At 43.5% G+C, this 254,668-nt stretch overlaps 2 protein-coding genes, 1 long non-coding RNA gene, 1 other non-coding gene and 2 pseudogenes across 8 annotated transcripts in view; 4 read left to right on the top strand and 2 right to left on the bottom strand.

Moving 5' to 3' along the window:
* The first annotated feature begins 23,272 nt into the window (after positions 1–23,272).
* Positions 23,273–99,644, top strand: SLC5A11 (solute carrier family 5 member 11). The gene is made up of 17 exons (XM_053557464.1): positions 23,273–23,406; positions 23,524–23,718; positions 33,756–33,914; positions 37,826–37,897; positions 51,117–51,221; positions 53,501–53,560; positions 62,747–62,851; positions 63,975–64,080; positions 68,376–68,456; positions 75,705–75,910; positions 80,434–80,569; positions 89,390–89,497; positions 89,804–89,954; positions 94,461–94,629; positions 96,909–97,124; positions 97,766–97,934; positions 99,353–99,644. Exons 3-17 carry the CDS (start codon positions 33,780–33,782, stop codon positions 99,556–99,558), a joined length of 2,025 nt encoding a protein of 674 aa, XP_053413439.1. The 5' UTR covers positions 23,273–23,406; positions 23,524–23,718; positions 33,756–33,779; the 3' UTR covers positions 99,559–99,644.
* Positions 77,304–77,895, bottom strand: LOC128562480 (ubiquitin-40S ribosomal protein S27a-like; annotated as a pseudogene).
* Positions 99,645–105,008: 5,364 nt separating the features above from the next.
* On the bottom strand, positions 105,009–204,035 carry ARHGAP17 (Rho GTPase activating protein 17). Of its 5 annotated transcripts, XR_008373238.1 has the most exons (22): positions 203,878–204,035; positions 171,275–171,314; positions 169,594–169,698; positions 149,847–149,920; positions 148,073–148,184; positions 147,744–147,820; positions 144,173–144,284; positions 140,871–140,939; positions 140,629–140,710; positions 135,495–135,622; positions 133,588–133,699; positions 132,569–132,650; positions 129,371–129,451; positions 126,668–126,781; positions 123,258–123,349; positions 121,378–121,534; positions 119,199–119,432; positions 116,679–116,854; positions 112,461–113,081; positions 110,937–110,984; positions 109,194–109,242; positions 105,754–105,851 (listed from the first exon to the last, which is right to left on the bottom strand). XR_008373238.1 is itself a non-coding variant. In XM_053555413.1 (21 exons), exons 1-20 carry the CDS (start codon positions 203,928–203,930, stop codon positions 110,938–110,940), a joined length of 2,568 nt encoding a protein of 855 aa, XP_053411388.1. In that variant the 5' UTR covers positions 203,931–204,035; the 3' UTR covers positions 105,715–105,851; position 110,937. The 5 variants fall into 5 exon arrangements, 4 of the variants coding, with proteins under 4 accessions (XP_053411387.1, XP_053411390.1, XP_053411388.1 ...); XM_053555413.1 differs by lacking the exon at positions 109,194–109,242 and having other exon boundaries at positions 105,715–105,851; XM_053555414.1 differs by lacking the exon at positions 110,937–110,984.
* Positions 204,036–220,567: 16,532 nt separating this feature from the next.
* LOC128562882 (U6 spliceosomal RNA) lies at positions 220,568–220,672 on the top strand. Its single transcript, XR_008373581.1, has one exon. It is a non-coding gene; the product is annotated as a U6 spliceosomal RNA (small nuclear RNA).
* A 9,331-nt stretch (positions 220,673–230,003) lies between these two features.
* On the top strand, positions 230,004–232,041 carry LOC128562019 (U4/U6 small nuclear ribonucleoprotein Prp3-like; annotated as a pseudogene).
* Positions 232,042–233,851: 1,810 nt separating this feature from the next.
* LOC128561868 (uncharacterized) overlaps positions 233,852–254,668 on the top strand; it is a 23,160-nt gene continuing 2,343 nt past the window's right edge. Inside the window, exons 1-2 of the long non-coding RNA XR_008373355.1 lie at positions 233,852–234,406; positions 254,537–254,656. This is a non-coding gene — a long non-coding RNA (uncharacterized LOC128561868). The remainder of the gene's footprint in view (positions 234,407–254,536; positions 254,657–254,668) is intronic.

Raw genomic sequence — 254,668 nt, 5'->3', positions numbered from 1 at the left:
TTGCTTGCTACAGAATGGGATCCCATTTCAAAGTCTGGACCACTGTACTAGGAAGCACATGCCAAATAAGCTTCCAGTCATCATCGTGATCTACCTTGTCACCCAAAGTAGTTGCAGAATAAGTACTGGAAGGAATAATAGTTGTTACCTGCTGGTATTTGAGGACAAAACACTAGGTCGTACAGGTGTCTGAACCAGTGATACGTGAAGGTTGACAAGGTCAAAATTTAGGTTAGATAGGGATTGAGGAAGGGGGAATATTTGCCTCAAGACTGATAGGTGACCAGTGGAGGCTGCACTGAGGAATAGTAGAACATTTGGCAAAGGCATCATGTCTGTGCATTGGGGCTTCGCTGGCTTTCCCTGTTCTCCAGAGTTTCTTTGATTTCAGACTGAGAAGTGGGCTCTCTGAGCAAAACCCAGAATTGGAGCCCAATTGAATCTTGAGAGCCCCTGACAGAAACCAGCAGCCTTTGGTCCTGGTGGGACTTTGCCCGGTAGGCATTTGTGAGGTCCAGGGTAGGGAGAATAATAGGAGTTGTGTGTTCAGGGTTCTTGCTTTGTACGCACGGCAGCTTGGCCCTGGAAACGTAAAACCGTAGTGCATTTTGAACGGCTAGACAGTTTCTTAAATTATAGTGCCAAAATTAGTGGAGGATGGAGGTCTCCTTTGGATTAAAGGGCAGAATTTTAAGCTTGAATTTTAAGTTAAAACTGCATCCAAATGTTGCGTTCTGCTCTGCAATAGCTTTTATCTGAAAATATTGTTTTAAAGAGCCAGTTTAATTCCTTTCCTTCAAAAAGTTTCTAATGCTGGCTCGGGGCCTGTGGCTCAAGCAGCTAAGACGCCAGCCACATACACCTGAGGTGGCAGGTTCGAATCCAGCCCGGGCCATCAAACAACAACGACGGCTGCAACCAAAAAATAGCCAGGTGTTGTGGTGGACGCCTGTAGTCCCAGCTACTTGGGAAGCGGAGGCAGGAGAATCGCTTGAGCCCAGGAGCTGGAGGTTGCTGTGAGCTTTGATGCCATGGCACTCTACCCAGGGCGACAGCTTGAGGCTTCTGTCTCCAAAACAAAAGTTTCTCATGCCCCAGAAAGATAAGCCACCCCACGGCAAGGTGTAGTCAAGATCCATGAACCCCCTTTAAGAAGCAGAGCTGAAGACCTTCATCCAAACAAATGGTGAGTAGCAGGAAGTCACCAACTGAGCTCTGGAAAAGAGGCCAGAGCATCATGGCCCCAGGGATACCCAGATACTCCTGTCCTGTCTGTTTTGATATTTCCGTATCTCTAAACCACCTGAGTTGTACTCTCAATTTCATAATTTGTTGAAGTCAACTTTTTAATTTTTTTTAGATAGAGTCTCTGTTGTGCTAGGCTAGAATGCCATGGTGTTAGCCTGTTCACAGCAACTTCCAATGCCTGGGTTCAAGCAATCCTCCTGCCACAGCCTCCTGAGTAGCTGGGACCTACAGGCACTACAGTACAGGCACCTGCCACAATGGCTGGCTAGTTTTTCTTTCTTTTTTTTTTTTTGAGACAGAGTCTCACTTTGTAACCCTTGGTAGAGTGCCATGGAGTCTCATAGTGACCTTAAACTCTTGGACCTCCCCAGTGCTAGGATTACAGATGTGAGCCACTGCACCCAGTTTGTTTTTGTTTTTTGGAGACAAGAGTCTCACTCATACCCCTGGGATTGAGTGCTATGTCATCATAGCTCACAGTAACCTTAAACTTTTGGGCTCAAGCGATTCTTTTGCCTCGGCCTCCAAGAGCTGGGACTACAGGCGTCCACCACAACACTGGCTATTTTTAGAGACGGGGTCTCACTCTCGCTCAGGCTGGTCTCAAACTCCTGAGCTCATGCAATCCACCTGCCTCAGCCGCCCAGAGTGCTAGGATTACAGGTGTAAGACAATTAAGTTTTCTTAATGTTTTACTTTCCAAGTGAGCCAAATCTAAAGAAAGTCTTAGGTAAACAACAACTGGGGCAACATGCAGCAGAAACAACAGAAGTTGTGAGTGAGGTCAGGGAGCACAGCACAGGACAAGTCCTTTCCACTTGTCCATCTTAGCCCTTGGGAGTCACTACTGGTTATTGATTAATGTGGTCTTTGGACTGTCGCCATGAACTGCCAAGCTGTAGGAGGCCAGGTAGCTCCTTCTGTCCTTGCAGTATTGTCTTCATGTGCATGGGCCAAGGATATCTCACTCCCACAGTGACATCCCCACCAGGGGGATGGGAGACGGTGGAGTGGGGAGTCCATCTCCTTTTCCTTTAAGGGTAGATCTCACTGGGCAGAATATCACACAAGTAGGGAGGCTGCAACAGGCAGTCTTCACTCTGAACGTTATTTGGTCAACTAAGACGTGAGGGTTCATCTATTAGAGAAGCAGGAGATACTGGATACTGGGGAACAACTAGCAATACTGGTTATTGCTCATAGTAAGACCAGTTAAAGTTGCTGGGCGCAGAGGCTCACACCTGTAATCTCAGCACTCGGGGAGGCTGAGGTGGGTGGACTGCTTGAGCTCCCCGGTTCGAGACCAGCCTGAGCAAAAAGTGAGACCCCCATCGCTACTAAAAATAGAAAAACTGAGGCAAGAGGATCGCTTGAGCCCAAGAGTTTGAGGTGGCTGTGAACTATGATGCCATGGCACTCTACGCAGGGTGACACCTTGAGACTCTGTTCCAAAAAAGAAAAAAGACGAGTTAAAGAAGGGACCAGTTACATAAATTACAGTTCATTTGAGATAATGAGATAGATTTATATAAATTGCTATGGAAAGTTGTCTCTGACACAACTAAGTAAGAAAAATAAAGTCGCAGGAGGCCTTAGTAGTATAATTAATTTTTTGTAGGAGGTGGGAATAAAATCAATGAGCCCCACATGCGTCCTATGTCTACCTTGCTAAAATTTGGAGTCTGGGAGGATCCCAGTTGGAGTATGCTTGGGAGGTGGGGTGGGGCAGGAGCATGGGACCTGCAACCCCAGGCATCTGATGCCATCTGATTTCAGGGAGTGGAAGAATGAGGTCACATATTAAGGGAAAGCCCATCGGACTCCATTCCCCCCAGCTAAGCACTTCTCATTCCAGCCTCATAACTAACCAGAGAGGAAAGACAGTGGGCATCTGTTGGCAGTTTGTCCAGCACATCCTCCCCCTTCTTCTAGAAACCTCAACCTGACTTTCTTTGGGAAACAGCCCAATAATGTAGAGACAAAAGACATTCTGCCATATTTGTGGAGGGATCTCTGTTTTCTACTGGACTTGAGTCTGAGTGGACACTGGCCTAAAGTGGCTCAAGACCATGATGAAGAAAAGGCTGTCTGAGAGCCAAGATGAGGCAAGAAAGCATAGCCAGAGGAACCAGGTACCGATTGACAGTATCAGAGCCACTGGATCTTGTAGGAGGGGAAGCTTTCCAATTGTGTGAGCCGGTGTTTTTGATTAACTTAGTTTGAATTGGGTTTCTGTAGCTTGCATCAAAAGATTGTTAACTATTCTTAGGTAGTAATACAACTCCCCATTGCCTGTCAGGAAAAAAAAGTTAAGCTTTTTTCTTTCTTTTTCTTTTTTTGAGACAGAGTCTCACTATGTCGCCCTCGGTAGAGTGCCGTAGCGTCACAGCTCACAACAACCTCAAACTCTTGAGCTTAAGCTATTCTTTTGCCTCAGCCTCCCAAGTAGCTGGGACTACAGGCGCCCGCCACAACACCTGGCTATTTTCTTTTTGTTGCAGTTGTCATTGTTGTTTAGCTGTCCCAGACCAGGTTCGAACCTGCCAGCCTCAATGCATGTGGCCGGCGCCGTAACTACTGTGCTACAGGCGCCAAGTCAATTTTAAGCTATTTTTTGAATGAACAGTGAAGCCTTTCTCCTGGAAAATCTATTAAACTTATGTCCCACAAAAGTAGGACTGCACACCCAAAGTCCTAGTAATAAGACAGGGGAAGTAAACATGTGCAGTAATCCCAAAACAGCAGGTAGTATGGAACTTACCCTACAGACAGTAGGAAGCTGGTGGGTCAAGGTTCCAGCAAGATGTCACAAGAAAAAGAATTTAGAGATAATTTCATTAAGGGGCGATTTGCTGAGATTTTGTCAGGACTGGTGAAGCTCCCCTGGCCTAGCAATTACGGGAAGCAGTTAGTTCTAGGCTGCAATTGGCAACAGGAGGGAGGAAAGTTTTGGAGCCCTGTAGAGCTGAGACCAAGGAAGGATACAGCCACTGCCAGATTCATGGGCAGCAGGGTTGGCTGGGGGGAGGGGAAGGACAAACATCATCCACTCTCCTTCCACCCTCCCATCTCCTGTGGGGCCCTCCCATTGCCAAACCTAAGAGGGTGCTTGAAAGCAAGGGAGGCCAAGGGACACCACCTGAGTCTCCTATAACCAGCCTTGGGGGCACAGGGCACAACCAGGAAAGGAAGAAAAGGGATCTAGGGAGGGCGATGTGGATGAGGAGTGGACCTTAACCATTTCTGCCTGGGAGAGTGACAAAGAGGAGCACAGCCCCCACATTTCTGACTTGGCAGACTTAGCGGACTGCTACTAGCCTTGGGAGGGGATCCCAGAGGGAGCCTGGGGGTCAAGGTGGAGGCAGCCACAGGGAGTTTTTTGTTTTTTTGTTTTGTTTTGTTTTTAGACAGAGTCTCACTATGTTGCTCTGGGTAGAGTGCCGTGGCATCACGGCTCACAGCAACCTCAAACTCTTGGGCTTAAGTGATTCTCTTGTCTCAGCCTCCTGAGAAGCTGAGACTACAGGCACCTGCCACAATGCCTGGCTATTTTTTGGTTGTAGTTGTCATTATTGTTTGGCAGGCCCAGGCTGGATTTGAACCTGCCAGCTCCAGTGTATATGGCTGGTGCCCTATTGCTGAGCTACAGGAGCCCAGCCAAAAAAGACTTTTTAGAAACACACTCACAACATCTGAAAAATACCAGAAAGAGCCAGTACAAATTTAACTAAATATATGAAACGATCCTTTACCAATATTCAAACAAAGCGCACAAACTACAAGGAGAGAGAGAGAAAGCATCAGCGGGGGCGGCGCCTGTAGCTCAAAGGGGTAGGGCGCCGGCCCCATATGCCGAAGGTGGCAGGTTCAAACCCAGCCCTGACCCAAAAAAAAAAAAAAAGTCACTACCACTGATCACCTCCCAGAAAGCGTCAGGGGTCTGCAGAGATTAGTAGATGTTTGAGCCAAGGAAGACATGAGCAGATAGTAAGAGCTGGGAGAGCACGTTTTTCAGAAGTCCCTTCAGCGCAGTGGGGTCAGAACTATTGCCGGGGATCCCAGGACCTCTGGGTGCTACAGAATGGGTTCAGAAGCCTTCCCTTCAACTCCTTTCTTTTGCAGTCAAGGGGTATTAAAAGTTTGTTCCCCAACAGCCTCTTGCTGGTTGGCAAGAGGAGGTTGGCACCTGCACTACGTGGTTTTAGGGGCTGACGGGCATCCATTATTATGATTATGAAACAAGATAGAGTTATGTGGTGCCATTGCTTACCACAGTTGGTGTTTTGTTTGCTTGTTTGTTTTGAGACAGAGTCTCACTCTGTCCCCTGGGTAGAGTGCTGTGGCGTCACAGCTCACAGCAACCTCAAACTCTTGGGCTTAAGCGATTCTCTTGCCTCAGCCTCCCACGTCACTGGGACTACAGGTGCCTGCCACAACAGCCGGCTATTTTTTTGGTTGTAGTTGGCGCAGGCTGTATTCAAACCTGCCGGCTCCGGGGTATGTGGCTGGCGCCCTTGACGCTGAGCCAGGGAGTTTGCTTTTTGACATGTTTGGTTAGGGAGCCTGGGGAACAGCCCAGCATTGGGTGTTCGTTGGGTATACCTGGTATGGCCTCTGAATTTGTTCACCACTCTCTCCTTAGTACCTAGTCCAGGGTACAGAGTAGGTACTCTGAAAATATTTGTTGGCTGGACAGAAGGATGGGTGAGAGATGTGTACCTCTATAGGTTTAAGAAAGAAGCCAATAGTAGAGATATCACTTTGCAGTTTCTAAGTCAGAAATGATGGCTGATGCCGCAGGAAGGGATGTGCACCTAGAGGGAGGGCTCAGGAAACGCCACCCCTGGAGAAGCAGAAAGGACCCCAGATGCCTGAGAAGGAAGCATCTAAGAGTCAAGGAGGCAGGGCCAGGGTTGGGGGTGGAGGGTGGCAGGAGAAAGTGGTGTCCTGCAGAGAGGGGACATTTCGGGGAAAGAGAAAGCCCCATTCTCAAAGGCCGCCTGTCAAGAGGTAAAGTGGGGTAGGGGTGGGGGTGTGGGGGACCCCGTGCGTGGATCTCTGACACAGGAGACTATTACCAGGGTTGAGGCAGAAGCCAGATCCCAGCCGGGCGAGGAGCGAATGGACACCAGAAGCGGAGGTGGCACTGTGGGTTGGAGTCCCCAAAGGTCACCTTCAGACGGTGACCTGAGTGGAGGTGGCTTATGGGAAGGCTCTCTGAGCACACTGGGGAGGGAAGGGGGACCGTGCTGAGGGAGGAGTGGGGCAGAGCGACTGGGATGACCCTGGGCGGCGCCCTGGGACGGAGGAAGGGACGTGACCTCCTCCGACCCATCACTGGGGTCAGGCTACCCCGTCCTCTGGCGGGGACAATCCCTGGGGAGCCCTCGGCCACACTTGCCCTGTAGGGAAGGAATGGGCGGATTCTGCTCCCTGGGAATGAGCTGCGCAGGGGCGGGGTCGCCGCTAGAGGGAGCCAAAGGGTCGGAAGCGCTTCAATGTGTTGGCTGGGGCGTTAGAGACGATCCTTGGGGAAAGGCTTGAGCAGGACCTTGGGTGGGAGGAGCAGCTCCTGCAGATGGTGAGAAGGAAGATCACGGGTGAGGTAGCCCTGCCAAGTTTTCTGTTCAATCCCCAGAGCTTAGAACACTGCACGGCTCATATTTGCACTTCATAAATATCTGTTGAATGAATAATTCTAGACACTGTAACGTGAATAGAAGAAAGAGAACACTGATATTTACCTCTACCAAGAAAACGTGTTCGTTTAAATGCAGTAGTGTACTTACAACAGATACTTTGCATACTGCCACACCTTCATAAAAACCTACAGAACTGTGTTTTTCAACCTTTTTTATCTCACGGCACACTGAACCTATAGTTAAACTTCTGCGGCTCCCTTAAATTATGTTAAATGCTCACTAAAATTATGACTAAAAAAAGAATATACTTATCCTGCTTTGAACTTTTTTTGAAAATAATTTAATGAATGGTCTTTAATTTTTTTTTATGGGACACCTAAGACCCTCTCATGGCCCAACAGTGTGTCATGGCACACCCATTGAAAAATCAGTGCTGGCTGGGCTCGGTGTCTCACACCCGTAATCCCAGCACTCTGGGAGGCCAAGGCGGGTGGATTGCTTGAGATCACAAGTTCGAGACCAGCCTGAGCAAAAGCGAGACTCAGTTAAGCAAGACTCCGTCTCTACTAAAACTAGAAAAACTGAGGCAAGAGAACTGCTTTGAGCCCAAGTTGGAGGTTGCTGTGAGCTGTGATGCCACGGTACTCTACCCAGGGTGACAGCCCAAGACTCTGGAAAAAAAAAAAAAGAAAGAGAAAAGGAAGGAGGGAGGGGAGGAAGGGAAGGAAGGGAGGGAAGGGAAGGAAAGAAGAAAAGAAAAAGAAAAGATCAGAGCTATAGACCCGCAGTAGTCGCAGTTCCCGGACCCCGCCCTAACCCCCACCTCCTCCTCCTCCTCTTTCCTCTTAATGTCTGTCCATATCTCTCTATAAGAACCCACATGCAAAGACTCTTGTGCTTCTTTAGGATTTCACTGCAGCATAAGTGACACATAATAAACTGCACATACTTACATGGTCAATTTGAAGAGTTTTTTGTTTTTGAAACAGGGTCTCACTCTGTCACCCAGGATAGAGTGCCGTGGCATCATAGTGTGAGGCATCACTGCTCACAATAACCTCAAACTCCTGGGCTCAAGCGATCTTCTTGCCTCAGCCTCCCAAATAGCTGGGACTACAGGCACTTGCTACAAAGTCTGGCTAATTTTTTTTTTTCTATTTTTAGTAGAGATGAGGGTCTCACCTTTGCTCAGGCTGATCTCAAACTTGTGAGCTCAAACCCACCTGGGCCTCCTGGAGGGCAATCGTGAGCCACCTTGCGCAGCCAGTTTGAAGGGTTTTTGACATGGGGGTAATTGATATAACCACTGTCACAGTCAGGAAGATAAACGTTCCCATCGGCCCAGAAGATTCCTTCTTCTCCTGTGTGAGTCCTCCATCCTGCCATCCCCATACGCAAGCAAACAATGATCTGTCAGGAGAGATTCATTCACATTTTCTAGAATTTTTCACAAACAGAATCATAGAGGATGTACTCTTTATTTTTGTCTGGCTTCTTCCCTTGGCAACATTACTTTGAGATGTTTTAAGTTTGAAAGCGCATAACACAGAGAAAAGCCTTTAGAGCAGCAGTTCTCAACCTGTGGGTCGCGACCCACAGGAACTGTATTAAAGGGCGGTGGCATTAGGAAGGTTGAGAGCCACTGCTCTGAAGAGTGCTGTGCTCGTGATTCTACCCTGTTTTTGCTTTTCTCAGTAACTTAGACGCACAGCTAAAAAGAACATGTGTATTTTTTTTTTTTTGAGACAGAGTCTCAAGCTGTCACCCTTGGTAGAGTTCCGTGGTGTCAAAGCTCACAGCAACCTCAAACTCTGGACTTAAGCGATTGTCTTGCCTCAGCCTCCCAAGTAGCTGGGATTATAGGTGCCACCACAATGCCTGGCTATTTTTTGGTTGCAGTTGTTTAGCAGGCCTGGGCTAGACTCAAACCCGCCAGCCTCAGTGCATGTTGCCAGTGCCCTAACCACTGAGCTATAGGCACCGAGCCTAGAAAGATCATGTTTAAATGAAATATTCTCAAAATAACCATGTTGATGGTAAATAACCTGTTAGTCAAACTAGACGGCTTCAGAGAATGGCTCACCTTTGTTACCAGACAGTTGCTTTGGGCTATAGTCCCTTTGGGAAACTCATGTTTCTCACCCAGAGAGTTTTACTGTCCTCTGAGAAAAGGTGGGAATGAAAGCTTTTCCTGCCAGTTGCCTGGACTGTGGAAACAGCAACTCGATGATGCTGCAAGTCAGGAGGCAGAGAATATTTTCTGAAAAGGACCAGTTAATATGATAAATATTTTAAACTTTGCAGGTCATGTGCTCTCTGTCACAAGGACTCAAACTTACCATTGTGGCATAAAAAGCAGCCAACAGCAATAGGTAAATAAGTGAGCATGGCTGTGTTCCAATAAAACTTTATTTATAAAAACAAACAGTGGGCCAGATTTGGCCTTGGAGGGTAGGGGAATATAGTTGACCCCCTTTTGTTATAGGCAATGGAATGTCATGGAAAGCCTCCCTTCTGCAGCTCATCATGGGATGTGGGTTACTATGACGACAGGATTGAGGAATTTAGAAGATGTTAGAGACAATGATATAACATGTAACCTACGAAACATTTGGATCATAATCATAAGCAAAGTATCTCTGAAGGAAAACAAACACCACATGGACTCTCTAATAATTGGGAGCTAAACAATTGATACACACGGGCACAAAGAAATGTAAAGGACATTGGAACCAATAAGGGAAGAAGGGATGGTGCCCATAGCTCAGTGGGTAGGGCGCCGGCCACATACACCGAGGCTGGCGGGTTCAAACCCAGCCTAGCCTGTGAATTACTCTAAGTTGTCTACTATTTACCAGGAGGAAAATAAAAGTTCCTCAGACTTTCTTGAGCATCTTAGGGAGGCGATGAGAAAACACACTCAGCTGACACCTGACTTCTTAGAGGGTCAAATTATTTTAAAAGATAAATTTATCATTCAAAGTATCCATAACCTGCAGAATCTTCATAAAACAGCCACAGCGGTCTTTTATAATTGAAATCGGGAGGAAGAGGAGAAAAAAGAAAGCCAGCTCTAGTAATGGCACTCCGAGAAATGGGCACCATTGAGGGGCAGAAAGAAGCCAGAGGCACTAAGAACAAGTGTTCCCAGTGTGGCCAGACGGGCCACTTTCAGAGAGATTGCCCCAGACAGCACCACCTGCTGGGCAAGCCACCAGGCCCCTGTCCAGAACGCAAGGTGACCATTGGAGGGCAACCTGTCCCCAGAGGCTAAGGCCTCCTGGAACAGTGACCCCATCAGCCCCCACATTGCACTGAGGGTGCCTGAGGCAGTTTCTCATGGCTCCAACTTGTGTCATCACCCCTCAAGAGCCCTGGGTCTGCCTCATAGTGGGAGGCCAGGGGACAGAATTTCTTCTGGACACTGGAGCAACCTTTTCTATACTCCTCTCTAATCCAGGCCTTCTATCCCCCAAATCTGTATAGAGGGGGTGTCTGGAAAGCCAGTTTCCAAATTCTTCTCTCAACTTCAATTTAAGCTGCAATTCTGGCAACTGAGTGTTCTCTCATACTTTCTTTTTTTTTTTTTTTGTAGAGACAGAGTCTCACTGTACCGCCCTCGGGTAGAGTGCCATGACGTCACACGGCTCACAGCAACCTCCAACTCCTGGGCTTAAGCGATTCTCTTGCCTCAGCCTCCCGAGCAGCTGGGACTACAGGCGCCCGCCACAACGCCCGGCTATTTTTGTTGTTGTTGTTGCAGTTTGGCCGGGGCTGGGTTTGAACCCGCCACCCTCGGCATATGGGGCCGGCGCCCTACTCACTGAGCCACAGGCGTTGCCCCATACTTTCTTTTTGTTTGTTTGTTTTTGTTTTTGGCCTGGGCTAGGTTTGAATCCGCCACCTCCAGCATATGGGACCGGCGCCCTACTCCTTGAGCCACAGGCGCCGCCCCTCTCATACTTTCTTAATCATGCCTGAAAGTCCTGTTCCCCCTTTGGGAAGGGACATACTAACTAAAGTGGGAACGACCATTTATATGACTATAAGACAACAACCTATACTATGCCTTCCCTTGTTAGAGACAGAAATTAACCCAGAAGTATGGGCTATCGAGGGACAGGTGGGAAGAGCAAAATATGCTTAATCGGTTTAGATTACCTCAGGGATTTAGGTACAGCCCTCATTCGTTTGGACAAGACTTAGCCCAAGACTTAAGTCATTTCTCATGTCCCACAGTGACTCTTACTCAGTACGTAGATGACATTCTTTTGGGAGCCCCAGATGCAGACGAATGCCACAAAGCTACCCAAGTTCTATTAAACTTTCTAGCTAATTGTGGGTACAAAGTTTCTGAAGCTAAAGCCCAATTATGTGTGCCTAACGTGCACTATTTGGGTCTCCAACTTTCACAGGGGAAGAGAGCCTTGGGCAAAGAAAGAATAGAACCAATATTGGCTCATCCTAAACCTCCAACTCTCAGACAGCTTCAAGGCTTCTTAAGAATTATGGGCTTGGTCCTTTTTCCGCCATTTTTCCCTGCCGCCTGATGAATAAATGTCCTGGCTGGTGCTCGTAAGAGCATCCACAATGCTGAAAAGAGAGGCAAATGCCAGGTTCTTAGGAAGGCCGTGCTCCAAAGTCATTGTCGGGTTTCTAACTGTGAGGATGAAGCATGGTTACATTGGCGAATTTGACATCATCAATGATCACAGAGCCGTGAAAACTGTTGTGAAACTCACAGGCAGGTTAAACAAGCGTGGGATGATCAATCCCAGGTTTGATGTGCAACTCAAAGCTCTAGAAAAATGACAAAATAATCTGCTCCCATCCTGTAAGTTTGGTTTCATTGTGCTGACAACTTCAGCTGGCAACATGGACCAGGAAGAAGCAAGAAAACACACAGGAGGGAAAATCCTGAGATTCTTTTTCCAGGGATGCAGTACATACGGAAAAATAAAATGCCTCAATGAACAAAAAAAAAGATTACAGCCTTTCAGACCGGGCGAGATGGCTCGTACCCGTAATCCTAGCACTTGGGAGGCAGAGGCAGGTGGATCGCCTGAGCTCATGGGTTTGAGACCAGCCAGAGCCAGAGCCAGACCTTATCTCTAAAAACAGCTGGGCATTGTGGCAGACACCTGTAGTTCCAGCTACTCGGGAGGCTGAGGCAAGAGAATTGCTTGAGCCCAAGAGTTTAAGGTTGCTGTGAGCTACGATGGCACTCTATCGAGGGCAACAAAGTGAGATTCTGTCTCAAAAAAAAAAAAAAAATTATAGGCTTTTACATACTCTGGATTCCTGTATATAGTGAAATAGATAGACCACGCTATTCTTTAATTAAAAATGCTCAAAAAGAGTGCCTGGTTACTCTAGAATGGGAACTGGTGGCAGATAAGGCATTCTAACAGCTGGAAAGTGCTCTTTTACAGGCTCCTGTTTCAAGTCTTCCTATCGGACAACAATGTAATCTGTATGTTACAGAGCAGACTGGAATTGCCCTAAGAGTTTTGACCTAAGGATTCAGTTTTACAACCTGTAGCTTATCGTAGCAAAGTAATTGACAGCACGGCCAAGGGATGGCCACCCTGTCTGCAGGTTGTAGAAGCTGTAGCCCTCTTAACTCTGGAGGCAACTAAGCCAACCAATTATTTCTATTTCTAAGACCTAATTATTTATATTTCTTACAACCTTACTGGACTTTTAAATTCAAAAAACAATCTTTGGCTGTCAGATGATGTGTTAATCAGATTGATGTCTTCCAGAGATGCTCTCATCAGGCCACAAGTAGTAAAAAGTGTCCCAGCCCAAGCCCTGATTCTGTTGCAGATCACCCTCCCACCAGAAAAACCCTAATGACCCCTTTCTATTGATCTAGGATTATCCCATTCAAGGCTGGATAAAAACCCCCAGTTTCCTAGGCCTGGGCAATTTCATGAATAGTATGTCCTGACATTTTGCCCCAAGCTAGAAAGGTCAGCCCAGATTTCCATTTACCATGAATCCTGGATCGCCCTCCTCTAAGGAACCTCCCACCCCCCTTATCACCACCCATCTTCAGCAGGAAGCACTTTGGAGCAGTCAGCACCCCTTTCCTTAATGGCAATTAGAGCTTCTATTCGTAGAGGGAGAATTGATACAGCGTTTCCCCACTGAGGGCTGGACAGGGACCCCCATTCCCTAGCCCAGGTGAGCTCAGAAACCAGACCCCCTTCTCTAGGCACAGACAGGCTGCCCTTTCCAGGCCACACCCTCTGGACTCTAGCCAGGTCAGGAACAAAGCAGCCTGAAAGGTTTTGGGTGGCTCCACCTTGATTAGAGAGTACACACCTTAATTCCTTCCCTGAAACAAAAACTGCAATACTATATATAACCTAGATGAAGGACCCGTGTGGGAGACTTCTGTCTTGGGCCTTTGCCTTTGCCAGAAGCTCCGGTACTTTTTACTCCTTCTGTATTACTTTCTGTCTAATAAAATCCTGTCTCACCACTGATCTGTGGTCAGTGGGTTCATCCTTCAAATCCCCAAGACCAAGGACCTACTGAACAAAGAAATTCCAGTAACAAGGTTAGTCCCAGGAAAGGAGTTTTTAAGCTGTTGGAAGGCTGTGTTGTACGTGTTTTCTGATTTCAGCTCTGGTTTCAATTAACAGGGGCAGATAATTTCCTAACAGGCTGGGATCAGCGGGAATGGGCACCAGTATAAAGGATCTGCTGTACGTTATTCGGAATAGGCTGTAAAAGGTGGGGGCCCTAGGGGTACCCCTATCCTCATGAGTGAAGTGGGTAATGGGGGGTCCAGTGTTGTCTGATGTCTTGGCTTAGTTTAGTCAGAGGAGTTTTTATAATAGAGTTTATTTTCTACTTTTCCTGATGGAGGCTGGTATGGAGTATGCAAATACCAGGGAATACCCAGGGCCTGTACAACCTGTTGGGTGATCTTAATTGTCAGTGAAGGGCCATTATCTGACTGGATGGAGACAGGCAGGCCGAAATGGGGAATGATGTGATCTAGTAAGATTTGGGTGACTTCTGATACCTTTTCAGAAGTGGTTGGGAAAGAAAGCTTCGATCCATCCTGCAAAGGAGTCTACTAACACTAATAAGTATTTGTGCCGTTTATGTGTGGGCAGATGAGTGACATCAGTCTGCCAGTCTTGGCCGGGGATGTAACCTTTGGCCTGCTGCATAGGAAGGGAGAGGGATGGTGGCCTGGGAGAGAGAACACCTGCAGATGTTGCAGTTTCCAGTTATGGCAGAGGGAAGACGGGAAAGATTTTTACAAGTGACCATGGATTTTAGGAATCGATGGAGAGAGAGGGTGGTGGCTGATGTGACATGAATTGTGTGTTGGAGGATTTGGGGGGTTCGTTTCTCAGGTAAGCTAGAACAGCCATCTTTAAGATACCAGGGTCCCTGTTTTGTTAGGTTTTGGTGTTGGGAAGTCTGGATCTCTGATGTGGAGTATGTGGGGGAGAGATTGGTTAGGGTTAGATATAGGACTGATATTTTTTCAAGAGCCACTTTTCAGTCAGAGACAATAAAGGTCAGCTTTGTTGTTTCAATTGTGAGTGGGGTCATCAGAACTTTGATGGCCTGTACAATGGATAAAGGCAGCAGCTTTTGGTTTCTTTGAGGCTTGTAAAAGCTGATAAAAAGTTGTGCATGATTATGGGTGAACTCTTGCTTGTGAGAAAACCTTGTTCAGCCCAGATGGTAGCAGGTGAGTGGACGGTATCAAAGGCATATTTCGAGTCTATATATGTTGACGGACAGTCCTTCAGCTAGATTGAAAGCTCTGGTTAAGGCTGTGAGTCTTTCCTTTTGGGATGTGGTGCCTGTGGGTAGTGGTTGAGTCTCACTCATGAGTGGATGGGTCTCACTCATCCCAGAAGTAAGACTCTATGGGGTGGTGGGACCTAATGGTTCAGAGAGATTTCCTCGGCTAGCCTGGGAAACAGGTATAGCTAAGCTTTCAAAGTTTGGGCTCCAAATGTAGTAGTATCCTGCCCATCCAAGAAGAGTGGGGTGTTTTTTTGGTGTCTGGCATAGGAAGGGAAGATAGAAGAGAGACTTTAGAAAATTCCTTCTGTGTTGGGGTTAAAGTGAGACCTGAACAGGTTACTGAGGTAGACAAAAGCTGAGATGTTTTTGGAGACATTCTGTTAAAAAGTTAAGAAGCCTGGCTCGGCGCCTGTAGCTCAAGCGGCTAAGGCGCCAGCCACATACACCAGAGCTGGCGGGTTCAAATCCAGCCTGGGCCTGCCAAACAACAATGACAACTGCAACCAAAAAATAGCCAGGTGTTGTGACCGGTGCCTTTAGTCCCAGCTACTTGGGAGGCTGAGGCAAGAGAATCGCTTAAGCCCAGGAGTTCGAGGTGCTGTGACACCTACGTAGGGTGACAGCTTGAGGCTCTGACTCAAAAAAAAAAAAAAGCTAAGAAGCCGAGGGAACTTGGGAGCTGTCTAGTGAGGGAACAGAGAAGCAGGCCATCTTCACACTGGAGATGGGTAGATGGCTTCACGACTAGGACCTGTAGGTCAGAAGTGGGGGCTATCACTCTCCCCTGGGGTAGGACAGTCCACGTTAACTGACGGGAAAGGTGGGTGTCAGGGTTAGTCTAAGTAAAGGCAAATTGATCTTGTGAATCAGAGTGTAAGGGAATAGTAAGTGAGGCATCTTTAAGATCTAAAACTGTAAAATAGGTTGTTGGTGATGGGATTAAAGAGAGTCAGATACAGGGATTAGGGACTACGGGATGTATGGGCTGGACAGCTTGGTTAATAAGGCGAAGGTCTTGCATGAGTCTGTACAGTCCATCTGATCAATCCATCGGGTTTATTGACAGGAGGGATAGAGATACTGTCAGGCCTTTAGATAATAGAGTAATAACAGGCTTTAACCCTTGTTGGTCAGCAGGGGAGGAAGGTGTTGTCTTTGAGAGGGGAAATGGGTTGGTTCTTTTAGTCTGATTGATATCAGCGTATGGTGATTCACAATACAAGGGATTTCTGTGTTCCATATTATGGGATTGACTTAGTCAGCAGGTAGAGGAGGGATAGAGGGTGAGGGCAATTTTAAGAGGAGAAGGAGAGGGTGGCGCCTGTGGCTCAGTGAGCAGGGTGCCAGCCCCATATACCGAGGGTGGCAGGTTCAAACCAGGCCCTGGCCAAACTGCAGCAACAACAATAACAAAAAAAATAGCGGGGCGTTGTGGCGGGCGCCTGTAGTCCCAGCTACTCGGGAGGTTGAGGCAGGAGAATCACCTAAGCCCAGGAGTTGGAGGTTGCTGTGAGCTGTGTGACGCTACAGCACTCTACCGAGGGCGATAAAGTAAAACTCTGTCTCTACAAAAAAAAAAAAAAAAGAAAGAAAGAAAAAAAGAGGAGAAGAAGAGAGGATGTTCCTGAAAGACCAAGCTGATGGCAGCATGGAATTTGGCTAAGATATCTCTCCCTAGTAAGGGAGTTGGGCAGCGGAAATAATAAGGAAGGGATATCAGAAGGTTATGTGGTCTGAAGATCAATCTAGCCAGGCGCGGTCACTCACTCCTGTAATCCTAGTGCTCTGGGAGGCCGAGGCTGGTGGATTTTTTGAGCTCATGAGTTCAAGACCAGCCTGAGCCAGAGCAAGACCCCGTCTCTTAAAATAGCCGGGTGTAGTGGCAGGCTCCTACAGTCCCAGATGCTTGGGAGGCTGAGGCAAGAGGATCATTTGAGCCCAAGAGTTTGAGGTTGCTGTGAGCTATGATGGCACTCTACCAAAAATAAATAAATAAACAAATATAAAGCAATCTAAAGGTGGCGTGCTTATAGGCTGAGATATTATTAGGCTATCAGCCCCCACAATAGAGACTTCTGAGAGTGGTGTCAGACCTTTGTATGCTGGAAGGTTGCCCTTGTACCAACTAGGGAAGATATCGGGCTATCTGCCACAAGTAAGTTTATCCGAAGTTCCAATGGAGGCATTCAGCCTCAAGCACCATCAATCTTCGGAGACCAGGCCAAGCAGTTCTGCACAGTTCTTCATCCCTTCTGTGGGCCAGCCAGCCTGGGAAGGGATGAAGTCTCATCAGATTGATTGTCTATTTTATATTTGGGTCAAATGTTATTATAGTAATAAAGTGTTCATAGCAGAGGGCTTGAGTGAGCCCAAGAACCTGTACATTTTGGAGGAGACACCCTAAAGGGGTCAATTGGGAAGATTTGATGAGGAATTTCCCATTGAGAGGATGTGTGAGTCACCTGGAGGGCTCCCAGCAGTTAGGGGAAAGGGAGCAGAGCGGGAAGAAGGCAAGCGTCCTCACCTTTCCCTTCCGCTACTGATGGCAGCGGGTAGCTGCCAGTCAGGCGTCTCTGAGATGGCTTGCTACCCAAATGTCGCACCTTGGAGGATCTCTTGACTGAGCCCAGATCTTTAGACCATCCTGGATGGTGGAAAAATTGGACAAGAGAACCTTGGACTGGGAAAAGAGAGAAGCCCAGAAAGAAGATGCACCTGCAATTAAATGCGTGCTGATGTGGATGGAGAGAAGCCATAGAGAAAAGCGGTAGCCGGTCCCAGCATCCGGTCTTGTGTATGTGTCCTCAGGCAGGAGGGGCCTCCAGGAGTCTCTGGGCACAAAGAGGGGAAGGTAGTGGCAGACAGGCTCCAAGGAGAAAAGGAGGAGGAAGGAAAGGAAAGCCGTGGTGTCACCTACCAAACGGGGAGAGGTCCTTCCAGACACGTGGGGAGTGCCCTGGCAATGGCCATCAGTTGAACACTCTGCTCATTCGAGGGGACAGATACCAAGGTGGGAAAAGAGAAGAAAGGAGGCAGGGGAGAGGAATGGGAGACTCCGAGACTTACCCAGTGGGGTTACTGTGGCCAACCCAACAGCCTCTACTCCAGATAATTATACTGGTTAATCCTTATAAAACCCCCAATTATGTGACAAACAGGGAGACTGGGGCCCAGAGAGGTGAATGGGGAGACTTGCTATAAGTCACAACATTAGAAGAGGCAGGATTTAATTAAACACTGAAGACAGAGCTTAGGCTCCTGTATCTGTGCCATAAAACTGCCTCCACACTGGAATCTGCCACCAATAACAATGACATTGAGTTGTTAGGAACCCAGATTTATGCTGGGGGAAGTTTTGGTCAACTGGCTTCCACAGGATCCTGTTCCACTCTAATAATATCCAAGTGTCTTAAACTCACACTACAAGTTTCGACCTCTGTGCCATAGTTGATCTGTTGTTAAAGTATTTAGTGGTTAATTTTAAAAGACCTTGTTGATTCATTAACTGACAAGGTTTATTGAGATAGTAACATCTTTCTTAGGCTGATCCTATTGCCAGTAATGGGCTTGTCAGTGAGAATATACTTGCATCAGAAGATATTTTTTTTTATTATTTTTTAAATTTTATTTATTTATTTATTTTTGAGACAGAGTTTCACTTTGTGACCCTCGGTAGAGTGCCATGGCCTCATAGCTCATAGCAACCTCAAATTCTTGGGCTGAAGCGTTCCTCTTGCCTCAGTTTTTCTTTTCTTTCTTTCTTTCTTTTTTTTTTTTTTTAGGACAGAGTCTCATTTTATCGCCCTCAATAGAGTGCAGTGGCTCACAGCTCACAACAACCTCAAACTCCTGGGCTCAAGCAATTCTCTTGCCTCAGCTTCCCAAGTAGTTGGGACCAAAGGCACCCGCCCCAATACCAGGATAGTAAATAACATTTTTATAAAAAGCAACTATATTTTCCCAAAAGATATAGTGAAAAGAGTGGCAATTTTTTTTCTTTTCTTTTCTTTTTTTTTTTTTGTAGAGACAGAGTTTTACTTTATCGCCCAAGGTAGAGTGCCATGGCGTCACACAGCTCACAGCAACCTCCAACTCCTGGGCTTAGGTGATTCTCTTTCCTCAGCCTCCCAAGTAGCTGGGCCTACAGGCGCCCGCCACAATGCCCGGCTATTTTTTGGTTGCAGTTTGGCCGGGGCTGGGTTTGAACCCTCCACCCTCGGTATATGAGGCCGGTGTCTTGCCCACTGAGCCACAGGCACCGCCCCAAAGTGGCAATTTTTGACATTTTTTCAAATATCTTTAATGCCTGGTTTAAGTGAAGATAGCTGGATTTTTATTTTCTGAGACAGTGTCTCACTCTGCTGTCCAGACTAGAGTGCCTGTTACCAGCCTAGCTCACAGCAAACTCAAAGTCCTGGGCTCAAGTGATCCTCTCTCAGCCTCCCAAGTAGCTGGGACTATAGGCACATACCACAATGCCCAGCTTATTTTTCTATTTTTAGTAGAGAGGGGTAGTCTCACTCTTGCTCAGGCTGATCTCAAACTACTGAGCTCAAGCAATACTCCTGCCTCAGCTTCCCAGACTGCTGGAATTGCAGGCGTGAACCACCACACTGGATCTTCACGGAATAATGAGAGCAAAACGGAAAGCAACATCTTAAGAAGAATGTTGTCTGTATTACCTCATTGAATCTTCCTGATAAAATAGCTAGATATTATTATTATGACATCTTCTTTTTTTCAGGTGAGAAAACCAAGGCTCAGAGCACTTGCTTTAGTTACATAAGAATACACAGTTAGGAACAGAGAAGTGAGGACTTGGGTCTAACTGACTCTCATCTCTGGGGTCTTAGAACTGGGACTCTGGGGAGATGGGAACACACCAAAAAAAAAAAGAGGAGAACAAATGCTTGGAAGCCACCATAAAGAGAATGAATAGGTATAATCCCAGCACTCCGGGAGGCCAAGGCAGGTGGATAGCCTGAGCTCCCTTTCTTTTTTTTTTTTTTTTTTGTAGAGACAGAGTCTCACTTTATGGCCCTCGGTAGGGTGCTATGGCGTCACAGCTCACAGCAACCTCCAACTCCTGGGCTTAAGTGATTCTCTTGCCTCAGCCTCCCGAGTAGCTGGGACTACAGGCGCCCACCACAATGCCCAGCTATTTTTTGGTTGCAGTTCAGCTGGGGCCGGGTCTGAACCCGCCACCCTCGGTATATGGGGCCGGTGCCCTACTCACTGAGCCATAGGCGCCGCCCCCTGAGCTCTTTCTAAAACAGCTGGGCATTGTGGCGGATGCCTGTAGTCCCAGCTACTTGGGAGGCTAAGAGAAGAGAATCACTTGAGTCCGAGAGTTTGCTCTAACGCTACAGGCACTCTACCTAGGGCGAAAAGTGAGACTCTATCTCAAAAAAAAAAAAAAAGAAAGAAAAGGAAAAGAATGAGTAGGCCTTGAAATTTTCAGTGTGGACTACATGGAAGGCAGGCAGCTGGTGTCACCTGGAGCGGGGAGGTTGCATCATTTCCGGCGTCCGTTTCCAGTAAAACAGATGTTTACCAAGCATTTACCACAGGCCAGTAGCTTCACCTGTAGCATCTCATTTAATCCTTGTTTAATCCCCTGCGACATGAGCTTTAGGAACAGTTTGCAAAGGGGCCCTTGTGAGCGTCTGGAATGCTCAGAGTCGTGGAGTGACTGGCTGAAGGTCTCACAGTAACTGAGTCAAAAAATGTATCTTGGCTTACTCCAAAGCTGAGACTCCCCAACACCTGCCTTTTGGCTGGGCAAGTTTATCTATTTCAGTGTTGAGGTTTTTCCCTTCTCAGTTGTTATAACAAATGGCAACATTAGGGTGAAGGTGTGTTTTTCAAAGGTTAGGACATTCTGGAAGGAATCCCATCTTCACCCAGACTAGGAAAATCAAGAGCCAGGCGCATCTCTTGACACACATAGGACCTGAACTACTTTTTTGTTAATTTTGAATTCCTTGCCGTACCATATAAATCGGCAGAGTCCCTACCAACACCTAGACTTTGGGATTTCTCTTAAATACTCAGGCAATTTGGCAACATGAGATCTGCATTCTTACGTGTAGTTAGAGCTAAACCCTGGCAGGCAGAGGAACAGTAGCTGCACTCGCTGAACAATTGCTCCCATTTTTAAAGTATAACTTACCTACAACAAAACACAGAAATTCTACTTATCAGTTCAGTGAGTTTTAACAATTGCATACACCCATATAATTGCCACACAAACCAGGATAAACAGAAATTCCCAACACCTGAGCAAGGGCACTCAGGCCCCCTTCCAGTCAATTCCCCTCACCACTGATTCTTCTTTAACGTTCTTGAACTTCATTTCAGTCACATACATGAAATACAGTGTGTCCTCTTTTAGAATCGGCCTTATTTTGCTCACATGCTGTTTCTTAGATGCATCCATGCTGTTGGCTGTGTCACTAGTTTTGCTCCTTTCCCTGAGTAGTTTTCCACGGTGTCTGAACACGTTGCCACTTGTTTATCCATTCACCTGTCGCTGGGTGCTCGAGTTGTTTCTGCCTTAGGCTTGTTATGAATAAGTCCACAATGACTGCGCACTACTCTTTTCGGGAATGTATGTTTTCATTTCTCTTGACAAGTACGTAAAAGTAGAATTTCTGGGTCATAGAAGAGGTATATATTAACTTCTTTGTTTTTTGTTTTTTTTTGAGACAGAGTCTCACTCTATTGCCCTGGGTAGAGGGCTGTGGCATCATAGTTCACAGCAACTTCAGACTCTTGGGCTCAAGGGATCCTTTCTGCCTCAGCCTCCCAAGTAGCTGGGACTACAGGTCCACCACAATGCCTGGCTAGTTTTTCTGATTTTAGTAGAGACAGAGTCTCACTCTTACTCAGGCTGCTCACAAACTCCTGCGCTCAAGCAATCCATTCATCTTGGCTTCCCACAGTGCTAGGATTACAGGAGTGAGATGCTGTGCCCAGCTGGAATATGTTAACTTCATAAGAAGTATCCAAGGCTGCGTGCAATGGCTTGTGCCTGTAATCCCAGCACTCCAGGAGGCCAAAGCGGGTAGATTGCCTGAGCTCACAGGTTTGAGACCAGCTTGAACAAGAGCACGATTCCCATCTCTAAAAATAGCATGGTGTTGTGGTGGGCGCCTGTAGCCCAGCTACTCGGGAAGCTGAGGCAAGAGATTCACTAGAGCCCAAGAGTTTGAGGTTGCTGTGAACTATGACACTATAGCACTCTACCGAGGGCAACACGGTAAGACTCTGCCTCAAACACCCCCTCCCCCCAAAATCCAAGTAGTTCTCCAAAAGTGTTATAACATCGTTCTCTCCTATTCTTTGTAGCACCAAGTATTAAAACTGAAAAGTTTTAGAGAAATTAAGACAGGCCAGTTGCCTAGTGCATCACATATGGCCAGTACAGATTAATAATTACAAGAGTTTACAGAACTTTTCTAGAACACTCAGAAGTTCTGACCTGCTTGGGCCTGTCTTCTCACAGCTGGAGTAGTGGGGCTATTCCCCTCTGCTGGAACGTGTGCTCTGTGGTCGGTCACAGTCCCACCTGCTGGGCTCTGCTCACTGACTCGCCTCCTCTCATAGGCACCTGGAACATGCCCAAGTCCCGCAGACATGTCTCAAGAAACCAGTCCTGGACCCCAAGCTGGTGAAGCTATGCACCTTCCACAGCATTTCCGATGTTGTGGCCTCTGGCTGTAGATCACAGATCCCTGGCCTGGCTGTTCCCCTGCTCCAATCCCAGATGCTCCTTTTGTAAATCTGTCCCCCAGGACAGGTCCCTACCCCACAGGCCCCATTCATGGTGGAGTCATTCCAATCACGAGGTCACCCTCCGTCCAGCCGGACATGTCTCTAAGCCACCCCTGCTGCCACTGCTGCACTCTGGAACCAAATGGCTGTGTCAAATCCTGGCTCTGCCACTTACTTGGGATTCCCTTTCTCCACCTCTGTTTCCACATCAGTAGGATGGAGATAAGGTTGGCACTAGTATTAGAGAGTTATTGGAAAGACCACGTAAGTAAAGATGCATAGAACAGAGCTAGGTGTGTATTATCACCACTGTCACTTCCGAGGGGCTTGGTGCCAGCGTGGGGGCTGCCACTGAGGACTCTCAAGGACAGGCAGGCAAACTGAGGCAGTGAGGGCGGAGGCCTGACTCTGCTCCAGCCAGAGGCTGTCCTGTGGTGAGGGAGGGTCTGGTGTGGCCAAGTCTTCAGATTGTTCTAGAAAGGTAGGCAATCTGGAATTATATTTTGAGCCCATTCATTTGCAAATACTGGTAATTACTTAAAAATGTTTTTGGATGCTCTGTGCATCTAGTGAAAGCCTTCGTATTGCTTCACCAGCCTGGGGTCCTGGTGTGGCTTTCCTGGTGCCCTGGGCCCATGTCCTGGCCATGGGTTGGCCATTCCTGAGGGTTTTTCAGGGCTCCAGATAACTCAGCAGAATGTGTAGAGCAGGGGTCACCCAAGCAGTGGTTACTGTCACTGCCACCACCGCTGCCGCAGCCAGGGCTGTGCTGAAAGTCCCTCCTGGCACATTGCCTTTATCCCCACATCCCTAGCCAACATCTCTCCGCCCCCTGCCTCCAGCTTGTCCCAAGCCCGCCTGTCCCCAGTGTGGAGGCAGGACAGTGAAGAGTGCGAGAGTGAAGCCCTGGGCTCCAGCATCTGCCCCTCCCCTGCCCACCATGGGGCGCGGCCAGGTGAGGTCAGAGCGAGGGCTTGCCACCTTCCCCTCCGGGGCCTGGGCTGGGCCCCAGCCTCGAGCCTCTCCTCTGCCCTGGGGAGATCATTCATGCTTCTTTCACTCCCTGCTGCAGCCGAGGCTGGAGTTTGGAGTTTGACCTGCTCGGAGGCCCTCTCAGCGTGGGCATATAGAACGGAGAGTCACCACTGTCCTCTGAAGCTCTGGGCTACAAGAAGAGAGGGAGACCCCAGGCTCACAGCCATTTCTGCCTCCTTCTGCCTCAGAAGCCACCAGCAGCCCCAGAGCCGGTGAGCCCTGTGTCTACAAGGTAAGACACTCCCTCTGCTCCCCGCAGTTACTCCCTTCTCTAAACTGGGAAGCCATGTGTGGACAGGGAGACAGGGCTGGCAGAAAGACTTCAGCTGGGGACATGAGCCCAGCAAGGGGCTCTCAGCCCCTCTCCACAGGGAAGGCTTGCCATGCCCAGGCAGATGGAGTATGTTTTGGGGGGAGGGGCCGGCAGCGGGCAGCACTGGGCATGGGTCCAGCTCTTCCACTTAACCAAGTTCAAGGGCATTGAGCCAATTGTTTCATCTCACGAAACCTCAGGTTCCTTATCTGTCAAATGGGAAGGCAAACCTCACCCTGGCCGAGCCCACAGGTGTGTATAGGGACCCAAAGAGATAAAGAAGGTAAATATATCCCAGTAAGTGACAGAAAGCTTCAGGGTTGTATCACTACAACTACACCTGCTGGTAACTACAAAGCAAGTTCTTGCTGGTACTTGTTGGACACGTGCAGAAAGCTTTCCACCCCAAGTCTCATGTCACTGACACAGTGACCCTGTAAGGTAAGTGCAGCCACCTCTAATTCATAGCCCGAGAGCCTGAGGGCCAGTGGGCAACTTGCCCAGGCAACATAGACTTGCCATGTGAGTGGCAAAGCCGAGACTCAGCCTCTGTGGCTGTGAGCTTATGTACAACATCAGTGGCTTTCAAATGGTGTCTGCAGCATCGTTCTAGGGAATGGTTGGTAATGGGGTTTCCCCAAAAGGGCAGCCTGTGGACATGGCTTTGAAAAATGCTGCCCCCTTTTCAGGAGGTCGCACTGTTCAAGGGTCTGTAGCAAAGGCTTTGACAATATCACAATACCACAATGCGATTGAGTGCCCACCTGGGGGACACAGCGTGATTGAGACAGACAGGGTCCCTGCCTTTGTGGGTCTGACAGTGCAGGGGAGACATGTGGCGAGGACAGAACCACCCACATCTAATGTTATGCTTAATTCAACTGGGATGACAAGTCATATTTGCTAGAAAAGCAAATAACTTGGGGACTCAATGTTTTAAAAAGTACCATGGGTACATAACTATTCTGTATCTTTATAATGTACATGCAATGTTTTGACACAGATGTACAATGTGAGTTAATCAAATCAGGGTAATTTGGGTATCCATCACCTTAGGCATTTATCATTTCTTTGTGTTAGGAACATTCCAATTCCACACTTTTAGTTATTTTATAGTAAACCCTAACTTATTATTGATTATAATCATTTCGTTGTGCTATCAAATACCATTTATTCTATACGACTATCTAACTATATTTTTGCACCCATTAACCATCATCACTTTATCCCCCTCCCCGCCCCCTACTCCCCTTTCCAGCCTTTGGTAACTGTTATTTTACACCGTCTTCATGAAATCAATTATTCGTAATATTTAGTTTTTTGGGATCTGATTTAGATTGAGGCCAAGAGAGGGCTGCTGGGGGTATATGCAATGGGCTGCCATCCAAAGGATGATTAGGAGTTTGTTAAGCCAAGAGCACAGGGAAGAGCACCCCAGGCAGAGGGAACCGAATGGCAGAGATGCTGAGGCCAGAAATAGTGTTCAAGGAATAAAAAGAAGCCAGTGTGCCATGAGCAAACAGAGCAGGCACTTAGGTGTCCTGAGCAGGACGGTGACCTGATCTGTTCATGCTCCAAGGCGGATTAGAAGGAAGCAACCATGGCCTTGGAACAGCAGCACCAGAGTACTTGCTCTAACCCAACCAACAGTGACGGAGGCTCAGATGAGGGCTTAGAAGTAAAGGTGAGAGAAATTGAGGAGATTCAAGTTGCTGTGGAAGTAGAAGAGAACAGAATGTGGGGTGAATAGATTTGGAGAGTGGAGGAAGAGATGCGATAAATTCTTTGCTGGTATGTGTGTGCACCCGGTATCCTTGGTGCTTAACCACAGGGCCTGGCACGTGCAGGTGCTCACAGACTACTTGCTGAATGAACAAGTGAATGAATGACTCGGAGAGAGAGTTGCCATTGAGTGAGATGCAAGAGACTGGGATGAGCACATGCTTGGTCTCTAACTTGCAGTATTAACTCCGAGGTGTCCATTAGGCATCCATGAGGGATGCTACCTTGGCATTTGGGTGGACAAGTCTGGACTCAGGTGTTCTTGTGACTTCTGTTCTAAGAATCAAGAGATAAGGTCTCTCTCTCTGAAGGAGCAAGGAGGGCGGAGGGGAATGCTCACCCGAGTCCCCTGCACTCACTGGGTGTATCTGTTCCCCTGCTGTGGACCATCCCGGGAGACATGCCCTGCCCCATCATGTCTAGAATTTCTTTCCATGTTGCCAGAGCTGTGGCTCTTCCTAATGGGCAAGGGTGATCCTGGCCTCTGGTTCAGCGCAAACTCCTGCAATCTGTCGTCTTGTTTTTTCTAGAGACCTCATGCTAATGAACCTCACGGCATGAGCTGGTCAAGGGGGACAGGTGGCTCTTTAGCTCCTTCCCTCTTCAGTTCCAGGCAGAAGTTCCAGCTTGTTTGTGGCAGTGAGGTGGGCAGTCTCCTTCACTGCAGATGGCCCCAGACAAGTGGAAACAAAGGTTGTTGGTGGCTGCCAGCCTGGGAGGTGCAGCCCATGCCGGTCTTACGTTATCACGTCTGGAATTTTCCCCACGTGTCTCTGAGTAAGGAGCTTGAGAATTAAACCTGAGTTGGAGCCCTGGTTCAGTCATTTACCAGAGGTATGGCCTTGGGCCTGGCCTCAGCTCTGTTATTCCTCACCTTTTCAATGGGGTCAATCAGAGACCTGACCTCTTAGGTGTGCTGTGTGCTCAGAATGTGATTCATGCACGTGGGTGGCCAAGGTCTGCCTGACCACAAAGTTCATGCTCTTTTTTGGAAGAAAAAAAAAAAAAAGGTTTTATAAGAAGGATGGGACAGACCAAGCATTCTGCACATAATCACGTTATGTTGTGAATGAACTTGCTTATGCTGTTAACAAACCTGTGATTATCATGCCCATTTTACAGATGGGACACTGAGCCTCAGGGGAGTCTGGTGCTCATAACTGATATTTGTAATTAGATGATCATTGTCATCTTTGGTCAGTGCAGAGAACTGCCCTTGTTTTTCTGGCTCCCTCTCCCTTCCTCTCTCTCTGGCATTCTGCCCTCCTCCCATTCCTGCCACCCCCTCTAACTTGTCTGATATTTGTTGGTGACTATGCCTTCATCCTGGCAAAATACTTAGTGCTATTTTGTGTCTTTGAGTGTTTCTAATATACAGAGATGGCTTTATGCTGTAAATCATGTTCTGTTTATTTCTTTCCTTCTTCTCTCATTGTAAAATGTTTTAGATGCACAAAAGTTATAAAGAATAATGTGGCTCTAATGGGAACACACCCAGGAGCCAGCTGAAGACTGAAATGCAGCAAATACAATCAGACCCCCCCCCCACTTCCTTCAGCCTGTGTCCTGGGAACCTGTTTGTGGATCTTTTCTTTGCACTGGAGTGTGGAAAATTTTCACATCTGCTGAGGCGTGGAAAATTTTCACATCTACCATAGCAAATTATGTCAGCATCCAAAAGGAAGGCATGAGAGAAGTGCCTGCATAACTGAGCTTCCTTTTGTGCCTTGGTCAATGGGCAACCTCAAGGGTAGCTTTGTTATACCACAGGCTGCTGCAAACCCTCCCTTTGCACACAGGGAGGGTCTTTCACAAGAGGTGAAGCAGGAGCCCACCCCCAGCTGGGCCCTCCTTTGACAAGCTGGGAACAAACATTCACGATGCAAGGGGTGACAAAGGGTGCTCGGGCCCTTTCCCTGAGTGGTCCTGGGCATGCACCGTGCTGCGATGGGCTGGGGAGCAAACCTGTGAGGACGGTCTGGGGCTGCCTGACTCATCGAGTTATTCTTTGTGCCGATCACAGAACTTAGTACACAGGTGGTGCCTAGTAAATGTTTGTTCCACTGAGGCCTAGCATAGAGTCTGGTGCACAGTTCGTATCTAAAACGCTTGGTCTGCTGAGTCCCCAGGGCTTAGCATGGTTCACAGTCGATGCCTAATAAATGTTTATGGAAAAGACAGAGGGAAGGAAGGAGAGAAGGGAGAAGGTCAGGAGGAAAGGAGGTCAGACCAGCCAGGATTGGATAACAGCAGGAGCTTCAGCGGGTGGGTTTGGGCCCCACCTCTAGCCCTGACCGGGGCCCAGACGTGAGCGGCACAGCGAGGGCCCGAGTCCGGTTCGGCGGCCTCTGACCGCTACCTGCACAATGGAGTGTAACTGTGATTACTGCACAGGACCGAGCAGGACGGGGTAAGGGGACGCTCGTTAAGTAAGTTGGATGCCTGGCGCTTAAAAACCGAGCTCCCCCACGCGTTAACGATTGCTGTTACACCCGACGCCCACTAGTCGCGGGACTGGCCTGGACTGTGGCTCAGGCAGCGGCACTCGGGGTCCGGAGGGCCCCACCTCCCTGAGGCTCAGGAAGAGCTTAGAATCGGTGCCAGTCTCCCGGCGGGCCCACAGCGGTGATGAATAACTTGTTTATGTGTGCTTGCTGCTCCCACCGCTCGCCGTGCCTGGCAGGCAGCGGGCTGCAAGGGCGGGCTGGGGCGGGGAGGGCTCCCCGGCGGCCGCCGCCCCTCCTCCCTCCGCCCCCGCCCGGCCCCCAGTGGCTTGTCAGTCTGCACCTTCACCTGCCTCCCGGGGACCTGGTCCTCGCCTTCCCCAGTCTCCTGTTCCGGAAGCAAAAGGTTGAACTGTTTGCAGACGCAGGATCTGAAACAAGACGAGCTGCTTGCCTGTCCGGCTTTGCCGTTCGTCAGCTGTGTGACTTTGGACGTGACGCCGAGCCTCTCTTAGACACGGCTTTCTCACCTGTGACGTGCAGTGCAGGCATCACCGGCCTAATGGGGGTTCACCCTTGAGCCTGCCCCTCAGGGCCCCAGGTCCCTCTTCCCCAAGCCTCCGGAATCTGCCCTTCCTGGTTGGAACCCCAGGGCCTCCCCTGCAGGGCTCCCTCCCACCATCACGCACAAGGACGGCAGGTGTCTGATCCAACCTAGCTTAACCAGGTCAGGGTTAACCAAGACCTGACTGAGGTTCAGAGAGGGAAGAGGTGATCTGGGTTGGAATTTTGGCTTCCCCTGTTTACTCCTACTTTAGAGTAGGTGAAAGGCCACGGAACTTGGGGCTGCCCAGGACTAGAGGCTGTCTGTCATCCTTTCTTCCGTCTTCTCTTTCTTCCATTTTTTCTTCCATTGCCTGTCCGGCTTTGGACAGGATCCATAGTTACTTGAGTCTTCTCTTCCTTGGAGAGGGTGGCCCTGTCCCAGGTCTGAGAAGCTGTGAACATCCTCTCAAATAAACATAAGAGCAAGGCCCAGCCCTAGGGAGAGATGTTCAAAGCTACAACTTGGGCGGTGCCGGTAGCTCAGTGGGTAGGACACAGGCCACATACACGGAAGCTGGCAGGTTTGAAACTGGCCCAGGCCAGCTAAAACAATGGCAACGACAACAACAAAAAATAGCCAGCCGTTGTGGTGGGCACCTGTAGTCCCAGCTACTAGGGAGGCTGAGGCAAGAGAATCGCTTAAGCCCACGAGTTGGAGGTTGCTGTGAGCTGTGACACCATGGCACTCTACCCAGGGCAACAGCTTGAGACTCTGTCTCAAAAAAAGAAAAGAAAAGAAAAGAAAAGAAAAAAACCTACAACTTGGCATGAGAAGGGAACTTAGAGATCACTGAGGGCCCCTGAGACATTGTGAGTGAACATCCAGTATCTTCTTTTATGCCTCTAAGGCAGTGGTTCTTCAGGGACTAGTTTTGGCTTCATTAACTAGAGGAGGGTATGGTAACCAGGCGCTTAGTGGGTAGCCACCAGCGTTGCTGCTCGACACCCTACAATGCACAGGATGGCCCCCACATCACAGAGTTATCCATCCACAATGTTGATAGCATTGGTGTTGAGAAACCCAGCTCTAAGGACAGGGAACATCCTGCTTGGGCAACAAGGCCATTCTGTCTTTGGGCAGCTCTGATTAGAAGCAGGAAATTGTTCCCCAATTGTGCTCCCCTTAACTGGCCAATTAATCATCAAGTCTTATTAATTCTAATTCCAGATTATTTCCCATGTCTACTCTCTCTGATGTGGTCTGAATCACAAATTATTATGCTGAAACCTAAAGTCCCTGTGCAATAGTATTCAGAAGTGGGGCCTTTGGAAGGTGATTAGGTCATGAGGGTTCTGCCCCCATACATGGAATTAGTGCCCTTATGAAAAAGTCCTGAAGGTGTCTGCTTCTTCCTTCTACTATCTCAGGACACAGCAAGAAGATGTCATCTATGAGGAAGGGACCCTCAGCACTCACCAAATCTGCTAACACCTTGATCTTGGACTTCACAAGCCCCAGATCTGTGGATAGTAAATTTATGTTGTTTACAAATTACTCAGCCTGAGTTGTTTTGTTTCAGCAGAAGGAATGGACTAATATCCTCTTAACTTTCCTTATATACCATCTCAACACTAAGTTGTTACCTCCAGAATAATATTCCTGCCCATCTTCTTGCTTCTAGTCAAGCTTCTCCCCATCCAATCATCTTTCTTTCTTTTTTTTTTTTTTTGAGACAGAGTCTCACTGTGTTGTCCTCGGTAGAGTGCCCTGGTGTCACAGCTCACAGCAACCTCAAATTCTTGGGCTTAAGTGATTCTCTTGTCTCAGCTTCCCAAGTAGCTGGGACTATAGGTGCCCGCCACAATGCCCGGCTATTTTTTGTTGCAGTTGTCATTGTTGTTTAGCAGGCCTGGGCCGGGTTCGAACCTGCCAGCCCTGGTGTATGTGGCTGGCGTCCACTGAGCTACAGGGACCAAGCCAATACCACTTCCTTATTAAAAATTCTCCAATGGTATCCTTTAACCTAGAGCAAAGGTATGTGATGGAAGTGTTGCTGCATTTCAAGAGATGTTTCAAAATTTATGAGAGTGTTTTGGGTTTTCCCAAGAATCGAGGAGTGATACTGGCATGAACGAGACCAGAGATACTAGACATTCTGAAATGCGACTACAGAAAGACTATATTGCACAACAAAGACTTTCAGATGTCCCAATAGACATTCAGGTGGGCACAAAACACATTCATCGCTGTCCAAATCGAGAACCTACCTCCAGTTTACATAAAACCCAGAGTGTTAGGGTATTTTTACTTTTAAAATGTCCCTGCTTTTTTTTTTTTTTTTTTGTAGAGACAGAGTGTCACTGTACCGCCCTCGGGTAGAGTGCCGTGGCGTCACACGGCTCACAGCAACCTCTAACTCTTGGGCTTACGCGATTCTCCTGCCTCAGCCTCCCGAGCAGCTGGGACTACAGGCGCCCGCCACAACACCCGGCTATTTTTTTGTTGCAGTTTGGCCGGGGCTGGGTTTGAACCCGCCACCCTCGGCATATGGGGCCGGCGCCCTACTCACTGAGCCACAGGCGCCGCCCAAAATGTCCCTGCTTTTTATGCACACAGCATTGTCTCACATATTTTTCAGTAGACTTGCTCTTAAACTAAAAACATGGTAAACCATGGCACTTATTTGGGTTGCTTCAGATTTTTTAAAATCACAAAGAATTTTTGCAAATTTAAACATTTGGTGTATATACTAGTTCCTATTCTGTTGTTCCCCTGTAGTTTCCCTCTTTAATTATGCTTTAACTTTATGTGTTTTCAGAATGGAATGAGTTCTGATTTTCTTGTTCTACTTAAATGGAAAACTTATTCTGTATAATAGGTGAAAGCATCACACACCTCTTACATGTTGGAGCATTTTCTTTTGTTTATTTGTTTGTTTGTTTTTGACACAGAGTCTCACTATGTCACCCTTGGTAGAGTGCTGTGGCGTCACAGCTTGCAGTAACCTCCAACTCTTGGACTTAAGCGATTCTCTTGCCTCAGCCTCCCAAGTAGCTGGGACTACAGGCGCCCGCCACAACGCCCGGCTAGCATTCATTGTTTTATCACGAGTTGATTTCCTTTTATTTCACTTTTCTACTACAGTTGAACACTATATATATATTTATTTTAAGGTGTATGTATGGGTAGATAATGTTAACTATAAATGCCACTTCAGCAAAAGGGGTGTTACAAAATATGTGTTATAAAAACAGGGGATGATATCTGACAGGTTGAGACTACTGACCTTCTAAAATTCTTTGAATGACATCAAGGACTGGTAGAATCCGTCTCCTTCCTACCTGACGAGCCTCACCTCCTATCCCCTCCCTCCATCCTGACTTACTGCTCAGGTAGGAGTCTGGTGTCCCTTAGTCATGATATGTTCACTCATACCTCGGTGTCGGCATTTACCTGACATGCTCCCCAACCCTCTGTTTATCCACATAGGATCTGTACTCATTCTTCAAAACCTTCTACTACTGCCTACTACCCCATTGTAGTCAATAGTGGCGACAAGGTACTGGGCACAGTCTCTGTGCAGGGCGCCATGCTCAGTCCATGCTCACAGCCATCTATGAAGCCTGAGCTCTCATTGTCCCACTTTGCAGAGATGAAGGAACTTGTCCACGTCCTCTGGATTGGTAAATGGCAGGTTCCGCTCTGTCGCTCAGGAGCTGGAATTCCTAACCGAGCTGTCTCTTGTGCACCTGTACTCCATGAAACATGGCATGTGGGATTATTGTCCCTGGACTGTGTTTCAACAGAGGGCAGAGAGTAAATATTTTTCATTCCCGAGCCCCTAGATGCTGACACAGAGTGGAATTGCATCTTACCACCAGAATAAGTTAAAGCTCTAACCACTTATAGTCAAAATCACCCATGGGAATTTCACTGGTTTCTGACTGCTACTGTCATAAGTGACCATAACTTAGTGGCTAAGACAATACACATTTATTATCTTATAGTTATAGGAGTCGTAGTTGACTTATAGGAGTCAAAATTTCTAAATGAGTCTTATTGGGCTAAAATCAATGTGTCAGCAGGGCTAAATTCCCTCAAGATGCTCTAGGGGAGAATCTGTTAGTTTGCCTTTTCCAGTTTCTCAAAGCTGCCTACATTCCTGGGCTTATGGCCCCATTGCCTCATCCTCAAAGCCAGAAATAATTGAGCCAAATCCTTCTCAGGCTCAGGTCCCTTCTTTTTATCTCTTCTGATTCTGTCTTTCCCTGTGATAACATAAGGCCTGCCCAGTTAACCCAGGCATTTCCCTATTTTAAGGTCAGCTGACTGGCAACCTTAATTCTGTCTGCAAACTTAATTGTCCTTTGCCATGTAACAGCATATTTGTAAGTTCTAGGGATGAGATACAACCTCTTTGGAGGGTCATTACTCTGCCTACCATAGAATCCCTTAAATTGCCCAGGGACATGCAGGATACCAGTCCCTTAAATTGCTTAGGCTAATGATTTGAAGAGTGGATTCTTGAGCAAGATTATTAAGGTTCAAATCCCAGCTTTACCACTTGAGCTGTATTACCTTGGGTAAGTCACTTAACTGCTCTGAGCCTCAATGTCACCATCTATAAAGTGGTGATGATAACAACAGTATCCACGTTGCAGGTTTATAAACCCATAGAGTGATACCTGGAATACAGTAAATGCTATATGGCTATTTATAAAATAGATACAATTTGACAGGTATATCCAGCATTGGAGCAAGATTGTAGTGCCTGGACGAGCCTCACACAAAATTGTTGCTTGACTCCTCACTCAGCGTGAGGACCTGACTCAGGTGTTCTCACTTTTCTCTCGCTCCAGGACAAGTGCTACCCAAGTGGAAGAGGATGCTGCAACTATCTTTCCTGTTTAAATTATTTATTATTCTTTATATTTTTCCAAATTAATGGTTGAGTTGGTAAAAATTGACCGTGTGTTTGATGTGACTTCACTGTAACTGTTTCTTGAATGAGTGAGTGGAAGGATAGATCTGTCATCCCTGAAGATCTATCTATCTATCTATCCTCCACCATCTATCTCTCCATGTGGGTCCGCTTTCTCAGATGTCCCCGGGAGACAGCTACAGAAAAAGAGAGAGGAGTGACGCTGGGATCTGGCATCTGACATGCATTTGCCTTTCCCCAGGAGCCAGAGGGTTCGTTCAGGACCATGGAGAGCAGCCCCAGCAGCCCTCAGCCTCCACAGTCAGATCCCCAGGAGGCATTTCCCGGGAAGAGCCTGGAGCCAGGGGACATCGCTGTGCTGGTTCTGTACTTCCTCTTCGTCCTTGCTGTTGGACTATGGGTAAGCCAGGCTGGTGTGGGGTGGGGGCTGGGTGTGTGTGTGTGTCAGGGGATGGGCAGAGAAGGACACGTCTGGCCAGAAACCCAGAGAGATAAGATACTGACAGAGAGGAAGAAACGGGCTCAAGGTCATAGACTAATTAGCACTTTACAATTTAAGAGGTGGGTGGATCGCCTGAGCTCAGGAGTTTGAGACCAGCCTGAGCAAGAGTGAGACCCCCTTCTCTAAAAATAGAGAGCCAGGCATTTTGGCAGGCACCTGTAGTCCCAGCTAGTTGGGAGGCTAAGACAAGAGAATCACTTGAGCCCAAGAGTTTGAGGTTGCATTGCTGTGAGCTATGACACCACAGCACTCTACCCAGGATGACTGATTGAGACTCTGTCTCAAAAAAAAAAAAAAATGCATTGGGTGTTGACAAAGTGTCAGACGCTGTGTTAAGCATTTTCACTTCTGTTATATCATGTAATTTGCTCAGGTTTCTAGAGGAAGACACTATTACTATATTCATTTTACAGTTAAGGAAACAGGCTCAAAGAATTTAAGATCCTTACTCTGCTAGTAAGTTGGAGAGCTGGGGTTAGAGCCCCTATCTCCCTTACTTTAGTGCCTATGCTCTTTTTTAAAAAAATTTATTTAGGCTCGGCTCCTGTGCCTCAAGCAGCTAAGGCGCCAGCCACATACACCTGAGCTGGCAGATTCGAATCCAGCCTGGGCCTGCCAAACAACAATGACAGCTGCAACCAAAAAATAGCCACGCATTGTGGTGGGTGCCTGTAGTCCCAGCTACTTGGGAGGCTGAGGCAAGAGAATCGCTTGAGCCCAGGAGTTGGAGGTTGCTGTGAGCTGTGATGCCACAGCACTCTACCGAGGGTGAAAGTTTAAGGCTCTGTCTCAAAAAAAAAAAATTTATTTAGAGGGCTCAGCACCCATACCTCAGTGGTTAGGGCGCCAGCCACATGCACTGGGGCTGGTGGGTTTAAACCCAGCCAGGGCCTGCTAAACAACAATGACACCGACAACAACAAAATCAACAACAAATAGCCATGTGTTGTGGTGGGCGCGTGTAGTCTCAGCTACTTGGGAGGCTGAGGCAAGAGAATCGCTTGAGCTCAAGAGTTGGAGGTTACTGTGAGCTGTGACACCACAGCACTCTACCCAGGGTGATAGCTTGAGGCTCTGTCTCAAAAAAAAAGAATTATTTAGAGAAAAAAATTTAAAGTCAATATAGTTACATGGGTCAAAAATAAAAATAAGTTATGACATATAATGAAATGTCTATTACTCTTACCTTCACAGGTAACCATTATCATTAGCTGGTTAGTACAGTAGTGTATTCTCCCAGTTTCCTTGTGTGAATCTAAGGAAAAATTAATGTGTCTATTTTTCTCTTTCTTAAACAGAAGGTGGTTTATTACAATACTGTTTTTTTAACTTGCTTTTTTTTTTCACAGTATCTTGCGGATATATTTATTTATCAGTACAAAGAATATTCCTTATCTTCTTCAAAGTTTCACAGTACCCCCTTAAATGATTGTACTGTAATTTATTTAGCCAAAATCCTACTCAGAGTCATTTGTATAATTTCCCATTTCTTACTGTAAGAAATTATGCTGTCATAAACAAACCCTGTACACTCATTATTTTGGAATGTAGCTATGCCATAGAATAAATTTCCTGTAATAAAATTGTCAGGTTAAAGTACACTTGCCCTTGTAATACAGTAGTTTCTGTCAAATTTCCCTCCTACAGTGCACATGTCAGTAAGGTGTGAGAAAATCTGCTTTATCACACTCCTACCAAACTCGTTGCCAAACTTTTACATTGTTGTCAAACTGAAAGGCAAAAATAATAACTTAATGTATTTTTTTTTTTTTTTTGTAGAGACAGAGTCTCACTTCATGGCCCTCGGTAGAGTGCCGTGGCCTCACACAGCTCACAGCAACCTCCAACTCCTGGGCTTAAGCGATTCTCTTGCCTCAGCCTCCTGAGTAGCTGGGACCTCAGGCGCCTGCCACAACGCCCGGCTATTTTTTGGTTGCAGTATCAGCCGGGGCTGGGTTTGAACCCGCCACCCTCGGTATATGGGGCCGGCGCCTTACGACTGAGCCACAGGCGCCGCCCAACTTAATGTATTGTTAATGCACATTTATCTTGTCATGGATGAGGCTGGGAATCGTTACATATGTTTAGAGACCACTTAGATTTCCTTTGGGTGAAGAGTCTCACTTGGTAGAGTGCTATGGCATCATAGCTCACAGCAACCTCAAACTCTTGGGTTCAAGCGATTCTCTTGCCTCAGCCTCCTGAGTAGCTGGGACTACAGGCACCTGCCATAATGCCCGGCTATTTTTAGAGATGAACTCCTGAGATCAAGGCTCAACTCAACCCGCCTCGGCTTCCCAGAGTGCTGGGATTACAGGTGTGAGCCATAGCACCCACTGGATCTGACCTTTCTCTGTTTCCCTTACCTTTATAGGATAGACAGAGATGGATGAGATGTTGTAATGAATAAGGGCTTTTGAGTCAGATAGGATCAGAGTTCAGAGTAGAGTTCAAGTTAGGATAAGGGTTAGAGGTCCTGGGATCTGCGTTTTCACAAGAGAACCAGGAAACTCTAATGTATCTCTGGTTGGAAAGCTTTGGATTTAGATGATACTTTTCATATTCCTTTCAGCACAAGGTATACTTTATTCTTAGAAAATAGTCCTAGGTCAGTGTTTAGCAGGTAGGAGCCCTAGAGGCTGTCTTCTTCTTCTTCTTTTTTTTTTTTTTTTTTTTTGTGGTTTTTGGCCGGGGCTGGGTTTGAACCCGCCACCTCCGGCATATGGGACCGGCGCCCTACTCCTGGAGCCACAGGCACCGCCCTAGAGGCTGTCTTCTATAATAAGATCATTTGCAGATCTGAAAAGGTGCCATTTTGTGCCATCTTCCATTCAGAGTAAAAATTCCCTCAACAAAGAGAAGGTAACAACTTGTCCAAGATCACACAAGCTACTTAGTGGTGAAAATGTCTCTATTAGAACACTTTCCATAATAAGAGGCTCACTCCTGAAGATGGTTTTATAGACCTGCTAAGAACCTGGGCTCCAAAATCAAGTGGTCCTGGGTTTGAATTCCTAGCCCTCCCATTGTTCAGGAATGTGGCACTAGGCAAGTGGCTTTACTGCTGAGCTTCTATGGTCTGAATGTGTCTCCCAAAATTCGTATGTTGAAACTTAATCACCAATGTGATGGTATTAACAGGTGGGGCCTTAGGAGGTGATTGTGTTAGGAGGCCAGAGCCCTGATGAATGGTATTAGGAGAAGTCTTTGTAACAGAAGCATGAGGGAACTAGGCAACCCCTTTTTGCCATTTCATTGCTCCACTGTGGGAGGAGTAGAGGAGGTACTCTTTGTGAGGACCAGTTCCTCACCAGACACCAAACTTGCTGGCTGATCAGGTCCAACCTGATCTTGGACTTCTCAGCCTCCAGAACAGTGAGAAATAAATTTCTCTTGTTTATAAATCACCCAGTCTCTGTTCTTCTGCTGTAGCAGCACCAACAGACTAAGACATCAGCCTAATCTATCAGATTGGCTTAATAACATCAACCTCATAAGGGCTGGCAAGAATTAAAAATGAGATGATGCTTCTAAAATGCTTGGCAAGTGTCTGGCATAAAGCTGACATCATAGACAAGCCATGGGTCTAAAACTCAAATGTCTAGGGGGAGCAGATAGGTTATCATGGATATAGTAGGGGCTGTATTGAGAGTTTATGTTTCCTTTAAAGACATTCAAATTCAAGTTTTCTTAAAAAGCATGGGTCAAACAAACTATTTGATATCTGAATCTAATCCCTGGCCTAAGCCATTCTGTGGCGCCTCTAATTGCTAACATTTCCCCTCACACAACCCTCTTCTTTGTTTCAGTCCACAGTGAAGACCAAAAGAAACACCATAAAAGGCTATTTCCTGGCTGGAGGGGACATGTCCTGGTGGCCAGTAAGTGGTCTTTGTTTCAGTTAAAGTCACTTCTTAAAGAATCTTCAAATGCTGATATGCTGTCCAGCCTTTGTTTTCTCAGGATCTTTGGTTCCATGTTATTTGGAACTAGAGAAGACTTAGGTCCAACTCAAATTTGTTTTCAAAAAGAGAGGGAATTCATCAGCTCACCTAAGGAAAACATCTATCTGGGGTTGGGCTGGTTTCAGGTGTGCTGAATGTAGAGGCTCAAGCGATATCACCAGGACCCGATTTCTCTATTTATTCTTTGTCTTCTCATCTGTTTACCACCTACCTCTATCACCATCAGCTTCTCTTCTTCTGAATGGGCTGTATTCACAAACAGACTCAACTTCATGGCCACTAGATGGCAGACACTGCTTTTATCCTCTCGGGGTCCATGGAGAGAGCATCTGCTTCCATGGCACTATTCCTGGAAAACTTTTCATCTCTGATTACATTTCATGCCTATCCTGTGCCAATCACTGGGGTCAGGATAATTTGATAGGCCGATCGGCTCAAGTCTGGATCATAATCTCAACATCTGAGCAGGAGAGGTTCCCGAGCATGGAGCCTCCCCTGAGGCATCTGTGATAAGAGATGTGAGGGGACAGGGTCTGAAGGAAGATTGCGGGGCATTAGCTGGGATAGGGGAGGAATATACACACATGCCTCTACTTCACAGGTCCAGGGATAATTAATTTTACTTATTAGCTCCTTCAATAAGTGTTAATTTTTTTTTTTTTTTTTTGAGACAGAGTCTCACTCTGTTGCTCAGGCTAGAATGCAGTAGAGTCATCATGGCTCACAGCAACCTCAAACTCCTGGGTTCAAGTCGTCCTCCTGCCCCAGCCTCCTGAATAGCTGGGGCTAAAGGCTGCACAACCACACCTAGCTAACTTTTCTATTTGTAGTAGAGATGGGGTCTCGCTCTTGCTCTGGCTGGTCTCTTGAGCTCAAGCAATCCACTTGCTTCAGCCTCCAGAGTGTTAGGATCCTCCGCCCCCAGCCACAGTTAAACCTTTGAACCAGCAAGAGGGAGGATAGCTCCCATTTGCAACAAGTCCAAAAGATGCAGAGTTTAAAATGCAGAGAAATAATAAGTACCTAAAGCTCTGGTCAGTGAAATGTTTGAAGCCAATGACCTCGCTATTCTCAAAAGGTATCAATAGTATGCTTTGGGCTCTATGTTCAGCTAACTCATTAAAAAGCTTTTCCCTGAAGAAAATGTCTGACACTGTGCCAAGTAGGGGATGCATCAGAGAGCTCTTCTGGAGCCAGAAGGAGCTTAGAGTCTAGTGCAGAGTCTCCCAAAGTGTAAGTAACAGAGCTCCAAGGATTTTTCCATTGTATATTCACAGACATGGCATTAGATTACATCAACTTGCAATAGTATTCCCTTTCCTATTCTCTCACTCTTCCTGAACAAATTAAAAAAGTCTCAATTTGCTACTATTTAAAAATAGACCTTTATCAATCTTCCAGTGTTGGCTAATCTCTGTGCTTAACAGAGAATACAAGTCTCTAACTAGTAACTTAAGTTAGTCCAGAGAACCTTACTAAAATATGATAACTTTAAAATTTTTTCATTTTGTTTTTATACTTCCTTATTCTTCTTTTTTTTTTTTTTATTTTTTTTTGTAGAGACAGAGTCTCACTGTACCACCCTCGGGTAGAGTGCCGTGGCGTTACACAGCTCACAGCAACCTCTAACTCTTGGGCTTACGCAATTCTCTTGCCTCAGCCTCCCGAGTAGCTGGGACTACAGGCGCCCGCCACAACACCCGGCTATTTTTTTGTTGCAGTTTGGCCGGGGCTGGGTCCGAACCCGCCACCCTCAGCATATGGGGCCGGCGCCCTACTCACTGAGCCACAGGCGCCGCCCTCCTTATTCTTCTATGGAGAGCAAGTGATACTGATTTTTCATTTAAGGATGTGTTTATATATATATATATCCCCCCAAATATTAAATAAATGTATAAAATCACAATTAAAAATGGAAACATATAATGTATATGGGTGTATATTTAACATACATATTTAAAAAGAAGCTAATTAGTCCATTTAAGGCAGTGGGTCTCAACCTGTCACGACCCATAGGAACTGTATTAAAGGGTTGTGGCATTAGGAAGGTTGAGAACCACTGATTTAAGGTAAAATATTAAGTAAATAGCATCCTGGTACATGGATGTACAGAAGGCCTCAGAAGTAGTCCATGATTGAGTTTTAAGAATAATGGTCTAGTGGCTCACACCTGTAATCCTAGCACTCTGGGAGGCTGAGTCCAGTGGATTGCCTGAGCTCACAGGTTCGAGACCAGCTTGAGTCAAAGTGAGACTGTGTCTCTAAAAAATAGCTGGGTGATGTGGTGGGCACCTATAGTCCCAGCTGTTTGTGAAGCTGAGTCAAGAGGATCACTTCACCCAAGAGTTTGACGTTGCTGTGAACTAAGACCCCACAGCACTCTACCAAGTGTGACCAAGTGAGACTCTGTCTCAAAAAAAAAAAAATCAACAAAATTGACCAACTTCCAACTAGACTGACTAAGAAGAAAGGAGAAAAGATGAAAATTATTAATTAATATCAGGAATTAAAAGGGTGACATTACAACTGATCATTTCAGAAATTAAAAGCAATTGTAAGGAAATATTCTGAACAATCATATGCTGTAAAATACATAACCTAGATGAAATGACCCGAAGGACTAACACTAACTCACCGTAGAAATAGAACACCTGAATTATACCTTTAAAAGTGAAGACATTGAATTAATCATCACAAAACTTCCCAAAAGAAAAGCCAAAGACCAGATGACTTCATTGATGAATTTTTCCAAAGGTTTATAGAAAAATTAACACCAATTTTTACAAAATTTTCCTCCCCACAAATAAGAGAACATGCCCAAACTCATTCAACAAATATTACCCTGATACTGTTGACAGAATTTCTTTCTGCAGTCGTAGGTCCTTGGTCTTAGAGATTCAAAGAATGAACCCATGGACCACAGAGATCAGATAAGATAAGATTTATTAGATAGCAAGGAATAGAAGGAATGAAAGACTCCAGAGCCTCTGGCAGAGCTGGGGGAGACCCAAGTGGGAAGACTCCCATGGGTCTTTTTGTCTATGGGTTATACTGTCTTATAAATTGGGAGATTTTGAGAAGTACATTTCGTTAGGACTTGGCCAACTTCTTTTTTTTTTTTTAATTTTATTTTTTTTATTGTCAAATCATAGCTGTGTACATTAGTGCAATTAAGGGGTACAATGTGCTGGTTTCATATACAATCCGAAATATTCTCATCAAACTGTTCAACGTAGCCTTCGTGGCATTTTCTTAGTCATTGTGTGTAGACATTTGTATTCTGCCTTTAGTAAGTTTCACCTGTACCCATTCTAAGATGCCCCATAGGTGTGGCCACACTATTACCCTCCCTCCACCCTAACCTCCCCCCTCCCTTCCCCTTCCTTGGCCCTTTCCTCATAGTCTTGTGCTATAGTTGGGTTATAGCCTTCATGTGAAAGCTATAATTTAGTTTCATAGTAGGGCTGAGTACATTGGATACTTTTTCTTCCATTCCTGAGATACTTTGCTAAAAAGAATATGTTCCAGCTCCATCCATGTAAACATGAAAGAGGTAAAGTCTCCTTCTTTCTTTAAGGCTGCATATTCCGTGGTATACATGTACCACAATTTGCTAGTCCATTCATGGGTCGATGGGCACTTGGGCTTTGTACATGACTTAGCAATTATGAATTGGGCTGCAATAAACATTCTGGTACAGATGTCTTTGTTATATTGTGATTTTTGGTCTTCTGGGTATAAACCTAGTAAAGGAATTATAGGATCGAATGGCAAATCTATTTTTAGGTCTCTAAGTATTCTCCAAACATCCTTCCAGAAGGAATGTATTAGTGTGCATTCCCACCAGCAGTGTAGAAGTGTGCCCTTTTCTCCACATCCACGCCAACATCTCTGGTTTTGGATTTTGTTATGTGGGCTACTCTTACTGGGGTTAGGTGATATCTCAAAGTAGTTTTGATTTGCATTTCTCTTATGATTAAGAATGATGAGCTTTTTTTCATGTGTTTGTAGATCATGTGTCTGTCTTCTTGTTTGTTTGGGTTTTTTTTGTAGAGAAAGAGTCTCACTTTACTGCCCTCGGTAGAGTGCCGTGGCGTCACACGGCTCACAGCAACCTCCAGCTCTTGGGCTTATGTGGTTCTCTTGCCTCAGCCTCCCGAGCAGCTGGGACTACAGGTGCCTGCCACAACGCCCAGCTATTTTTTTGTTGTTGCAGTTTGGTCGGGGCTGGGTTTGAACCCACCACCCTCGGCATATGGGGCCGACGCCCTACTCACTGAGCCACAGGCACCGCCCTGTCTGTCTTCTTTAGAGAAGTTTTTCTTCAAGTCCCTTGACCACCCTGAGATGGGATCACGTGTTCTTTTCTTGCTAATATATTTGAGTTCTCTGTGGATTCTGGTTATTAGACCTTTATTGGAGGTATAACCTACAAACATTTTCTCCCATTCTGAGGGCTGTCTGCTTGCTTTACTTATTATCTTCTTGGCTGTGCAGAAGCTTTTTAGTTTGATCAGGTCCCAGTAGTGTATTTTGGATACTGCTTCAATTGCCTGGGGAGTCCTCCTCATAAATATTCACCCAGGCCGATTCCTTCAAGAGTTTTCCCTGCACTTTTCAAGTATTTTTATAGTTTTATGTCTTAACTTTAAATCTTTTATCCAGTGCGAGTCTATCTTAGTTAATGGTGAAAGGTGTGGGTCCAGTTTCAATCTTCTACAGGTTGCCAGCCTGTTCACCCAGCACCATTTGTTAAATAGGGAATCTTTTCCCCACTGAATGTTTTTAATTGGCTTGTCAAAGATCAAATCATGGTAAGTAGCTGGATTCATCTCTTGGTTCTCTATTCTGTTCCAGACATCTACTTCTCTGTTTTTGTGCCAGTACCATGCTGTTTTGATCACTATCGATTTATAGTATAGTCTGAGATCTGGTAGCGTGATTTCATCTGCTGTGTTTTTATTGCTGAGTAATGTTTTGGCTATTTGAGTTTTTTTCTGATTCCATATAAAATGAAGTATTATTTTTTCAAGATCTTTAAAATATGACAATGGAGCTTTAATAGGAATTGCATTAAAATTATATATTGCTTTGGGGAGTATAGACATTTTAACAATGTTGATGCTTCCCAGCCATGAGCATGGTATGTTTTTCCATTTGTTAACATCTTCAGCTATTTCTTTTCTTAAAGTTTCATAGTTCTCTTTGTAGAGATCTTTCATGTCCTTTGTTAGGTATACTCCCAAATATTTCATCTTCTTTGGCACTACTGTGAAAGGAATAGAGTTCTTGACTGTTTTTTCGGCTTGGTTATTGTTGGTATATATAAAGGCTATAGACTTATGGGTGTTGATTTTGTAGCCTGAGACATTGCTGTATTCCTTGATCACTTCTAAAAGTTTTGTAGTAGAATTCCTAGTGTTTTCCAGATATATGATCATATCATCTGCAAAGAGTGAAAGTTTGATGTCTTCTGACCCTATGTGGATACCCTTGATCGCCTTTTCTTCCCTAATTGCAATGGCTAAAACTTCCATGACAATGTTAAAGAGCAATGGAGACAATGGGCAACCTTGCCTGGTTCCTGATCTAAGTGGAAATGATTTCAATTTAACTCCATTCAATACGATATTGGCTGTGGGTTTGCTGTAGATGGCCTCTATTAGTTTAAGAAATGTCCCTTCTTTACCAATTTGCTTACGTGTTCTGATAACGAAGGGATGCTGGATATTATCAAAAGCTTTTTCTGCATCAATTGAAAGAATCATATGGTCCTTATTTTTTAGTTTGTTTATGTGCTGATAACATTTATAGATTTACGTATATTGAACCAGCCTTGAGACCCTGGGATAAATCCCACTTGGTCGTGGTGTATAATTTTTTTGATGTGTTGTTGGATTCTGTTTGTTAGGATCTTATTGAGTATTTTAGCATCAATATTCATTAATGATATTGGTCTATAATTTTCTTTTCTTGTTGGGTCTTTCCCTGGTTTGGGGATCAAGGTGATGTTTGCTTCATAGAATGTATTGGGTAATATTCCTTCTTTTCCTATTTTTTGGAAGAGGTTTAGTAATATAGGCACTAGTTCTTCTTTAAAGGTTTGGTAGAATTCTGACGTAAAGCCATCTGGTCCTGGGCTTTTCTTTTTAGGGAGATTTTGTATAGTTGATGCTATTTCAGAACTTCATATAGGCCTGTTCAACATTTCCACTTCATTCTGGCTAAGTCTTGGTAGGTGGCATACTCCTAGGTATTGGTCGATTTCTTTCAAATTTTCATATTTCTGAGAGTAGAGTTTCTTGTAGTATTCATTAAGGAGTTTTTGAATTTCTGAGGGGTCTGTTGTTATTTCATCATTACCATTTCTGATTGATGAAATTAGAGATTTTACTCTTTTTTTCCTGGTTAGGTTGGCCAAAGGTTTATGTATTTTATTGATCTTTTCAAAAAACCAACTTTTGGATTTATTGATCTATTGTATAATTCTTTTGTTTTCAATTTCATTTAGTTCTGCTCTGATTTTGGCTATTTCTTTTCTTCTGCTGGGTTTGGGGTTGGAGTGTTTTTCCTTCTCCATTTGCTTGCGATGTCCCATTAAGTTATTAACTTCCTCTCTTTCCGTTTTCTTGAGGAAGGCTATTAGTGCTATAAATTTCCCTCTTAGGACTGCCTTTGCATTATCCCAGAGGTTATGGTAATTCATGTTTTGATTGTTGTTCTGTTCCAAAAATTTGGTGATTTCCTTCTTAATCTTGTCTATAACCCATCTATCCTTCAGCATAAGGTTGTTTAGCTTCCATGTTTTTGTATGGGTATGCAGGTTCTTCCTGTTATTGAGTTCAACTTTTATTCCATGATGGTCTGAGAAGATGCAAGGAATAATTTCTATTTTTTTAAATTTGCTGAGGTAGATTTGTGGCCTAGGATGTGGTCGATTTTGGAGTATGTTCTGTGGGCTGATGAGAAGAATGTGTATTCAGTTTTGTTGGGATGAAATGTTTTGTAGATGTCTGTTAAGTCCAGATGTTGAATGGTTAAGTTTAAATCTAAAATTTCTTTGCTTAGCTTCTTTTTGGAGGATCTATCCAGCACTGCTAAAGTGGTGTTAAAATCTCCAACTACTATGGAACTGGAGGAAATCAAGTTGCTCATGTCTGTTGGAGTTTCTCTTATAAATTGAGGTGCATTCTAGTTGGGTGCATAAATATTAATAAGTGAAATCTCATCATTTTGAGTATTACCTTTAACAAATATGAAGTGTCCATCCTTATCCTTCCTTATTTCAGTTGGTTTAAAGCCTATTGCGTCTGCGAATAGGATAGCAATGCCTGCTTTTTTTCTGCTTTCCATTTGCCTAGAGTATAGATGACCATCCCTTCACCTTAAGTCTATATTTGTCTTTTAATGTAAGATGCTATTCTTGTATGCAGCAGATATCTGGCTTGAGTTTTTGTATCCAGTCAGCCAACCTATGCCTCTTTAGAGGACAATTTAAACCATTCACATTAGGGCGGCGCCTGTGGCTCAAGGAGTAGGGCGCTGGTCCCATATGCCGGAGGTGGCAGGTTCAAACCCAGCCCCGGCCAAAAAAAAAAAAAAAAGAAAAGCTCTTGGTCCCTGAGTGGTTCACGAGCTTTGAGTTTAAACCATTCACATTAATTGAGAATATTCATAAGCCTTTTGAGAGTCCAGTGGACATTTTTAATCCTTTTGCGACTGTGGAAGTTGGAATTTGATCAAAATTTTCTGGGTGGGTTTAATTTTGTGGTGAAAGATTATGCTGGTCTTTATGGAGGATAGGTCTGAGAATATCCTGGAGAGCTGGTTTAGTTATGGCAAATTTTTTCAACATGTGAATGTCATTGATGTATTTAATTTCTCCGTCATAAATGAAACTCAGTTTAGCTGGGTACAGGATACTGGGTTGAAAATTATTTTGTTTTAGGAGATTAAAAGTCAATGACCATCCTCTTCTAGCTTGAAAGGTTTCAGCAGAGAGATCTGCAGTTATTCTAATATTCTTGCTTTTGGGGATGATGGTTTTCTTTTGTCTGGCTGCTTTCAGCATTTTCTCCTTTGTTAACTTTACTGAAATTGATTATGATGTGTCTGGGGGATATCTTACTTGGGTTGATTCGTGCTGGAGTTCTGAAACTATCTGCTATCTGAATTTCGGAATCTCTTGCCATGTCTGGAAAGTTCTCCTTCATTATCTTATGGAGAAAAGACTCTGTGCCTTGTGAAGCCACTTCATCACTTTCGAGGATCCCTATAAGATGAATATTAGTTTTCTTCAAATTATCCCAGAGCTCTCTGAGAGAGTGATCTGTTTTTGCCCTCCATTTCTCTTCCTCTTTGAGAGTTTGGGAGTGTTCAAAAGCTTTGTCTTCAATGTCAGAAATCCTTTCTTCTGCTTGCTCCTCAGAGTCTTACTGAGGGATTCTACTGTGTTTCTCAGATATTTGAGGGCTGCAACTTCTTGTCTCAATGCGTCAAAATCTTTGGTCATTTGGTCTTTGAATTCATTGAATTCTTGAGATATCTTTTGGGTTACTGCTTGGAATTCTAATTCAATCTTATTTGCTATCCAGATTCTGAATTTGATTTCTGACATCTCAGCTATTTGTTTGTGCATGGGATCTTGTGCTGTGTCTTCCCCATTGATCCTTGGGGGAGTTGATCTACTCTGATTATTCATATTGCCAGAGTTTTTCTGTTGATTTCACCTCATGATTGTTTTTCACCATTGCCTCTGGCTGTCCTCAGATTTGGGGAGGTATCTCTTCAAGATTAGACCCCAGTGGGATCACTCTATTGTTGCTGGATTTTTGTAGGGAGTGACCCTATGTTATTCCTCTGGGGATACCCCAGCCAGGGAGTTCTGGTTGTGGAAGCAGCTCCAGAGTGTGACACAACTGGATCCAGCAACAGGGCGGGAGGTGGTGCACATGGTTCTGGGAGTGCCTGGCGCCCAGTGAGTTTGGCACAGAGAGCCCAAGGCTCCAGCAGTCTCTGGCCAGGAGAAGGGCTCTGTGCAGAGGCAGGGAGGGCTCCAGAGGCACGCGGCTACCAGAGTCCCTGGCCAGACCAGTGGGCCAGTGTGGAGGCAGGGAGTGTACAGGAGGGAGGACGCAGGGTTGCGTGGCTCCCTCAGTTCCTGGTCAGGGCCTGCAGAAGCCCGGTGGGTGTGGGTCAGGGGTTGAGGGTCACGATGCAGCTCTTATGGAAGTCTGGGCAGTGCCAAGTCCAGGAGTTTGAGGTTGCTATTAGCTGTGATGCCATGGCACTCTACCCAGGGCAATGGCCTGAGGCTCCAGTGTGCCAAAACCAGTCTCACTCTGCCCCTGAGGGATAAGGCTATAAGGTAGCTCAGTCCCCACCTTTAGGCTGCTCAGTTACTAGGTTACTAGGTCCCACCCAATCCTTGCTCTGTGACCCTGAGGGCAGAGGTTGCCAGGGCAGTTCTCTCACAATGGCTCCCCGCGGCCCACAGCTGAACACTATTAGCTCCGTCTGGCTCAGGAACTCAGTCTGTGGCCCTAGACAATGCCCAAAGTTCTCCACACTCCTGCCCAAGCTTTCCCAAGACAGTTCAACTGAGTGCCAAGTCCAAAAACACCAAAACAGTTCACAGTTAAGGCCTTTCCCGTTTGCAGTCTCGCTGCTGCTTGTACTTACGGCTGCCGGTGGGATTAGGTTTACTGAACGCACGCAACCACTTGCCAGTTTTCCACTGTTTTTGTCCTCCTCTTGAGGTCCAGAAGTCCCTTGCTGACTCCCTGTATTCTCAAAGGGATGCTTATAGGCAGATCCCACCAGCCAGAGATGCCTTATCTCCCCAGACTCACTGTGCCCAGTTGCAGGGAAGCTGTTACTGGCCACCATCTTGCTCCACCTCCCAGGACTTGGCCGACTTCAATGTTGATTAGTGAATGAATGAACGTATTAAGAAATGAATGTAGTCATTCCAGTTCTAGGCAAAAGTGGCAGAAGTCCACTCCTGAAGAGGCCCAGATTACATGAAATGACAGAAAAACTGCTTTTCTCCTGTCTAGCTTATATTAAGGGAGTGCAGTTTGGATAGAAAAAGTCTGTTTGCTTAGGGCTGGAAAATGGGGGCCCTTGTCCAGCCCTGAATATGGGAACTCTGTATCAAGACTGAAACCAAAGAGATATCACAAGAAAAAAAAAAAAAACCTTACAGATAAATATCTCATGAGCTCTCAACAAATCAAACTTAACAACACGTGGAAATGAATTTACACTGTGACCAAATGAGATTTATTGTAGGAGTGAAAGTTTGGTTTAATGCACAAAGCAATTTTGCTATAGAATAAAGGATAAAAAACATCTCAATGGACACAGAAAAAGCATTTGACAAGATCTGAAACCCTGTCATGGTAAAACAGTTAACAAACTAGGAATTGAAGAAAATTTCTTTAATTTGATACAGAGCATTTACAAAAACATCATGGCTAACATATTTGGTGGTGAAAGACTGAAAGCTTCCCCCTTAAGATCAGGAATGAGACAAGGATAGTCTTTTCCACCACTTGTATTCAACATTTTGCCTGAGATTCTAAACTAGCCAGAGAAATTAATATGAAAAAGAAGTGAGGCCGGGCATGGTGGCACTCTGGGAGGCTGAGGCATATGGATTGCTCTGAGCTCAAGGGTTCGAGACCAACCTGAGTCAGAGTGAGACCCCTGTCTCTACCAAAAAAAGCTGGGCATTATGGAGGGCGCCTATAGTCCCTGCTACTTGGGAGGCTGAGACAAGAGAATCACTTTGCCCAAGAGTTGGAAGTTGCTGTGAGCTACGATGCCACAACACTCTACTGAGGGCCACAAAGTAAGACCCTGTCTCAATAAAAATAAACAAATAAATAAATAAATAAATAATAAAGAAAAAGAAGTGAAATGTATCCAGAATGAAAAGGAGGAAGCAAACTATCTCAATTTATCTATGACATGATCTTATTCTGGTGCCTAAAAACTTCTTTTTTTTTTTTTTTTGTAGAGACAGAGTTTCACTTTGTTGCCCTCGGTAGAGTGCTGTGGCGTCACACGGCTCACAGCAACCTCCAACTCCTGGGCTTAAGTGATTCTCCTGCCTCAGCCTCCCGAGGAGCCTAAAAACTTCTAGATAACCCACAAACTACTACTAGAAGTTATAAATGAGTTTAGTGAGCTTTCAGAATATTAAATCAATATTAAAAATAATTGTCTTCTTTAAAATAATAATATTATATTTTTATATATTAGAAATGAACAATCTGAAAATGAAATTAAGAGAATCATTCCACTCACAATAACAACAAAAAAATAAAGTACCTAGGAATAAATTTGACAAGAAAAGTACAACATTTACACACTGGAAAACATCATTGAAAAAACTTGAAGAACTAACTAAAAAGACATCTTGGGCCAGGCGCCATGGCTCACACTTGTAATCCTAGCACTCTGGGAGGCCAAGGTGGGTGGATTGTTCTAAGCTCGTAGGTTCCAGAGCAACCTGAGCAAGAACGAGACCCTATCTTGAAAAAAATAGCTGGGCATTGTGGTGGGAGCTGTAGTCCCAGCTATTTGGGATGCTGAAACAAGACAATCGCTTAAGCCCAGGAGTTGGAGGTTGCTGTGAGCTATGACGCCACAGCACTCTACCGAGGGTGACAAAGAGAGACTCTGTCTCAAAAATAAAATACAATAAAAAGACATCCTGAATTCTTGGATGCAAAGAATGACAATACTTCCCAGCTCAACCTACAGATTCAATGCAATCTCCATCAAAATCTCAGCTCTCGGGGCGGTACCTGTAGTTCAGTGAGTAGGGCGCCGGCCCCATATACCAAGGCTGGCACGTTCACACCCAGCCCTGTCCAAAATGCAAAAAAAAAAAATAAATAACCGGGCATTGTGGTGGGCACCTGTAGTCCAAGCTACTCGGGAGGCTGAGGCAAGAGAATCGCCTAAACCCAAGAGCTGGAGGTTGTTGTGAGCTGTGACACCACAGCACTCTATCGAGGGCAACAAGGTGAGACTCTGTCTCTAAAAAAAAAAAAAAAAAAAAAACTCAGCCCTCTTTCTCTCTCTCTCTCTCTCTTTTTTTTTTTTGGCAGAAATTGACAGGCTAATCCTAAAATTCATATGGAAATGTAAGGGACCCAAAATAGCCAAGATGATCTTTGAAAAAGAAGTATAAAGTTGGAGGACTCAACACTTCCCAATTTCAAAGCTTACTATAATACAAAGCAACAATAATCAAAAGAATGTGAGGAATGGCAGAAGGATAGAGGTACAGATCAACAGGATAGAATTGGATAGGTAGACCCAGAGACTGGAGAGTGGATAGGAGGCACAACAGCTCTCTACCACTTCTCTCCTCTTCCTCCTCCCCTACCACCTGCTTCCCTTCTCCTCCTCCTCCTCTTTTTCTTCTCTCTCCCTTCCTCTCCCCTCTCTCCTCACTTTCTCTGCTGCTTTCTGTCTGTCTCCATTCTCCTCTCTCTCAGCAGACTGGCAGTGATGAGCTCATGGCCAAACACACCTCCACACCACTCCCCCCTCTTCCCTCCCACTCTGCACACACCCTGGCATACACATCCCTGCCCAAGGACCAGCAGAGACTATATCCCACATCCAAATTCCCAGCTTGGGTCCAATCCAATCAACTGAGACCCAGAGATTGGCGTCCTTGACCACAGTCTTGGCCACTTAGTATTCCACCAGGAGGAAAACTGTCTACTTTGCTAAGTTAGAAGCAGATCGGGGCAGTAACAGGCTTCCTGATTCTCATCACGAATCACTTTCTGCAATACCTGTCTACCCCCACCCCACCCCACCCGCCCAGGAATGCTGGATATAGTTGTTTAAACTGTGCATTGCATAGCCCTAGGGGTCTAACCCACATTTTAGGCACTGTAGATAGGAATATATAACTTCTGGCAGGCAGACTCTGACCCAGTAAGTGTCTTTTCTGATTTAAACCAAACCACCAGATGGACTAGGGATGGCCCTGGCTTCCCGCTTCTCCTTCTCTCTTGGTCCCTTTGGAGCATGGAAGAAATTAGAGGGTTGGGAGCAGTTACTCCAGACTTCGACCTCAAATTCTGACCTGTCCATCTCCCCACAGGTGGGTGCATCCTTGTTTGCCAGCAATGTTGGAAGTGGGCACTTCATTGGCCTGGCAGGGTCGGGTGCCGCCACGGGCATTTCTGTAACTGCCTATGAGCTGAATGTAAGTATTTTACTCAGGACATGGGCATCTCACCTCTACCAAATAGGTAGATCTTGGGGGGAAGTTGTGTGAATGCCCTGCACGTTAATAATATAATGGTATATTGGAAAAAAACAAATAAGAGGCTTCAAGGGTGCCTCTGGTCAGCAAAAATCAGTTTAGTCTGTAAGTCTCAAACTTACCCTGTGTTTTTCTCATGGGGACCCATAAGGCTACATAAGTCCCAACAAGTAGGGGTGAGGACAAGAGGGCTTTTACCTCCCTTGTCAGTGCAGAAGAAGGAAGGTGCCATGGAACTGGAGGGTATTTCTGTGTATTTTAAGTATCAATAAGCTGTCACAAAAATTATATGGCTCAGTGGTTTTTGATATTTTTGCTGCCCTGAGATATTGAAGAGATAATGTTAGTGGCCATTGAGTGGAGGAGGTTTCTCCAGATTGTTGGTGATCAGTGGACAAAAAGAATTTCAGGACATAACACATAAGTCAAGCAAGAATATATATTTTTCCTTTTTTGAGACAGAGTCTTACTTTGTCACCTACGGTAGAGTGCTGTGACATTGCAGCTCACGACAACCTCAAACTTTGGGCTTAAGCGATTCTCTTGCCTCAGCCTCCCAAGTAGCTGGGACTACAGGTGCCCGCCACAACATCCGGCTATTTTTTGGTTGTAGTTGTCATTGTTTTTTGGCAGGCCTGGGCTGAGTTCAAACCTGCCAGCTCTGGTGTTTGTGGCTGACGCCTTAGCCACTGAGCTACAGGCGCCAAGCCAAGCAAGAAGATTTTTATTGAAGGATTAAAAGCAAAGTCACAGCTCATCTCAACCTCAAACTCTTGGGCTTAAGTGATTCTCTTGCCTCAGCCTCCCAAGGAGCTGGGACTACAGGTGCCCACCACAACACCTGGCTGTTTTTTGGTTACATTGTTGCAATTATTGTCCATTGTTGTTTATCAGGCCTGGGCCGGGCTTGAACCTGCCAGCCTTGGTGTATGTGGCCTGCGCCCTACTCACTGAGCTATGGCAACAAGCCCCAGCGCAGGGGAATTTTAAAACCACAATGTAACTGATATTATAATTGGCCAAAGTTCAGGCCAATTATAACAGCTGAGGAGTCAGTGGAAGCTGGTTCTTTCCTGGAGTTATCACCCCCTCTAGTCAGTTTCTGCTTGAAGGTTGTTTAATACCTGCACCCAATCTGGAGCAGTCTCAGACCTGTCTCCTAGTCTCCTGCTCTGATAGCAGGGCTATGAATGATGAGGATATGATTTTATTGGGGCTGCAATTATTAAATAACAGCATCTTCATGATAACTAACTTTTTTTAGGTGCTTACTCTATGCCAAGAATAGACTTAAGTATGTTATATACACTATCATATTACAGGCTTCAATTATAGAGTAGAAGCAGACTGCCTGGGTTCATGACCTAGCTTTAACATTTACAAGCTGTGGGACTTTGGGCAAGTTACTTGACCTCTCTGAGCCTCATGTTTAGAATAGGTATATTAAAGGCATTTCCATATAGAGTCATTGTGAGGATAAAGTAAATTAATGCTTGTAAACGATGCAGAGGAATGTCTGGCATATATTAAATCTTTAGGAAGTATATCACAAATTTCCTTGACTTAACACAGGAAAGCATTGGTATGCCCATTTAACAGGTGATAAAAATGAGTCTCAGAGACCTGTGTTGTGTTAATTCTCTCAGCATCACCAGGTATTCATGGGTGTGGTCAGGTCTGCCAGCCCAGGCCTGCCCAATCTCACAGCCTTGACTTAACACCACTTCCAAAGAGGGGGAAGCACAATTAGATGAAGGGATGGCGTGAAGTTTAGGGGACACACAACAAAGAGGTGTCCATCCTTCTCTTCCCTGCCTAATTCCTTTCTTCCCATTTTATTTATTTATTTATTTATTTTTTTTTTGCAGTTTTTGGCAAGGGGTGGGCTTGAACCCGCCACCTCTCGCATATGAGACTGGTGCCTACTCCTTTGAGCTACAGGCATCACCAATTTTATTTTTTTTTTTAAGTGAATTTATTTCAGGTTAATGTGAGGGTACAAACAACCAGGTCAAAATATTTGATTTTGCTAGGTAGAGTCCCTGCTTTCTTCCCATTTTAAACATGGAAGTATGAATGCCAGGGACGGTGAGCCATTCAGTAAGTAGAATAAAGAAGAGGTGGAGTTCAGGCCAGGTTTCCTCAGGGTGCAGAGAGAAATCCAAAGCAGCACCTTGACAGAGCCAGGAGCCGCGTCTTGACCGTGTTTTCCTGGGCAGGGCTTGTTCTCCGTGCTGATGTTGTCCTGGATCTTCCTGCCTATCTACATCGCTGGTCGGGTGAGTCTGGGTGGGTGTCAGGGGCTGTGGAATGGGGAGGGCTTTGGGGAAGGTCAGCCTTATATTCCCACCACCACCACTGTCCGCGCCCCTCTGCAGGAGGGGGATGGTGCCTGGATGAGACAATCCCTAGCATTTCCCGCTTGGTGACCATTGAGCTCAAAACATGAGCTCAAAAAAATTTTTTTAATATCACCACAATGCAAATGTAAAACACAATCTCTTTTAAATGTTAGTGCCATGACATATTTCTGCTTTTAACTAAAAGAAAAAATTCTAGCCACTTATCTAGGCTGGGCACAACGGCTCACACCTATAATCCTAGCACTCTGGGAGTTCCAGACAGGAACATCACTTGGGTTCAGAAGTTTGAGATTCCGTCTCTACTAAAAATAGAAAATTAGCTGGGCATTGTGGCAGGTGCCTGTAGTCCCAGCGAGGATCACTTGAACCCAGGAGTCTGAGGTTGCTATGAGCTAGGGTGATGCCACGGCACTCTAGCCTGGGGCGATAGAGTGAGAGTGTCTCAAAAGAAAAAAGCATATATATGTGTGTTTGTGTGTGTGTGTATACATATACATATATATACAGAGAGAGAGAGAGAGAGAGAACCAGGTTTGGGTTCAGTGATTTGTTTTCTTCCTTTGTGCAGAAAACTGTAAAAATTGAGCTATTTCTGACTGGTGTGAAATGTCAACATTTTTGTTGCTAAAGAATGCTGCTGTAGACTCTTTGAGAAACAGTTTTAAAAAACATTTATAAACTCATCAATGTCACAATCATTGGACTTAATTCCATTTTAGTTATTCTACATGGTAAGATCATGCAATATCACAGAGCTGTTCATCGATAAATAACCAATTTTTTGTCCTGGTGCCCGTAGCACAGTGGTTATGGCATCAGCCACATACACTGAGGCTGGCGGATTTGAACCCAGCCCCGGTCAGCTAACCAACAATGACAACTGCAACAAAAAATATCCGGGCATTGTGGCAGGTGCTTGTAGTCCCAGCTACCTGGGAGGCTGAGGCAAGAGAATCTCTTAAGCCCTAGAGTTGGAGGTTGCTGTGAGCTGTCACACCACAGCACTCTACCAAGGATGACATAGTGAAACTCTGTCTCAAAAAAAGAAGGAAAAAGAAATAACCAATTTTGGCCAGGCGAGGTGGTTCATTTCTGTAATCCTAGCACTCTGGGAGGCCAAGGTGGGTGGATTGCCTGAGCTTACAGGTTAGAGACTAGCCTGAACCAGAGCGAGACCCCACCTCTAAAAATAGCTGGGTGTTCTGGAGGGCACCTGTAGTCACAGCTACTTGGGAGTCTGAGGCAAGAGAATCGCTTAAGCCCAAGAATTTGAGATTGCTGATAATGCCACGGCACTCTACCAAGGGGAACAAAGTAAGACTGTCTCAAAAAAAGTAAAAAAAAAAAAATTAACTTTTTATTATGGAAATTAAAAAAATACACAAACTGGAAAGAAATTAAGAATGAGAAATCATGTTAAAAAATCACTTCATACCCATATGCTGGCCTATGAAGAGGGCAGTGATGTAGGAATAAATAATTCCCTTTGGAGATAAAATCAGAAAATTAATTATTAGTTAATTTATTTATTTTTGAGACAGAGCCTCAAGCTATTGCCCTGGGTAGAGTGCTGTGGCATCACAGCTCACAGCAACCTCCAATTCCTGAGCTTAAGCGATTCTCTTGCCTCAGCCTCCCAAGTAGCTGGGACTACAGGCACCCGCCACACTGCCTGGCTATTTTTTGGTTGTAATTGTCATTGTTATTTGGCAGGCACTGGCTTGATTCAAACCCGCCAGCTCTGGTGTATGTGGCTGGCGCCTTAGCAGCTTGATCTACAGGCGCTGAGCATACTTATTTATTTTTATTTATTTATTTTTTTGAGACAGAGTCTCACTTTGTCACCCACAGTAGAGTGCCTTGGAGTCATAGCTCACAGTAACCTCAAACTCTTGGGCTCAGGTGATCCTCTTGCCTGAGTCTTCTGAGTAGCTGGGATTATAGGTGCCCACCACAATACCCAACTATTTTTTTAGAGAGGAGGTCTTGCTTTGGCTCAGTCTGATCTCAAACCCGTGAGCTCAGGCAATCCACCCACCTCGGCCTCCCAAAGTGCTGGGATTATGGGTGTGAGCCACCGGCTAAAACAGAGAATTTAAAAGTGAGGCCTTTCATGCTAGAGGTGGTGGGTTCAAACCCAGCCCTGGTTAAAAACTGCAAAAAAGAAAAAGTGAGGCCTTTGGTAAGCAGGAGGCCCAGGTCTGCTCATACCCTCCTGTGACTAGCTCTGGCGTAGACAAAATATCTAGGGTATAACAACACTGGCTTGGGAGGGAAGACCTCTGGGCCAAAGCGTCAATCAACATTTCCTGGGAAGAGTACAGGATGGTGGATGTGGGTCAGCTCTTAGGTAGGGGTGCCAGGCGTTCTCAGCTGATGGCTTCCATCTTCTCTGGCAAGTAGAAGATAGTGCTGAGGACACGGAAGGAACTGGTGGGGCTAAAGGTTGAGAAGAGACACAAAGATTTGCCGTGGCTGCTGTGGTTGTTTGCAATTACCACCATGTCCCTCAGCAGGGGATGGGGCAGCCACACTGTGGAACATATGCCATGAAAAGGAATGATGCCAATGAAAGCGTGCTGGTCTCCAGCCTATGTTATTAAATTAAAAAAGAAATTAAAATTCTCTGGATCTAGACATCTTTTGAGTAATACGTTGCAGGTATTCAAAGGTCAGATTAAGCCTATACTAGCTAAGAAATGCCAGAGTGTTGAGAGAAGTTGAAAAGCTACCCAGTTCATTTTGGGGGGGAAATAAAACAAGCACACAGGTAAAAGTGATAAAACACAAAAGTGCTGCTTAACAAACTGGTAAAATGAACACCCACAGTAAGACATAAGGGTAATTCATGCCCTGCAAGCCTTCACAAGAACACGGTGGTTCCCTATCTCCTTGACTTTCACTGTGAGTGCTCACTCCTTGCTTTTCTCTGTAGATTTAATTGTGCGTAACTGAACACAATAGTTGAATTTGACTTTATCTGGGGAGGGGTGGTTGTATACGAGCAGAATCTGGGGTAACATTCTTTTGTTGCACGTAGCTGGTGTGTTAATAGTCACTGCTGCGTGGTATTCTGTAGTTAGACTGCACTCCCATGTATTTATCCTTTCTGAGCTCCCAGTGCCCAGCTATGGTAGACAGTGTCACTATGAACATTTTTATACATACGTCCCGATGCATATAAACAAGGACATTGATGGAGAGACTCTTCCTAGGTGTGGAATTGCCAGGTCATTTGATACATTTATTTTTTAGCTTTACAAAATACTGGCAAATTTGCCCCTAGAGTGCTTCTATCAATTTATATTCCCACCAGCAGTGTATGAAAATTCCTTTTGTTGGCTCAGCAACTATAGCTCAAGCAGCTAAGGCACTAGCCACATACCAGAGCTGGCAGGTTCAAATCCAGCCTGGGCCTGCCAAACAACAATGACAACTACAACCAAAAAAGAAAAAAGAAAAAAAAATAGCCAGGAGTTGTGGTGGGCACCTGTAGTCCCAGCTACTCGGGAGGCTGAGGCAAGAGAATCACTTAAGCCCAGGAGTTGGAGGTTGCTATGAGCTGTGATGCCACAGCACTCTACCCAGGGCGACAGTTTGAGGCTTGGTCTCAAAAAAAAAAAAAAGAAAATTCCCTTTGTTGTAATGTTTCATGTCCTTAAAAACATTTACTATTCTCCACTCTTAAAATTCTTGCCTGTTTGGCGCATGTGTAGTGATAACTCACCTTGCTTTTTTTTTTGGTAAGAGACAGTTCTTGCTCTGCGTTCCAGGCTACGGTACTGGAGTAAAGTGACATGATCATAGCTCACTATAGCCTTGAACTCCTGCCCTCAAGCAATTCTTCTCTTGCTTTAGCCTCCCAAGTAGCTGAGAAGACAGCCTTGTGCTGCTACACCCAGTTAGTTTTTATTTTTATTTATTTTTAGTTTTAGTTTTTATTTATTTATTTTTTGAGATCAAGTCTCACTTTGTCACCTTCAGTAGAGTGCTATAGCATCACAGCTCACAGCAACCTCAAACTCTTTGGCTCAAGTGATTCTCTTGCCTCAGCTTCCCTAGTAGCTAGGACTACAGGCGCCTGCCACAACACCCTGCTATTTTTAGAGACAAGGTCTTGCTCTGGCTCTGGCTGGTCTCCAACCTGTGAGCTTAGGCAATCCACCCACCTCGGCCTCCCAGAGTGTAAGGATTACAGGTGTGAGCCACCGCACCCGCCCTTCACTGTGCTTTTATTTATTTATTTATTCATTTTTTGCCAGCTCAGACCTCCAGTCACTGTGCTTTTAATCAGTAATTCTGTTTTCCAGCTATTTGGATTTCCTCTCTGAGGAAGCAACTTGACTAGGACTTATGCTCATTTTTCTGTCGGGTGATATGTCTTGTTCTTACTGGTTTGTAGAAGTTTTTCAGATGTTTTAGAAACAACCCCTTACTGGGCTTATGTGCGTTGCACATGTTCTCTCTTTTCCTGCTCTGTGGCATGCCTTTTTTCTCTCTTAATGGTGTTTTTTGATAAATGTATCTCAGGTTTAAAGTAACCACATTTACCACCTTTTCCTTAATAGCTACTGCCTTTTATGTCTTTAAAAAAATTTTTTTTTATTATTTCAAGGTCATAAAGATATTCTTCAATATATTATCTGCTTGAACTTTTTGCATTTTTATTTTTTTAGAGATAGGGATCTTGCTCTTGCTTAGGCTGGTCTTGAACTCCTGAGCTTAAGCAATCCACCCACCTTGGCCTCTCAGAGTTCTAGGATTACAGGTGTGAGCCACCTCACCCAGCCCTAGAACTCTTCACATTTAAATCTTTTATCCACCTAGAACTTATTTTTTTCCTACCAGGTTTTGAAGAGAGGATCATGTGAACACTACCCACCAAGGCAATGAAAAGAGTAGTCTTATTTATGAACATAAAAATAAGCTATACTTGTCAGGGCCCCACCCTACCTTCCATCCACCATGTTTTTACTTAAGTTCACTCATTTATTCTCTCACTGAAGGATCATTTACTGAGTTGTTTGCCCACTGCCCACCAGGCTCTATTCCTTGTTATTTTTATTTTTTTGAGACAGAGTCTCACTATGTCACCTTTGGTAGACTACTGTGGCCTCACAGCTCACAGCAACCTCAAACTCTTGGGTTTAAGCGATTCTCTTGCCTTAGTCTCCCAAGTAGCTGGGACTACAGGTACCCACCACAATGCCCAGCTATTTTTTGTTGTTGTTGTTGCAGTTATCATTGTTTAGCTGGCCTGGGCTGGGTTCGAACCCACCAGCCTCAGTGTATGTGACTGTTGCTGTAACCACTGTGCTACAGGCACCGAGCCCACACCAAGCTCTACACTAACAAAAAATTCCTCATGTTCAGGGGCTCTCTCCTTCCCTGGCCCAGTACAATGCTCTCTCCTCTTGCTGGAAAGTTTCCTTTTTCCTTGCTTTGGTTAACTCCTATTCATTCTTCAGATTTTAGTTCAAGCAACAATTCCTCCCTGAAGACCTCTGTGGCCTCTCTGATGAAGCCAAAGCTCCTCGTTTATTGTATTTGCCACAATATTTGCCATTTTGCATTTGCTTGTGTGATCATCTCTTTAATATCTCCCATTAGACCATGTCCTTCCAGGCCAGGGTTTCTCAGCCTCGGCATTAGCAACATTAGGGGGTAGATAATTCATGTGTGTGTGTTGGGGTGGGGGTGGTGTTCTGTGCATTGTGGGGTGTTTAGCAGCGTCTCTGGGTTCTTCTACCCACCATTTGCCAGTAGCACCCTTCAAATTGTGACAGTCAAAATGTCTCCAGGCATTGCCAGATGTTCCCTGGGGTTTGCAAAATCTTCCCTGATTGAGAACCATTGCACTAGACTCTTTTAAGACCAAGATTTCCAGGAGGGCCGTGACCATCTCTATTTTCTCCAGTAAATATTAGTTAGAATGAATCACTATCAGGGTCTTGCCTGAACTTGGAAGGATGTGAAATGAGGAATGAGCCAAGGTCCAAAGAAGAATGACACTAATTAGGGATTAGAAGTCTTGATGAAGTTCCAAAGCAGGGCCATCAGAGTTAGCGAGTAGGAGAGCCGAAGTGATAGAAACTTTGGGGTGTTGGAGATGTCAGGATTCATTCAGGCTTTGGTCGGAGAAATGGGTTGCTGGAGTGGATATGTCAGACTGATGTTGGAGCTCAGCAAACTAAGATGCTTATGTGGTGTCTGTGTGTGGGTTCTCCACGCTGTTGTTGAAGCTGCTTCCAGATTAGGGGAAAAGTCTAGAGAGACAGGAAGACACCAAAGGAGGAGGGATCCCCATGAACACTGGGGGGGGCATTGAGGAGGGGTGGAAGTTGACATAGCCAGATGGCAGGGGGTGCAGAGGAAGAGGAAGGGGTTTTCTGTGAGCGTGGATGGGTGATCTGGATATGACTCAGGGGTGAGCACGGCTGCTTCCTTCACCAGGATAAGGAGCGTGTGGGAAGTCGGAGCTGCCATCAGTACAGGCCTAGGAGCGAGGGCAGTCTCTCTAAGGGCAGCTGTCATTGCTGCATTTATATTTGCCCAGATCCAGCCAGGAACCCAGATCCAGGGTTCCTATAGCCCTTCCTCACCAAGGCAGGGGAAGCCAGAATGGTTAGGCGCGTAGCATGGGGAATGTGGTGGGCTTTCTTTTATCATCATCATGGATCTGAGTAATTTCTTGAATTGCCTGGACTTCAGGAGAATCCGGGACGTATTTGGGACAGGAAGGCCTTTTGTGTAGTCTGCTAGGAAGACTCTCTCTCTTCCTTGTTGGCAAATAGCCTTTTTAGCTACTTTACAACCCACGGGCTCTGCTTCCCATCTGTCAGCTAGCTTCACATTGCTCCCCAGAGTCTGGTTTCCAGATACCACTGCTGCCTGCTTTCTGGCGACTTCCACCCCTCCTTCCTTTCTTAACTCCTTAGAAACTTCCTGCACATGAAAGCCTGCAGGGGCCTTCTCCCTAGATTGAAACGAAGGTCAATTGGTAATAAAGACTGTCTGTAGCGATAGGAATCTAACTCCTAAACAAAGGCCAATGGCAGTTGTCACAGATTAGATAGTGAATCCACCCCAGGACTGTTTTCTGGGTACATTTATCTGAATGGGCTGCAGCCCTCAGTCCTCTCTCTAAATAGCCTGGCATCACTCAGGGTAGTACATCCCATGTTTAATAAGTTTTGATGGAATTTCTCCTTGTATTACACCCTGATCAAGTGTCATAGTTCAGTACAATGCATTTCTGGAAACTTCCCACTGTCTTTGCCTTGCAGCAAATCAGAAGGTTGAGGCAAGACATTCAAGTTGTCCTTTTGAGGGGAGGAAGAGGAGAGACAAGCTTTTTTTTTTTTTTTTTTTGTAGAGACAGAGTCTCACTTTACTGCCCTCCGTAGAGTGCCATGGCATCACACCGCTCACAGCAACCTCCAGCTCTTGGGCTTACGTGATTCTCTTGCCTCAGCCTCCTGAGCAGCTGGGACTACAGTCGCCCACCACAACGCCCGGCTATTTTTTTGTTGCAGTTTGGCCGGGGCCGGGTTTGAACCCACCACCCTCGGTATATGGGGCCGGAGCCCTACTCACTGAGCCACAGGTGCCGCCCGAGACAAGCTTTTTTATCTTTTATTTTTTGGAGACAGAGTCTCATGCTATATTGCCTGGGCTAGAGTGCTAAGACCTCAGCCTAGCTCACAGCAACCCCAAACTCCTCAGCTCAACCAATCTTCCTGTCTCAGCCTCCTGAGTAGCTGGGACTACAGATGCCTACCACAATGCCTGGCTATTTACTGTGTGTTTGGAACTCTTTTTTTCACAAGATATTGGGGGGAAAATGAACTCCAGGAATAAATGGACATTTTAAAGACGCTCTTAATTTTTTTGTATTTAAAAATGTCCGTTTATTCCTGGAGTTTTTTTTTTTTTTTTGTAGAGACAGAGTCTCACTTTATGGCCCTCGGTAGAGTGCCGTGGCCTCACACAGCTCACAGCAACCTCCAACTCCTGGGCTTAAGCGATTCTCTTGCCTCAGCCTCCCGAGTAGCTGGGACTACAGGCGCCCGCCACAACGCCCGGCTATTTTTTGGTTTGCAGTTTGGCCGGGGCTGGGTTTGAACCCGCCACCCTTGGTATATGGGGCCGGCGCCTTACCGACTGAGCCACAGGCGCCGCCCTATTCCTGGAGTTTTTTTTTTCCCCAAAAATCTTATTATAAAAAAAATTTCATGCCAGGTTTGTGGCTAACACCCGTAATCCTAGCCCTCTGGGAGGCCGAGCCATGTGTATTGCTTGGGCTCAGGAGTTCAAGACCAGCCTGAGCAAGAGTGAAACCCCCATCTCCACTAAAAATAGAAAAATTAGGCAGGTGTTGTGGTGGGTGCCTATAGTCTCAGTTACTTAGGAGGCTGAGGCAAGGAGATCTCTTGAGCCCAAGAGTTTGAGGTTGCTGTGAGCTGTGACATCATGGCACTCTACCAGGTGAAAGAGTGAGACTCTGTCTCAAACAAAACAAAACAAAACCCCACCTCTCTCCAACAATGCTCTCTTTCCTTCTCCCTCTCTGGCTGTCTCTCTCCAGAAGGAGTAAGTCCGATCTGGGTCCAGAGTCTTTGGTGTGCAACAGCAAGTTGCAAGAAGAGAACAGGAAGCAAATGAATTGTCTTATTATCCCTATATTTATTTTTGCTGGTACCCCTAAATTTAGAGCTGATTTTCCATTTGAAGTGGTGATTTAAACTTCCCTTTTTAGATAAGTTACTTTTAAATAAAAAGGTTGGTTTAAAGAAAAACATTGAGTAAATAGCAATGAAGGATATGGCAACTTTGGAATGGGGGTGTGCAGATGCCTCCAATCTGGAAATATGATTGTGGGCTACACCACTCTGCCAACTGGGAACCCCAACCCCAGTTCCTCTATGCCACACCCTTTTGTCCCCATTTTCTTCTCCTTTCTTAAGTCTCCCCGTGGGAGTCCCAAGCCTAAGGACTGTTTGTGCTTCTGAATTTTGGGGGAGAAGGGGGCCAGAAGGGCTGGTGCCAGGAGGCCAAATGCCTGCAGCCTGCCCATGGTGACTGCTCAGCTCTGACACCTAGGTCACCACGATGCCAGAATACCTACGGAGGCGCTTCGGCGGCAGCAGGATCCCCATCACCCTGGCTGTTCTCTACCTGTTCATCTACATCTTCACCAAGATCTCGGTAAGGTGGGGACACAGCCCAGCCTCACCCCGTGGCACAGGGACAAGATAAGTCACAGTCCTTTGCTGGGGGTGTTATCTCCCCATCCCCTTTCTCTCCTCTTGGGCAGGTTTCTGGGAGGTCAGGGGGAGATGGGAGGGGTGGAGGGAGAGGGTGAGGGTGGGCAGAGGGAAGGACTCCTATCCCCTGCTCCACCAAAGCCTCTTTGCCACATCTCAGGATGGCGGGGGTCACTGAGTGGGACTCCAAGAATCTGCCGGCCCTTAGGTGGGGCTATTCTCCTCCCCTTTGATCAGGCAGTTGTCAGCTGTCAATGAAATGTGCTGATGGGGCCTGCCCCACCCTGACTTTGGATGGGCAGATCTAGATAGTGGCACAGAGCAAGTGCATTGCAACCCCCTGGGGTCCTGCTGCTTGGCTGGCCCGACTCATGTTGAAGCTCAGGGGTGGGGAAGGGGCAAAGGGGAAGGCAGAAAGAATTTTATTCCAATCCCCACGATAACTCTTTCTGCACCAGCTCCTGCTGAAAGACACGTGGATGGGCTCCCTTCTGGAATATTCACTGGCAGCCTGGTGGTTAGCAGATGTGGGGAAGCTGTCCCTGGGAAGCACCATCTTAGGAGGAGTTTACCTGTTAGAGGGGGGCTGGCCCTCCAGACACCCGACAGCAAAAGCTGGGAGCATGGGGCAGGGTGTGTGTCGGAGAAACAGGGAGTGAGGAAGGGAGCACGGGAGATGAGGCCCTGGCACGCAGCTCTAGCGCATTGATCCAGCCTTTAACTTCCAGCAGTGGGGAGCCCCTCAGGAGTTGGGGTGTAGAAGGATGATGAGATCATGACGGTAGTTTAATGAAGGTTGTAGCGTGGAGGACGGACAAGAGCAGAAGCTGGACGACCATTGAGGAGGTTCCTTCATTAACCCAGAACAGGGGTCTCCCAGGACTCCAGTGTAAGATCTGTGACCTGGACGAGATGGTTGAAGAAGGGACCATGCACGACTCTTCTGTGTATGTCAGAATCTAGGCAAGGGACTGATGGTCGGCCAACCTGGGCTGCAAATATCCATTCCTTCCTTCCTCCCTCTGTTCATTCACTCATTCATCATCGACTTCCTGTCTCTGCAGGTGGACATGTATGCAGGCGCCATCTTTATTCAGCAGTCTTTCAACCTGGATCTGTACCTGGCCATAGTTGGGCTGTTGGCCATCACAGCTCTGTACACAATAGCAGGTATGACAGAACAAGGGATAACTCTGGGAAAGGGGTGGGCAGGGACTGTGGCCACCTCATCTTTTCCTGACCCATCTTCTTTTTTTTTTTTTCGGTTTTATTTTATTTTGGCTTTTTTATTTTATTTCGTTGCTTATTTTTTATTTCTTTACTTTTTTTTTGTTGAGACAGGGTCCCACCCTATGCCCCTGAGCAGAGTGCAATGGGCATGGTAACTCACCACAACCTCAGACTCGGGCTGCGGGCACCCCGCTGCCTCAGCCTCCGGAAGCTGCTGGGATTGCAGTCGCCCGCTGCAGCACCCGGCTGGGTTTTTCCATTTTTTTCATGAGTCGGGGTCTCACTGTCGCTCGGGTGAGTCTCGAACTCCTGAACTCAAGCGATTCTCCCTCCTCAGCCTCCCAGTACTGGGATTACAGGCGTGAGCCACCGCGCCCGGCCTGACCCATCTTCTGATGTTCCAGTGTGTTAAAACCATTTATCTATCAAACCTCACTCCATTACCCTACCTAGTAAGATTTCTCATGGCCATTATTCAAAGGAAGAGGGTTGCCTGATAAGAAAAAGGATTTTATTTTATTTCATTTTTTGAGACAGAGTTTCACTTTGTCGCCCTCAGGAGAGTGCTATGGAGTCACAGCTTACAGCAACCTCGAACTCTTGGGCTCAAGGGATTCTCTTGCCTCAGCCTTCCAAGTAGCTGGGACGACAGGCGCCCACCACAACGCCCAGCTATTTTTTAGAGACAGGGTCTCGCTCTTGCTCAGGTTGGTCTCGAACCTGTGAGCTCAGGCAATCCACCGGTCTCAGCCTCCCAAGTGCTGGAATTACAGGCTTGAGCCCTGGTGACAGGTTTTGAGAAAAAGAATTTTAAGAATGCACCACAACTGCACAACATTTTTTCCCTAATCCATGCATTCCAGAGCTATTTGTTGAGAACCTGCTGAGTGCTGCTGCGTGTGAGCATTCAGATGCAAAATACAAAGCTGGATAATGAACAACTAATTCCAGAAGGTGAGGCCAGGCAGCATCATCTTCCTGCCTCAGACTTGTTTCCTAGAAGACTGCCTGGCACTTAATGGGGCCTTGACAATTGTCTGTTTTAATATTCACCCTTTCAGCCTGTAGCACAGTGGTTACGGCACCAGCCACATACACCAACGCTGGCAGGTTTGAACCCAGCCCGGGCCTGCTGGACAACAATGACAACTGCAACAAAAAATAGACAGATGTTGTGGTCAGTGCCTATAGTCCCAGCTACTTGGGAGGCTGAGGCAAGAGAATCACTTAAGCCCAAGAGTTGGAGGTTGCTGTGAGCTGTGACGCCATAGTACTCTACCGAGGGTGATATAGTGAGACTCTGTCTCAAAAAAAAAAAAAAAAAAAAAAAAAATTCACTGTTTCATTTTCTGTTCCATTTTCACCCTTCTCTGCCTCCTCTTGGTATAATTCCATCCACATGTAAGTGTGTGTGTGTGTGTAGATTTTTCTTACCTACTATGTGCCAGTTGTCATACTAGGAAATGGGGTACAGATGTAAGCAAGTCAGATAAAAATCTCTACTCCAGAGGGACTTACATTCTAGTAGAGATGGGGAGTCTGGAGATGTTATTCTAACAATACAACGTAACTGGCTGGGTGCCCATAGCTCAGTGGGTAGGGTGCCAACCACATATACCAGGGATGGTGGGTTCAAACCCAGCCCAGGCCTGCTAAACAACAACAACAAAAATAGCCAGGTGTTGTGGCGGGCACCTGTAGTCTCAGCTACTTGGGAGGCTGAAGCAAGAGAATAGCTGGAGTACAAGAATTTGAGGTTGCTGTGAGCTCCGACACCACAGCACTCTACCAAGGGTGACAAATTGAGACTTGTCTCAATAAAAAAAAAAAAAAAAAGACCCCAATATCATATAACCATAGCATTAATAAGTGCTATGAAGAAAAAGTAAGTGGGCTATGGAGATGGGGAATAATGGAGGAAGGCTTTTTGTTTTTTAAACATAGAATGTTCAGGTAAGGCCTCCCTGAGGTGATAGTTCAACCACATTTAGGTGATACCCGTGAGAAGTGCAGGGGACAGCTGTACAGACTCTGCTCAGAGAATGTGCTTTGCTTAAGGCGTAGCAATGGGGTGGACGTGGCTGAAGCTGAGTGAACAAGTGACGTGGGCTGTGTCCTACTCACAAAGAATTCTCCCTACCCCCAAGCATTCTGCTCTGCCCTGTGGTAAGAGAAGGATTGGCAAAGAGGGCAGGGAGCAGAGCTTTGGAGGCAGCAAGATGAGCCTGGAGTTTGTTCTAAGTGCCATGGGACACCACTGGTTGCTCTAAACAGGAAAGTGGCAAAATTTAACATGTACAAGGGCCCCCGATACAGAAAGACGCTGGCTGAGTCCTCAGAAGCCCAGTGTGTCTGGGGCCTGGGGAGGGAAGGGCTGGCCACAGTAAGTAGCCAGTTCATCTTTGCATTCCTTGTTTGGAGGGGTCTGCCTCCTCCGTTACATTGTAGCTCTATGAGGGCAGGGAATGTGCCATTTTTTGCCTCTGTATTTCTTCCATGTGGAATTTAGCAGGGTGCTCACCAGATTATTTGGTGAATGATTGAATAAAAGGCTCCCGCAGTGCCTGACATATAATAGATACTCAATAAATATTAGTGTGGACAGGAAAATGGAATTAAGGGGTGCAAAATGTCAGGATCTCACGATATTAGGCTGACTCATTGCATGAGCACACAGCAGAGAATGAAGGCCAGAATCCAAACCAGGTCTCCTCCCATTTATCAGAGGGCCCCATGCCTGCTGGCAAGGAAGAGGGAATCAAGAACACCACACCCACGAGCATAGCGTTTTTCTTACAATTGCATGGTGACTGAGCCCTTGAGTAAACGTATTTGTATCAGCTAAGTGTCCTTTCTCCTTAGAGAAGGAGGAAGGAGGGAGATACAGGGAAGAGACTGGAAAGATTGCTCTGTCCCTATGCTGCTGCGTTTGCTACCAGTATTGTCATTCCAAAGGTTTTTCTAGGTGGCAAACTCAACAAGAATCCTCTGAGGCAGACCACCATACCCCTGTTCAGGAAGTCTAAGGGTCTCTGAATAACTAGTCCTCTTTCTTTTTTTTTTTTTTTGTAGAGACAGAGTCTCACTGTACCGCCCTCGGGTAGAGTGCCGTGGCGTCACACGGCTCACAGCAACCTCTTAACCCTTGGGCTTACGCGATTCTCTTGCCTCAGCCTCCGGAGCAGCTGGGACTACAGGCGCCCGCCACAACGCCCGGCTATTTTTTGGTTGCAGTTTGGCCGGGGCTGGGTTTGAACCCGCCACCCTTGGCATATGGGGCCGGCGCCCTACTCACTGAGCCACAGGCGCCGCCCACTAGTCCTCTTTCTAATGTTAAAAATATACATGTTTGCGCTAGACCTGGTGGCATACCTGTAGTCCCAGCCACTCCAGTGGCTGAGGCAGAAGGATCACTGGAGCCCAGGAATTGGAGGCTGCAGTGAGCTGTGATGACACCATTGCCCTCATGCCCAGGCAACAGAGTGAGACCTTGTCTAAATAAATAAATTAATAAATATTCAGAGGTTAGAGACTATGGCCCAAGCATTCTTTCTGTATCAGTTAGAAATTGCCGTGTAACAAGCCACCGACAAATTTTTTTTTTTTGGCCAGGGCTGGGTTTGAACCCGCAACCTCCGGCATATGGGGCTGGCGCCCTACCCTTTGAGCCACAGGCACCAACCCGGCCACCGACAAATTTAAGGGCTTGAAACAATGGTCTATTATTCCCCGTAATTCTATGGGTTTCTGGTCTCATCTGGCTCCACTGAACTGAAGTTAGCACTAGAGCAGCTGACTGGGACAAGGTGGCTTCCCCCATGCAGCTGGCAGTTAGCTTGGCTGTTGGCTGGGCTTCTCCTCCATGTGGGGCATCATCCTCCAGTAGGATAGACTGGGCTTCCAAGGCATGGTGGTCTCAGGTTAACATAAGGGTAAGGGCAGAAGTGGCAGGCCCCCTGAGGCCTAGGCTTGCAATATCACTTCCACCAAAGCAAGACATATGGCCAAGGCCATATTTGGGAGGTAGAGAAGCCAACTTCATCTCAACATGAAAGGAGCGGTGAAGTCATGTTGCAACATGGGCATGCACACAGGCAGCAGAGATCGCCACCATCTTTGCAATCAGGGCTGAGAAATCTCCTGTCAGGTCTTCACCTTCCAGGTTCCCTTTGTGACTCAGAGTAACTCCTCTTCCTCAGACGACCTGGCTCTTATCTCAGTGCCTGTCTCCCCAGGTGGCCTGGCTGCTGTGATCTACACGGATGCTCTGCAGACTCTGATCATGCTGATAGGAGCACTCATCTTGATGGGCTACAGTAAGTGGGGTCCCAGGGCCACTTGGGTGGATGACAGCACCTCTCTCAAATGGGGACATTTGCTCTCATCACTGTGATCAGTAAACCCAGCTATCAAAAAGCATACTCCTTCGAAATTCTTGTCACAGGTGCTTTATTTGAGGCATGGTTATTTTAGTTAGAAGAGAACTGGGCTCATCGTGGAAACTAATGATTTTTAAAAGTTAAAATTGGTCCCTTCCTTTACTGATATGGAAAAATGATTGAAAAAGTAAATAAAAGAGGGTGAAGGGATAGCTCTTCCTTACAGAAGATTCCAATTAATCAATGAAGGTGGAGAGAGGAAATAGAAGAGTCCTATCAAAATGCTATAGTAGTAATTGTCACAGCAAGATCCCGTGATCGGTGCTCAAGTTAGTGGGTGAAAGTTTATGAAGAAACAGGATATTTACACCATCTCAAAGCATCACGCCCAAATATTTATTAATTGCAAAGGAAAAAAATAATCACTTTGCAAGTGGAGAAACCTGCCATACACTCCTATAACTAAGTGATCGAGGTTAATATCATCAGGAATAAGACGTATCAATGCCACGTGTCTCCTGGTAGGGTGCGCTGAGGACACACAATTTCTGTGTCATTCTTTTTTTTTTTTGTATTAAGTGACTTTATTAATTTGAACTTACACTAATATAATTTGATAGTACCAAATTACTCAAAACATTTACACTTCTCCATCTACCTTTTAAGTTTTAAAAGTATGATAAATTAAAAAAAAAGAAAATATGATAAATGAAAATAATTTTGTTTTTGTTTGTTTGTTTAAGACTTTTTTTTTTTTGAGACAGATTCTCACTCAGTCACTCTGGCCTCACAGCTCACAGCATCCTCAAACTCTTGGGCTCAAGTGATTCTCTTGCCTCAGCCTCCCAAGTAGCTGGGATTACAGGTGCCCGCCACAATGCCCAGCTATGTTTTGGTTGCAGTTGTCGTTGTTTAGCAGTCCTGGGCTGGGCTCGAACCCACCACCTTCGGTGTATGTAGCCGGCGCCCCACTCATTGAGCTACAGGCACCGAGCCAGTCTCTCTCTTTTTTAAATGAGAAAACTAAGGCACTAACTGTTAAACAATATGCCTTCAATCACTTAGTTAATAAAGCTGGATTCAAAGCCAGGATCCAAAGTCAGGCAGACTGATTTCAGATCTCATGCCATTAAAACCAACATACTACTGGCTTGGAGCCTGTGCTCAGTGGTTAGAGCCCTGGCCACATACATCGGGGCTGGCGGGTTTGAACCCGGGCTGGGCCTGCTAAACAACAATGACAACAACAACAACAAAATAGCCGGGTGTTGTGGTGGGTGCCTGTAGTCCCAGCTACTTGGGAGGCTGAGGCAAGAGAATCGCTTAAACCCAAGAGTTGGAGGTTGCTGTGAGCTGTGACGCCGATACTCTAATGAGGGCAACATAAGGAGACTTTGTCTCAAAAAAAAAAAAGTACTACCTAATAATAACATTTTTTCTTTCTTGAGTGTGTCATTTTTTTTCTTTGAATGTTGGACATAATATATAGGACAGTAGAGACTGAGGTAAGTTGTATTTCTGTTTGGAAATGGGCACGCCTCAGCTAATGAGGGCGTCACTGCAGGCAGAGTTGAGCTGGGTTCAGGTGGCTGGTGGTAGCTCTGGCTGCCCTCAGAGCACTGTGAGCTTCAGCTTCTTCCAGCATCACCTTTGCACAGTTTGGGGTCCGGTTGGCCCCATGGCTCATGCTTCCAGCCTCAGGCACAGGAGGGGAGCTTTGCTCTCCTTGTCCTGCCTCGTCTTAGGCAGGCACCTTGTCCTTGGGTCTCAAGAGTGAGGCTTTGCCAGAGGTCCTTTCTTTCCTCCAGTAGTGGGAGATTCATGATTTGGGCTCCGGAAAACTTCCTGTGTTTTCCCTATGTCTAAGAATTTGTTTTTTCCTTTCCTTAGTCATGAAGGGTCTTCACCTGTTCCTTGGTACAAAACAGTTTGCTGTCCTTCCTCCAAGATCTTAAGTCTTCAGTTCTGTCAGGGGGAAAGGGCCCAATTGGTGCTTCGTGCTTTTCCATGTGACAGCCACACCCTCCTCCTGTCTGTCCCCAGTCTTTCTCCTGAGCACCCACTGCTGATCTCTGTAGCAGAGCCTGCAGGGAGGTGGGTGTGATCTTCCCATCTGTCTGCAAACTGACAGGGGTTTTGTACTCCAGTTCTAGCCCACTCTTAGTCTTTAGCAATTTGTTTCAAAACACTAGCTAAGGCTCAGCACCTGTGGCTCAAGCAGCTAAGGCACCAGCCGCATACAACTGAGCTGGTGAGTTCAAATCCAGCCCGGGCCCCCCAAACAACAATGATGGCTGCAACCAAAAAATAGCCAGGTGTTGTGGCGGGCGCCTCTAGTCCCAGCTACTTAGGCGGTGTAGGCAGGAGAATCACTTGAGCCTAGGAGTTGGAGGTTTCTGTGAACTGTGATGCCATGGCACTCTATCCAGGGAGACAGCTTAAGGCTCTGTCTCAAAAAAAAAAAAAAAACCAAAAAACCTTCAAAACACTAGCTAAATTCTTCCTGCCAGCTTGGATGATGACTCTTCCTCATACTTTGCTGTCAGTGAGCCAACACATGTCTGGTCTTTCCTTGGAAGATCCTATCTTTTCTGAGACCTGAAGCCAATTGGTTGCTCTAAGGTCTTTAGCTCTATAGCTTCAAGAATAGTTATGATTTTTGTAGATTAACCAACTTCTTAATGGTCATGCTACTTTTTATAGGTTCCTATCTTTTAGAGAAAAGTCATTCCTTAAGACTTAATATGCTATTAAGGAAACATAGAACATAGGAAAGAGAAAGGGAGCGTGGTCCTGAAGACTCTAGAATACACAGCTGAAAATTATATATTTTGGGACTCAGAAGTAAATGCTAAGAGAGGGCCATGCTCAGAGTCTTGAACTCTATGAAACACATATGAAAGACAGAAGAAAAGGGCAGAGCAGCGCCTCTGGCTTAAGGAGTAGGGTGCTGGCTCCATATACCTGAGGTGGTGGGTTCAAGCCCAACCCCAGCCAAAAACTGCAAAAAAAAAAAAAAAAAAGAAGGAAAGGGCAAATAGAGCCGAAGGGCGAATAAGAGAGGATAAAAAAGGGGAACGATCAGAGAAGATTATAATAAATTTCCTAAATAAATTACCAGAATTAAACTCCGTATTGGAGGATATAAAGAGCAGACCAAATGCTAAAGAAAATAAAATCAGGGGGCGGCGCCTGTGGCTCAGTCAGTAAGGCCCGGCCCCATATACCGAGGGTGGCGGGTTCAAACCCGGCCCCGGTTGAATTGCAAACCAAAAAATAGCTGGGCGTTGTGGCGGGCGCCTGTAGTCCCAGCTACTCGGGAGGCTGAGGCAAGAGAATCGCTTCAGCCCAGGAGTCGGAGGTTGCTGTGAGCTGTGTGAGGCCACGGCACTCTACCAAGGGCGATAAAGTGAGACTCTGTCTCTAAAAAAAAAAAAAAAAGAAAAGAAAATCAGGGATGAAAATCAATGGAAGTTCTAATAAAATGCAGAGAAAGGGGCAAATACAATTATAAAAGAAAAGATGATAAATATTGAGCGCTGAGTAGAGATACAACATTTGAGAAATTTTTATTCTTAAAGAAGAGAGCAGAACAAACGGAACAGAAGAAATAAAGTCACAAAAGAAAACTTTTCTTTTTTTTGAGGCAGAGTCTCAAGCTGTTGTCTAGGGTAGAGTACTGTGGTATCACAGCAACTTCTGACTCCTGGGCCCAAGCCATTCTCCTGCCTCAGCCTCCCAAGTAGCTCGGACTACAGGCGCCTGCCACACAATGACAACTGCAACCAAAACAAACAAACAGAAAACCAGTTGGGCGTTGGTGGTGGACACCTGTAATCCCAGCTGCTCAGGAGGCTGAGGCAAGAGAATTGCTTAAGCCCCAGAGTTGGAAGTTGCTGTGAGCTGTGACACTATGGCACTCTACCCAGGGCGACATACTGAGACTCTGTCTCAAAAAAAAAGAAAAGAAAAAAGCTTTCCAGAATATAATCCACCAGAGAGAAGCCTTGAATCCTTTCAGTTAATGCAAAGAAGCAGACCATCTGCAAACTCCAGTATATTTTTTAGAATCACTCACTTTTGTGCCAGATGCTGTGCTAAATATCTCATTTGCTCCTTGCCCCAGACCTATGAGGCTTACATTATCCCCACGTGCGGACAAGGAAACAGAATCTCAGGGGAAGTGACTTCTATCTAAAGGCCACTAATTACTGGGGCCGCTGCTGTGATACCAGGAGTGGAGAACACCTGAGAAGTACAGGGTTTCTTAACTGGGGGTCCGTGGACAAAAGTCAGGATATCTGTAAACGTGCATCAGAAAAATTAAGTCTCTATGTTCATAAATGTATAATTGAGAGTTAGCATTTTTTAATTATAAATGTAGGCACAGGTAATATTAGCGGTACTGTGATGCCAAAAGATATCCCAAATGTGCTTATATTGCATTACAGTTGTTGATAGAAAACTGTTCTCATAGCTACTTTTAGATCATTATCAGACCTACTGCTGATCTTGCTTTTTTTTTTTTTTTTTTTTGTAGAGACAGAGTCTCACTTTATGGCCCTCGGTAGAGTGCCGTGGCCTCACACAGCTCACAGCAACCTCCAACTCCTGGGCTTAAGCAGTTCTCTTGCCTCAGCCTCCCGAGTAGCTGGGACTACAGGCGCCCGCCACAACGCCCGGCTATTTTTTGGTTGCAGTTTGGCCAGGGCCGGGTTTGAACCTGCCACCCTCGGTATATGGGGCCGGCGCCTTACTGACTGAGCCACAGGCGCCGCCCCGCTGATCTTGCTTTTTAATGGAGCAAAGAAATAAATTATTATGTCACAGTTTTAATATTTTTTATTATTTTTATTTATTTATTTGTTCTGAGATAGAGTCTTATTATGTTGCCCTTGGTAGAGTGCTATGCCGTCACAGCTCGCAGCAACCTTCAACTCTTGGGCTTAAGCAATTCTCTTGCCTCAGCCTCCCAATTAGCTGGGACTACAGGTGCCTGCCACAATGCCCAACTGTTTTTGTTTTTGTTTTTGTTTTTTTTGGTTGCAGTTGTCATTGTTGTTTAGCTGGCCTGGGCCAGGTTCAAACCCACCAGCCTTGGTGTATGTGGCCGGCGCCATAACCACTGTGCTACAGGTGCCACATTTTAAATATTTTGATGATTGCCTCCAGTATATTTGATTTCTTCTTTTTTTTTCCAGTTCTTTTTTTTTTTTTTTTTGTAGAGACAGAGTCTCACTTTATGGCCCTAGGGTAGAGTGCCATGGCATCACACAGCTCACAGCAACCTCCAACTCCTGGGCTTAAGCGATTCTCTTGCCTCAGCCTCCTGAGTAGCTGGAACTACAGGCACCCGCCACAACGCCCGGCTATTTTTGGTTGCAATTTGGTCAGGGCCCGGTTTGAACCCGCCACCCTCGGTATATGGGGCCGGCGCCTTACCAACTGAGCCACAGGCGCCGCCCCTTTTTTTTTTTTGTAGAGACAGAGTCTCACTTTATGGCCCTCCGTAGAGTCCCGTGGCATCACACAGCTCACAGCAACCTCCAACTCCTGGGCTTAAGCGATTCTCCTGCCTCAGCCTCCCGAGTAGCTGGGACTACAGGCGCCCGCCACAACACCCAGCTATTTTTTGATTGCAGTTCAGCCAGGGTCCGGTTTGAACCCGCCACCCTCGGTATATGGGGCCGGCGCCTTACCGACTGAGCCACAGGCGCCGCCCCTTTTTTTTTTTTTTTATTGTTGGCGATTCATTGAGGATACAATAAGCCAGGTTATCAGCCTATGTATCTTGTATTATTTAGAAGTATTCTGAAGGCCAGGCACTGTGGCTAATGCCAGTAATCCTAGCACTCTTAGAGCCTGAGGTGGGGGGATTGTTTGAGGTCAAGAGTCAAGACTCCGTCTCCTAAAAAGCAAAAACAAAATGAAACAGAAAAATAAGCTGGTTATGGTGGTGTGCACCTGTAGTCCCAGCTACTCAGGAGGCTGAAGCAGGAGGATCGCTTGAGCCCGGGAGTTGGAGGTTACAGTGAGCTACTGAACTCTAGGCAGGGCGAGAGAGCAAGGAGAAGGAAGGGAGAGAGGGAAGGAAGAATGCAGGGAGGAAGGGGGAACAGCAAGTCAGAGAGGCACCATCTGGGTCCAGGGGCGATGCAGGCTACATCAGAGACACCGGGCACAGACACCCGACCTGGGAGCCCCACCTGGCCTGGGGCTGCCTGTGGGGAGCATCTCTTGAGAGAGGGGAGAAGGGAGGGAGGAAAAGTGAGCAAAGAAAGAAGGATATTCTGAGAAGCAATTATAGGGCAAGAGGTAATTTCCCCTTTACTCTTCAAGGAAGGTTCACTGAAAAATCAACTGACAAAATGCAGATTGAGAAAAGGCATACAGGGTGGTGTCTGTGGCTCAGAGGAGTAGGGCACCGGCCCCAAACACTGGAGGTGGCGGGTTCAAACCCGGCCCTGGCCAAAAACTGAAAAAAAGAAGAAGAAGAAGAGAAAAGGCATACAAATGTATAAGCACCGACAGGGAGAATCCCAGAGTGATTGCCCAATATCCTAATCCCATTAGGATATTATATGCTAATATAATACCTGATACTACTGATGCTTATATGCTTTCCCTTCGTAGAAGGAAGGAAGATCAGGGAGTACGGATGATTTTAGGAGGGTAGTAAATGACTTTGGGGGAAATTCAATGGACTTGAAGAACGTAACAGTGGCCTGGGACACAAGCTGTTAGGCTCGCAGAGCAGACAACGGTTTGTGATAAATGTCTGCCCAGGAGAGTTAGAGACTTCAGTCTGTCTTCCTGCAATATGAGTCCAGCTAATGAAGTCACGGAAGGGAACAGGGGAACTGCTCTCTTCTTTGGCAGGTCCAGACTTTAAGAAGATGAGGGGAACTTCTGAAAACATCTGAGGATTAAGAGGCAGGAGGCAAGGTCAGAGACCTTGAGGCTGCTTCAGCTCAGCATGTCAAAGTGCCATATTTTGAGGTATCAGTTTCTGAGCCCCGGCATAATCTACAGTCACTACCAAAAGCATTTTAAAAACAGGGGTTGGGGACCAACAGGTTTTGGTGGCTGTGCTCCTCCGAGGACCTTACTGATCTCCGACCATCCCCTCATCACTTGCTATGGATTTACCAAGTTCCTGGCAAACAGGCTTCCTCTAAATTCCAGGTTTTGCTGCGGTTGGCGGGATGGAAGGCCTGAAGGAGAAGTACTTCTTGGCCCTGGCTAGCAACCGGAGTGAGAACAGCAGCTGCGGGCTGCCCCGAGAAGACGCTTTTCATATTTTCCGAGATCCACTGACGTCTGATCTTCCGTGGCCAGGAGTCCTGTTTGGAATGTCCATCCCGTCCCTCTGGTACTGGTGCACGGATCAGGTACAGGACAGCAGGTGGCAGTGCCTTTCTCTCTCTGCCTGCTCTCGCCTTTCTGTTTTCCCTGTGTCTTTCACTGCTCTTTCCTTTCCACTGCTCTGGGTGCTATATGACTTCTTGCTTTTACAGAAGTTTATGGCAAATCCAAAGCTGCTGGCATTTGTAGAGGGGAAGACCCAATACATCCTTCTTAGTGTCTGGGAAGATGCAGTAAGCAAAGGAGAGCAAACATTTTAAGTAGAGGCTGAAGCTTCAACATTTGTTCAATAAATACCCGATGTCCTCTGTGTACCAGGCACTCCTCGGGGCACACAGAAATCAGGAGCCTCACAGGTCTGACAAAGCAGTCTGTCCTTGTGGAACTGACCACCATCCAGTGGGGTGTAATTAGAAATGATCGATAAGTAAATTATGTGAGGCTGGGTGCAGTGACTCATGCCTATAATCCTAGCACTCTGGGAGGCTGAGGCGGGTGGATTCCCTTTGCTCAGGTGTTCGAGACCAGCCTGAGCAAAAGTGAGACCCTGTCTCTGCTAAAAATAGAAAATCTGAGGCAAGAGGATCACTTGAGTCCAAGAGTTGGAGGTTGTTGTGAGCTATGACGCCACCGCACTCTACCCATGCGACAGTTTGAGACTCTGTCTCAAAAAAAAACAAAAGTAAATCATGTGAGATATTAAAAGATGATAAAAGTCATGAATAAAAACTAGAGTGAAGTAAAGAGAATGTGAGAGTGCAATTTTAAATAGGATGGTGGCCAGGTGCAATGGCTCACACCTGTAATCCTAGCACTTTGGAGACCAAGGCAAGAGGATAACTTGAGCTGAGGACTTCAAGACCAGCCTGAGCAAGAGCAAGACTCCATCTCTAAATGTAGAAAAACTAGCTGGATGTGGTGGCAGGTGCCTGTAGTCCCAGCTACTCAGGAGGCTGAGGCAAGGGGGTCGCTTGAGCCCAAGAGCCTGAGGTTGCTGTGAGATATGATGCACAATTATCACGCCCATTTTACAGATGAGAGAACTGAGGCCTGGGAAGATTTAGGAACCTGTTCAAGCTCAGGAAGAGCTGGTAGAGTTGGGGATTCACCCCCAAAGTCCATCTGCACTTTTAACTGTTCCATTCACTGCGACTCACTGTCTGGATGGTCTGTTGGTTCTGAGCACCCACCTCCACTGCATTTCTGTGCAGAAGCCCACTGACTGGTCACCATGCCCCACCCCCAGCATGGCTCTTCCCTCTTCTTTCCTATCCCAGTGAAGGGAAAACTTGTACATGATTATTGTGCAAAGAGTAAATGAAAAAATAAGGTGGATCGATGACAGACGACTATATAGCCCATTGATGACTCCTTCCCACACACTCAGATTACATTTCTTTTTTTCTTTCTTTCTTTTTAATTCATGTCTCTTATTAACTCATATATAATTACTTGCCTTCTGGTTTGTTGAAGCAGTAAGTAAGACCACATTTGCCACAATAATGTCTATCAAAGTGGCTGGCCATAAAAACTCCAGCACCACACTCATCTGAAGGACACTCTTGATGAAGGGAACTAATTTTGCCATTCTCATCCACTTTATAGTATTTCAGGACAGCCAGCTTAGCCTTCTTTCTCTTATGCTTATTCCTCTTGGGAGTGATATAAGACTTCTTCTTCCTGGGCGGCGCCTGTGGCTCAAGGAGTAGGGCGCCGGTCCCATATGCTGGAGGTGGTGGGTTCAAACCCAGCCCCGGCCAAAAAAAAAAAAAAAAAGACTTCTTCTTCCTTTTCTTAGCACCACCACGAAGTCTTAACACAAGATGAAGAGTGGACTCCTTTCGAATGTTGTAGTCAGACAAAGTACGTCCATCTGCAAAGAATGAGTCTTTGCTGATGGAGGAATTCCTTCCTCATCCTGGGTCTTGGCCTTCACATTTTCTCTCATATCCGAGGGTTCAGCCTCGAGAATGATGGCCTTCCCCGTAAGGGTTTTTACAAAAATCTGCATCTTGGTGGCGGTCCCACCGCGATGGCGGATCGGAAAGCTACATTTCTTATTTATTTGTTTATTTATTTATTTATTTGAGACAGAGTCTTACTTTGTTGCCCTTGGCAGAGTGCTGTGGTATCACAGCTCACAGCAACCTCAAACTCTTGGCCTCAAGCAATTCTGTTGTCTCAGCCTCCCAAGTAGCTGGGACTACAGGCACCAGCACCACAACACCCAGCTATTTTTTAGAGACAAGGTCTTGCTCTGGCTCAGGCTGGTCTTGAACCTGTGAGCTCAGGTGATCCACCCACCTTAGCCTCCCATAGTGTTGGGATTACATGCGTGAGCCACCACACCCAGCCCATATTATATTTCCATTCCTCTTTTCATCACTTTTCTTTTTTCAACTGTTACTTGTTTAGAAGGACTCAACTACTACCCTGACCATAATAGATAACAGACCTCTCAGATGGGTGGCCAGCTTGTGATCAGAGCATTTTTTTTTTTTTTTTTTGGTTTTTGGCCGGGGCTGGGTTTGAACCCGCCACCTCCGGCATATGGAACTGGCGCCCTACTCCTTGAGCCACAGGCGCCACCCATTAAACATACTACACAGTTTTTTTTTTTTTGTGATTTTTGGCCAGGGCTGGGTTTGAACCTGCCACCTCCGGCATATGGGACCGGTGCCCTACTCCTTGAGCCACAGGCGCCGCCCGTGATCAGAGCATTTTTAGAGTCCTGGTTGGCTGAATGGATTATGTCTAGTGGCCAAAGTACCTGTCCTTAAAACTTGTCCACTGGGCTCAGTTGGTGTCATTGTTGTTTCAGTTAGGCTGTTAGCAAAAAATTGCATATTTTACATCGTCCTTGATTATCTTGATGATTGTCTGACAAGGTTCAGTCCTGTGGATTCTGCTAATGAAATGCCCCCAAAGTGATATTTCCCCTAATATGCATATATTTGTACTGTAGTATTTAAAAAATTATTAGGAGGCTGGGCACAGTGGCTCATTTCTATAATCCCAGCACTTTGGGGGTGGGGTGGGGCAAGGAGGGAGGCTCACTTGGAGCCAAGAGTTTTGAGACCAGCTTGGACAATATAGTGAGACTCCCACTTCTATTTTAAAAATAGAAAAATCAGCTGGGCATGGTGGTGAATGCCTATAGTTCCAGCCACTCTGTGGGCTGAGGCAGGAGGGTCGCTTGAGCCCAGGAGTTCAAAGCTGCGGGGAGATAGGATTAAATAGCAAGATTCTAGCTTTAAAAAAAATTATTAAGAAACATGGTATGTGGTTTGCTACAAATCCCACCTCTTTTTTTTTTTTAAGAGAAAGGTTTATTTCCAAATACCATGTGCATGGGGGAACCAGAAGAATGGCTTCCCCAAATCCTACCTCTTGATACGCTTCCTACTAAGGGTTCTTTGCTGATTTAGTAAGAACTCTTTCTTTTTTTCCTTTTTTTTTTTTGTACAGACAGAGTCTCACTGTACCGCCCTCGGGTAGAGTGCTGTGGCGTCACACGGCTCACAGCAACCTCCAGCTCTTGGGCTTAAGCGATTCTCTTGCCTCAGCCTCCCAAGCAGCTGGGACTACAGGCGCCCGCCACAATGCCCGGCTATTTTTTTGTTGTTGCAGTTTGGCCGGGGCTGGGTTTGAACCCACCACCCTCGGCATGTGGGGCCAGCGCCCTACTCACTGAGCCACAGGCACCACCCTAGTAAGAACTCTTTCAATTGTTTTAGGAAAAAAATAGTTGAAGCAGAAAAAGGCATTTGATAGCAATGCTAAAACTAATATCGATGGAGCAGTTACTATGTGTTAGATAGTATTCTAAAGGTCTTCACCTTGTTTAATTGTCAAAATTACTCTGGTATTATACCCATTTCATAGGTAAGGAAATTGAGGCAAAGAGAGGTAAAGTTGCTTATCCAAGGTCACAAGGCCAGGAGGTGGGCAGGTAGGATTTGAATCCAGACTCTCTACCTCCGTTTCCAGAGTTGGCTGAGCTAGATGCAAGGGCTCATACTATGTCATCAGAAATTATTTCTCTCTCTCTCTCCATCTCCTGGTTTTCTTTCCTCTGAGATGAGAGAAGCTCAAGGCTGCTCTCATAGAGGCTTTTCCTAGTATGATATGATGCAGGCTGCAGCTGGATGCTACCTTCACAGTTAGCAATTCCAGTGCAGGCTGTGGAGAGTAGGGTGTCTCTTTTCTTTGCCCTTTTAAGGAAGAAATCCCATGGAGAGTGGTAATTGGATTGCCTGTGTGTGCTTCTCCGTGGCTAATCATGGTAGCCAGAGAGGTAGAATAATTCTGTGCAGCAGTCTAATTGGCCGGTCTAACCCCTGGATAAAGAAGTAGAGAGGAACCAGGATGAAGGTCATAGCTACCCCAGTTGGCCCACAGGAACTAAGAACAGGAGAGAGATGCTCCTTCAAAGAGATACAGGCAGACCAAGATCCCAAGTCTGCTACATCTACCAAGAAGCTGTGCTCACCTCGTTTGCCTTAGCAGAAAGCCATCTCAGCTTCCAACCACCCTCGCTGTTTTCCAGGTGATTGTTCAGCGGACTCTGGCTGCCAAGAACCTGTCCCATGCCAAAGGAGGCTCTCTGCTGGCTGCATACCTGAAGGTGTTGCCCCTTTTCATAATGGTGTTCCCTGGTATGATCAGCCGTGTCCTATACCCAGGTGAGAAGACAGAGGGGAGAAGGGGGTCATCTGCCCGTGAGCACCAGAGCCTGTGAAACACTCTAAACACACAGCAGGCTGCCCCCGGAGACCGTAACTGGAGTCCTCTCCTAGTGATTAGGCAGCTCCATCTGGCATCTCCTGACTCTGTGCTGTTCATTGGGCAACGCTGGCTCGATGGGCAGGTCCTACTGGTGTCCCAGCCAAATGGAGAGCAGACTCAACTGGGACCTGGCCTCACCTGTATTCTTTTGAAACCACCAATTGGGCTAAAATCTTGTGGCTTCAGATGTTAGCTCCCTGAAGTCTCATGTGAAAGAGAGTTCCTCTCATGCTTCAACATTTGAGCTCAGTGGTTGAGTATCTTTGGTCCAATGGAATCCTTTCTAGGAAATGTTTCTTTTTTTTTTTTTTTTTTGTAGAGATAGAGTCGCACTTTATGGCCCTCAGTAGAGTGCCATGGCCTCACACAGCTCACAGCAACCTCCAACTCCTGGGCTTAAGCGATTCTCTTGCCTCAGCCTCCCGAGTAGCTGGGACTACAGGCGCCCACCACAACGCCCAGCTATTTTTTGGTTGCAGTTCGGCCGGGGCCGGGTTTGAACCCACCACCCTCCGTACATGGGGCCGGCGCCTTACCGACTGAGCCACAGGCGCCGCCCTAGGAAATGTTTCTTAACAAATATCAGGGGTTATCAAGGCCTCTCGAGCAGTAGTCCCTAGCCTTTTTGGTACCAAGGACCGGTTTCATGGAGGACAGTTTTCTACAGATGTGGGTGGGGGAAAATGGTTTTGATTCAAATCTGTGAGGAATTGAATTATTATGGTCTCTGTGCAGTCAAACCTCTCTGCTGATGATAGTCTGTGCTGCCCAGCCCCAGCATCACCGCCTCGCTCAGCCCCACCTCAGATCATCAAGCATTAGATTTTCATAAGGGGCATGCAACCTAGATTCCTCACATGCACAGTTTACAACGGAGTCTGTGCTCTTATGAGAATCTAATGCCACCTCTGATCTGCCAGGAGGCAGAGCTCCGGCATGATGTGAGTGATGGGGAGCAGTGGTAAGTACAGGTGAAGCTTTGCTCTCCCGCCACTCACCTCCTGCTGTGCAGACTGGTTCTTCATAGGCCATGGACTGGATGGAACTGGTCCGTGGGCTGGGGGTTGGGAACCACAGCTCTAGCATATTTGACTTGTTTTTTTTTTATTTGTTTATTTGTTAGAGTTTTTTAATTTTTTTTTTTTTTTTGTATGTGGTAAAGGATGGACTTGTTCCACGGGGATAAACAATACTGAGGAAGGGGGCGATACTATTTGGAATCACTGCAGTGTCAGCAACTGGTGGTCTGTACAGAAGCCAGCTCCCTTCTCTTCTCGAACAGCAAGCTTTCCTCCATATCCAGCAAGGCTGTTATTAACCAAAGGGGAGTGAAAATCCCCTATGTCTTCTCCTACACAATGTTACGGCAGAAGTAAAAAAAGGATAGGATGAAAATGGCCTATAGGCTTGGTGCCCGTAACACAGTGGTTATGGCACCAGCCACATACACTGAGGCTGGCCAGTTCAAACAAGGGTGGGGCCAACTAAACAACAATTACAACTGCCACAAAAAATAGCCGGGTGTTGTGGAGGGTGCCTATAGTCCCAGCTACTTGGGAAGCTGAGGCAAGAGGATCACTTAAGCCCAAGAGTTTGAGGTTGCTGTGAGCTGTGACGCCACAGCACTCTACTGAGGACGACATAGTGAGACTCTGTCTCAAAAAAATAAAAGAAAAGAAAGAAAAAGAAAAGAGAATAGTCTATAGCTGGCCCAGGAGATTTGTCAAAATAATTTAGGACCCTTAAGAATTAGGAGTAAAGAGATGGCGAAGAGAAATAGAGGATGTGGTCCCGGGTGTGAGATTCGGGGATTGTGTTCCTCCAGCCCAGGTGGGATGAAGAACCCAAATAGTCCAGGGAAGGGTCAAAAGGCTCAGCAAAGTCCAGACGGGATAAAAACTGGGATTTGCGTTTTGTGGTGACTTGGAAGAGATACAGCTACCGAGCAAGGCCTGGCCCATGAACAAAGAACGTGGCTTCAAACCTTCATGGTGTGCTTGCTAAGGGCCAGCCCCCAGAAAAGAGTTTTATGGTAGAGTGTGGTGGTCACAAATACAGTCTGTGACTTGAACTGCCCAGACCTGCGTCTTTTTCTGCCACTTACAGGCTACGTGACCTCATGTAAATCATTTAGTCTCTCTTTGCCTACATTTCCTCGCTTGTAAAGTGGAAATAATATTTTCTAACACTGGCTGTGCCTGCAGCTCAGTGGGTAGGGCACCGGCCACCTATACTGAGTCAGCTAAACAGCAATGACAACAACAAAATAGCCGGGCATTGTGGCAGGCACCTGTAGTCCCAGCTACTTGGGAGGCTGAGGCAAGAGAATCGCTTAAGCCACGAAGTTTGAGGTTGCTGTGAGCTGTGATGCTACAGCACTCTATGGAAGGTGACATAGTGAGACTTTGTCTCAAAAAAAAAAATTTCCTAACACAAGCACTGTAGTGTTCACTATTATTTGTTTTATACATACATCGTCTCCTTTCATCCTCAAAATAACCTTATGAGGTTGGTATGATTACTGTTATTTTCATCTTACAGAGGAGGAAACTGGAATTAGAAGTCAATTAATTCATTCATTTTTTTTATCCGCATATTCAACACATATTTTGAAAGCCAGTTATCTCCCAGGCTGTATTCTAAAAGACCTTGGCGCTCCATAATTGGACACAGAGTGTCCGTGCTGTAGTGCAGTGGTTCTCAACCTTCCCAGTGCTGCGATGTATTTTCATTGTTACAAAGGGGTTGCGATCCACAGACTGAGAACCACTGCAGTGGGACTTACATTGCAGTGGTGGAGGGAACACGACAGAGATAGGTAAATACATTAATGAGATTATTGGGCTGCGCCCATAGCTCAGTGGGTAGGGCTCTGGCCACATACACTGAGGCTGGTGGGTTCAAACCTGGCCCAGGCCTGCTAAACAACAATGACAACTGCAACCAAAAAATAGCCGGGTGTTGTGACAGGCGCCTGTAGTCTCAGCTACATAGGAGGCTGAGGCAAGAGAATCGCTTAAGCCCAAGAGTTGGAGGTTGCTGTGAGCTGTAACGCTATGGCACTCTACCCAGGGCAATAGCTTGAGACTCTGTCTCAAAAAACAAAAACAAAAAAAGAGAGAGAGAGAGATTATTACTGATTGTGCTAAGTGCTGTGAGGAAGATAAACTGAAAGACATCAAGGGGACGCTGGACAGAGACTACTTTTGACAAGGTTTCCAGGGAAGTCCTCTCTGAAGAGATAATGGTTGATCAGTGTGGATGGCTGAAAGCATATTTTAGGGTGGGATCAACCAGGTTAATGGGGCGGCACCTGTGGCTCAAAGGGGTAGGGCAATGGCCCCATATGCTGGAGGTGGAGGGTTCAAACCCAGCCCCGGCCAAAAACTACGGAAAAAAACAAAACAAAAAACAGGTTAATGATGGATTGGATGTGGGAGGTGAAGAAAAAAAGAGAAATCTATCATGCCTGTAATCCTAGCACTCTGGGAGGATGAAGCAGGTGGATTGCTTGAACTCAGGAGCACGAGACCAGCCTGAGCAAACGTGAGACCTGGTCTTTACTTAAAATAGAAAATGTTCCAGCTACTTGAAAGGCTGAGGCAAGATCTCTTGAGCCCAAGAGTTTGAGCTATGACACCACAGCACTCTACTGACAGTGACAGAGTGAGACTCTGTCTCAAAAAAAAAAAAGAAGAAAGAGGAATCTAGAGTCACTCCTATGTTAAGTGACTTGCCAGGTGTCACTGGGCTAGTGTCTGGTAAGCCAGGATTTGGACCCAGACTACCTGATTCCAACCCTTGACCCTGAGTTATGTAAATCACTTCTGCACACTTGGATGGACTTCTAGGGCATCAATAACATGACCCTGACCATCTCCCTGAACAGTCACCCAGCCAATGAACAATAATCAAACAAGATATAAAAACTACATTTCTTGAACCTAAGGACTTTGTAATGCAGCTGATGAGTCTGGAACTCATGAAAAAATAAGATAAACTATCTATTAAAACAGTCTATCATACAGTACAAGCCGTAATTCCGGAGGAGTTTTAGAGAGTGAGGAAGGGCAGAGAGGGTAAGGTGAGCACTGTGTATTTGAAGCTTCTCTCTCACCACTGCAGGCCTAGACCAGTGTTTCTTTTTTTTTTTTTTTTTTGTAGAGACGGAGTCTCACTTTATGGCCCTCGGTAGAGTGCCGTGGCCTCACACAGCTCACAGCAACTTCCAACTCCTGGGCTTAAGCGATTCTCTTGCCTCAGCCTCCCGAGTAGCTGGGACTACAGGCGCCCGCCACAACGCCCGGCTATTTTTTGGTTGCAGTTTGGCCGGGGCCGGGTTTGAACCTGCCACCCTCGGTATATGGGGCCGGCGCCTTACGGACTGAGCCACAGGCGCCGCCCTAGACCAGTGTTTCTAAAGTGTGTTCCCCACCTAGCAGCATCTTCTTGGAACTTGCCATAAATGCAAACTTTTAGGCCTTGTCTAAGACCACCTACATCAAAACCCCAGAGGATGGGCCCCAGCCATCTCTTTTGTTTTTCTTTTAATGCTTTTATTACTACTTTTAATTTTGTTTTCCTGGTGGCTGAGGGTCCTGTGCTTTTATTATTATTTCTAACCGTAAATATTTACAGGGCACCGTGTGACATTTTGACACAAGCATACAATGCAAAATGATCAAATCAGGGCAACTAGCTTACCTATCACTTCAAACATTTATCATTTCTTTGCATGGGAACAATCAAAATCTGCTCCCCTAGCTATTAGAAAATATACAATCGACTGTTGTTAATTATAATCACTCTTCAGTGCTGTAGAATACTACAACTTATTCTTCCCTTCTAGCTGTACTTTCATATCCATTAACCAACCTTTGGCGACCTACCTCCCCTGTAGCCTTCCCAGACTCAAGTAACTCCTATTCTACTGTCCACTTCTGTGAGATTAGCTTTTTTTTTTTTTTGTAGAGACAGAGTCTCACTTTATGGCCCTCGGTAGAGTGCCATGGCATCATACAGCTCACAGCAACCTCCAACTCCTGGGCTTCAGTGATTCTCTTGCCTCAGCCTCCCGAGTAGCTGGGACTACAGGCACCCGCCACAATGCCCGGCTATTTTTTGGTTGCAGTTCAGCCGGGGCCAGGTTTGAACCTGTCGCCCTCGGTATATGGGGCCGGCGCCCTACCAACTGAACCACAGGCGCCGCCCAGATTGCTATGTTTAGATTACAGAGGCATCCTTTATTTCAAGCGTCAGATGGTCTGAAGCTCTCTGATAAGAGAACCCTTTCCATATAGGAAATAGTTGATTGAAGCTTTCTGGGAAGAGAACCCTTTTCTTAGAGGAAATGGTTGACTGACCCAAGACAAGTGAGCAGATGTTATTGAATGGTGGGTTAATGATCACAAAGCTATCTATTTCATTTGTAACTTGGTTCAAGCACAGAATTTCTCCATGATGAGCATATGTTTTTAATTTAATTTAATTATTTTTGAGGCAACTCAAATTCTTGGGCTCAGGAGAACTTGTGTCTCAGTCTTCCAAGTAGCTGGGACTATGGGCACTGGCCACCACACCTGGCAAGCTTTTCTATTTTTAGTAGAAATGGGGTCTCACTCTTGCTCAGGCTGGTGTCAAACTCCTAAGCTCAAGCAATCCACCGGCTTTGGCCTCCCGAGTGCTAGGATTATAGGCATGAGCCGCCATGTGCGGCCAACATATATATTTTTTTTTGATTGAATAAATAAACACAATTTTCTGCAACAAACATGCTTTATAAACTTTGTGTCTTATGGTTGAAGGTTGCATTCCTAGAAGGTAAAACAAAAACGTTGTGGTTAACAATTAAATATCTCAGGAAGATTCTTGCTCCTTCTTGGTATGACTTGAAAATACGAGTTTTTAGACGAGAGGCAAAACCTTTATAGAGTTGAATAAACCTAAACGGGACCTTTAGCCTACCTTGCAGTGTTCTGGCAACGGGAATGTAAATATTTTCTAATCGTCTCCTAAGTGCCCTCAGAAGAGTAATAAAAAGCCAAGAACTTTGACCTCATATGCATTTTTCTCGGTAAGATTGTTTCTTCTCAATACTGTTCAGCAAATATCATTTTGATGTGCCACCTTAATGTTGTCTAAACTAGAGCTTGGGGGGCATCTACTTTTATTTCATAGCAGTCACTGTTGTTATTATTAATGATAGTCACAGCACCTATTTTCTCCACTGCTGGTGGATGTTAGTGGAGGGACGGATCCCAACAGGAGAAGACATGTGGTTGGAGTTTTATAAAAACCAGTTAGCCCTCGGGCCTCCCAGTGGATAAAAGGCCCTGGGGCCATTTCTGTTTCTTAGATCTTTTACTATACTAAAAGAAAAAATAAGGATATAGCAATACTATCTTTCAAAATTGTGGTGTACTTTACATGTTTATGTTTAAATAACAGAAATAAAAATATAGGAACCGAATACATTCCCTCATTTGGAGAACTGTCAAATGTCTGCATTGGAGGCCATTGTAAATTTGTGGCCCTGACACTGATGTTGCATTGGAAGGAGGACGGGAACTGGCATGAGCCAGGAAGGGCTCCAAGCCCACTCCCAAACTGAGCTCCAGGGCAGGGCCCACTCACCCAGGAAGATGGGCTGAAAGGCCCTGTCACCTACAAATGAAAAGGAAGGACTGTAATCCCTGTGGATTCAGTAGAGGGAGGGTCCGGGAATCATTTACGGGAGTCCCACCTGGAACAACTTGTCAAAAGAGACTTGAGAAGTTACATGGGACCCACTGGACTACGCAGGGTGAGTGGTGCTGGATGGACACGGGGACGGTGTGAGGAACACTGATTAGCTCAGACGTGGGATGCTGGGGGAGATGAAAGGTGATGAGAAAGGTGTCACTCGGACACATGTGCCAAACCACAGAGATGACAAGGTCCCAGTGGGTAGGATGAGGCTCTGGATTGAGTCACTGCCAGACTCACTAAAGATGGGGAACATACATGCTCTTGACCTTCCTTCTCTGAACAACCAGATTGGGAGTGCAGTGACCTGGGTTTAAATTTGCCTCCAACATGATCTTGTGGGGTGATATCATCAGGTCCCTTCCCTGCTCCAAGACCTTCTTTTCATGTGTGAAATGTAACCTCTGCCTTCCCCATAGAGTATGAAGAAGATAATAATGGGATAGCTAACCTCTCTCCACAGAAATTCATTGGCCACCTGCTCTGTGCCACACACTAAAATAGTTTTTTATTTGCTCTTCTGTCTTTGAAGCAGGAGGCCTGTGCTTGTGTGCTCAGAGTGTATTCATCATAACAGAAGTAGAACGAGGCCAGGCGCGGTGGCTCACGCCTGCAATCCTAGCACTCTGGGAGGCTGAGGTGGGTGGATTGCCCTGACCTCAGACCAACCTGAGCCTGAGTGAGACCCCCATCTCTACAAAAAAAAAAAAAAAAGCTGGGCGTTGTGGTGGGCACCTGTAGTCCCATCTACTTGGGAGGCTAAGGCAAGAGAATTGCTTAAGCCCAAGAGTTTGAGGTTGCTGTGAGCTATGATGCCACAGTACTCTACGGAGGCCACAAAGTGAGACTCTGTCTCAATAACAATAAAAAAAAAAAAAAAGGGCGGCGCCTGTGGCTCAAGGAGTAGGGCGCCGGTCCCATATGCCAGAGGTGGTGGGTTCAAACCCAGCCCCAGCCAAAAACCACAAAAAAAAAAAAAAAAGAAGAAGAAGAAGAAGTCGAACTAGACATGCCTGGAAGGATGGATAGGTTTACCGGAGGAAATGAGAACTGCTCCAAAGAGCGTAGAAACAGTACATTGATGCAGAAGAAGAGAGAAATTCAGAGCAATAATGTAGAGTCTTTGCATCTAGAATGAAGAACAGTTATTTGAAAGGTGTAAGCACTGGAGCCCAGAGATGAGACCGAGTGAAGATGTTCAGGCAAGGTTTATTGAAAGGGGATGGTGACCTGCCAGGGCAGTACAAAGGTGGGGTCTGCACCCAGGTGTAGTTAGAGACCTCTTTCATAGGGGGCTGGAAGGGGTGGGCAAATTCCACAGCTTGCTCAGAGGGCTTTGGTGAGTTAGGGTCCTTTGGTGGGCACTTTAGGGCTGGAGCTAACTAGATCCTTTGGCTACTTTGTCTTGGATATGGGCTCTTTTGTCTTGGAGGTGTGTGTGTGTGTATTGGGTTGCGTTAGGCACCCCCAACACTACTGAACCATATGAGTCAGGGAAAGAGGGATTTAAAAAATGTTTGCCATGTGTTAAGCGATGAGGAACTTCAGTAAAGGTTCGAGTTGCTTTTGTCCCTTTTTTTGGCAGTAGGGGGCTGGAGCCCTATTAGGACATCACTGTGAGATGGGCCACCAGGGTCTTAGTCTCCTGGGTTGCAGGAACAGAAGCTGAAGTGTTTGCTGGGCTTCCTGCATATCAGACTCCGTTAAGTGTGTTACCTTAGTCGATTCTTACCATAAGCTTCCGAAGTAGAGTTATGTTATTATCTGGATTTTATGGATATGGTCACTAAAGTTCAGAAAGTCTACGTAACAGGTCACAGCTGATAAAGCCCAGGCTCTTTCTGATTTCATAAAGCTATAAACTTATATAAAATCCTGCCTTATATATACATCTATCTTGTGGTGCTGGCCTGTGTCCACCCATGTTTTGGCTGAGCCTGGGGCTCCACTCTGGGCCTCTATTTCTTCCGTAGATCAAGTGGCTTGTGCAGATCCGGAAATCTGCAAGAAGATCTGCAGCAACCCCTCTGGCTGTTCGGACATCGCGTATCCCAAACTTGTGCTGGAACTCCTGCCCACAGGTAATGTCCTCTCACCCCGAGTTGGGTCCCCTAGGGCACCCAGCAGGGAGAACATCAGCGGGGCTCTGGGCTGAGATGGGGCTAAGATGGGAGGACTGAGAGCAGGCTCCAGGCCTGAGCCCACAGCCAGGGGCCCCAAATAAAGCCCAGGTCCTGGCTCTGCAGGGGGCACTGCCCAGCCATCCCCTCTGAGGTGCTGCCTCCTCAGAGTGGAGCCCTTTGGGCCTGGGGTGTCAGAGTCAGGAGAGAAGGCAGCAGCTGCTGACAGGAAAAGACCAAGGTCCCTGACCTCCCTTCTGCCCCCAGGGCTCCGTGGGCTCATGATGGCTGTGATGGTGGCGGCTCTCATGTCCTCCCTCACCTCCATCTTTAACAGTGCCAGCACCATCTTCACCATGGACATCTGGAATCATCTCCGGCCTCGGGCATCTGAGAAGGAGCTCATGATTGTGGGCAGGTAAGGCTTCCCTGGGAGAGACTGTGGGGGGCAAGCGAAAAGTCTAGATCACTTTGGAAGAGATAGCTGAGCCTACCCAGAGGCAAAAAGTCCAACCAGCAGCTTACTGGGGCTGCTCAGCCTCCCTTGATAGCAGACAGGAGGAGCATCAGGACTCCATGGATAAAACATTCTTTCTTCAAGAACTGTTTGATGAGCACTTACTATGTACCAGATATAAGGGCATGTAGCCACGAAATGAAAAGACTCAGTTTGCCTTCTAAAGGAGGAGAAGGAAGATAAGGAAACAGATGATTATAACCCAAGCGAGTGTTCTGATGGGGAAGTTGGGAGATCTGGAGATTCAGAAAAGGGGCACCAACCTGGATTGAGACCTGAGGGATGAGCAGGAGTGTGCCAGGAAAAAGGAGGATTGTGTTCTTGGGACTGGAGGAAAGGTTTCCATACGAGGCCTTCTGCAGAGTTCTGAAGCCTAGTGGGAGAAACTGAAATAAGTGATACGTAAATTTTATGTAAATTACACGCAAATAACCACCTTGGGGCTCTGTCAGTCAAGATGATGCACCCCTAGGACTGTCTCCTTTTGGGTTAGGAAAAGAGTTCTTAGATGTCCTGCCATAAGCACAACCCATAAAAGAAAAAAAATGATACAATGGACTTCATGAAAATTTAAAACATTTCCACTTCAAAAGGCACTATTAAGAAAATGAAAAGATGGGCAGCACCTGTGGCTCAGTGGTAGGGCGCCGGCCCCATATACTGAGGGTGGCGGGTTCAAACCCGGCCCCAGCCGAACTGCAAGAACAACAACAAAAAAAATAGCCGGGCGTTGTGGCAGGCGCCTGTAGTCCCAGCTACTCGGGAGGCTGAGGCAAGAGAATCGCCTAAGCCCAGGAATTGGAGGTTGCTGTGAGCTGTGTGAGGCCACGGCACTCTACCGAGGGCCATAAAGTGAGACTCTGTCTCTACAAAAAAAAAGAAAATGAAAAGAGGCTCAGTGCCTGTAGCTCAAGCAGCTAAGGCGCCAGCCACATACACCAGAGCTGGCAGGTTCGAATCCAGCCTGGGCCTGCCAAACAACAATGACAACTACAACCAAAAAATAGCCGGGCATTATGGCGGGCACCTGTAGTCCCAGCTACTTGGGAGGCTGAGGCAAGAGAATCGCTGAAGCCCAAGAGTTTGAGGTTGCTGTGAGTTGTGATGCCATGGCACTCTACCAAGGGCAACATAATGAGACTCTGTGTCAAAAAAAAAAAGAAAGAAAGAAAGAAAGGGCGGCGCCTGTGGCTCAAGGAGTAGGGTGCCGGTCCCATATGCCGGAGGTGGTGGGTTCAAACCTAGCCCCGGCCAAAATAAAAAAAAAAAAAGAAAGAAAGAAAATGAAAAGATAGTGGGAGAAAAAAAAATTTTTTTTTGAGACAGAGCCTCAAGCTGTTGCCCTGGATAGAGTGTCATGGCATCACCACTCACAGCAACCTCCAACTTCTGGGCTCAAGCTAGTCTCCTGCCTCCGCCTCCCAAGTAGCTGGGACTACAGGCGCCCGCCATAATGCCCGGCTATTTTTTGGTTGCAGCAGTCATTGTTGTTTGGTGGGCCTGGGTTGGATTCGAACCCACCAGCTCAGGAGTATGTGGCTGAAGCCTTAGCTGCTTGAGCCACAGGCGCCAAGCCTGAGAGAAGATATTTGCAAGCCCTATATCTGACAAAGAACTTGTAATCTCCAGGATGTCCCAATGCTTACCCATAAAGTCACCATACCTAGGGAAAATGGGAAATCATAGCTAAATACACCTTTACTTACAAAATATCCATTACACAATTTTACAAAATACTTGCAAAATATTCTCTACATGTTGGCCATCCCTTTGCAAAATTTTGTAATGAATATATATATTTTTTATTTTAGGCTACTATCATGGTACATATGATTTGCTTGTGTAAGGTTAAAGTCCCAGTTGTAGTTGTATACAGAATGACTATTTTGTAAATAAAGGCATATTTAGCTACAATTTCCCATATTCCTTATGAATGGTGACTTTAGGGGCAAGTTTTGGGACACCCTGTAGAAGATGTAAAGAATTCTTGTAACATAATAGGACCAACAATCAAAAGATTGGAATAGACATGTCACCAAGGAAGATAAATAAATGAGTAGGAAGTGCGTGAAAAGAAGCTCAACATCATTAGTCTTTGGGGAAATGCAAATTCAAACCACAATGAGATACCCCTACACACCCACTAGCATGCTATAATCAAAGAGACAGACCAGGAGGCAGAGCGCTGGAACTCTCGAACCTTGCAGGTAGGGATATAAAACCGTCCAACCATTCAAAAGCAGTTTGACAGGATCTTAAAATGTTAAACATATAATAAATTTATCATGCAACCTAGCAATTGCATTGCTACAAATGAAAACATAATGGACACATAAAGACTTGTAGACAAATGTTCATAGAAGCACTATTCATAAGAACCAGAAGGTAGAAACAAATCCAAATGTCCACCAACCTGGCAAAGCATAAACAATGGCATGTAATGGAATATCCATGACAATGGAATACTTTTTTTTTGGAGACAGAATCTCACTATGTCACCCTCAGTAGAGTGCTGTAGCATCACAGCTCACAGCAACCTCAAACTCTTGGGCTTAAGCGACCCTCCTGTCTCAGCCTCCCAAGTAGCTGGGACTACAGGTGTCTGCCCCAATGCCCGGCTATTTTTTGTTGCAGTTGTCATTGTTGTTTAGCTGGCCCAGTCCAGGTTTGAACTTGCCAGTCTTGGTTTGTGTGTGGCTGGCACCATAACCACTGTGCTATGGGTGCCAAGCCTGTCATTGTTGTTTAGTAGACCCTGGCCAGGTTCGGTCCACAAGCTCCAGTGTATGGGGCCAGAGTGCTAACCATTGAGTGACAGGCACTGAGCCTAGTATTTCATTTTTCTTTTTTTTTTTTTTATTGTTGGGGATTCATTGAGGGTACAATAAGCCAGGTTACACTGATTGCATTTGTTAGGTAAAGTCCCTCTTGCAATCATGTCTTGCCCCCAGAAGGTGTGGCACACACCAAGGCCCCACACCCCTCCCTCCGTCCCTCTTTCTGCTTCCCCCCCATAACCTTAATTGTCATTAATTGTCCTCATATCAAAATTGAGTACATAGGATTCATGCTTCTCCATTCTTGTGATGCTTTACTAAGAATAATGTCTTCCACTTCCATCCAGGTTAATACGAAGGATGTAAAGTCTCCATTTTTTTTAATGGCTGAATAGTATTCCATGGTATACATATACCACAGCTTGTTAATCCATTCCTGGGTTGGTGGGCACTTAGGCTGTTTCCACATTTTGGCGATTGTAAATTGAGCTGCAATAAACAGTCTAGTACAAGTGTCCTTATGATAAAAGGATTTTTTTCCTTCTGGGTAGATGCCCAGTAATGGGATTGCAGGATCAAATGGGAGGTCAAGCTTGAGTGCTTTGAGGTTTCTCCATACTTCCTTCCAGAAAGGTTGTGCTAGTTTGCAGTCCCACCAGCAGTGTAAAAGTGTTCCCTTCTCTCCACATCCACGCCAGCATCTGTGGTTTTGAGATTTTGTGATGTGGGCCATTCTCACTAGGGTTAGATGTTATCTCAGGGTGGTTTGGATTTGCATTTCTCTAACAGATAGGGATGATAACCATGTAATTTATGACACCATTTCAAAGCAATGTCGAGAAAAGGCAAACCTGTAGGGATGGAAGGCAGATAAGGGGTTGTTTGGGGTGAGAGCAGGAATAAACTGTAGATGGGCATGAGGAACTTATAGGAGAGATGGATGTAATGAATCTTGATTGTTGTGATGGTTGTGAAACTCTATACATTTATTAAAAGCTATTGGATTGGGCAGGGCACGGTGGCTCATACCTATAATCCCAGCACTTAGGAGGCCGAGGTGGGTGTATTGCCTGAGCTCGTGAGTTTGAGACCAGCCTGAGCCAGAGCAAGACCCCTGTCTCTACAAATAGCTGGGTGTTGTGGCAGATGCTGTAATCCCAGCTAATTGGGAGGCTGAGGCAAGAGAATTGCTTGAGCCCAGGAGTCTAAGGTTGCTTGAGTTATGACGCCATTCCACTCTAGCAGGGGTGACAAAGTGAGACTCTGTCTCAAAAAAATTTTTTTTTGTTTAAAAAGATAGAAGTGGCTGGGTGCAGTGGCTCACACCTGTAATCCTAGCACTCAGGCTAAGACAGGAGAGTAGATTGCTTGAGTCAGGAGTTAGAGACCAGCCTGAGCAAGAGCAAGGCCTTGTCTCTACTAAAAATAGAAAAAACTAGCTGGGCGTGGCACATGCTTATAGTCCCAGCTACCGGGGAGGCTGAGGCAAGAGGATCTCTTGAGCCTAAGAGTTTGAGGTTGCTGTGAGCCAGGGTGACAGAGTGAGAGTGTCTTTAAAAAAAAAAAAAAGACAGAAGTAAATGTTCAGGGAAGAAGGTACTAATTTGGGATGTCTTTCTGTCGGCACCAGGGTGTTTGTGTTTCTGCTGGTGCTGATTTCCATCCTCTGGATCCCAGTGGTGCAGGCCAGCCAGGGTGGCCAACTCTTCATTTACATCCAGTCCATTAGCTCCTACCTGCAGCCTCCTGTGGCTGTGGTCTTCATCATGGGATGCTTCTGGAAGAGGACCAATGAAAAGGTAGTTTTGGATCAGCCCTCACCCTGCAAGAACCAAGCTTGCCTATGAGGACTGAGGGGTGTCGGGGTCCCACCCCAGGGGCAGGGTCTGCTAAGACCTGTGGAACTGGCCAGACGGACTGAAGAAATGTAAAGTTAGAAACGATGAGAAAGAGACATGAGGCTTGGTGCCTGTAGCTCAAGCAGCTAAGGCGCCAGCCACATACACCAGAGCTGGCGGGTTCGAATCCAGCTTGGGCCTGCCAAACAACAGTGACAACTACAACCAAAAAAAGTTGTGGTGGGCACCTGTAGTCCCAGCTACTTGGGAGGCGGAGGCAAGAGAATCGCTTAAGCCCAGGAGTTGGAGGTTGCTGTGAGCTGTGATGCCACAGCACCTACCCAGGGTGACAGCTTGAGGCTCTGTCTCAAAAAAAAAAAAAAAAAAAAGAAAGGAAAGAAAGGAAGGAAGGAAGGAAGGAAGGAAAGAAAGAAAGAAAATAAAAGCGACATGAGACACAGAATAGAATTTTCAAAGGTGGGAGTTCAGGGGCCACCATCTGTTTGTGGATTCCAGCAAGTGGCCCCGAGTCTCTGTTTCACTCAGCTTTTTTTTTTTTTTTTTGTAGAGACAGAGTCTCACTGTACCGCCCTCGGTAGAGTGCTGTGGCGTCACATGGCTCACAGCAACCTCCAGCTCTTGGGCTTACGTGATTCTCTTGCCTCAGCCTCCAAGCAGCTGGGACTACAGGCGCCCGCCACAACGCCCGGCTATTTTTTTGTTGCAGTTTGGTGGGGGCCGGGTTTGAACCCGCCACCCTCGGCATATGGGACCGGCCCCTACTCACTGAGCCACAGGCGCCGCCCCTCACTCAGCTTTTATTCAAATCTCTTTGCCCAGGTGGTAAGTTGAGGGAAGGAACAAAGACACAGCAGTTTCTCTGAGTGAGCATATCAGCTCCTATTGTTATTATTATTAACTTGAATAGTTGTTATTATTATTAACTTGAGCAGTTTTGAGGAATCTGAAACTTGAGCCTTGTGTGCGGCAGCCTCCTGTCTGGAGTCACACACACAGCTTCATGGGGAGGTGTTAAACTCCGCTATTTCACTGTGGACTAAAACCCCACTGGCGTCAATCTCCTCTGAGGAATCAGTGGGAGAGGGGCATTGTCCTCTCATCACCACCACAGAGGATTTTCCCCTGTGATAAGGGCTGTAAGCCCTCCTTCCCATATCTCAGGGCTCCAGCTGTTCCCTTGGTCTCTGCCGCTGCCAAATGCAAATCTCCACTATGGGTATCTCCTTTGTCTGTTTAATGGGCAGCAAACGACCTAGAAGATGTATCTTTCCTAGGTTTGCCATAATGTCTTTTATGGCCATTATTTTCCTCCTAGTGTTCACAGACTCAGCAGGGGTATTTGTATAAACTGTATCCCCAGTAGGCCAGAGTTTCAGGAAAGGCTGGAAACTTGTTCAGATAAGAAATTTAGCAATGGCTTAAAGGTAAACTAGCTGATTTTCCTTTGTTCCCACGCCCTCAGCTTACTTTTTTAATTTTCTCTTTTTCTGGGGGTGCCCTCCCCTGCCAAGAATGAGGTCTTCTGTCCCCATTCTGCCTGCAGAGGGGAGACTTGGGGGAAGCTTGGTGAGGGGGGCAATAGGAGGAGACGTGAGGCTGGATTTGGGTGCCATGAGGGAGGGTGAGTTCTGTGGTAGAAGACACATGGAAGGTGTTACCTGCCTTTGACAAAACACGGTGGGGGTTCTCAGAAGCATCTGGATGCATTTTTGTCATTGAACAAGGAAGCTACATTAGTAGAGAATGAGTAAATTACATATAATTGATTTATTTCATGTAAAAGATAAACAGATAAGTATCTCCGGACTTTTCCAAATCCCTGACCTGTGTGTGCTGTGACTGTCACAAGAAAGACAAGCTTTTTTTTTTTGAGACAGAGCCTCAAGCTGTCGCCCTAGGTAGAGTGCTATGGGTTCACAGCTCATGGCAAGCTCCAACTCCTGGGCTTAAGCGATTCTCTTGCCTCAGCCTCCCAAGTAGCTGGGACTATAGGCGCCTGCCACAACACCTGGCTATTTTTTTTTTTTTTTTATTGTAGTTGTCGTTGTTTGGCAGGCCCAGGCTGGATTCGAACCTGCCAGCTCTGGTGTATGTGGCTGGTGCCTTAGCCACTTGAGCTACAGGTGCCAAGCCAAAGATGAGCTCTTGAGATAGCTTCCTGAGGTTTCTGGAGGCCCAAGCTCTTGACATCTTTAAGACGGTTTTGCTCTGATTTACAGGGTGCCTTCTCAGGCCTGGTCTTGGGCCTGTTACTAGGTTTGATTAGGCTGGTCCTGGACTTTATTTACGTGCAGCCTCTGTGTAACAAGCCAGATGAACGGCCAGCTGTGGTGAAGAACATCCACTACCTCTATTTCTCCATGATTCTGTCTGCAGCCACCCTGGTCACTGTGTCCACTGTGAGCTGGTTCACAGAGCCACCCTCCAAGGAGATGGTACGTTTGGGTTGATGGCTATATCTGTTAAGACGTTTTGTTGCAAGTGATAGAAAACCGGCTCAAACTGGGTTGAGCAAAGAGAATTAATTGTTCAAAAAGCTCAAAATGATTTTCTGATTTAGGCACAGAATGATTCAGGACTCTGAAAAGGTCTTTAGAATCCATATCTCACTTCTGCTTCAATTCTTGGGCCCTATGTGAAGCCAAGCATCTTCTAGGGATATATTCTCTTTTCTCGTCATTCAGTAAACATGAGCATTTCTGTCCCAGGATTTCTAGCAAAGTTCTTGATTTCCACTGATGGAGGCAGCTCAAGACAAGTGCTTACCCATGAACCTGTGTAATCCCTGTGGCCAGAGAAAGGGATGATCTGAAACAGTAGATCCCTAGGTCCCTCAGTATTCTGGTGCTAGAGTTTTTAGGTCTGAGGACTAGAAATGAGGGGGGATTCGATCCCAACCTGAGAATGAGGATTACTGGAGATAGATGGGGAATAATGAGCTGGGGGAAATGTCCACTGATCCTGGTGAGTACAGGGAGGTGAAGGTTATTGGAGGGTGGAGCTGGGCAGGGACTGTGAGAAAAGGATGGTGGCCCCTTCCTCTGCCCACATCTCAGGAGTCATCTCTGTTCCTTAGGTCAGCCGCCTGACCTGGTTCACGCGTCATGACCCCATGGTCCAGAAGGAAGAACAGGTGCCACCAGCAACTCCACTGCCTCTGAGCCTCTCTCAGAATGGGACACCAGAGGCAAACAGCACCAGAATCCAGTTCGATGTTCAAGAAAACATGTCCAGAAACCACAGCTGTGAGTGCCTCCCTCCTCCATTATAATTGGAGCTTCAAGAAGCACTATGTGTTAAGGAGGAAACTTTCCTATAAAATCCAATTTTGGATTGGAATTTTAGCAGCCCCTTGATCCAGTGTCTGGTCCTTCCCATGTTCCAGCCATCGGAAAGGGGTTTATTAGTAACTTTCAACAGAAACGTCAGATGGGCAGTAATAGCTAACACTTGCTGAGTACCTGCTAAAGTGTGGTTCATCACTCCCCAGGCACCCTGCACAGCAGGCTAGAACACGGCTAGCATTCTCTGGTCTCAGAGTGGCATCTGGCAGGCATATTTGGGTTTAGCCCACCTACTGTTTTAATAAAATGTGAGTGACTGTTTAAAAATTGAGAGATTTAACATCAATTTCCAGATTTTCATCTTCTCTTGGAAAATGGGAAGTCCCAGAAACACTGGCCTCACATTTCTCCATGGCAAAAGTCATCTGGAGCTGTGAAGCAGCTGCCCCTTAGATCTGGGATGTGCCCTTCAGTTAGCCAAGGTCTCCACCAGTCCCTATTGTCTCTATGCCTCTAGGCTGTGGTTTATCATGGCCTTTTTTAAAAATTGTGAATATAAAATCATGTCAACCTAATGTGGAAAACTCTAAAATAGACCCAGAAGGCCATGTATTTCAAGAAAAAAATGAGAGAGAGCCTATTTCTTGGTAGAGGTGAGTAATATTTCAACATGTTTAATATGCAAATATGCTTTCTTTGATTCAGATACACCACCTGCCTGGCCTTACAGACAATTGAATTTGCAGACCCAGCTCTGAATAAAGAAACAGAGCTTCCCACAGACCGCTCATTCCCTTCCATCTCCTGGAAGGCAGCGTGACACAGAGGAGAGAACCAGACAGAGTGGGGTTCTAACCCCACCTCTGCCACTACTTACCAGCTGGTAGCTTCACTCAAGTTAGTTAGTTCAAACTTTGATTTCTTCATCTGAAAGTGGTGGCAATTCTGAAAATAACCAATCTTCTAGAATGAAAGTATTTTTTTTTTTTTTCTGAGACAGAGTCTCAAGCTGTCACTATGGGTAGAGTGCTGTGGCATCATAGCTCATAGCAACTTCCAACTCTTGGGCTCAGGCGATACTCTTGCCTCAGTTTTTTCTATTTGTAGTAGAGATGGGGTCTCACTTTTGCTCAGGTTGATCTCGAACTCCTGAGCTCAAGCAATCCTCCCGCCTTGGCCTCCCAGAGTGCTATGCTAGGATTACAGGCGTGAGCCACTGGTCCTGGCCCTGGAATTAAAGTGTTAATGACTACATTCCAGAAAAGGTATCTAAAGTACTTACCCCAGTGTAGGGAAGACACCTGGCTAGTGTTCCCTTCTTGCTTCTCTGGGAGACACAGCCGAGCTCTCTGACCTGTCTTTGCTGGGTTCTTTTTTAGGTGATGTGAGCCCAAAGCGGTCCAAAGTGGTGAAGGTCATCTTGTGGCTCTGTGGAATGGAGAACAAGGCCATGGAGGAGCCCTCAAGCACAGCGGAAGCCGTCATAGTTTCCCTGGAAGAAAACCCCCTTGTGAAGACCCTCCTGGACATCAACCTCATCGTCTGCATCAGCTGTGCCGTCTTTCTCTGGGGCTACTTTGGTTAATGGGGGTGAACCCAGGCAGGGGTCCAAGATCTTCAGTGCCCTATTTTTTTTTTTTAATGAAAGAAAAAATAATAAAGCTTTTGTTTGTTTACAGGGAGGTTTCTAAGGCATTTGCATGATATTACGCTCTTTTCTTCTTGAAAGGGAACGAAGGTTAAAAGATGGGAAAAGAAGAGACATGTAAAAGCAGCTTTTTCTCAAAAGATTAGTTATTTATCTTTCTTATCCATCATGCAACATGAACACCCAAAATTCAAAAAGATAAACAAGCAAAGAGACCCACAGGACCTCCCAGCCTGGCAGCAGCCACATCCCCAGGGCTGGGAGTTCTACATTTGAACTTGTCCAGCTCCTTCTCTCAGTGCAAAGAAATGGGATTGGTATTCTGTCTTTTTCCTTTCATTGTTGCTGCTTTGAGTGAAGGAAGAACTGGTCCCCAAAAGTTATCTCAAGTGATGCTTGGTCCTGGATATGATTTCTTGGAACTAGACATGAGTTCGTGCCCTGAAATTTTCATAGTATAAGAAAATCAGAGAATTAATTGTGTCCACTTCTCAAGTTCTAGCTTACACTGTTTCTCTGGTTAATTCTCCAGCCAGAGGATGGGCATCTCCATGACACATCTCTACTGGCCAAGGGCCAGTGGGGCTTTTGACCTGAAGAGCACCCACCTCCCACTCTGTGTAGAGCTAGATATCTCAGTTTCTCTGTTTTAGACCCTGATAGGGGTCTGATGGAATGACCCACAGGGCCTGTGTTTGCCACCTACAGAGCTGGAGCAAGGCAGGACCATCTCTGCAGCAGCCCAGAGCCAAAGCTGGGATACAGAAGGCTGGTGGGGTTGACCAGAGCTGCTTCCTGGCCTGACAGAGCTGGAAAATGGTGTCTCAAGGGACTACAATTTCCAAGGTTCAAAGGAAAATGGACAGGAAACCCTGGGGCTGAAGAGCCACTTGCCCATATCACCTAGTCATTCAGTGATCTCTTTTGAGTTCCTACTTGATGCTCTCAACACCTGGGACTGGCCTGGTCCACAGGTTTGCATTAGGCCAGCCCCTACCCTTGCTCCAATGCCTGGTTGATTCCACCCTAACCAAAATGATTCTGTGCACCTGTAGTCCCAGCTATTCGGGAGGCTGAGGCAAGAGAATTGCCTAAGCCCAGGAGTTGGAGGTTGCTGTGAGCTGTGTGATGCCATGGCACTCTACCAAGGGCCATAAAGTGAGACTCTGTCTCTACAAAAAAAAAAAAAAAAAAAAATGATTCTGTGGGCGGCGTAAAAGGCACCCTCAGCTGTCCCACGCAGAGGCACATGTGGGGAACTGGCTGCTAATGTGCAGAGCCTGAGATAGTTTCAGAGGCAGGCAGGCTCAAGGGGTAGTCTTTTTTTTTGAGACAGAGTCTTCGTTGCCTCCTGGTAGAGTGCTGTCGCATCATAGCTCACAGCAACCTCAAACTCTTGGGCTCAAGAGACTCTCTTGCCTCAGCCTTCCAAGTAGCTGGGACTACAGGTGCCGGCCAAAATGTCTGGTTATTTTTAGAGACAGGGCCTGGCTGTAGCTGAGGCTGGTTTTGAACTTGCGAACTCAGGCGATCCACTCGCCTCGGCCTCCCAGAGTGCTGGGATTACAGGCATGAGCCACTGCACCGGGCCCCAAGGGACAGTCCTCCTGGGGAGGCTGTCTCCAAGGGCCAAAAGAGGAGTGTGGGAGGACTAGCAGCTTTCACTGTAGTCCTCAACTCTTCTGACCCTGGCCCCACACCAAGATGTCTGTTGCCCTTTTAGTGAGAGCTGTCACTGTGGTAGCTCAGGCCACTGCCTCCTCTGCCCTGGACTGCTGCCACCAGCCTCCGGAGTGTTCTTCCCATCCCTAATCTGGCCCTTTCTCCAGCCCCAAGTCAAGTGCTCAGGTCTGACCAAGCCACTCCTCCACTTTGGATCCTTCAGGAACTTTCCCAAGTTCTCAGGATGAAGTCTGAAATCCTGATGGGAATGACAAGACCCCTGTTAGCCAGGCCTCTCTCCAGCTTCCCCTCTGATCACTGTCCCCTTGTAGTCTGAGTTCATACCAGGTATTCCTCCTCACCTCTGGGTGCAGCACCATGGAAGGAATCAAGGCATCTTCTAAGTAGGGTTAAACAGCCATAAATAAGCCTTTGCCCATCCTCTTCCCTCTGCCTAAACTCCCTCTCCCCCTCTTTGATCTCCTATGCTTCTGGTCTCTGTGTGGACATCCCTTTTCCCAGGAAGCCTTCCCTGATCATGCCGTGGCACGTGCCCCCAAAGCTCATGTCATGCTTTGGTACTGATTGCTTGACAGTCTGCCCAACTGCAGTGAAAATTCCACGAAGGCCTGGCGTGTCATTCATACTGATGCCTGGCTTGGGATTTGATGAAGTGGGGAGTGACCTTCAGAACACAAACGACCAGCTCCTCGTCTCACACCTACCGGCCACACTCCTCCCTGGCCTGGCTGCTCACCTCTGCCCAGGTAACCAGGACCAAGAAACACCCACTGTTCCTGTACCATCTTGGCCCCTTGAGGTCTGAGTTCATGGAGGTGACCATGAACTGATCCAGTCACCTGTCCTCTGGCCTTTGGGAATGGTGTAGCTTCCAAGTCTTCCGTGACCACAGACATTGGCCCCAGGGCTATCCTTGGTGGGTTAGATGAGCTCTCATGTTTGGGACAGACCTGCAATCAATCACCAAATCATGCTGATTCTGCCTCCCTAAGAACATACTCACCTGTCCATTCCATTCCCTTGGTGCCCAGCTGCTCCTGGCCTCACCAGCCTCAGTCCTTGTCAGTTGGGGCCTCTACTTACAGCTGGTTCACACTGTTGGGACTGCCCACCTGCCCACAGCTCTCCCTGCTAAAGCATAGCATCCCCTTGTGCTGGGAACAGGACATTATTTATAAAACCTGGGCTTCAATCCTTCAATTCTAAGGGTCCACATATGAAAACAAAAAGCCCAAGTTTCTACCACAAGGCGACATGAACATTTTTTTTTTTGGTCAAATACAATATACTTCAGTTAGACAGGAAGAATAAGTTCAGAATGATTATACAATGCGGTGACTATAGTTAATAACATGTATTATGTAGTTGAAAATTGCTAAGAGTAGATTTTTTTTCTGTCACCCAGGCTGGAGTATAGTGGCATGATTATAGCTCACTGTAACCCTGAACTCCTGGGCTCAAGCCATCCTCCCTCCTCAGCTTCCCAGGTAACTGGGACTATAGCAGCACACATTTTTTTTCTTTTTTTGGTGGAGACAGGCTCTCAGTATTGGTCAGGCTGGTCTCAGATTCCTGGCCTCAAGTAATCTGCCTTTGCCTCTCAAAGTGCTAGATTATAGGTATAAGCCACCATGCCAGGCCCTGGGAGTAGACTTTAAATATTCTCACCACAAAAAACAATAAGCATGTGAGGTGATGGATGTTAATTAGCTTGCTTTAGCCCTTCCACAATGCATACCTATATCAAAACATCACAATACACGCCATAAGTACATATAACTTTTGTCAATCACAGAAACCCAAATATAATCGGGCGGCGCCTATGGCTCAATAGAGCAGGGTGCTGGTCCCATACGCCAGAGGTGGTGGCTTCAAACCCAGCCCCGGCCAAAAACTGCAAAAACAAACAAAAATCACTGATGTGCATAAAAACTGAATTCAAATACAAGTAGAAAGGGAGAAAACAGAACCCTGATGTTTTAGTGGCAAGGGTTCTTCTTTGTATCAAATATCTCTCCCACATGAGTCATTTGTGATATCCCAGGTATGTGCAGGACAGCCCCTAAAGTGACCTTCAATGCTCCTTACCTCCTGGTGCCATGGCAGCCACCACAGCAAGGAGCCAGGACCCTCACACCATGTGGTCCTGCAACCACAAGGAAGTGAATTCTGGTAAGCCCTAGGGGAGCTTGGGAGCAGATCCTTCCCCAGTCCAGCCTTTAGATGAGAACCCAGCCCCAGCTGACACCTTGACTGTGGTCTTGGAGAACCCTAAGCAGAGAACCCAGAAAGGATGGGCCTGAACTCCAAACCCACAGGAGCTTTGAGGGAATGAATGCATGTTGTCATAAGCTGCTAAGTGTGTGGCCATTTGTCACACAGCAGCGTGTGAACACACGTGAGGGTGTGAAGGTGGAGCTGGGGGAGAAGAGTGTAAGAGGAGGAGAGCTGCCTCTATGGCTGCATGGGGACTGCACAGACACACCCTTCAGAGGAACAGAAGACAACCCCTTTTGGGGGGCATCAAATAGGAGTCATCTGGTTGCCAGAAACAGAAACAAACCTGGGCACATTTGTATAAAAAACAAAACAAAACAAAAACAAAACCCATTTATTGTGAGAGGGCAAGGGTAAAAAATGCATTAACAGCCTCAGGGACATAAGGCAGGAGCTGGGTGGGTTCTGGAGACCCAGTGCATGCCCTCCTTGCTCATCTTGTGCTCTGCCCCTCCGTACCCCTGCTGACTTGTTCCTCTGCAGGCTGGTTTTCTCTGCAACACAGGGATCCAGGGCAGTGGCAGATGGTCACCTGCAGCTCCCAAGTACCACAACTCTGGGAGCCACTGGCCCTGGCTGCTGGTTAAGGGACCCAGGGCTCATATGGGTGGCACAGGGGAAGAGTGAGCTTTAAGCAAGTATAAAATATAAGATACGGGGGAAAATGGGTTTATAGGTTTTCGATGTAATTAATAAATGTAGGCTGTACTTTGGGAGCACAGGGAACTTTGAGTCAAGAGGAAAAGATGTTTGGCCTATTGAAGCTGGGCTTAAGTCAGTTCACAGTGGAAGGAGGTCCTATGTCTTCTAAGCAGAGACTTAGATACAGATCCACCTAGCAGGCAGCTCCATCAACAGAAGGCTCAGGGCAGCCGGCTCTGGGCACTGTGTGCCCCTCCTCTGTCTCCAAGAGAAAACTGCCTTATTTGGGCCATGGAGAGAGGCCATCAGAACAGCCATGCAGATACTCAGACTAGCTTTACTCCAATTCTCCATCTGCTCTTTCCAAGTGTACCAATTCTGGGAAAGAAGTGCCTTAGATAGGGCCTGACAACACCACAGATGTTGGAAAAGGGAGTTCCCGTGACAAGAACTTCTGATGAATGCCCTGGCTCTGAGGGGTTGAGTTCCTGTGGGTCAGCCTCTAGAAATCTACTAAGTTTCTCTAGATGGACAAGAAAGGGGGGTCTAGAGTGTAGGGCCAAAGTAGAAACGTAACTATGCATACTTGCTGAAAGTCAGCAGTCTGGGAGGTCTCTCGGGGCATCTGGTGACTTTTTTCACTGCCATGAGCTTGCTCTCTATTCCTTTAATCTCCTACAATCACAATTAGACACCCAAGATGTCCCTTCCACAATTCCATCTAAAGTGACCACACATACTCATACACAGACACAATCCACGATTTTCCCCCAAGAACGATAAAGTTTTCATATAAACCACAGAATATATTTAATTCAAATTAAACATGAAACTAGAATAATGTTCAGTCCTTATCAAGTAGCAATTACATTAAAAAAAAAAAAACAACAGTACATTTCTTTACATTCTGGCAATCCAACAAGGCACAAGTCACAACCAGTTTGATGGGGTGACAGATCCAGCAGTCACCATCAATGCTCACGGTTTTGAGGGAGTTGGGGGAGACACAGACCATACTTAATACAAAATGATTCGGCAGCAAGTCTGAAGGAGAAGAACCTCCCTCCTAATACAGAAGAATAGAAGTCTGAGTAGCAGGAAGTAGGAAACTTGCACGATTAATGTATTTTATGAAATAGTTATTAACACACTGCTTCTTACTCATTCCAAATTGCTGTGGGTGCTGTCTGTTTTAATAGCAGTGTCAAAACCTTCCTCTACTCGTCTTGGCAGGAATATTCCTTCCACTCAAGGTATTTCTTTGCTTTTGATTTTTTGGCATGATTTACTTCCCAGGTAAAGAAAGCCAGCTTCTTCCAGACACAGGTCATTCAGCTTTAGTGGCAGCCTGTGCCATCTCCTTGGGGGCGCAGAAGGCCAAGTCCCGCAGAGCGAGGCCTTTCTTTTTCCTCCACTGAAAGCTTTTCGCTGTTTGGTCTGCCTGGCCCTGCTCCACTCGCCAGGGTGGGAGGGGCTGAGGGCTGGGAGGTGGCTTTCTCACAGGGCGGTGCTCTCCGTGTCATTGTCTATGTCCAGTAGAATGCGGCCGGGCAGGTCTTTGCTTGCTGAGTCTGAGTGCACTTCAGGGAAGATGCTGCGAAGCGGTTCTGGAACTCTAGAATTGGCATCTGGATAAAAACACAAGGAGACATGGGATCGATGAGTGGTGACCCCTGAGAGGCCGCCCCAGGGTGCTCTAAAACAGGCTGGAAAGCTTCAGGGCGGCCCAGCACACATAGTCCCTAGCAAGAGGCTTCCTCAGCTCCAGCCAAGTGGAGCCCTTGAGACCCCAGAGAGCGGCATGTGGCACAGCCCCGCCCCCTGGCTCATGGTCACCTCTCCCTGAGTGCCGGCAACCCTCAGAGACAGAACCCTCCATGAGACCTCACTCTCACCAAGGCTTCTCATGCACTAGTGAACCTCCTGACGACATCTGGGCTGCACAAAGAGCTCTCCTCCGGGGCGGACAGGTTTTCTTCCTGTTGCTAACTCTGGGCTCAATCATCCCTTATGTGGGCTGTGCTGTGTGTTGTAGGATGTTAAGTGGTATCCTGGCCTTTAGGTGTGACAACCAAAATGTTTCCAGACACTGCCAAGTGTCCCCTGCGTGAGAGGAGGACACAGTGAGGCTGACTACCTAGTCTCCTGAAGTACTAATTTTCTCTTCTCAAATGTTTATACTTCTGAATTTTCTTTCATGTCTTATTATGTTGGCTGAAATTCCTTTAGCGAGATGGCAAATACATAGTCCTCAAGCCATTGTCCCAAACTCCTATGTTCACAAAAAAGACATTCGTCAATTATAGCTTCTGTTCCAGAGAGACCAGTGGGTCTCAGACTGAGTCGTTCATAAGCAAATCTTTACAGAGCACCTACTATGTGCCAAGCAGTATTCTACCTTCTGAGGACACAAGACTGAATGAGATAGGTGCAGCTTTAATGAAGCCCACGGTTAAGTAGGAAAGCCAGGCCCTAAACCAGACGTAGGGTTTGCTTTTCTAGCAGATGTGGGTTCTAGAAAATTCTGAGACTCTCGTTAGATACTTTAGGGCTGGTGTAAGAGCTAAGAGAGATGATTAGATTTGTTAGGTTAGAACTAGTCATGGTAGGGAACAGGGTGGGGGCAGTGGGTTTGCTGGGGACGTGGTTATGCTTAAGGGCTGCTTTTCGGTAGCTGTGAAGTTACCCCATGCCTGCCGGGAGCTGGTTTGACAGTGTTCACGTGTTACCTGCTCCTGCTACTCAGGCACTGTTGGCAAATGCAGGTGCACTTCCGGGAGGCATGCTGCTTTGAGACTGTCTTTTATCCCTACAGTTCTGAGCTGCGAGACTTACTTGCTCCCCGGGGCACCCCTTTCTCACAGTGACTGCTAAGGTGGCAGATGTGTCCCTCAAGGTTTCCTCGACACCATAACACAAATGAAAGTCTAGATTTATAGCCAAGGTGCCAGAGACTTCAGGTGCTACATGTCGTTTCCCACAATTTAGGTCTCAAGACAGTCTAAAACCATCTGAATTATATCATCCAGTGATGTGGGGCCTAACGTGGCATCGGTGCATAGGACAGAAGCTGTCTCAGATTAGTCCTTGGAAGAACAGAAGTCAATGAGGGCAGGGACCACGTCTGTCTTGTTCACAGTCCTCAATGCCTAAAACAGACTGGCAGATAGCAGATGCTTAGTAAGTTTTGTAGCTGGACACATGAATGGGAAAATGATGAGTCGTCTAATGAACCATCTTCCCCATCTCCCTTCTTATATACTCAGGCAAAGAAGTAGCCATGTCTAGAAAGCAGTAAGAAAAAAACTGCAAATTTAATCCCTTTCCTACTACATAGGTCATTATAAAAGTTTTGAGAAAAACAAAAATCAAACATAAAATCCATGTGGACAGAAACAAACGAAGCCCTCCCAGCAACACTGATGAGCAGAGCAGTTGAATCAGAAGGGACACTGTCCACTGTGCTTCTCGGAAGCGAAATAATGGACCATGACACGGTCTATCTCAAAACTTTCATAGTGACTACCCAACAAAATTCATGATGCTACCAGCCAGTGTCTATTCTCAGCCCAAAGAGTTTACAAGAAATCACGGAACAAACATGACTTCGTGGGGAATGACACAGAGGCATTGCGTCTGCCAGGTGGATTTCTACTTATTAATATCTGTATTGACGTGCAAGTTAACACCTATTGGCTACTGACTCTTGCCACAGGACAAACTTGCTATCTTTCTCTTCTTCTAATACATCACGTGTAAATTATCTCTAGTTATACTTTTCTGAATTTCTTTAACTATAGTGAATACGCTAATTATATACTCCGAAAAAAATTTTTGGTGAGGCATAAGGGAAATTCCTTTACTTGCTTCCCACCTTCCCCATCTGGTTGCCCCAGCCTCTCTCTTATCCTTACATGAATCCTTTTCTGAAAGAAAACAATGAATCTGTTTATACATTAAAAAGTAGTAAGAATTACGGCAATGTGTACAGAGCCTAATCTTTCTCACTTTAGCTAACATTACTGAGCATTTGTGATAATATATCCCAGAGACTGTGCTATCACACCATCTCTCTTGACCACCCATCAAATAATCCGAAGGCAGCATCAGTGCCACTGTAGAGATAACAGGGACTCAGAGGTTCTAGTCCTCACCAAGGAGCCCATATGGACTCAAGAGATCAAAGCTAGATTGATGGGACTCTGGTTCTTAACCAGTGGAACAGTATCTCTCTTCCCTAAGGGGGTTTGTCCCTCCTAGAGGAGTTTGTAGAATATATCCTTGGGTGAGGGTCCTGACAGAGAAGACCTTACCTGAGGAAATAATAGTTTGAGTCTTAAACACAGATTTATTGTTACAAAAAGGAGAAAAAAGTTATTTTAGAAGGGTAGCCCTACCCCTGAACTGTGTCTGGGTTCTAGAAGGCTGGGCCTGGGCATGTGAGTTTTTAAAATGTTGATATATGATTCTAATATGTAACTTTGTTTAAAAATATTTTCTTCTAGATAAAAATGGTAATAATTACCATTCATTTAGACCGATTCTATATTAACTGTAATTGGGGCTTTCCTATTTTATTTAACCCATTTGACAATTGTGACAGGTGTTACCACTTTACAGATCAACCAGGCGGTACCCCGCTTATGCTACACAGAGCTGAAATTCTAATTCAGGCATGCTCGATGCATGCTTTCTACAGCATGCATTCTTTCTACTATACCTCAAGCCTGTCTGATACAGAAAAGAATGGAAATCAAAGAAGTGAAGAGGCCAGCCCTGTGATCACCTGTTACATGTCTGTGCACACACTCCGTATTCAGGGCAATTGGCAGCAAGCATGCATGCACTGTTAGTAAGTGGGGATGCAAGCAAGCAGGGTTAGGGTGACCGGTTAGTAACAGGCATTAGTGCACAAACATGATCATAAAGTAACAAAAAGTGCTTTGGCCAATCAGATGCCTTTTCCTTACCATTAAATATTCCAATTTCAGTTCCTACTGAATATGGCGGGTCATACATCTAAATTATTTAATAAAATGTTTAAATTAGAATACTCTTTGCCGAAACTTAATTACTTTAAAAATAGCTACTTGGGAATTAAACAACTCTATTGCTCTCTAAAGTTATAATGAAGAGGAGACTCAAAATGATGCCAGAATCTCTCCATTCTCCAGCACTGGTGCTGAGCTGCCAGAGGCTGGCTGCCAAACCAGCTTGGCAGGAACAATCTCTTCCAAGAGTTTATCTTAATGCCACTAGCCTTCATCCAGCTCTTTATGACAAAATGCTCTAAATGAATAACTTGTCTGTCTAAAGTTTTCCAAGTGAAAACATGATGTCATAATAAAGAACTGCTCTGTCCAATGAAATTACATTTTTTCCTTTTTGAAAAACCCAGTAGTTATATCCAAGAATGGTTAATAGAGGAGTCATAAATTCCAAATGCTGGCTTTCTGTGTACTTCCAGTAGTAGTCCAGGGGATTTTAAAATATTAAAAGTTAATTCTGTAACATAAAAATAATTGTGGTGACCTGGAATTTCTTGAGTTAGGAGAATTCACAGTATGGAACTAGCTAAATATTTAGCTAACAACTTAAGGAAAAATGTAAAATTTCACTTCTAACAATACAGTTCATTACGGTGTTACAGCGGATCAAAAAATACCCTTCCATAACTAAAGGCACCCCAGTAACAGTGTTATTAATAAGAACAGGCATAATTCTGGTTTATAGTTTTCCATCTAAATAAAAGGAAAGATCTGGGAACATTTTGCTGTGTATCAAGTATGAAAGTATTAAAAGGCTCAGCCTTGACTAAGGCTTACTCTGTAAATGACTTTCACACACAACTGGGCACCCCGGACTTCTGGGTTCATCATCAAGGAGTCACGAAGGTAGAACCAGGCTTTGGCCCTCCTCATTTTAAAGGCTGCACTCTGGTTTTCCCTTCTGGTTTCTACAGAAAGTCTTACTCATACCAAGGCTGTGAGCCCTCTGGCTAAGGAGCTCACAAAAGGCTTAAGGCTCAAATCAGCTGATAAAGGCAACCATACACATAATAAGAGCCTTCCACTGTCCAAATGTGGACTCAAAGGCAGATTCAGGTGAGCTCACAGTGCCTTTTAAACAGCTCATACGGTTTAAGAAAGCAAATGTAAGCATGATAGAATACAAAAGAATTTAAAAGAATTCAGTAGGATCCTTGGAGGAAGACGTTTGGGGTGGGCAGAATCCTGAGAATTTTAAACATTAAATTAAGCTCCATGCAGTAACTTGCACTTAAGATTAAAAAAAAATGAAAGCTCAAGACACAAAGGACACAATGCTCCATGCTGACTGCATTGAGTCCTCATTTATGGGAGGCTGATGAGCCAATCAATGACAGGCCAATCACACCGGAGGAGCAGCGTGTGGGTGACAGGCTTACCAAAAAGAAAGAAGGTATTCTCAGTATCTTATCGAGCAGCTTGAAATGATGTTCTTAGTCTACTGACATCTACTTCTTGAATTCAGAGCACTGCAGCTCAAAGTGCTTCTGATGAAAACAAAACGAATGTCTACATGCTAAAGAAGGGCTGGCCCACTGACTGCCACGGCCCAGCGATCAGACGGCCGCTCCCGAGCACAAAGTCCAAAAAAAAAAGCACAAATGCGCAACATGGCTAAGCAGGCACATTGGAGCTGCAGCACGGGCTGCTTGGGGGCTTACAGACCTTAGTCCCGGAAACCTTCCCCACCTGTGAGGGCAGAAGGAAGGGCATCTAGGGGGAAACAAACAAACAAACAAACAAACAGAAAAACCAATGTGGCTTTGTTGTTTTCAAAATAAATGTATCAGAAAAATGTCATTAAGGATTTACAACACTTGCAAGTTATGTATTATATTCCCGAAAAAAGTTATCAAAAGATATGTTTCAGAGTTAGCGAACCCTCATCACTGGGGTCCAGTCTGGGGTATCCTCCCAGATCACTGTCAGCTGAGAAGTCACTTGATGCAGCCGGAGAGCAGAGAGGTACATTTTAGCTTCCCCCCCCCCCCCAAAGCCTCCACTTAGAACAATTTAAAATCAGGCTGATTTTTATGATTAAAATCATAAAAAAATGATTTGAGGCACCTAATTACTATTTTTAAAAAACACATTAGAAAAAAAAAACCTATCCATTTTTTAATAGTAAATTACAGCATTTGGGATGGAATTCTTTAAAAATCATAATTAAATAAAATGGTCATGTTTTAGACTGCCTATAGAAAATATCCCATTAAGTAGCCCTCTGAAATCTCTATAATCACCACCACCCCAAAACAGGTTTCCATCGAAATTACAAGAAAATCTTGACTCTTTCCTCCCAGGCCATTTGAGGCAGGCACTCTGATTCCATCGTGTCCTGAGCATATCCATGCCGAAGCATCCCAATTTGGCATAAATCATGTTTTTTCAAGTTGTACCTGAAATTCTTCACTTATTGTGAACATTTTTACAATTAGAAGGAAAATAAGCATTTTAATGAAGTGTTCACTAAGAAATGAGTTTTATGCTCATGTTGTGTAACACCTTCCTTCTGCACTGAAAGTCATCATACTTAGGTCAGGTGCAGTGGCTCACACCTATAATCTCAGCACTCTGGGAGGCCGAGGTGGGTGGAACTCCTAAGCTCAGGAGCTTGAGATCTGCCTGAGGAAAAGTGAGACCCTATCTCTGTCAAAAACAGGAAAACTAGCTGGGCATTGTGGCAGACACCTATAGTTCCCATTATTCGGGAGGCTGAGGCAAGAGGATCATTTGAGCCCAAGAGTTTGAGGTTGCTGTGAGCTACAAGGCCACAATATTCTACCAAGGGCAATGGAGTGAGACTGTGTCTCAAAAAAGAAAAAGAAAGTCATTATACTTAATGTAAATGCAGATAGATCTTAAACACACACTGCACCTACAAATCAGGGCACAGTAAACTTTAAAGGGGCCAAAGAGTACCTCTAGTCAGCTCTGCGGGTCATATAATCTCTGCCACAACTAGTCAACTCTGCTGTTTTAGCACCAAAGCAGCTATGGACAGTATGTAAACAAGTGGGCATGGCTGTGTTCCAACAATACTTTAGTTACAAAAAGTGGCTGCAAGCAAGGTCTGGCCTGCAGGTGTAGTTTGCTGACCCCTGCTTCAAATCAAAGCCTAAATGAAGGAGAGCAGTATGAAAGTAATGAGGGGCAGATGGGGAAATCCAGGCTTGATTTCCTACTTACCCGTTACTATTTTGGAAGCTGTTGGTGCAGTGTTGGTAAGGTTGCCATCCCCAGCTGAGTGGGCACCAGGAGGATGAGGGGGTGGGGGCACACTGGGTCGGTTTCTTGGCTTTGGTACTGGTCTTGGTCTTGGTAAGGTTCCAGCATGTGGCTGTGCAGACTCAGGGTTACTTACCACCTGAGTCTGAGAGGGTGGCAGGCCGGGGTTCTGTTTTCCTAGAGGTGGAGTACTGGGGGGCGTTGGAGTCTGGGGAGGGGTGTGAGATGGTTGCTCGAGTCCGTGCTCACTGGGCAAGGCCATAGGGGTGGGAAGGCCTTGGCTACTGGGTTTGGTGTGCACCAGCGGCGTGGCCTGGGTTGGGGGCTGCGGTGGTGGGTGACTGGGAGCTTGGATTGGAGACAGACTGCTGGAGTACCTCCGGGGTGCAGAGAGCTGGGAGGGGGCCGCGGGCTGGCCTGGAGTCTGGCCCTGGTGTTGGGAGGGAGGGGAGGGGCTTCGGGTAGATGGCTTTGGTGACAGACTGGGTGGTTGCTGAGATGTTCCCGGAGAACTCTGGCCCCCAGGATGGCCAGGAGGTGGGTTTCCTGGTTTCGGAGGTGCTGGAGCAGGTTTTTTAACAGCTGCACAAAGACAGACAAACCCCTTTCAGTAAGAACAAGGTGTCAACATCACTTTGGCAGGAGCCCAAGGTTAACCTCACCAGTAATAAGCCACCCTGACATCACATACTTCTGATGGCACATGGTCAGGAGGGCACCTCACCCTGTGTCTTCCACTCCCAAAAGACACAGGCTAATCATCAGAAGAACATCTGACAGACACAAATTGAAAGGCTTTCTTCAAACTGCCTGACCAGTACTGCCCTGAACTGTCAAGGCCATGAGAGAACAAAACAAGACAGAGAAACCGTCACAGACCAGAGGAGACTAAGGAGATATGCAATGTTGTCTCCCTGGATAGGACCCTGGAACAGAAAACGGCTTTAGTGGAAAAACTAGGGAAATCTGAATAAAATATGGAGATCTGTCAATAGTAATAGACTGAAGTTGGTTTCTTAGCTGCAAAAAATGTACCAAAGTCATGAAATATTAACAACGGGGGAGGCTAGGTGAAAGGCATATGAGAACTCCAGTATTACCTTTGCAAAATTATTCCAAAATAACAAGCTTAATTTAAAAAAAATTAAGTACATTATATACACAGAGGCCTAATTTAAGGCTTATTATTTAAAAGGTTCAATAAGAAGAAAACTCAGTCACCAGAGGCTGGGCACCCACAGGGCGTCAGGGCCTTGAGCCCGCTTGTTAGTCCACCTGTCAGGGGCCATCGCTCATGACCTGAGAGTGTGAGGAGAGGGAGGGATGCAAGAGCAGCTGGGAGGGACGGCTTCCACGCATGACTGCTTTACTCTCACACACCGCGGCCCTCTGCCCCAGGCTACCTTCTCCTAAAGCAGTGGTTCTCCACCTGTGGGTCGCCACCCCTTTGGGAGTTGAACGACCCTTTCATAGGGGTCACCTAAGACCATCCTGCATATCAGATATTTACATTATGATTCATAACAGTAGCAAAATTACAGTTATGAAGTAGAACGAAAACAATTTTATGGGGGGGGTCACTGAAACATGAGGAAATGTATTAAAGGGTCGCGGCATTAGAAGGTTGAGAACCACTGTCCTAAAGGGTTTGTTTTTTGTTTTAATAATAGAAATTCTACCAATTCCAGAATCATTTGCATCAACAGATACATTGTGGATACAAATACAAATAAAACTGGAAGAACCACCTCATAATTATTTCTCTAATGACAGCTAAAAAAATACATGTTATAGGAGAGAATTCATTTACAGGTGAGACAGGAGCTTGGCCAGAAAAAAGAGAGAGGTCCCTATGTGGCGAGTGAGCAGATGGGCCTGGAGGGTGCTGCTGCCTGGGCTGGTTGCAGCCCACACATCTCTCGTGTGTGAGCATCTCCCATTCTGACCATGAATCTCATTGAAAACATTTTTTTTTTTTTCCCGTACAACACTGCCCCCCAACTCAAGTCAACAACTGAAGGGCTGAGCTCTGTTAAGAGAATAAAATGTAGTTCTGGGTTTACTGAGACTCCAACAGGGCATCCTCACAGAGCTTGCCAAGAGTAATCTTGCTCTTGTGAGGTTTTTGTTATGCATTGACCGAAGGTCCTGACCCTAGGGTAAGAGATTCAACGTCTCTGCTGTAAGATGCGGTTGTTCCTGTCAGCCTCTGGTGGAATCTCCTCTCAGTCCTTCTCTGTTTACCTGCCTCTCTCTGTAAGGGCCTGCATACGCATCACCTTGAATTCCTCTGGCAGTTGTGTAAATAGTCTATGTATAATATTATATACTTGGTTAAATGTGCAGCCCTATAATTTTTTTCCTAAGAATTTTTCATGTCTATAATTTAATCATTCCAACTAATTGGAGGCTTTTCAATGCCAAAACTGCTATTTATTCTATTTTCCCAGTCTTGGTTACAGAGGAGATAAAGAGAATATAGACTCAGCAATGTATTTTTCACTATGTGCAAAAGGTACTTGTTATAATAATAAATTCACCTGTTTCTACATGTCCCTTTGTAGTAAGGATCATTCAGACTCCAATAAATACAGTGAGGAGTTAAGACACCGGGCTCCCTGCTTCACATGGAATTTAGGTGGCTCTAGAAACATCTTTATTGAACAGTGTGTCTTTTTAGACCATAGTCTCCTAGTCTCGGCACTACTGACATTATCCATTTATTATAGGATGTTTACCCACTAAATGCCACTAAGTGCCAATAGTACCCCTCTCCCCATTTTTGGCAACCCAAAATGACTCCAGACATTACCAAATATTCCAGGATGGGGGCCCGTTTCTCTCCTTCTTCCTTTTATTTATTTATTTATTTTTTAGAGACAGAGTCTCTCACTTTGTCACCCTCAGTGGAGTGCCGTGGTGTCACAGCTCACAGCAACCTCCAGCTCTTGGGCTGAGGTGATTCTCTTGCCTCAGCCTCCCAAGTAGCCGGGACTACAGTGCCCACCACAATGCCTGGCTATTTTTTTTGTTGTTGCAGTTTGGCTGGGGCGGATTTGAATCCACCACCCTTGGTATATGGGGCCAGCACCCTTCCCACTGAGCCACAGGCGCTATCCTATCTCCCACCCCCAGTTTTTCTAGACCTAAGAGGCACTTAGAGCTTCCAGGCCCACAGTATTTATTGACTATCCCCTCTGTGACAGAAAGGGTACAAGGAGTAGGAATCCTGGGGTGCATGAGACAAGTAAGATCCCAGCTCACTAAGAGCTACTTGGTAAGACTGGCAATGAGCAGAAAAAACAATAAAATTCAGATTGAGAAAAATGCTCTGAAAAAAGGAGAGTGACATGCTGGAGAATGACTGTGTGTGAGGTGGGGATGGGAAACAGTCACCAATTCACACTGGGTGGTGCTTGGAAGGGGCACTCATAGGGGAAGGGACCTTTATGCCGAGTCCTGAATGATAAGAAGGAACCAAGTGAACATAAGGGATAGAATATTCTGGAAAAGCAAACAAGTGCTGAATCCCTAGGAGGGAATGAGCTCAGTGCATCCCAGGAACAGAGAGCAGAGTGCACTGAGTGGGGGACAGTGTAAGAGCTGGGCTCAGAAAGAGGCCCTGGCCAGAACACACAGGGCCCAGGGCAGGTTTGCATGGAAGCTACTGGGAGTTTTAAGAAAGAGATGACATGATCTGCTTGGGGTTTTAGAGCAATCTCTTTGGCTGCTGGGTAGACGTATACAGGGGAGATAAGTGGGGATTGTTCAAAATTATGTTAATCAGAATACAGAAAGCCCTGACCCCTATTCAGAGGGTACAGTGTCTCCTAGACCCACAAAACCAGGGTAGTACAGAGACTGTGGTACAGAGGTGCAGAAGGGAGTAAAGAGTGATGGCTTGGACAACCAGACTCCTGGAAAACTAAGAGTGTTTTTAAACGACTTTTTGTTTGCTAAGCTTTGTAGTTTCTAAGAAAAAACACATTCTTAAACATCTGCTTTTCTGTTCTCTACTTTTTCAGTTATTTTTCTCTTTAATGACTGATTTTCTTGCTTGCCATTTTATCATTGACTTGAAAAAGATCTGCCCAGAAACCTTATACCTGAGTCTTTGCACTACCTCAAGGAGGTTTGCACATCCTTCCCCAAGGGCAAGAAGGAAGGGTGGCCACTTACCTCGCCGCAGAGTATGAGGGCTATGCCCCACAGCATTATGAGCTGGGCCAGCAGAGAGCTGGTGGGAGCCAGCAGCCGCCTGGGCCTGGGTTTGGCCAGTGGTCATCTGACTGCTGTTTCTCCCTGGTACAGGGGCAGGTGCAGGTGCAGGTACAGAGTCCTTGGGTTTGGGAGGACTGAGAGGAATAAAAGTCAAGTTAGATGTCAGACACTCCTACCTAGAAAAGCTAAATATACTATACTATAAAATATAAGATTCCAGGGAGAGTTTTCACTTCAGCAGGCAAGGAAGGAGATGATTGGAAATTTTCATAGTTCACACTGCGCCTATAAAGCTACTGTTTAGCTGGTGTATGCAGGAATACTTATTGTATGATTATTTATTGCATCGAACTGGCCTCCAACTATTCTGCTACTGCAATATTATGATAGAAACCCTTTCAAAGCAACCAACAAGAAATTTTAAGTTCTACCGTGTTTGTACTAAAATTGGGCAGGATTAAATAACAGGAAAGGGCTTCTGGATGTTGACGTACATGTTGTACAAAACTAAACAAAATCTATGGGCGGTGCCTGTAGCTCAGTGGGTAGGACACCAGCCATATACACTGAGACTGGCGGGTCTGAACCTAGCCAGGGCCTGCTAAACAACAACGACAACTGCAACAAAAAAAATAGCCAGGCGTTGTGGTGGACGCCTGTAGTCCCAGCTACTTGGGAGGCTGAGGCAAGAGAACTGCTTAAGCCCAAGAGTTTGAGGTTGCTGTGAGCTGTGACACCACAGCACTCTACCAAGGGTGACATAGTGAGATTCTGTCTCAAAAAAAAAAAAAAATCTATGGGAAAACAATACTCAAAATTGTAAAGTGCTTGGTTATTATCAGTAACTTGGACTTGAGGACAGAGAAACTCTGAGAGGCTAAATGATTACTCGAAGTCCAGAACTGGTAGTATCAGGATAGAGATCAAAACTCAGGCTTCCAACTTTCTGCCCCAGACCTTTTTATATGAAATATTATAGCTACATTTATCAAGGTCACCTGGAGTAAATGATATTAGCAAAATACACACAAAAAGATCTATAGAACATCCTATGAGAAACAGCAAACTGATGACTAGCCTTCCATTTGTCCTTCTATAGTGAGGACTAATTATTGTCTTAAGCAATATATCTAGCCTTGATTAAACAAACTGAATGCCATGAGGAAATGGAAATGTATGAAATTTACTTATACTTTTTTCTCAAATAAAAACATTTAAACCGGAACAGATATGTGCACAGAGTAAACCGTTACTAACAAACTGACAAGGAGCTTATGATGCGTGTATAAAGCCTTACGACATCTGAAGGCTTCATTTTTCCTAACTGAAAAGAGAATTTTCATGTAAGTAAGAAGGAATTCAGGAATGCACAAAGCATCCAAAGCTCAGCTGTGATGACCGAACAAGAATCCTGTCTCAAAAAAAAAAAAAAAAAAAGAATCCTGTCTCATAAGCAACTTCACACACTCGGAGGCTTCCCTCACCAACCCCAAAGAAGGTGAGAGGAGTTCCCCCAAGGCAAACTCGCCTCACTACGTGGGGGAAAATGTGCAAATCAGCAGGCTGCTCTTGTTTTATGCACATTGACTTCACTTTATATATGATCATTCAGTGTGTCATATATTATGGCCAAAGCAGAGCAAATGACAATAAAAATCCTTGCACACACTCTATCGCAGGACTCATCTTTTACAGCAGCTGCCAGTTCCAAACCATGAGAAATACCACCTGAAGTCGCGCCCTTGGTGGTCATCTGCCCAGATCAGTGTGCAGAACTGACTTAATGCCAATTTATAAAAAATTCAAGTTTAAGGTTGAACAACTTTTATTCAAAGTTGTTATACACTTGCGGTCCACTCCAGGTAGGTTTTCAAAAGGTTAAACAACTGAAGGAGCCTTTTAAGATAATCAAACAACTTATCCTCTATCGTGGATTTGTGTCAACTCTCTAATGAGACAAAAGCTGGGGGTGGGTGGAGCCACAGTCACCTCATGTGACTAGTACAGTGCCTGGCACATAAAAGTTACTCAGTAAATGTGTTTGATCGAATGACTTAATGAATGGGTGAATAAACGAATGAATGCCAGGAACACTAACATTTAACTAACTTGCTACATTCAAATGCTTACTAGTTAGCACACTGGATGACAGCAAGCAAATGGCACATGAACACAGACAGCACACACCAAACAGGTGTGAGGGGCAGATCATATTGCTAGACACATACTGGCTTCTGGTCTCCAGCACCAAAGCAGCATGGCAAAGAATGCAAACAAATGTTGCTTTCTTTTGAAGACAGAAAAGGAAGCAAGCGATTTGCAGTTTTTTTTCTCCGTCCTTTGCCAACTGGAGCAGTGAAAGCCAATCTGGCTCACTCCATGCTGAGGTGATGCCTTGGGTCTCGATGCCATGTCCAAAGGCACCACAAGAAGGCTGGGGCATCCAGCCTCGCTGCCAGCAGAAGTCAGCCTTCTTACCTGCCATCGCCTGGGCTTGGCCCCTGCTCCAGTATGCCCGCAGAGGAAAGGACAGTCCCACCCCCAGAGCTGCTTTCAGCCCTAGAGCTCTGGGGAGAGGGCTCTGGGCCTGCTGGCGCCAAGGTGCTGCCATCTGTGGGCGGGAGTGGCGGCTGGAAAGCGGGGGATATGTGCTTTCTATTTAGGGTGCCACCCCGCCGGTGGGCCTGGAAGTCCATAAGCTTCACACCAAAGCTACACAGAAAGAAGAAACAGTCAACACACCATGCAAGCTGACTACTGAGACAGAAGCCCAAGGGTCCACATGTGTTAAAAGCACACATGGGGACAGCCACCCAAGTTGCCCAGCATGCAGTGAAGCGGCAAGGACCACACTAATGGTCATCCTATTACCAAGGCAAGCAACTCCACTTGGCTTTAAACCTGAGCAAAGCCAACAAACCTGGTACTGATTAATATCTTTGATCAATTTGGGTGTGAACAGCTGAAAGTAAACAGGCAGGTCTCACCTTGGGTGACATTATGTTAATGTGTTTATTTCCATAGTGCCTAATACCCATCTCAAATCTGTGTTTGACAAATGAGGCTGAAGCCAAGTATAAAAGGCCTATCAGTGGCAGTGTAAGGTAATCACACCACATAGCTTCTTAATTAAGATGAAATGTAGAAACAGTCACAGGTGCATGTGCAAAGAATACATCTAAAAAGACATAAGCCTGGAAGAAATAGTTGCTTTGGGGGATGGTAGCTGCAGGATAGAGTAGAAGGAAGACTTAGTTTTCACTGAGCCGTTGGTACAAGAACTATCTGTCATGTGCTAACTAGACTCACAGCACTGCACTTTGTAACTTAAACTATATGAAAGCTAATTTTGTTATGTGCTATGATAACTTGTCATCGGGAAACCCTACCAAATGTGTGAATGAGGATTCAGATAAGTAAAACTTTTGCACAGGAAACATGTGGATTTCAGAGTGATAAAATAGGAAAGTAAAGCATTTTTGCTATGGGTTAAAAAAAACCTGAACAAAGCAAAACAAACAAAAAACACACATCACTATAAGACTGGGCAACCAAAATAAGAGCTTATCATTTAGTTTTAATGTAAAACTATTTCTAGTAGTATTACATATACTCAAGAAAAGCATATTACTTCAAACAAGCCTCTTAACTCTCAGCATTGCTGGTCAATCCAGTGGCATTTCATCATACACATTGGACAGGTTGGCATTTGAAGGCAAGAATCACAAATAGTTTTTCTTTCTTTCTTTCTATTTTTTTGTAGAGACAGAGTCTTACTTTATGGCCCTCGGTAGAGTGCCGTGGCGTCACAGCTCACAGCAACCTCCAACTCCTGGGCTTAAGCGATTCTCTTGCCTCAGCCTCCCGAGTAGCTGGGACTACAGGCGCCCGCCACAACACCCGGCTATTTTTTTTTTTTTGGTTGCAGTTTGGCCGGGGCCGGGTTTGAACCCGCCACCCTTGGTATATGGGGCCGGTGCCTTACCGACTGAGCCACAGGCGTTTTTAAGACCGAGTCTCACTCGATCACCCGGGTAGAGTGCCAGGGCATCACAGGTCACAGCATCTTCAAACTTTTGGGCTTAAGCAATTCTCTTGCCTTAGCCTCCTCAGTAGCTGGGACTATAGGCACATGCCACAATGCCCAGATAGTTTTTTCTTTTTTTTAGTAGAGACAGGGTCTCACTCTTATTCAGGCTGGTCTTGACCTCTTGAGCTCAAGCAATCCACCAGCCTTGGTCACCCAGAGTGCTAGGATTATAGGCGTAAGCCATCCTGCCTGGCCTACAAAAAGTCTTCATTATCCTTAATACCACTACTCATCTTCTTTCCTTTTCCCTCTTTCTCCCCTAATCAAGTACATTTAGGTGAATTCGTGACATGTGTATGATGCCGTTCCACTGTAGGGCATACCACAGACCATCAAGTTAAGCTTGACTACATATGGTACGAATGTTAAGTGACAAGCTGCACACCTACTTTACGCTTGGAACAACCTACAGCAGAATTCCTGAAACTATCTGGACTCTACTAGTCATGGGTGCATAGAGGGCCACTCAAACCCCAAGTCCACCTAGCCAGTACCAGACACCGCAGGTCTAACAAGTCTTCTACGTGTTATCAACTGTAGGTTTGGAAGTGAACAGTCTAAACGCACCTCTCCTTCTTCACCAAGTCCCCTTCCATCACTGCCATACTGGCAGGCCGCTTCCTCTCAAGAGTCCCCGAGTCAGAGTCATTTCCAGTGTGGGATGAGTGATTAGAATTCGGGGTGGCGAGAGGTACAAATGCTTCCGATACGTTAAATTCCACCTCTGCAAGAGAAAAAAAATAAACAATGTATGACACACAGACCACAGGGGCAAGGGAACTCTAAGACACCCTTCAACTGAAACAGGAACCTCATCTTTCAGTCCACAAGCTCCCACTATTTCACAAGTGGAAGCCTCTGGCACGCTCACCCTAAAAATAGTTCCTCAAACCAATGAGAGCTAACATAATAGAACAAGAGACAAGGAGAAGGCATTATTCAAAATACAAATTTTAGACAGCACCCGTAGCTCAGTAGGTAGGGCACCAGCCACACACACCGAGGCTTGCGGGTTTGAACCTGCCCTGGGCCAGCTAAAACAACAATGACAACTGCAACAAAAAAATAGCCAGGCATTGTGGCAGGCACCTATAGTCCCAGCTACTTGGGAGGCTGAGGCAAGAGAATTGCTTTAAGCCCAAGAGTTTGAGGTTGCTGTGAGCTGTGATGCCATGGCATTCTACCAAGGGCAACATAGTGAGACTGTCTAAAAAAAATACAAAAACCCAAAATGTAAGTTTCAAAACCCTTCTGCTTTATCTTTAGTGAAAAACAAAACCTTCTATAACACAGAAGAGGACAATAAGTATAGATTATTGGAATCTTTAAAAGTGAAAGATACTTATACTCTGATATAAAACAGAAATAAAAGGCAACATCAGGTCCATAATTTCTAAGGCAGTTTTTCTAAGAATCATTTTCCTTAATGAAATGTTGGGCAAAATGCAATAATAATCCATCTATCACATCTTCATTCAGCAACCTGCATAAGGGAGGCATGATTCCTGATGGGAAGTTGGTGGTGAAGATGAGCACAGCTTGGCCTCATGGGGCTTAGGCTACAATGAATGCGGCAGCAGAGTTCCCCTGCGGGAAGCAAGAGAGGGAGGTCCCCACTCCTAACACTTGACCAAACAGTACTGCTAAAGGAAGCCACAAGAACTTCTGTGGATACCAGGATCGTAACAAGTGTCATCTGAGAACCTGTCACCTACAGGATGAAATTCTAATTCCCCAACATGGCCAACTCAGACCTTCACCAACTTTCCCCAGTCGACCTTTCCTGCTTTGTATTCCATCACTGCACAAATCTAAAATCTAGAGAAACAAAAAGCTCTCTACCATGTGCAATAATTTTATCTGTTTACGTGGCTGTCTTTTCTGGTGGCCTGAGTTCCTCCAGGGAAGACTATAAGCCTCGCTGGCAAACATGTAGCACCTAGTGAGTATTCAATGCACACTGGCTGAATATTTTTTAGTTGAAGCTAAGTGAAAAACAAGATGATATGATTACCATTATGTTCAAATACGAATACAAATGAACAAAGTCTGGAAAGAAATGTGAAAAAAACGAAAACAATTAGGTAATCAGGAAGGGATTACTGATATATTTTCTTCTTTAAGGAGACTTTTTTTTTTTTTTTAATCTTTAAAAAAAGATTAGCACTTTATTACCCAGGCTAGAGTGCAGTGGTACAATCATAGCCTATTGCAGCCTCAAACTCCTGGGCTCGAGTAGGTGGGACTATAGCCATGTGCCACTAGCATGGCTAATTTTTTTCATTTCTTTAAAGATAGGGTCTTGGGGTCTTGCTATGTTACCAACGCTGGTCTTAAACTCATGGCCTCAAGAGAAATCCTGTGTCAGCCTCTGAGTAGCTGCCATTATAAGACTTTTTATACTACTGCTGTATTGCTTTGGCAGTCAATCAAAGTAAAATAATTACCTTCAGGGAAGAACCAGTCGGCATGCTGAATGATGGGTTCAATCACTGCAACCACGTGGACAGACGTGGCTGCTGCCATTTCAGCAAGCGTTCTGCAAAGGAAGTTCACAAAATTAAATATTTCTGGTTTTATCAGGGCAATTCAATTATTTTAAAGGATAAAATATTTAAATACAGATGAAATAATCAAGTTCACAAGGTCCTGGCCTCAGTGATCACCCAGGGGAAAAAATTACCCTGACTCTGCTGTCACTCCTTAGTCAGCACTGTTGACAACCAACAGTTTTCACTGTACACAGGCCCTGTGAGCAGTTAGGAATCTGACAATTAAGTTCAAAACTTGCCACTGTGTGTTTACATTGACAGCACTGTACAAATAACTCAGTAAGGTTTCATAACCTTGGCATATCTGTGTCTCACAGTTGTGTTTGTGCTGACGTGTGGTGGTGTCCTGCTGAATGGCATTCACCGTTGTGTTTTTGTGTGCCACAATGAGAATGTTGGAACTTGAATTAGAACAACAAACAAACATTCATAAACATCTTGTTAAACTTGTCAAGAGTGGAAGTGAAATCATAACATACATGGTCATAACATACATGAACCAGCCCCAACATGAGTGTTCAGAAGTTATAAGCGATTGATGTCAGGGTTCAAAAGGAAGAAAATAAGAAAGAATCGTTACCCTGCTGCCAAGTTCATGTTCTAGCTGGGAGTCAGAATACTACAGAAGCCAACAACCTGCAGAAGGCCTGCCACTTACTGAGCACCCACCAGGCTGCCTCAGGGTCTTCCCTCATTTGATTTTTACAACAACGTGTTTTGAGACCTATTTTATAAATGAGGACAGTCCATTCACAAGAAGCTTAATCTTAGGTCTGACCGTCTCAAACCTATCTTTTCTTTTTTTTTTTTGCGTTTTTTTGCCGGGGCTGGGTTTGAACCCATTACCTCCGGTATATGGGGCCAACACCCTATTCTGTTGAGCCACAGGAGCCGCCTTCTTTTCTCTCCTTTTTTTACACTTTGACCTCTCTTCTCACCAGAACATTTTCATCCCATTTTCTAGCCAACAGTTCTAGCACCTTTGAAATCCCAGCTTAAAAATGTTAAGCTCTGCCTACAAATTATCCTTCACACTTTCCCTCCATCTGGATCCTGACCAGTCTCTATGCCTCAGAACCTTGCTGGACTAGGAGAAACAGTCCTCTCATGTTCTTTCCTAATTTTTCTTTTTGAAGATATACTGTTTAACTATTGATTCACAAGACATTTTCATATATTCTGAATATTTTTGGAAGAACTCGTTCCTAGTTTATGAACTGCCTTTTGTTTAAGATGCTTTCTGATATATAGAAATTTCTAGCTGTTATAGAGACAAATCAATATTAAACTTACTGTTTCTTGTACCTTTTTTTTTTTTGAGACAGAGTCTTACTATGTCACCCTCGGTAGAGTGCCTTGGCATCACAGCTCACAGCAACCTCACATTCTTGGGCTTAAGCGATTCTCTTGCCTCAGCCCCTCAAGCAGCTGGGACTACAGGCGCCCGCCACAACACCCAGCTATTTTTTGTTGCAGTTGTCACTGTTGTTTAGCTGGCCCAGGCTAGGGTCGAACCCGCCAGCCTGGGTGTATGTGGCTGGCGCCATAACAACTGTGCTATGAGCTCCGAGCCCTTGTACTGTTTTTATGCTTAGAAAATTCTTCCCTATCCCAGAAGCTAACAAATGTTTACCTGCCATGTTCATGGCATCACTTTTTATGTTTAACCCTTGAGTCTACCTTTAATTAATTAGCTATAAAATATGACATATATAGTTAATTCTGTATATCTACTTATCTTAAATTTTGCTTTTAGATCTTTGTAAATAATCATGTATGCGTAGATGAATGAAAGACTGTGATTCAAAAAGGTCACTGCACTTTTTAAAACTTGAATGGCTCATGATTTCACAAAGCTGACTAGCAGTGACAGAAGGTAGGGAAGGGTGATAAATAAGAACACAGGCTGTGTAGCCAAGGCCTGAGCTCCACCACTTCCCTGCTCTGCTGCTTTAAGTTAATTACTTGATCTCTCCAACACTCAGTATCCTCATCCAAAATGAAGATACCTGTACCTGCTTTGAAAGGTGATTTGTGAGGACCAAATGAGACCAGCAAAAAGTCACCAACAGAGTGGCCATTTCCCGGGAGATTTCCCTGAACCCTCACCTCTATTCAATCTACATTTCTCAATGCCAACAAAACTATCTTTCCAAATATAATTTAATAAGTCAACCCCCTGCTTAGGAGCCTTGATGACCACCCATGACCTAGAAAATAAGCGTCAAACATCTCAGCAAGATATGTGAGGCTGAGGCTCTTCATAACCTGGCTCTGGCCTACCCAGTTACAGCCTCATGTCTCATCTTCAAGTTATACATGGCCACACACATTCCCCTCAATGCTGGAAGCCAGGCCCTCATGCTCGTAATGCAATGCTCATCCAGATCCCAATTGTAGGAAACTATTAATTCATCAAGGTACAGTTCAAGTGCCACTTCCTAACCAGAACTTTCCCCGAACTTTTCAGCCTGAATTACATTTCTTCATCTGCGTTGCCACCATACTTTATAATATCTGTGATACTAAGGGTGGCAAAATAATGCCACCCCAAAGTAAGTCCCTTTGGCATAAGGATATTTTTAGTTTAAAGGCACTTGAAAAATAGCAGATGCAAGAAGGCGCTTGGACCTTCCTTTTTCTTCCTGAAAGCAGGAGATAAACTCCCATATGATAAATGACCAGTAGAGATGGGGAGTCAAGGCTAGGGGAAATCTTATCTACAAAATGTGTTAATGTAATCCCTACCTTCCTAGACACCTCTCCACAGTTAACGGCCCTAGCCCAAGCCCTTTGCCCTGTCATGTTTTCATAATTTACTATTTTTTGTCCAACTTAGTGTGTAAGTGATCAGCTCTAGCTGCTTCTTTGGGTCTTCATTTTCCTGTGGGGGTTCCCATGTATATGGGAACTTGTATGCTTTTCTCCTGTTAATCTATGTCAATTTAATTCTCAGGCCCAGAAAGACACCCTGAAAGGGTAGATGTAAAGTTCTGTCCTCACTATAGTCTGATGTGTGTACATCTTATCACCGTGCTGTAGCTCAACTGCTGCTCAACTGCTGCAGAGCAGGGGCTCTCTGAGGACTAGAACAATGACCTTACATCCCCACGTGACCAGCATCCAGGGCAGCACCCAGCTCACACTCATAGGTATGTCCTGAGAATGTTGGCTGGAAAAAATCAACTTCAGAACACCCTGTGGTGCAGCTGAATCTAGAATGTGTAGCCCAAATTATACTTCTACTCATATTATTGGGGGAAAGAAGAAATTAAAATAGTAAGATATTGGAAAATGTTACTTACCCTTCATTTTTGGCCCATAACAAATTAGGGCCTAACACAATCGCAATGTTGCTAGGAGTCATTTTATTAACGTCACTAGTCTGAGCAAGCTTTGCAAGGAACTTGATTAAATACCTATGGAATAAAAGAGGAGGGGCTGAAGCGTCTTCTCTGAAATATCTGCAGGGAGGGATGCCCTTACTGCTCGGGTGTTCAACCTCCAATGTTCAGCTGCTAACTGCAGAGTGTTCTGCAGTCAGAAACTGGCTCAGATGAAGCATTTTATAAATTTCTTGTGTTTTTTGTTTCTGAAAACAGACTAAAGGGCTTGGAAGAAGAAAATAGCTCAGGGCACCACCTGTGGCTCAAAAGAGTAGGGCGCCAGCCTCATGTACCGGAGGTGGTGTGTTCAACCCTGGCCCCGGCCAAAAACTGGAAAAAAGAAAAATAGCTCAAATATAAATTTCAATAGCTCATCACTGTTTGCTGTTTATTTCTAATCTATTTTTCCTTTGTGTTTGTGTCCTTATTCTACTTCCAAATTGTATTGTGATTAATAGTGGGCTCAATGTATGCATATACATACATACATATGCATAATACATATATATTTAATACATGTACAGAGGATACCAAAATAATATATACACATTTTAAGAAAGGAAAACAACTATTAAAATTGTAATGTTTGGGCGGTGCCTGTGGCTCAAGGAGTAGGGCGCCGGTCCCATATGCCAGAGGTGGTGGGTTCAAACCTAGCCTTGGCCAAAAACCAAAAAAAAAAAAAGAAAAAAAAAATTGTAATGTTCAACATGTACTGATAACAAGAGATGAATAAATCTCATTGAGCACCTCTTGTAATTGCAGAAATCAAACATGACTTGGGTATTACAAATTTAATACAGTTTTTTTCCTGTCTTAAGATGTGTATACATTGTTTTGGCATCCTCTGCATATACATATTTTTTAGAGACAGGATCTTCCTGCCGCCCAGGCTGGAGTGCAGTGGCAAGATCACAGCTCACTACAGCCTCAAATTCCTGGGCTCAAGTGATCCTTCTCCCTTAGCTTCCCAAGTAGCTGAGATTACCAGTACATACAACCATGTCTGGCTAATTTTTATTTTATTTTTATTAGAGAGGGTCTTGCTATGTTGCCCAGGTTGGTGTTGAACTGCTGGCTTCAAATGCTCCTTCCTCTTTGGCCTCCTAAAGTGCTGAGATTACAGCATGAGCCACTAAGCCTGGCTGTCAATATATGTTTGTTTGTTGGGGTTTTTTTTCTGAGACAGAGCCTCAAGCTGTCGCCCTGGGTAGAGTGCCGTGGCATCACAGCTCACAACTTCTGGGCTCCAAGTTTTGGGCTCAAGCGAGTCTCCTGCCTCTGCCTCTCAAGTAGCTGGGGCTACAGGCGCCCGCCACAACGCCCAGATATTTTTTTGGTTGCGGCCGTCATTGTTGTATGGTGGGCCCGGGCTGGATTCGAACCCGCCATCTCAGGTATATGTGGCTGGTGCTTTAGATGCTTGAGCCACAGGAACAGAGCCTGTCAATATGTTTTTAACACAAAAATGCAGGCATAGGTATACTGCTTAAAGAAACCAGTATTTGTATTTATAATTATAAAAGATCCAATTTATCATACAGATACACGCTCTTATGTATAAGTACAATATTATGTGTATAAGTGCAAAACATTAAGAACCCAACTATCTATCTAATAACTATTTTATTTTATTTTTAGCTAAGTAAATTACAGTACATCCATACAGTGGAGAACTCTGCAACCTTAACAAATTAATTTTGTACTGAAAGGAAATAATCTCCAAGATGTACTAAGCAAATACATTAAGATGTTAAGCAAAGAAAGCAAAGGGGAGAATGCTATTTACCATATACACTACCATTTGGTTTTTCAAATAGGGACGGGGATGAAAATACGTATGCATGTATTTATGTACACATATTTGCTTTGAATGTGTTTGCTTAATGTGCATTAACTCTTGCTGAGAGACTATGTAAGAAACTGTACACATTTGTGTCTCAGAATAGTGGGCTCACAGTGGGGGATGGGAACAGGAGTGGTTTTTTTTTTTGTAGAGACAGAGTCTCACTGTACCACCCTCGGGTAGAGTGCCGTGGCGTCACACGGCTCACAGCAACCTCTAACTCTTGGGCTTATGCGATTCTCTTGCCTCAGCCTCCGGAGCAGCTGGGACTACAGGCGCCCGCCACAACACCCGGCTATTTTTTTGTTGCAGTTTGGCCGGGGCTGGGTTTGAACCCGCCACCCTCGGCATATGGGGCCGGCGCCCTACTCACTGAGCCACAGGCGCCGCCCACACAGGAGTGGTTTTTTATTGTATGCCTTTTGAATTCTGAGCCATGGGAATGTGGTAAATTTTCTTAGTATGATAATTATTCCATAAAGTAATACATAATCTCTATTCCTTGAAATTTTATTTAGTAGGATGATTTATGCTCAATTTAAAATAAATTAGGTAGCATATATGAAAGCACGTATGTCGCTGTTTAGCAGGCCCGGACCAGGCTTGAACCCACCAGCCTCAGTGTATGTGGCTGGCGTCCTACCCACTGAGCTACGTTACGGGCGCTACCCAAAGTATTTTTTTTAATGTGCCAAGTATGCTTGAATAAAATTGTGTCTCTGCTGGGAATTAAACGTATCTTCATTTCAGAGTCATTGTGACTCAACCATACATACCTAAAGTTAACAAAATTGTGTGGTGGCAACTTCTGACATGTTCTCCATAAATCTTGAAGTTTTTTGTCTTGATCTTGCACACTGAGAAAAAACATTTTTAAAGCATAATGATTTATTAAAATACATATTCATAATATCTTTATCAATATGCCATATTAATAGTGATGCTTCCATTTGAAAAATAAATCCCACCTGGAAAACAGCACAGATTTTGGAATTAAACAGATTTGGAGGCAGTTAGGGAACCTCAGCAAGACTCATAATCTGATTTGCAAACCAGGATAAGAGTGGTGATTTGACTGAATGATTTCATGGCTTCAGTGACATAACTCTGCAAAACCACCAAGATCAATTCTTAGTGTACAACAGACCAGAAACAGAAGGCTCCATCTAGAAAATGTGTATATTAATATATGGCTTCATGGAGCCCAGATCTTCTACCCTAAGTATAGCTCAGACACAGATCACTTGGCCACACTCCCAGGCACCCATATCTCTAGGTCTTTCCTTGCTCTCAACACCACTCAAAGGTTTCAGACCAAGAAGTCCATCTCTGTTGTATAGCAATTACAAGAGCTCTTGGGTGGCACCTGTGGCTCAGTGGGTAGGGCGCCGGCCCCATATACCGAGGGTGACGGGTTCAAACCTGGCCCCAGCCAAAATGCAACGGCAACAACAACAAAATAGCCGGGTGTTGTGGCGGGTGCCTATAGTCCCAGCTACTCAGGAGGCTGAGGCCAGAGAATCACCTAAGCCCAAGAGCTGGAGGTTGCTGTGAGCTGTGATGCCAGAGCACTCCACTGAGGGCAACAAAGTGAGACTCTGTCTCTAAAAAAAAAAGAGCTCTTGCACTATATAGTTGCAACGTACAAACTTTCAGAGACACAAAAAAGGGACCTATAGAGTGGAGTCAATTCTGCCTACTAGGGATAAGAATGTTATATATTATCTCCTTAATGCTGCTTTGGACTTCAAACATCCTCCAGAACTGAACCACTCTGGAAAGTTATGGATAAGTGTTCAACATAATTTACTTTAGAGGACAGTCCTTGTGTCACCTGGAAGTAAGCCCTTGTTGACATTTCTACACCATGGAATCAATACGCCAACAGATATCTTCCTTTTAAAATTTATTTCCTGACAAGGAAGAGTTTAGGGGTCTTAGAAAGAATAGTTGAGTGTCAGAAGAAAGAAGGCGGCTACCCGGTAACAGAAATCCCACAACTCTCCTCTCTCACACTGTGTGTTGGGTTCCAAGGATACGGCAATGAAATGATGACTAAGAACTTGTCTCTGAACTTAAAACCCTTCCCATCCACCAGAGACAAAGTCTCTAATGCCACAATTAGAGAGAAAAGCTCAAATGCAAATACCTAGCTAATGTGACAAGGAGTGGACTCACAGACCCTGGAGTATGACTGATAAGAACAGGCAGCTTGAATCTAATCATGGCCTATCTGAGGGGAACAGGAAACCGTCTACTGATGGGGGAAGGGGACAGGAGTGGAGGTAAGATTTGTTCTTCTTGCCCTAGGATGAGGAATTAGGCACCTTACAGAGGAAACAAGTCAGAACTACACGGGGAAAGGCGATAGGAGGCAGTCTGGCAGGCCAAAAAGAAACCTCGGTGATTTTTTTTTTTTCAGACAGTCTCACTTTGTCGCCTTTGGTAGAGTGCCATGGCATCATAGCTCACAGCAACCTCAAACTCTTGGGCTCAAGCGATTCTCTTTCCTCAGCCTCCCAAGTAGCTGGGACTACAGGCGCCTGCCAGAACGCCTGGCTATTTTTAAAGACAGGGTCTTGCCCTGGCTCAGGCTAATCTCGAACCTGTGAGCTCAGGCAATCCACCTGCCTCAGCCTCCCAAGTGCTGGGATTACAGTCGTGAGCCACTGTGACCGGCTGCCTCTATGACTTTTTAAATAAGGGCTGTCCTGCTTAAAACCAACCATTTCTAGACAGACTGAAGGCAAGGGAGGAGAGAAAGGGACAAAGAATAGGAACATACAGTGTTTGGCTCCGACAAGTCTGAGTCTTGATTTCTAGCTCTGCCCATTACTTGCTACTTCCTTGGCCCTACTCCTTCCCAAGCCTTAGTTTCCTCATCTGCAAATATGAACAACATCTGCCTTTTAGGGTGTGAATTAAGGATAACAGGAGGTAAAGGGTATAAAGAATAGTGTAAGCACAGTACTTAGCACATAGTAAATGCTCAGTAAATATTATTATGAGTAATGTCACATTACACAGTTAACAACACAGGATCCATTTACATGCAGATATTTTTCAATAATTATATTGGAATTTTTTTTTGGAGATTTGAAACAATTTGAAAAAAACTTGAGGATGAACCTGCCATTCCTAAGACAGCAAAACCAACCCCTCCGCTACCTCCTGCTCCTCCTCAGCATGAAGACAAGGCTGAAGACCTTTATGATAAACCACTTGTGCTTAATGAATAGTACACACGGTTTTCTCTTCCTTATGATTTTCTTAATAACATTTTCTTTTCTCCAGCTTATTTTATTGTAAGAATATAGTATAATACATACAAACATACAAAATACATTTTAACTGATGACTTATGTTCTCAGTAAGGCTTCTGGACAACTGTAGGATACTAGTAGCTAAGCATTTGTAGTTAACTTCTGGAGCCAGGGGCGGCGCCTGTGGCTCAGTGAGTAGGGCACCGGTCCCATATGCCGAGGGTGGCGGGTTCAAGCCCAGCCCTGGCCAAACTGCAACAAAAAAAAAAAAGAAAAGAAAACTTCTGGAGCCAAAAGTTGTATGAGGATTTTCAATTGCATGGGGGTCAGCGCCCCTAATGCCATGTTAATCAAGGGTCAACTGCATTATAGCATCGCTGAGTTGGAGTGCGGCTTGTCAGGCACATTGCCTCTGGTCAATATGACACCTGTCCTAGTTACACGGCTTTCAATATAGAGATCAACCTAGTTCATTAACATGGACACAACTATGTCTTCATCCATATAAATCACACAAATTTAAATCAATATAAAAGTGATGACCTTCCTACACTAATAATTATAATACTTGATATTTTACTCTAAACATTAATAAGAACTGGGGCACATATTATTTAAGGTTACTTTATGATCCTTGAAAATGATTTATAAATAGGATACAGTATTACATCACTTCCTTTAACTTTCAAAATTCTGTGTTCTTAAAGTTACCTTGCAACTTGTGTCCATTCTTCATACAGATTAAAAGTCATCAAAGGTTCTGGCAATTCCCGTAAATAGGACTTCAAAGCACCTGAAATAATTAATGCTCTCTTTGAATACAAAAAGGGGTAAGGCTGAGAATCTCAGGACACATTATTTTGCAAATCGAAATTATTTCAATCACAACGTTTCATGGCATATAAAAAATATCATAAATTGGCAGGAGTGGTTAGAGAATGAAATGCTCATAAAACAAATTCAGGCCCTTGTTAGGTGATTTTGTTGCTATGCAAACATAAAGTGCACTTTATACAAACCTAGAGCCCACTACACACTTAGGCTAGATGGTACAGTCTGTTTCTTCTAGGTTACAAACCTACACAGCATGTTACTATATTGAACACTATGGGCAACTGTAACAGAATTTTCAGTCTTTGTATATCTAAACACAGAAAAGGTAATGCACTGCACTTAGACATTATGATAGCTACAGCTGCATCACTAGGCAACAGAAATTTTTTAGTTTCAGCTCAGTGCCCATAGCACAGTGGTTACAGCGCCAGCCACATACACCCAGGCTGGCAGTTGGAATCCGGCCTGGACCAACTAAACAACAACTGCAACACAAAAATAGCCAGGTGTTGTGACAGGCGCCTGTAGGCTGAGGCAAGAGAATCGCTGATTCTCCAAGAATTAGAGGTTGCTGTGAACTGTGACACCATGGCACTCTCCCAAGGGCGACATAGTGAAACTCTGTCTCAAAAAAAAATTTCAGTTTCATTATAATCACATGGGCCACAATTGTACATTTTGGCTGATCTTCAACTGAAACATCATTATGCAGCATGATCTCCAAAATATTTGCATTGTTATCTACTTTCACCATTACTTAATACACAACAAACAAACAAAGGGAACAGAAAAGGGGTGTGTATGTATACATTACATTATACCATAAGGCATTTTATCAGGAGACTCGCCCATCACTTTGAGGGTGACTCAGTTTGCAGAAACTCCTTAGAGCTCACCTGCTACTGCGTGGGGGTCTGAATAGAACTCATCCAAGTGAGAAGTAGAACAGTCTAAAGCAGCTTTCAGTTTCTTTAACTTGGAGGCTCCGGCGCCAATTCGGAAAAGGCCCTAAAGACAATGAAAAGCCATTGGCATCAAGAGCAGATGGGGAATCTTACACTAAGCAGCAGTATGGCCTGATGGAAGGGAGCCCCACTCCCCTTCCCAACTTCAGTACACCTGCCTGCCTTGCAGAACAGTTAGGAGGAAAGAAGAGGTCCAAGTTTGTACCCTGAGCAGAGTGACTTGTAAAGAACAGAGCTCTTGATCTGCCTCATTATTAAAATACCTGTGCCTATTAAAAATCCATCTAAAAGATTTTACAATTGCGCAAGGTATGTACTTCCACAAGGTTGACTGCTACAGATTTTCTAAATTTAGTATTTTAAAAAAACACTTAAGTAGCTCAGCGCCCGCAGCTCAGGGGTTAGGGCGCTGGCCACATTCATGGAGGCAGGGGAATTCGAACCTGGCCCGGGCCTGCTAAACAACGACAACTGCAACAACAACAAAAATAGCTGGGAGTTGTGGCAGCCGTCTGTAGTCCCAGCTACTTGGGAGGCTGAGGCAAGAGAATTGCTTAAGCCCGAGAGTTTGAGGTTGCTGTGAGCTGTGACGCCATGGCACTCTACCAAGGGCAACATAGTGAGATTCTGTCTCAAAAATCAATAAATTAATAAACTCAAGAAAAATGGACTCGGCTGCAAGTCACTTTCACTCCCCTAAATGCTACTTAGGAAAAGTAGAGAACAGAAGAAGTGTCAACTGGAGAGGCAGGAGAATGAAGGATATCAAACCAGGAATTAAAAAGACTTCAATTTTAAAGAAAATTTATCTAGGTAGGGTTCGCTGGTCTCAGCACTACTGACACTTTGGGCTGGATACTTCTTTGCTGTGGGGCTGTCCCATACATTATATAAGCCAGTGGTGAAACTCTTCTCCCTAGTGTGATAATCAAAAATGTCTCCTGGGGAGCAAATCTGGTCCCAGATGAGCAGCACTGACCTCAGCTTGTAGAAGCAGAGGTCACATAGCTGGGACAGGGGAAGTGACTGGAAGTAAACACAAGGAGGGCTTTCCTTTCAGGGTGTTCCTTGAACTGGGCACTGATTGCCTGGGTGTGAATTCTTTTAATTCTTTTGTTATTACTATCTGGCTTTTAATTCTTTTGTTATTTACTATCTCCTGGAGCACATTAGCTGTGAAAACTCATCAAGCTATTTACCTATGATGTGCACACTTTTCTGTTTGTGCATTATATTTCAATAAAGAGTTTTAAAAAGGAAAAAGTTTTTAAAGTTTTAAAGTTTGCATTTTAATTCTTGCCGCGACCCGGAGTGAACTCCCTGTGTGGTGACTTCCTTATCTATACAAGAAGAGTGATGAGAACTGCCTTGCTTAGTTTCTGGGGATTTTTTGGTAAGAATCCCATGAAACAAAGTATGTAAATGCTCCCTTCTTCCCCTCAAAAAAAATTGCATAGTAATACACAAATATAAGATTGTTGCCATAGAGGCTTGCTATTAAAAACTAAATCTCATGGAAGTTCTGGCCCGTAAGCGCATCAGGAAATCCATTGCTGCAAATCACAACCAGAGTTTAAAATGAAACAAGACTAAAAAAAAAAAAAGTCAGGGTATAACGCAAGTAGGAAAGGTAAATATGGTCCCATAAAACCTTTATAAGGTAAGATGTGTAGCGCCTCAATTAAAAATGTGGGTCATGATGACAGAAGTCTGAAAGCTGCTGGTCTACATAAAACCCATAGTGGCTGTGTAAGAGAGGGGAGCCGGGGATGGCAGAGAGCATGGTGTTCTGTGAAGGCACAGAGACTTGGTGTGCAGGACCACAAAATGCCTCTCACCTCCTCCTTCATGCCTGTTTCCAGGAGTAGCATGACACAGGCTTCGATGGGAAGCGCGATCTCGCGCCCACTCCGTTTCAGGTGTTCTTCCAAAGGAGTCCCAAAAGCTGGCTTTTCCGCCCACTTATCTAGAGCAGCAAATCATTCTGTTAAACACCAAACAACCTCATGCTATTACCAAGCTATTTTGTCCCCAGACTCCCAAAGGGGACTTTCCTAGCAGTCTGGTAATGGAGGTGTTGAGAAAAGGGAATATGTCTATTCTATTTGCTTTTGTTATTTACTATCTCCTGGAGCACAAACTGTGTGCCAGGCTGAGGCAGTTACTTGTGGAACAGCAGCCTTAAGCAATCTGCATGGTGCCCCACGTGGAGTCCAGGTGAAGGGAGCAGGGCTGTGCACCTGCATCGCGCCCATATTAACACAGAGGATGTATCAGAGCACACAACTGTCACTGAAAAGAAGTTATTCTAGACATGAAAAGCAGCATTGTCCTTCTAGCTAGGAGACAAGAAACAGACTCTTTCAATGAGAGCATGAAAATAATCTCAAAATTTCAAACACAAGTCAAGCATATAAGACTACAGATGGCCAGCGTGAAATTGTGTCAAATGCAACATCTCTGTGACATGCAGCGCTTCCAACGCCACACCCCCAGATAGGCCCGAAAAATTCTGAGTTGAAAAAAATGCAGCAGCGGCAGCCCTGGAGCAGCTTAGGCTGAAGGCTGTGCTAACAGCAGTAAAGCGATCTTCTAGATTATTTTCAGGTCCTCTGAGGCAGCTTAGCAGAAATATATACAGTAATAAAGCAGTAAAACAGAAAGAAGAATTTAGAAAATGGATATTATCAAATTAGAATAAGAAGTATTAGGTTGGATGTGGTCTGCCCGTGGGAATAGTGCTGCCTGAGAAGCTCACAGAAGCAAAGCAGAAACTCCCCCAAGGAGAAACACTTAATTCTCCCCAACACTAAGAGAGCACCTTTGATGGACAGTGGTCCCCTACTCAGCTATTACAGAGGTGGATCGGGCAGTGGTAACATTCACACGCTCCCCTATATCACAGCAGGGCACAGGCTTACAAATAATCTGCATACGGGGGAAGGAAGAAAATAAAATCCACAAATCTGCACCCCTGAGAGCTTGCACAAGGGAATGGTGTAAGAGCAAGTGGGGTAAAGGTTGATAAAAGGGCGAGGAGAAGGCAGGCCAGGGACAAGAACAAGAAGCAGGCCACCAGCCAACCCAGGGCAGTTGGGAGTCTCCTGTCTCTGGCTCAGCCTCAGCCCAGTAGTAACAGAAAAACCATCCAGGGGCCTGGCCCTTCACAGAGGACACAGCGCTATGATAGTCCTCTCAGAGGCCAATCTTATCTGACTACTTTGTCCCTTTTATCTAAAGCAAAGATACTCAACACAGGCTGAAAATGGCCACATAACCAATCCCCTGGGGCTCCACTGGAACCCCTCAGGAGAGGTCTGCAAATGACACCTGTCATCTCCTCAACCACAGGCCTGGCTCTGGGATGCTGAGGGGTGGGCATACTCCAAACCTGTGCCAAAACTTTCTAGTAAATACTGAACAGAGCATGTCCCACCACCCCCTATCTTGCTGTAATGTTGGCAGAGGATGCAGGAAAACCACCGACCTAGAGATTAGTCATAAGGCAAATTCTACCTTGGGTGCTGGGGTCTCAAACAGCAGACCTACTATGTGCCGGGCACTGCAATGGCACATGAAGTTCATAGAGACTCCCCACTCTCAGGACGAGAGCAAATTGTGAAGGAAATACAAGACAGACATGTAAACATAGAACAGTGATAAGACGAGACATGTTTGCTAAGTCACGGCAGATCAATGGTCACAAATGCAATTGTCTGCAGGGGCCAGGAAAGAGAGTACATGCACAGTCTCCAAGGGGGGGCGGGCACCGCTCCACAGCGTCAGACCCATGTTGCCTCACGGGAAAGCAGACCCAGAGTCACCAGATAGATGTTCTGAAATTCCAAGTGAAGCCAGAAATCAGGGTCATTATGTGCCTGGGTTTTAAATGATGGCAACTAATTAAAAAAACATTTTTAATGAGATACAGCTGTTTGCGACTTCTGGGGCAGACCATAAATGCTAGCGCAATTCCTGAGACAAAAGCGTTTACTGTTGACGTCACGTGTCAGAGAAGTCTTCTCAAAGAAGTAAGCTTGGAAGAGGTGTCATAAGAATATGTGCCAAGAAATAGGCAAATACATGTTGTGGAGGGAAACAGGCTGAGAAAAGACCAGGAACCGTAAGTTTGGGCATTTCTATCCCAAGCTCACGCACAAGGTGATAAGAGCACCGAGCAAAGGGAGCCGGAGGGAGCATGGAGGAAGGAAGGCAGAGCACAGAGCAAAGCAAGCCGGAGGGAGCACGGAGGAAGGAAGGCAGAGCACAGAGCAAAGCGAGCTGGAGGGAGCACCGAGGGAGGAAGGCAGAGCAAAGAGAGCCGGAGGGAGCACAGAGGGAGGAAGGCAGAGCACAGAGCAAAGCAAGCCAGAAGGAGCACGGAGGGAGGAAGGCAGAGCACAGAGCAAAGCAAGCCAGAAGGAGCACGGAGGGAGGAAGGCAGAGCACAGAGCAAAGCGAGCCGGAGGGAGCACGGAGGGAGGAAGGCAGAGCAAAGAGAGCCGGAGGGAGCACAGAGGGAGGAAGGCAGAGCACAGAGCAAAGCGAGCCGGAGGGAGCACGGAGGGAGGAAGGCAGAGCAAAGTGAGCCGGAGGGAGGAAGACAAAGTATAGAGTGAGATGACAGGCCCAGCAGTCGGCTGGGGGAGAGAGGGAGAAGAGGGCCTGAATTCTCAGACCCAGACTGTTCTGAGAGAGGTGGCATGAGGGAGACACGGAGAGAGGAAAGGACAGCTAATATGGAGGGAGAATCAGTTTGCCCTTTGAGATCCATGCAGTTTAAGGTGAAAGCCAGTTATGAAAGGGAACTGACGCGAAGGAGGCTGTGAGGATGAAGGTGCAGGCGAGAAGCAAAGCTGTGAAAGTTAGCCGACTTCCAGGGAAAAGGGAGAGTGAGGAAGGAAAGAGAAGACAGGAGCAAGGACTGGACCTCAGAAAAGGCTGATTTGGGGGGTGGGGACAGAAACGAAGGAATGCAGAGTCCTAGGAATGGAAGAAGAAAATCACATCGAAGGAGGAAAAACTGTAACCAGGAAGAGATGGCCTACATCACACCAACTGCTAGGACATGACAAGAGGCGGCTGGTCCTTGGGGAATTGCAGTGTGTGAGTGTGTGTTTTAAATAGCAGAGCAACTGGGAGTTGAAATCAGATTACAAAGGGTTAAGGGGTGGGAAGGTGGTAAGAAAATGTAGGCAGCAGGTGGGAAGAAGTCATAAAAATGAAAGACGATGAGATTAAATGGGCACCACATTTAGGACAGGGAGGTACAGCATAACCACCAGCCGCCCTTGAATGTGAGACCAGAGTCTACAGGGGCGTGGGGAGTGGCAGGGGCCATCACACATTCTTTCTATAGCAAGGACACACTGGGCCCTTCTGAAAACAGAAGACAAGACGGGAAGAGGAGACAGGTCTACAGGAGAGGTGGGCAGGAAGACTCGCAGAGTTGGAGGGTGCCATTAGCATACAAGGTGGATCACACGTCCTCCACTGGCTGTTTACCTCACTTTCCTGCTCCTTCTGTTCCATCCTAAACTCTGACCTGTCCCCTCCCTGTTCTCTATGGAAAATAGCCTTGGTGAAAAAACAAGAATGTGAATTTTATAAAAGGGACTGCTCAAGAAATCCAATCTTCTTGTTTTTCTGCTTGTTAGTCAACTCCAAATCGGACTGTAAGTCACTCAATGGCTAAGATGATGATGTATCTACTATCTTGTCCCAAGCAGGACTCACCCACAGTGGGTATCTCACAAATACATGTTCTTAATACTCTGAACTGCCCGGAGAGTCTGTCCCTGGGAATGTGGAACACTTCCCAGTGTCTTCATTCCTTTGCACCATGACCCAGTGCCACCTTCCAGGAACTAGAAAACTGCATCATTTAGGAAAGCAGGGCAGTGGCTGAGGAAATCAGACATGTTGCACCTGAGATCACCAAAGACCTGGCTATGGGGTTAGTCAAGACATGAAATTTTCTGATTTCATAATCAAAAACTTTCAGGTGCAAAGCCAGACTCTGTTAGGACTTCCTGAAACTTTGGGGAAGTGGCATTCTTCAGGGTGCTAGTGTGTGCACACCCACAGCACCCTCCACCCACACACTTACATCACATAGTCGTCACACCCAGCACTTGTCCTGATCCCCTCTCAGCCCAAGACCAGTGATTTTGCAGGGGGAGCTCCAAATGTCAGATCTACTCCATAAGCAGAAAAGCACAACAGATCCAAACACAGGCAAGAAATTTCTGCCTCAACAACTTGCAGTCATCTCTGCCAGTAAATAAGGGAGAAGTGGGATCAGAAGCTTTAGTGAGGATAAAGAAGTTTTAGAGATTCACCTTAAAACTAAAGTTCGGTCTACTCACAACTTTTGGGTAAAACCTACAACGTGCTTGAATACAGTAGGAAAAATATTAATGGTGATAAGAATAAGAACCTATGTAAAGAAAAAGTAGGGGCCTGAAAGAAATGGTCATGATCTTATGATCCAATGTTATTTATGTAATGACTGCTAATGTGACTTTAGCAATATGTTTTAAGTGCTGGCTTATAAAATTCTCTCATGGTAAGTCCAAAATATTTCCCTAGAATGGATCTTCTTGGAATCACAGAGCCAGAATTAAGCCTTATGGAACAAATAACTGATTTGGAAAAGGATAATTAGCCGCTCGACTTTTTCAAGCCAATCAAAGACATCAAAACATACAGGCCCTCCCACAAAGGGGCCAGCTTTCTCTTCAGCTGAAGGTTTCAAAAGAACTACAACTGTTCCATTAGTATGTTAATTTGGGTTTGGAAGAAATTAGAGAATGAAGCAAGAAAGACAAAATTATGCCAGGAAATAGTACCCTCCTAGGCAGAGAAGCTTTCTCCAGGGGAAACACATGCAGAGGAGTCAGGGCAAAAGAGAACCCAGGCAGAAGTGGCAGAGGCAAGAAGGAGGCATCAGCCGCACGCAGGTTACATTACCTTGATGGGCTCGCATTTCGGGAAGGGCCTTTTCTAAGACTGCTAATGCTTTTCTATGGTAATCTGCTTGGGCTTCTAATAACTGAGAACAAACCCACATTCAAAAACAAAAGTAACGTTAGCATTGGATGGACACACACACAATGACTGAGCAAAACTAAAAATGAAATCTTTTGCAAAAAAAGCTAAAATGACTCAATTTTTACAATGCTTTCACATTTCCCTCAAAAGAAGGTGCTCACCGTAACAAAAAATTTGCCATACTCCCCTTCTTTGGCCATGAAGTTGTACATGTCTGCTGCAAGTTGATCCTGGGTAAATGGAAGAGAAGATATGTTATTAAAGAAAAAAGAAATGAAAGAAAATTGCATCTGAGAATAATCTGTGTGAGTCCTGTGACCAAAAACTCACAGAAACAGCCACAGATTAAACATTTGTCAACTGACTGGTACAACTATACACTGAAACAACAAAAAGAATAAGGAAGCTTATTATGAGACTGGCATGGAAGATCTCCAGGATATACTGTTAATGTGCCTCATTAAGAAGTATAAAGCATGATATGCTATACTACCATCAGGTTACCAAAAAAAGGGAAAAGAAAATGTCATATTCTTATTGGCGTATATGTATAAAAAGATGTTCAGAAGAAAAAACTAAGGAATCAGTAATAGTGGTTACCTGCTAGGAGAATTGGAAATTAGGCAGAAAGAGGACAAAGGGTAGAAGAAAGATTTCACTGTAGTCTCACACTTTTTTCTTTTTTTTGAGACAGAGTCTTATTATGTCGCCCTCGGTAGAGTGCCATGACGTCACAGCTCACAGCCACCTCAAACTCTTGGGCTTAAGCAATTCTCTTGCCTCCGCCTCCCAAGTAGCTGGGATTACAGGCGCCTGCCACAATGCCTGGCTATTTTTGTTGTTGTGGCAGTTGTCGCTGTTGTTTAGCAGGCCCTGGCCAGGTTCAAACCCGCCTGCCTCAGTGTATGTGGATGGCGCCCTAACCACTGAGCTGAAGATGCCGAGACTATAGTCTTACACTTTTTAATATTTGAACTAATGTAAAAGAATTAATTATATAAATTTTTAAAAAGTGACTGATTAAGCAACTAGATATATCCAAACTTCTACTATATATAGGAATTATATATATGTATATACACATACACATATTTAGAAAAATTTTTATATATTGGAAAAAATAGATTTTTTTTTTCTGTACTGGCTTGTTTTTGGCATCAAGGTGCACAAATTAATGTGAAACCTCTCCCATTTGTTCTAAAAACTTGGAAATGCTAGTTAGCAGTAACAAACATTCTTTTAGGATAACTAGGAAACCAATAAAGTAAATTCCCTGATCTCTCTACCCCCACCATCACTCATATGCATTAAAAGAAAGAAACAAAAAGCCAGAATGCTAAGTCTGAGTGGAAGCTGGGGATGACTTGGGATCAGAGGACAGAAAACAAAGCATTAGGCCTGGTGAGGTAAGGAATAAGGCTTCTGAAGAACAATACCCTGAATGAAAGAACGGAATGAATTCACTCATCATTGCATGGAAATAACAGAGAAGTGTATGTTTTGGATTGGGCATGCTGGGTCTGAGATAGAAAAACAATGTCCGTGAACTTTCACAAACACAGACCTGCTTTCATGAGGATTTGAGGTTTGAATTTACAATACATGTGGCCCAAGAAACCCCAAGCTGAGAAAGTTTAACTAAAGATGGACACAGATTAGCAATATTCTCTGAGAAGACTCACTCTCAATCTCCAGGAGTCCCACAGATAAAGCCTGTTTTAAAATGAGCTCACAACACAGAATTACGGAACACATGAGGGAATAATCCACCATAAGCACACTACAGTAAACGTCAGAAAATATGAAAGACTGCTACAATAACTACATTTAAAATGATTACAGACATTAAAAAAGAAATTCACTATCAACAGAGGTAGATTTGAAGGAGCAGAACTTTATAAATGAAAAATATAATCAACAAAATTCAAAACTCGATGTTAATTAAATAGTAGGTAAGACATGCCTAAAGAGAGAATTGGGGCAACAGAACTTAGATCTAAGAAGTTACCCGGAAGGTAGCATAAAGAGAAAAGGAGGCAGAAAATATTTTCTTTAGTTTTCACCATTTGAAATTCTGACAAGTATGGAAAATGAGGGAAGAAACATCAGCCCATGATGCACCAACCAGACTTCCCAAATCACCAGCCAAAAATATGCGCAACAAGTAGCCAACAGCCAAGATCTAGGTTAGGCCAGATACGAGGAAGAGTGCTAGTAAGGGACACTGACAAAGCTACAACTGTCCTGAACACAAGCAAGCCAGGGTGACCTTAGTTTATTAAAAGCACTTATCTAAATATTCTTCTTGCTGGGAGTCATGCCTAAAATCCTAGCACTCTGGGAAGCTGAGGTGGGAGGACTGCCTGAACTCAGGAGTTTGAGACTTGCCTGAGCAAGAGTGAGAACTTGTCTCCGTACACCTACAGTCCCAGCTGCTTGGGAGGATGAGGCAGGAGGTTTGATTGAGCCCAAAAGTCTGAGGTTGCTGTGAGCTATGAGGATCCCACTGCACTCTACGCGGGGCAACAGAGTGAGACTCTTGTCTCCATAACCACCACCACCACCACCACCATCACAACAACAAAAACCCCAAAACAAGGCAACTTAAGTATCATCCTTTTAAACACAAAGACTTTTTTAAAACAAAGGCATGACTTTGTGACTTTAGTTTTAATTTCTACCCACTATAATATTTTAAACAAGTTGTTTTCTGCAGGTAACTGAGCAAGGTTTGCTATTTTGAAAAGTGAAATATGACCTGAAAAATCTAAAATATAATAGTCTTAACAGTGTCATGACAAGAAACTATTGTTGAAAAATGATAAATTCTAAGAGGAGGACAAAGTCAATCCTGAGACTCAACAAAGACTTTTTTCTTTACTCTCTCAAATAATTCACCACTTTGTTTAAGGTTTAGAATGAACACCTCCCTACACAGATAAACACAAAATGAGATCACTTAACCATCTAATAAATCTAAATTTAAATGAGAAGATAAAGTTATATTTCTCCCAAATTACAAACCAACTGTCCCAATCCTTCCCTTCCCTATGGATATATGACCTATTTACTGTTCTTAAATCTTAAAATAGTATTTATTTCAGTAAAATCTATACTATTTCACTGATCGATTTTTGTGCCTATTATGCAGATTTAACTGTTGTAACTTTGTATGTTTTACTGTGGTTTTCTCTCCTTTGATTCATTTCATCTTTAAGTAGGCTTAGAAATTTTGTCAAGTTTTAAAAACTATCCTATTTGAATTTAAAATGTTTTATTCTGATAATGTAGTCTCAGAAAATAAAGAAAGAGGTCAAAAATAAAAACCACCTTTAATATCAGAGTATTCTGATAGGAATTATTTAAAATATTAAATAATTTACAATGCTTGACCTTTCATCCACAATTTGCAAAAACAAAAAAAAACTGATATGAGAACATATTTATGAGGGAGTCCTTGTACCTTGCACTGTTCTACTTTATTTCCAGCTTCATCCATCTCTTCCTTTAGGGTATCTATTTTTGATGGAAGCCCCTGAAAATTGGTTCCTGAAGATTTGTGAGCTTGGTTCCACCTGCAAAACAAAAGGGTAGCCAGCATATGAAAACTAGGTGTACATACTTAAGAGTCAGGACCTAATGGAGACAGATCCTTCCTTTCTCCAAACTGATACTACTTGTGATAGGTATCAGTACCCAGGATGCTAGCTTCTCTTGAGTCTATCCTCTAAAACAGAAGCAGACAAAAAGAGACATTAGCTCTTTTCATCATGACAGGACTCGTACAGTGCTGGAAGCAGTGATCTGCTCTGAGCATAACCAAACATAACTGGTTTCACATAAACTCCACTGCTGGGACCCCTTTCCTATAATGTCCAATCATGAAATCTGTGCCATGAAACAGGGTCCACCCCCTTTTTTCTTTCTTAAAGAGACAGGGTCTCACTCTGTTTTCCAGGCTAGAGTACAGTGGTGTCATCATAGCTTACTGTAACCTCAAACTCCTGGGCTCAAATGGTCCTCCCTCCTCAGTCTTCTGAGTAGCTGAGACTATGCGCACATAGCACCATGCCTGCCTAATTTTAATTTTTTTGTAGAGATGCAATCTTACTACAATTGCCCAAGCTGCTCTGGAACTGCTGGCCTTACGTGATACTCCTGCCTTGGCCTCCCAAAGCACTGGGATTACAGGTGTGAGCCACCATTCCTGACTCTCTATCTCCTGCTTTGATCTGAAACGTTCCCTGTGCCACTGGGGGTCAGCTCCAACTCTTTAGGACTCCTTATATTTCTTCTATCATCTGTGACTTGTGATTAATTTCAGAAAGTAAAAGCCGATCAATAATGTAACTATTAACTATCTCTGAAAACATTAAAAAATAAATTAGAGTAATCATAAAGGGATGGGAGAATAATAATTTTAAACAATTTGTTTTTGTTTTCAAATGTGCTTTGACCGTCTGTTTGAATATGGGTATGTCTGGTATTGTGGAACGTTCTTATACCTCAAATTTAAATGTAGATATTATATAGATACAGCATGAAAAACCATATTAGCAACTTATCAAACCTCCCTGACTGCCGCATGGCCCCCTAAATGCTATGTTCTTCCTACTTCATGTTCCTGATGTGACACATTCCTCCACAGAAAGGCTTCAGCAGATCTGCAGAAGCAAAATTGGAGATGCTATATTGCAGAAAAAGCAACAACTTTGGAGTCTGATGTGCTTAACTTTGAAGTTCACCTCTATCTTACATAATTATGTAATCTAGCTACCACTTAACCTCTGTTCCTCAGTTGCCTCATCTATAAAACTAAGATAAACACAATCTGCACTGCAGAACTGTCATATGGAGCAAAGGAGAGAACAAAGATATATGCCATATGTATGTTCATTTAATATCCAGCAGATAGTGGGTTCTTACTTAATACTAATTATTATCACTTTCCTCCAGGGAAGAACAACAGGAATAAGCAAAGTAAAGAAGTATTCAACTGTTTCAGTTTCACAACACCTATTTTGAACACAACCATGAATACAAGATCAAGAATCAGTGCTGAAATCTTTAAGGGGACGTGTATACCCAAGATGTAAAATGCCTGGCAGATAAACATCTACAATATTGCTCTACTGACTCTGGTAAGGGAGCATTTATGGGCTTGTTTAATTAACAATTCTTCCTTCTCTTCTCTGAGCAAAAATATGTCTCAGGGTGGTCTGCATTCCCTGTCACCCAGGACTCTAATCAAACATGTGCACACAACCAGGAGACAATGGACTTTGCTATCAGAATCATAGTGCTGCCATTTATTATCTCAAAGCCAAGAAGGAAGTCATACAGGTAACATATGCAGGTCCCTTCCCTCAAAACAAGTCTCTCAAAAGCAGGGGATGTTATATTCATCTTCTGTCCCTGTTCCCTCCAACTCACATTGAGGAGCCCCTGCACTCAGTATCTTGCACAAAGTCAATGCATGCTAAGTACTCAATTGATATCTGTTCAGCAAGGTAGGTGGAAGAATCAAATGACCCAGCATCTAACAAATGTAGCATGACATCTGGCATGTGGCCAGTGTCCAGCGAGTGACACTTACTGTTATTTGATAACTGCACTATTAGAGTTTTCGCCAAGCGTGAATTCCTGGATGTACCTTTTTATCATCTCAACATTTTTTAAATCAAGACATGTCTTAATAATTGATTTGTACATTTAATGGTCTGATGTTTATTTCCTGAATAACCTGACATTAAATCAGTGGTGCATGTAATGTTCAATAGCACCTTAGAAACAGCCGTTTTCTAAGTCCATAATAAAAGTTTCTGATAGAAAACTCAACAAATGACAGATGTATCACTACACATTTGTCAAAGAGAAATAGTTGTTCTATTTCACAGGACTGCAATGAAGATTAAAAGAGCTCACAGGCTCAGTACCTATAGCACAGTGGTTATGGCGCTGGCCACATACACGGAGGCTGGCGGGTTCAAACCCAGCCCAGGCCTGCTAAACAATGACAACTGTAACCAAAAACTAGCCGGGTGCTATGGCGAGCACCTGTAGTCCCAGCTATTCCGGAGGCTGAGGCAAGAGAATCGCTTAAGCCCAAGAGTCTAAGGTTGCTGTGAGCTGTGACGCCACGACACTCCACCTAGGGTGACATAGTGAGACTCTTGTCTAAAAAAAAAAAAAAAAAGCTGACAAAGCAGGGGTCAGCCAAGCCATCTGTTTCTGTAAATAAAGTTTTATTAGAATATAGCCACGCTCAATCATTTATGTACTGTCCATGGCTGCTTTTATCTACAACAACAGAGCAACAAGGACCATCTGGGTTGTAAAGCGGAAAAGATTTACTGCCTGGGCCTTCATAGAAGAAGTTTGTGTCAACCCCTATGACGTAGCAGAAAGGACAGGGGCTTGTGGTGGCCACTGCCCTCTTCCTGTAAATCACTGACAAGCCATGCAAATCACTGATAAAAAACTCTCTGGAGGACAGCACTGAGGCAGCAGTACTGCCCAGAATCACTAAAGATTCCAGAGCTGACATCAACCCCCAAGTCAGCAGCCCTCTGGATTTGGTTACTTAGGTTTACATGAGTTCTTCCTTTGTGAGTGCAACACCTCTTGGCTGTAAAGGTTTCCTAAGTACACAGGGTTTGTGACATGACGAGGGCCTCAGGAGCTGTTAGGGTCACAGAGCTGTTTATTCCTACACTCTAGTATCCCAGGAGATATGCTCTTAGAACTGTCTGCCACCAGCCTCTGCTTCATTAAATACACCTACTTAGTTTTCCTTCACTGCTGGTTCACTGAAAACAGGAAGTTCTAAAACACCTTCACTGTCACGCTTGAGAGAAGGAAGCCTGTGGGAGGTGCTGGAGGCTATGGCCTGCTCTGTGTGTCAGGTGCATGAACTGGTGACAACTTCCAGTGGTCCACTCAGTGGTTTTCTCTCATCCATGATGAGAATGGTGATGGATGCTGGAGATGTTACATAATATTGCATCACTGTTTGTTTTACAGCTTTCCCTTACCTGGCTCTGACTGAATCCCAGTCTAACACCAATCTTGAGAGCTGTTTTCTCTGTTTCTGGATGTTGGGAATCTCCACCTAGAAGGAAGAACACACCAATTGTATACACTTCAGGGTTTCTAGCTTAACCTTTTCAGGTGCAATATTAATAACACTTACAAATGTTTTTCTCTTAGGCAAAGAAGTTCGTACCCTCAATTTATTCCTCTTAGTTACAAAAAGAAGTGTATGCTAAAACCAGTGACTGTTTTTAAAATGTTAGACACAAGCAAACCATTCACCATCCAGCCTGCATCATTCTAAGCTTTTCCATGTAGTGCAAGCACCCACCTCTGCTATACCATACAGAGGGTCCACAATCTCCTTCTCAACAAAGACTTCATGCTGAGAGAGCTCGAGAGCCAGTTGATTCTCAGCATCTCCACACGTCTCCAGCATTTTCCTTTAAAAACAAGATATCCCAACAACAAGCTCATTAAACCAGGTACAGGATTATCATGTTGATGTGGTTCTGCTTAATATGACGGGAGTGCATTAGGTGCTACCCAAAAGTGCCTTAAAAATATCGAGGCCATCACATAAAATGTGAATCCACAGATTCACACATTATGATGAAAATGACAGCCTCATGCATATACTTTGCACACAGGAGGTGAGATAGATATGTATGAATGGTGAGGTCACAACTTAAGAATTAGGGTTCTCAAGTCAGGTGAAAAGCAAGAGTTCTCGAAATACCTTGAAAATCTTTTAAATCAGACATGAAGTTCATTATATATTGTGTTATGTCTGTCAGTGAGTCTAACCTCGGCAGTGGTTCCTTCCTGCTGTGCAGATGAGGTAGCTGGCTAACACTTAAGGGCCACGTTACATGAACATCATGTTTCCTTTTCATCTTCCCGTGAACACACAGTCAATGCCATACAAAGTGCATATGCAGGTGATACAATACCACGGTCTCTGTCCCTCCTTAGTTTATTTCTATTTCTGCCCCATTAGCTCACTATAGGGTCTTTTAACACCAGAAATGTGTATGGCACTGGTGTGGGGGAAGCATAGTATCATAGTTAAGACCATGCTCTCTGGTGCCAAGCTGCCTGAGTTTGAATATAGACTTTTCCATTTCTCAGCTGCGTGGTCTCAGGCAATTTTCTTACCCCCTCCGTCAATTTCTTCATCTGTAAAATGGGAACACTGATGTTACTTACCTCCTAGATTGTTTGGGGGATTAAATGAGCTATCACTTGGAAAGCACTTAGAACACTGCCAGAACACGGCATCACTATGGTGTGATGACAACAGCAGCAGTGTAAGGATGTATAAACACGGAAACACATCCAGGCTTGAGGGATCAGAGATGCCAGCATGCAGGCAAGTCCCTCCCTCCTCCCAGGGTCAGTGCCCCCAACATGGGAGCACAGACAGGACAAAGGAAGGGCGAAGAATGGGAGGAAATCATTCTCCTTGAAAGGGTAGAGGGTGGATCACAGACCCTGAGAAATGAGCTAAAAAGTCTACAGTGCATGTCCAGCTGGGAAGCAAGGCCTATGATTACAGTTGAAGAGAGAAGGATTAAAGGACACTAGGCTTGCTAGAGAAGAATGTAAAAAAAGGATACACCTTCTCTCTTACAATGAAAGTTGTTTTATTATTAGATTTTTATATGGTTTAAATAATAAATGTCATTTATTAAAAATCCAAACAATTCAGAAAATATACTTGAGACAACTATCATGGACCTTTTGGGGACCATCCTTAAAGGAAGTGACTCTTAAGGACTGAAAGGGACTGGTCAGAGTTTATAAGTCTGAGTCAACACCTGAAACAGGGAAGAGTTCAGATTCTTTACATCTAAGCTTAGAAGAATAAATATTGACCCTACCAATTACTTTTGTTAGTTTCTGCCATCCAACTCTAACCCAACTCCTACTAAAAGAAAAATTCTCTAGCACCGCCCACAGATTTGACCCCTCTTTCTCCCACAGAATCAGGTAGATGAGCCATGCTGCCACGCTCACTGTACTCCTGGTCACAGGTGACTGCCATGTATACCACCCACCCTACCCACCTACATTAAGTCACAGGGCATGAGGCCAACTCTTACCCCAGGAGAGAGTCTTCCAGCTGAGTTGAGGCTTCTTGCATATTCTGAGCGAGAGCAGTTAAAGGGAGTTTTTTCTGGAAGGCAGAAGACAGTGTGTGGGTTTGCTTTTTTTCCCCATTATTATATGATACTCGTTCTCAGTGATCTGCTTTAGATCATCATTTTTTAATCCCTGCCTCTGCACAGGTAAGAGACAGCCTGTCTTGGTGCAGATTCTAGTCTCCTGGGCATTAGTTTTACGACTTAATTGTTTTGGTTTGGGCTTTTGTTGACAAAAGGAGATATTCAACATCAAGTACCTAGTGCCTGGTAAGCATTCATTAAACATTAGCTCTATTATTACTGTTATTATTATTATTATTAATCAAGTACATACTATGCTCCAGGCACTGGGGGCATAAGACATAGACCTTTCTCTCTAAATAACAAGTAAATGCAATAAAGTGCTCAATTTTAAAAGTTTTTGCTAGAATATCATTTTAAAACTAACTCTTAATTTAGCTGTAATTCTAAAATTTAGCTTTAGTTAAATATCCTATAACTAGGCACATATCTAAAAAATCTTCTGTAATGTTTTTAAGCATGAAGCCACTCATTTTCCTGTCAGAGATTTGTTTTTCAGTTGGCAATGACCACAGAATCACTTGATCTAATATTCTAATCATACAGTCAGGGAAGTTAAGTGGCCTGGCCAGGCACCCCAGGAAGGGACAGGACAGCCAAACCTCAGTGCTGATGACTTAAGCCCCAGTTCAGAGTCTTTTCACCACTGGTCAATGGCTTATGATAGACAATGAAGAGAAAAGACCTGGAAGTAACAAGTGGTTGGTTATAATACCATAATCTGCTAACAAAAAAATGCTTTCTTTTTTTTTTTTTTTTTTTGTGATTTTTGACCGGGGCTAGGTTTGAACCCGCCACCTCCGGCATATGGGACCGGCGCCCTACTCCTTGAACCACAGGCGCCGCCCTACAAAAAAATGCTTTCATTTTTGCAGTATCCCATGTAATTTTGCCTTCTCAGTACAAAGAGCATTCATGCCAAAAACACAGTGTCCACCCCTGGCATGGCATCTGACTTTTTTGCCTCTGAAGGACTCCATCTAATATACTCACATATGGAGTATTTCTGGAAGGCTCTGTAAGACAAACTGCTAATGGTGGTGGCTCTGGAGGGGGAACTGGGTGCATGGGGAATAGGGCTGGGGGACACTTCACTTTATATCCTTTTGTATATTTTGAATTTTGACCATGTTAATGTAGAACCTATTCGGAATGGTAAATTTAAATTAAAATAAACATAAAAATGATAATTAATTACCTATCTCCACTCCTCCCAAATTATTTTCAAATAAATAAATAATAGGCTCCATCTACCCACAAGGAGACCATTTCCATCTGCCACACTTCTGGATAAAGATATGAGAATAGAGGATAATTCATACCTTTTAGCTATGCTGCCTTTATAAAGGAAACTAAATGTAAGATAAATGCAATAATCAAGAGAAAGATATTTAGTACAATTCTGGAACCCTATGAGTCTATGGAAAAAAAAAAAAAACATAAAGAGAAAATCTATTTCCACAAGCATCATTCAAGATTCTAGTTCCCTATAGCCCTGCAGCTTCTCTGCTCTGACTCCAAAGCCACAACAATCCTGTTTCTTTTTTTTTTTTATTTTTTTTTATTTTTGGCCGGGGCTGGGCTTGAACCCGCCACCTCCGGCATATGGGACCAGCGCCCTACCCGTTGAGCCACAGGCGCCGCCCACAATCCTGTTTCTTGACGTACACACATAAGAAAATTCTACTTAACATATAAACCCATTGGGTGGCACCTGTGGCTCAAGGAGTAGGGTGCCGGTTCCATATGCCGGAGGTGGTGGGTTCAAACCCAGCCCCGGCCAAAAGAGAAAAAAAAAAAAAACATATAAACCCATTAATGAAAATGTTGTCTAACAATAATGAACTCCTCCACGGAGAGGGCTTCACGCTTCCTAGAGATGAACAGGAATTATTTCTTTCATCAGGGATCAATTTTAAAAGGTCTGAAAGTTTAATTAAAAAGAAATAATTCTCTTAAATCTAATAATCTAATCTAAGATCACCCACAGCCTAAGATCTGCCACGGCAATGGAGATTCAGGCTGAGAAGGCCATGCCCCATTTGTCTCCCATCCAATTCCTGCCTCTTCCATGCATGGGAGCTTCTGGTGGTGCCTCTGGGAGGCTCCTCCTGCGTCTTACAGAGCTCTACAGATTACTGTGATTTTCCCATATTATATGATCTCTTGTGGTCACTAGTCTTCTCTCATCATTGTCATGGTGACTCCTCTTCCCCAGTGCAAAGTGTAGACATCCCCAGAACCCTGATTTGATACTTTTGTGTGAGGTTAGAAAAGGAAAGCACAAGCGCTGTTTTAGAAATGAGGGCTGAGCCCTTTTGCTTGCTGCCTGGAACATTGCCACCACCTGCCACCATGTTCCCTGTTCCCTCCTTTACAGCTCAGGCACCACCTCCTCTAGGAAGCTTCATCTGGCTACCCTCTCCTTTGGTGCCCATTCTTGGTCTTTCATAACACCTCGCACATGTTTATATAACATGTTGTTTTATAACCATTCAATTGTATTTATCTTTCTAGCAGGCTATAAATACTTCTGCTTCATTCATTTTATATCTCTAGCACTTGTACACAGTAGGTGTTTGATCAAACAGTACAACCTCTGTAAGGTGACCATCCAAGGGACTATAAAAAACTGGCCAACCTGCAGAGGTTGTCAACATAAGGAACAAGGCCTGCTGTTCTGATACCTGTATGTGGTGCAAGTCCAGGATATAAAATTAGGTCAACTTAAGTAGGGAGGTAGTCAACTATGAAGGTTCTAGTGTATTTAATTTGTATTTTTAAGACAAACATTGTATATGTGACACTTGGGCTAAGTCTCAAAGAAAAAACAAGCCATAACTGTGTGAAGGACAGTGACATACTTGGAGACTGGTAGGTACTCTGTGGCTGGCATTCAGAGGAGAGGAAGCAGGAGACAATGAAGCTGATAAGGCAAAATGGGACCATATTATAAAGGGCTTAAGTCATAGAGCATGACCTAACCTAGCCAGAGGGAATCAAACAGTGTCATCAAAAGAGACACCACAAGAAGTAAGGATACTGCCTTGTGTGGAATTATTATGTGAGGTACTACGGAACATTTAGCATCTTGGTTCCCATCTTCTCTTTTATTATTATTATTAAATCATAGCTGTGTACATTAATGCGATCATGGGGTACCATACACTGGTTTTATAGACTGTTTGGTACATTTTCAACACACTGGTTAAAATAGCCTTACTGGGATTTTCTTATTGTGTTAAGACATTTATATTCTACATTTACTAAGTTTCACATGTACCCTTGTAAGATGCACTGCAGGTGTAATCCCACCAATCACCCTCCCTCTGCCCAACATTCCCCCTCCTTCTCCCCCTTCCGCCTATTCTTAAGTTATAACTGGGTTATAGCTTTCATGTGAAAGCCACAAATTCATTTCATAGTAGGGATGAGTACATTGGATACTTTTTCTTCCATTCTTGAGATACTTTACTAAGAAGAATATGTTCCAGCTCCATCCATGTAAACATGAAAGAGGTAAAGTCTCCATCTTTCTTTAAGGCTGCATAATATTCCATGGTGTACATATACCACAATTTATTACTCCATTCATGGATCGATGGGCACTTGGGCTTTTTCCATGACTTAGCAATTATGAATTGGGCTGCAATAAACATTCTGGTACAAATATCTTTGTTATAATGTCATTTTTGGTCTTCTGGGTATATACCTAGTAGAGGAATTATAAGATTGAATGGCAGATCTATTTTTAGAACTCTGTTCTTCAAACATCTTTCCAAAAGGAATGTATTAATTTGCATTCCCACCAGCAGTGTAGAAGTGTTCCCTTTTCTCCACATCCACGCCAACATCTCTGGTCTTGGGATTTTGTGATATGGGCTAATCTAACTGGAGTTAGATGATATCTCAAAGTAGTTTTGAGTTGCATTTCTCTGATGATTAAAGATGATGAGCATTTTTTCATATGTCTATAGGCCATGCGCCTGTCTTCTTCAGAGAAGTTTCTCTTCAAGTCCCTTGCCCAGCCTACGATGGGATCACTTGTTCTTTTCTTGCTTATACGTTTGAGTTCTGTGGATTCTGGTTATTAAACCTTTGTCGGAGACTTAACCTGCAAATATCTTCTCACATTCTGAGGGCTTTCTGCTTGCTTTACTTACTGTGCAGAAGCCTTTTAGTTTGATCAGGTCCCAGTAGTGTATATTTGAAGCTGCTTCAATTGCCCGGGGGGTCCTCCTCATAAAATACTCACCCAGACTGGTTTCTTCAAGGGTTTTCCCTGCACTCTCTTCTAGTATTTTTATAGTTTCATGTCTTAAGTTTAAATCTTTAATCCAGGGAGAGTCTATCTTAGTTAATGGTGAAAGGTGTGGGTCCAGTTTTAGTCTTCTACAGGTTGCCAGCCAGTTCACCCAGCACCATTTGTTAAATAGGGAATCTTTTCCCCACTGAATGTTTTTAATTGGCTTGTCAAAGATCACATAATGGTAAGCAGCTGGATTCATCTCTTCGTTCTGTATTCTGTTCTAGACATCTACTTCTCTGTTTTTTGTGCCAGTACCATGTTGTTTTGATCACTATCGATTTACAGTATAGTCTGAAGTCTGGTAGCGTGATTCCTCCTGCTTTGTTTTTATTTCTGAGTAATGTTTTGGCTATTCGAGGTTTTTTCTGATTTCATATAAAATGAAGTATTATTTTTTCGAGATCTTTAAAGTATGACAGTGGAGCTTTAACAGGGATTGCATTAAAATTGTATATCAAAAAAAAATTGTGTATCGCTTTGGGTAGTATGGACATTTTAACAATGCTGATTCTTCCCAGCCATGAGCATGGTATGTTTTTCCATTTGTTAAAATTTTCAGCTATTTCTTTTCTTAGAGTTTCATAGTTCTCTTTATAGAAATCTTTCACGTCCTTTGTTAGGTAAACTCCCAAATATTTCATCTTCTTTGGCACTACTGTGAATGGAATAGAGTTCTTAACTGTTTTTTCAGCTTGACTATTGTCGGTATATATAAAGGCTACCAATATGAATGTTGATTTTGTAACCTGAGATGCTGCTGTATTCCTTGATCACTTCTAAGAGTTTTGTAGTAGAAACCTGGTGTTTTCCAGATATACAATCATATCATCTGCAAAGAGTGAAAGTTTGATCTCTTCTGACTCTATATGGATACCCTTGATCGCCTTTTCTTCCCTAATTGCGATGGCTAAAACTTCTATTACAATGTTAAAGAGCAGTGGAGACAATGGGCAGCCTTGTCTGGTTCCTGATCTGAGTGGAAATGATTTCAATTTAACTCCATTCAATATGATATTGGCTGTGGGTTTGCTGTAGATGGCCTCTATCAGTTTAAGAAATGTCCCTTCTATACTAATTTTCTTAAGTGTTCTGATCATGAAGGGATGCTAGATATTAGCAAAAGCTTTTTCTGCATCAACTGAGAGAATCATATGGTCTTTGGTTTTTAATTTGTTTATGTGCTGAATTATACTTATAGATTTACATATACTGAACCAGCCTTGAGACCCTGGGATAAAACCAACTTGGTCATGATATATAATTTGTTTGATGTGTTGCTGGATTCTGTTAGGATCTTGTTGAATATTTTTGCATCTATATTCATTAGTGATATTGGTCTATAATTTTCTTTTCTTGCTGAGTCTTTTCCTGGTTTGGGGAACAGGGTGATGTTTGCTTCATAAAACGTGTTGGGTAGTCTTCCTTCTTTTTCTACATTTTGGAACAGTAATACAGGCACTAGTTCCTCTTTAAAGGTTTGGTAGAATTCTGACCTGAAGCCATCTGGTCTCAGGCTTTTCTTTTTAGGGAGATTTTGTATAGTTGATGCTATCTCAGAACTTGATATTGGCCTGTTCAACACATCCACGTGATTCTGGCTAAGTCTTAGAAGGTGACGTGCTTCCAAGTATTGGCCAATTTCCTTCAGATTTTCATTATTTCTAAGAATAAAGTTTCATGTAATATTCATTAAGGATTTTTTGAATTTCTGAGGAGTCTGTTGTTATTTCGTCTTTGTCGTTTCTGATTGATGAGATTAGAGATTTGACTCTTTTTTTCCTGGTTAGGTTAGCCAAAGGTTTATCTATTTTATTGACCTTTTCAAAAAACCAACTTTTTGATTTATTGATCTGTTGTATAATTCTTTTGTTTTCAATTTCAATTAATTCTGCTCTAATTTTGGTTATTTCTTTTCTTCTACTGGGTTTGGGGTTGGAATGTTTTTCCTTTTCCAGTTGCTTGAGATGTCCCATTAAGTTCTTAACTTCCTTTCTTTCTGTTCTCTTGAGGAAGGCTTGCAGTGCTATAAATTTCCCTCTGAGGACTGCCTTTGCGGTATCCCAGAGGTTCTGATGTCTTCATTGTCATTTTGTTCCAAAAATTTGGTGATTTCCTTCTTAATCTCATCTCTGACCCAGCTATCATTCAGCATAAGGTTATTTAACTTCCATGTTTTTGTATGAGTATGCATATTCCTGTTGTTACTGAGTTCAACTTTTATTCCATGGTGGTCCGAGAAGATGTAAGGAATAATTTTTATTCCTTTAAATTAACTGAGGTTAGACTTGTGACTTAAGATGTGATCGATTTTGGAGTATGTTCTGTGGGCTGATGACAAGTATGTGTATTCAGTTTTTTGGGAATGAAATGTTCTGCAGATGTCTGCTAAATTCAAATGTTGGATGGTTAGGTTTAAATCTTAAATTTCTTTACTCAGCTTCTTATTGGAGGATCTATCCAACACTGCCAAAGGAGTGTTGAAATCTCTGACTATTATGGAGCTGGAGGAAATCAAGTTGCTCACGTCTGTTAGAGTTTCTCTTATAAATTGAGTACATTCTGGTTGCGTGCAAAAATATTAATAATTGAAATCTCATATTGAATATTACCCTTAACAAATATGTAGTGACCATTCTTATCCTTCCTAACTTTTGTTGCTTTAAAGCCTATTATGTCTGCAAATAGAATTGCAACATCTGCTTTTTTCTGATTACCATTTGCCTGAAATATGGACGACCATCCTTTCACCCTGAGTCTATATTTATCTTTTAAGGTAAGAAGTAACTCTTGAATGCAGCAAATATCTGGCTTGAGTTTTGTATCCAGTCAGCTAACTTGTGACCCTTTAGAGGACAGTTTAAGCTGTTCCCATTAATGCAGAATATTGATAAGTCTGGTAAAATTTGGGGTATTGAGTTTTTGGCAAGTCCAGTGTACATTTTTAATCCTTTTGCCACTGTGGAAGTTGGAGTTTGATCAAAAGTTGCTGAGTGAGTTTACATTTATTTATTTATTTATTTATTGTTGGGGATTCATTGAGGGTACAATAAGCCAGGTTACACTGATTACAATTGTTAAAGTCCCTCTTGCAATCATGTCTTGCCCCCATAAAGTGTGACACACACCAAGGCCCCACCCCCCTCCCTCCGTCCCTCTTTCTGTTTCCCACCCCATAACCTTAATTGTCATTAATAGTCCTCATATCAAAATTGAGTACATAGGATTCATGCTTCTCCATTCTTGTGATGCTTTACTAAGAATAATGTCTTCCACTTCCATCCAGGATGAGTGAGTTTACTTTTGTGGTAGAGGACTGGGCTGGTCATTATATGGAGGATAGGTCTGAGAACATACTGAAGAGCTGGTTTAGTTATGGCAAATTTCTTCAACATATGAGTGTCATTAAAGTATTTAATTTCTCCATCATAAATGAAACTCACTTTAGCTGGATACAGGATGCGGGGTTGAAAGTTATTTTGCTTTAGGAGATTAAAAGTCTATGACCACCGTCTTCTGGCTTGAAAAGTTTCAGCAGAGAGATCTGCAGTCATTCTAATATTCTTCCCTTTGTAGGTAATGGATTTCTTATGTCTGGCTGCTTTCAGAATTTTCTCCTTCATATTAACTTTAGTGAAGTTAATCATGATATGCCTGGGGGATGTATTATTCAGATTGATTCAAGCTGGGGTTCTGAAACTGTCTGCTATCAGAATTTCAGAATCTCTTGGCATGTCTGGAAAATTCTCTTTTCTAATTTCATGGAGAAGGGCCTCTGTGCCTTGAGAGGCCACTTCATCACTTTCAGGGATTCCAATGAAGTGGGTATTAGCCATCTTCAAATTACCCCAGAGTTCTCTGAATGATCCGTTTTTGCTCTCCATTTCTCTTCCTCCTTGATTGTTTGGGAGCGTTCAAAGGGTTTGTCTTCAATTTCAGAAATCCTTTCTTCTGCTTGCTACACTCTGTTACTGAGGGATTCTACTGTATTTTTCAGATCTTTGAGGGCTGCAAATTCTTGCTTCAGTGCGTCAAAATCTTTTGTGGTTTTGTCTTTAAATTCGTTAAATTCTTGAGACAACTTTTGAATTTCCCCTTGAATTTCTAATTCCAACTTTTGAATTGCTCCTCGAATTTCTAATTCCAAATATTCCTCCATTTTATTAATCTTGTTTGCAATCCAAATTCTGAATTTCTGACATCTCGGCCAGCTGTTTATGAATGGGATCTTCAGTTACATGTGCCATATCTTTCCTTGGTGGGGGAGAGGGGTTTGATCTATTCTGGTTATTCATGTTACCAGAGTTTTTCCGCTGATTCTGCCCCATGATTATTTTATATCATTTGATTTTTCCCCTGGAGCTCTGATGAGGACTCGTACAGTGCTATGGCCTGAGAAACTGGGGACCTGTTTGGTGTGGTGGGCTAAGTGGTTCTGTCTTATTTTCAGTGGGTTTCTGTCCGACCCTAGTGAAACAGTTACTCTGGGTTGAAGTCTCAGCTGTGGAGAAATAGCAGTAATTAAGTCACTCTACCCCTCACAGGCAACAACTGGAAAAGGAAAGTCAAACCTTCCTACAACCACCCACCCAGAGCACCACAGAATAGTCCTCGGGTGATTGGCTCAGTTCAAAAGGTCCAAATCAATTGTCTCAGTGAGCACCTATCTCAGGTGGGAGAGTTTAAAAGGTCTCTGGCAACTGGATCGCGGGGGTCTGGTGACAACTCAGATATGACTTGCTCCGGGAATAGATTAGTCTGGGAAGGTTGATGCCTCCTTCCCCACCTTGCACCTCTGTCACACCCAGTCACTGATAGCCCCACAGGGCTGTGACCCAGTTGCCTCTAGTGAACAGATACTCCAGGGGTTTGCACCTGTCTGAATCACAAGGAAATCTGTATCTGCTCAGCCAGGCCACTGCTGTCTGGCTCTATCCAGCAGGGGGAGGTGAGGCCTGACAACCTCGGGCGCTTGATGGAGGCTAGGGGGTGTTCACTGAGTTCCAGCCCCGCCTTGATTGATGTTACTGACAGAACAGAACAGAACAACTTTGCGGGAATTTGTTTCTGTCCCTGCTAAATTCCCATGCAGAAGAGTAGCTGTTTTGAGTTCCCAGAGCCTGTGCCTCAGGCCATCTTTGCTGTTGCAGGTTTGTATTCAGTTAGCTGTCAGTTCTAGCCTCCTACCTTCCTTTGTCTATGTGATGACGATCCCCTGAGGGCCGGGTGCATCTTAGGCTCAGTAAAGCAGTCCTCTGGGTCAGCCCCGCCCTGGGAATTTCCTGGCTCTGCGCATGCGTTTCTAGTCCCTGCGCTCCACCCAGGCTGGTACCGCCTCAGGCAAACCCTTTACTCACGGGGACTGTGTTTCCATCCCAGATCTGTTCCGTGGTGGTTGCCACCTGAGAAGATGCCCGGCCTCCTCTGGTTGCCCAGGGAGACAGGGGATGTGGCTTTGGTTGCCCAGGGAGACAGGGGGTGTGGCTCATCCGAGAGTGAGCCCTATTGTTGCCAAAAATGGCTGCTGCTCTGGTCCTCGGGGCACCACCGCTCCAGTGTGGTTCCCTCTCAGCTGACTGTTTTCTCCTCACTCCTGTGCCACAGAATCAACACTGACCAGCTGCAGTCTATGCCCTGTCCACACCACTCAAGAAATCACCCAAGAATCTGGACTCCTGGGGGACAGGCCTCCAGACCTCAGAGTGAGAGTGGAGGAGAGTGCTGGGAGCTCAGAATTGCAGGTAGAGAATATATACAGTTGTATACAGTTTTATGTCTGGCAGTAGAATGCTGTGGCACTCTAGTAGGGGAGGTAGGTCCAGTTTTTAGAGGGTCTCTCCCGTGGAGTGTAGTGGGAGGACCTTTGGACTCTCCTCGTTTGTTTGTGGGGCACTCCGAGCTGTTCTCATGGGGCAGGGGACTACCGTCCGCTTGGTGATGGATTTTGTACCTTTTGTTTGTATCCTTGGGGACGCGGCTCACCTTAGCGGGGTTGATGTGCGTTCCTCAACCTTCTCTCTTGGTGCAGCTCCAATCCACCAGATTACTTGCTAAATTTCTGTCCTTTAACTCTCCTTCTGGACGGGAGCCTCTGTGGAAAGCTGGCTTCAGTCAGCCATCTTGTCTCCGCCCCCTTGCTTCCCATCTTCTAAATGGCAGTAGTGTCCTCCAGTCCTTATGATAACCAGAACGGTCTTTTTTTTTTTTTTTTAGTATTTATTATTTATATATTTTTAACTTTTCTTATTGTTTGGGATTCCTTGAGGTACAAAGAATTAGGTTACCCTGACTGCATTTGTTAGACAAAGTCCCTCTTACAATTGTGTACCGCCCCCAAGAGGTGTGCCATACACTGTGACCCCCCATCCCTCTGCCCGTTCCCTATGCCCACTTGCTCGCCTTCTTGTATTAGTTCATTTACTGCCTTCATATTAGAATTGAGTACATTGGATTCTTGCTTTTCCATTCTTGTGATGTTTTACTAAGAAGAATGTGTTCCACCTCCATCCAAGTTAGTAAAAGAGTTTTAAGTCTCTTTCTTTTTCAGTGGCTGAATAGTATTCCATGGTATACATATACCACAGCTTGTTAATCCATTCCTGGGTTGGTGGGCATTTAGGCTGTTCCCATATTTTGGTGATTGTAAATTGAGCTGCAATAAACAGTCTAGTGCAAATGTCCTTATGATAAAAGGCTTTTTTTTCATTCTGGGTAGACGCCTAGTAATGGAATTGCAGGATCAAATGAGAGGTCTAATTTGAGTTGAGGATTCTCCATACTTCCTTCCAAAAAGGTTGTATTAGTTTGTATTAGTCCCACCAGCAGTATAAAAGTATTCCCTTCTCTCCACATCCATGACAGCATCTACAGCTTTGAGACTTTGTGATGAGGGCAATTCTCCCCAGGTTTAGATGGTATCTTAGGGTAGTTTTGATTTCCATTTCTCTGATCATTAGGGACAATGAGCATTTCTTCGTATGTTTGTTAGCCATTTGTCTGTCTTCCTTAGAAAAGGTTCTATTCATCTCTCTTGCCCAGTGATATATGGGATTGTTGGGTCTATTTTGTTGACTAATTTGAGTCTCTATGGTTCCTAGTTATCAAGCTTTTGTCCAACTCATAATATGCAAGTATCTTTTCCCTTTCTGAAGGTTGTGTGTTTGCTTTGGTTGTTGTTTCCTGAGCTGTACAGAAGCTTTTCAGTTTAATTAAGCCCCATTTATTTTTGTTGTTGTTGCAATTGCCACAAAAGACTTCTTCATAAAATCTTTCCCCAGACCGGTATCTTCGAGTGTTTTCCCCACTCTTTCTTCAAGGATTTTTATTGTTTCATGCCTTAGGTTTAAATCTTTTATCCATCTTGAATCTATTTTTGTAAGTAGTGATAGGTGCAGGTCCAGTTTCAGTCTTTTGAATATAGTTATCCAGTTCTCCCAGCACCATTTATTAAATAGGGATGTTCTTGTTTGGTTTATCAAAGATCAGATGGCTGTAACACGTTAGTTTCATCTCATGGTTTTCTATTTGGTTCCAAAGGTCAATGTCTCTATTTTTGTGCCAATTCCATGCTGTTTTGATCACTATGGCTTTGTAGTATAGCCAAAAAAGTCTGGTAGGGTGATACCCTCGGGCTTTGTTTTTATTACTAAAAATTGCCTTTGCTATACGGGGTTTCTTCTAGTTCCATATAGAACGAAGAATTATTTTTTCCAAATACTGAAAGTATGATGATAGTATTTTAACGAGGATTACATTGAATTGGTAGATTGCCCCAGTATTATAGACATTTTCACAATGTTGGTTCTTCCTAGACATGAGCATGGTACATTCTTCCATTTGTTAGTATCTTCTGCTTATTCTTTTCTTAGGGTTTCATAATTTTCTTTCTGGAGGTCCTTCACCTTTTTTGGTAAGTATATTCCTAGGTATTTCATTTTGTTTTGAAGCTACTGTGAAGGGAACTGTAACCTTCATTAGTTTCTCATCTTGGCTATTATTGGCATATACAAAGGCTGCTGATTTGTGGACACTGATTTTTTTTTTTTTTTTTTTTTTTGCAGTTTTTGGCCGGGGCTGTGTTTGAACCCGCCACCTCTGGCATATGGGGCTGGCGCCCTACTCCATTGAGCCACAGACACTGCCCTGGACACTGATTTTATATCCTGAGACATAGCTGTATTTTTTTTTTATCACTTCCAGGAGTCTTGTGGTTGAATCTTCAGTCTTTGGGGTTCTCTAAATATAAGATCATATCATCAGCTGATTGAGAGTGTGTCTTCTTCTGTACCCATTCGAATGCCCTTTATTTTCTTCTTTTGCCTAAAGTTCTTGGCTAGAACTTCCGGCATTATGTTAAAAAGTAGTGGGGCTAGAGGACAATCTTGTCTGGTTCCAGTCCTAAGTAGAAAAGCTTTCAGTTTTACTCCATTCAGTATAATATTAGCTGTGGGTTTGTCATAGATGGCTTTGATCAGATTAAGAAATGTGCTGGGCGGCGCCTGTGGCTCAGTGGGTAGGGCACCAGCCCTATATATCAAGGGTGGTGGGTTCGAACTTGCCCTGGCCAGCTAAAACAGTAATGAGAATTGCAACAAAAACTAGCCAGGCATTGTGGCAAGCACCTGTAGTGTCAGCTACTTGGGAGGCTGAGGCAAAAGAATCATTTAAGCCCAAGAGTTGGAGGTTGCTGTGAGCTGTGACGCCATGGCACTCTACTGAGAGAGGAAAAAAAAGAAAAAAAAGAAATGTGCCATCTATGCCTAAATTCTTAAAGTGTTCTAATTAGAAAAGGATGCTAAATTTTATCAAATGCTTTTTCTCCATCCATTGAAAGGATCATATGGTTTTTATTTTTGCTTTTGTTGATATGATGAATTATGTTTATGGACTTGCGTATGTGAAAACAGCCTTGCATCCCTGGGATAAATCCTACTTGATTGTGATGAATAATTTTTTTTAATGTATAGCTGTAATCTATTGCCTAGGATTTTATTGAGAATCTTTACATCTATATTCATTAATGAAATTTGTCTGAAATTCTCCTTTTTTAGTTGCATCTTTTCCTGGTTTTGGCATCAGGATGATGTTTGCTTCATAGAACATGTTGGGGAAGATTTCTTCCTTCTCAATTTTTTGGAATAATTTCTCAGTATGGGAATAACCTCTTCTTTGAATGTTTGATAGCATTCTGATGTCAAGCCATTTGGACTGGGGCTTTTTTTTTGTTGGGAGACTTTTTATAGTTTCTTTGATCTCAGTTCTTGAAATTTGTCTGCTCAAGAGCTCTATTTCTTCTTAAGTCTAGGGAGAGAGTGCGAATCTAAGTATTGATCCATTTCTTCCACATTGTCCAATTTCTGGGCATAAAGTTTTTTGTAGTCCTCAGAGATGATTTCTTACATCTCTGTGGCATCTGTTGTTATTTCCCCTTTATCATTTCTGAGGAAGATTATTAGAGATTTTACTTTTCTGTTTCTAGTTAATCTGGCCAAAGATTATAGATTTTATTTATTTTTTTGAAAAACCAATTTTTTGTTTCTGATTTAAATTTGGTTATTTCTTTTCTTCTGCTGGGTTTGGGATTAGATTGTTCTTCTTTTTCAATTCCATAAGATGGTTTATGACTTTGTTGATGTTTTTCTCTCTTTTTGATGAGCTCTCTTTGTTTTTTGAGTGTAGGCATCTAATGCAATAAGTTTCTCTCTTAAGACTGCTTTTGCTATATCCTACAGGTTTTGGTAATGTGTGTCTTCATTATTATTATGTTTGAGGAATTTAACAATTTCTTCTTTTATCTCTTCCTGAACCCAACTATTATTCAGCATAAGGTTATTTAATTTCCAAGTCTTTGTGTGGGGATGAACATTTTTGTAGAAGTTCTACCTTTATTACCTTGTAATCTGAGAAGACACAAGGTGTAATTTCTATTCTTTTAATTTTGCTGAGGTTTGATTTGTATCCTAGGATGTGGTCTATTTTAGAGTACGTATCATGGGCTGATGAGAAAAATGTATATTCCTTAGCTTTGGGATGGTATGTTCTGTATATATCTATTAATTCCATTTGTTCTAGGGTCACATTTAAGTCCTTTTTATCTGTTTAGTTTCTGTTTAGAGAATCTGTCCAGTTATGTCAGAGGGGTGTTAAGGTCCCCAACTATTATGGTGTTATGAGATACCATATTGCTCAGACCCATCAAGGTCTGTTTCATAAATCTGGGAGCATTTAAGTTGAGTGCATAAATAATTAAAATTGAAATGTCTTTTTGTTGTACTGTTTCTTTATCCGGTATAAAGTGTCCGTCTTTGTTTCTCTTCGGTGTAGTTGCTTTAATTCCACTTGTATCTGAAAATAAGACTGCAACCCCTCTTTACTTCTGATTTCCATTTGCTTGAAATATTGTTTTCCATCCCTTAACTCTGAATCTTGATTTGTCCTTCAACGCGAGTTGTGTCTCCTGGAGATAGCATATGGATGGCTTGTGCTTTTTTATCCCTTCAGCCAGCCTGTGCCTCTTCAGTGGTGAATTCAGTCCATTAACATTTATTGAGAGAACTGATAAGTATAGTGGAGGTCTCTTATCTTATTTTGTGTAAGTCTGTTGTGTAGTTTTATCCTTTGCGTCACTGTAGAAGCTGAGTTTTGACCTTTAGCTTCTGGGTGTTTACTTTGCTTGTGGTCAGTGTTGAGAAGCTCCAAGTATTTCCTGGAGAGCTGATCTTATTGTGGTGAATTTCTTCAGTGCTTGTGTATCTGCAAAAGATTTGATTTCTCCATTAATTCTGAAGCTTAGTGTAACAGGATACAGAATTCTGGGCTGCAAATTGTTTTGTTTAAGAATGTTGAAGGTGGATGACTATGCTCTTCTGGCTTGGAAAGTTTCAGTTGAAAAGTCTGCGCTCATTCTAATGACTCTGCCTCTGTACGTCAGTTGGTGCTTACTCCTGGCTGCTTGCAGAATTTTTTCTTTTATCTTAACTTTGGACAGGTTCATTACAATGTGTTTTGGAGAGGCTCTGTTTGAGTTGAGATGACCCAGGGTTCGATATCCATCTGAAAGGAGTGTGTTGGGGTCTTTAGTAAAACTTGTGAAGTTTTCATTTATGATAGTCTCCAGTAGTGTTTCCATTCCTTTGGGACAATCTTCTTTCCCTTCAGGAATCCCTATTATTCATATATTAGAATGCTTCATGGAGCCTCGCAGTGCTCTAAACTCCTGTTCTGCTTTCTCTCCCTTCTTTTCTGCCTCTTTAACTACCTAGGTTAACTCAAAAACTTTATCCTCTAGTTCTGAGCGTCTTTCTTTTCCATGGTCTAACTTATTTTTGATACTTTCTACCCGAACTTTACATTCCCTAATTGGTTCCTTCATTTCCTTAAGCTCTACCATATCCTTTCTATATTCTACATATTTCTCATCTGACTTTTGGTGTTGTCTTTTCATTTTCCATTCCTTTTGTCTTTATTATCTCATTTTATTTTTATTTATTTATTTATTTTTGAGACAGTGTCTCACTATGTTGCCCTTGGTAGAGTGCCATAGCATCACAGCTCACGGCAATCTCTAACTCTTGGGCTTATTCTCTTCCCTCAGCCTCTCAAGTAGTTGGGGCTACAGGCGTCCACCACAATGCCTGGCTATTTTTTGGTTATAGTTGTCACTGTTGTTTGGCAGGCCCAGGCTGGGTACGAATCTGCCAGGTCCAGTGTATGTGGGCTGGCGCCCTAGCTGCTGACCTACAGGGCTGAGTCCATATTTTATTTATTTGTTTTTTATTTTTTATTTTGAGACGGAGTCTCAAGCTGTCACACTTTGGGTAAAGTGCCATCGCATTACAGCTTACAACAACCTCAAACTCTTGGATGTAAGTGATTCTCTTGCCTCACCCTTCTAAGTGGCTGGGACTACAGGTGCTTGCCACAATACCCGGCTATTTTTTTTGTTGCAGTTGTCATTGTTCTAGCTGGTGCAGGCCAGGTTCAAACCCGCCACCCTTGGTGCATATGACCATTGCAGTAACCACTGTGCTACAGGCGCTGAGTTTCTTATCCATATTTTAAATTTCCTTTCTGTCAAAACCATTAACTCTTTATTGGTGGAGTCTTCTGCAGTAGCTGCCTGATGGTCCCTTGGGGAGGTTCTCTGCTTTAGTTTTTCATGCCTGAATTTTTTGTTGGTCTACTCATGTGTTCTTTCTTCTTGTTCACCTCCTTGCCCTCGTTTTTCCTTCTTACTGCCTCCTTTGTTTGAAACAGAAGTCCTTGCTCTTAATAGTATGTTGCAATATGTCACCCAGACACCAGGTGGTGCTGTGGTTTTTTAGAAGACAGCATAGCCAGCAATCTCTATGGTGTTTATTCCAAACTTAGTTGCCTTCAGTTATCACCTGATTGTTTCCTCAGCATTCAGACCCTGCAGGGTTGGCATCTTAAAGCTAGTAAGAATCCTTCAGGGGCAGGTCTCACAGTACCTCCTGACTCTAGATAACGTGGGGTGCAGGAATCCCTAAGCCTGTCCCAAGAGTGGAATTTTGATCCTGGCACGCAGAATTAAGACAGTCGTGCTTTAGGCCCCTGCTAAGACCTGCTTAGGACCTTCCCACAATGGCAGCCCCCTGGCTGCCTCACCAGCCACCAAACCTATAGCAAATCCATTCCAACCAGCATTCAAATTTGGTTGCTGTGTACTGTTCGAGTCCACCCACTCTCCCAAGCTTTCCACTCAACACGCAGCTTCCCCCAACAACTAAAAACTCTGGAAAGGCTTCCTCCCTCCCCAAACCTCTGTGGGGGGTGGAGAGCAGCGGATCCCAGCCAGTCATAACCACTTGCCTAAGTCATTAGATTTCCAGTGCTCTGGATCATACACTGTGTCCAGCTCACCACCTCCTCACTGTGCCCCCTCAGCTATGACTCTGGGTAAGGTCCCAGTGCCAGGTATAGTTAGGTCCTCTCTTTTCCCCAGTTGTTCTAGGAAAGCTCAGTTGAATAATCCTTCCGGTCCACCATCTTGCTCTATCCCTTCCATAAGTGTCTTTACACATTTTCAAATATCCCCAAAGGTGTAATTCTGGTTCTTGTTAGGAACTACTAAGATTTTTTTTTTTTTTAGACAGGAGGATAACAGAATTCATTTGTATTTCAGGAAATTGCCTCTGGTGATCAAGTTGAAGACATCAGAAAGAAGGCAAATTAAGAGACAGGAAATGTATGTAGCTCAGGAGGTGATTACAATCGCCTAAGCAGAGGCAATCAGATCTTGCATTAAGGCCAAGGTAGTGGAGATGAAGTAGAGGTGAGGAATTTAAAAGATTCACAGAGAGAAATTACAGGGCTTGCTAATCAGGCATCTATGGGAAGGAAGATGGTAAAATAAAATGTAAAATAACTTTCCAGCTTGCATAATAGGGTAGATGGAATTCAAAAGAGTCAAGGCAAAAGGAGGAACTGGTTATGCGTGCTAGAATAGACAACCAGGGGAGGAAGCACATTGCGTGGTTGAAAGCAGTTTAGCAGTCACTGGCACAAACACATTAATTAGAAGCCATGAGAAGAAAGGTGACCCAGAGTATATGACTTCAGGAATAAAAAAGAGAAGCACAGAAGTTTAGCAAACAATATGAAAAGGGTAAACAGAACAGAAGCCATGGCCAGAGAACAAGGAGCTGTGGGGGTAGAACCAGCAGACTGGGCCTGGTTCCGAGGGATAGGACACAGCAGCAAGCATTCCTGGAAGTGTAGGTGTATGCAAACTTCCACCCCCGTGCTACACACCACTTCAGAATCCTAACCATTGTGCAACAGAGGAATAACCCTGTTGTCGAGATGCCCCCAAATGTCTGTAGGAAATGTATTAAATAGAAGAAGAGGAAAATAGATCATCTACATACTCATCCTTTCTTTGATATACCTGGTGACAAACAAAACAACATAGCAAATTGTAGGTTCCCAGTCTGCCACTGAAACTGTCACTTTAATGTGACACAGACTCTAAGGTAGGAACTTGTAGAAGTAAGGACAGAACTGCCTGATGGATGAAGGCTGCTATGCTCTACTGGAGGCACCTGAGAACCTGAATGCTCTAAACAAAGGTACCTTGGAGTAGACATTGGATGACTTTCCCAGAGTCCATCCTTCTTTCTCTCTGTAACCGTATCCTGGTTTTTCTTAGGGATCTGCCATAGCCTCTTTAAAGCCTATAAGCTGAAGGTAGGACCACGGCCCATGCTGTGGGGCTGGGCCCAACCAACTAAGACAATCAGCACGTAACATCTTCCTTACCCAGTGTCACCCCTTACACACGGTAAGTAGGGTGGAATAGGAATGGTCAGAATGGGAAATGTGACTTGAGATAGACAGACACAATGGAAAGAGATTTCTATCTGCCAAGGGCTTAGTAGTTCACTACTAAGTTTTCTTATTCTGTTAGGAAAACTACTGGAATAGATGCTCTCTACTCCCACTGGACACATAAGATGCACAATGGAACCTACTGGAAGCCAAGGGCTTGCACAAGGGCACCAGAACCATGACAGGTGCCTATCTAGTGGTAATGCAAACACTGACGGCAGCAAAAAAGAGAAGGAAAGAAACTGGAGTTTTGGTTGTATTACTGAAATGCTAGATCAAGCTTTTTGTATGTTTTTTTTTTTTTTTTTGAGACGGAGTCTTATTATGTCGCCCTCGGTAGAGTGCTGTGGTGTACAGCTCATAGCAACCTCCAACTCTTGGGCTCAAGCGATTCTCTTGCCTCAGCCTCCCTAGCAGCTGAGACTCCAGGCACCTGCCACAACGCCTGGCTATTTTTTTGTTGCAGTTGTCATTGTTGTTTAGCTAGCCTGGGCCGGGTTCAAACCTGGCCTCAGTATACATGGCCGGCGCACTAACCACTGAGCTATGGGTGCCAAGCCAGAGATCAAGTCTTAATTCGAGTCTATCCCAACCTCTAGACTTTTCAGATAGACAGCAAACCAAAAAATTAATTCTACTTGCTAAGGCAATTTAAGACAGGCTTCCAGCTTTCTGCCATCAAAGGATGCTTAACTGACATGTCCCTTTCCTTATCAATCACAAATGGCTCACTGAGCCTTTAAAAGCACTTGGAGAAGAATCAGTGGGAACAGGGCTTTCAGCCCGGTGATGTATTAAGCATAAAAGAATGTTATAGTCAGGTAGGTGTCATGAGAGCGCCTGGTTATAGGAGGTGCCAATCCAAAGGCAAATCTGCTGATGCTGCTTGGGAAAAACCAACCAATCATGGGGGTGAAAAGCCTCAGAGATAAGCAGGAACAGTGGGTCCAGGTCACATCTGATACTCACGTGTCTTCTCTCTGCATCAGTGCCATGCTGGCCCTGGAAGCATGCCATCAGGCGCTTATGGGATTGGTGACACATGGACCGCACTGTGTCCAGGCGCCGTTCAATCTGACAAGGCAGATACAAAAGTGTTATTTGCAGGGCTTAGTAACAAACTCGGCCTCTCCCTTTTGTGGTGTTTGCATGCAGGCAGAAAAAGCATCTTGTAGTCTTAACTTTTTAACACTTGAGGATAAATGGAAATGGTTCTCACTCACCTATACCAGCGGTTCTCACTAGTGACATTTGGGGCTGGATAATTCTGGGTTATGGGGTGCTATCCTACACACTGAGGGATGTTTAGCAGCATTTCTGACCTCTATCCACTAGGTGCCAGTAGTATCTCACTCTTCCAGTTGTGAAAACCAAAAATTCTCCAGATATTGTCAAATATCCCCCAGTGGGCAAGATCACCCTGGTTGAGAACTACTGATTACTGAGGATTTTAGATCCCTGCAAGGCTGAATGTACATGCAGGGAGAGGGGACAGTCTTAACTAAAACTCCCTATCAGACTGAGTGGAGGTAGTCAAATCATTGCAAAAAGCACCAGCAAGGCCCCAGGTCCAACCAAGTAGAACTGCAAATGAACTGGTCCAGGCTCAGATCCATTGCCAACTGGGAAAAACTATAGGGATACCCAATTCTCTCCAGCTCACAGCAATGAAGCCTTCCACATGTAGTACATCAGACAGAAAAAATAAATGTTCCACAATTTAACTTCGAGATCAGTGTTTTCAAAATTATTCCTTATTGGGTTGAGGGAGTTTTTTTAATTTTTATTTTTAAATAAACCTCTAAAGCAGAATGGACAGCTAGCAGTAAGAAACACTAACTTAGGGGACCCACACGTCATAAGTAGCTTCCCAAAATACTATTGCTGGGATATGGCTGTTTATGGCAAAGACAGCTGCTTTTTTACAGGAAGGAATGCCAAAAATGTGTATTCTGATGACTCACGGAGAATGAGAGCAGGCCCTTGGGGACGCTTTCTATTTTAAAGAAAAATCAACAAATTCAAAGCAGAATACATTTTGACCCCCAAACATTTTACCCAATGGGATCATTTGTGCCTCTTTCTCAAGAGAACACCTTTTCTTCAGATCTGAGTCCTGGTGACCACACAATCAAAATAAAAGGCAGCCTTTGAATTGCTCCAACAGAGATCTAACTAAGAAAAGAGGTAGGAGAAGCATCAAAGCAAATCAAGAGAAGTCTGACATCAGAAGCAGTCTCAGTGCTTGTAGTAGTAATAATAATAACAAATCGCTAATATCTAGCACTATGCACCAGGCTCTGTTCTCAGAGTTTACCACATTTAACACATTAAACCCTCCCAACAATCCCATGAGGGGTATACTGCCATTACCCTTAGTTTAGAGAAGTGGAAACTGAGGCACAGGGAAGTTAAGTAAATCTAGTTAGAAGCAGACCTGGGATTTGAACCCAGGTAGCTGGGTTTCAGAAGCCCTTTTTAATCACATGCAACATAACTACTATTATTTCCTGCTCAAAACCATGCTAATCAATTTTATTCTACTGAAGGTTAAAGAAAAACAATCTCATAAGCTTCAATTTTCACCTACAGATTTTCTTTCTTTTCATGTCTTTAAACAGGGCATTTAAAAAAGACTATATTTTGTTACCTGTAATAGATCTTCACTGAGGACTTCAGTTTTCTCAGCTCTGTGACAAAAATTAAAAGTTCAGAGTTAGTAATTTAGACATGAAAAGCAATTCATGAAATTAACTATTATTGGCCTGGAGTTTAAAACAAAACAGGCAGAAATGAATTTAAGTGAGGGAGGAGTGTATGTGTGAGAATTTACCAGTTTTTACATCAGAGGGCAACTTAAGCAAAACCAAAGAAAATCAACCAAACAACCAAAAGCAAGAATAAACGATCTACAGTAATGGTCCTCAAACCTGAAAAGGCATGGAATCACCAATGGGGAATGCTTATTTAAAATGCCATCTCCCAGGTCTACCTGGGAGATTTTACCCCCAATTGGTATGTCTGGAGTGAGATCTTGCATTTTTAACAGCTCCTCCCTGCTTAAAATTCCACCATAGTGGGTCCACTGATCACTCTGAGCAAGGATTGATAAACAAAAGCTTAAACTTCAGTTCTCAAAATAATCATTTCCAAGTTTCAGAGCCTTGCTCAAACAAGCTCGTCACAAATCCAGAAACACTATGCAGAAATACAAGACTAACTCATAACACATAATAACATTTGAGTATTCTCTCCTTTAGGTTTCTCCTCATCTTTAATAGTAATAATAATAATAAAATATTTTCACAGCTTTCCCTTTGCTGTGCCTAGAACTTCTATTAACCCAGCCGACCTTCCAGAAAACCAAAGTGGCAGCCAGCAATCAGAAGAGGGGCATTCTAAGCTGCTGGAGTCTCTGCTGCCAGACTATAATAATTTAAGAATACTTTTCTCTGTGGTTCAATAGGGCTATATTATTGCCACACATAATACCCAGAATTACTGCAATCTAAGTGCCTTCTGGCATTTTGGACTTCTGGTTCAAATAGTGATTTAAACCAAGTCATCTAACATCCCTACCAAATTCCCATTGAAATGAACAAGGAAGTGTTTTAAGGAGAAAGAAAAAGTCAGCTTCAGTACTTTACAGTGAGGGGGGCCAGAGAGAGGCCATGAGTGAACCAGAAATTCTGAGACTTTTTAATAAAATATATTGCAAAATGGGAGGCTGCATGATCTTCACTGTGAACCAAAGCACAAGGAGGAGGAACTGGCCAGAAAGTGAATGGGTCTCCTAGAATGACCTCGAAACACTGCTAAACTCAGAGCAGCACAGCATGGGTGAGGGCAGGAAGTAACATACTGCCCCCCTCCCCCATCCCCACCCTGCCCCAAGGCCTATGTTTAGGCCAATGGCATGTTTGCCAGACCTGGACTAAACACAGAGGATTCCAATATCAGTCACCACAGCAGTGTCCCAGCTAACCTGGAGATGGAAGTGGGGGGTGGCTCAATCACCAATTTCTGTAGGAAAATGGGACTCTGACCTGACTCAAATACCTTCAGGACCAGAAGACCAGAGTTTGGAGATAGTCAAGGCCCCAACCTCCAGCAGCAGCCAACTCTCTCAACTCTATGAAAGTTCCACCAGCAGGCCAAAATATGCCATCCTAGCCCTTGCTTGGCACACATGGTGCTAGGCATTACTGAAGAGTCAAACACAGGCAGTCACGCCAGTTTAGGAAGTGGAGCTGGGTGCCAGCTGACTATTAGGTCAAAAAATCAGCCTCAAAAAGAAACCTGACAGCCTAGCAGGGAAATATATACCTGGCATGAGACCACCATAGCTTCGCCATCAGATCCCTCCCCAAGTCTCGCCAACAGCCTCCTCCTCCAGCAAAATACCACCACTGGATTGGGTAACTTTCGCCTTTCTGCTCTGGCCCAAACCCTCAAATCTAGACAGGGCTCTCACCCCTCTGACAGAATCCACCTCAACTCTGAAATGTCTTCCTTCTGTAGATGTGAGTACATAGAGAAAAGGCCCGAGGTCTCCTAAAATTTATACAAGTTCTAAAGAAAAGACCCAACCTGAGAATCAGAATGAAGATGTCCTCTTATAAAACATTTTTTTTTTTAATAACAAAAGAGGAAAACTTGTTGTACAATGCCAATGTGGCCTATGAACAGGTGTGAGAGTCAATAATAGTTTAGTGATAAGCCAAGGCCAGCTCAGAAGAACCCAAATTGTAAGCATCTTTTCCCAACTTTTTGTGCAGTGACCTCCCATCAGTACTTGAAATAAAAAAATCAAACATAATACAACTACAAAAAAGTACAAACAACTACAAACAATTCAAGGTGGGGCTTGCCAGTTGTTAAACATTTATAACCAGGGTACTGCATTAGTCACAAAGAAAACAAAGTAAATGTAAAAAAAAGCAAGTATTAACTTCAGGAAAAACAAAAATCTATCAGAAAAGATAGGTATAATTAGCTGGGCAAGGAGGCTGAAGCAGGTAGATTGCTTGAGCTCAGGAGTTTGAGACCAGCCTGAGCAAGAGTAAGATGCTGTCTCTACTAAAAATAGAAAAAACTAGTCAGGCATAGTGATGCATGCCTATAGTCCCAGCTACTCATGAGGCTGAGGCAAAAGAATTGCTCAAGCCCATAGTTGGTGTGAACTATGATACCATGGCACCCTACCCGGGGCACCAGTCTTTAAAAAGAAAAAAAAGATAGTCATAGTACACTGCTATGCTCAACAGTAAATAACTGATTGGACATTATAAAGTAACTATCAAATATCATAACCAAAAAATTATAATGTAACTACATTCGAAGGATGGGATAGGGGGTGAGGGGCAGAAACAGGGTAAAAGCTTATATAAGTTCCCTAAATTCTCATTTAGCATAACACAAAGTCAACAGAAAACACCCAAATCTGATGACCTAAATGATAGTTTATATCTATTACTTATAAATATGGACATAAATAAACACCAGAATAAACTGATAAAATTTCAAAGTGGTTGCCTCTGGAGTTGGGGAATCTATGGGAGAGTAAGGAGAAAACCCATGATATTTTGCGATAAGCCTTTTACTATTTTTGACATTTTAAACTACGTGTATACATAGCTCCAAGTTTTTTTTTTTTTTAACAGCATGTTACTACATTTTTAAGTAGCATGCTTGATAGAGTTAGAGGTAATGTATATTTAAGTTAAAGCAGTGGGTCTAACTGTCAATCTCTACAAAAGCGTAACAGAACACAGCCCTCAGAGAATCCAAACTACTAAGAAAAACTGTATATTTATTGTCCTTTTTTCAAATTAACTGGATCCTTTACTTTACATTTGGGGGTACTTTACTTAAAAAGGTATCTGGAGGTTGAAAAATATACTGAATATCCTGTATTAAAATGTTAGTGTACTGCTTAAAAATAAGTTTGCCCTATGTTCCCTGCATTTGTAGATATTCTGCATATTACATTAATAAAATTAATTTTAGAAAAAGACCCAATGTGCTTTTTAAATCAGATTTTAGGATTCTCTGAAATTATTAAAAATGATCTATATAAGATTACTTTTACAAGTGTACATCAAGACTGCAGAATGTAATATACGAATAGGCGTGGTTTTCTCACCCATGAGATTCCTCTCCATGTCCACCTTAATTTGTAAGAACCACCTCTGTCTCCACCTTCCCCAACAATGTGGTACACATGACCTGACAATGGTCTAAGGCTCATCAGCCCTTTCTATGCTGAACGGTTTCAGAGCATTCAACTTTACCAGAGATGTGAAATTTTTTATCTAGGGAAAGTGCAACAATTATTCAGAATATGGGCCAAAGTGCCATTCGATAGGCATGTATGTTAGTCATAAAAACTTGCTGTTTTTACTGAGAAGTGTTATCACTGTTTTTTTTTTTTTTAATTTATTAAAGAAAAGGGTGGGGGTGAGGAACAGACTGACTTTAACAAGGCATCTAAAGACAAAAAAATAAAACAGTGGACAAAGTGATCCAATAATAAAAATAACACTTGCTAAATCAGATTGTTTCAAATCAGACATTTTGCTGCATGGACCTAAATTTTTTGCATATGGGGCTTTTCTGCTTTGTCAGAGCCTTCTTTGTGTCCAATGTTCTGTGCTTGAAAACACACTTGAATGTTTCCTGTCTGTAACTGCAAAAACAATATGAATCAGGAAGGAACTTCCCACTCGCCATTTTTCTCTGGGGTTTGTTTTTTCCTATGCAAGCCACTCTGCTGTTTCACTGGTCATTCAAACAAGGCTTACGACAGGCAGGATTTTTAATTTACTTTTCAGTAAAGCACAAAATTTTCTCCTCATAATTCCTGAAGCCTCAAAGCAGCAGTGCTTGTGTGGGCCTTGATAGGTCCCCTTTTCCCTTGACTAGCTGTGGTAGCACCCAATCCTTTAGCTGTAATGCACAGCATATTTCAGTCCAGGCAAGGAAGAAACAGAAATGTTCCCAATCTGAAGTAGTTCACTTTAATGACAGAAAATGCTCAGACCAGGAGACAGGACCAAAGAAAAACTTCCAATTGAGCTAACAATTTCCATCTCTAATCATGGACTGATCTCTGGCAGAATTACCTTCATGAAACACGTACTACTACGGAAACCATGGACATGAAGGCTCAAATCTACAGCATCAATACAGGATGTGATCTTCTAAGCAATGAGTGTGACTGATCTCCCTGCTAGACAGAAACCAAACCTTTATAGTCATTATTCCTCCCCAGCACCAAGCTTAGCACCTGCCTACTATATAGTAGTTGCTTCATAAATACACACCGAATGAATGATGGAATGTGCTGTCACAGCAATAGAGAAGGGTTTGAAAAAAAGAACTTCCTAGATTTCAAGAGGTAACAAGAAAAAATATCAATAAAGCTAGATAGGAAAGCAATTATAACTGTATAGAATTGCCTTTCCATAATAAAATCCACAATGACTAAAATTGAAATATGATGTTGCTTTTCAAAGACAACCTTTTTTAAAACTGGAAAAAAAAAACCCATATAACTATCCATGTCACAACAGTTTTGTAAATTTTGTATTAAAGGGCAGTGAAAGCCATCCCTCCATACTTCTAATCCCATATCCCAGACCAAACTGCTATGACCAATTTGTTACATAACCTTCCCGTTTGTTTTTCTCTAAATTTAAACTAGTTGTTCTCAAATGGAGGCAGCAGTGTCCCTAGGAACTCTGGCAAGGTTTGGAGACACTTTTGGTTGTCATGATGGGGGTTGCTACTAGTATATGTTGGGTAAAGGCCAAGATAGTAAATAAATATCCTAAATGCACCATCCTCCCCTAAATAACAAACAATCATAAAGAACGATGAAACACTGTATTAGTTTCCTATTGTGGCCAGGAGCGGTGGCTCATCCCTATAATCCTAGCACTTTGGGAGACCGAGCTGGGAGGACTGCTTGAGGCCAGGAGTTCAAGTATCCTATTGCTGCTGTTAACAACCACCATAAACTCAGTGTGGCTTGAACAATACAAATTTATTATCTTACACGTCTGGAGTTCAGAAGTTTGAAATAGGTTTCACTTGGCTAAAATCAAGGTGTCAGTCAGCAGGGCTGAATTCCTTTCTAGATATTCTAGGAGAGAATCTGTTTCCTTGCCATTTCCAGCTTCTAGAGGTCACCTGCATTCCTTGGCCCCCTTCCTGCATGTTCAAAACCAGCAATGTTGGCTCTGTACCTTTCTTCCATGGTCATATCTTCCTCTGATTAACTCTGCAACCTTCCTCTTCCATTTTTAAGATCTTTGCGATTACAATGGGCCAACCTAGATAATCCTGGACAATTTCTCTTTCTCTGTGGATTAGCAATTTTAATTTAATCTCCAACCTTAATTCCTCTTTGCCATGCAAACTAACATATTCACAGGTTCTGGAGATTGGGATATGAGCATCTTTGTGAAGGGGAGAACATTATTCTACCTACTAGAGACCTAAATGTCAACAATGCCAAGGCTGAGTGTCCCGACCCGCGGGACAGCAACGGGGGACACAGGAACCACCTAAAGGAGAAAAACAAACATGGGGCTCAAGAAAGGGAGACAAGACAGTTTTCTGATCAAGTCTCAAACTTTACTGAAAAACTTGTGCCTTATAAGCATTACGGGGAAGGAGGGTGTGTCTTGTTGGGAGGTTCAGAGGAGTTGTCAACTGGGGATTGGCTAGAATAAGCAAGATGGGGCATAAGGTGATTGGTTGGCTAGTTGCTGGGTAAAGGTAAAACTGTTTTTTACTTGAAGAGGAAGTAAGGCCGAGCTGTGCCTTATATGGCTTCTGACAGCTGAGAAATCCTGATTTCAAATGACCCATTTACACACATAGGTACGCATACATACATTATATACACATACACATACATAGACCAACAGACAGCAGAGGCATCTTTACAGGTCAGAACACAGACGTACATCTCTACCTCATTCTTTCTTATGGCCATATGGTAATCCATCATGTGGCTGTACCATGATTGATTTAAATTACTTAACCTTAATTGCGTGAAATCAAGGCAACCTCCAGTCTCATATTAAATCTAACTAACTAGTGAACTGAAGACAGGTAAAGAATGTTAAACCTCCACATCATAAATAGTTCCTCCAGGGCTGTAGAGGTGCTTCTGAGCCTTCATAATACCCAAGGACTGTAGCAGCTAAATTTGCTGGATGATTTCTCTGCCCCAGGCCCTGGGCTTGCACCAAATCTATTTTCTCACTTTCTCATATCAACCCTATTAGGTAGGAACTAGCATGACCCTCATTTTACATATGAGGAAATTGGGGCTCCAAGAGGTGTCTTACCTAGGAACACACCGCTAGGAAGTGGGAGTGTAGGATTCAAAACCATGTGTCTGACTACCAAGCGCTGGCACTTAGTTTATCTGTACCAAGGGTCAGCAAACTAAATCAGGGGCCCAAATCCAGCTCACTGTCCAGTCTTGTATAGCCAGGGAGCTAAGAAGAATTTTCATTTTTAAATGGTTGAAAAAAAACAAGAGAGGAATAATGTTTTATAAACACATATAAATCATATGAAATTCAAATTTCAGTGTTATATTAAACAAAGCTTTATTGGTACAGAGCCAGACTCATTTATTTATGTCTTATCTATGGCTGCTTTCAAGCTATAATAGCAGAGTGGAGTTGGCGCGACAGAGACCACCATATGGCCCGCAGAACTCAAAATGTTTACTATCTGGCCATTTATGGTGGAACATTTGCCAACCCCAGGTCTACACCAGCGATTCTCACAGGATGTGGTGCAAACCTATTGCCTTTTAAGAATCACTTTGAGGACTGGTGAGGATAGTCTGGAGGTGTATCTTCTCTTCCTCAACATTCAGCCTCATATTCAAGCAGCAGCTGCCAAAATGAACAGGGGGAACTGACTCTGATAATACAGTTCAAATAAGGAGGCACAGCCCAGTGCTAGTGACATTGGTGACAGAAAGAAATAAGAAATTATGTTCCTCTTCCACCTACCCACCACCCCTCATCTACCCCCTAAACACTGAAATTATTACTGTTTTCTTTCTGATCTCTACTTATATGTAAGGACAAGACCTGAATAAACACAATTCTCCATAAACTTTTTCTGGAAAGATCAAAGAATAAATATTTTAGGCTTACAGGCCATACTATCTCCACTGCAATTACTCAGCTCTGCCATTACAGCACAAAAGCCGCCTTAGACAACATGTAAAAGAATGAACCCGCTGTGTTCCAATAAAACTTTATATATATGGACACTGAAATTTAAATTTTACATAATTTTCATATGTCATGAACTGGCTGTTGTTCCTCTTTTAATTTTTCTCAAGTATTTAAAATGCAAAAAACCATCTGAGCCTGTGGCAGCCGGATTTGGCCCAAAGGCCAGAGTTTGCTGACCCCTGATCTATGTACAAGTTAAATAAGTTTTCCCATGAAACTTCAATCCTCTTTAATCACTTCTCAAATCCAAATTCTTCTTATTCTGACGGGGGATTTCTGTGTTTTCCCAACTTTCATTCAGAGGTTGTGAGATGCTAGCTTTTTAAGATTTCACCAAATTGCTCCTTTTCAATCCTTTCAGCCATTCTGGGGCTTTGAGGGCAGGGGTTCATTTTTCCACCACCCAAAGCACACAATACTCAGAGGACACAAATATGTAGCTGAGGCACTAATACCAACAACAAACATCAAGGACTCCCCATTGTCCCTGAGCTCACAGAGCTAAAGGTTTTGGTTTACAAATTCATGCAAAAGTTCACAGTTCTGTTGGTTTTTTAACTTGCACATTCACTTTGATATACCAACTTAAATAAAAAAAAAGAAATAGGGCACAGAAAGAATTTTTAATGGACTGATTTTAAACTCTGGTTACTTGGAAATATTTAAATGCATCTTTGTGGAAATAAGATAAATTATGACTAATTTCCCAAGGAATCTGAATACTGTACATAGGACAATAACATGAATAATACTGCATGCAACATAAGTTGTGTTCACAGTAAAGTTATAGTGACCAGACCCACAGCCAAGACTCGGTACTTCATTGTGCTCGGAACCTCAATTTGCGCAACTTTTATCATCTTCTGTTGCAAATATTTATAAAATCCACTTGAGCCTTTGTGCTCGGATGCCATAATTTGATTTCATAGTGAGCTGGAGTCGAGTTTTTACTGTTTTAACTCATTAGATTAGCTGTCTTCTTAAATTTCTGGGAAGGAATCTGAAATCTACTTAATTGGATTTTAAAAATAAAGGACCTTCTGAAACTTTATAAATGAAACAATTTGTTACACATTCCCCAAAGCAGTTTTAAAAGTCATAAAAGAGAGTTTACAGAACTCTAAAGAGATGGTATTAGGAAAAAAAAAATTGTTCCCATGCATAACACTGAAAAGAAAAAGGATATTTATCAGAGGAAAAATGATGAAATAGCAAATATTTTGGCAACAGTATAGGGAAAATAGATTTAGCAGTTCTATATTCTATATTTCCTCAAATGATGGAATTTTGCTCACATATTTGCAGCTTCTCTAAGACGGGGTTATAACATTTATTTTTTACTTTAAACTACATTAACAAAACCCTTATCAATCTTGCCTTAAACTTCATAATACTAGCTAAATTCCGATCAAAGACTAAGATGAAGAGTTATATTTTACAATAAACTGAATTGAATTTTATCATTTTCCTACGCACATTAGCTTATCCACACAACTTTGTTTGGTCAGTTGGCCTTTTTCTCCTCCGGCATATGAAATGGAATCTATTTGCTATCCGTGTGCTAAACTTGTGGTCTATCCCAAAGCTCCACCGATAAGTCTTGTTTATGGCACAGTCTAGAGGAAATCTCCCAGCCACCAATCACCTCAAGAGCTTTCTCAAAGGACTTTCAAGTGCCTCATTCCACAGACTGCTGTAGTCACTTATGGTACCTTGCTTGGACCTGGAAGAGCTGCGTTTGAGATTTCAGAATTTATTTAAGCAGTCCAAAACATAAGATGCAGATATAACATGCACACAGAGCTGTGAACTTACAGGTGGATGGTGCAGGAAGGGGGCCCAATTTAATGTCACGTTAGGCAACACAAGAGGCTAGGTGGAGCTAAAAAGACATGTGAAACATCTAAGGCAAAAGTGCCAAAGGCAAGGCCACCCAAAGTCAAGGCTCAGCTCACCACACCTTGGATTAGATTTGGTGCTGAGCCCCCCCCACCCCCCCGCCTCGGTGCTGGCAGGGAGGCACTCTACACCTGAAGACAGGTTGTGCAGGCTCCTCCTGTACAAATGTTTCTTTGTAGGTCACCATATTTGGACTTCAATTGAATGTCATTCCCATAAAAAGCAGGTTATAAATGATCATTAAGTTCTCAGTCTAGTTTACAACTCATTTAAATTCCAGCTTTTCTTTAAAAAAAAAAAAAAAAACACCAACAACAAAAAAGCCTGGTAGAGGCCTATCGATTTTTCTGAGCCACTGTGAACTGAGGGATGGTAGTAAAAGAAAAAAAAAAAATCTAGGAGGCACCAGAGCTCTCAACTAGAACTATACATTATAATACTGGAGGCTTTAAAAGTAATATAGATAATCCCACTTATATGAAATGGCCAGAAAGGACAAATCTATAGAGTCAGGAAACTAGATAAGCAGTTGGCAGGGGCGAAAGGTGATAAGAACGGGAATTAAGTGTAAAGGGCCAGGAGGCATCTTATTTCGGGTGATGAAAATGTTCTAAAATTGGATTTTATGGTAACCCAGAGTTTATGACTAAAAACCATTGAGTTGTACACTTAAAATGAATGAATTTCTGAAAAAAGTCAGGCATATAAAGATGAACACTATGTTCCCATTCACATATGGGAGCTAAAAAGTAAGTTCACAGAACTTAAGAGTAGAATTCTGGTTGTGAGAGGCTGGGAGAGGTTGGTTAATACTTAGATAAGAGGGAGGAATGAGTTCTAGAGTTCTGTCACACTGTTGGGTGAATATGGTTAACGATAACTTAGAGTGTAATTTCTGAAAGCTAGAAGAGGATCTTGAATGCTCACAACACAAAGTAATGACGAATGAGGTGATGGATATACTAACTACCCTGCTGTGGTTAGTGTACTGCACGCACATATCAAAACGGCACTCTGGATCAATCGCATAAATACCTGCATGTACAATTATTACAAGTCAACTAAAATATAAGAAAAAATAGTTGAATTTTATGATCTATAAAAAATTACTTCTATGAAATTTTATTTTGTTTTTTGAGACAGAGTCTTACCTTGTCACCCTCAGTAGAGTGCTGTGGCATCTTAGTTCACAACAACCTCACACTCTGGGGCACAAGCAACCCTCTTGCCTCAGTCTCCTGAGTAGCTGGGACTTCAGGCACCTGCCACGATGCCCAGCTATTTTTAGAGACAGGATCTCACTCTTGGCTCTTGCTCAAGCTGGTCTCGAACTCCTGAGCTAAGGCTATCCACCTGCCTTGGCCTCCCAGAGTGCTAGGATTCCAGGAATGAGCCACAACACTCAGCTCTCAATAAAACTGTTAAAAGAAAATAATTCTAATGCCTGGACCCCAACCTAGAGCAATTGAATTAGAACCTCTGGGGGTAGGACTTGTTTTTTTTTTTTTTTTTTTAAGCTCTCCAGGCAATTTCCAAGTGTAGCGAGGATAGAGAACCATGGCAGGAGAAGGCTCAGAGTAGCAATGGTTGACAGGTGGCAGAGTGACCAGCGGGTCCGAGTAGGAAGGGGCCCAGTAGTAATGGACAGCGTAGCAAAGACAGCCTACAGTGTCCACCCCTAGGCAGGCCATGAATGCACTCTTTCTAGGGCTGCCCAGAAAGTGCTCTGGTGTGCATGATTCACAATTGGGTTTACTCTCTTGCCTTCAAGGCCAAGTAAGTGACAAGAAGCTGAGAGTTGCCAGATTCTGAGTTTCACTTTGGCAAAGGATAAGGATACAAGACGTAGTCGAAGCTAAGATCTGGGGTTCTGAAGTCAGACACATCTGGCTTCAAATGCCAGTGTTGGACACCCACAGTTAGAACTTACTAAGTGACGTGAGAATGATCTTAACTTAAATAGGAATAATAATAATGCTGCCACCACGGTGTTTGTTTAGAAACACCATCTATTTATCTCTTTTACATGGTCCCTGGCACCTGGTGAGGGCTCACAGAGAATTATGCTCTGAGAATTACAACAAATAATAATAACTTTCAGATAAATCCCAAGTCTCAACTAAAAAAACGACCTTTCTGAAGTTATCAAGCTCTGCCAGCTTTTGTCCGGAAGGAGTTATTATTGAGTGCAGACCACACAAAGACAAAAGCTATGCCAGACTTAGAGCAGGAGCTGGGCAGGCTACTCAGTTAAGACAAAGGGTTAGTTGTGATGATGCTGTGTAGGATGGTTGGCCATGGGAGAGAATCACAGACATATACTAAACAGACACGGTTAGCCACCTTTCATCAAAGGCTCAATGTCTTAAGCTGCTGTGCATCACACTGCTGGTAACCAGCAGATCTCAGGTGTGCATTCACATATGTAGAGGGGCAAAAGTGATACACCAAATATAATTAATCCATTGTAAGATGGACTTGCTCCAAGGTATTCAGATCATGGATCTTCATTCATTCAGCCAGTATTTATGAACCTCTCACTAAATATTAAGAACTGGGGAGGAAAAAAAAAAGAGAGAGAAATGAAATACAATCCCCACCCCTGAGTTGTTCATGGGAAAGAAAATCAATAATCAACCTCCTTCAGAGAGATATACGGGCACAGATAGAAGAGTAATGGATAGTGTGTCCAGAAAAGACTTCACAGGGAAGCAATCCAAGCAGCACTGAGGTAAGTCAGGACAACCAAAGACATGAGGAGAAGGGATTTGGGGAGGAGTCTGTGCTCAACAGGGCATAGGATGAGGGGATCAAGCTGCAAAAAAAGGCTTTGCCTGCTAAGGAACTAGGGGGCAATAGGGAGCCACTTATGGTTTTCCAATAAAGGAATGTCATAAGGTTTGAGTTTTAGAATGCAAATTCTGAAAACTGAATACAAGATGGAGGTAAGGCAGGGAGAATGACTTGTGGCCTCTATAGCTATCAAGGCAGGAGACGAGAGCTCTCAGAGAGGGTCCCATTGGTCTGATCCTGACCAACAACATGCAGCTATTTTAAGAGAATTAGCACAGCAGAATTGGACTATACAGACTGTCAACTTGAAAAATATATCAGAGAGTACAAGAAAAATGTACTCTCTGATATATTATGGAAATATGGCACTCTCTCCGGTCAAAAAACTAAACAAACATAAAAACTGAAATGCATGGATCATAATATACTTAAATCAAAAAAGCTTATATAACATTGATTTCCAATGCTAAATTAAAAAATTTTGAACAGTAACGTTTTGCATTTGTACATTCTTTTCTTTCATGAAAGCACTTTCACCTGTATTATTTAATTTTTATTATATTACATGTATCTTTATATAGGACTTTTTAAAAAAATCCCTATTTCATGGTTATGTAGACAGATACCCATTAAATGAATTACACTATATGAACCTGTCTTTGAATCTTCAGAAAGATAGTAACTTCAAGGTCATGGACCAAAGTTGAGTTTCTCTTAAATTTTCATGGTAGAGTCTGGTCCTGGCTTCACCACAAACTAACCATATGATCTAAAAATATGTCCCTTAACCTTCCTTCCCCTCACTTTATTTATACAGGGTGTCCATAAAGTTTGTGGATTTAAAATAGCTTAATATTTTAAATTGCACACGAACTTTATGGACACCCTATATATGCAGGACATTCTCACACAACTTTTCAAGACACTACAACAAAATAGCAAAGGAGAGAACATTTCAAAACCTTCACAACTGTGCTTTGCAAATACAAGATTGCATCTCTATAAACATAATTGTTACATAGTTTTAAAAGGCACAGAGTGCTGAGAATTTGGATAATTGTGGCCCCTGCAGGCTTCTGCAATGAATACACATCACAGATGTAGCCCAGAAAGTTCCATGATTAATGTCGTGCACAAATGAAGGGAAAAACTATTCACCTGGAAAATCAGGGTGAGGCAGAATTTACGGGATGACGGGTAGATTCTGGGCGGAGAACACCATAAATCTTCACTCGCCCTTTTCTAAAGGTCAAAGAAAAGATTGCTTAATGGATGAAAGGACTCTGAAGATGACTCAAAATAAAAAAGTGACTTTTTTTTTAGGGAGGCTTTTTCTCAAAAGGAAATTCATAATAATTAAATGTGAACTGAGCAGAGCTATGCAGCCCATCACTGAATTCAGCCATAGACTGGTGTCATGAATACTTGCCACTCACTAATCTTTTCATTTGGTGAGTCACTGAACAAATATTTTTGGGTTCCCTTCCATGAGCTCTCATGAGTAAGAGATAGGGCCTTTGCTGTAACAGAGCTCAAGGATTATCAAGGAAAGTAAGTGATTGTACTTCAGTGCCATGGCTGTTCCAACAGCCGAAGTGCAGGGTCCTCTGGGAGTTGTCATCATTATCACAGCTAACATCAGTTGAGCTCATTTCATGAGCTTAGCACTGTTCCAGAATCAACTCTCTTAAAGTCCACAGAGACTCTATGGAGTATTATTATCCCCATGTTACAGATGAGGAAATTGAGGCACAGAGAAGTGACTCATCCAAGGTTTCACGGCTAGTCCAAAACTGGACAACATTACTCCAGAGATCTAGTTTTTGACCACCTAATATATACTTTACACATATCAGCCCATTTAACACATTAATTGCCATGTGAGTTGTATTTAACTCATGCTAGTTTTGAGCCTGGGGCCTTGTGAAGCATATAGGACTGATGGATAGGTGGGAAAGTCCATATGCCTGTGTCCTATGAAACCTCTGCTTGTTGGCACATCTCCACTACCTCTGGTCTCCCTGCTCCAGCCAGGCCAAGTGCACCACCCATGCTGGACTGTGTTCTCTGATTACCTTAACTTCCAATTGCGTACTTCCCCTTGAATGTTTGCCTGGTGGCTCTTTGAACAAAATCCGTAAGACAGTATGTAGCAGCATGACATTGTTGCATGTGCTTAGGGGGTATGATTCAGAGGTCATCATCCAGGATGACCCAAAGCCCACTCCAAATACAGCAAAATATTTGTGAAATGATAAAAGAGTCTATTCTCAGAAACAAATTCAGTAAGTACATTGTGAGTCACATACAACTCATGTGGCTTGCAGTGTAAAAACTGATTCTAGTGCTAGGAGAGCAGCATGTAACTCATGTACAGAAAATAAAAAGTAAAATGAATTTCATGAAATTAAAAAGAACTGTTTTGTTTTCAAAGTTTTTATTCTATTTTTGTAATAAAACACAGTTGCCGCAAAGAAAAAAAAAATTGTTTTCTGGTATGACAATGTGCTAATCCTCAAGACAACCATAAGATCAATACTCTTAATATATCCATTTTGGAGATTAGAAACCTAGGCACAGAGAAGTTAAGTTACCAAAGATTACAGAGATGACAAGAGGATCCCTGAACACAGACCAGGATACCCGAAAGGTTTTCTGAAACTGGTGATGGCTTCTGAGACCTACTGGATAAGTTGGAAACTTCGATGTTGGCTGGTACAAGAGTACATCAGGGCACAGGCAACAGCCCCAGGTGACACAGCTGGGAGAGAAGCCCTCCCCTTAAGCTCAGGTGCACCGGGCCTACTGAAGTCTGAGAGCAAAGGAGGAAAACCGAGAGGAAGCTTCTAATACTCTGGGCCTGGTTCTGAGTAGGAGGCAGCAATGATCTACTGCTGAGGGAGGGGAAGAGCTGAAAGACATTTCCCCTCCCCCAGACCAAACCAAGGCACAGGTGCACAGAGCCTGCTGGTAAGCTATGGAAAAAACAGAGAAACCCTGCAGGACTTTGGGCCTTAAAATGAGCATGAGGCAGCAGATGTCAGAAAAAATCTTCAGAAAGGCTGTTACATCTATTTAAAGAATAGAGAAGCAGGCTTGCCTTGGACAATGAACAAACAAATAAAACTGTACTGCTGTAGTTCTCTACAGAGCTACATCTTCAGTACACAGACTTTTTCTGAAGGGCCTTCAGTACCACATTTTTAAAAAAATTTCTAAAACTTTTTAAAAACATCTTTTCTGGCTTGGCACCTGTAGCTCAGAGGCTAGGGTGCTGACCACATCCACCGGAGCTGGGGGGTTCGAACCCACCCCGGGCCTGCCAAACAACAATGACAATTACAACAACAACAACAAAAGTAGCTGGGTGTTGTGGCAGGCACCTATAGTCCCAGCTACTTGGGAGACTGAGGTAAGAGAATCGCTTAAGCCCAAGAGTTTGAGGTTGCTGTGAGCTGCTGTCACCCTAGGGTTGAATGCCCTGGCATCACTATAACTCACAGCAACCTGAAACTCTTGGGCTTGAGCAATCCTCTTGCCTCAGCCTCCCAAGTAGCTGGGACTACAGGCACCCGCCACAATGCCCGGCTATTTTTTTGTTGCAGTTGTCATTGTTTTAGTTGGCCTGGGCCAGGTTTGAACTTGCCAGCCTTGCTGTATGTGGCTGGCGCCATAAACACTGTGCTACAGGCACCGAGCCCTATCACATGTTATTATGATAGTTATATTTCTGATAATTCATCAACACTCAAATTATAAAATCAATTGATGTGATGGCAAGAAGGGGAGTATTCAGAAAATGAAACATTTTAAACTGGCAAATGTCTCCAACATTACTGAGCACATCTAGCCTCTCTTCACATCTGGATTTTTTTAAACCGGATACTGGTCTGTTCTTACACTCACAAGCATTCTTATTAATGAGAACACCTTATACATGCACATCTCCTTTGTCCTCCCCTCCCCACTTGGAAAGCAGAACAGAAAAAGTTCCATGAAGGTATGTTCGGAAGGTACACCACATCCATCCTCAGCATTGTCCTTGTAGCGGTGAAGTGGCTAAGAGTGAGAGCCTGGAGCAAGATCACCGGGGGTCAAAGCCCAGTTCATCAGCTAAGAGCTTAGGAACTATCAGCAGATAACATCCATGTGTCTCTATTTCCTTACCTGTAAAAATGGTGACAGAGGGAGAATGAGGGAGGGGGTGGGGCAAAGGAAAAGAAAAGAAAATAGTGACTAATTCTCACATAACTTGGATTTAATTTTGACCGAAGTACATTATTTGAACAATGATTTTTAATTCAACTTGTTAATATGTTGTTTAGGATATTGCACCCTCATTTACAAGTGAAATATGTTTGTAATTTCCCTTTATAATAATATATTTTTTCCAATTTTTTTTTTTTAATTTTTTAGCACTTTATTTATTTATTTATTTATTTTTTTTTTGGCCGGGGCTGGGTTTGAACCCACCACCTCCAGCATATGGGACTGGCGCCCTACTCCTTGAGCCACAGGCGCCACCCATTTTTTCCAATTTTAATATCAGGTATATCCCGATGAAGTAGAATGAATTTGAAGTATTTCGTCTTTTTCTATTGTCTATAAGATTTGGCATGATCTGTTTTTTTAAATTATCTTCTATTTTTATTTATAAATATTAGTTATATTTAAAAAATAAAGTAAATAAGAGAGAAAAATAAATAAATAAAATATATTTGTTTGATAAATCCTGCATCTGCTATTCAAATGCATTATATTAAAGTATATATTATATAATATTAAAGTATATATGCCACTTAGAGTTACAAGAGACAGCAGGGACTAAGTAATCTAATGGCCTCAAGTTATAGACAGAGATCGTGAGTTCCACAAAGTGTCCAGGGTCCCCAGAGAATGGATGAGAAGACTGGCCTCTGAATACCAGCACATTGATGATATTTTGCCATCACTCCTTATGTACTACCTTTACCAGCATATTAACAATTTCCCTCACTATTAAAGAAAGTTGGTTTATAGTCATCCATGTAAACAGATTTTCATATATTTTATAGTTGAGTAAACTCTTCCAAAGCCAGTTCATATGTGGCTCCTTTCACTGTTAGACAGAATGAATCATTCTGTCATTGTGTTCCTGGGGAATTCTGTTAATTTTTCAATAGTTATCACATTGTATTATAATTTTTCCATTTAAATGCCTGCCTCCTTTATAGCACTATGGGCTCATCAAGGCAAAGACCCCAGCACCTTACATAAATTATACTCACAATAAAAGTTTTTGTGAATGAAAAAAAATGGTGATATTAAGGATCTCTAATTTAAAGAATCAGAAGGATTCAAGAACTAACATGAGCAAAGTACTAATTTCTAGAAAGTTCAAAAATGGTTCTTGTAGGCTCGGTGCCCATAGCACAATGGTTATGGCGTCAGCCACATACACCGAGGCTAGCGGGTTCAAACCCAGCCTAGGCCAGCTAAACAACAATGACAGCTGCAACAAAAAATAGCCGGGTGTTGTGGTGGGCGCCTGTAGTCCCAGCTACTTGGGAGGCTGAAGGGAATCGCTTAAGCCCAAGAGTTTGAGGTTGCTGTGAGCTGTGATGCCAAGGCACTCTGCCGAGGGCGACTTAGTGAGACTGTCTCAACAACAACAACAACAAAATGGTTCTTGTAATTACATAAGTGATTAAGAGTCTGACTCTGAAGACATGACCTCAGACAAGTTACTCAAGATCCCTATACCTCTGTTTTCTCAGTTGTTAAGAGGGGTTAACACAGTACTGACTGTGATTGGCAGGTATTGAATCAATCAACAGACAACTAGAACTTGAAATGGCTTGATACCTAGTAAACATTCAGATAAATGTTTGCTATCACTGTCATCATTTCTTTTTTAAAAAGGATCTCTCTGGCAACAATGTAGAAGATGTTGAGAGGAAAGAAGTACTGGAAGGTAGGAAATCAAGAAGATTAAAAGACTCAAGAACATGAGATCCAAGTGGGCAGGAAAGTGGGCCCACGCTAAACGCTGGCACACAGAAGGTGACAGAGAGTATTACAAGGTAAGATGAACAGACTTACTGACTTGAGAGGGGGTGGCAAGTGAGAGGAAGGAGCCTCGGCCGACCACCATGTTTCTGTCTTGAGGGACTAGCTAGTAAGACAACCCTTCACTGAGAGAGAAAATCTAGGAGGACTTGAGGATGCCACCAATGAGGTCAGCTCTGGACATGCTGAGTTTAAAGGACCTGTTAATACTCAGGCAGAGATGTCCAGTGTTTTTGTTTTTGTTTTTTTCTCTAGATGGTTCCAAAGCACAGTAGAGACGTATGCACCAGACATACAGAGCATGGGGTAAGCACTAGCAGCAAACATGAATTTGAGGGAGTTCACTCAGAATGCAGATCCTACAAAGATAAAAGCTCAGGACAGAAACCTTAGCAATGCCATGGGAAGGGCCAGAGCAGGGAACAGAAAAGGAGCCCCCAGGGAGGGCAGGGAAGCTGCCAAGAGTGAGGTGTGACAAAGCAAGGACAACTGACTGGCTAAGGGTGCAAAATATCCCTGGGCGCAGGAAGGCAGGGACAGGAAAGTGTGAGGAGATGGTTGCTGGAAACCTGGACACAGGGCCCTGAGGGAGAGGGAGAAGCAAGGAGGAAGGAGATTTTGAGAAAGGAGAATTTCTGCTCCTGAAGGAAGGAGATTCTGAGGACACTGGTGTGTGACTAGCAGCTGGGAAGAAGGCAGTGGAGAGGGAAGTTGGAAATGCAAAGCAGAAAGAGGAAGACCAACCCGACACCCTGGGAAAGCGGCACAGGCGGGAAGGGCCACCTTAGACACAGGGCACTGAAGGAGACCATAACAACCATCAATCAACTTGAGTGCCAGAGCAGACTCAGGGAAGTAATGGCTGTATCCAGTTTTCTCTGGAAATTAGGAGGCAGGTCATCTGAGGAGAGTGGGTGTGTCTGGGTTAGGCAGGAGGAGGCTTGAGAAAAGTGAGAGTCTGGCAAGAGAGTGCAGGAAAACGGGACAGAAAATTTAGCCAAGGATTGGAAGGGAGTAGTAAAAGCCCAGCTGAGCTTGGACGCCATAAAATTTTGGCAGCTACAAATCATACAAGTGGATGTTCTTTCTGGGGCACACCCTGCATCCCAGGTGCAGGAGTGAAGCCAGAAAGAGAAGTCAGGCTATTATTCTGCAGAACAGGTGAAAGAAAAAGGCCGGCCGGACAGAGTTGTGGAAGTCATGTCAAAGGGGCTCCAGCATGACTAAACCAAGTCAGAGAAGGACTGAACTAACAGAGGCCAGAAGGAACAGATGGGGAAAGGAATCTGAAAGGGTAAGAGACTACAGCCAGATGGAGGACGAAGTATTAGGGGTACGACTTGAGCTTAAAATACAATGGCTCGTTTCTTTCTGGAAGAGAATGCCAATTTACATTCCCACGGGCAGTGAATGATACAGCCTCTCTCACCGCTCCCAGGACAGCACAGCTCATCATCTTAAACTCTGCCAATTTAGTAAATGAAAAGGAGAGTCTTGAAGCTTTGTGTTTTGATTACTTGAAATTTTGAAGTGTCTCCTATCTACTGGTTATTGGTATTCATTTGTGAACTATTTGTGATATTTTCTCATTAGAGTGGAATTCTTAATTGATTAGAGAGCTTTATACATTAAAGATATTAACCTTTGTTGTTCCTGCTCTCAGTTTTTTTCAATTAGTCATTCATTATAATTTTTTCTTTTATTGACATATAATTTACATATTTATGGAGTACATATGAATGTTACATGCATAGAAAAAGTCAGAACATTTGGGCAATCTGTCACTTGTCATCATAATTTAATGCCAAAGCATGTAATACTTTCCATGATAAGCTATATTTTCTTCTATTTATATTTGGGGTTTTTTTTACATGAAACAATCCATTCAGAATTTATTTTGGCATATAGCGGTGAGCTAGATCTAACCTATTTTTCTCAATACTAACCTGTTGTCTTATGCTATTTCCTCACTGAGTTATGATACCTCCTTATCACATGCCAACTTCTTAACATACCAGGGCTTTTTCCTGTGTGGTATCAGGAGCCCTATTTCACAAGCATAGGAACACAGCAGAGAGGCTAATGGGGCCAAGGCGGGCGAGCGAGCAAGCGAGAGAGAGAGAGAGAGAGAGAGAGAGAGAGAGAGAGAGAGAGAACGAACGAACGAACGAACAGGATCTCAGATCCTAAGACTCAAATCCAATACCTTCTTTACTATACTCCAACTACCCTAAAGCTGTTGTAGTTTTTTTTTAAGCACTCATCTAAAAGTTTTTAAAACTGAATTAATTGCCAAGGAAGCTGATTCTTTTTTTTTTTTTTTTTTTTGGCCGGGGCTGGGTTTGAACCCGCCACCTCCGGCATATGGGACCGGCGCCCTACCCGCTGAGCCACAGGAGCCGCCCCAAGGAAGCTGATTCTTAAAGGAAAGTAATTTGATAATCACTAAATCTCACCACAGAGAGAACCATATTCCTGCTTTTGGGGGGAAAGGCTCTCATTTAGAACTTGAGTGTATATTTTGCAGACTAATAGAAGAATTCATGCCAACAGACACGTGTGAGGTACGTATCTATGAACATTTCTCTAGTGAGCACTTCCTAATATGGGACTGTAGCTAAGCATCTCCTGGGTAACTAGTGAGCTTCTACTAGGCCAGCCATGTAGACAGGCTTTCTTTAATCCCTGGGGTTCTTGTCCATGGGCTTGAGGATACCTGTGAACCTGTGAAGTCTTCGGAACTATATGCAAATCTGCATGTGAAGTGATTTTTTTCTGACAAGAGGGTGGTTAGAATCCCCACCTAAGTCTATAGGCAGCAAGATTTTCTATTCCTACAGACTGTCCCTGTCCTGGGATTTGGAGCCTAGGATTAACTTCACTACCTTGTGACCTGATAACCACTTATTTAGAAGTAACATTAACTTTGCCACTTATGCTCCATTAAAATAGCTCTTACCATTTCTCAAATTTCTCTTCCAACTCCTTCCTAAGTCTGAAGGGCATTGCAATTGTTTTCTCCATATAGTTGGACTATCACAAATTCAGCATTCTGCATTTAAGATCTTGGTCAACCTTAAGACCAAGACACAAATATCTATCAGACACACTAAAAGGAGTATGCCTCAAAAAAGAGGGGAAAGACGCTTGTGGACTTCCAATGGGAACCATTCAAATTATGACGCTTGAATTTTAGCAGGATTTAAACATTCTTATCATGTTTTTGGAATGCCTAATGGAGTGAAATCATAAGCCCTTTACATAATATTGCTATCAACATTTATATAGCTACTCATTATTTTGGAATTTTAACCAATTAAATAGGGATAAAAAAATCATTGAAATAAACAATAGGAAAAGAAGGAATAGAAACATAATACAGATTCATACTGTGCACACAGGCTAAAGTAGTAACATGATCATCAGTATTTAGTAATTAAATATATATACAAATATTAATATCTCCTATATTTACCAACTAAACTAGTTAGGCACTGTTCTCAATGACAACACCAAAATACTGAAAAGTTTGTGTGTTCAAAGAGATGCGCTATGCTCATGTTATAAAAATGTCAGTTCTCTTCAAGATTTAGCTAACAACTTTACGAGGCCATAAATGCGTGGGTTTCATTTATTTTTGTATCTTTAAGGGCCTAGCCCATAGCAGGCACCCAGTAAACATTATCTGAATGAATAAGTGCCAGACCAATCAAAATCTCAAATGAATTTTTCTAGAAACTAGAAGTGATACCAAAATTCATTTTTATACAAAAATAGACGAGAACAACTGAAAAAGAAAATGGGAAAGAGACCAGCTGTAAGAGATTTTAAACCAAATTATAGATCAACAGTTATTAAAACAGCATGGTGTGGGTGCAAACAGACGCACCCATCCAAAAACCACAAATTAATGGAATAGAAGAAAAAGCCCAGAAAAAAGTCAAGGAGATAAAAGAAAAGATACGTTAAAGAGAGAGAGAAACGTTACAAACAATGGAAAAGTGAAGAATTATTATATTACCTATCTCAGTCAATAACATTCAACTATAACCTGAATCTCCTCCCTCATCCCTTGCTCTTTTCTTCAACCTAAACACGAGAGTATTAAATATCTTTCCCAATTACTCCCCACTGCCACTGTCTTAGGCCTTCATCAATCTTAGCCCACTATAATAGCTTCCTAACTGGTCTCCTTTTTCCCCCCATCCTAATTCCATCTGCTGCCACAGTTGTCTTCCTATAGTTCCGCAGTACCAACTTAACATTCTAAACCTTCTGCATATAAGGGCTCCCCAAACTCTTATGTAGTAGGCCTCAAACCATGATTCCTCAAAAATCAGAACAGAAGCTTGTCTAATGATAGGCTTTCCCAGAAGAGAACAAATGCCAATCAATACTGCCTGTCTCTAGAAGCTGATGTTCTAAGTCATAGGTGGACATGTATTCTAGTCCTGCTATCTGAGGGTTGTTTGGGGAGTATTATTAACCTCGGTATATCCAAAAATGCAAAAGCAGTGAGAGTATTAAAACAGTTGTAAAAGGACATGTACAAGTATAAGGAAATTAAAAAAACAAAAAGCTACCCTGTGAGAAGAAACATGATAGATTTTCAATGTACAACAAAATCGTCTATTTGTGGGAAGATGTCTATTGTTTATATTGACGTAAAGAAAATAAAACCACGCCAGTTTTAAAGCTTTTTAAAGCTCCGAAGAACCAATGTACATGTTCTTAAACAGTCACTCTGGACTTAAGAGCAAATGAATCTGCAAAGAGCCTTTCACTACCCACCTGATTTGAAACTAAAAGAGCTGAGAGTTGCCCCCTCCACCAAAGAATCAGAAAATGTGGTTGCCTCTTTTCAATTTATAGACAAGAAATTCAGCGTTAGATTTCCTCTGTGACTTTTTCTGCCCTCTTGGACTTCTCTATCACCTGTTATCTCTACCTGCCTGTTATCAGTATCACTCAAGTGTTATACAGCCAGAGAAGCCCTCGCTGAACCCACAGGCACATCTCCAAGGACCCCCACCCCACCCTTTGCCTGTGCCATGCTCCCCCATCCCAGCACTCACACTATCTAGTGAAGTAAATACTTCGGTGGATTTCCCCAAGGTATAACTGGGAATGGTTTCAATTGGCCACTTCAGCCTATGCATCTGCAGGTATCCAGTGACCACATGAAATCCAAGCTGGTTGATTTTTACATGTTTGCACTGACAGGTGACACGTAGCCAGTAGGTGCGTGGAAGAATTTCTGTGCATTTCTGAACATTTACCTAAAGATTTATATTCATTTGAGCACCCGTTTACTGAGTCTATGATTGATGCTTTAAACTCTGTTAGAAGCATACATTTGATTGAACCATGTGGAAGAACACTGAGAAACTGCAGATGAAATGCTAATAAAACATTAAAGGAGATATCAAATTGACTTCTGGACCAAAAGGTGTCTCTGATAAGGAAGACACCCAAAAGAACTGTAGGAAAGGAGAGGAAAAGACAAACATCTTGGGACAATTAAAAAAACAAAAGTAGGCTTGGTGCCCATAGCAAAGTGGTTACAATGCCAGCCACATACACTGAGGCTGGTGGGTCCAAGCCCGGCCCCAGCCAGCTAAACAACAATGACAACTGCAACAAAAAATAGCTGGGCGTTGTGGCAGGTGCCTGTAGTCCCAGCTACTTGGGAGGCTGAGGCAAGAGAATTGCTTAAGCCCAGGAGTTTGAGGTTGCTGTAAGCTATGGTGCCAAGACACTCTACCAAGGGCAACATAGTGAGACTATCTCAAAAAAAAAAAAGGTAACCAATGCAAATAATGAATAAGGTGCAATTATCGTGAAACATGGTCATACAATCTGGATGGCTGAAATGAAGTAAATATTGTTTCACATCAAACATGCTTCTCATTTTATTTGCTTTAAATAGGCTCTACCTTATTCAAAAGACAGTTTCTCATACATGTGTACATCACAGATTTTTGATAGAATCTACTCTATCTGAATATATACATTAAACCTACACTTAGTTATGAATGTATTCTTTCAAGATTCCATCACCGTACTTGTTTAGTAACGTATGAGAACAAGAATGTCAACTTGTTTATAGTAAAATACACTACTAAAGCAAGGAACAGCATTAAGATTTCATTAATACCACCTAATGTCTGCTTGAACAGATACAACAACCATCTGTCTCCCTTTTCAAGTCTCTAGGGATTGGTTACATCGTCAACTCAGCCCCTATATTAGTTATATATCTTAACTCCATTTGACAGGTTCTCAGGAGACACAGTCTCACTATGTTGGCGTTGGTAGAGCGCAGTAGCATCACAGCTCACAGCAACCTCAAACACTTGGGCTTAAGTGATTCTCTTGCCTCAGCCTCCCAAGTAGCCAGGACTACAGGCACCTGCCACAAAGCCTGGCTATTTTTTGTTGTGGTTGTCGTTGTTTAGCTGGCCTGGGCCAGGTTCAAACCCACCAAGCTTGGTGTATGTAACCAAGCCATAACCACTATGCTACGAGTGCTGAGCCATCAAGTGATTCTCTTGCCTCAGCCTCCTGAGTAGCTGAGATTACAGGCACCCACCACAACATCTGACTAGTTTTAGAGATGGGGTCTTGCTCTGGCTCAGGCTAGTCTCGAACTCTTGAGCTTAGGCAATCTGCCCACCTCGGCCTCCCGGAGTACTGGGATTATAGGCATGAGCCACCACGCCCAGCCTTGGTAGCAAACTTTCTGAAAGACAATATCAAATGCTACTAAAGTGATGGTGAAAATGGTATTATTCATCATGCCACACAGAATGACATGCATTATAACATCACTTTCTGTACTGTAAACTGACAGCATTATCATCTTAGAAGGCAATTCGGCAATGCTATGGTTGTATAAAATATTAATTTCCTATAAATGTATTGATTCTAAACTGTAGAGAATTCATCAGAAATTAGGGGACAGCTATAATCATTAAAATAGAGATTGACCATGTCAAACAGAAAGGGGGAAGGGCTAGATTTCTGACAAAAGGGATAAATCCAGCTCAAGCGCAGCAAAGCCAATTGGAAGACAATTTTTTTCCACCAAATGAAAAATAATGAGGTAACAAGAACCCTGGCCACTGAGAAGCAGAGACCAAGTCAAAAGATAACGAAGGAGAAAGAACAGCCAGATCATGATGATAACCTGGAAATGAGAAGGTGGGGGAGAAAAAGGGGAACTCTCAGGTGAATGAAGGAGTGGCAGTGACGGCCTTCAATGCCCTAGAGCAGGGGTCAGCAATCTTTTTATAAAAGGCCAGATAATAAATGCCATAGGCTCTGTGGGCCTTCTGGTCACTGTAGCAACTGCTCAACCCTCCTGCTATAGTGAGTAGCTGTGTTCCAATAAAGCTGTTTTACAAAATAGGCTGTGGGCTGTATTTAACCTGGGGTCAAAGTTCATTGACCCAAGGACTAGAGAATATAGGGAAGTGAGGCCAGTTAGAGGATAAAGTTCATGAGTTCAATTTCAGCAGGACATGTCAGAGGAGACATTCAAGACAGAAACGGCAGCATTAATCCAGGAAGGAAGAAATGTCAGGGTTAGAGGCATAAAACAGAGTCATCAATCACAAGACTCATGGTTACGGGGCTGCCATCACCCAGGAGAAAACAAGGACATTTACCTGTCCAAATGCAAAGGAGGATACCCAACATTATCTAGATCACTATGGCCCCCGGAAAAGTAGGGACGTTACAATCTAACCTACCTTATCTCATTACTTTTCAGAAACAGGGCTCCTGTTTTTAAAGTGGAGCTGTCATTCCCTTTTCCAAGAAAAAGACAAAGTACCCACCTCCTTCTTAAGAAGCAGTTCATTACCAACACCACTGACAACTTTTCATACCATAAGCATTAGTCTTTAAACTAAAGATTGAAGAAACCAGACATAGCTTGCCCATATGTTTTACTTTGGCCTACACATAAGGTTTCCCCCTACTGTTTAGTTGCCAACATTTAAATATCAAGAACCTTCACACAGAAATCAGCATTCTGAAGTATCATTAAAAATAGAAAGATGTGGCTATACTGCACCCACATTCACCATGGCAACAAGTGGCCAGAGCTGAAGAATAAATAATCCCTTTTAAATGAAGATGTACTTAGCAGTTCACTGCAGTCCCCACCATTCCCAAACGTCCTATACCCACCACCCACCTCCCACTTATTTTATTTGCTGGGGTGCTTGAGTTTGTGACTCCTGCTTATACAATGTATTTGTGGTTTCCAACCTTTTGGAGTATGTGAAACATTATTTAAAGCAAAAAAGATTTCACAGATTCTCTAAATAGGTACATTAGTAAAGATAAGACAGGGATAGCCCTAGCCACCATGTGAAATCCAAAAAATTCTAAGAAATAAAAAAATATGTGTAACTCATTTGGCAGTAAGACTTGACCTAAACTGGTATTTATGAGTACTGTGTGTTAACCCGATTTCACCACGGGAGCTCCAATATGAAGTTAGTTTCAATATATGCATATGAGGTCAGACAACTGACTTTGCAAACTCATCCTAGAAAAAGTGCTACATATCTTGTTGCTGAATATTACCATAGACACCTTCAAAGTACTCCCCTTGGCCATCTGGTGATCACACTGATATTCAGCAATGAGGTATGTAGCAGTTTTTCTAGGGTGAGTTTGCAAACTTAATTGTCAGACCTCATACAACAACAGTTCTGATGGTCATTCCCAAAAGACACAAAGGTAATTTCATAATGGAATAACTAACACACTGCCTTCACATATAAAATGATGCTAAATCACCACATCCTTTTAGGGCTCATTATTTTTTCCCCAGTGAAAAATGGATTTTCACTCACCTGTAAATACCCCGTTTGATATTCTAGGATTTCACAACATTCAAAGTGCATATAAGGCCATGGAAGACCAAACTGAGAAGAAACTACAAAGAGACAGAACTTTTCCACCCCTGCTCTACGCAGAGGCTGGATAGAACCCACACAGATTGAAGCAAAGCACACAGAGCTCTCTACCCTTTCTCAGAAATACTGTTCAGAGCTCCCCTGGAAAAAGCAGAGTAAAACTCAGTGGGAAAAGGAAATAGTGGAGTAGGTGAAGGATGCTGACTGCTACTGCTGGCAAAGTAAGGGTAAGGTCTGTGATCATCAGGTATAGAAAGGGCTTGTTTTGTGGAAGAGAAATGAGATGTATCGAATGTGGCATCATAGAACTGTTCTGGGATCAGAAGGTAGACATGGCTGGTGACTCAGCCTGAGCATTCATCCTGCTGGTAACAGATCCGGCTATCTCATCAGGTGGTGAGTCTTCTGCTCCTGGGGAAGGTGATTAGGATTGATATCTGCTTCAGAATCAGAAATCTGGGTTTGGATCTACAGCTCTGTCATTTACTAGCTTGATGACCTCTTTGATCTCTGGCTACCTCATCCATCAGAAATGAATATTATCACTTCTGAGAGTTGCTATGAGAATGCAGGGAGTTAAACTTATAGAAGATATTTTAAAACATTAATAAATGTTAAGCCTTTGCTAGCGAAAAGGCAGCCAGTTTCTGTAGTCAAAAGCACATGAGATCCAGAGTCAGAAGACTGGATCAGTAGTAGACAGTCAGTAGCTGTGCAAACTTGGCAAGTCATTTTTTTTCTTTATAAAAGAGAAATGATAATCACCAGTAGACAAGAATCAAGCCAGGTGGTTCAGTGTAGCACTTTGCAAACTAAACCACTATACAAACATTGATGATTATTACTATCAGACCTTTTGAAGATTTCAGTAAAGGAAAGGATAAGCTAGTCCTCAACAAAGAACTGAGGTTGTAGTGATATCAGGATAAGGTACAGAGAAAAAAAGAAAAACAAGGGCTCTTAATTTCTAGGTCCTTCTAGACAAGTAAGTGGTTTTTCAATGGGTGACCCACAGGCCAAATCTGGCCTCTCAGTACTACACTGTTTTTAGTCCCTCATAGTGTCTCAGGAGTTGTTTAATTTTAATTAAATGCCATCTAATCAAAATGCAGATATTTTCTTGAAATTCCAAAGATCTGTCACAGTGGGCCCACACAACCCCTTTGCCCCCTACCACACCACTCCTCTGACCCAAGTCATTCCTTTATCGCACTGTCTGGCTCCTTAGGCATTAGTGTTTGTAACTTTGGCTTATCTAAAGGCAACTATCAGAAAGTATTTGGGCCTCTGGGGAAAACTTCCATCACAGCAGAAATCAGCATCCAACGACAGACACTCCCTCCTAGAGCCTAGGTACTATGCTTTCCTAGTTGCGTCCCTCTACCTTCTCTTCTCCTTGGCACTCTTATGTCCTAATTTGGGTTCTTCTTCCTAGTGTATACCCTACTCTATTCAGGACATCACTCCCCCCAAAACAACTATCTGCGTCCACTGGACTATCTTTATCCAAGAGTTTTTAAGAAACAAACATTTCTTTTCTCGCAGGACTACAAAAACAACATGATGTTTATTCCTTGCCTGACCAGCACCTATTATTCTCTCTTGCTGGTAACAGCACCCCAGTTTACCTTGGGAAACCAGCTTGGGTGGGGCTGACTCCATCCCTTTTCCAGAAACAGGCATGTTGACCCAAAAGCATTTAAAGGCTATCCTGGGATTTTGGCCACAGTGACTGGGAGAAAAGTATTCTTCCTCTCTGGGACTTGGAAGACTAAGCAGTCTCCCTGTGGACACATCCTGTCTAAAGCATAGAACCCCTGGATGCAGCAAAGCCTGAAGCCACACTGTTCTTAGACTCTTTTGATCACATATGAGACAATGATTTCCTGCCTTTGCTCAAAGCAGTTTGAGTTGGGTTTTCTTACAACCCATCTAATCAACACACACACACAAAATTGAAAGAAGTCCTTGAAGGTGGAAAATAAAGTCTTTGCTCAGGGAGGTGCCTATGGCTCAAGGAGTAGGGTGCTGGCCCCATATACTGGAGGTGGGGGGTTTGAACCTGGCCCTGGCCAAAAACTGCAAAAAAAAAAAAAAAAAAAAAATATATATATATAGACAAAATGAGGTAAATTTTTACATATTGAAATTGAATCTTTCACAAAAAAATTCGGTGAAAAAAGAAAGTTGATAACAATGGAATATAATCCTATTAGAAGGGAAAAAATTCTATAAATGTAGATATATGTTTGCATGTCCAGTATGTACTAAACTAATAATAATGTTTATGTTATAGGAAAAAAAAAAAAAAAAGTCTTTGCTCAAATTGTCCCCTCTGGGAAGCTTTTGTTACCTCCCTACAGCCAGTGACAGCTAGGTTTTGCTCTGTGCATCAGTCATCCCTCTGTAAGTACTTATCTAACCTATATAATTTTTTACTTGCCTATTTCCCTCACATATCTACACAGTCCTTCAAGGCAGAAACCATGTCACATTCACCTTTGAATCTTTAATACTTTGAACAGTGGCAGTGTGGGCTCAACAAGTGTCTGTTGAATGTATGAATCAACAAAAGGCAAGTGGACAAAACGAAGCATCCTCCTTCTCTCCTTGGGACATCCATATCATGAGTTCACCTCATATGCTTTACTCCTGTGATACATGGACTCATCTTCTCAAAGAGACTCATCTACCCATTATAAACAAATTGCATCATGAGAACTCACTCCTTCCAGACATTACTAATTCTTCACATGTCCATCCCATGGAATCCTACCAAGGGGTTTCTCATAAGGTCTCCATTCTGGGGAGAATACCTTATTGCAAGACACCACCTAGAACTTGAAGAATTGATAAATCAACATGCAATGGACATGCCTTTCATATATATAACTTCCTTCTCCATCTAGACGGAGGAAAAAAAATCCCTTTGCTTTCTAGTCTTCAGCCAAATACACCCAGAATCTTGATTCTGGTGCCCACCAACCATCCACACAGTAACAATTCTAGGCTCTCTTCTGACTCCATTTTTCTTCCCCAGTCCTTTATGACTACTTAAGTGGAAAAAATAAAAAATAAGCAATCAACAGCAGAGAAGCAACAGCTTTCCCAGTAAGAACACATGTTCTGACTTTGGTGCATAATTGACACTCCCTTAATAGCTCTGTAATAGCTTCAGCTTCCACTGGCATCTAGCAATAAAGATTTTCAAACAATCAAGGGTCAGGCTCAGAATTTACAGTCTGGGCATGAATCACCTGTCCTCTCTATCCAGTTCATGGTTTCCCATACTTGGGACCATAACTCCAAGGTAATCTAGTAAGAACTAGAGTCCTGGAATTAACAACATCTATTACGCATTTACCATGTGACAGGAACCACAGCAGAGTCTGAGAATCAAAGGGGCCCCACCAAGAACTCTCAAGGTGTTTAATCTAATACAGAACCCTGACAAGTACAGAGGCAACTGGACTATAGAAAAGCAGGTGCTACATGGGATTAGGAAAACTCCCAGGAAGGAGATCAAACCTATGCGGAGCATCAGAGAAGGCCTTCCAAAGGCATAGAGAGACCTTTACAGGGAGACCTAAAGAGTAAGTAGGAGGTGGCTGAAGGGAGGTGTGGTGAAAAGAGGCTTCCCAGAGTTCCAAGTAGAAACTAAGAGGTAAAAAAGGAAGGCCTCCTCTGGAAACTGAAAGTAGGCAAGTACAGCTGGAATTTAAAAGTGTGAAGGAGAAGTGGCTAAGCGGAAGCAGGAGCCAGGGAAAGAGAGAGAGACCCTAAATAGCTTTACAAATTTAGAAGTCTCAGAACCTTTGTATAAGAAGAGGAAACATCCCTTGCCTGACACACAGGCCAAAATGACATTTTGACAAATGTACCTTAGCACTTACTAAATATTGGTTCCACCACGCACGTTGCTGAAAATGCTCAATGGGGCACAACACTCACCAGAAATTACCATATGCTTGGTTCACTTGAAACATTAGCCCTCATTACTACGTGTGTCTACCTTCCTCTCAGCATTATTTCCTTAATTTTCCTCCAAATAGCAGAAAAGTAGGCATGTTTGGGCTTTAAAGGGCAGAGAATAACTCTGGAACCATTTCATCATTAATAAATGCACATTCAGATAACATGGTGGGGGTATTCAAAAAAATTACACAAGAAAACTAAGCAAAAAGTTGAGGGAAATGAAACAGTAAAAAGCAAATATAGAAAACTCAAGAGGAAGTAAAAGTATTTTCATACACACAAAAAAAGAAGTGTCCCATGTGTTTCAGCCAAACCAAACTCCCCTTAACTATCGAAAAGAGAACAAAAGAAGCAAGAGCTGTGAAAAATTCACTTTCATATCTCTTCCCACAGTAAATCGGTATAGAACAGATAGCTGCCCTGAAAGACCTTGAAATATCTGCCCCAGATAATACAGCACATGACAATCACCTCACTAAGTTCCCAAACCACAAATCATTCCTGTTCCAACAACCTGATTACCTGCAAACTGTGGTCTATTTTGTCGTTTCAGTATCAATAATGCTTCCTGTCAAGCACTCAAGCAGCACCAAAGGAACATGAAGTATCAGTTTCCAAACCCAAGGCGAGAAAGACTTTTTTTTTTAATTGGCGCAAGGTGTCTCCATAATCCTTTTCTACCAATTCTAAATTTCTAAATGTCAAGAACTTGCTGCGGCAGTCAAGTTCCTACACTATCAGCCCTGGTTTTGAGACAGCACCACCTCCGAATTCCCCCGAAGGGCGTTTTAAATCCACGAAGCAAATTCAACCTGCTTCAGTAACCCGTGAGTTATCTCCTGCCATCATGCACTTGCAGATCGGCTAGCAACAGCAGGTCAGCCAGGAAAGGCTGGGAATGCCGCCCTCCGAAGCACAGCGCTCGTCACCGCGTTGGGCACAGAAGTTGTAGGAGTCTCAGCTCAAGGCAGTGAGCCCGGGCTGGCTCCGTCCCGGGGAAGACAACATAAGCATTGGGTCTAGTCCCCGGAGGGCGATGCTCCACCGGGCAGGGACAATAGCCACTGGGGACCTCGAGGGGTGCTGCGGAGAAGGTGGCGGCGCGCCCCGGCTGGTCTCCGGGGCCGGGAGCAGCCGGGCTGCAGGAAGGTCGCCCAGAATTCGGCGCCCGGCCGCGGCGCGGCGCAGACCCCGGCCCCAGGCCCCACTGGCCTCGGGCGGGGCCGCGGCCGGGTCCCGAGCCTCCCAGCCCGAAGAGGAGCCGTCTCGCCCCCAGCCCCGCGCGACCCCCAGTCCAGCACAGCCGGCCCGGCCGGGCTCAGAGCACTCGCCTGCCCACGGTCTGGTTGGCCAGCTGCTTCATGCGGTTGAACTGCTTCTTCATGGCGGCGGCGGCGGCCCGTGGGGCTCGGGCCGGGCAGGGCGGGGGACAGGCTGGCGGCTCCTACATTGCTTCCCAGCCGAGGCGGCAGCAGCAGCGGCGCCTCACGCCGGCGGCCCCGCCCTCGCTTGCGTCACTTCCAGCGGCGCCGCCCTCCCTCCCGCAGGGCCGGCCGAGCAGGGCCGAGCAGGGCCGAGCAGGGCCGAGCAGGGCCAAGCAGGGCCGAGCCGGGCCGGGAGGAGTCGAGCCGGGAGGAGCCGAGCCTAGCAGGGCCGAGCCGGGACGAGCCGAATTGAGCGGAGCAATCCGAGCCGGCCGGGAGGCCAGGCCAGGCCCGGGGAGGAACGCCAGACCCAGGGCGCCGGAACCGTTAGACCCCCACTTCTCGCCACCCCCAAGTGGATTTCCTTGCCTGAAAATCCGTCTAGTGTTAGGCATCAGCTCAGTGCGTTACAATCTGACGCTCTATGCATGATCCATCAATAGAGCCATTTGGGAGTTACAACTCACGCCCTTCAAATGCTTTCAAACACGGGTGGGAAAAAGCCAGACACCAGGAGTGTAAGCGTGCCGCCCTCTGTGTGCGATGTCCAGGACCAGACAAAATTCATTCGTGCAACAGATACCAGAACTGGTCTTGCGGGGCGGGAGGGTGGAGATGGAAGGGCAAAGAGTGTGGGGAGCTTTTCGGGTGATGGAAATATTTCATATTTTTCAATAGTGCTTATTGCAGGTATAGACACTGGCCAAAATGCACCGAGTTGTACTCTTAAGATGGATATTGTTCACTACTGTTAATTTTAAAAAGACTCAAAACTTTGTAAAATAATTTAAAGAAGTTCATTCTGAGCCAAATATGTGCAGCCTCAGCCCAAGGAGTATGGTCTCAAGAGGTCTCAATGTGCCCCAGGCTGCCAGGTTACAGTTTGGTTTTATGCATTCAGAGAGACAGGAATTACAGGTAAAACCATAATCAGTACATGGACAGTCTACATTGGTTTGGCCTGCAAAAGCAGGACATCTCAAAGCACATTACAAGTCATAAGCAGATTTTAGAGATTCTTTAGTTGGCAATTGGTTTGAAAGAGTTAAGCTTTGTTTAAACACCTGGAGTGAGTAGAAAGGAATGGTTAAGTCTAAGATCCAGGGGGTCTTCTGTCATGCAATACCGTAGCAGTGGTTCTCAACCTTCCTAATGCCGCAGCTCCTTTAATACAGTTCAGGTTGAGATGGGGCTAGAGGAATCACATTGGAAAGTAAGCTACATTATGTGGGGTTAATAAAAACTCTTTTAATGAGATTTTTATCATTTGTAAATGTGATTCACCAGACCTTTTAGGGAGGAATTTGGCAAGAGAAAAAAAAAAAGGTCAAGGTTCAGTTCTCCCTTTAGACAAAGATCATCCTATGGAATGCATGTGCAGGCCAACAACCAGCAGGAGGTCGCAGGATGCCAGGAAAGCTCATTCCTGGAATTGTCTATTTGGTCATCAGACATTGGTGATCATAGTTTCAATATTGTGATTTCCACATCTGAGAGGAAGGACATAGTTTGACCTGATTTAATAACCAAATTGCTTAAGGGGCTGAGAGTCATGCCTATTGTTCAGTATCACAAATCATCCTAGATCAGATCTGTTCTATGAGCCATAATGATTTGAGTCTTTGTGTCTTTTTCCTTTTCCTGTATCTGGCATAGCATTTACAAGAGATACATAATGATAATATAGCAATAAATGTCATAAAAATAGTGAAGATTAGGCATCCAAGAAAGTTACAGGTAGAATCAGAAGGCAGTAAACAATGTAACCAGCCCAATGTAAAAATCCCGGTATACATCATTGTAGTCTTTAACCAGACTTACAATGTGTTTACCCTCCTTATGAATGGTCATTTGAATCTTGTGGTAAATTTTATTCCGAGATTGTAGGACCAACACCAAATCAGAGTCTAATTTTCTTTTGGTCAATTGGTCTCCATAGATATAATGTCCTAAAAGAGGGTCTCATACTTAAGTAGAGTTAGAAGGCTGTCTTTGCCTCTCTGGACTCATTTTCTTTATCTGTAAAACAAGCCTGCTCTACCTCAGAGGATCTTTTGAGCTCTATAAAGATTTCTGAGCTCACTGATGCTACTCTTTCAATGCGCAAGTTATCATTTAACTATTGGGATGACCAGAGAAAATTAAGAATACTTTTCAATGGGAGAAATATACATCCAGAAATTTCTTCTTTTATTCACTCATTCACAAATATTATTATTATTATTTTATATATTTTTTGAGTCAGAGCCTCAAGCTATTGCCCTGGGTAGAGTGCTGTGGCATCACAGCTCACAACAACCTCCAGCTCCTGGGCTCAAGCGATTCTCTTGCCTCTGCCTCCCAAGTAGCTGGGACTACAGGCACCCGCCACAACGCCTGGCTAATTTTTGGTTGCAGCTGTCATTGTTATTTGGAGGGCCCGGGCTAGATTTGAACCCACCAACTCAGGTGTATGTGGCTGGCACCTTAGCCACTTGAGCCACAGGCGCCGAGCCCACAAATATTTTTTATTTTGGATTTTAAAAGTTCTTTTTTCTTTTAAATTGGATTAATATGAGAGTACACATAATTAGGATACATTGTTTTCATTTCTAAGGTAAAGTCCAAGTTATTGTTGAGTCCTTCACCCAGAAAGTGTGCCATATACCCCCATATTGTGCAAATTAGGTGGGAACTTACTGAGCTCTCTCCTCCCTCCTCCTCGCTTCTTGAATATAACTGTGTTTTTCTCTCATGTGGACCTATAGTTGTTAATCTACTAGTTTCAACTCACTACTGAATACATGGGATATTTGCTTTTCCATTCTTTTTTTGTTGTTTTGTTTGGTTTTTGCAGTTTTTGGCCAGGGCTGGGTTTGAACCCACCACCTCTGGCATATGGGGCCAGCGCCCTACTCCTTTGAGCCACAGGTGCCGCCCTCTCCATTCGTTTTTTTTTTTTTTATAGAGACAGAGTTTCACTTTATCACCCTTGGTGGAGTGCTATGGCCTCACACAGCTCACAGCAACCTCCAACTTCTGGGCTTAGGCGATTCTCTTGCCTCAGCCTCCCAAGTAGCTGGGACTACAGGTGCCTGCCACAATGCCCAGCTATTTTTTTGTTGCAGTTTGGCCGGGGCCAGGTTTGAACCCACCATTCGGTATATGGGGCTGGCGCCCTACCCACTGAGCCACAGGCCCCGCCCTGCTTTTCCATTCTTGAAATACTTTACTAAGAAGAATGCCACCCAGGTAAATACAAAAGATGCAAAGTCTCCATCATTTTTTATGGCTCAAAATTATTCCATGGTGTACATATACCACAGTTTATTAATCCACTGATGGGCAATCCATTGGGTTGATGGGCACTGGGATATTTCTACATCTTTGTGATTGTGAACTGAGCTGCTATAAACATTTGAGTGCAAATGTCCTTATAATAAAATGATTTTTTTTTCCTTCTGGATAGTTAAAAGAAAAAAAAAGAGGGTCTCATAAATCAAATTCAAGAAACATTGATCTTCAGTGCCTAATTGTTACAGGGCTTGTTTACAATTGTCCAATCTATTTTTCCCACCACCTTTGCACTGCACCATATATTGGTATTTGGGAGGGGAAAAAGAGGTTTTGTTATAGAAGAGATCTTGTAATTCTACTGTGTCATTTGTCATCCCTCCCCAAACTGGCCCTTTCCTATGTAACAGCTTTCTCAATCTGTGGGGGTGACCCACAGGAACTGTATTAAAGGGTCGAGGCATTAGGAAGGTTGAGAACCACCAACATAAGTAAACATTCTGCCCAATGTAGGGCATATTAGTGGCTATTAGGAATCTAATTTGGAGACATTGGGGTTCTAAGTGGTTTGAGAACATAACCATTTTCTTTTTCTATCTTCACAATCTGAGAAAAAAAAATGGGATGTTATGTGCTCTCATCAGCTAAGATAGCCCACCAGCTTCCTTTGGGGAAGTATCCTCCTGTTAGTTACAGTGGTCCCAATCCCTGGGTTATGTGGGTATGTAACCTGTTCCCACCTTCACTTTGGGAGTATGCTTTTATGGCTTGTCTGGTATCTTCTATCCATTTGATGAGTGCTGCATTATCTTTTAGGGCCACTTCCCATCTCTTTCCTTCTCGGAATAACATTTCTTCCTATTTTTGAGAGGGAATTTTTCCGTCAGGAATGCCTTCCGTCAGGAATGCCTCTCTTTATTATTAAATGCCTCTGAATTTGGCTTGTCCCAGTATGCCTAGCCCTGTTCCAGTTCCAGTTCCTCCAGGGGATCCCATTTTAGTCTTTTGATTGGCAAATTTTGGTGTATCCACCCTTGTACACTAATGGCATCAGTGCAATGTGGGTAAATCACGTCAATCCAGAACTATTGGGAATCCCAAACGATCATCAGGTGAGTGGATATGATACCTAAACACACCCTTGTCTGGGTATTTCATAAGGCTTCACAGAGGCACCCTTGCTTTAAGCTGGAGTTTGTACTGTCAGGGCCTTCTGTCCATCAATGGACTCCATAAACAGTTTTTAAAGGGCAGTGTCAGTGTGGTTGGTGCCAGATAAGGACATCCATCCACAAGCACAGAGCAGGTGGTCATTCAGGCAGTTTATTCTGTGACCGTTCACACAGGAGGCAGCTAGGTTTCTTCCATAATACACAGGCAATTGTCTAAGCTTGTCGTCACCAATATCTATTGTTATGCAATATATTATCTGATTAGACCCCCCCCAATAATCTTCTTGAGGTGCTTGTCGGGTCAATGGTATTCCTGCAGGGCCCTATATTTGGTGAGAGCCTTATAACTGAGCTACCCTATAAAGGGGAGCACCTAGGGGAATGTTTAGAGTGGAACTCTTCTAGTCAGTGGCCTTCATTTCATCCCCATCTATGGTCATAGCAGGTGACGTGGGCTGTGTTGGCAGGGAAATCAGTGAGGTTTGCAGGGAATCAGAAGTTTTCAGGTTTGAAGAGATAAGGAGTGTGGGATAGGTAAATAGAGGCAACTATGGGAATGAGAGTGAACAGGTAAAACATTTTAACGAAGGAAGTAATGACCATACCCATTTAGAAAACTATACCAAGAGAAATTCCATAGATCCCAAATAACCTTTTAGGGATCTTAGATAAAGCATTCAGGGTTCTCAGCAATATATTGTATAGCAAGTAAAGTAAGAATGAGAGTTATTTCAGGGCTCATGAGTCCTGGCCTGCTCCCATGTCTCGGGAAGAAAGTGTAGCTTGGTTGTTGCTCTGGAGACCAGCTGAGCCAGGAATGTTTTCCAAAATCATAGGCAGATATCAGAGACCAGCTGGGAGATCAAGGTATGATAAGTAACATGGTTGAGTGTTCATTTTAAGACTGAGATGTGAATCCAAGAAGTAACTTCCTTTAATTTTGCAGCACAAAACTTAGTTAAAATTACCTGATATAGTCCTTTTTGGTGGACTATAAGGAATCCTTTATTCATAAGGAATCCTTTCAGGGGTCTTCAAACTGCGGCCCGTGGGCCACATGAGGTAGTGTGATTGCATTTGTTCCCGTTTTGGTTTTTTACTTCAAAATAAGATATGTGGATATGATACCTAAACACGCCCTTGCATAGGAATTTATTCATAAGTTTTTTTTTTTAAACTGTAGTCTGGCCCTCTAACGGTCTGAGGGACAGTGAACTGGCCCCCTGTTTAAAAAGTTTGAGGACCCCTGCAGATGGTACCTTTTAAGCAACAAAAGAGCAAATACCAATTGCCAAAAGCAGGATTGAAAAATTAACTTGTCTGTAAGTGTAGAGCTACCAGTCTTGGTTTTAGTTGCAGACTTGCAGCAATTTGCTACACAAAACATAAGCATTTTGTTAAAACCACTGAAGCTAAGGAATTTGCAGACTTTTGTTGCACTGCAATATTTTTATCTTAGTATTTTGTCCTAAATTAGTTGTTGATAACTTCTTTATAATATCTTCATTTGCATAAACCCGAGAACAACCATATCCAGAAGCTTTGCCACAAGGCATCTTGATAGTCTCTTAGTAATTCCCCTTAAAGTCTATGAGAAGCAAGGGATTGTATATGGTTGGGATAGATGGAAAGGGGGCCACAAAATAGGCCAAGAAGCAAAGTCATCCAGTTTGCCAGCTTTTTAGGCATCTGTATGCCCGTCCTTGATTTGGAGGATTTAAACTAACTTCATCCCTCAAAATTGGCCTGTACAATCTCACACACCCACCTCTTCCACTACAGTCCCTGGGCTTAGAGAGAGGATGTTTGTATAGCTTTAGCAGCAAGGCATTGGCAATAGAGAGCAGATGGGGCACTAGGAATAAATAGTTTTCAGATTCTGGAGGTGTCATGTAAACTTTGCTATTTGCTTAATTTTTGTCTTGACTCTTGAAAACAAAACAAATAATCAGCAATGTTTTAAACAAAAAGTCATAAAAATATTTCAGTCCTGTTAGTTTAGCCTCATGTAATTAACTCTTGTTCTGTTTGAAGTTGGGTTAGCAATCTTTATGAATGCACCAGCTTTTAAATGAAATTCCTGGAAGTTTTTACCTAGTACTATCAGTACTAGATTCCAAAGTGATCAGAAACCTATAATTAAGAGTACTTAATCATCATTCTTGCATGACATTCCTTAAAGAAGAAGCAAATTGTGGACCGTAGTTGATTATAAACTGCTTTTTGCAAAGAATCAAAGTAAAACAAAGTAAAATAAAGAATCAAAGTAAAACAATTGTCTGCGGATAACAAAACTCTTAGAATAACCATGATTAAAGACACAAAGGAGGGAGGGTGATTGGTGGGATTACACCTACGGTGCATCTTACAAGGGTACATATGAAACTTAGTAAATGTGGAATATAAATGTCTTAACACAATAACTAAGAAAATGCCAGGAAGGCTATGTTAACCAGTATGATGAAAATATGTCAAATGGTCTATAAAATCAGTGTATGGTGCCCCATGATTGCATAAATGTACACAGCTATGATTTAATAAAAAAGAAAATTAAGCAAAAAATAAAGACACAAAGGAAATTTGATTACTTCTATGAGATACAACAATTTAAAATAATAATCATAATTATTACTAGATAGCATATATTCAAACATATAAAAATATTATGATTTTCATACACTTTTGGAGCATATACTAATGACTTTTATATAAATATAATGCAAAGAAAGTTAAACTCCATTGCATAGGTGACAGACAATGCTTCCTATATTATTTTAATATACTAAATCATGCTGATATATTTCTTGGACTTCCAGCAGTTCTTTCTTTCTTTCTTTTTTTTTTTTTGTTGTTGTTGCAGTTTTTGGCCCGGACTGGGTTTAAACCCACCACCTCTGGTATATAGGGCCAGCACCCTACTTTTTGAGCCACAGGCGCCACCCTCGTGGTTCTAATACTAAAAAGGTAGTTTGAGCTATGTGTATACCATGGAGTACTACTCAGCCATAAAAACAATAGCATAGTATTGTTAGTATCTTTTATAACAACCTGGATGGAACTGGAGACCATTCTTCTAAGTAAAGTATTCCAAGAATGGAAAAACATCACATGTACTCAATACCAAATTGGAACTAGTCAATAAACACATATGTACACATATAGAAGTAAAACTCAACAGAAATCAAATGGGAGGAGAGGGAAGGACAGTTAAGGTAAATTCACATCTACCCCATGCAATGCACATATTCTGGGTGAAGGACAAACTTAAAATATCAACTTAAAATATGCAAATGTAGATTATGTGACCAAAATGTGTGCACTCCTGTAATACTCTGAAATAAAAAAATAAGTTAAAAAGAGAAAATCTAAGAAAGGAAAAAAAAGTCAGTTTGCAGTAATTTTGAAATTTTGATTTTGGAAAGCTGTCAAATATCAAAGGTTTAAAACACTTGCCCAGGGCGGCACCTGTGGCTCAGTGAGTAGGGCGCCGGCCCCATATGCCGAGGGTGGCGGGTTCAAACCCAGCCCCGGCCAAACTGCAACCAAAAAATAGCCGGGCGTTGTGGCGGGCGCCTGTAGTCCCAGCTGCTCGGGAGGCTAAGGCAAGAGAATCGCTTAAGCCCAAGAGTTAAGAGGTTGCTGTGAGCCGTGTGACGCCACGGCACTCTACCTGAGGGCGGTACAGTGAGACTCTGTCTCTACAAAAAAACAAACAAGCAAAAAAAAACACTTGCCCAAATAGAACCATAGGTCAATGTAAAATGATAATCATTGATTTAAGCAAGAGTGATAGTCATCAAAAGACATCAAAACGAATAAAGTTACACAGATGTGAAGATCTTGGCTCACACTGTAATATCCTAGCACTCTCGGAGGCCAAGGCTGGTGGATTGCCTAAGCTCGTGGGTTTGAGACCAGCCTGAGCAACAGCAAGACCCCCATCTCTAAAAATAGATGGGCTTTGTGGTAGAAACCTGTAGTCCCAGCTACTTGGGAGGCTGCTGCAAGAGAATCTCTTGAGCCCAAGAGTTTTGAGGTTGCTGTGAGCTATGGCACTCTACCCAGGGCAACAAACTGAAACTCTGTCTCAAAAAACAAACAAACAAAAAAAACTAATAAAGGCAACATAGAAATTATCTTGATCAAGGATAAAATCCTTTCTTTTAAACCAGTTATACAAATGGCAAAGAAAAATCTTTTGCAGAATGATTAATTTTTCTTATGTGAAGCCCATTTAGACAACTTAGAAGTCAAATCTGACCAAAAGGGTACTTGAATTAATCAGACACAGCAAGAATGTGTCCAGGATCATGAAGGTACAGTATATTACAGAGGAATGTGAATAAGTAAAACTAGTACCTTGCGTAGGGGAACAAACGACTCTTAGCAACCTCATGACAAGTTTTATGACCATATTAAATAATTTACCCATGCCAAGAAAAGCTGAGTATAGAATTAAGATACACTAGAGAAAAGCATTGCTTTCCTAAAACTTTTTTTTAGCATCAGGCCATAACACCAGACTTTGAATTTAAGGGGGAAAATATTATAGGAGCCAACAAAAAGTTGAAGTGAGTTCTCATCCTGATCTTCTCCAGGAAGAAAAAGCTGAAAGCAGCAAGATATGGCAAACATTGAGCTTTCCAGATAAAAGCCTAAGAAGCTTTAAACCTTTTTATGACTTAACCAGACCATCTACAACATTCTTGGACTTCGTTTTGTCTTAAATTTTCCCTTTCCTAAATACTACATAAGATTCTTTCTCATACAAAATTATTCTTCTTTTCGTTTAATCTCCTTTACCAAAACTATATTTTCATATTCATAACTTTCTTTCTATATCCTTTTTTACTTATTGATTTCTTTCTACCTTGTTTCATTTCCTTTTTAAATTTGTATTTTGAATTAGTCTTTAAATAACTTTTGAATCAGACAAAACCTTTTATTTTTTCCTCAATAAAGAACACATTTTATGTCTTTAATAATAAACACATCATCAAAAACACATCATATATATTTATTTTTGGCTTTCTTTGTATATAGTATGTATATTATGACATTCATTAAACAGAAATTTTAACTCCCAGTAACCCAAAGCTTAGTGAAAAGCTAGGAAGCAAGAAATCTTGAATTGTCTCTCATATATAAAAATTTTGTGGATGAAAACCACATTTAGTCATGTTTCCCTATAACAATTTTTTTTGTCAGTTGTAACTATCAGATATTTAATGAATATCTTTATTATTGAATTTATATTGAATATCTATTATTGAATTTTAAATTACATGAAAATTTTATTTGTAAGCATTTATTCCATTTACATTTACCCAATTTTTTTTATTTTAGTGGTTTACTTAGATAAACATAAAAACTCAGATATTAGACAAAGCTAATCATGATTTCAATTTCTTTTCCTGTTAACAGTTCTTATAGTTTGTGAATATTAGCTATTCATCTGAGTAAGAACATTACACACATGGGTATTTTTGCTGGTAACTCAGAACATTAAGCTCTTTTTATAAACTAAAAATACTAAATTCGTCTTACTTGTCAAAAATCACACAAACAATGATCATTTTAGTTTTGGCTGGGTTTATAGTTTTATAATTTTTGTGTCAAATCAGGACACATTAAACATCTGGTAAAAGCAAAACATAAACTAGATGAATAAAGACCCGGTGTGGTGGCTCACCCCTGTAATCCTAGTACTCCAGGAGGCCAAAGCAGGAGAATTGCTTAAGCCCATGAGTTTGAGACCAGCCTGAGCAAGAGCCAGATCCTCTCTCTACTAAAAATAGAAAAATTAGCTGGGTACAGAGGCCGCAGTAGTCTCAGCTGCTCACGAGGCTGAGGCAGGAGGATTGCTTAAGCCCAGGAGTTTGAGGTTGCCGTGAGTTATGATAACACCACCATACTCTAGCCAGGGTGATTGAGTTAGACTCTGTCTAAAATATAATATAATATAATATAAAGAGGAGTAAACCCTGGCAAAAACATAAGCTGATAATTTTGAAGACATTTTTATTTTTACTTTCATAATAATTTGTTTTAACCTGCTTAGTTACCAAATAAGATGTACTAAATGCAGGTGAACTTGAAAAGCAATTGAGCTTATTTACTTAGTTGATGTGTGTGCCTTTGTTTACAAGCCTATTTGGTACCATGTAAACACAACATATACTATTACAAATGTATATATACAAAACACATCTGAACATATACATATACAGACACATGCACACAATAGTCTACCTTGGAACTCTAGCCATAAAATAACATTGCAGGTTGATGAAAAATGGTTGAATCTAAATTATAATTTTGACAAAATTGAAACCTATTCATATGACTAAACTTTGTCTCATAGGTAATGTAATGAAAGCTATCGACCAAAGTTTTGGGTAAAGTACTTTCCATAGTTGTTTAATCTTAAACCTCTTATCTTTCTTCAGTTTGAAATGAGTTTTTGATGTTTACAGTTTAACTAGAGCTGTCTCAACTGTGTAAGAAAACCAAGATTTCGGGCAGCACCCATATATAGCTGAGTGGGTAGGGCGCAAACCATGTACAACAAAGCTGGCATGTTCAAACCTGGCCCAGGACCAGATAAAACAACAATGACAACTGTAATAAAAATATAGCCAGGCATTGTGGTGGGTGCCTGTAATCCCAGCTACTTGGGAGGCTGAGGCAAGAGAATCGCTTGAACCCAAGAGTTTAAGGTTGCTGTGAGCTGTGACACTATGGCACTCTACCCAAGGCGACAGCTTGAGACTCTGTCTCAAAAAAAAGAAAGAAAGCAAGAAAACCAAGACTTTCAAGTAGCCTTGAATTAATAATACCATAAACAGTGAGTTTTAACTCAACATCAATAGAGTGTAATAGCAGATTCAGGTAGGGAAAAAAGAAACTGGAGAGATAGGCAGAGAACTTAGGAGACTGGACATTTTAACTTTATAATAGCAGGTCAATCATCTAAGCTTTGAATTTCCTTTGATGTAATTTGCCCATCAGTTTAAATATGTGCACAAGTATTGGCCATAATATGTAACCAGCTGGTGTCCTAAAAAACCTGGCATGCTTTTGAATCTTTCCAATTATGCAAATTCTTGAAGAAGACATTCCCACAAACCAACTGGGGTCCCTGAAGGGGGTCATTCTTCCTGTCGTTCTTCAGGTTTAGATTTGCTTCCCATTTTTCTTTAAATGAAGGAAACAAACTGTGGCCGAATGTTTAGTGGAGGGGATCAGAGTGTGCTAATTGTGGGTGGGATTCCACTGTGTTTCACTACTGAGTCGTTCCCACTCTCTTACATGTCTCAGGTTCTCTCTTAGGAAGTCTGTCACTTCCAAGAGGGCTCAAAACACCAAAGAATCAGCTTCTATATGTATTTCTCATATGATTCTCCATCTAATTAAGTTTGTTGAGGAATTCCCTATAGAATCACTGTGCATCTCAGGAAGTCATCCCAGACACTCCCTCTTAAGCTGCTTGTCACCCAGGGATGCGTTTTGGCTGGGAGGAATAAAATGCAATTTTTCATTGGAGCCAAAGAACTCAGTTTCTCATTTATCTATGAAAAGGACAGCTCATTTCTTTGTACAAATGTGCAGATAGGCCGGTTGAGATTAAGTTTGAAAGGAAAAATGAGTGGGAAAGACCCTTGAGAATATACTGCCAAATCAAAGTTAGGATCCTAAACAAACAACTTCCTAGGAAAAGAACAGATAGCTCAGAATAAACCAGGGACTGTCAACCAAGAGAAGGAGGTCTAGGGCTCAGGAGGACTTGTTCTGCCCATGCAGAAGCTCAAAGTCAGGGCCCAAGGGCAGCCTATGCTACTACCTAGCACCCAGCCTGGGTGATCCTTCAGGGGATCCTGAGTCTCCCCAGGCCTCATGTTGGGCACCAGAATTGTTAATGGGGAAAAATTCCAAACTGTAATATAACTTAAAGAGGCTTATTCTGAGCTCAATGTGTGTGACTACAGCCTGGGAGCATGGTCTTAAGAGGTCTCAAGAGGTTACAGTTGGGTTTATATATTCATGGAGACAGAAATTATAAGTAAAACCATATTTCAGTCCATAGAAGGCATACACTGGTTCAGCCCCCAAATGGGGACATCTCAAAGCAGTGGCTTATAAGTCATAGGTGGGTTTTAGAAATTCTTTACTTGGCAATTGGTTAAAAGTGTTAAGCTTTTTCTAAAGACCTGGAATCAGTAGAAAGGAATGCTTAAGTTAAAATAAGGGGGTCACTACCTATCACATGATGCTCTATCAGAATTCAGTTAGAAAGCAAGCCACATTATACCAGGTTAATAAAAACCTGTTTAATGAGATTTTATTGTTTTTAAGTGTGACTCACCAGGCCACTTAGAAATGACCTAGGCAAGAGAAAAAAAAGTCAGGGTTCAATCCCCACTATGTAAAATTTTACCTCTATTGAAGAGTAATCATGGTGTGAAAATCACAGATTATAGAAGAAACTGTACTTTATGGTAACACTTTGTGAAAACTTAAAAGGCAATGTGTTTTCCTTAACACACACACACACACACACACACACACACACACACACACACACACACGGAAAGGCTTCTGGGGCTGCTGTTTGTAGAGGGTGTCCTAGAGGCCAGCATCTGAGTGGTAGGAAGGGCACGGGGGAAAGTCACTGACAGGGAGGGAGAAGAGGCCACCCTGAGGATAGAAAGACGTGGGGAGGATCAGAGTGCTTGGTCACTGGAGATGGGCCCTAGTTAGGTCCAGGCCAGGCCTCTGTTTCCAGGCAGCACCCAGCCCTTGGGGGGCTCTGAGCCAGTGTTGCTGAGAAATACTCCATTGTGCATGTTTTTCCTTAGTTTTTGCAACAGAGTCTCCCAACTATATTCAGACTGGACTCGGATCTGACTGCGCTAGATGCTTTTCTCAGGGAGAACCATGTCAGTTCTATAACCCACAGACTTGTCTTTCTGGCTTGGTGGCCTTGGCTCTGGGACAAGTGGGCCGCAATGTGGCTACCTTCACAGAACACATCTCAAATTTTACAAAGGATGTGCTGATAAAGAGCACAGATAAGGGGAGGAGTTCCCTAATTCTGGAAGAAAGGAGATTGGCACCAACCTGGCATTCTTAAGATGAGAGAATGCCACACTTTGCAATCTTTGTAATGATCTAGAAAAGAAGTATGAAGCATCAGAGCTTCAGAGAAAGCAGCAAACTACAGGTTAGTGCCATGAGGTACCACAGAAAGAGGTGGAAATAAAACTTAAAGCAGTGGTTCTCAACCTTCCTAAAACCGCGACCCTTTAATACAGTTCCTGTGGGTCGTGACCCACAGGTTGAGAACCGCTGTCTTAAAGCAAGGCAGATTGGACTATGGGAACAATCATAGAAGCTGCAGTCAGCCTTGCAGTTAGTACATTCAGGAGCTGGTGTTGTTCCATCACCATCATGGTACTAATCATGCTTCAGCTTTTCATGATAACATGGATATTTGTAATATAATTTGGCGGGAACAAAAAATAGATTGTCAAGCTAAGTTTTAAAACTTGGGTCTGAAGTTGGCCATGGAGGCATATTGCTCAGACTTCTAAAGTAGAAGAACCAAGTGTGCAGCTCATGCCCATTGATCCCAGCATGTTGTGAGGTTGATGGTTGAGGCCAGGAGTTCAAGACTACCCTGGACAACATAGCAAGACCCTCATCTCTACAAAAGATTTTTTAAAAGTTAGCTAGGATCAGTAGTATACACCTATAGTCCCAGCTACTTGGGAGGCTGAAGCAGGAGGATCCCTTGAGCCCAGGAATTTGAGGTAACAGTGGGCTATAACAAGGCCACCGCACAGAGCAAAAACTGTGTTTTCTACAAATAAATAAATTAGAAGGAACAATTGGTTTTTTGTATGTGGCAATTCTACTTCTATGGAAACAACCTCAAAGTCTATTAGGAATAATTAGCTTTGATAAAAACAAAAACTACAGGGCAGTACCTGTGGCTCAAAGAAGTAGGGCACCAGCCCCGTATGCTGGAGGTGGCGGGTTCAAACCCAGCCCTGGCCAAAAACTGCAAAAAAAAAAAAAAACAAAACAAAAAACTATAAGATACCACCAAGGAGCTTGAACAGAAGTCAGGAAATTGATCACCATAGACTTGAAATATCAGTATCAATATTACAGAATGTTCATCAATAAAAATGGAGAGAAATAAGTTGCAGACATCAAGAAAACCTATGAAGAAAGCACAGAAGAACTAGAAAAACTGTTATAGCAATATGGCTCAGGAATTGTAGTAACTCATTTCTCCAAAGTTGAGGAGACGCAGAACGTTATTCAGATCCTATGGATTCAAAAAGTAGAGTCTACTAAAAAAATTGAAAAACTTGAAAATAGAGGGAAAGACTTAAATAAGAAATTATCTTCCATGGAATATGATGGAAAAACGGTTTGTCACCTCAAAGATAATAAAATGAACATTATTAAAGAGTTAGATATGCAAAAAGAAAGTTAATTCAATGTGAACAGTTAGTAATTTTCATTTAGCCAACAGAATCTGCAGGATAAAATAGAAGATTTGGTGAGTCAGCTCAATAAGTCATAAGAACATTATTTTAACACCCACAAAAAGAATGCTGAACTTAAGAAACATATTAGACAAAATGAGGAGATACTTTCTAGAGTCAGAAATGACTCAGCATAGCTTCTTAATTAAGACTTTAGGCTGGATGAAGTGGCTCATGCCTGTAATCCTAGCACTCTGTGAGGCCAAGGTGGGTGGATCTCTGATGTCAGGAATTTGAGAGTGAGACCCTGTCTGTACTAAAAATAGAAACATTAGTTGGGTGTGGTGACAGGCACATGTAGTTCCAGCTACTTGGAGGCTGAGGTAGGAGGATCATTTGAGCCAAGGAGTGTGAGCTATGATGTGAGCTATGAGCTATAAGGATGCCACTGCACTCTACCCAGGGCAACAGAGTGAGACTGCCACTAAAAACAAAAACAAAAAAAGACTTAACAGTAATTTTAAGGGTGTCTTATTCAAAGAAAGGGAAGCTGATGTCAGAAATTCAAAGCAAAATCTTTCAAAAATGAAACATCTCAAGGAAAAGTTAAAGTTGTTTCTGATTTCAAAATAGAAAATAAAATGTTGGTTTTAGGTTCATGAAAATGGAAGACATCAACTGGAAGAATCTATTCTAGGAAACAGGAAAATTTCTCTGGGAAGAAAACACTATTATAAAGTTTCCAACTATACACAAAGACAGTTAAAAGTAGAACTGTGTCTAGCTGAAAAGAGGCTGTTGGAAATAGCAATCCAGCATTACACACTGTCAAAGAACTGTCCAGTGCATCTAATCTGGAGACCCCTGCCAGAATTATTCATAGAATGGAACCCACACAAAAGTAAACACTTGCACTCCAGCTATAAGACAGGTAAGGCAGAAGCCTTGCTGTTCTACCTTACAGGTGCAGCATGATTATTTAATTAAACTCAGCTGAGAGAAAGATTTTGCAATATCAGCACTCAAAAGGAAAGATAATGAACAGACCCGAGTGTAGTAGTTCACACCTATAATTCTTTTTATTTTTAATTTTTTATTTTATGTATTATTAAATCATAGCTGTGTACATTAATGCAATCATGGGGCACCATACACTGGTTTTATATCCCATTTGACATATTTTCATCATACTGGTTAACATAGCCTTCCTGGCATTTTCTTAGTTATTGTGTTGAGACATTTACACTCTACATTGAGTAAGTTTCACATGTCATACCTATAATTCTAAGACTCTGGGAGGCCTAGGTGGAAGGATCCCTCAAGATGGACCTGAGCTGAAACCAGGGTATGGTGCCCCATGATCACATTAATGTACACAGCTATGATTTAATAAAAAAAAAAAAAAAAAGATGGACCTGAGTCAGAGGAAGATCCCATCTCTACTAAAAATAAAAAAATTCACTGGGCATTTTGGCGTGTACCTGTAGTCTCAGCTACTTCGGAGGAGTATCGTTTATAGCTGTATCACAGTAGCTGAGGCAGGAGGATTGCTTGAACCCAGGAGTTTGAGGTTGCTGTGAGCTAGGCTGATGCCATATCACTATAGCCTGGGCAACAGAGTAAGATTCTGTCTCAGAAAAAAAAAAAAATAATGCTTGCTTCAGCAGTGCATATACTAAAATTAGAACAATGCAGAGAAGATTAGCATGGCCCCTGTGCAAGGATGACATGCAAATTCCTGAAGCATTCCATATTTTCACCCTCATATTAATGATTTAATTAAAAAATAAATAAATAAAATAAATAAAAATATATATACAAACATACACACACATATACACACATATATATAGAACAGATCGATGCTCACCATAAAGAAACTAAAGAAGTTTTGTCATTGAGTTTAGAAGAGCAGAAGTGATTCTCTTGTAAAAGAGAAAGAAATTCTCATAGAAAAACTTAAAGTTCAGAGCTTTCAGAGAAATTAGATAGATATACTCAAGCTGAAAGCAAAAATGAAACTTTACAGAAAGCTATAGAGGTAAAAGATAGAAGTCTTGCATTCATGAAAGTAAAACAACAACTATCTGAATTACAATTCCACTCCAGTTCTTCTGGATGGTTGAGCTTAGCTAAAACATGAGATGTTATTAGGCAACTAGGATTTGAGGCATCTCAACTGAAAGTAATCAAAGGTAAGCTTGGGGGGAAGGGGAGAGAAAATATCATTCAAAGATCATTGAAGATCAAAAAACCCAAGAAAGATGCAACTAGCTCAATTTTTCAAAAAGCAGAATCGGGAAATGGATATATTTTTAAATATCAGCATGAGCAAATAAACATCACACATAGGCAGCTTTTTTAGCCAAAGATGAAGAAATTAAGAATTCGCAAAATACAACAGAATAAATCAAAACCTAGCAGGAAAAAGGACAAGACATTCCAACAGATTCTGATGTTTTTCAAATGAAAAAGGCTCGGTGTCTAAATACAAAAATCAGAAGTGAAAACCATGATTTATCTAAAGCTGAAGGTGAAAGATTAGTGAAAAAAAATATCAAAGAATAGGAAATGAAGAATAAGCTTCTCAATGAAAAGAATATGCATTTAATTAAACAGATGGATCAGAGCTGTCCAGTGACGAGGTTGATAAACTTACTCAGATTATCCAGCAGAAAGATTTGGAGACACAGGGTCCTCACCCTAGAATACCCTCAGCTTCTCACACCCACGATATTGCTCTCCTTTAACAGCGACTACAACCATACGCTTTGGAGAAAGAGCAAATGTTTGCTGTTTGGAACGCCAATAGTTGAAAACAGCTATTTCGAAAGAGAGTATCACCAGACAATGGGCATGATTATTGCCAAAGAAGCAGCCATCAATGAGCTGCAAGATGAAAATAAAAAATTGTCCACTAGGCTTGAAAATAGTCAGGAGGTATTTAGAGACACTGTTCAGAATTGATCAGGTCTCATTAGAGAAGGAGAGTATCAGACTTTACTGACAATTTTGCAAACATCCAGCACTGGTAATGAAACAAGTACTGTCAGTAAGTGGCTTGAGGAACTTCTACAGGAGCACGATAAGTTAAAATAGCACGTCAAGAAAATGGGAGGATGGCAACAGCAGGTAGTTACCACTGTAAAAATATAAGCAGCAAGCGGAAGCCCAACTTCACAAAGAACTTTGTCAACTTAAGGCAAAGGTTTCCATTGATAGTGATAAGAATTGTAAACTACACATGAACTATACCAGGCTCATCCAAAATTATGGAGGGAATGCAACCAAACTTAAAAAACTGGGAGTAGGAATAAGTACAAATTCAGCACAGGATAGGATAGCTCTTTGATAAGAATAGTCTTTAAAGGCAAGTCCATATTTTATCATACTCTCTACCCAATCATCACTCTCCCTACAGTCAACAGAATCTCCCGAGGCAGGTAAATGTGCTATGTTGAGTGAGCCTTTATAAGTTGCTCCAAAAGAGAGATCGGAGAACTAAGAAAAGCAGTGCAGAAAGAAGATGTAGCCATAGAGCCTTCCAGGAAGATAATCCAAGACTGTCTGCATACCAGGCATTACAAGAGACTTACTATGAAGCCTTCCATGATACTGTGAGAAAAGAGTTCAAGTGTTGTGTAATAAAGGAGGCTCACAATTTTGAGCAACTGTGGAAGGAAAAAGAACAAGGCTAAAGTGGAGAATTACACCAGCTTTTAAATATGCTTATGTCAGTGCAGGAGAAAGCAGTTCTGCTTCGGCAGGAGAGAGCTCAAGTCAAGTTGGCCCTGCAACAGATACCAATGGAAAACCAGCCCCTAAAGAATGAGGCGCAACATGAACATGACAAAGGATTACACTGAAACCCAGAGTTACAGAGATTACATAACCAATTTTTAGAGTCAGAAGATTCTTACATTCGTGAAGCTTTGGCTGCAAAGACAGAGTGGGTAAATTAAGCAAGAAAGCCAGTGTCGGAGGAAAACCTACTTTCTTCTGCAAATGAAATGGAAAAGGCAAGCCCCGAAGCCGGCCCTCAGTGAAAAATTGAACGTGGTTTCCAGACATAAAAGGAAATGGAAGTTCAGCTTTGTGTCTCAAAAGAAGAAGAAAAGTGGTGTGGTCTAGCATGGGCTGAATGCAAAGAAAAGGCAGAACATCTACAAGGAAAGTTTGCGTCATCACAGGAACATTTGGATAAAGCAAATGCTTGGAGTCTTGGAGCTGAAGGAAGAACAAATTAAGAAAAGGAAAACCCAAAATGAGATCCAACAAGAAGTGCTGGAGGTTGGGCAAGAGAAATAAGTGGACTTACTAAACAGCACAAAGGGAAAGTGGACAAAGTCCTCATGAGAGAGTGTTTCCCTGGATACTTTCAGATGCCAAAGTGGAACAATCTGAAGTGTTAGGGTTAATGGGAAGCACCCTGGGTATCAAACAGGATAAATGGAACAGTTGTTGAAGGAAGATGAAGGTGCTGTCACTGAGTGGATGATCGTGTGGCTTGGAGGATGATCAAAAGGCAACCTGAGGTGAGGTGGCTCACACCTGTAATCCTAGTACTCTGGGAGGCTGAGGTAGGAGGATCGCTTGAGGTCAGGAGAACAGCCTGAGCAAAGGAGAAACCCTGTCTAATATGAAAAATAGAAAAAATTAGCTGGGCACGGTAGCATGCACTTGTAGTCTCAACTCGGGAGGCTGAGGAAGGAGGACCACTTGAGACCAGGAGCTTGAGGTTGCTGTAAGCTATGATGACGCCATTGCAATCTAGCCAGGGTGGCAGAGAGTGAGATTCTGTCTCAAAAAAAAAAAAAAAAGAAAGAAAGTGTCAGGGCTGGGTGTGGTGGCTCATGCCTATAATCCTAGCACTCTGGGAGGCTGAGGTGGGTGGATTGTTTGAGCTCAGGAGTTTGAGACCAGCCTGAACAAGAGAAGACCCCATCTCTAAAAAGTAGCTGAACATTGTGGTGGGCACCTGCAGGGCCCAGCTACTCGGGAGTCTGAGGCAAGAGGATTGCTTGAGCCCAAGAGTTTGAGGTTGCTATCAGCTATGATGCTATCGCACTCCACTGAGGGTGACAAAGTGAGACTCTGTCTCAAAAAAAAAAAAAAAAAAGAGTTCTTTTTTTAGAACTTTATGCAAATTTCTAGAAACAAAATATCATTTATCTACTTTATCAGCAAGACTTTCTGCTTATAAGAAGCCTTTAGATTCACCAGGAAAGGACAGAGTACCTAAAAATCTACCACAAAGTTTAAAAATACCCCAAGATCAATACCCAAAAGAGTAAATGTCAATCCCTGCTCCACAATTGTGTCTCTTATTATGCCAGATGAACTTAAGACCCATGGGTCCCAGCATCTTCTTTTAAATGCGGTTGTAGAGTTGTCGCCCACAGATACACTGTGGCTATAATGTCTCCAGGCCAGAGGACAGGAGTGGTGCCAAAAGACCTTCCAAACCAATAGAGGATTTTCATCCCAGAGACATTTACGGAAACTGAGCCTGTTTATGCATCTGATTTATCTCAGGGGCCTTTTGAAAAAAGTCATCTATTTATTTTCAGTTTTACTTTCTTTAAATGTAATAAAAATATTAAATGATATTTATAGTACCTGTTAAGGACTATAAACATATTCACAAAACTTAAAACAATGGTTGGGTCTTGTGAAGGTGGGTGTTGATGGGATTAGAGGGGATCAAAAGTCACTTCAAGGAATGTTTGTAATGCTTTAATTTTTTTTGACAAGGAGCAAGTATTTGAGCATACCTTGGTAAATGAAAACATTAATGTGTGTTAAGGTTCAAAAATTGCAAAATGCACTAATGTAGGCTGGGCACTGTGGCTCTAGCCTATAATCTCAGAACTCTGGGAGGCCTGAGTTCATTACTTGAACTCAGTTTGACAAAAACAGAAAAATTGGCCAGGCATCATGGTTTGTGCTTGTAGTCCCAGTGACTTGGGAGGCTGTGGCAAGAGGATCACTTTGAGCCCAGGAGTTTGAGATTGTGGTGAGCTACAATGACACTACTTTACTCTACCCAGGGTGACAGAGCAAGACTCTGTCTCAAAAAAAGAATAAAAAGGCACTAATGTATAAACAGGTTAAAAACACAGAAGTACAAGATGCTTAAATCTTATACTAAAGAAACAAAATATCACTTACCTACTCTACCAGCTTGAGCTCAGGAGACCAGCCTGAGCAAGAGTGAGACCCCATCTCTAAAAGTAGCTGAACGTTGTGGTGGTCGCCTGTAGATCCAGCTACTCAATCTTTAAGCATCTTGTACTTTCATTAAAACAATGAAAGTTCCCCCTTTTTGGCTAAGTCCTATCCTTTCTGTTACCTGGGAAACCACTCTATTGTTAAACCTGTCTTCTTTCAGATCTTTTAGAAATATATATATTGTGTATATTTGAAAGTATATTGTTTCTTGACTTTCTAAAAAAAAATCCACTCCACATTAACTAGCTCATCTTGATCAGCATTTAAGCATTTTCTACGCCAGTGGTCAACTCCTTTGCTCACTTCCTCAAGGGCCACTTGAAATCTACATCACTTTCCTCAAGCGTGATCATGCCTCATACCCTCTTGCAGCAGTTAGAGACCAGCTAGAGGCAAGAACTCCTCATTTGCCATACCCTTTTTCTGTTTCCTACATCCTTCTCTACTCCTTCCCTTTTGTTTTAGAGTAAGAAGGATCAATCTTTTTAGTTCAAGGCTCAAAAGTATACCCTGAAAACTTTGGATTCAGGCAGTTCAATGACTTCATTCTGTTAGTTTTCCACACTATTTTAGCTACTGCCTCTAACCCCAGGCATACGAGCAGGCCTGCATTCACTTAATCCCCCCTGCACCGTCTGCTGAATGTTACCCACATCTTCATTCTTGTATTCTCCCCACCTTCATTTTTTGTGATCTCGCTCTCCCCAGGTTCCTTTCTTAATGTCAGATCCTTCTTTGTCCGTCTGTTTTGTAACTTCTTCTGACCACCTCTTAATTGTGCTCCCCAAGGTATGTCATAAGGTTAAGAATATCTTTTCCCCTTCTCTGCAGAGTCAAGGAAAGGTCATCCATTCCCATGATTCACCTTTCCTTGGTATGTGACTTGTGAAAGTCCTTGTCTAACCTCACCCTTCTGATTCCACACTTGTTTATCTAATTTTCTTCTGGACACTTCTATTATAATGGCCATCAAAACCAACATGCCTGAGAAGGAACTCAGAATCCTCCCTTACAACCCCACTCATCATCCAAGCAAAACAAAAGCCCTCAGCACCATGAACAATCTCTCTCTCCCACTTCATATCCAATCAACTACCTAATAGATGTTAATTTTCTCTCTTCTTTTTCTTTTTTTGAGACAGACTTATACTTTGTTGGCCTTGGTAGAGTGCTGTAGCATCACAGCTCACAGCAATCTCCAGCTCCTGGGCTCAAGTGATTCTCTTGCCTCAGCCTCCCGAGTAGCTGGGACCACAGGCACCTGCCACAATGCCCGGCTATTGTTTGTTGCAATTTGGCCGGGGCTGGGTTCAAACCCGCCACCCTATATGGGGCTGGCGCTCTACCCACTGAGCCACAGGCACTGCCCATTCTCTCTTCTTTCCTGTTTCCTTTACTCTGGTCCCTCCCTTCCTGTCTCTTGTATGGACTGATGCAGTCAAGTCCTTAATGATCTTACTGGTTGCATTTTTGGTCTCTCCTGAATCCATTTCCACCCTGCTCTGTGAGTGAACTTTCTATGCTATGACCATATTATTTCCCTGCTTTAAATGATTTTAGGAGTTTCCATTACCTGGTGTCCAAACTTTAACAGGATATTCAAGCCCTTGCCTAGCAGAGCCTTACTTTCTGCTAGTTACCCACTTATAGGCTGCCCAACAGCCACATGTTACTTCTTGTAAACCCCAAACAGACTATCTCTCAAATAACAACAAGGCTATGAGGCTACTTTATAGGAGGGTAAGGCTTTCAAAAGAGCTTTGGCCAAGAGTGTTTTATTTAGCTCCTCTTTACCCCATTGATAAGGGAGGGATTTCCACCCTCTATTTATGGGGACAGCTGACCACTAGAAAGATTAAAATTGGCAACATGTTCTCTCAAGTTTATCACATGTCAAAGCAACATTTAATATTCAATCTTAATTTCAGGTCTACCACAACACACTATTAAAAAAGTAATTAAGAAAGTAATTCTTCCTAGGACTAATAATTGAGTTTTCAATTGAGTTTAGCAATGTCACAAGATATAAAATAAATATTCAAACCTCAACTGTATTTCTGTATACTGATAATGAACATGCAGGCACCAAAATCAAAAAATACAGTGACAATCGCTAATAAAAATGAAATATACTTAGGTGTAGATCTAACAAATCATGTACAGGATTAGTATGCTGAAAATTACATCATGCTGATAGAGGAAATAAAAAATATAAATATAGAGATATGTCATACTCATGGATTGGAAGACTAACCATGATAAAGATGTAAGTTTTTCCCCAAACTGAGATAAAAATTTAATGCAATTCCTATCAAAAATCCCAGCAAGATGTTTTTTAAGCATAGACAAAATTATAAAATGCATTATTATCAAATGTATATAGAACAGCAAACCAACTTTGAAGAAGAAATATAGTGAGACAAACAGTCTACCCAATAAAAAAACTTACTATATAGCTATAGAAATCAAGATTGTGCAATATTTACAGAGGGACGGACATATAAAAGAAACAGAACAGAGTGCAAAAGCAACTCAAGGGGGGAAAGACAGCCTTTCAACAGGCTACTTATGGCTTGTGAGAAAATCATATGCCTCAAATGTGGAAAATAGGACCAATAAATAAGATGCAGTGGTTTGACTGAAGTTCCAGGTGGTCATGGGAGAGGAAGGAGAGTTTGCACCCAGCTTCTGAGCAGAGCTGCATGGGCTTTTCCTCTTTCTGAATTCCAGAACCTGGACCTGGACGTGTCATGTGACTGCTTCTGGTTTATCAGTTTCACCAGTGCTGGAGACTTTTCCAATTAGCTCCCACACTACAAACTTGGGTCATCCGAGACCCCGTTAACCTTTTCCATCATTACCAGGCTAGCAAGAAGGCTCTCAGCAGTTTCAAAGGTGTATCCTTGCAGGTTCCAGTCTGGCAGAACAGAGAGCTCTTCTAATAAACATAGCTGCTTCCATTCAACTTCTGGGATTCATTCTGATCAGACGAGTCTGGTGAACACTTTCTCCAACACCCACCACACCCTGAAGTGTGGGTAGATGATGTTGTTGTTAGTAGGCAGCCTTGGTTAGGCATGAGCCTCACTTGATCCACATGAACTGAAAGAAGAGCAGTTTAGTTCTTCATAAGAGACTCTGGAAGAAAGGAATATTGATTAGCCAAAGCAACAAATGGCCACTCTAACCTCTTGGGGGTAATCCATGGTGAATAGTCCGATTTTTGCTCCCAGTATTCATGTTCACAGGCCTTTTACCCTTCATTTCTCTTCTCTTGACTTTGTCAGACAGAGGATGCGGCTTAGTGGTGGTGACCCTTCTCTGGTTGGGACATTGCTCCCAGACTATCCCAGTATTGTCTTATATTTAAAGGTACCGGGCGGCGCCTGTGGCTCAGTCGGTAGGGCGCCGGCCCCATATACTGAGGGTGGCGGGTTCAAACCCGGCCCCGGCTGAACTGCAACCAAAAAATAGCCGGGCGTTGTGGCGGGTGCCTGTAGTCCCAGCTACTCGGGAGGCTGAGGCAAGAGAATGGCTTAAGCCCAGGAGTTGGAGGTTGCTGTGAGCTGTGTGATGCCATGGCACTCTATCGAGGGCCATAAAGTGAGACTCTGTCTCTACAAAAAAAAAAAAAAGAAAAAAAGAAAATAAAGCTTAAAAAATTAAGCTTGCCATCTCCACACTCCACTCCCATGTCATCAACTTTCAGACCTTGCATCTTCCCCAGGTTTCCTGCAGGTGAAATGGAATGAACTGGCACTGCAAGGCAGTTGCTGGAAGCATTTGGGGTGGACCTGTGTAAAAAGTTGACCAAATTTCTCTCACTCACCAGCTTTTCTGAATCAAAGGGTCATCAAAGAACAGAGGAATGTCAACTCATCTTCTTTTACCTTCTGCCAGTCACTTCAGCTTCACCGTCCAGACCTATGGGATTGACACCTTATACAACTTGCTGTTGACACTTCTTACCTACTAATACCCATTACTGCCCAGCTGGGAAACTATGCTTATTCAATGGTTTGCATTACACTCTTGGCAGAGGACCACTCCAAGAAACTTGTGTATTTTAACCCATTACCATTTTCCTTGGCAAAACTGCCTAACCTTAGCTGTTCCCCTTGTTATTCTAATTTTTAATTTTTAATTCACTAATTTATTAGTATTTTTTTTTTCTTTTTAGAAACAGCGTTTTGCTTTTTACCCCAGGCTGGAGTGCAGTAATGCAATCATTGCTCACTGCAAGCTTTAACTTCTAGAATCAGTTGATCCTCCTGCCTTAGCTTCCCAAAGCTCCAGGATTACAGGTGTGAATCACTGCACCTGGCCTCCCACTGTCATTTCTACCTTGGCCCTTGGTAGAGTGCCATGGCATCACACAGCTCACAGCAACCTCCAATATCAGTGAATTCTTATGTCTCAACTGAATACTAAATGAGCATTTGGGCTGGGCACGGTGGCTCAAGCCTGTAGTCCCAGCACTCTGGGAGGCCAAGGCAGGCGGATCAACAGAGCTCACAAGTTCTAGACCAGCCTGAGTAGAGCAAGACCCCACCTCTAATATATATATATATGTATGTATATACCGGGTGGCACCTGTGGCTCAAAGGAGTAGGATGCCAGCCCCATATGCTGGATGTTGTGGGTTCAAACCCAGCCCCAGCCAAAAACAGCAAAAAAATAAAATAAAATAAAAAATACCTGGGCATGCAGCGGGCACCTGTAATCCCAGCTCCTCGGGAGGCTGAGGCAAGAGAATCTCTTGATTCCTGTTCCAGGGTAACGTTCGGGCTCTGTCTCAGGGGCTGAAGTTTATGAGTATTGAATCCCACTTGAGTTACTGTTTTCCTTCTCCCGAACAATGGCACTGTCTACGAGGGAGCTGGATGACCTGAAACCATGGATAGAGAAGACAGTGACGAGAGTACTGGGTTTCTCAGAGCCCACAGTGAAGCACTGAGCTGTGTGGGGAAGGGCTTGGACAAGAAGAAGGCAGCCAACCATCTGAAACCTTTTCCTGATGATTCTACTCTCCAAATTGTGGACAAACTATTTGAGGTTGTGGAGGAGGGCCAAAGCTCTAGGCATTCCAAGTCTAGTAGTGACAGGAGCAGAAAACGAGAGCTAAAGGAGGTGTTTGGTGATGACTCTGAGATTTCCAAAGAATCTTAGGGAGTAAAGAAGAGACACATACCCTGTTTTGAGGAGGTGGAGGAAGAGTCAGAAGTGATCTCTGGTCCTCCATCAGAGAGCCTTGGCATGCTGCTAAGCTCCAGATCAAACAGATGATGGAAGCAGCAACATGACAAATTGAGGAGAGAAAAAACAACTGAGCTTCATTAGCCCCCCTACACCTCAGCCAAAGACTCCTTCTTCCTCTCAACCAGAGCGACTTCCGATTGGCAACACTATTCAGCCCTCCCAGGCTGCCACTTTCATGAATGATGCCATTTAGAAAGCAAGGAAAGCAGCTGAACTACAAGCTCGAATCCAAACCCAGTTGGCACTGAAGCCAGGACTCATTGGCAATGCCAACATGGTGGGCCTGGTTAATCTCTATGCTATGGGCATTGCTCCCCCGAAGGTGGAGTTAAAAGATCAAACGAAACCTACACCACTGATCCTCGATGAACAGGGTCACACTGTAGATGCAACAGGCAAGGAGACTGAGCTGACACATCGCATGCCTACTCGTAAGGCCAATATTTGTGCTGTGAAAAGGGAACAATTCAAGCAACAGCTAAAAGAAAAGCCACCAGAAGATACGGAGTCCAATACATTTTTTGTCACTGAGTTTCAATTTCCCCTTCCCAACACTAGAGACGAACTTTTAAATTCCATGACAAAGGCAAATTTGAGAAGCTTGCTCAGTGGTTATGGATCAAGGAAGAACTGGACAAGCTGCAGGCAGAGCTCTCACAGGCAGCTCGAAAAACAGGTGTCCATACTTCCACTAGGCTCACTCTCATTGCTCTTAAAAAGGAATTAAAGGAAGGAGATATCCCTGAAGTTGAGTGGTGGGACTCTTACATCATCCCCAATGGCTTTGACCTTACAGAGGAAAATCCCAAGAGACAAGATTATTTTGGAATCACAAATCTTGTTGAACATCCAGCCCAGCTTTATCTTCCAGGTGACAATGACACACCAGTTAACTCTGGGGGTGTATCTGACCAAGAAGGAACAGAAGAAACTTTGGAGGCAGACAAGGAGAGAAGCACAGGAAGAACTATAAGAGAAAGTCAGGCTGGGTCTGATGCCTCCTCCAGAACCCAAAGTGAGAATTTCTAATCTGATGCGAGTATTAGGCACAGAAGCTGTTCAAGACCCCACGAAAGTAAAAACCCATGTCAAAGCTCAAATGGCAAAAAGACAGAAAGCACACGAAGAGGCCAACACTGCCTGAAAACTTACAGCAGAACAGAGAAAGGTCAAGAAAATTAAAAAACTTAAAGAAGACATTTCACAGGGGGTACAACATATCTGTATATAGAGTTCACAATTTGAGCAAACCAGCCAAGAAGTTGAAGACTGAGGCCAATGTTGGGCAACTGTACCTGACAGGGGTGGTGGTACTGCCCAAGAATGTCAATGTGGTAGTTGTGGAAGGGGGCCCCAAAGCCCAGAAGAAATGTAAGCATCTTATGCTGCATCAGATAAAGTGGGGTGAACAGACATCTAACACACAGGGAGATGATGAGGAGGAATCTGATGAGGAAGCTGTGAAGAAAAACAACAAATGCGTACTAGTCTGGGAGGGTACAGCCAAAAACCAGAGCTTTGGAGAGTTCAGACAGTGCCCTACAGAGAACATGGCTCGTGAGCATTTCAAAAAGCATGGGGCTGAACACTACTGGGACCTTGCACTGAGTGAATCTGTGTTAGAGTCCACTGCCTGAGCCTACTGCAAGCCCTTCCTCTCCCTCCCTGCCTTTGTCTCTTCAGTCCTCGCTCTTATTCTACTTCCCAGCCCACCCCCAGTTGTGTGTGTGATCTCAGAACTGTGCCAAGCAGACACTGGGACAAAGAGAGAATAACCTACTCCCTCCTCCAGTCAACCTGGTGTTTCCCTTTATCTTCCTTATGTGCATATGATTAAAGAGTTGTTTTTTTAAAAAAGAGAGAGAATCGCTTGAGCCCAGGAGTCTGAGTTGTTTAACAGGCCTGGGCCTGTGCGTGAAGAACACTATTGGAAGCCTAAAGAGATGCGGTACCAGACTCAGGGGATGCTCGTTTCATACCTGTCAAGTGCACAGAACAGGGATCATTTACTTATCTGAGGTTGCTGTGAGCTATGACGCTACCGTACTCTAAATGGGGGGCGGGAGGTGACATAGTGAGACTCTGTTCCCCCCCCAAAAAATGAGCATTTGATATCTGATCTCACTCCAATATGTGTGTTTTCAGTTTTTGTTGTTATTTTCCTTTTTTCTTTTAATTTAGTAGAGAATTATTGATGACTTTTTAAAGTTCGAGTATATCCATCCATATTCCTAACACCTCACACATAACAACATGGAATATACAACACACGTTTTTTTCATTTAGAAGAATCTGTTTTGTAATAAATCCAGTACAGAATATATGTAATGAATATTTTGAATATGCATAACAATGAAAAACACATTATGTCTCACACAACTTGAGATACTGAGGGGATGATGTCTATGTGCTCCTTCCCTAGTCTCTTTCCTTGCTCTTTCATGTCCTCCCCTCTCTATTTCCTAGAGGTCACCAATATCCTAATGCCTTGTTTTGTCATTCCTTTGCTTTTCTATATAGTATTTTACTAGATAGGCATGTTTCTCTAAGCAACATTAGTTTTACTTGATTTGAACTCTATAAAAATACTGTTATACTTCCTTCTTACACTTGATAATGTGTCTGATATTCAACCGTTTACTTGTATTCGATAGGTCTAGTTCACTTCTTTTCTTTCTTTCTTTCTTTTTGACACTCTCACTTTGTCGCCCTCTGTAGAGTGCAGTGGCGTCATAACTGACAGCAACCTCAAACCCTTGAACTCAAGTGATTCTCTTGTTTCAGCCTCCTGAATAGCCGGTACTACAGGTGCCCGCCACAACTCGTGGCTAATTTTTTAGAGACAGGGTCTCACTCTTGCTGAGGCTGGTCTCAAACTCCTGAGCTCAAGCAATCCATCTACCTCGGCCTCTCAGAGTGCGAGGATTACAGGTGTGAGTCACCACACCAGCCCTAGTTCATTCATTTTCATTGGTATATATGTTTCTGTTGTATTAATTTTCTACACACCACTTCCTTCACATTTCGAAGGTCATTATGTGTGCAAGTAAACACTCGGAAAATTTTGTTATACTGTTAAATGACACTGACAGCTAACTGAACAACTTACACTTGGTTCTTTTGGCTGGATCTCTGCTCTTCGCCCCAATACTGAGACGCCCCAATACTGACTTAATTACAGCGTTACACTCTCACCTGGGTTACCAACTGACCTCACGAAACGTCTAAGACTACACTTCCCAGAGAGCATTGCGGCACACTCTCGCGCCTAATTTCAGTTTTCTTTCTCCCTCGACGAACTTCCGGGTCATATAGGCGGGGCCAAGAGAATCTTCCAATGAGCGCCTCCGCAGCTTGAGAGGGCGGGGTAATTGCCCTAGGAGCGCCCAGGTGGAGGCGCCAATAAAGCGCGAAGGTCGCTGGTCTGGGTCGCCGAGCCGCGCCAGCCGAGGAGGGTGGGGTTTCCTGCTTTCTCCCTGAGGCTCTCTCATGACCTCTCAGCCTGTAGGCCCCCTACACCCCGCTTTATGTCCCTGGTGGCGCGGCACCAGGAACCTCCACGCCCCTGGCCGCTAGCCTGAGGGGGCCCTCTGTCACCTCCTGTTCTTCCTTCTCGAGCCGTGACAGATGAAGAGGGTGTGCGCTGCACCTGCGAAGATGCTTGTCTGTGCCATAGGTGCGCGCCAGGCGCGGGGTCCGGGGCTGGCGTCCCAGGGCCTGGGCCCAGCTGGGAGGCGGGCCTGTGCGTGAAGAATACATATTGGATGCCCAAAGGGACGCGGTACCAGACTCCGGGGATGCTCGCTTCACACCTGTCAAGTGCACAGAACAGGGAGGCATTTATTTACCTGAGATTTTCTGAGTTCCTGGTGTGTGTTAGGAGTATCCAGAGTGGTGTGATTTTCTCGGAGCTATAATCTTGCTGGAAAGACAAACATGAAGCAAATAATGAGTGCAGTCTTGATGAGTTATGAAGAAGAGAATGTAGGTTCTTCCTCCTTGGTAGGTTACATTCTATTGATCCCCATGGTGCACCTGTAACTCAGGCCCCTGAGGGGAAAAGGACCTTTCCAGGACCACAAAAAAAAATCTTTTTTTCACAGCTAGTAGCATGCTGCCCCCACTTTTAGGGATGTGGTAGCAGGGGTGGGGGTGGGGACGTTGCCAGCGCAAGTATATGTCCCAGATGAGGCTTGAGTGTCCACCATTTATTCTTTCCTGCAACAAAAATATATTGAGTTCTTTGTTTCAGGCCCTTACTGTGGGCTGATTGGTGGGAATTTTAATGGTAGGAATACACAATGAGCAAGGCAGACATGGTGTCAGATGTACTGAAACTCACAGCCAAGTTGGGAAAGACAGACAGGAAGCAAATAACCTATGAGATACATAATTACAGTTTAGTGTTGAGAGCTGACAAATACAGCATACCTTAGAGTTTGTAATTTAGACAGGGATGTTTAAGCTGAGAACAAAAGGGATTGTATAGTGGGGAAAACCAAAGTTTGGAAGTAAGCCTTGCACTTTTTTTTTTGAGACAGTCTCACTGTGTTGCCCTGGGTAGAGTACCATGGTGTCTTAGCTCACAGCAACCTCAAACTGTTGGGCTTAAGCAATTCTCTTGCCTCAGCCTCCCAAGTAGCTGGGACTACAGGCGCCTGCCTCAACGCCCAGCTATTTTTGTTGTTGTTGTAGTTGTCATTGTAGTTTAGCAGGCCCAGGCTGGGTTTGAACCCGCCAGCCCCAGTGTATGTGGCTGGCACCCTAACCATTGAGCTATGGGCACCTGAGCTTTTTTGTAGGTTCTTGGAGATGAAGTTTAGTGAGCATGGATTGTAGAGCCAGATTCTGTCAAACTGAGTTTTGCCCCTTACTAGCTGTGTAAAATCAGGCAATTTACTCTGAACCATTCTGTGCCTCCGTTTCCTAATCTTTAAGTGGGGGTGATAATCCCATTTCATAGGTGGTTGTGAAGATTAAATTATATTTAATAGCAGTAGAGCACGTAGAATGGTCTCTGGCATGCAGTAGGTATCTTTGATGGCTGAATAAGTAAATAAAAAATATCTAAGTTTTAAAGGCTTTGCTGAAAGTGATAAATAGCTCAAAAGATAGAAAAGGGTTTTCTTGACTTCTGGAAAACAGAACACAGAAAGAATCAGCAATGTTTTAAACAAAAAGTCATTAAAGCCGGGCTGGGTGGTTCATGCCTATAATCCTAGCACTCTGGGAGGCTGAGGTGGGTGGATTGCTTGAGCTCAGGAGTTTGAGGCTAGCCTGAGCAAGGGCAATACCCTGTCTCTAAAAATAAGCCAGGCATTGTGGCGGGCACCTGTGGTCCCAGTTACTCTGGAGGCTGAGGCAGGAGTATCTCTTGAGCCCAGGAGTTTGAGGTTGCAAGTGAGCTATGATGATGCCACTGCACTCTAGCTGGGACTACAGAATGAGACGCTTGTCTCCAAAAGAGACCATTCTAAAAAAAGGGGGGGGGGAGAATAAGGGTAACTTACTTTTAGAGTGTGAGGAGTAAATGACATAACTGACTCAGAACAATTAGTGTCTGGTGTCTGGCACAAAGGGAAGGCCTCAGTAAATTATTATTGGTAGTTTTGATTTTCCTCCAGTCTGTGTGTTATTTGGTTGAAGTTGCTGACTATGTAGTAGCTATGGGTCAGACTGGTTCCTGCCTCCCTGAGTTAGTTACAGCCATAAAATCCCTAAGATAACATTTAAAAAGCCAATTATCTTCCCAGGGCACTACAGTTCTGTTACCCCTATTTTAGTTTGCTTTCTCCTTTGGCTCAGGTTCATTCTGGGGGTAATGAAGGTGTTATCTGTCTCAGAGAGTTATTGTGAAGATAAATGTGGAGTGCTTCCCATAGTGCTTGCCATTCAGTCGGTGCTCAAAACTGGTAGTTTCTGTTATCACCACCACCATTGTCATCAAACCATTCTCATTATCCTTGTCATAGACTTGTGCTATGAAAAAGCACAACAAATTCTATCAGTTAGAATTTTTCTGATAGTATATATTAGGTTTCTGCTTCCTAATTCTATTTAATTCAGCAGATCTTTTTTTTTTAATTCAGCAGATCTTGATTGGGCACTTACAATGGTAACTAACTCTCCCACTCTCTCCTTATGCCCATCGTGCTGTGCCCCACAGTTAGTTTTCCTCTCTTCTGTTTACATGTGACCCAGTCCTCCCACCAAACCCTCACTGTGTCCTCTGAAAACATCACTCTTAATCCACAGGTGCCTCTATTTCCTCAGCCTCTCCTTATCCATTTTCCCTCTCCCTTTTCCTTAACTCTGACCCTTCCCTGGGGACATGGTTTCCTTTCTCAAGTGGTCCATCTCTTCTCTCAGAACCTGCATATCTCAGGATGAGAGGGTTTAAGTTTTGTGTCCTCTCTGCTGTTTGTTTCCTGTCTCATTTCTTTGAGTTCCATCATACCAGGCTGGACCACTCCTCGCTACTGCTGTTCACCTTCTCCTGGTTATTCACCTAATTCTTTGAAGACTTGGGTGCCTGGCCCTCAGAATTCTGCTTAAATTCTTGACATCATCCTAGGTGACCTCAGTGTCCTTGTGGAGGGCACAGCCTACATATAGGGACTCACTTTCTTGACCATCTTAGTTGTAGTGATTCCCTCTTACCAAATTCTGTCACCTCTTCTCCCATGATATCCTGTATTTACATCCTGACACTGCAGTGCCTCACAGATGGCCAGTCCAATACTCTCCAACCTTATCTTTCCAGATTGCTTTGTCAATTATTTCTGCTATGCTCATTTTTTTCTTGGGACCTCCATGGTTTTCTGTATCCTTTAGATATTCCCTCTCTACTGTTCTCTCTCAGTTGATCTTAGAGTTCATAGTCCATTACTCAGTAATTCTCTTGGAAATGCCTTTATCTCCCTTGCCCTTTGGTCCTAGTAGACCTACAACCTTGGTTAATCAAACTATGCATTTCTGCCTTGAGTATTGGGGTACAAATCACACAACAGGGCAGCTTGATACTGCTATGAAGTCGTGTCACTTAACTTTACCTGTGCCCTTAATAGAGCCTGATCATTCTAGTATGTTTCTCTGGTCAACTCACTGTCCCATTCTCCAGAATACTTAATTCAGTCATTTTTCACTTTCCTCAAACTTCTGATTTACCCTCCTTCTTTTCAAGATAGTGTTGGCCATTGCTTAACATACTACGTAGAAAGTGGAAACCTTCAGATGGAAACTCCATTAGCTTTTTTCCAAGAAGCTTAACTGTCTTTTTCTCCCATTACAGTTTTCCATGCTCTGCAGTAAAGAGCACCAGAAACACACCTGTAATGGAACAAGTTGGGGTCAGTACTTGTGGCAAGGAGGGGAAACTCACAGATAAGGAACTGTGGGGCATATATCAGTAAAAGGGTATTACAGACTTTTTAGGATTTGGGCTTTGGCTGGATGATTAAGAAGGTCCAACAAAGCAAGCAGGGATTTGCTGTGGACTGAGTGCTGATAGGAGGTGGGGACAGTTCTATCATCAAGTGCCCAATACTTTTTTCTAGGTGGGGGTTTGGCTAGGGTAGGGCTAAATGTATGAAGAAGTCACACTCACAGGAGGGAGGGATATTTGGTATTTTGTGGGTGGCATGGTGACCTTGTTTTTGTCTGTTGTCAGAGAAAATTATGAAGAGATCTTGTTTCATCTCATATCATCACTGTTGCAGAGGGCCCTGTAAGTTGATGTTCTGTGAGATTGTTTCTGTCCAACAGAACAACGTAGCCTTTCTGGGTGCACCAGCCAGCTTCCGACAGCTCTAAGACCTGGCTTCTGGTGGCAGGCCAGCTCACAGCGGTCAGAGCTGCTTTTCTCTGCATGAGCAGAGGCATGGAGACTGATGCATAGTGATGTGTGAGGGAGACTTGGCGTAGTATGAAGAGTGGGTGGTAGGAGAGCATTCAGAGAGGTCGTGAGAGAATGAATTGTGGAAGGTCCTGAGCAGTGTGGGTTTCATGCTGAGAGATTTTAAGTGAGGGAGCTGACATGCTGAGTTTGTATTTTAAAAAAATCTCCCCAGCTGTCTCCTTTCTCCCATGGCCACAGCTTGTCCTCAGGCTTTACTCACTCCCAGGCTCTATTGCAACACTTCCGGATTGTTCTACCTGCTGGCCAGGTGATGTTCAGAATCGTCAATCTTATCCTGTCACTTAAAACCTTCCAGCTCCCCCACAGCTACCAGGTAAAAATCTGCACTTGCTTGTGTGACATACTGTACCAGTTCATGCTGTACCAGCCTGTATCTGACGGCCAAGTGTGAATCTCCACTTACATGTCTCAGAATTATCTCAGATTCACTTTTTCTAAAAATGTGCTTGAGATCACCTTGCTGTGCTCTCTTCCTGGCCTTCCCTCACCCACTGTGAATGGTGCCATTGTTCATTGAGTTCACAGGTACAAGAATGACATCACCTTGAAACTGCCCTTTTACTTTCCCTCTATGTGATCAATCAGGCAGAACTGTCGATTTTATCTACTAAGTATTGCTGGAATCTACTGCCTTTCTCTACCGGTTCTGTCTTCTCAGAAGCCAAGGTCATGTGTTATCTCATCTACTGGCCCCTAGTCTGTCAGCTGTGCACCCCATTCACTCTTACCTCTCCCAGACCCCCTCTGACCCTGAAGCCAGAGGTTTATAAATGGCTCATTTGATCCTGTCATTCCCTAAAGGCTTCCTGTTAGAAAAGGACAGGTTCCTTCCATAGTCTCCAGGGCCCTGTCTTCCCTGTCCTACTTTCCCAGCTAACTTTATACTGGTTTTCCCTCCCCTGGGCCATCCTTTCAGTTCCTGACCAGTGCCCTGTCCTGCCTTTTTTGGGGCCTTTGAACATGCTGTTCCCTCCGCCTGGAATGCTTCCTCCCACCCTCCCTTGCCTAATTAGTTCCACACCATCTCTCAGATTAAGGCATTGTTTAACATTCTTTACTGAGTTCCTGTTCACTTTATGGCAGCACCAGTTCTAGACAATGTGGAATCAGGAGTGAAAGAACAGATAGAGCTCTTGAGGAGCATTGATTCTAGTGGAGGAAGCAGCTAGCAAATGAACAATTCATCTGGGCATGTCGGATGATGATTTGTCATTTGAGATGGGGTGGCCAGGGAAGGCCTCACTGGGGAGGCCAGTGCAGAGGAAAGACTTTCAGGGGCTAGGGAGTGAGCCCTGAGCCCTGTGGGTATCTGGGGAAATGGTCTCCCAGGCAGTGAGAACAGAGATTAGAAAGGCCCTGGAGTAGGAGCTGGGTGACTGAGGGGAAAGAGTAAGGGGTGAAATCTAGGAGGCTGTGTGGGCAGATGTTGCAAGCTATGCATGGTGGGCTCTTGTGAGAACCCAACTTTTACTGTAAGGGAGATGGGTGCCATTGGAGGATTCTGAACTGAAGAGAGAGGTGACCTGACTTGGGTTTGACCAGGGTCACTTCAGCTTCTCTGCAGAGAATAGACTGGAGGGCGAGGACGGAGGTAGGGAGATCAGTTAGTCGGCTGTGGGAGTATTCCATGTGAGAGAAGCTGGTGCTTGGGTCAGGAAAGTAGTGGTGGAGACACGGAGAATCCACCAGATTCTGCACACATTTGGAAGGTAGCGCTACTAGAAGGTCCTGACAGAGGATATGGGGTGATGCTACAGGGCCAAGATGACCCTAAGGTTTTTGGCTTAGCTGAGGTGGGGCTCCCTCCAGGAGGCCTCTCTGGCCCCCACAGACGAGATCTACCCCTGTTGAATGTTCTCATGACACCCTGGGGGTCTCCTTTGTGGGGATCAGCCTAGCTGTAATTCAGAAATTTAAGATTTAGTGGTTGTCTCTTCCAAAGGGATAAACTGGATACTGAGAAGGGACCATGCCTATTTATTTGGACCTTTGCACAAATAAATGGACCAGGTGCACAAATAAATATTTGTCAGATAGCCAAAGTGACTAGAAATGGAATATAAATGTTTAGATGATATTTCCTGATGAGGTCTTAAAATTATGCTTTTCTATGTTACTGGTTTTAAGTGGTTTGTGTATTCCAGAAAGCCCTTCATAGGGCTTATGAAGTTGAAATTTCATTCTGAAAAAAATATAACTCAATCTGATATCTCAACTAAATAAAAATTGTTCTTCCTTGACATGGATGGAGGTGACAGGGTGACCTCTTGGCAAAGCCAGCTTTGTCCTGAGGGCTTCCGCCTGGGGCCTTTCCAGCACATTGATGATGCCTTCCTAGCTGTGCCTCAGAGAGCGAAGTTAAGATTTTGATCTGGAATATTTTCAAGGCAGGTGCTGCTTTCCATCTCCAGAGAGTACATCCCACTTTTGAGCTAGAACATTCTGTCAAAAATAAATTAACTGTGAAACTTGTCCATTGATAATGTAATGTCAATCCTGGGTGCTTTATTGTTGTTGTTTTTCCCGAGGAGCAAATTAAATTTTGGAAAATATCTGCCAAAGATAAAGAACTTAAATCTAGAATATCTCACACCATTTCTCTCTCTCTCTCTTTTTTTTTTGGAGACAGAGTCTCACCTTATTCCCCAGACTAGAGTTCTGTGGCATCAGCCTGGCCCACAGCAACCTCAAACTCCTGGGGTCAAGCAATCCTCCTGCCTTAGCTTCCCTAGTAGCTGGGACTACAGGTACCCACCACCACGCCTGACTAATTTTGTTTATTCTTAGTAGACATGGGGTCTTGCTCTTGCTCAGGCTGTCTTGAATTCCTAAGCTCAAGCAATCCTCCCACTTTGGCCTCCCGGAGTACAAGGATTATAAATAAGTGTGAGCCACTGCACTCAGCCTCTTAAGCTTAATTTTTTAATGACTGCGTGGATTAGAAAGATGAACATGTTGCACATGTCATTCACATAGATTTGCTTCTTTCTTTTTAATGGGTGCATAGTGTTCTGCAGCATATTTGTAGTTTTTGGCCATCAGAATGATGAGTTGAATGAGATGCTAATTACTGAATATTCTCCATTTGTTTAGTTTACCAACCAGCAAATGGAAAATAATCTCTTTAATTTGTATTCTCTAATTACTAGTGAGGTTGAGCCTTTTTTTCGGTATATATTTATGGGGTACAAGTGTAATTTTGTTACATGGATAGATTGTGTAATGGTAAAGTCTAGGATTTGAGGTTATTCATTACTGAAGTAATGTACATTGTACACATTAAGTAATTTCTCATCATCCACCCCCCACCACACACACACACTCCTGAGTCTCCATTGTCCATCATTTCACACAAAGCTGGTATGTTTAATTAGCTCAGTGTTATTGATATTTTTTATATGAACCCTCTCTATTGGGCTGTTAGTCTTGTTTGGTCATTTGTATTTTGTTGTTGTTGTTGAGACAGAGTTTCACTATGTCACCCTTGGTAGAGTGCTGTGGCGTTACAGCTCACAGCAACCTCAAAGTCCTGGGCTTAAGCGATTCTCTTCCCTCAGCCTTCCAAGTAGGTGGGACTACAAGTGCTAGCTACAACGCCTAGCCATTTTTTGGTTGCAGTTGTTGTTTTTTAGCTGGCCTGGGCCAGGTTCGAACCCGCCACCCTTGGCGTATGTGGCTGGTGCTGTAATTACTGTGCCATGGGTGCCAAGCTATATTTGTATTTTTATTATTGATTTGTAGGAACCTTTATGTGAGGCACAGTAATACTTCACTTCTGCTTTTGTTCTGCTCTTGTTAAGTTGATGCTTGTCTCTTGGTTTACTGTGTACAGTGTACTTTATAATTTAGAAGTCATAAATCTTTATGATGCAAAACCTGATAATCTTTACCTTTATGGGCTATGTTTGGGTCGTGCTTACCATTTCAATCATATAACATTTTCTTTTAGCACTTTTATGGTTTTGGCTTTTATATTTAGATCATTCATCTCTTTTTATTAGTTTGCGTATTGCAAGGTTGCAGTGTTGATATTGTCCCTAATCATTAGCCAGTCCCTATACCAACTATTGAATGGTCCTTATTTCCCCATTGATTTGAGACAAAACCTGCCTTATATACTAAATTCTTATTTTATAATTGCACATGGCAATGCATATGTCATCCTTGACCTCCAGTTGAAATCAGTTCTTTTCATTCTGACAGCTGAAAACATGGACACCCAAAGATACTTGGTTGTACATTGAGTCAGACCTTCCATAGCTTGTTTCACAGGATTGGGATAGGTTTTTAGCAGGGAGTTTTTGGATTTTCCCAGATTACTCGAGCAGCTTTGCCCCAGAAAGGAAGAAGAAAAGGAAAGAATACTAGCAAGACATATGTCTTGAGTGTGTTCTTTTTCATGAAGAAAGCGATCTTTTCAGGAAGCCCTCCCTACACAGTAGACTCCTGTGTACTTCTCACTGGCTAGAAGTAGGGCCCTGGAAGTTGAAAATTTCTAATAAGGTAGATTGATGCCTCAAATTTGGGGTTCTCTTACTATGGAAGAAGGAATGAGCAGATGTTGAAAAGCGAACTTGAAATGTCTGCTCTATCCTTTTTGTTTGTTTTGCTTCAGAATTTCTTCAGGTATTTTTAAGTTAGAGAGGGAGAATAGAGAAGAGAAGGAAGGAAGGAGGGGAGAGAAGGGAGATGATTTACATATAATAAAATGCTTAAATCTTCAGTGTTCATTTAGTCGAATGTTAACAATCGTGCATACCTGTATATTACCACCTAAAACAAGAGATAAAAATTTATCTTTTAGGCGGTGCCTGTGGCTCAAGGAGTAGGGCACTGGCCCCATTTACTGGAGGAGGTGTGTTCAAATCAGCCCCGGCCAAAACTGCAAAAACAACAACAACAAAAAAATATTTATCTTTCTTTCCCTTCTTTGGCTTGTTCTTGCTCTTTCGCCCAGGCTGGAGTATAGTCATAGTCATAGCTCACTGCAGCCTTGAACACCTGGGCTCTGTGATCTTCCCACCTCAGCCTTCCAAGTAGCTGGAACTTCAGCCATGTGCCACCATGCCTGGTTAATTTATCTTTAAAATTCTTTTAAAGAGGAGGTCTCACTACGCTCCCAGGCTGGTCTGGAACTCCTGGTCTCAGCCTCTCGAGTTGTCAGGATTACAAGGGAGAGCCACCGCACCTGTCAGTAGATATAAAATATTTCTGAAACTCCAGAAAGTTCTCTCATATCTCTTCCTTGTTCACATCACCCCCACCTAGTAACCATTTTCTGATTTCAGCTGCTATAGATTAGATTTGCCTATTCTTGAATGTCATATAGTAAGTGTTCTTTTGTGTGTCTTTTACTGAACGTGTTCTCTGAGATTCATCCATATTGTGTGTGTTGTCAAAGGTAAAGCTGAACTCTAAAGTGTTAATCAGTAACAAGTATTGCATTTCAGTCAAACACAATCCAGTGTGAACTGAGCTCGGTTTTGTATAGAGGTGACTGGGTGTTGTAAAAGGAAAATGAGAAAGTAGGGAGATGAGCAGGGCTCAGTAGAGTCAGAAGTGAAAAATTACTGAGGTGGGAAGGAGGCATTGATATTGTCCCTAATCATTAGCCAGTCCCTGTACCGAAACCCTCTGGGTTTGCCTGCTTGGGCTTATCTAAGTTAGGCTCCTGTCCTTCCTCAGAGGCTGCGAGAGTGGCCCTGTCTTCAGGTTTTGATCGGAACAAACAGCGAATTTTTTTGTCAGCCTTGACTTTTCTCAGGCAGGCACTGTTAGGGTGTCATCCTACGGATGAGGCCTTGAGCTGTTAGAAAGTTAGTGTTTAAGTCTTTATGGGACAGAGTGACGCCTAGTAGAGAAGAGGGCTCAGAAGAGCCTGGCTAGAGTTTGGTCGAGGAGAGAATCTTTGTCAGTGTAAAGCAGTTTGCTCCGTTTTGATATTGTATTATATGTCTCACAATTTGTTCATCTATTCACCTGTTGATGAACATTTGATTTGTGTTCAGTTTTTGGCCATCATAAATAAACTGTGATGAACATTCTTGTAGAAGTCCTTCATTCTTCTTGGATAAATGTCTGGGAGTAGAACTGCTTAGTCATAGAGTGGATGTATTGTTAACTGTCAAACTAATTTCCAAAGTGGTTTATTAGTTTATGCTTCCCACTAGTAACATGTCAAAACTCCGTTTGCTCTATATCCTTGTTAATATTCAGTATCATCTATAGATGTGAAATAGCATATCATTATGGTTTTAAATTATATTTCCGTGGTGAATAATGATGTTATGCTCCTTTTCATGTACTTTTTGGCCAATCCTTCCTTTTTTTGTGAACTGAGTCTCTTGCGGATTTTTCTTTTTTTAATCATTTCGTTTTTGATCTGTCAATGTTTATTATATATTCTGCACAGGACTTTTTAATCAGGTAAATATATTGTAAATATACATACATGTATAGGAAAATGAAAGTGAAATATCATTTACATAGTGTCAAAAAAACAAACTAGGAATAAATAATGAAAGACATGAAACACCTTTAACAAGAAACTATAAAATATTGCTAAGATACATTAAAGAAGACATAAATGGGAGGTATTCTTTCTTCATACATTAGAAGACTTAATACTATTAAAATTTCTGTTTTCCCCAAATTGATCTATGGAGTCAATGTAATTATAATTCAAATCCTATTTCTTTGATTGAGGATATTAATGAATTGATTCTAAAATATGTATAGCAGGCTGGTTGCGGTGGCTCACGCCTGTAATCCTAACATTCTTGGAGGCCAACGCAGGTGGATTGCCCATGCTCACAGGTTCCAGACCAGCCGGATGTTGTAGCGGGCACCTGTAGTCCCAGCTACTCGGGAGGCTGAGACTAGAGAATCTCTTGAGCCCAAGAGTTTGAGGTTGCTGTGAGCTGTGACACCAGTGCACTCTACTAAGGGCAACAAGTGAGAGTGTCTCCAAAAAAAAAAAAAAATATATATATATATATATATGTATGGAAATGCATAAAGTCTCCTGTGCAGACTTTATGGAACAGCCATAAAAATCTTCAAAAGAAGAGCAGAATTGGAGAACTTATACTGCTAATTTTTTATACTACTTAATTTTAAGACTTACTGTAAAGCTACAATAATCAAAACATTGTGGTCTTGACATAAAGCTATACAAGTAGATCAGTGAAACAGTCCAGAAATAGACCTACCTATGTACTGTCAGGTGATTTTTGCCCAGAGTGGGAGGAGGGAAAATCTTTTAAACTAAATTCCAGATAAACTGGATGTTCAAATGGGGACTCCTATCTCCTACCATAAATGCCAATTAATTGGTAATGGATCATAAACCTACCCATAAAAGCTGGAATCATAAAGCTTCTATATGAAAACATAGGAGACTGTCTTTGCAACCTTGGGGTAGGCAAATATTTTGTAGGTAGAACATAAAAAGCACTAACTATAAAGGAAAAGTAGAAAATGATTAAGTAAACCATTGAATATTTGCAATACATATTCTCAAATGTTTTATTTTTTTTTCCAGAAGTATGTTAGCTTTATTCAAGTCAAGGGCATCTTGTCATTATATTTTATATGAACAAGTTTTTTGTTAAGTTAGATATGGGACATTGATCCAAGGGAACTTTCCGATTGGATTCCCCGCTCATTTCACCTTCCTGTGACTGTTGATCCCTTTTCCTTTTATGTTGTGCCCAACATTCAGGGACTGTTTACAACAGAGACTGATTTTAGATCATATTAATCCTTGCAAAATAAGTAGATATTAGATGAAGCCAAAAAGCAACACCTGTAATTTGCTGTTGGAGGGGGTTGTAGCCTGTGAGTCTTTCTAGTTATTGAGGCCCAGTTTCATAGCTGATTCTGCATTCCGGTTTGGGGAGATCTTAGGAACATTCCCTTAGGAAGGGAGAGAAATCCAAGATTTGTTTAAGTACAGAGTCTTTTGCCCTTAAGACTTTGCTTCCTGTCTTCCCTTTAAAACCTGGAGGAAATAGAAGCATTATTTTTTCTTTCTTTTTTGAGACAGAGTCTCACTCTGTCACCCTGGGTAGAGTGCTGTGGCAGCTACACACCACAAGCAGTGCATAATTAAAATTTTATCACCTAACAACGCATTTTTCAGAATATATCTCCATCATTAAGTGACACTGAAAATATGTATGCATGAATACAAGTAGATATTTATGCAACCCATTTGAGCAACTAAAACCTTACAAGGGAACAAAGAAATGTATGTGCGAGATCTAGATCCAGGTGGGCAACTGGGTTGGAAAACCTATAGCCTTAAGTTCTGTACGTTAATGAAATTAAGTTCCACAGTCGAAGTAACTACCTTGACCTCTGTCTGTAATGCACTGCCTTCCTTGTATGGGGGGTTTATACGTACTTGTATTTGTCAGACATTTTCAGTGATGCCTGGCACATAGTCTACTCCCCCAGCACCCCCCCCACTCCATGAGTGTAGATGAGGCCCAGGTTTGATTGTTACAGGCTGGGAGAGTAGGCAGGCCCTTCCTCCCCCTCTGAAGCTTCAGCTGAGGAAACACCTATTGGAGATGGATTTCACACCTTTCTGGTGAAGGACCCATTGTTGCTGTTGACACTTAGGCAGATGGGGTAGTCAGTGATGTTTCTGGAATGAACAAGTGGTTGGGCCAGATCAATGTTTCCCACGGGAGGAATGTGAGATGATGTTAAGTGGTACACTGACAGACATATTACATGCTTTTTATTTTTTTAACATTTAAATCATTTTTATTATTGATTTTAAATAGTTTTTAAAAATTTAAGAATATTATGGGGCTACATACATCTTGTTTATGGAGTTTGTTTTTGCATATTTTAAGTCAAAGTTGTGCCCCTCACCCAGAAAGTGTGCAGTATATTTATACAATATATCCATTGAGTGGGAATTTATTCGTTTTCCTCCTCTTCCCTTCCCTCTTGAATTTCACTTAGTTTTACTTCCATATGAACACAAAAGTGCTGGTCAAGTAGTTTTTCCATTCTTGTGATACTTTACTTAGGAGAATGATCTCCAATTCCATCCACGTTTTTACAAAAGATACTATATCACCATCTTTTTTTTTTTTTTTTTTTGAGACCGAGTCTCATTATGTTGCCCCTCAGTAGAGTGCTGCGGTGTCACAGCTCACAGCAACCTCAAACTCTTGGGCTTAAGTGATTCTCTTGCCTCAGCCTCCCATGTAGGTGGGACTACAGGCTCTTGCCACAGCGCCTGGCTATTTTTTGGTTGCAGTTGTCATTGTTGTTTAGCAGGCCCAGGCTGGACTCGTAACTACCAGCTTCGGTGTATGTGGCTGGCACCCTACTCACTGAGCTATGGTAGTCGAGCCACCACCATCTTTTTTATGCTGAATAGTATTCCTGGTATACATATACCACATTTTATTGATCTATTCATGAATTGATGAGCACTTGGGTTGTTTCCACATCTTTGCATGTTTTGCATTTTGATAGTTAGGAGTTTATTACTGTGTTGTGTTAGAAGAAAATATTAGGTAGCATATCAGACTTAAGTATTAAAAGAGTGAGTGATTTAAAGGCATTCTAAACAGAATGGGTAGTATGTGAATGTCATGGAAATTGAAAGCAGTAATGGGTTGAAAGAAGACTGGGAAAATCTTTGAGGTCTTTCTAAATCTGAGATTTTTGATTCTTTGAATCTGGGCTCCTAATGTGAAATCAGAATATACAAATAGAAGGGATGTTCTGTGGACTTTGCGATCAGAGGTTTGTAGTAGAAATTAGCAGGTAGAACTCCATGCTCAGTGTCATGGACGGTGCAGCAATAACTACTATTAACATTGAGGTGTGTATGTGTGTGCGTGTGTGTGGGTGATCTAACAAAATGGGCACATCTGGTGCGTAAAATTCAGTAGCCTGCTTTGTCCACCAGATACTATAACTCCATGTTCAGTGTTTTTATAGAGAAATGTTTGTGTCCAGGCTTGATGATTTCCTTAGGACAGTCTTAGCAGTGGGATTGTTTGGTCTACATGTTTGTGTGTTGTTTCAGGATTTTCACACCTGTTGCCACAGGGCCTTGCAGCACAACTGCTCCCCACTTATGGTTCTGGTGGTTGAGTGCCCTCTTCCTCGTCCCTCTCCACAGCTAAGTTCAATTAAACCATAGTTTTGTTGCTAATTTAATAGGAGAAACTGCTGTATTTTTGCTTTCGTTTTGCATTTTTTTGGTTATTGATGAGACTGAACTTTCTGTGTCTTCATTGTTTGGTTGTGTTTCCTTTCCTGTGAATTGCCCCCAATTAGTCTTTTTCCCATTTTTTAAATCTGGAATTTTAGGGTTCCTATTAATTTATAAGAGTTATCACTGACCTTCAGCCCCCAGGCCTCCTTTGTGCTCTTGTCTGTGCCCACCCAGAGCATCTCTGTCTGCTACTCAGTCTGTCTGGAATGCCTTTTGGTTTTTTTGTTTTTTTTTTCTTGGCTGGGGTTGGGTTTGAACCTGCCACCTCCGGCATATGGGGCCAGCGCCCTACCCACTTGACCCCAGGTGCCGCCCTGGAATGCCTTTTGGACAGCTACTTTCTCCTATCCTCCAGGTCTCAGTGGCCTCCCCTCTGTTGAGAGGCCTTCGCCTTCTCACCTTGGTCCTCTATACTAGTCATGCTGTTCATTCCTCATAATCTTTTGTCTCTCTCATTTCTCTTCTTGTTCACCATTGTATCCCCGGTGCCTAGCACTCAGCAGACACTCAAGTATGGCTGGAATAAATCAGTTGTATTGAATAGTGTAACTGTTCTTTGTTGTCCGAGAGAGCAGTAGTTAAGTCCAACAAGTTACAGCTTCCAAAAGGAGGCAAATTGATCAGCTTTCAACAAAGTTGCTTAGCAGTGGGGGTGACCACCTTCCTTGGGACAGTAGTCAAGCAGTGACCTGCTATCACTGAAATTATTCTTGTACTAGATGTTGGGGGAAAAGTGGAATCTACACCTTGCCGGCCTGCAGTAGCAACTGCAGAACTGCAGGAGGCAGTTTTCTAGTCAAGGCAGTTGAGGAGTAGGGAGCACTTAGAGTGGGGGGTGGGCCTGGTGTGCACTCGTCACCTTGAGAACTCTATTGCTCATGAAATGGCTGGTTTTGGAAGACTTGCCCAGAAGAAAAGATGATTGGTTTTTGCAAGCCAAAGATGTAGATGGTGGAGTTGGCTAGGTCATTTCCAAGGCCCCTTCCAACCCTTAAAACTGTGGAATGAGCCTTCCCATTTGTGCAGTAATACTTGGCTACAATTCTTGTTTCAACTGTAGACCTGAATTTTACCACTAGATGGCACTAGGTGGCTCCTTTGAAATCAGTGTTTCTAGAACTGCCACCTACTGTGAGAAAATATATTGTTCATTGCTCTTAACACCCTCAAAACATACTTGAAACAAAAGTTTCATGGAAATGGGGCTGTTATTCAGAGCATCAGTTAGGATGTGTGTAATGCCTGTTATTTCCTATTTCTATTCTACTTTGTTTTTTCCTAAAGGCAGGTTTTGCAAACCAATTGATATTGTGATATTAAGGGGTTACAACTCACTGTTTGAAAACCATTATTTTAGGTAATGAACTAGTTTGCTGTAGATATGCTGTTTTCCTTGGACAGACTGAGCTTGTGTAGCAAATCCTGTTCACTAAAGAATATTTTCCTCATGTTTGTGCTGAGTTGCTCCATAGAGTAGCTGAACACATGTGATTCTTATGGGTGTCTGTGGATGAGAGAGACTGTAGGAGACATGTCTGTATATAAGTAAGCTTTGTTGGCTGATACAAAGAAAAGCTGTGTTATTTGCTTCTGGGAGCTCAGAATCTGCCTTGGAGACACAAAATAGAAACATACCTTCAATTTCAGCTCACTTATCAAGCAACATGGAAATGGGGCTGTTATTCAGAGTAAAAGTTAGGCTGCAAGTAAGAGAAGCCCAACTCAAGTTGGCTTAACAGGTGAAAACACTTCTTATCTCACAAAATGTATGTAGAGAGGCAAGAGCATTCTGCCTGCTCACCGCAGCTGAGCTTGGCCTTACAGATCAGGTCTTTTTCATGACTTCTCTGTCTTCCTAAAGCTGGTTCTAGTCATGGTTACAAGAAGGCCTCCAGTGATAATCAAGACATCAGCTCCCAGGCTTGAAACACTAAACTTCAACTCCTTAGTAAAGACCAGAGTAGAGAGTATTTAGACAACCATAGCATTTTCTAAGTTATAATTGTTTTGTTCATTGGTTTCTGGTTTCCCCACTATGACTTCCCTAAAGGTGAAGACTGGAGCCTAATACACAATCAGGAGAAATACTTAGATTTAGTGATGTTTGCCAAATCTTTCTGAGTCTCCCTTTCTCTGGCCTCAGAACTCTTTGTTTAGTAGTTATCTGACTAGATCTGGCCAATGAATTTCCTAGGAAAGGAGTTAGCAAAATGAGGAAAGAGAGTTGAGAAATGACCACTGTGGGAAATGTGAATGTAAAGCTGGGTAAATGGATGAGTCTTTACGTTTGTAGTGGGACACTACATGTGCATTGTTGGCCTTTTGAAGTGGATGTTTCCTCTGGTTCCTGGAAACTTGGCCTGAACCTTGGCCTGAACTTGCTAATCTTTCCTTACCTGCCTCCTTTTTCATCCTTTGTAGGTTTGCAGTAAGCATCAGCTACTGAGATGACCCATCCATTTAGCACTTGGATGGACTAAGGAGGGGAAGGCACCCAAAATTAACAGAGGCAAATGTCCATCTCCCTCCCCAACATCTCTTCATCAGCCTAGAGGCCAGAGGTTGTAGAGATTCATTCTTATAGGGAGGTCCAGAATGCATCCTTGCCAGTAGTATAGGAAAGTGCTTATTTCCCGACATCCTTACCAACATGGTATATTGTGAAACTTTTTGCTGTTTGTTAATCTGATAAATGAAAATTGGCATTATATTCCAATTTTATTTTATATTCTCTTATTTATGGGTGAGATTAATCATTATTTTCATATGTTTAAAATCCATCTATGGGCTTGGTGCCCATAGCACAGTGCTTATGGTGCCAGCCACATACACCGAAGCTGGCGGGTTTGAACCCGGCCCAGGCCAGCTGAACAACAATGCAACAAAAAATAGCCAGGTGTTGTGGTGGGAGCCTGTAGTCCTAGATACTTGGGAGGCTGAGGCAAGAGAATTGCTTAAGCCCAGGACTCTGAGGTTGCTGTGAGCTATGACACCACAGCACTCTATTGAGGGTGACATAGTAAGACTCTGTCTCAAAAAAAAAATTATAAAAATAAAATCCATTTATTCATCTTTTACTCTGAACTGTCCATGTCAGGAATCACTTTAATTTTCTTCTTCTTTTTTTTTTTTTGAGACAGAGTCTCACTATGTTGTCCTCAGTAGAGTGCTGTAGCATCACAGCTCACAGCAACCTCAAACTCTTGGGCTTAAGCGATTCTCTTGGCTCAGCCAGGACTATAGGTGCCCACCGCAATGCTCAGCTATTTTTTGTTGCAGTTGTTATTGTTGTTTAGCTGGTCTCGGGCCAGGTTCAAACACACCGGCCTTGGTGTATGTGGCTAGCACCATAACCACTGTGCTACGGGCACTGAGCCAGGAATCACTTTAATTTTAAAAAATATAAAGTTTTATTTTCTAAACTCCTATTCTTATACTGATTAAAATAAATATGGTGAAACTGCTTTATAAAACTGATATGAGGAGGAGAGTCTCTTAGAGTATTACATCAGACTTGCACCCTATTTTGGTGGAGGAAGAAAGGGCTCCATTTTACCTGTAGCTTATCTATATGTGTGGATTAATTCTGTGGATTTAATTGGCTTCTTCTGTTAAGAGACTTTCTAAGGGCATTTATGTATTTCATGCTGAGCATCCCTGAGTTTTTTCTGAATTTTGTCTGTCTTTCTGAATTTTCCCTAAGGATGGAGATTGTAAGTTTCCTGCCAAGCTTCATACCTTGAGGGTTGTATTTGTAAAGGATTTGAGTTTTCTACAGCGTTGAGGTCCTTCAGTGTAGGATGGAGGGAAAGCATTGTCAGACCTGATACTTCTCAAATGAAGGATGTCTCAGAGATGGTGACAGCAGTAGGCCTAGGCCCACAAGATTTGGTTCTCAAGATTCTTCAACAGATTTATTTTCCATTCCTGACTTACAGTATGAATGGCGTTGGCCATTTAAGCAGCCCATGTGAGGCTTGTACCAACAAAAACATCTCTAGAATATGGCTTCAGAGTGCAGTTTCAAGTGCCTGCTCTTCATAAGATCCAAAGAGCAAAGAGAAGTCTCTGTGTGGGAGTGTATGTGTTGCCTGGAATACTTGAATGGAAGTAGCCTGATGTGGTTAAATTCCTGGTCCCTCTATCTCAGGCAGCAGTTAGAGTGTGTGGGAAATTCAGCTCCTCTCTGTCTTAGCACTGTAGAGCCTAAGAGGGAAGAGATGAGGAATTACTTTTTGTTGCCATATGATAATGTTAATAACACCATTAGGCTTTGCAAATAATTTCCATCAAGGAAGTCAAAGGATTTCAGACAGGAGCATGACTTGTTCTCAGCCAGAGGGAGGAATTGATGAAATGTCCATAATTCTTGTGTATGCAGAGATTCTTGGCTGCGAAGATGGCTCCTGAACGTGGGTTCTATAAGAAATACAAAGACATTTTAGCATGGCAGTTCTGGAGAACAAAGATGCATTGTTTTGCTTTGCACTTTCTCCCCTGCTCTGGAGGCAGGTCTCCTAACAAATGCTGCAGAGTCAGGAGTATTCCTTCTTCTCCCACCCCTGCTGGCAGCCCGCCTGCCTGTTTCCTCTCCCTGTATTTAAACTTCTAGATGGTAGCCCAGTAGGAAAATGCCTCCCAAACACCCTCTTATTGTGTTTGGTAAGGGTTTTTTCCTCCTAATATTCAGTTCATCACGGATGATATCTCTGTAAAATACAATAAAAATGATTTGCTAGAAAAATAAAATTAAAAAGACATGCAAAATACAACTCCAAATTATTCATTAGTAGATTGAAAAGACATATATAATTGCTGTCAAATTGCTATAAAAGTTTCTAAGTTTTCTTCTCATGTTCTGTTAGTGATCGCCTGTGTACTTTGAGCAGGAGAGCTTTAGAACTCAGATGGAGTTTGCCTTTCTTTTTTTCTTTATTTTCCATCTCCTATTCCCCACCCTTCCACCCCAGAGTTTAACAAGTCATTTTAGTAGGCAACCATCTGCTTATGCCCCTCGAGTCTTACTTTGCATAGAGATGCTGACCCATTCAGGGTGGAGATGAAAGGAACAGAGTAAGGAATGTGGCTTCCTTTGTCTTAACATTCATCTGTCTAGTTTTCTTACCCAGAACATTATTTTCCATATGACCTCCCACTTTTGAGTTTAACCAGAGTCCTGAGTAGCTTTCATTATATCTACACATTTCTAAGGGAGACACTTGAGTCAGATATTTTGATGTAAAACACTTGCCTTTCATACATAAAACTATAGAACATTTTTTAAATTTTTTTTATTTATTTTTTATTTTTTTATTGTTGGGGATTCATTGAGGGTACAATAAGCCAGGTTACACTGATTGCATTTGGTAGGTAAAGTCCCTCTTGCAATCATGTCTTGCCCCCAGAAGGTGTGGCATGCACCAAGGCCCCGCCCCCCTCAAACTATAGAACATTTTTAAGGTAGCTAATTCCACATTTGGGCTCAGCACCTGTGGTTCAGGGGCTAGGGTGCCAGCCACATACACCGGAGCTGGCGAGTTTCAATCCAGCCCAGGCCTGCCAAACAACAATGACAACTACAACCAAAAAATAGCTGGGCGTTGTGGCGGGCACCTGTAGTTCCAGCTACTTGGGAGGCTGAGGCAAGAGAATCACTTAAGCCCAAGAGTTTGAGGTTGCTGTGAGCTGTGACGCTACAGCACTCTATGCAGGGTGACGTAGTGAGACTGTCTCAAAAAAAAAAGAAATAGAAAAAGAAAATTCCTCTATTTAATAGATTATACTTACTTTGTTTCAAAAAGGGGTTTTAAAGTTGCTGTTTCTCCCATAAAGTCTGAAGATAAGGCTTTGACACTGAAGAAGGGCGTGTTTTTTCTTTTTTGCTCTTTTGGTGACATGGGCTTTCCAGGGGTAGTTCTTTTTAATCACTGGGTGATAGCTTATTTCACTGTCCCTGTCTCAGGATATTTTGCTCAAGTCCATGGTGTCAGCAGCTTATAAGGTATTTCTAAGGAAGATAAAATGTCTCTATTGAATTCTCTACCTTGGGCCTGGGATGGATACCACCTTTTGGAAATTAAAGGTAAGTCAGAAT

The sequence above is a fragment of the Nycticebus coucang genome, chromosome 12, assembly GCF_027406575.1.
Source record: "Nycticebus coucang isolate mNycCou1 chromosome 12, mNycCou1.pri, whole genome shotgun sequence".
Taxonomy (NCBI): domain Eukaryota; kingdom Metazoa; phylum Chordata; class Mammalia; order Primates; family Lorisidae; genus Nycticebus; species Nycticebus coucang.
Note: the sequence above shows the minus strand (reverse complement) of the source record. Positions and strands in the feature narration are given on the sequence as shown.

Coding starts and splice junctions, on each gene's coding strand:
- SLC5A11 (XM_053557464.1), top strand. CDS start 33,780: ATGGAGAGCAGCCCCAGCAGCCCTCAGCCTCCACAGTCAGATCCCCAG. Junction 89,498..89,803: donor GCTGGAACTCCTGCCCACAG/GTAATGTCCTCT, acceptor TTCTGCCCCCAG/GGCTCCGTGGGCTCATGATG. Junction 89,955..94,460: donor GAGCTCATGATTGTGGGCAG/GTAAGGCTTCCC, acceptor TGTCGGCACCAG/GGTGTTTGTGTTTCTGCTGG.
- ARHGAP17 (XM_053555412.1), bottom strand. CDS start 203,930: ATGAAGAAGCAGTTCAACCGCATGAAGCAGCTGGCCAACCAGACCGTG. Junction 148,185..149,846: donor CTGGAAGACTCTCTCCTGGG/GTAAGAGTTGGC, acceptor TTGTTTTTAAAG/GAAAATGCTGGAGACGTGTG. Junction 113,082..116,678: donor CCCTCATACTCTGCGGCGAG/GTAAGTGGCCAC, acceptor GTCTTTGTGCAG/CTGTTAAAAAACCTGCTCCA.